The 221,162-nt window shown below is 50.3% G+C and overlaps 18 protein-coding genes, 1 long non-coding RNA gene, 1 other non-coding gene and 1 pseudogene across 29 annotated transcripts; 10 read left to right on the top strand and 11 right to left on the bottom strand.

The window, feature by feature from the left end:
- Positions 1–11,943: 11,943 nt before the first annotated feature.
- Positions 11,944–31,510, bottom strand: Atg2a (autophagy related 2A). Of its 3 annotated transcripts, none has more exons than XM_046445305.2 (41): positions 31,239–31,510; positions 28,780–28,942; positions 28,546–28,698; positions 28,325–28,427; positions 27,783–27,918; positions 27,594–27,692; positions 27,201–27,297; positions 26,961–27,125; positions 26,721–26,861; positions 25,949–26,186; positions 25,712–25,859; positions 25,538–25,630; positions 25,035–25,190; positions 24,686–24,929; positions 24,309–24,405; positions 24,026–24,185; positions 23,222–23,364; positions 23,003–23,142; positions 22,737–22,897; positions 22,230–22,380; positions 21,943–22,136; positions 21,758–21,838; positions 21,406–21,512; positions 21,205–21,297; positions 19,463–19,533; positions 19,167–19,243; positions 18,482–18,652; positions 18,226–18,352; positions 17,928–18,142; positions 17,283–17,491; positions 16,903–17,038; positions 15,578–15,781; positions 15,322–15,423; positions 15,149–15,233; positions 14,910–15,042; positions 14,752–14,824; positions 14,502–14,584; positions 14,131–14,252; positions 13,838–13,992; positions 12,724–12,876; positions 11,944–12,639 (listed from the first exon to the last, which is right to left on the bottom strand). In XM_046445305.2, exons 1-41 carry the CDS (start codon positions 31,407–31,409, stop codon positions 12,403–12,405), a joined length of 5,787 nt encoding a protein of 1,928 aa, XP_046301261.1. In that variant the 5' UTR covers positions 31,410–31,510; the 3' UTR covers positions 11,944–12,402. The 3 variants fall into 3 exon arrangements, with proteins under 3 accessions (XP_046301261.1, XP_046301263.1, XP_046301262.1); XM_046445307.2 differs by having other exon boundaries at positions 15,578–15,691; XM_046445306.2 differs by having other exon boundaries at positions 18,488–18,652.
- Positions 31,511–37,891: 6,381 nt separating this feature from the next.
- On the top strand, positions 37,892–46,142 carry Ppp2r5b (protein phosphatase 2 regulatory subunit B'beta). Of its 2 annotated transcripts, none has more exons than XM_046445303.2 (14): positions 37,892–38,230; positions 38,660–39,097; positions 39,777–39,973; positions 40,475–40,576; positions 40,731–40,823; positions 40,949–41,079; positions 42,187–42,246; positions 42,347–42,455; positions 42,951–43,004; positions 43,076–43,126; positions 43,240–43,359; positions 44,521–44,648; positions 44,888–44,989; positions 45,355–46,142. In XM_046445303.2, exons 2-14 carry the CDS (start codon positions 38,899–38,901, stop codon positions 45,491–45,493), a joined length of 1,485 nt encoding a protein of 494 aa, XP_046301259.1. In that variant the 5' UTR covers positions 37,892–38,230; positions 38,660–38,898; the 3' UTR covers positions 45,494–46,142. The 2 variants fall into 2 exon arrangements, with proteins under 2 accessions (XP_046301259.1, XP_046301258.1); XM_046445302.2 differs by having other exon boundaries at positions 38,655–39,097.
- On the bottom strand, positions 46,136–48,443 carry Gpha2 (glycoprotein hormone subunit alpha 2). The gene is made up of 5 exons (XM_046444506.1): positions 48,417–48,443; positions 47,323–47,373; positions 46,884–46,986; positions 46,528–46,712; positions 46,136–46,437 (listed from the first exon to the last, which is right to left on the bottom strand). The coding sequence occupies exons 1-5, from the start codon at positions 48,441–48,443 to the stop codon at positions 46,336–46,338; spliced, it is 468 nt and encodes a 155-aa protein (XP_046300462.1). The 3' UTR covers positions 46,136–46,335.
- Positions 48,444–49,397: 954 nt separating this feature from the next.
- Majin (membrane anchored junction protein) lies at positions 49,398–97,538 on the bottom strand. The gene is made up of 14 exons (XM_046445304.2): positions 97,434–97,538; positions 81,512–81,588; positions 72,115–72,204; positions 69,383–69,512; positions 66,914–67,031; positions 62,889–62,934; positions 59,173–59,248; positions 58,867–58,992; positions 58,032–58,063; positions 57,370–57,461; positions 55,791–55,854; positions 51,569–51,641; positions 50,371–50,479; positions 49,398–49,752 (listed from the first exon to the last, which is right to left on the bottom strand). The coding sequence occupies exons 5-14, from the start codon at positions 67,012–67,014 to the stop codon at positions 49,707–49,709; spliced, it is 765 nt and encodes a 254-aa protein (XP_046301260.1). The 5' UTR covers positions 67,015–67,031; positions 69,383–69,512; positions 72,115–72,204; positions 81,512–81,588; positions 97,434–97,538; the 3' UTR covers positions 49,398–49,706.
- LOC124093381 (small nucleolar RNA SNORA72) lies at positions 60,447–60,580 on the top strand. The gene has a single exon (XR_006851949.1). It is a non-coding gene; the product is annotated as a small nucleolar RNA SNORA72 (small nucleolar RNA).
- Positions 92,623–99,109, bottom strand: Batf2 (basic leucine zipper ATF-like transcription factor 2). 2 transcript variants are annotated; one of them, XM_046445299.2, is made up of 3 exons: positions 98,845–99,109; positions 97,434–97,538; positions 92,623–94,536 (listed from the first exon to the last, which is right to left on the bottom strand). In XM_046445299.2, exons 1-3 carry the CDS (start codon positions 98,881–98,883, stop codon positions 93,859–93,861), a joined length of 822 nt encoding a protein of 273 aa, XP_046301255.1. In that variant the 5' UTR covers positions 98,884–99,109; the 3' UTR covers positions 92,623–93,858. The 2 variants fall into 2 exon arrangements, with proteins under 2 accessions (XP_046301255.1, XP_046301254.1); XM_046445298.2 differs by having other exon boundaries at positions 92,623–94,539; positions 98,845–99,108.
- A 10,379-nt stretch (positions 99,110–109,488) lies between these two features.
- Positions 109,489–115,694, top strand: Arl2 (ADP ribosylation factor like GTPase 2). 2 transcript variants are annotated; one of them, XM_046445296.2, is made up of 5 exons: positions 109,489–109,630; positions 112,566–112,676; positions 112,755–112,917; positions 114,399–114,479; positions 115,266–115,694. In XM_046445296.2, the coding sequence occupies exons 1-5, from the start codon at positions 109,566–109,568 to the stop codon at positions 115,398–115,400; spliced, it is 555 nt and encodes a 184-aa protein (XP_046301252.1). In that variant the 5' UTR covers positions 109,489–109,565; the 3' UTR covers positions 115,401–115,694. The 2 variants fall into 2 exon arrangements, with proteins under 2 accessions (XP_046301252.1, XP_058435467.1); XM_058579484.1 differs by having other exon boundaries at positions 109,507–109,630; positions 115,311–115,694.
- On the bottom strand, positions 113,012–119,932 carry LOC124093113 (uncharacterized). Its single transcript, XR_009226859.1, has 3 exons — positions 119,815–119,932; positions 118,368–118,527; positions 113,012–114,505 (listed from the first exon to the last, which is right to left on the bottom strand). It is a non-coding gene; the product is annotated as an uncharacterized LOC124093113 (long non-coding RNA).
- Snx15 (sorting nexin 15) lies at positions 119,577–132,618 on the top strand. Its single transcript, XM_046445295.2, has 8 exons — positions 119,577–119,755; positions 125,323–125,358; positions 125,575–125,695; positions 128,096–128,211; positions 128,300–128,447; positions 128,748–128,891; positions 131,399–131,653; positions 131,956–132,618. The coding sequence occupies exons 1-8, from the start codon at positions 119,657–119,659 to the stop codon at positions 132,060–132,062; spliced, it is 1,026 nt and encodes a 341-aa protein (XP_046301251.1). The 5' UTR covers positions 119,577–119,656; the 3' UTR covers positions 132,063–132,618.
- A 699-nt stretch (positions 132,619–133,317) lies between these two features.
- Sac3d1 (SAC3 domain containing 1) lies at positions 133,318–136,123 on the top strand. 2 transcript variants are annotated; one of them, XM_046445289.2, is made up of 3 exons: positions 133,318–133,469; positions 133,670–134,250; positions 135,502–136,123. In XM_046445289.2, the coding sequence occupies exons 2-3, from the start codon at positions 133,677–133,679 to the stop codon at positions 135,993–135,995; spliced, it is 1,068 nt and encodes a 355-aa protein (XP_046301245.1). In that variant the 5' UTR covers positions 133,318–133,469; positions 133,670–133,676; the 3' UTR covers positions 135,996–136,123. The 2 variants fall into 2 exon arrangements, with proteins under 2 accessions (XP_046301245.1, XP_046301247.1); XM_046445291.1 differs by lacking the exon at positions 133,318–133,469 and having other exon boundaries at positions 133,562–134,250.
- Naaladl1 (N-acetylated alpha-linked acidic dipeptidase like 1) lies at positions 136,116–147,073 on the bottom strand. Its single transcript, XM_046444505.2, has 18 exons — positions 146,874–147,073; positions 146,617–146,789; positions 146,418–146,539; positions 145,973–146,095; positions 143,089–143,372; positions 142,886–142,990; positions 142,159–142,244; positions 141,874–141,993; positions 139,224–139,309; positions 139,075–139,138; positions 138,911–138,978; positions 138,626–138,717; positions 138,454–138,544; positions 137,652–137,733; positions 137,397–137,570; positions 137,235–137,322; positions 137,058–137,150; positions 136,116–136,762 (listed from the first exon to the last, which is right to left on the bottom strand). The coding sequence occupies exons 1-18, from the start codon at positions 147,071–147,073 to the stop codon at positions 136,576–136,578; spliced, it is 2,238 nt and encodes a 745-aa protein (XP_046300461.1). The 3' UTR covers positions 136,116–136,575.
- A 10,423-nt stretch (positions 147,074–157,496) lies between these two features.
- Positions 157,497–157,870, top strand: LOC124093108 (small ribosomal subunit protein uS8-like; annotated as a pseudogene).
- A 2,999-nt stretch (positions 157,871–160,869) lies between these two features.
- Positions 160,870–167,684, bottom strand: Cdca5 (cell division cycle associated 5). Its single transcript, XM_046445293.2, has 6 exons — positions 167,517–167,684; positions 167,217–167,311; positions 167,073–167,138; positions 166,955–166,990; positions 162,587–163,006; positions 160,870–162,397 (listed from the first exon to the last, which is right to left on the bottom strand). The coding sequence occupies exons 1-6, from the start codon at positions 167,560–167,562 to the stop codon at positions 162,317–162,319; spliced, it is 744 nt and encodes a 247-aa protein (XP_046301249.1). The 5' UTR covers positions 167,563–167,684; the 3' UTR covers positions 160,870–162,316.
- Positions 167,685–167,780: 96 nt separating this feature from the next.
- On the top strand, positions 167,781–171,789 carry Zfpl1 (zinc finger protein like 1). The gene is made up of 8 exons (XM_046445292.2): positions 167,781–167,966; positions 168,257–168,366; positions 168,676–168,787; positions 169,904–170,097; positions 170,209–170,281; positions 170,356–170,502; positions 170,735–170,852; positions 171,330–171,789. Exons 2-8 carry the CDS (start codon positions 168,265–168,267, stop codon positions 171,514–171,516), a joined length of 933 nt encoding a protein of 310 aa, XP_046301248.1. The 5' UTR covers positions 167,781–167,966; positions 168,257–168,264; the 3' UTR covers positions 171,517–171,789.
- Positions 171,790–171,807: 18 nt separating this feature from the next.
- On the bottom strand, positions 171,808–172,388 carry Tmem262 (transmembrane protein 262). Its single transcript, XM_046445294.2, has 3 exons — positions 172,215–172,388; positions 172,026–172,125; positions 171,808–171,919 (listed from the first exon to the last, which is right to left on the bottom strand). Exons 1-3 carry the CDS (start codon positions 172,386–172,388, stop codon positions 171,843–171,845), a joined length of 351 nt encoding a protein of 116 aa, XP_046301250.1. The 3' UTR covers positions 171,808–171,842.
- A 5,250-nt stretch (positions 172,389–177,638) lies between these two features.
- On the top strand, positions 177,639–194,142 carry Vps51 (VPS51 subunit of GARP complex). Its single transcript, XM_046445285.2, has 10 exons — positions 177,639–177,957; positions 178,411–178,540; positions 190,002–190,148; positions 190,229–190,448; positions 190,609–191,326; positions 191,722–191,937; positions 192,120–192,338; positions 192,702–192,823; positions 192,913–193,000; positions 193,749–194,142. Exons 1-10 carry the CDS (start codon positions 177,733–177,735, stop codon positions 194,007–194,009), a joined length of 2,346 nt encoding a protein of 781 aa, XP_046301241.1. The 5' UTR covers positions 177,639–177,732; the 3' UTR covers positions 194,010–194,142.
- Positions 194,143–194,279: 137 nt separating this feature from the next.
- On the top strand, positions 194,280–198,608 carry Tm7sf2 (transmembrane 7 superfamily member 2). 2 transcript variants are annotated; one of them, XM_046445287.2, is made up of 10 exons: positions 194,280–194,494; positions 194,830–195,026; positions 195,117–195,171; positions 195,505–195,699; positions 195,778–195,881; positions 197,169–197,288; positions 197,374–197,542; positions 197,772–197,852; positions 197,935–198,057; positions 198,275–198,608. In XM_046445287.2, the coding sequence occupies exons 1-10, from the start codon at positions 194,443–194,445 to the stop codon at positions 198,433–198,435; spliced, it is 1,257 nt and encodes a 418-aa protein (XP_046301243.1). In that variant the 5' UTR covers positions 194,280–194,442; the 3' UTR covers positions 198,436–198,608. The 2 variants fall into 2 exon arrangements, with proteins under 2 accessions (XP_046301243.1, XP_046301242.1); XM_046445286.2 differs by having other exon boundaries at positions 195,117–195,204.
- Positions 198,609–198,757: 149 nt separating this feature from the next.
- On the bottom strand, positions 198,758–200,103 carry Znhit2 (zinc finger HIT-type containing 2). The gene has a single exon (XM_046445288.2). The coding sequence runs from the start codon at positions 199,958–199,960 to the stop codon at positions 198,803–198,805; it is 1,158 nt and encodes a 385-aa protein (XP_046301244.1). The 5' UTR covers positions 199,961–200,103; the 3' UTR covers positions 198,758–198,802.
- A 3,994-nt stretch (positions 200,104–204,097) lies between these two features.
- Fau (FAU ubiquitin like and ribosomal protein S30 fusion) lies at positions 204,098–205,596 on the bottom strand. Its single transcript, XM_046445284.2, has 5 exons — positions 205,457–205,596; positions 205,123–205,205; positions 204,882–205,026; positions 204,438–204,493; positions 204,098–204,271 (listed from the first exon to the last, which is right to left on the bottom strand). Exons 2-5 carry the CDS (start codon positions 205,195–205,197, stop codon positions 204,146–204,148), a joined length of 402 nt encoding a protein of 133 aa, XP_046301240.1. The 5' UTR covers positions 205,198–205,205; positions 205,457–205,596; the 3' UTR covers positions 204,098–204,145.
- Positions 205,597–205,655: 59 nt separating this feature from the next.
- Positions 205,656–208,992, top strand: Mrpl49 (mitochondrial ribosomal protein L49). Of its 2 annotated transcripts, none has more exons than XM_046445283.2 (4): positions 205,656–205,807; positions 206,465–206,615; positions 207,443–207,567; positions 207,682–208,992. In XM_046445283.2, the coding sequence occupies exons 1-4, from the start codon at positions 205,730–205,732 to the stop codon at positions 207,826–207,828; spliced, it is 501 nt and encodes a 166-aa protein (XP_046301239.1). In that variant the 5' UTR covers positions 205,656–205,729; the 3' UTR covers positions 207,829–208,992. The 2 variants fall into 2 exon arrangements, with proteins under 2 accessions (XP_046301239.1, XP_046301238.1); XM_046445282.2 differs by lacking the exon at positions 205,656–205,807 and adding an exon at positions 205,815–205,962.
- On the bottom strand, positions 208,900–216,079 carry Syvn1 (synoviolin 1). 2 transcript variants are annotated; one of them, XM_046445279.2, is made up of 16 exons: positions 215,922–216,079; positions 214,923–215,071; positions 214,615–214,707; positions 214,374–214,526; positions 214,220–214,268; positions 213,698–213,801; positions 212,977–213,103; positions 212,784–212,883; positions 212,643–212,708; positions 212,431–212,547; positions 212,186–212,349; positions 211,792–211,920; positions 211,549–211,701; positions 211,275–211,461; positions 210,206–210,357; positions 208,900–210,133 (listed from the first exon to the last, which is right to left on the bottom strand). In XM_046445279.2, exons 2-16 carry the CDS (start codon positions 215,052–215,054, stop codon positions 210,027–210,029), a joined length of 1,833 nt encoding a protein of 610 aa, XP_046301235.1. In that variant the 5' UTR covers positions 215,055–215,071; positions 215,922–216,079; the 3' UTR covers positions 208,900–210,026. The 2 variants fall into 2 exon arrangements, with proteins under 2 accessions (XP_046301235.1, XP_046301236.1); XM_046445280.2 differs by having other exon boundaries at positions 211,549–211,698.
- Positions 216,080–221,162: the final 5,083 nt, after the last annotated feature.

The following is a 221,162-nucleotide window of genomic DNA, read 5'->3' as shown; positions in this document are numbered from 1 at the left end:
ATTAAAAAAAAAAAGGGGGGGTGGGGGTGGGAATGTGGCTCAGTGGTTAAGCCCCTGTGTTCAATCCCCAGTACAAAAATAAAAGGGCTCGTAATGTAAACTCTGATAGAACACTTGCCTGCTTATGAGATCCTGGGTTCAACCTCTAGTACCACAAAAATATTAATAGTAATAAAATAAACTTTAAAATGAGCCAGGCTGGGCATGATGGTGCATGCTGTAATCCCAGTAACTAGGAGGCAGAGGCAGGAGGATTGTAAGTTCAAAGCCAGCTTCAGCAACTTAGCAGATCCTATCTTAAAAAAAAAAAAAGATGGGGATGTGGCTCTGTAATTAAGCATCCCTAGGTTTGATCCTCAGGACCAAAAAATAAAATAGAAAATAAAATGAGTTGGAGTGGAGGCTCAGTGGTAGTTGTGGAGTTGTGGCTCAGTGGTAAGAGTGCTCACCTAGCACAGGTGAGACACTGGGTTCAATACTCAGCACCACATAAAAATAAATACATAAAAATAAAGGCATTGTGACCACCTACAACTAAAAAATATTTTTAAAAATAAACGAGTCAGGCACAGTAGTACACACCTCTAATCCCAGTTACTCTTGAAGCAAGAGGATCATAGTGTGAGGCCAGTCTGGGCGATTTAGACCATGTGTCAAAAAACAAGGGGGAAATGGGGATAGAAGGGTTGGGGATGTAGTTCAGTGGCAACACCCCTGGGTTCAATCCCCAGTCTAAATAATGCATGCATAACCTGGGAACATGAAAGACTCCTGACTTCTGAGAGATGGGGAAATCTGGAGGACTGGGCTCCTGTATCAGGGAAGAAAGCCGACTGGCAAGCAGAAAGAACAGGCAGGAGGTCAAATCTGAGAACAGGCCGTGTATATATTGGGGGATCTCAATTAGGTGGGATCCAAAGAGGACAAGATGGGAAGTTTGGGCCTCTCTACTTTCTGAGGGAATATTTATTGTTTTCCCCTCTCATTCCTAACCCATCGGAGAGAATGTGTTATTCCAGTCCTGCCTGTTGTCCTGCCCGTTGTCCTGACTTACTGCCTTCATGGGGAATTCTATTAGCATTCTTTCCATCTATCACAGTAAGATAGAGAACCCAGAAGACTTTTTTTGCAGGATATGAAGGTGTTCTCAAGAGGATGTTGATGCTCCTGGGTTCAGGGGGATGTCATCAGAGACTGTGCCAGCTTGTGACCAGGATCCTCCAGCAGGCCCAGTCCAGACTTCCTGTGTCAGCCTTGGAAACCAAAGGATTTGCCTCCTACACAGCAGTGATGAGGGGTCCACCCCGGAGACGTAATTTCTGGGCTGATCCAGGGGAAGGCCTGAGGCAGAGGACCCTAAATGACATGGTTGTTCAGTGGCATGAATAGCTATGGGGAGCTCAGTCTCTAGCTCACTTACATTGACCTGCCATGGTTCTCCCATCTCCCCAGGGCCCTGTGAACTGGGAAAACCCAGCCCCAGAAAATTGAGAACAAAATGTTCCTGGGTTATTTATAAATGAAACCCAGACCCTGTTGTTCTATGTGTCCACTCAACTTTCTCCAAGGATTTCAAAGGACTGGAAGAAGGGATCTCCCTCCTTCTGTCATGAGGCTCAGTTACCCCAAGTTCCCTGAGTTGGTGCCCAGATCCTGGGCAGCTTCCTTATCTTGTGATGTCTCAGATTGTGAAAATATCCTGATATTACTTCTTTTGTCTTTTTTGAATAGGGCACTTTTGTTCAGTGGGAAAGTTTCAGGAAATTTGAATGAGCCATTTTACTTTTGGTTTCTCTCTTTCACTTTCTGCTTGTCTGCCTGGGACCAGGGCAGACTGGGGAGGGTTCAAATATTTCCTTTGGGGCTGGGGTAGTGGCTCAGTGGTAGAGCACTTGCCTAGCACGTGTGGCACTGGGTTCATTCCCCAGCACCACATTAAAAAACTAAACAAAGTTATTATGTCCATCTACAATTAAAAATATTTCTTAAAAATTTTCCTTTTATTTCAGAAACCATGCCCACCCACCCACCCCCGCTCAGTAATTTCCTCTTTGGTTCACAAACACACACCTGCAACCTGGAACTATTGGGTCTGTTCAGAGGCTGCCCTACACCAGCAGAAAAAGGTCTCCTACTGCCTTGCCCTCCCTCAAAGCAGTCTGCTCTGTCCCCTAGCAGCTTGGTCTAGGGAAATGTCTACATGTCCCTAAAGACAGCTTTAAAAAAGGGCGGGGGGCGGGGTTGTTTTTTTTCTCTCCAAATATGGCAGAAGAATTAGGCTGGGAAAAGCCCAAAACTAAGGTTTCTCCCTCAAATGAGAAGTGGTTCATTATTTCCACTGAGAAAGTTTGCATATAAGTGTAGATTATTTGCTCTTGCAATCATGAAGAGATTTGGCCTGCAGACCAGTTTTGCCAAACCAAGGTAAAACAGGTTAGGTTTGCCAAACCCGCAGTGGTCTGTCCTTTTGCATGGCAGGATCTTTAGCGCTGGCCACAAGGGCATCCTTTGCACACCATGAGGCCCCTTTCTTGCAGCAGCTGTGTGACCTTGGCCTGTGCTCTGGGGAGAGCTGCTGGGCTCCAGAGGCCTCTGCAGACATCTGGCAGTCCGGACATGGCTGGGCTCAGAGATGACAGTAGCAGGATCTCATCTACTTTCAAATCCCAGTGAGAAAAAGCCTGAGGCCCTGTGGTATTCAGTGACTTGCTTGTAGTGTCCCAGGCTGAGCGAGATGCTGGGCTTTTGGAATCTGAACACGTCTCTTTTCACACTCTGACCATTCGAAGCTGCCAGATCCGGCAGGTGGAAAAGCAGCCAGAGCATCAGAACCTCTCTCCCAGGCACAGGCTGAAGCGAACTCTGCCCGAGGCTCACCAGCCCCCTCTGGCCCCTTTGCTCCTCTGGAGCCCTGGTGACAGGTGGGCATGCATGTGTGACTACAGGGAGGGTTTTGCAGAGCTGAGACCTAGACACCTCTGTGCATTTTTGGTAAAAACAAAAGTTCAACTGCTGGGCTAGAGGCCATCTGCTGCTAGGCTTCTAAACATGCATCTCAATCTCTGGGATCTCTGGCCCTACTTTGCAGCTACTGCTGAGGCAGGAGCTGAGCAGAGAGCAGGGCACAGCATTTACCCTAGACTGGCTGGAGAGACCCAGGGCTGTCCTGGCCCCATTTTGGCTCCAGCCTTCACTGTGGCCAACTGGACTATGAGGTCTCCTCAGGAAGTGGTGATTATTTGGTAACAGGAGTATTCTGCTGGTACTCCTTTACCCTACAGTGGAGGGTGTAACCCTGATGGCCCCCAGCCTCAGTGGCCTAAGAGCACAAATGAGGTAGACAGATGTTGCTGCCTGAGTGACAGGCTGTTGCCCTCTTCATGTCCGCTCCAGGCACTTTGGGGGTCTCCCCTGTCCTGCTCTCCTAGCTATATCTCTCTCACCATGGTCTCTCCTTCCTGGAGCCTCCATGGCTGGGGCTGCTCTGACCCTCATCATGGGCCTCACCCACTGGGAGCTAGAGAGTCCCTAACCATGTGTCACACCCAGCATCAGAGCTTCGCCCATCTTCAATGAGCCCAACTCCCCAGGTTTCTAGTTCAGCCACTCACTGTCACGCCGCAGTAGGGGCCAGACATCATAACCCGGCCTGCCTCCAGGGCCCTCCTCTAAACCAACACCTCTCTTCTTCATCCCTCCAAATCAAAGACTCTGGGCAGGTCTCTTGGGTGGCCCATGAGTGGTCCATGCAGGTCCCCTTCTCTGCCAATGGCCAGTCTCCCACTGTCCTGTTCAGCTAGGACTTTCCTCTGACCTGTATCTTCTTCATCCTGTCCTCAAATACAGGTAATGGTGATGAGTCATCTTAAAGGGGACCAGAAGCCAGAGTCCTTCGCCGAGGCCCATGGTGACCCAAGGTCCATGCTTGTTTGCAGAAGGACATGTTGGGGCCTCCCTGCAGGCAGGACTACAGTGAGACCCTTCTCAGAGTTGGAGTCAGGCCTCCATCTCCTGCTTATCCAGTTTGGCCCCCTGCCCCTCATTACCACAACTGCTCCCAGAAACACCTCTCCTTGTCCTTTAATCATGGTCACAGGCAGAACTGCAATATGTCCCTGGGGTATATACCCAGTGGAGCCCCAGAACTGTGAATGTCATGGATTTCCTACTGTGATCTGTTGCGTTAGGCAGAACAGCTGCCTTCACATAGGAAGGTTGTCCTAGGGACCCTCACCTGAGCTCCTTAAAAAGCAGAATTTTCTCTGGCTGGACAATCGCAAAAAAGGAAGTCAGAGATTCAAAGCAAAGGAGAGAGCAAGCTCATGTTGACTTGAAGAGGGAGGTCGGCTGGCAAGGGATATGGAGCCTCTAAGAGCTAAGTGAGGTCCCCAACAACCAGCCAGCAAGGAGAGGGGCACCTCAGCCCCACAACTCAAGAAAGCAGGTTCTGCCAAAAATGGGAGTGAGCTGGGAAACAGACTGTGCCCAGGCTTGCAGGCTGAGAACCCAACCTGGCTGGCATCTCCATTTCGGTGTCTGAGACTGAGCAGAGAACCATGTGCTTGGACTTCTGACCTACAGAAGTGGCAAGTGCTGGGGATGAAATCCAGGGCCTTGCAAACCCTAGGCAAGTGCTCCACCACTGAGCTACACCTCCAGCCCACAATGGGGCTTTTAAATCATGCGGTTTGCAGCAATCTGCTGTGTGACAACAGACAATGACTATAGTGTGCTGGGCGAGGTGGAGCATGACTGTAATCCCAACCATTCGAGACGGAAGTGGGAGGATACCAAGTTCAAGACCAGTATGGACAACTTTTATTTTGAGACCCTGTCTCAAAATAAAAAGGTCTGGGATGTAGCTCAGCGATAGAGCACTGAGTTCCCTGTGTTCCATCCAAGTACAAAAAAAAAAAAAAAAAGACTACAGCCCTGTCCTCTTGTCAACCCACAAGTTCACAAGTTACTGGATAGACAACTCCTGGAACCCATTAATTATATATGGGACTGGAGAAGAATATGGAAGAAACCTAAAGTGACCATGGCATAACCAGGAAAAGATTTCAAAAGTGACCATGGTGTGACCTGGCTTGACATGCCTAGGTATGCACGAGCACACGCACATGCAGGCACACAAACATACAGACTGGTTCTCAATGGGGAGTTGAGAAATCCACTGATTTTGCAGCCCTGGGGACATTTGGCAATATCTGAAGACATTCTTGGTAGTCACAAGTTGGTGGATGGCTACTGACATCCAATGGATAGAGACCCGAGATGTTGCTAACCTTGCAATGCACACACAGCCCCCCATAAGTGATTCACCCCAAAGTCAATAGGGCAGAAGGTGAGCCATCTTTAAACACACACACACACACACACACACACACACACTCCCTCTTTGCAGGCACTTCTGAGAAACAGCATAAAGGCCAAATGCAGGACCCTGGAACAGACTGTCAAGGTTCAAGTTGAGCTGAGTGTGATGCTTAGCAAGTTGTTCAAAGTCTCTGATACCAACTATAAGTGGGAGATAACAAGTCACCTTCCTCATGGGTGTGGTGAGTTGGTGTGCAACAAAGGCTGTGCACAGCCAGCCTTCTGAGTGATCACGGATACCTCTGTGGCTCTTCTTGCATTGAAAGGGCTCTGGCAATTTTTATTTATTTTTCTATATTATCCAAATGTTATATAATGGGCATATTTTACACTTTTAATGGGGGCAGTGGTGGAAAATAAAATGAGGAACATTCTACAAAACAACTGACTTGTACTCTCCAAAAATACCAAGGTGGCTGGGGACAGTGGCACACACCTGTAATCCCAGCAACTCAGGAGGCTGAAGTGGGAGGATCACAAGTTCAAAGCCAGCCTCATCAACTTTAAGAGACCCCTGTTTCAAAATTAAAAGCAAAAAGGGCTGGGATGTAGCTCAGTGGTAAACAGCTCCTGGGTTCAATCCCCAGTACCTACCCCCCAAAATAAGAGTCCTGACAACACCATGTGTGGTGCCAGTTGATGGGGACAGTCAGTGACATTTGAAAGTAGACTGCATATTGGAGAACAGCATTGCACCACAGTCTCAGGCCTAAATTTGGTAACTTTTTTGTGGTTGAGTAAGGGATGTCATTTTTCTTCAGAGATACATGTTGAAATATTTAAGAGTGAGGGGTCATTCCTATGTAACTTACTCTCCAATGCTTCAGAAAAAAAAATAAAGTATGTGTATGAAAGACAGAAAGAGAAAGCAAATATTCTGGCAAAATGTTAACTATGGATGAATCTGATAGAGTATGAGGATGTTGATTGCCTTTGTCTTGCAACTTTGCGCAAGTTCCACAATTTTGGAAACGAAAAACAAAAAGGCCTGTGCACAGGTATCTTTTCCTTCCACATGCCTTGGTCAGTGTTACATCCGCTGGTGCCCCAGCAGTGCCCCTGGAGAAGCATTGAACGCTGGGTGGTGCGTTACAAAGCTCAGGGCAGCACTGCTCCTAATAACCCTGGGCGGGGTGCAAAGTCCATCTCTAGTAAAAAGGAAGAATAAATTGTATCATTCATACAACAGAATACTACAGAAAAGCCGGTGTCCTCAACCACACAGCACTCAGCCAGACCCAGCCACGGATGCAAACACCAAACCAGGGGACATGGACACATTATTTTGGGTTGCTAGGTAGGCAGGTAATAAACTACAGAGAAAGGCAGAGCAAGTGGTTATGTACCATGAAGGTCATGATCGCGCTGACCTGGGGGGACTGCAAGGACACATTTTGGGAGGACTTTTGGGCCATGATGTCTCTTTCTTGACTAGAGTGGATGTTACACAGGGACTCATCATACATTACCTTACATTCATATAAATTGAGTCTGTAAGGGTACCATCAGGATCCCCACTTCGGGAGAGGCCTGCTACCAATCTCTCCATCTCACGCACACCAGTCCCTAGGCGCGACCTTTAGACCTTTAGTCGGGCCGGGCTCAGCTCCTAGGCCCTTGTTGTGACACCGGGCTTCTGGGGCAGGCTTGGGAAGCAGTGGAGTTGGAAGAGGAAGCCCCACTGCCCTGGAGCGCAAGCAGCCCCGCCCATCCCCATTGTGGTGCCCAGGGCGCCCCCTGGCGGCGGCCTCAGGGAGCGAGTCTTGTAGAAGAGCAAGCTGTCCCCACCACCAGTGCCTGCGTTTCACTTTCTGCATCTTTATGCTGGTGACCTGTCCCTGGGCTTCACTGCAACAAGGGCTAAATTCCTATTCGCTTCTGTCAGGAGTCTTTCTTTGATTAAGACCACCCAACTCTGACCACTCCTTCCCCATTGACTCCTTCAGCTGCAATTGGAACTTTATTCATTTGCATGTATCTCGGAGCGTGGAGGTGGCAGTGACAATGGTGATAGTGATGGCGATAGCGATGATGGTTAAAAAAAAAGACTGGCACCTACTGAGGGCCTCCTGCCTACCAACATTGAGCTGACCACTCCACATGTGTGTGATGCCCTTCCCCAAGCATCTCCATTCATGCTTGTGGTTGGTTCTTCAGCGTGCATTTATTAAGCTCCTCCTCCAGTCAGTGACCACCACACCTGGGGCTGGTGGGGGGAATAGCCAGGTGCTGGTGATGGGTATGAAAGGGATGCTAGCAGAAGCTGCAGAGCATCATGGGAGACCCTGGGTTGGGTAAGAGGGGAGGCCAGTTCCTGCACAGGCAGGCATCCTGGAGGGAGTGACCCTTGAGTAGATCTCAGCAGGTTTGAGAGACAGAGCGGGCAGGTGCAGGGAGGCCCAAGCTAGGGAGAATGTGCACAGACCTGGGCCTACCAGGAAAAGGCCACAGCTGAGTGGAGCAAGGCACCAGAGGGCCTGTTTTGCTCCTGAGTTGAGGCATGGTCTCCTTTTGAACCAGAGAGCTCTGTAGAGGCAGACAGAGGAGGGGCCCAGGGACTGCCTGCCACTACCTTCCAACCTGGGCCAGCACTTGAGGTCTGGGGCCTGACAATCCCAAGAAGGCCAGAATCCGGCGCTCTGTCATTCCACCAGTGTGTCTTGAACACCAACTAGGCTGGTGGCTGGGGAACAGGCCTGAGAGGATGAGTAAATTGTGGACTTTGCTCTCCGGGAGGCTGAGGCCAGCACAAGGATAAGATAACTACACAGAGCTCGTGAGCTCTGCCTGGAAGGAGATAAGGGAGGAGGGAGAGGCTCACCAAGCTGGGTGTGGGTGGCAGGGCAGGCCTGCAGGATCGTGGGAAGGTCTTTGAGGAAGGGTGTCTGAGCTGAGGCTCATCAGGGGCAGATGGGGTCCCAGGAATTCTGAGCAGCAAGGACAGTGGGATCAAACCCACTTATGGGGCAAGGGATGGTATTGGGACCAGAGGAGAGGCTGCCTGGGGTCCTCAGAAACAGAAGATCCAGCTCGCTCCAGGACTTTGGCTGGCACGTGTCCCCAGAAGACTGTGTCTGTACCTCCCCAATAGGCTTACAGGTTACCTCACAAGGGCGCCAGTAGGATTCTAGGTGCTCACAGGTGACGGGAGGATGGAAACAAACACAGACCTGCCAAAGGCCTAGGTGGGCACAGCACTCAAGGGCAGGGCAGGGCTCAGGGTGTCCAGGTGGGCACCCAGGGTTGAGAAGTCTTCCTGGCTGGGGCTGCAGTTCGATCCCCAGCATCAAGAGAAAAAAAGGCTGGGGCAGGGATTGAAATGGTCAGTAAGATGAGCCTCGCGAAAAAGCTAGAAATGGTGTCCCAGGTGGAGGGCGTAGCTGGGCCGGAGCAGAGACCGCCCAGGGCAGGCAGTGTGGGCTCAGCTCAGAAAAGCGGGAAGACAAATGGAGAGAAGAGGGCCTCAGGGAGGAACTGGGGCAGCAGGTCTGCCGCGGCTGGAGACCCCACCCCGCCCCGCCCCTGCAGGTCCTGGCGGCTGGCATTGAGGCGAACATACCTGTGACCTATGGAATTGGCAGCCAGAGGGGAGACGAGAGCACTGGCTGTCAATTCATAGGTCAGAGCCCTGTGCACTCGGTCTTGGTGGCCGGCCGACAGCCTGCCACCCTTGCCATCCTGGGCTGGGGGCGTCGCCATGGAAGCCCCCTGCAGTCTGCTGGCCGGTGGTTCCCTCTCCTCCTCCTCCGAGAGTACCAGCCCCCACCCCGGATAACAGCAGCCCCAGCGGAACCTGTGGACACTTCCACATGGAGTTGCTGTTACAGGGGGGAGGGGCCAATTGGAGGCGGGCCCTGCTTGCCTGGCATGTCCCCTCAGGCAGGACCTACAACCCATGGCCGCCCACCCAGCCCTCTGGGTACCCGGGGCCCCAAGTTCACAGCCTTTTTATTGAGGCTCCTTATCACGGGGGCCCAGGCTGGTGCCAACACTTCCTGGGCGAAGTCCAGAATCAACCCCAGACCTGCCTCATAAAGCCGGGAGTGGCCCTGGTTTACGACTCCTGGGCAGCCTTTGCCCACTCCGACACCACACGCCCTCTGTCCCCGAGTTCTTTTGTTTCCTCGTTTCTTTTCCAACTAGAGCTGGGCCACTTTCGGGTTTGGCCACTGTGGCCTCCACCCTCTGCCCTTTGCCCACCCTCCCTGCTGCAGCCATGAGGCAGAGGGACAGCCCGACGTCTGTCCATCCCCAGGAACCTCTAAGGGCCCACCTCTGTGAGGGTGGCCCTGTACACGACTGGAGACGAGAGAAGAGGGGAAGGAGAGGCAGGAGGAGAGAAATGGAAGGAGGGCAGAGAACTGGAAAGAAACTCGGAGAGGGGAGAGAGGAGGCGAGGAGGGGGTGACGAGGGCAGACAGGAGACTTGCAAAGGTGCCGGGGCTGGGTGCAGCTCAGTGGGAGTAGCTTGCTTAGCCTGCGTGAGGCCCTGGGTTCCTTGCCCAGCACTGCAAATGAAAAAAAGGAAAAGATAACAAAAAGATGCCGACACCCAAATCTGCCTGCCAATTCTAAGAACAGGGCTGTGAGCCGCTGCCCACCTACAACACTCAGGACCTCAGTAGCCTGAGAGCCAGCTGTGGCCTGGGCCTTGAGCAACTAGCTTGACCTCTCTGATTCCTCCTGTACAAACCAGGGCTTGTGAGGCTATCCTGCACTGTGCTCTGGACTGGTGGAAAGCCACCCATCCTTTGACTCTGAGTCAGTCCCTACTTCAGGGAGGGGAAGGAGCTGCTGCTGGGGGCCCTAAGCTGGCCTGGAGCACAAAGAGCAGGACTTCTGGGAAGTACTCTTTCATCCCCACCTCAGGCTCTGGCCTGAGAGGCTTCAGTGATGGGTACCGGTGCCTGTCCTGCTGGGACCCAGTGGGCATCTGGGAGAAAAAAGAAAGCTTCTAGAATGGATTGAGCCAGGCTCACATTTGTCAGTGGTAAAAAATAAATAAATAAATAAAAAATAGAGGATCAGAGAGGCAGAGGAGGCTGCCCAGTGTTAACAGAGCAGGGCTCTGAGGTGGGCGCTGCCCTGGCAAACCCCCTCCATGTGGCATCATCTCGAGATGCAGTCAAGACAGGAATGGGGACCCGTGGGTAGGATCCTGGGAGTTGGGGCCTGTGAATGAAGACGCCAGAGCAGGTGACCAACAATCCCCCCAAACCCAGCAGACCCTCCCAGAGGCCTGGCCACAAAACGCCAGGCCACTCAGCTGACATTGCAGCCCCTCCCCCCAGGGTGGAATCAGGTACAGAGCAGGAGGCTAGCCCAGGGTCAGCCAGGTCCCCTTCTCTCTTGCTCAGAGGCTTTGTAGAAAGGCACCTGGGCTCGGAAGCACGCAGGCACAGTGCTGCAGGGAGACTGTCGGGAGGTCTCTTACCTGGGTGCCTGGCTGGCCCTCGAGGCACAGAAGGAAGTGGGGACACCCTGGGCTCAGCGCCTTTTGAGTTGTTGGCCCAGCCCTGGTGGCGGTTAATGTTTAGCCCACTGCCGTCAATACCGATCACAAGTGCGGTTCGAAGGGCAGGAAAGCCTGGACTGTGCCCGGGCAGGTGGGTGGGTCCAGGAAGCATCGGCTAGGCCCCATCTGCCCATCCTGGTGGCCTCAGACCCCAGCCATACAGTCATCTCCCTCTGGGCTTCAACCTCTTTGCCTTCTTGTTTTGCCTAATTCCTACTGCCCCAAGTGACCATGGGCAGCTAGAACCTGGTCAAAGCTGCTGCCCAACCTTCCCTCAGAGGCCAAAGAAGGAGCTGGTGGCCCTCTGCTAACTTCAAAGGGGTCTGCAGGCGCGGGCTCTCCAGCCCTGACTCCTGACCCAGGCCCATCCTTCCACGGGCCCACCTGCTTCTGTGGGTTGCTCTGGAAGAGAGTGGGGCGTGGGGAATGGCTCCCTCTTTCTTGTTCACAGAAACAGGGTGGAATGGTGGGCAATGGGCATCTTCCAGTCTCATGGGACGTTCCGTGACCCTTCCAGCCACAGCACTGCACCCCAGCACCCTTCCTCTTCTGATGCTTCATCACCCCCAAAGTCTTCTGCTACAGATGGTGGGAGCAGCCTCCAGGAAGGAGGCCCAGGGCTCAGCCTTTGAAGAATGGCCCCAAGTGACAGTCTAGACCCTGGCTGGTCGGCTGGGACCACCTGGAGGAACCCACATCAGGGCCTGCGCCGTCCTGACTGGCTCACATCCTTGCCCTTTGCTCTGGTCTGAACCTCGGGGATCCAAGGGCCATTCCTACTTCCCTGGCAGCCCCAGGTGGCTCCTCCCAGCTTCATTCAGCCTCTGCCAGTAAGAAGTGGAGCCAGGGTGACGGCTCCCTGGCGGGGTGGCCAGGTAGAGCCCAAGCAGAGGCAAGTCAGGTGAGGGAAGATGGCTGGAAGGTGTGGCACCCCCTGGTGGTGACAGGGAGAAACTGGGTGCAGGGATGGGATGGGGCAGAAACCAAGGGGCAGGCGGAGGGGAGGGCCAACAGGGGCCCTTCAGGCACTCAGGACCTGGGAGAGGGACTGGCGGTGGGCACAGTTTATTCCACTTCATGCAGACACTGACCCACGCGCTCAAGGAGCTTAAAAATAATACAGAGCCATACGGAGTCTGTCCCCCACCTCCCCACGAGACACGGAAAGACACTTGGCTGAGTGGGGCTGGAGTCCGAGGGTCCAGAAGCCTCTATCTTGGGACAAGGCAGCAGGTGGCCCAGGTGGAGGGGAGGGGCAGGGCCCTTTCTCCCCAGAGAAAAAGTGCACAGACGGGGTCGAGGCCCCAAGGCAGGGAACCCCACTCTCACAGCGGATTGGCAACAGGCAGGCGGGGCAGCTGTCCTTCACAGAGGCCATCCCCTGAAAGGCCCAGGACTGGCCCAGCTATGGGTCGCCACTCTCAGGAGGTCTGGGAGCTGGTGGCACCATTGGGGCAGGTGGACAGGGTGGGCGGGCAGTGTCCCACCAGGTCCTGAAAGCCCTGGTCTCAGTCCTGGGCCTCCTCGGAGCGCCACTTGAGAGCATGGTCCTTGTGGGCATCGGGCAGGATCTGGTTGCGCATGCCCCCGAGCAGGTTGGATGTGGCCTCTGTGGCTAGGATGAATGGCTTCACCACCGTTGGGGGCAGCTGGCGGATCACCCCTCCCACGGCGCCTGTCAACCCCTTCTGCTCATGGCCCCGCGACGCCACATCACAGATGGTCTGAGCTGTGTCCAGGATGCCCTGTGGAGGTCAGAGGTCAGTGCAAGGGTCTGAGTGAGGAGGTGGGTGCGGGGTGACTGGGAGCAGGGCTGGGGCGTTACTCACCTCTCGAACAGTGTCATAGGCCTTGGCCACGCCTTCCCGGAGGTCAGCAGGCTGCTGGCCCTTGCGCAGCCTCCGAGCAGAGCGCTTGTCCTGCAGGGAGCGGGAGATGGGCGCCGCCGGGGACAGGATGTCGTACACTGTCTCAGCTGTGGCCTGAAGGACACAGGAGAGTTGGCCAGGCAGCACACTGGCACCTAGGCCCCCAGGCCAGCTCGGGACCCTGCCATCCCTCAGCCTCTCCACACTCAGCCCTCCGCAATGCACCCGGGGCGCCTGTTCGCAGCCATTTTCCTGCTCCTCCTTTTCCATGGCTCCTGCCGCCCCGGTCAGGGAATTTCAAACAGCACATGACCCCTGGGGGCTCCTCATGTCTCCCCAAACCGGAACCCTTTCCCCACTAACTGCCACACCCAGGGAGGCTTCTCATGGCTGCCACCAACGAGCTCACCTGAGGTGGACTGTGCTGCCCCCGACCCCGTTCCTCACCCGGCCCCGGAGACCCACTGACCATCACTGAGCCCCAGCCTCCTCTGCCCTTGGGCTCCTCTGTTCTCTACCCCCACACGGGCCCCCGGTATCACTCTTTCCCACCTAACTTAACACACTTGGGGATCCCTGTGCTTGTCTCCCCAGGTTCCCATTTTGAGACCTCGTCCTCAGCCCTCCTGGATGATCCAGGATGCACCGTGCCTCCACACACCTGCAGGCTCACCGCACCACAATGGTCACCCCCACCCCAGGGATGACACACTGTGTGCTGCTGCCGCAGGACTGTCCTCCTCACAGGCCAGCTCCCTGATGCCCTTGAGGACCCCTTGGGCCTGGCGAAGTATATGGCCTGACCAAACCAGGGCCAAACTTTACAAATAGTTCTTCTCCTGCCCTCCTTCTCAGACACCCCTGAGCATGAAGACACCGTGGGTGGAAGCCCCCGTGTGCCTCAGGGCTATGCAGCTGCGGGCCATCATCGGGCCTCTCCTCTCCAGGACTGTTTCTCTAAAACAAGGCCGCAGTACCGACTGGACCCTCTCAGCAGCTTTGCGGGCAGACTGAAGGCGCGGAGGGGCAGGGGCTTCTGGTGCTTCCTTCCCCAGCGGGCAGAACCTGCGCTCACCTGGATGGCCTGCACCAACCGGTTGCTCAGTTCCAGGGCAGCCGAGGCCGTGGACGAGCCGAAGGAGGCGGCCCCCCGCTGCAGCCCTCGCATGAGGCGCCCGTCCTTCCTGTACTGCTCAATGGGCAGCCACAGCAGGTCCCGGAACCCTTGGACTGCGGGAGATGGGGCTGTCAGATGCCTGAGGCTGTCCTGCCTCCATTTCCACTGCCTGGCGGCCTCTTCCTCCCTCCCCCATGCAGGTGTCTCGCCGTCCAAGCGTAACGCGGTCAAGGGTCCTGAAAGCCACTTACAGAGTTGAACGACTGAGTGCATGGGACCCACGCCGCCCAGCAGGCCGGGCAGCTGGTTCTTGCGGATGTCCTGTAGCCACTCGTTGAGGGCATAGCCCAGGACCTTGTCCACACCCAGGAGCCTGGGAGGAGAGATGAGAAGGGGGAGGTGGAGGAGAGTTAAGGGGCCCGGAAGGACCAAGGATCGCTCTGGCAAGTACCATGGGCACCTCCCATGGTCCCACGGGCGTGTGCGGAGCAATGACTACACCCTTACACAGAGGAGAGACAGGCCGCGGGAGGGTTTTGGACAAGGCTACACAACCAGCGAGAAGCACAGCAAAGGGAAGGTGGGGAACTGGCGGGCAGGGCGCTGGGGGCTGGGGGCTCACCCGTGCCGGCAGCAGAGTCGCTTTAGCTTCAGCTCGGAGCAATTGAGCTGGGCCAGGCCGATGAGGAGGCCAGCGAAAGTGCCCTAGGGAAGGGGGTCCAGTTCTGCGATGGGCACAGGAAACTGGCCAGCCCATGAGCCACTAGAGACTGATGCAAGCCCTGTCCCCAGGGAGACTTGGCTATAGCTGAGCAGAACTAGGACCCCCAGAGAGCCCAGCCCACCCTGCCCTGCCTGATGGCCCTGCTTACCACTTGATCCATGGTGACGTGCTTGCCATGATAATCCAGCCAGATGGGCACCTCAGATGTGAAGCGGAACTCCCTGGGTGAGGAAACAGGGAGAGAGTCCTTTGGGCACTGACCGGTCCCCAGCAGCCTGGCCCAGGATACCTGGGCTACATCCCTACCTGAAGTAGATTGGCTGCTGCTCAACAGAGGAACCGTGTCCACTGCCAGAGGCCTCTTGTGAGCTGCTGGTGTCTGTGCTCTTGGGCTGCCCTTCCTGAGGGCTACTGGGCCGGCCTCGGGTCTCAGGGTGAGCTAAGGCGAGAGAGGCCTCAGACCAGGGACAGACCAGGGATGGCCGGGTGCCTGGCTGCCCAGAGGCAGATACCTGGGCTCTCCCCTCCCTGGCCCAGCCTCTCACCCTCCACAGAGGTCTCTCCTGGGACCAAGGGGTTGATGCCAGCTGCCAGACTAGTGAAGAAGTCCTTGAGGAAGAAGAGGGCATCCTGCACAGAAGTGTTTGGAGAGATCAGACTCAGAGTTAAGGAGATAGTAGGGGACATGCTGGGCTCTGCCTTCACATGGTCTGCTCACCTGGTCCACATTGAGCCGCAGGGGCATCAGCGAGACACGGAGACAGCACTCAGGTCCACCCACATTGGTGGTGGGAGCCACGTGCAGCGCTTTGATGGTGAGCTGAGGGCAGAGAATGAGATCCGTGCTTGCTGGGCCTCTGGGGTTCCTGAACCCTTCCCACTCCATCAGGCCCCTTTTGCCTGCACTGGTCCCCCTGCCAGGCCCGCCAGAGCACTGCCCTCCCCGGGCCCCCACAGCACGCGCCTGCACGCACCATGTTGGAGTGGGTACGCCGTGGCAGCCGCTCGCTCGTGTGGAGGTGCAGGAACTTGTTAATCTGGGAGGTGGCCAGCCGGTCGCGGATCTCCAGCTCTTGCACAATGAGCACCTGGCGGGACAGTGGCCGCTCTTCCAGCTCCTGGCTAGGGACTGGGCCTACAGCCGGCTCCTCTGGGTACACCTCGTGCTGGAAGCTCACCTGTGGAGTGGACCCCGGAGGGAGGGAAGGCCTGGCGCAGGCCCCTTCTCTCAGTGACTCTGTGCCCGTTCCCACCTCAGGCCTGCGTCTAGCTGCCAACTGGAGGCCTCCACGTGACAGTTCCACCAGCGGCAAATGACCTGGCTGCGCTGAACTCCAACACTTTCCCCACATCCACCTGCCCTGTCTCCACAGCCTCCGTCCCCCCGTGGCTCCAGCCCACCTGCCCTGGACCACCCCTGTCCACTCTCCACATGCCCAAGAGGCCATGAAGTGCTGTATGTCCCCTGAGTGCTGTGCCCCAGTCTAGACAAGCATGGCCTGGGCCTTGTTCTTCCCTCTAGACCTGCTGTCCCCATGTTCCCTGTGCCCCTCCAGCCTGTGTCATCCTCAGGCCTTGCCTCTGTGCCCCACTGCAGAGAACCTTCCTGCTAATCCTAGAGGGCTGCTGGCTCCCGCTAGGTCTCAGGCCTCTGGTCCCTGAGCCCTCGGTGAACCCACTGCTCCCAACAGCCTGGGTGCTGTCTGCCTCCGCTCAGAAGGTGGGACCTCCCCTGCACAATTTCTCAGGACAGAAACCCTCTGGAACATTCTGTGCCTCATATACAACGTAGACCAAACCAGTGTTTCTTCCTGCCATCTGGTCCCTCCAGAGTCTGCCCATCTTCACCGTCCCACTGTCTTGCACTGAGGCAGCCTCTCCAGGCCCCAAGGGGACCTCACTCCGTAAGACCAAAACCATTTGTGCTCTATGAGGTCCCTGCCATCTCTGGCCTCACCTCCTCTCACTCTCCTCCCTCACTTGGCTTTGGCCCTGCTGGGGCCTGGTGGCTCCTGGAAGACCCAGCAACGCTCCCAGCTGGCAGCGCTCACATCACTCCGCCGCGGCTCCTGTCTGCCTTTGTTCGAAGGTCTCTGTTTCCTGAAAACAGGGCTCTTCCACCTGCTCCTCCTGCCTTTGGTTTTTCCTGACTGAGTCCCACCATTGGCCACACTAGGGCCATCTTGCTTGGCTGCTCCACTGAGAAGGCAGGCATTTTGTCTGCTTTGTTACAGGAAGCATCTAGAACCTCAGCCCAGATGTGCTCTGACAATGCTGTGCACCCCTCGGCCACACTCACCTTGCTCAGCTGGATCTCCATGAGGACCTGGTGCTGCCGCCCACTGCCTCCCTGCGTTCGCCAGGAGTTCTGGGGCCGGTTGGGACCAGAGCAGCGGGAAGGGGAGCCCCTGGGGCCTGTGAGTCCAACTCTTGCTCTGGGGAGCAGGATGAGGGACAAGGTGACAAAGGAGTTCCTGCCCTGCCCCCTGCCCCGTGAGGCCTTCCCTCCTGGGGCAAGAGACCTTCTCCCTTCTGAGTCCTAAGAGGCGGCAGGGACAAGGAAGGGGACTCAGGCCAGTGAGGGCTGCATGAGGCTCAAGGTCACTGGCTGCCAAGTCAGAGCTGGGCTGGGCCTGGGCCCTGAACTCCACTGGTTGCCACCTATACCCTCCTCCTCACCTGTGGCCAGGATGGGGGCCAAAGTCTCGGCCCCCATAGAGGTGCCAGACCAGGGAGACCTCGCGTAGCACCACACGACTGCTGGGCACTGGGAAGTGGGCAGGTGCCCGCAGCAGGTCTGTGCTCCCCAGCGGCCGGGAGAAATGTCCATCCTGCACGACAATGGGACCTGGATGCAGCTGCGTCACCACGGGCTCCCCGTCTCGGGGCTGCCAGGAAGTCAAGCAAAGATGCATGAGCACAGAGGCAGTCCCCGGCGCGGTGCCCCTCAGTCTCTCCCCAGTCCTTACATCTCCCTCTCCTCTTCTACCTGTTTTTGACAAAAGATGGCCCTCTTGGGCTACCATCCCCAGAGTTTGTGTCTCAGTAATCTGACCAGGAAGGGTCAAGAGTCCACATCTCCCTGGCTCTTCCTACTGGCCTGGCAGCCACATGGTCCCCTGCTCTGCTAACTGCCCCTCCTCTTCCTCCATCCCCCATTGTCCCAGTCCCTCTGCTCAGGATGCCAGGCCTCCTTTCCTCTGGAAACCCACGTGTCCCTTCCAAGCCCAGCGCCAAGGCTGTCCCTGCCTGCTCTCTCACTGAGGGGGCTCCAGAAGGGCTGAGCCTGAAGGGTGGCAACAAGGCAGCCCCCACCGCACACACCGGGATGCCCAGGCCAGGAGCGTCAAGGATGCAGAACTCGTCACTGTCCAGGGTGTCTCCATCCCCCTCCTCTTCCTTCTCCTCTTCCTTCGCCTCAGAGCGGGACCCTAAGCTGCCAGCGGAGCCTCCAGGAGGGGCGGAAGGGGGCTGGGCCCCACTCCGTTCACCTGGGAACAGGTAGACTGAGACGGGCGAGGCCTGAGGGAGGGGCCCACCTATGGGAGACAGAATCCAGTTTAGAGAGATGCCACTGTGGGTACCTAATTGTGTTTGCTGTCCCAAAGTGTCCCCAGCCCACCTGAAGGCTGGGCCAGCTCCCGCAGGCTGCGCTCTGTGTCCAGAAGGGCATCAGCCAGGTCCCGCTGGTTGATGAGCGCTGTCTCCACTGGTGGGCACGAGGGCAGGGAGGCAGGGCTCTCGGAGAGCTGGCTCGGGCAGGGAGGAGTGATGAGTGACAGGAGGGAGTCCCCAGGGATCCCCAACCCCCCCACCCTGAGGGCCATGCAGGGGAGGGGCCTGGCCAAGCCCTGGTAGCCTGTGTGGCCAGGCCTCACCTGTACCTTCTGGCCGGCGATCTCCGTGGGGCTGGGGGGCCGGGGTGGGGGGTGCAGGTCGCCTGAGCTCATTACGTACTGCAGCAGATTGGCCAGCATGGCGCAGGAGTCGGCGCAGCTGTGCACGTGAACCACATTGTTGGAGCAGCGCAGCTCAAACAGTGGCTGGTTCTGTGGGCAGATGGGCGGTGGCATCAGTGTAGGCCCCACTGCCCACCTGGGGCCCATCCTGGGAGGGCCCACAGGTCTGCCGGTGCCACAGGGAGCGCTGGCCAGCCTTCCCTCAGGTGGCAGCCTGTGCAACACCCATTGAGCACATGTGCAAACTCAGAGTGACGGGGCCCTGGCTGAGGCCGCCCTGGCTGAGGCCACCCTGGGAGCAGGAGCGCAACCACCCATCACCTCACGCCCTCTGCCCCGACCTCAGTCCAGCAAAGGGGCCTGTTTCTCACTGAACAGAGGAGGAAACTGGGGCCCTGTAGGGCTGTCGGTGTCCCAGGACCCCATTTGGGCCCTCCTCACAGATACCCTTGGGTGATGGGCTGAAACCTTGTCCATTCAGCAAACAGTGTGGGGCAACCAGGGGCCTGAACCTTCCTAAGCAGGTGCTAATACAGCCATCAGGGCAGGGCAGGCCATGTGACCCCCTCAGACCTCCTCAGGCCCCAGTGAAGGCTACACTCACCAGTTTGCCCTCAGTGCTCCCCTTCCACGTTTTGATCACCAGTTCCAGGAGGTCCACGTCCAGGACACAGACATAATCTGAGGCAGGAGGTGGAAGACAGGTTCCTATGGTCTCCCTCCAGCCAGTCCCTGCCCACCACCAGGGGGAGGATCAGGTACACCTGGTTGTGGCCCCTGTGTGTGCGCATGTGCACTGAAAACCCGGGCAGCCGAGGGGTGAGGACACCTCACTGCTCTGGGTATAGCGGGGGCTGTGGTCTCTCAGAGGGAAGGGAGCCAAGTCCAGGCCCTGCCCACCTCGCCGCAGATCCAGGGTCTCCACCTCACACTTATCGGACAGGTACAAGGCGGAGTCGTCAAGGATGAACCTGGTGGGGAACAGGGCTGAGAAGGGCCAGGAGCCACTGCAGCGGCAGCTTCATGGCAGACGGGCAAGCGTGGGGCTCCTGGCAACAGGCAGAGGGACCCAAGCCCACAAGAAGCTGCTGTGTGAGGAGCCCTCCAGCTTTGGTGCTCCTGTCTGTACAATGGGCAGAGCCTGGGCTGCAGACCCTGTCGGCTGGCAGGCGCTGTGGAGGGCCACACTCGGAGTTCTCAAGGTGCTTCCCGCTCCACCACCTCACGTGGGCCTCACACAAACCTGGGCAGGGAGGCAGGGAGGGGTCCTTTTCCCTCTACAGCATGACTGCTCTTTTAAAACAAGTCCTTAGTCAGGTGTGGTGGCACATGCCTGGAATCCCAGCAGTTCAGGAGGCTGAGGCAGGAGGATCATGAGTTCAAAGCCAGCCTCAGCAACTTAGCAAGGCCCTAAGCAACTAAGTGAGACCCCATCTTTCAATAAAATATAAAACGGGGGCTGGGATTGTGGCTCAGTGGTTGAGCGCTCGACTAGCACAGGTGGGACCCGGGTTTGATACTCAGCACCACATAAAAAAAAATAAATAAAGGCATTGTGTTGTGTCCATCTGTAAAAAAGATTCTCTCTCTCTCTAAAAAAATAAAAGTTGGGGCTGGGATTGTGGCTCAGTGGTAGAGCGCTCGCTTAGCATGGGCGGGACCTGGGTTCGATTCTCAGCACCACATAAAAAAAATAAAAAAGACATTGTATTGTGTCCATCTATATCTAAAAAATAAACATTAAAAAAATTAAAAAATAATAATAAATGAAAGTATGGTGTTCATCTACACTAAAAAAATATTTTTTAAAAAAGGGCTGGGGATGTGGCTCAGTGGTTAAGTGGTCTTGGGTTCAATCCCTGGCAAATAAATATATAGAGAAAAATAAAATAAAACAGGCCAGGTGCTTAAGTTCTTGAGGCTAGCTTTGAACTCATGATCCTCCCACCTCAGCCTCCAGAGCCACTAGGATTACAGGTGTGCACCACTGCGCCTGGCTATGTATGCTTCTTTCTAGTCTTTTCTATGCAGTCATATGTGTGTTTGTGTGTGTGTGTGTGTGTATTCACCCACCTGCAGGGCCAGGAACAAACCTTACACATGCTAGGCAAGCACCTTGCCACTGAGCTAAACCCCCAACTCTCATTTTTTAAATATTTTTTAACATTATTCCTCAACTTTATATCAATGGTTACACAGTATCTCAGGGGTGAAGCATATTTATTTATTCAGTGGTGATTTGGGGACACTTAGATTGTTTAAGTTTGAACTTTTATTTTTTAAATTTTGCCTTGCTAAGGATGGAACCCAGGGCCTCACACGTCAGGCAAGTGCTCTGAGCTGTGTCCCCAGCCCTAGTTTGGACCATTCTGTTACACTACAGAGACTTGAACTCTACCTCTCTTATCCTCTTATCCTCAGGCAAGCCCTAGAAGAGAGATCACCAGGTCAGAGAGTATCCCTTGTAAGGATCTGATTTGGGGCAACCAGCTCCACTCTAAGAAGATGGAAACAACTCATATTCCTGCAAAAGGTACCATCACCTGAACAGACAGGCCCAGACGGGCCTGAGGACACAGAGCAGGTTGGCAGCCACAGCCCCACTGGGGTGGGACTGATGGCATGTGGGGCAGCCTGCGTACCTGAGCAAGAAGGTGGATGTGTCCATGACGATGTTGCTGGAGAGGGTGAAGGTCTCAGCAGTAAGGAGGACACGAACAGGGAGGTAGAGGGGCCTAGGGGACATACTTGGGCTGGGGCAGGCTCCTTACACCTGAAGCCTGCCCCTGGCTCCTTCCCCAGCCCGGCTCTGGCCCTGACCCACGCCCACCCAGCCTGGGTACCTGTAGTCCACGGCGCAGGAGAATAGATGTGTGTGCAGGACAGTGATGACTGTTGGGGGCAGATAGCCCAGCACGGGGTCATCCAGCACATCTAAGAACTCCAGCAGCTTTGGAAGCCAGACCAGGGAGGGATAATGAGCACGAGACAGCCCCCTCTCCCAATACCTCCCTGTCCTGGCCCCTCCCCAGCACCCACCTGCTGCCCCTGAGCTGTGCACCACACCCCTTGCTAGGAGGTCCAGCCAAGGTCAGCTCCAGCCCAGCTGGTATCCCTCACCAGTTTCAACCCCTTTGACCTGCCCACCCAATCCAAAGTCCAGAGTCCTGGGCCAAGCGAACCCCTTCTGTTCACCTGGGAGTGCCAGCTCTGTTCAGGTAGGGCCATGTAGTGGCGCAGGGTGGCTTTGTGCAACCTTAGTGTCACCAGGAACTCCTGAGGGGGGGGAGCAGTCAGAGCAGTGGGGAGCCTAACCCCAGCAGGCCCTGAGGAGGTGGCTGCCCAGCCAGGCGGGAAGGTGGAGTCAGGAAAAGCTGTACCTTGACATTCTTGTGGGGGTCCAGGTGGATGCGCACAGCGGCAGACAGCATGGGAGGGCCCTGGCCCTTGCGGCCTGGGGCTCCCCGCTCAGTCACCCCTTCCTCTGAGGGGTAGATGGTTGGGGCCAGCTGGGTTGGGGGAGTAAAGCTAGGCAGTTCCAGGTGACTGGACAGCAGGTCGTTGTCCACAGCCGCTGCAGAGGGATCTCACTGAGCCCATGCCAAGGCCACTGGCCACCCACTCTGCTCAGGGGCCCCATTCCCTAAGAGCCCCCCACCTTTCACACCTCGGTGGTAGAGTGAGGCCTTTTCAGCCTCGAGGCAGAAGTAGCCGAGCCCCGGCTGGCCGCGGTACTGAGAGACATTGAAGATGGTGCCCCGTTCCACATCCAGCACCAGCTCCCCATGTGCGACCTCCAGCCGCCTCCCACCTTCATCCTGCAGAGACAGAGCACCCACCTGTGCCACCTGCTTCGTTCGGTGGCTTCAGGCCTTGGGAGAAGTGTCACCTAGAGGCCTACCTGCCAACACTTGCCTCTTCTGACACATGAGAATGATCCCTGCCTCCTGCTCCGTCTAAGGGACCAAATTCCCACCTACCCCCCCAGCATGGTTTCACCCAGAGGGGGTGTCAGGAAGTTGCTGACAGGCACAATGGAACTGGGTGGCGGGTGGGTGCTGGTGGCCACCTGGCCTTTTGTTCTCCACATCCCTGCCCTGGAGCTGCCATGCTTGTGCTGCCCCCTGTCACCGGGGTCTGGAGCAAGGGCTTGTCTTGCCAGGGCTGCCCTCACCTTGGCCTCACAGAGGGCTGTGATCCGACCCTTCAGCACCGTCACCAGCGTAGAGAAGGTACTCTGGGAGTGACGGCGTCGGGGCTCAGGGGCAGGGGCCTGGTGGACACCTGAGGCCCCCACCGAGAAGAAGTGGGTGTCCTCATCATCCGAGTCAGAGTCTGGCAAGATTAAGGTGGCTGGTGGGATGGAGACCTGGCAGGGCTGGCCCAGCCCTGCCCACACGTGGGGTCCTCCCGTTGGCCCGGCTAGAGCACCCCTCATACCCAGCTTGAAGGCTGACTTGCACATCTTGAAGTTGTCGTGCCAGAAGCCGGAGGAGCCCAGGAAGCCCGGGGGTTGAGGGGTGGGGTCAGGGGTGGGAAGAAGGTCCGCGGGCTCCCACATGAGCAGGTCATTGTTGATCCTGAGAAGGGAGGGGGGAGGACAGGTGAGGGTGGGCAGGGTCCGGCCCCCGGCCCAGCCCGCCTGCCCCGTGCTGCTACCTGTTGTAGATGCTCTCGTAGACCTCCTTGCTGGGCAGGAAGATGTGGGCGCTGGGCAGAAGCACCTCCAGGCCACAGCGGGACAGCGCCAGAGTCCGGCTCTGGAACGTCCTCATCTCCTCAGGGTCTCCAGGGATCACCATCTGGACAGGGCAAAGAGACCCCCAGCAGGACAGTCATCTCGGCCTGGCTGGGCCTATCCCTACTCCAGATCACTCATTCACTCACTTATCCACTCACAGGAGCCCTTCTCTGTGTGAATGGGTGATGCCCATCTGGGACCAGCGCTAATGGCATGCCAGCCTTGCTCTGAGGGCACAGACTCTTTTACCCTCACAAGGGCCCTTGAGACAGAACTCCTTGTGCCTACTTCCCAAAAGAGAAAATTCATCTGCAGGCAACACTCCAAGCCATCAGAGCCACGGAGAGGCCCGGCCTGCCACAAATACAGGCAGTGTGGCCCACAGAACAGTCCCTCTGCTGCCCCTCGCTCAGCAACTTCAAAGAGCACCCGGAGGCCCGAGTATAAACTGCCAACAACAGCTGAGCCGGGCTGCAGGCCTGATCTTCCCGACCAACGGGCCTGCACTTGCCAGGGAGCTTCCCTCCCTACCCTGAGCAGAGGGGTGTTTCAGAGTCCCTTATTGGCCTGAAATCATGAAAGAAACAAAATCCTCACACTTGTGTTGGGTCACCTCATGTCCACCCCAGGGTGTCCTGTCACTGAATCACAGTCACATAGGTGGCTCCCAAGGCAGCGCTGCAGGTGGGGGGGGCAGGGAAGAGGGGGCGGGGCAGGCTCACCTCCTCCGTCTCATACATGGTCCTCTTAGAGGAGAAGGGCGAGGGCTCAGGCTCCCGCAGCTCACACGGACTCTCGGTGGACAGCGCCAGCTCTTCTCCCTTCTCTGGGGCCATCTCCCACTGTGTGCTACCGGACTGGGGGTCCAGGGTCAACACTATCCTGCCAGGGCCAAGGCCTGTCACTGGCCTGTAGGGCCCCTGGGACCCGGGCCTCGGCTGGCCTCCTGCCACTCCAGTGGCAGGACCCTCCCCTCCGGCTGCTCCTTCCAGAGACTCCACTTACTGGGGGAGGAAGTACTTGTGTCCAGTACTCTTGGGGTCTAGGGCTTTGGAGACACGGAGGCAGGGGACAGGTGGCTTTTCTCCATCTTCATAGATTCCTGGAGGAGATGGAGAGGGGTGAGGATCATCACTGAGACCTCTCTCCATTTTTTCCCCATTGCTGGGTCCGGTCAGACACTCATAAGACTGCAGTAGCCCACGGATAAAGGGTCCCCTCTGCCTGTTGCCCAGGAGGCCAGGGATAGTCACGCTAGTGTTCCCCAAAACTGGTAAGAGCCTGTGCCAGGGTCTGCTCTAACTGTGACCCACTTGCCCCAAGTCCACCTCTCCCCAAGGCCCAGGCCCCCTGCCCCGGGTGTTGTTCCCAAGGGCTCTTACCATGCAGGTCAGAGCAGGTGAGTTCCAGGCGGGTGGGGGCTGGGGGGCCAGGCCCACTGCTAAGCTCTGACCGGAACTGAGGATCACTCAGCTCCAGCCGCAGTTGCTCAGCCCGCACAGCCCGGCCTGCCCAAGGGTCCCGCTCGGGCCTCAGGTCAGCGATGGGGAATCGTAGCCTCAGTGTGGCCCGGGGTGCTGAAAGCCGGAATACTGTCTGCTGCTCAGTGGCTGGTGGAGGCTCTGCCTGCAGAAGGGTCAGGCGTCAGAGATGCCAGGGCCCTTGATACTATGGTCAAAGGCCAGAGGATCAGAGCTCTGTTCCCCATCCCAGTTCATTGGGATATCTCACCAGAAGGCCAGCAGGGGGCTCAGGGGGTGTGGTGGCCATGTGCAACAGGGCAGCCAGGCGATCCAGGGCTCCCAGCTCCACATCTGCTTGAAAATCAGCTAGGTCCAGGGCCAGTTCTGAGTGGCAATGGCGGGCAATGGAGCGCCGGGGCCGGCTCTGTGTAGGGGCAAGAGTTTTGGACTGGTGAGGGCAGCAGGGCAGGTGAGAGCAGGACAGGAAGGGGCTTCCTCAAACAAAAACAAAACCTGAGCCCTTCCCCATGGTGGAAGAGCTTGGTAGGGGCCCAAGGAGACTGGGACTTTCAATACCCTGCCCTGTTGGATGACTCGCTGGTTTATTGAATAAAAGCCACCCAATATTTGCTCCTCCCACCTCAGAGGCTCAGCAGAGAGCAGCCATGTTGAGACTCTTAGCAACCAGGCTAAGGGACAGCATGGACGGGGCACGGGGTCCATGACCCTGGGAAGAACAGAGCCTCTCAGCCCGGGATGGGAGGTGGTTACCTTGGGCACCCGTCGCAGAGTCTGTGTGTGGCGCAGGTGGGCACAGGGCCGAGCTGAGGCCTGGGAGCCCATGTTACTGGGGAAACTCAGGATCTGGGATGGGACATGGCGGGTGAAGAGGGTCAGGTAGGCCTGGGAGCCCACCTATCCCCCAGGCCCTGCCTCCACCCTCACCTCTGTGTACTCGGGCTCCGAAGTGCCCCTGGGCCACAAGCACTCCAGCACCTCCAGCTGCCCAAAGTGCACTTCCGTGCTGCTCGTCCGCCGGCCCCTACTGCCGGTCCGCAGCTCCCAGGACAGCTGCACAGCTGTGCCTGTGAGCCTGCAGGGAAGAAGACAGGCATCAGAGGGTGGGCTTGGGGATTCCAGGAGTCTCTTTACAGGCCCCTTCCTCAGGCTTGTGGCTTATACCGGACATGGCTACAGGGGCAGGCTCTCTGGAAGCGCGGCCGGAGGTGGTGGAATTCTCGGGAGCCGAACGGCCCATCCTTGGCAGCATCAAACTCAGCAAAAAAATGGGTGGCGAGGTCAGGTGGTCCAGAAGATGGGGCAGAAGTCTGAAGCAAAGTCAGGGTCACACCCCCCAGGGTCATCTTCAGCAGCGAATCAGGGCGCATGGTGTCAGGAATGGGTGTGGGGGCTGCCTTGCCTGAGGGGACAGAGGTTTCATCAGGGGCTCCTGGGAACTTGCAGGCACCCCAGCTGGTGTGAGAGTCAGCCACAGAGCTGGCCAAGCTGGACTATGGGGGGAGGCCAAATCTGCCTCACCATATAGCTCTGGCAAGGGGCTCAGTCAGGCAAAGGTGACAATAAATACCTTCTGTACACCAGGCCCTCCGCCCAGGCTGTTTACCTCCTCAAGGTGCTAGAAGGATTCACTGGTATGATAAGCACCCAGCCCAGTGCCTGACCCACAATAAGCTCTCACACCAACCAAACAACATCCAGATCTTATATATCAGTCTCAGAGCTTAAATGCTTGACCAAGAGTGCTGACTTAGATCCTAAGGCCCCATCCATTACATCACCAGCTTCCCAAATTAGGTCTCTGGGGAGCCACATCACAGGTGGCAGGTGTCTCCAGGCATCACTGGGGTCTACGACATGCATCTGAGAGCCTAGGCATCCAGGCTTCTTCCAGCCCTCCTCACCTCTGGAGGGCTGTCCAGGGTACTCAACTCACCAGCTGCGGGGGTAGGGGCAGAGAGTCGGCGGGAAGCCATGTTGCTATGCACAGAGGAGCCCAGGTCCACATCAGAGAGGGAGAGCTCAGAGACTGCTGAGGTCACACTGCTCGTAAGGCCAGTCATGGAAAAGAAGAGGTCTAGGGACAAGGTGAAAGGTGTGAGGGACAGAAGCTGGGCCCCCGGACTCTTGCACCCACATACACTGCCCCTCCACCCTGCATCTGCCCTGCACCCACCAGTGCCGTCCAAGTTGACAAGAGGGTTGGGGAGGGGCTCTGGGCTGAGAGGCTCGGCCACAGCACCCGCCTGCAGCTGCTGGTTCAGGTCCTGCTCGATCAGCCACAGGTCTTCAGCACCGAGCGGGCGGCTCTTGTTCAGCTTGTCAGCCAGGCCTTCAGGGTCTAGGGGAGGGCATTTCAGTCCAACCTGGCTGGCACTCCCTGCCATCCACCCCCTGGACCGCCCAGAGGCCTCACCTGCAAGGCTAACAGCACTGAGCAGATCCTGAAGCTGCTGGAGCTGCCGTGGGGTCAGAAGCAGGTGCAGAGAGCCCAGCTGTCCTGCCACCTCCAACTGGGTGCCAAAGGGACAGCCATGAAGTCTAAACTCACCACCCGCCCCCTTGACATGTGCCGCCCCCCTGTCCTCACCCTGGGGAATCAGGATGCCACACTGATGAGGATAACATCTGTTAACAACTAGCTGATGAACCTGGCCACAACTGAGTCTGGGACTCAGTTTCTCTAGTTGCAAAGAAAGTAATAACTTCGCCCGCTTGACATCGTCCCTCTGGCCTGGGCACGAGCAGCATTGCTAAGGATGAGTCTGGGATGGGACATACTGCTCCAACCCCGGGGCCTGGGACCCACCTTGGGGCCTGGGAAGGCCTCGTTCTGCTTCAGCTTCACCATCAGCTCCATGTACCCTGAGCAGCTGCCGATTTGCAAGGGAGGCTCTGGCGGTTCTACCTGGAGGCAGAGAGTTGAGAAAAGTGGGTGATGGTCTGAGGGATGGGAGCAGGGTGAGGGGGCTCAAGGGTGTGGGAATCATCAGCCCACCTGCGGGGGGAACTCCTCGAAGTGCAGACGCACCCCTGCCAGCTGCAGCAGCTTGTGCAGGAAGGCTGGTGGCTGGTGCACGTCTACCGGTGGCGCCTGGCTTGGGTCCCGCACTGCCTCGTCACAGTACTCCAGTCTGGGGAGTGAAGGGTCAGCCCTTGTCCTGGCCACCCCAGGCCTGGAGCCCTTTCTCCACACAGTGTTCTGTTCTAGGGGCATGGGTTGGGGAGCCCAGCCTGCAGAGCTGCCCATCATGCCCACGGTGGCCATCCTGGACCACCATGTCCACCTTGGGGGCTCAGGCCAGGCCTTGGTCTTCTGACCCTCAGCAGCTAACCTGTCTTTGGGGCTCAGTCTCTCCAGGTCTGGACGACAGTTCCAGGCTCCAAACACAGCCCACCCCTACAACTTCACCACCGCCCAGCCTTACCATGCCCTGCCCTGCCACTTCCCAAGAGCCTGGACCAGGGACGGGGGCCAGGGCAAGACCATCCAGCAGCCTCCCCCCACCCCCGAGCCCACCCCATGTGGCTGGCCCCTACCTCTGTACATGGACCTCCACAGCCACGCCGTGCTCCCCATCACCTGGTGAGTGCTCCACCCTCACAACAGTGTTCAGGAAGGTCACCTTGATTCTCCGCAGCACTGGGGGGTGGGGGGTGGTCTTGGATCAGGTGGGGCGACAAGATGGTCGTCTCCCAGCTGGGCAGCAGGGTTACTGCCTGAGCCCCCTGTCCTATGGGCTCCGGAGGGGTCTGCTCACCAGTCTCAATGGTCTGGGCAAACATCTCCAGTCCCTCCAGAGGCTGTGGTGGCTCAGAGGGCTCAGGGAGCCCCTCCCGCAGACACTCCTGAGCCAGCTGCAGGCTTGTGGTCATGCAGGAGGCCCAGCTCTGCGAGTCAGCAGCCCCTGGCCCTGTGGGAAAGAAAAGGTTCTCAGGGCAGATGCGCTCGGTCAGCTCCAGACTGCCCGGCCCTGGCCTTGCCTTGCCCTCACCTTGTCCCTGGCGGGGCTGCAGGGTGAGCTGGAGGCCTGACACGCGCACGGTGCAGTGATCAGTGAGCAGCGCAGCCCAGGGCACAGCCACCTCGATGGAGCCCACAAAGCCTTCCACCAGCTCCAGTGGCGACTCCATTGACTCCAGAACCTCATTCACAGACTGGAAACAAGCAGGGGACAAAGTGGCTGAGTGAAACCCCACATCCAGCTGACAGCCACAGCCTTTCCAGTTACTGTCACACAGAGCACTCAGCTTTCCCTGTCCCTCCATGTGCTATCTACAAGGCCCTACCTTGGCTCATGCTGTTCCCTGCTCCTGGCCTGCTCCATCATCTAAAGCCACTCAACCCTTTGAGCCAGCTCAAATGTCTCCCTCTATGTGAAGTTAAAATTGTTTACTGAGGCCAGGCACAGTGGCACACGCCTGTAATCCCAGTGGCTCAGGAGGCTGAGACAGGAGGATTGTAAGTTCAAAGCCAGCCTCAGCAAAAGCGAGACACTAAGCAACTCAGTGAGACCCTGTCTCTAAATAAAATGCAAAATAGGGCTGGGGATGGCTCAGTGGCTGAGTGCCCCTGAGTTCAATCTCCACTACCAAAAAAAAGTTTATTGAGCAACTTCTATGTGCAGATGCCAAGGCTCCATGGGTATATGTTCTAGACATGGGGATAACACACACACAGGCCTGGCAGAGAGAACAGCAGCACCCCACATTCACCTTGGGCAAACAGAGTTCAAGGGAAGAATGTCCAGGAGAGGGCTGACCTGAGGTGGGAAGGAGCCTCTGAACCCCAGATACATGGTGTAGCTCTGAGGCACGAGGCTAAGCCCCTAGTGAAGACACCTGTGCTGGCTTTGGACCCTCACCAGCCTGGGAGCTCCTCAAGGGCAGCAGCACACTTGCCTTCTCCCTGCGACCCCAGGTGCTCTGGATGCTAATACCAGAGAGGGCTTCAGTAAGCATCTGCCCGACACGTGAATGAACAGGTACCAACAGAGCCACAGAGTCCAAATTTCCTACCTAGAGGCCAATGGATGAGGAAACTGAGGTCTGGAAAGAAGAGACTACTTGTCACCCCTTGTACTGTGAGGACTGAGGGTGGGACCTGGGCCTCTCTCCCTATCCCTCTTGAGTTCCCAGACAGGCAGCCTCTTGGGGGCCTTTAAGGTGAGCTGCAGGCTGAGCACCTGGTTAGCAATATAGTGCCTGAATTTTCCCCAGGTCAGGAGGAAAGCAGGCTAGCTAGGAGTCCCATTGGTCCCCAACAAGAGGGCAGGGCACAAAGGAATAGGGGTGTTTTCTGTTGTTGAAAAGAGAAGGGGAAGTTCAGAGGTCTGGGCCATCTTACAGGCCAACCTAAGAGGCCAAGTTCAGAGATCCGAGGAGACCTACAGTGGAATTCACAGACCACAGGCTGCTGGGAAGTGCCTCCAACTCAGGGCTCAGCTCCCCACTCCCCTATTTGCTCCCAAGTTCTGGCCACCTCTAAGCCTTAGCTCTTCCTTCCCAGAACTACAGATCCCTGGGGCCAGCCAAAAAATGAGAAGGCCCTGCCCCCACGCCTGACCTGCTGCTCTGGACCTTAAGGGCTGACCCAGTACCAGCCTTAAACTGGTGCCTCTAATTGGTGGCTCCAGGGCTACTCCCCAGGTCAGCTGAGCTGTGAGTCAGGGGCCCCTCACCCACCATCCCCCAGCCTCAAGCCTTGGACAAGACCCAGGCTCACTCTGGCTTCCCCAGCATCTCTTTCAACTTCCTCCTTGCCCAAGGCCAGACCTTCACATCCTTCCTAGAGGGCTGCCCTCCAGGTAGAGATGATGGGTCCCAAGTCCCTCCCTAAACCCAGGCTTGGTCCCTCCTACTCTCCCTAAAGCAGGAAGTAGACAGCGGCAGAGTCACACGAGGTGTTGATCAACACGGGTGCTGACGCCGTTGTTGACATCCACATCCGGAGGCGAACCCCACCCACCGGCCCAGGATCCTGGGGTCAGGAGGTCGGGGCGCACTTTCCACGAGTGCCCCCACAGGGCTCTGGACCACGACAGCCTTGCCTACCAGCTGCTTCAGCCCAAATCTGTCGCTGCCCTGGCCCCACTGCACGGGAGTCCCCGTTCCTGGGCTTCCTTTTCACCCACTCCAGCCCCTAGGTATCACCCTCAACTCAGCCCCCAAACTCAAAGTGACCATGCTGTCATTCTCCAGACAAGCGACATCCCCTCCCTTAGCCTGTTTCTCCTCCGGTGAAGTGGAGACCCGGACTCCTTCCCTTCCAGCTTGTTGCTCTGGCAAGGAACTGAAGCCACCAGCGGGGTGCCTCCGACTCCTGGAGAGGGCCCTGCTCCCGTGGCCTCTCACGCCGGTGCCTGCTCTTTCGGCCGGAATTGATCCTTTGGCAGCCTCAGGTCGCTGCGCTCCCACCCTCCGCTCCTTCCCGAGCTCGGGCCTGGCTTCTCACCCAGGTCTCCAGGTGGATATCCCGCAGAGCAACGCTGCCCTTGTACAGATCCAGGCTGAGCTGGTCCAGGCTGAGGTGTTCCTGAAAGAAGTGCCCCAAGTAATGGTGCAGCAAGTAGCGGCAGACCCGCTCTTTCACACAGTTCGACCATGGCCACAGCCATCGTGACATCTCGGAGACCGCCTGGCCCCAGCCGCCTCCTCTTGCCGCCAGCCAGTGAACCCTGTCCGGCTGCGCTGTTCACTAGAGCCCCCGGCTTGCCCCACCGCTTCTCTCAGCGCCAGGCCGCGCCCCCAGCTGTCCAGCCACGCCCCCATGCTCACTGCCATTGGCCATTGGAAAGGGCGAGGCCCGCTGATTGGCCGCAGGGGGAGGAGCTTTCGGGAGCGAAAAAGGGACTGGGCTCTCGGCATGATATAGTGCCCTCAACCATGATTTACGCTTGCGTATAAATACTGTGTGGGTGGACCTTTAACCTCCCTTCTACAGACTCTGGAAGGCTGTTGTTGTAGGTTGCGGGGGGGGGGGGGGGAGGGGGCGGTCCCGCAGAGGAATGCGCATGTGCCGACTCGTCCGACTACTTTAGGTGGTTGGGAAGAATTTAAAGGGACAGTATCACATCAAACTTCGCAGAAGGCTTTCAGAGGAATCAAGTCAGCGTGGTATCTGTAGCATGCTTCTGTGGAAACAAGTGAATAAACATTTGCGTTTTATGAAACCCTTTACCATTCTGTATGTCATTTAAACTTCTTAACTCTCTAAAGTAGTGATTATTGTCATCAATTTACAGGTTTAGGGAGGTTGCTGGGTCCACCAGGAAGGTCTTTTATTCCACTCCTCACCAAGGAATGTGCCACAGAAGATTAGCTGACCCACCCTTCTCTCCGCAGCTGGTCAGGCCTTGGGGCCCTCTCTAGAATAATAATAGCTTTTCATATCTCTAATCCTAAAATCAATAAAGATTGGATTCTACCTCGCTCCAGAGAGGCATTCATTGTTTTTGAACAGCCTGTGAGTGGAGAACGGTTTTTACATTTTTAAATGGATGGGGTGGGGTGGGAAATCAAAAGAATTGACATTTCATGACATGAAAAATCATATTTCAGTGTCCATGAATACAATCTTATTGGAATATGGCCATACTCTCTTCGAATGCTGTTCTGTGCTCTTTTCTAGCTGCATTGGCAGAGTCATACACTTGAAGCAGAGGCCTGCGAAGCCTAAAATATTTGTTTTCTGGCCCTTTACAGAAAAACTTTGCTGACTCTTCCATCATGGGAGACCTCAGGGGTCCTCTGATAAATGATTATTCTATTTTAGCTTTACTAAGGAGTTGGAATCTATTTAAGTCTAATGCCAAAAGTCAGCTGGAAGCATGGGTGACCAACCACCCTGGCCCAGGGGGTCATGGATCTGGATCCCAATCCCAGGCCTTGGTGTCCTGAGGCAAGTCACCACTCTTCTGTAAGCCTGGATTTTATCCCTGTACCCTTTGGTGAGGATAGTAGGCTCATTACATGGAGAAGGCTGAGGATCAGCCTCCAAGAGATTCCAGGAGACATTGGGAAGGCCCCGTTGGGGGAAGTGGGCTGACATGGCCATTCAAAAGGTATTTGTGGAATGATTCAAGAGAATTCTGTCTTCCATGACAGGTTAGGGGCAGGGCTGTGCTCATCAGTTGTTTATTAAACGAATGCTAATAAAAACAATAGACCCTATGAATTGAGATCATGTGATGTTCTCTGTCCTCCTGACCTTACACACATTATTTCTTCTGCTCTTCTCCATAAGCTCATTACGAATACCCCCATTTTGTGGGAGAGGAAACTGAGGCTGCATGCCCAAGTGCCTGTGGAGCAACTGAATGAATGAGTTCCACTGTACCACAGGCGCTGGGCACAGAAGGGTATATTCTCCAAGAGTCCAGGAAAGTGTCCAGTCTAGCAGGGGCAATCACTACTCCCCTGCTGTGAGATTGGGAGCACTACCTGCAGTGGGACACAGGATCACTCCCTAGTCCCAGTGTTCCCTGAGGTGGCAGGGCCAGGCTGTGCTCACATCTGCTCTCAGTGTAACTTGATTGGCTACCACATGTGCCTCTTAGGAGTAAGTGCCTGGGAGTCCACCCCTGAGCCCAATTCCCAGTACAGTGTGGGAGCCACAGCACGGCACTAGGACGGAGAGGGGACACAAAGTTCCTTCTGCCACCTTCCCCAGATAATTCACCACAAGCTCCAAAGAAAACTAACTCCAAAGAGTGGTGCCCAACCGAGCCTAGGCCCCGGAGCAGCCGGAAGCAAATCAGTGAACACAAAATACTGGCAGAATAAAAGAGCCAGTAGCCTCTTGGGAGGGAAGGTGGTGTTGAGGTCCCCGCTGGGGTGTTTCTGGGATGGAGTCCCAGGCCCCACTTCAGGTCCCAGCTGTCCCAAATACGTAGGCCCCGGAACCACATCGGAGGACTTCTACTGGATGACAATACTGGATCCCAGGATCCAGTTTCCCAGGAAACTCAAGGGGTCTGGGGAAGGATGCAGCCAGGATTCCTCCCCAGAGGGAAAACAGGGAGGGACAGGCTTTTGCCCAAGGGGTCCTAGGAGGGGCACCTTAGATAAGGTGGAAACACAACAAAGGTGCTCTAGGCTTCAGGGGACTTCAGAATCTCCCTAGGGAGGCCTACCTTTCGGGATCCCACCTGTAGGGTCAGGATGGGTGTGGAAAGAGTTGTGGCTTTTGATTTGGCCCTTGATGGAGGCCTGGATTTTGTCAGAGGGAAGAGTTTTCTAGAAGGAAGATAAGCTAGAACACAAGGCTGGGTGGGGTTGGAGGGAGGATTCCAGGAAATGGCAAAGAACAGGGGTCCAGGCCAAAGGAGCTCATTGAGGGTAGCTCAGAGGCAATCAGATACAGTGAGATCTTGATGCACCTGAAAAGAAGTTCTTATCTGAGTATACTAAACACCACTGAGTTGACTGGCAGGGTGGCACACGCCTATAATCCCAACTAGTTCAGGAAGCTGAACTAGAAGGATCCCAAGTCAAGGCCAGCCTGGGGCAACTTAATAAGACCATGTTTCCCTCCCCCCCCAAAAAAAAGTTCTGGGGATGTACCCAGGATGGTGGGGTGCCCTGGGTTCAACCCCCAGACTGAACGAAACAAAGCAGGAACCACTGAATCCTACAACTAAAATGGATGAAGTTTTTTTCATATTTTCTTTTGTTTTGAATATATTTCCGTCACTGCATATATCACAATGTGATACATTTTGTTTGAATTGTAGTAAAACACGCCATATAAACTTTACCATCTTACCAGGGACAGTGGCATGTGCCTGTAATCCCAGTTGCTGGGGAGGCTGGGGTAGAAGCATCATAAGTTTGAGGCCAGCCTGGGCAACTTAGGGAGACCTTGTCTCAAAATAAAAAATTTAAAAGGGGTCTGGGGTTGTGGCTTGGCAGTAGAGCACTTGCCTAGCATGTGTGAGGCACTGGGTTTGATCCTCAGCACCACATAAAAATGGATAAATAAAATAAAGGTATTGTGTTATCTACAACTATATATATATATATATATATATATATATATATATTTTTTTTTTTTTAATTTAAAGGGATAGGGCTGAGGATGTGGCTCAAGCGGTAGCGCGCTCGCCTGGCATCCGTGCGGCCCGGGGTTCAATTCTCAGCACCACATACAAACAAAGATGTTGTGTCCGCCGAAAACTAAAAAAAATAAATATTAAAATTCTCTCTCTCTCTCTCTCTTTAAAAAAAAAAAATTTAAAGGGATAGAGATGTAGCTCAGTGATAGAGTTATTGCCTAGTATGTGAAAGGCCCTGGGTTCAATCTCTGGTATAGAAAAAGAAAAAAAATAAATAAATAAAAAAACTTTTCCCAGCCTTTTTGTTTTGATACCAAGGATTGAATCCAGGGGCACTTAACCACTGAGCCACATCCCAGCCCTTTTTATATTTTTTATTTAGAGACAGGGTCTTGATAAATTGCTGAGGCTGGGGCTGGGGTTGTGGCTCAGAGGTAGAGTGCTCGCCTGGTATGTACGAGGCCCTGGGTTCGCTCCTCAGCACCACATAAAAATAAACAAATAAAATAAAGGTATTGTGTGAAAAAAAAATGCTGAGGCTAACTTTGATTCACTATCCTCCTGCCTCAGCCTCCCAAGCTGCTGGGATTACAGATGTGTGCCACCATGCTAAGCTTTCTTCCCATCTTATGCTGTTTTTGTTTTGTTTTGTTTGTAGCAGGGATTGAACCTGGGGGTGGGGTGCCAACAACGGAGCCATATCACTAGCCCTTTTTGTTTTTAATTTTGAGACAGGGTCTTCTAAGTTGTTTAGACCCTCAATAAATTGCTGAGGCTGGCCCCATACTCATGGTCCTCCTGCCTCAGCTTCCTACATCACTAGGATTATAGGTCGGCACCACCATGACTGGCCCACCTTAATTAATGCTGTTCTTAAGTGTACAGTTTGGTACTTTAGGTATATTCACACTGTTGTGTACGCCATCCTCAGACCTTTTTCATCTGGCAACACTGACATAATATACCCATTAAACAACTAAAAAATTGGTAAACTTTACGGTATGTCTATGACATCTCAAGAGAGATATTAAAAATAGAAGAAAAAAAATTTTAACACTGCACCCCCCAGTTGACATTGTGTTTATTTTGAGACCAAGTTCAAATGTCACTTCTGGAGCTGGCGGGTAGCTCAGCATCAGAGTGCTTCTAGCATGGGAGAGGGCCCAGGCTGACCCCCAGCACCAGACACACACACATATATACTTTCTCTCTCTCTCTCTCTCTCTCTCTCTCTCTCTCTCTCTCTCTCACACACACACACACACACACACACACACACACACACAATACCCCCCCAAACAAATATCACTTCTAGAATCTTATGACTCTCTTCTGCCCTTTTCGTACCCAGTCCTCAAACAGAGCACCTACTTTGGACAAAGCCCCCACCCTCCATGGTTACCCTGGCCTCCAGACCATAGTACAGGGGTCTACAGTGGGAGGCTGAAGTTAGCTGGGAGGTGGAGGCCTGGTCCCTGGTGGCTGTATTCTAGAGGAGAGGCATACTGGGGATGGACCAGGGACACTTTACCACTGATCTACATCCCAGCCCTTTTAATTTAATGTTATTATTATTATGATTACTGAGACAGGGTTCTCACTAAGATGCCAAGGCTGGCCTCAAGCTTGTGATCCTCCTATCTCAGACTCCCCAGTTGCTAGAATTACAGGAGTGCACCTCTGCCCTCAGTCCTGGTCACTGCTTTTGATGATAGGCTGTGTGACCTTGGGCAAGACAATCTTGCCTGAACCTCCAGCTCCCCGCCTGGCAGTAGGAGGCTCTGTGGTTCTGTTCCTCTCATTTGTTGTGCATATGGGAAAGTCTTTGCCTTCTGAGCCTGGAGGTGAGTAAGCAGAGAGATTTGGGACTCCCCTTTGCAGATGAAGACACCAAGGGCAAGGCTGATGAAGATTTCTGAGCAAGGGGGGGCGCTGTCCAGGTCTCCAGGGATAAGGTCCTGGATCCCACCCAGGAAACTGTGGCCCTTAGTAAAGGCCTCTGCCTTCTGTTGCTCTAGAAGGTGGGTATCTCTTGAGTACCCAGGTTTCCTCTGTAGCATGGAATGGTCACAAGGGCTCAAAGCAAGGTGGCACAGACTCTAAAAAGGCCCCAGAACCTCCCTGACCTCATTGTCCAGCTTCATTACCCTCTCCTGCTGCTCAGCATAGACCAGTTGTTCATCCAGACAAAACTTCAGGGTGGAGATTTCACAGCAGTTCAGGGAAATAAAGAGAAGGTGGGGACCCCAGGTTTCAGTAAGGGAGCCCAGGACTGCAGACTGGGAACTTCTGTCCAGAATATCAAACTTCTGGAATTCTAGCTGTGCCTTGGATACCAAGCCATACGGTTTTGTACCTTCTCCCCAGCACATCTTGAGGACAGGATGGCTGGAGACATCCACCTGGGAAGTCAGGCTGCCTGGGGTGGGTGGCAGCTCCGGAGGAGCACCTGCTCTGATGCTTTGCCACTCCAGGACTGGCCCTTTAAACCACAGACCATGATGTCACCGCAGACAGCAAGAGATGGGAGGGGGAACTGCAGGCCTTAGGATGGACTGCATTTCCCAGCAGCCTCTGGCAAACCACACCCCTCCCAGCAGGCATTGGGGCACATTGGACTATTAACTGGTCCAGTGCCGATTACAGAGGGTTTCGGAAGTGCCAGGCCATTCGGGGGTGAGGGCGGGGGTCTTATGAGGATGGCCTGGGAGCACAGATGGCCCAGGTCAAATTCTCCGGCCTGCTATAGCGCGCTGGGCCTCCTTCCTGCCAGCGTACTGGCATCATTCTCAGTTTCCTGGTGCAAACTCCTGCGTCCTCCTCTTTCCCTACGCAGAATCCAGGCATCCAGCCCCGGCTGGAGCCCGTCCCATTCCGTTCTCCGGGTTCCAGAGCCTCAGCCCCTGCCGCGGAGCCCGCGCTCAGGTGTTACCCCTTAGCTCTGGTCGCTCCCTTTAAGCGGGGCGGGGACTACATTTCCCAGCGGCCCCGGGTCCTTCCTGACGCAGTCCCCCCAGTCGCGGGGAGGTGCGGGCCGGGAGGGGGGAGGTGACTTGATGTCATCCTGAGCAGCTGGGCGGCGGGTGCCGGTGCGCCCAGAGCCGGGGCTCCCCCTGCGCTGCGCCGCGCGGCACCCGAGTCCCGGGACGTCAGCAGAGGTCCGCGCGCTGCCCGGGCCAGCCCCGAGCCCGCCGTGCGCCCGGCCCCGACGCGGGGCTGAGCCGGGGGCATGCTCCAGCCCCCCCGGAGCCCCGGAGAGAACCCAGGAGCGCCGCCGCCCAGCCCCAGCGCCCCGAGCGGCGGAACTGCTGCGAAGGAGTCGTGAATCGCCGCCCCGCTCCCCCGCGGGCAGCCCCGGGAGGTCCGCCACCAAAGTCTGGGCTTCTGAGAAGTGAGTGTCCCTGCTCTATGAGGTTTTTGCAGGGCCAGGAAGGAGGAGCTGAGTTTTGGGGAGGGTGTTGGGGTCTAGAAAGGGTTGGCATGGGGACGGGGTCCCCATTCTTGGGTGAGCCCACGGTGGCCCGCACTAGTGGAGCAGGATCTCCCATTTCTCTAAGGGATTAGGGAGGAGGAATGCCCCCCCCCCCAATCTGAGTAAGGGGCTGGCTTGGGGAATAGGCCCTGTTTTGGAAGGGTTATTTTAGAGCCCTGGAGCCTTTCAGTCAGGGAGAAGGGAGGGACCTGTCCATGGTGGGAAGGGGATGCACCCCTATTTGGGGGTATGCCAGGGGTTGGAGGGAAAAGAAGACTGGGCACCCAGCTGCCGCAGCCCAGGCCATCTCTTGCTGACCTTCTTGCCTTGTCCTTCTCACAAGAGCAGAGTGGGAACCCTGACTGGACTCTTCTGGACTCCCAGGAAGGACCTGAGGCCTGAGCCATCTCCTTTCCACCCTGCCTGCCCCCCAGGACTGGGCAGTTGCCTAAGGCCCTGGGGGGGGGCCCAAGACTGTGGTTGTGCCCCCCCCCCCCAACAGAATGGGCCCAAGTTAGTCCACTCAGCCTCACCCAGCATCCTCTGGGCCCAGGGGCTCTGAAAGCTTGAGCTGCTGCCTGCCTGCCATGGAGACGAAGCTGCCCCCTGCGAGCACCCCTACCAGCCCCTCATCTCCTGGGCTGTCGCCTGTGCCGCCACCTGACAAGGTGGATGGCTTCTCCCGCCGTTCCCTGCGTAGGGCCCGGCCCCGTCGCTCCCACAGCTCCTCTCAGTTCCGCTATCAGAGCAACCAGCAAGAGCTCACTCCACTGCCTCTGCTCAAAGGTGAGCCAGCTGCTGACTGTCAGGGTACCTGAGCCCATGAGGGGACCAGCAAGGATGGGGGCAGTGGGAGGAGAAGCAGCCGTCAGAGGGAGTTTGGATGGTCCTGCTGGGTTTGGGATTCCACCATTGGAACCGACCCCCAGCCCTTCAGCCCTCTGCTGACGCATGGCCTGACTGGCCTGTCATCCCTGGAGGTGTGGCATCCGGAGGTGGTGCCACTCTGGGGGGCAGGCCAGGGCCAAGGGTGGGGCACACAGCCTGGGTTCCAGGAGGCCACTATCAGCCCAGCCAGCTGTCTGTGTCCTGGGGCAGGTGCTTGGAGTGGTTCCTGGTGATCATCATGTAGTCCCCACGTTCACCCTTTTGCCCCTCTCCACTTCTGGCTCATTGAACAGGGTGCCACCTAGGAGAGGGAGGCAGAGGCTATTTTTGGAAAGCCCATATAACCAGGCTTTGTGGTCTTGCTTAACATTACGGAGTCTCTGAACCTGGATTAAGAGAAAATGAGGAAGACCCCTGACCCCCAGGAGTGGAGGATGGGACAGGAGATGCTTATTCTCTGCAGGGAGTAGGAGATAGCATTAGAGCATGGGGTCTGGGGGCAGCAGAAGCTGGCCCTAGGGATTAGGAGCCCTGGCAGCTGGGTCCAAGCTCAGCCCCCCTGTCTGTCCCTCCTTAGATGTGCCAGCCTCTGAACTGCATGAGCTGCTGAGCCGGAAGCTGGCCCAGTGTGGGGTGATGTTTGACTTCTTGGACTGTGTGGCTGACCTAAAGGGGAAGGAGGTGAAGCGGGCAGCACTCAATGAGCTGGTGGAATGTGTGGGGAGCACCCGGGGCGTCCTCATCGAGCCTGTCTACCCAGACATCATCCGCATGGTGAGCACCGGGCCCAGTCTCTGAGGGACTGCTGGGGGGATACATGAACCCCTACTGACCCACCTGTAAGACCCTGTGCTAAGAGTAAACCCTACACCCTACAGCTTGGCCTCAGAGCCCATGTCCTCTGTCTCCCCTGAACCCCACTGCTGCCCAGAACCCACTCGGGGCCTCCTTGCACATCCTACCTCCATACCTTTGCTTATGCAAGCGAGGCCTGGAGCGACTGTCCCCCGTGTCACTTAACTTCTGTGGCCCAGCTCTGGTGGTGTCCCTCCTATGAAGTCTCTTTCAATGACCAAGCCGGAAATCTCCTTTTTCTTGCCCAGAATGCCCGTGGGCTTACTGCTGGCAACCATGTCTCCCTCACTGTTGCCTCTGCCCGAGGAGTGAATTGGGCACCTTGCTGGGGCAGGTGCCAATTCTGACCCATTAGGACGTTGGATGAGGGACCTCCCCAGCTTCTGCCTTCAGGGAATCATCCCTGACTCTGCTCCCCAGATCTCAGTGAATATCTTCCGGACCTTGCCACCCAGTGAGAATCCTGAATTTGACCCTGAAGAGGATGAGCCCAACCTTGAGCCTTCCTGGCCACATCTGCAGGTGTGAAGGGTGGGGCAGGCAGGGGTCCACACCTCAGAAGAGCTTAGTCAGGGAGGGTCTGCTTAGCCCCTAAACTGTTGGATGAAGGTCACAGGGTGGGCTGAGTGGGTGAGGCTGTGGCTGGATTGATCTTTCTGTTTGTCCCTTCCCTTAGCTGGTATATGAGTTTTTCCTGCGTTTCTTGGAGAGTCCAGACTTTCAGCCCTCCGTGGCCAAGAGATATGTGGATCAAAAGTTTGTCCTGATGGTAATGTGGGGAGCCCTGGCTGGGTGGTACCATGGGGCAGGGGCAGGCTCTCTGAGGGCCATGCAACAGGATGGAAGCCGCCTGGTGTTGACCTCTCACCTGATCCCACACCCTGTGTTCCTCAGCTCCTGGAGCTCTTTGATAGTGAGGACCCCCGGGAGCGTGAGTACCTCAAGACCATCTTGCACCGAGTCTACGGCAAGTTCCTGGGTCTCCGGGCCTACATCCGCAAACAGTGCAACCATATCTTTCTCCGGTGAGTAGCTGCTGCCTGCCTGAGAAAAGCCCTGGGAAGGAGGGAGACGGACCAGTTGGGGAGAAGACTGAGGCCCTCCTAGGCTATGGGGTCTGTGTGGGATTCTGGTTTATCAGGTTCTTTCCCCATGACCCAATAGTGATTATAAAAGGCTGAGACATCAGCAGAGGATGAATGTTTATTTGCATTTCATAGATGGGAAAAAAGAGGCCAAGAGAGCAGTTTTCTGAGACCAGGGGAGCCTAAGAGCTAGATCTTTTGATCCTTACCATATTGATCCTTAGGACCTGGAGAGATTCTTTCTGCAAATATGTATTGAACACCAACATCCAGTGGGTGTTAGAGACCCACATGACTGTGTAGTTGAGCTCATGGCTCTAGTGTTAGATGGTCTGCGTTTGAATTTGGTTCCAGTATTTGGGGGAACTTGGGCAAATCACTTAAGCTCTCCTAATTTCCTTAACTTTGAAATGGGGACACTGCTTAAACTAACTTGGGGCCCAAGGAGAGATGAAGGGATGTCTTCAAACATTCAGAATAGTTCCTGACCCAAGGCAGGGACTCTGAAGCATTAGCTCTTATTGTTATTAGCAACAAAGGAGGTAAGACATGATCCAGGTCCTGCAGGAGCTTGGAGTCCATTAGACTTCCCACTTATTAACTCTGGGGCAAGTGTCATTTAGTCGCTGAATCTCAATGTCTTTATCTGTGTAATGGCTCTCATACGCCCTACCTCTCAGGAGAATTTTGTGAATTACTAGGTCCAGAGTAGATGCTCTAAGTGTTTGTCATTTCTTTGGTTGACCCGTATGAAGAGTGAAGGTCGTAGGCTGGGTGCCTGCTGGATGTGTGGGGATCAGGTAAAGAGTGCCAGGGCCAGGGGGGAGGCAAACAGGAGCACCTTGTAGCAGAGAGATGTGAGGTTGGCAGAGGTGGCTGGGCTGAGGTACGTGTGGATCTCAGGGGACCGGGTCTGGGGCCCTGGGAAGGGAGAATGGCCTTTGAGTCCTAGAGTTGGACAGGTGTGAGTGTGGGTGGGTGGGTAGGTAGGATGGGTGATGGGCTCACCCATGCTCCGAGCCCTTCCACATTCTTCTCCTCCCACAGATTCATCTATGAACTGGAGCACTTCAATGGTGTGGCTGAGCTGCTAGAGATCTTAGGAAGGTGATTGTCCTGGGACCTCAGCTAGAGCTCAGGGTTCTGGGAGGAGGGACTGGGGACCTGGTCACTTGAACCCTGCTCCTCTTTTCCGGCCCCTCCTTAGCATCATCAATGGCTTTGCGCTGCCCCTGAAGACTGAGCACAAGCAGTTCCTTGTTCGCGTCCTGATCCCCCTGCACTCCGTCAAGTCACTGTCTGTCTTTCACGCCCAGGTGAGGCCCAGGCTTGGCCCTGCCTCAACAGAACTTCTGACAGAGTCAGGGCTGCCCACAGGACCAGGAAGTGGCCTGGCACCGGTGGGATCCTATCTCACCTTGGTTGTCTTCACTAATTCTTTCCACTTCAGGGAGTTGCCACTGGCCCTTTAAGGCCGACCTCAGACATCCGCTCTGAAGCCCCCCCCAGGCCTTCCCTCTACCTGCTCTAAGCTCAGCGAAACTCTCCTCCCTCCATAAGCCCAAAGATTGCGATGCACAGCTCTATTATGGAATCTTTTGCAAAATTTATAAGGGTTGGTTTGCCGAGCGTTTCCCCTGTGAGGTCATCGTGCATTCCCAGCTCCCTGGCGGGTACCGCCCGGGCAGGCTGGCAGTGCTGGGCCAGCAGAGTGAGAGGCAGTGGGTGGGTGAGTATCTGATGGGCGCCCGGTGGTGGTACCTGGCCCCAGACGACCTCTGGCTTCCTCCCTCTCCCCCCACGCCCGGCAGCTGGCATACTGTGTGGTGCAGTTCCTGGAGAAGGACGCCACCTTGACAGAGCATGTGAGTTCCTCTGGGGGAAGGTGGGCCCCTCACTCTGCAGGTCTGACTTTCTTCTGCCTCAACCCCTACAGGTGATCCGGGGGCTGCTCAAATACTGGCCCAAAACCTGCACCCAGAAGGAGGTATGAAGAGGGCTTTGATGCCCACCAAAGGGAGGTTGGGGGCCATCTCGCAGAGGCAGGTAGGTGTGTGCGTGTCTGGGGAGATGTGAGCTATTGCCACTCTGTCCCCTCAGGTGATGTTTCTGGGGGAGATGGAAGAGATTCTTGATGTCATCGAGCCCTCCCAGTTCGTGAAGATCCAGGAGCCCCTCTTCAAGCAGGTGGCTCGCTGTGTATCCAGCCCCCATTTCCAGGTATGGGGCAGGGACAGGTGGGGTGGAGGCAGTGCTGTAGTCTGGGAAGGTTGGGCCATTTACCTGACATAGTTCCCTCTCCCCTCAGTTTCTCCTCCAGTCTTGGGTCTGATAATAGGGAGATGCTGGGTTTAGGGTCAGAAGATGTAGGGTCAAACCTCAGATCTCCTTCTCCTGGCTGCAGAGCCTTGGGCATATCACCTCCCACTGTGAATATGATTTAGGTTTCCTCATCTGTGAAATGGGCCAACAACAGTTTCTTCACTGGGAAGCAATGAGGATCAGAGAGATCATGACTGTAACATGATAAACTGAGCCAGAACAGGATGGAGTATTATCACTTATCTTAGTGGCCTTAGTATTTTTGTTGGTTGTGTTTGTTTCTGATTCGAGATTGAAACCAAGAGTACTGTATCACTGAGCTACATCCTCCTCCTTTTTGAATTTTTGTTTTGAGACAGGATCTTACTAAGTTGCTAAGGCTAGTCTTGAACTTGCAGTCCTCCTATATCAGCCTCCCAAGTCACTGGGATTACAGGCTTCATCCCCTTATATTTCATTAGTCCCACTTAAGAACCCAGCCAGGTTTCCCTCATTATCCCAGCTATTGTAACTCTTGCTCTTCTGCATGTATATAGAATCTCTTCCAGTCTTTTTAATTTTTCCCCATGGTGCTAGGATGAAACCCAGGGCCTAGCACAAGCTAGGCAGGTGCTCTGGCCACTGACTTACGTCTCCAGTCTTCTCTCATTTTTATGAACCCTAACCCTATGGACGTCACTTCTTCCTACAGTGACTCCAGTAGCTTACCTTCATTAAACAGTCTGGTATTTCATTTCGTTCTTACAATAGTCCAGTGGAGGTAGGTATCATGAGCTCCATTTTATAGATCAGACAACCGAGGTGGAGACTGGATTCCTCCCAGGGTCCTGTGGGTGGCCTGGAGTCTGTCAGTGAGGATTTGCCTGGGTGTTGATCCCAAACGTGGTGCTGTGTGTTTTTCTCTCTTCACCACATTGTTTCCCCCAGTGGATCAAATGAGCCCTTGGGGTTGGGGATTGTGGAGGTCAAGGGGCCTGGGCTTTAGGGAGGGATGGATGCCCGTCCTTGCCATGCAGAAGCCACTACCAGGCATTCTCTGTACCACTTTGCCTGCGTCAGGTTGCAGAGCGGGCTCTGTATTTCTGGAACAATGAGTATATCCTGAGCCTCATTGAGGACAACTGCCACACTGTGCTGCCTGCTGTGTTTGGGACCCTCTACCAAGTCTCCAAGGAGCACTGGAATCAGTGAGTGCCCAGGCTTTGACTTCACCCTTAAACACTGGGAACACAGCCAACCCGGCCTCTGGGGCTGCTCCTAGCTGGAGAAGATCAGAGACAGTGGCGGAGGATGGCCGAGGGTGGGGGGGTGCATGGGCAGAGAAGCAGGGTGCTGGGTGGGGAACAGGATAGGCAGAACGCCAGGCAGGGAAGTGGGTCAAATTGGTGTTGTAATCATCTCAACCCCCGTCCTTGACCACACCAAGAACCATCGTGTCTCTGATCTACAATGTGCTCAAGACCTTCATGGAGATGAACGGGAAGCTATTTGATGAGCTCACGGCCTCCTACAAGCTGGAGAAGCAGCAGTGAGTGCTGGGCGCTGGGCATGGGGGAGGGGGAGAAAAGCAGGAAGGAATCTGACCCTCGGGTTGGACCCTGAGGTTGGCAGAAGACCCCCAACCCAGTGTGGTCAGAAGTTCCAAGTCCCTCCCTCGTGTCCCTGCACCGCTGCCCACTGCGCCGTCCACTGTTCTTCCTGCTCTGACGCCCTGCAGCTCCTAGACCACAGGCTGGGCGTGTTCTCTCCTCAGCTCTTTCCTAAGCAGAGGGTTTCTCTAGAGTTAAAGGACAGAATATGATTCTGTGCCCCCCCACCCCGTTTTGCAGGGCAGGGTGGAGGATGGAGTGTGGGGGCCTTAGTAGGGGGAGCTGCCTTATCCTCTCTCCCCAGGGAGCAGCAGAAGGCCCGGGAGCGGCAGGAGCTATGGCAAGGCTTGGAGGAGCTGCGGCTACGCCGGCTACAGGGGGCCAGGGAGGCCCCTCTCCAACGGCTTACACCCCAGGTGGCTGCCAGTGGGGGTCAGAGCTAGAGAGCCCCCAGAAGGGGAGAAGCTAAACCCAGACCAGAGCTGTCAGTCCCTCCATCCCTTTTCCTGCCCAGGGGCCCAGAGAGGCACACACCTACCCCTGGCCTTGCCAGAGTGGGCTCTGAGGACTCCCTGCCCAGCCCTGTGTGGGCAGCTTTCACTGGGGGACAAGAGGACAAGATGGTGGTCTTGGCAGCAGAACTCTCAGGCCCTCTTGGCAAGACTTGACCAGGGCAAGCTTGGCTAGGAAGCTGCCATCAGGGACATTCCCCTGCTCAGCAATGCAGGGCTTCAGGCTGCAGGGGATACAGCTCTGCCCCCAGCCTAGGACAAGGGCACTGGGCGCCTCGCCTGCCCTTGCCCTGGGCCGGCATGAGGTCCTTCCTCGTCTCCACTATGGGGTCCATGATCTATTTATTCTGCTCTGCGCACCCTCAACACAGGCACTGTCCTGGCCCTGGGGCATCCTCCTTCCCTCCTGTCCTTTGCCCTGTACTTCCTTGTCCCCTTTTTATTTATTGGGCAGGGGGAGGGGCGAGGGCACAGGCAAAAAGAGATTCACAGTGTCCTGGGGTAAGGGGGTCACAGTAACCATGGTCTATCCTCCTTCCCCTGGCTGGGGGTAGACGTAATAAAGAGAGAAACTGAACAACTGCTTGCTTTATTTAGGGGTGGGGCATGACGAGGACTGGTTAAGGGGGACAGGCAGGGACGAGGCAGAGGCAAAAACACCCCTCTTCTCGGGAGGTGACATCACAAACTCAGGAGAGTCAGAGCTGGAGCAGCTCCTCATTTTAAAAAATTCGATAGCAAGTCACTAGCAGGATGGGAACTCCTTCCAATGACTAGAAGCGAGAGAGGCGACACATGTCACACTGGCAGGCCCTGGCCGTGAAGATCTCGAGCTCCCGCCTCCGGTCCCCCACACACTGCAGCTGTACCTTTACCTGTGGTGGAGGGGAGCCAGCCACGTTCTGGACCCTCCAGGCCACCTTCAACCCCACCTCCTCTGTCTCCACCTCCCCAGCACCCCTCACCTTCTTCAGGCTGCTGATGGTGCAGCACTGGGAGACGGAGGTGATGTTGTGTCGATAGCCACTGGCTGCCAGCACAGAGTACCGGGAAGGGAAGGCACTGGATTCACAGTGGCCCACACAGGCCTGTGCCACATGGGAGCCCTGGCAGGTGCCTTGGCGGTCACTGCGCACTGTCACGTTGAAGGCTGAGAGGAAACGGAGCAGTGGACTGTGCCTCTGGGAAGGCGAGCCCCAGCACTCTATCTATGCCTCCCCGGGCGTCCCTCTATAGGGTGCTGCCTGCCCACGTCCAGTCTGTCAGCTCTGCTCCCACCCAGAACTTCCACTCCTAGCTCTCTGGTCCCAGAGTTACTCACGGTGCAAGTGGCAACCTGGGATGGCTGCCTCCTGATCCCAGCCTTCAGTGACTGCCAGGACCAGCAGGCAGATGAGCAGGGCTTGGGGGGACGCCATGGGCACCTGAAGCACAGTGGGTGGAAGTCTCTAAGGGGGTGTGCAGGTGGGAGAGAGAGTTCTTTAAATAGCTTCTGCCTGCAGGTAAGTGAGCTGGCTGGTCTTTCTGACAGGTGAGACATGCCTGAGGGGGCTGTCTTTTCTCTCTGCCTCCCTGCGTGGGTCACTCTGGATGGGACTTGTGTGTCCATCCTCCAGCCTTCTGCAGTGATTCTGCGCTGGAATCATCCTCACCATCTGGACTGCAAACATCTTCCTCCCTCCACCTGCCCCATCTTGGCCTGCAGGGCCCTTGCCTGCATCTCCCGCCTTCTGGAGCTCCTCCTGCCTCGGCAAGCTCACCAGTGCAGGGCAGGAACTGCTGCTTGTAGGCTCTGGGCGCCTCCTGCTGCTCTAGAGTCTGGTGCCAATTCTCTAGGCTTTTATTTGCCTGTTTCAGAGCCACGCCCTCTTGGAGATCAGCTTTCAGGCGCCTCCTGGGCTGAGCCCTTGGAGCAGTCCACCTGGGAGATCCTTGCTCTGAGGTCCAGGACTGGGGGAAGTAAGGTGTGGAGAAGAGCCCAGGAGCTGGGGGAGGGTGCAGCATGTGCACCTGGGGAGAGGGCTCAAGACTCAGTTGAGCTGTGGTCACTTGTGTCCTCTCTGCTGTGTGAACTTGGTCAGGACACTACCCCAGCCTAAAAAACTCCTAAAACAAGCCTTGCCCATTTCTTTTATGACTACAAAGGAAAGAGATTGCAGGAGATTCTTATGGACAAGTGAAACGCCAGTGGGGGGCTCTGGAGCTGGGCTTGGTGGCAGGCAGAGCCATGGGGGCTGGGTCTACTGAGTCCCCTTCAAAGCCTCCCTTCCAGTGTCAGTGATGTCTTCCACCCTGTGGCCAGCTACAGAGCAGAGCTTGGGGTAGAGGGCTCTCTAGACCCTAGAATAACAGCAATGGGACTCCCCAAAGAGCCTAAGGCAGTTAATCCCAGGAAATCTGATTATTTGAGTCCAGCTCTGGTTTTACAGACAAGGTTTCTAAGGCTCAGAAAAGGGAAGTTACTTACTAAAAGTCACACAGCTAATGTTACTGTCCAGGCTGATTTAGAACCCAAGTTTTCTGCTGTACTATCCAATAGTGCTAAAATAAACTTAGGGCAAGAATGTGGCAAGTTGGGGGGAAAATACCCTAGTTAGCAGGAGCCAGAGATTGGGGCAGGAAAGAGACCAAAAGGAAGGCTGTGGTGGTTCTGGGAAGCCCCAGTCAGGGCCATTGCCTCAGTGACCTACTCAGAAAGAGCAGGCAAGTCACACAGACTGCCAAAGCTAGATGGCCCCTAAGAACTCATCAAATCTCCCCCTCTCATTTTCCAAGTGAGAATGTCCCCAAGGCCACACTGTCTGCTAGTCCAGGTCATGATGGGCATTCAGATCTCCAGATTTTGGAGCTGTACCCTTTGTAGCTCTGTCAAGGAGGCCATGTTTGGGACAGTAAGGCAAGGGCTGCAAATACAATCTGAAAGGAGCTGGTGTTATCAGTGTTGCTGACCCTCAAGTCCCCACTCTATCCAGTGCCACCTCTGCTCGAGTTCTGGGCCCTCCCTCCCACAGCAACCTACCTCTTCTTTTCTCCCCACCAATGTTAGGGGTAGCCAAGCAAGGGGACATGGAGGGACCTCAACAGTCCTGCTCCTATGCTCCTACTCTCCCACACAGTGTAGCAACCCTCAGGCATGTGACAGATAATTAGCTGTTTAATGACTCCAGGTGAAAGGGCTCATTACCTCACAAGGTAGCCCATTCTCACACTGGACCCCTGCCCCGCCCCGCCTTTTCTTTCTTTTTTTTGTGGTACTGGGGATTGAACTCAGGGGCACTCAACCATTGAGCCACATCCCCAGCCCTGTCATACTGGACATCTCTAAGAGTTAAAAAGTGACTCTTTTGTTCTGAGCTAAAATGAGTTTCCTTAGATTTCCATCAGTTGTTTTGGTTCTCTGAGGTCACCCAAGTCTAAACTGTCCCAGACTGGCCGGTTGGTTGGAGACAGTATATGTGTAGCCTTGCCTTTACCAGGGGCCCTACCTGGACTGGCTTCCAATTAATCTGATAAACTAATTTGTGCTAACAACAAGGCACCACAGGGATAGACAGGTGGGAAGCATTTTATCTGTGGAGAGGCTATTCCTTGGGGCCCAACTTAGTTGGGAAAGAGATCCTTTCTTTTGGGGCAGCAGGGTTCCAGACAGTGAGTTTTGCACAACCTCATTCCCTAACCCCTGGCAGTGGAGCTTAAGGTTTGGAATCAGGTAAGACTCCTCCATCCAACGTCATCCTGTAGCCAGCAGCAGGGGTCCAGGGCAAGTTTCATGCATTGCTTCTCTGCATCTTGAGAGAAGTTTGTTCTCTTAAACTGCTTCACCAAATGCAATCAATAGCTCTTCATGAATAATTTATTGGCATTAGGATCTTAAGTGCTGGAGGCAAAGGACCTACACTGGAACCTCAGGGCACTGAACTTCTTATATCATAGTATTTTAGAAAGCCCCATTTTTTTCCTTGATGTCTTAACTAAAGAAAAAAAAATTATAAGGGATGAAGGACAAGAAAAACCCACAAGAGGGCTCAGATAGGGGCCATCATCCCCTCAACTGAGGTGTTGCTAAGATGCAGTCGGAGGAGGAACAGCTCTGGAGGGGTTGCTGTTAGAGAGGAGCTTCTCCCTGCTGCTGAGTCTGGAAGGCTCACTGGCTGTTCTTTCTGAAGAAATATCGAAATGGGAAGACAGTGCTGCAGGAACAAGAGCAGAGTAGGCTGAGACTAGAGATCTCCTTCCCTTCTCCCCAGTTCCCATTAATGACTCATTAGCCAGGGCATTTTGCTCTGGGGAATCACTGAATGGAAATTCAGGTCCAGAACAGCATTTGAGAAGGTAGCTAAATTAATTACACGAAGAAGGGAGAAATAAAGGAAAAAGAATTGCAAAGGGATGGCTGAACCCTAGACAGGGAGGGATTTGCTAACTGTTCTCCACAAAAAAAGACTCTGAAGACAACCTAGGTTCAGAGGGAAGGATAGAAATGTTTTGGAAACTGTATTATCTGAATGGCCCCATAAAACATGAATAGTCTCTATTCAAGCAAGGTCTGTGAAGCCAGGCCTTATTCTTAGTACATTAGAATGGGGGTGAGGTGCACAAAAATGAATGAGATGGTATTAAATTCCCAGTTAGGGCCCACGTCCTCAATCTCATTTCCACAATCTATCCTGGAGATCACTGAGACACTTCTGCAAGTCATCTGTTTTTACTCTCATTTCCCCGGAAAGACTCAATGAGGCAGCTCTGGAGCTAGACCACTGCTTGGATGCTGGATCTCAGTCTGATGGCAGGAAAGAAGTCCTCCTTACCTTAGAAACCCAAAGAAGCCACTGTTTCCTAGCTCTTTAGGTGGAGGTGGGTTGTTTTGCTGTAATGGTGGGACAACTGGCCCTGGCAGACCCTGTTCCTTTTTAGAACCTGTAAAGAAAACACTCAGGCAGGAAAAACATATTGGTCCATGGGCTACTTTCACGCGATTAGGAAACAGAACAGCCTCGTGCCAGGATTTCTTTAAAACCAGGTGAATTATTTGCTCTGACCTTTCCAATTTCATCTCAGCTCAATAAGATGCTAGTCTGACCTTGAAGTATTTTCAAAGCCAGGCTCCACAGATATTTACCCAGCTCAACTCCCCAGCTATCCACCACGGCTGGTATGTTTTCACAGAGAATGACAACTTGCCAAGTAACTCACTCGCATTATATCCTGCTTCTAGGATAACTACAGTCCACACTGAATCATCATGCTGGGTGAAGGATCAGCAAGTCGGAAGGGCAATACCTCCATATGCATTCCCAGGTCTTGCAGAGCCCCTGTCTGTGCCCTCAGTGTTAATACTAATACCTGAGGGGGAAGGGAGAGAGAGCTCCCCAAGATGGTTCTCCAGTTGCACAGAAAAAGGAGATAAATCTCTTCCAACTTTTCCATAACACTTCCCACCTTATTCTGAAACATTTGGAGGGGCTGGGGTTGTGGCTCAGTGGCAGAGCATTTGCCTAGCATGTGAGAGGCCCTGGGTTCGATCCTTAGCACCACAATAAACAAATATAATAAAGGCATGTTGTCCATCTACAACTACAAAAAAAAATTTTAAAAAGAAACACTTTGGAACTGCAACTTCACTATCAGAAGCAGAAGAAGGGGGCTGGGGATGGGGCTCAGTGGTAAATCACTTGCCTGGCATGTGTGAGGCACTGGGTTCAATCCTCAGCACCACATAAAACAAACAAACAAACAAATAAAATTAAGGTATTGTGTCCATCCATAACTTAAAAAAAAAAGAAAGAGGGAAAGAAAGAGGCAGAGGAAGAGCACGCATTATTGCCTCCCTCACACCTTTGGGAGCTGGGAGGAGGATCCTGTTACTCCAAGTCAGTCCCACTGGAGGACAATCACTGGTGCCTCTAAGGGTGAGAGGAACACCACACGGAATGTGCACAAACTCAGAGCACTAGAAGGGGTAGGACATTATTAAAGGAAGGTAAGTATGAACTTCCCAGAACCTACCCTGTTCCTGGGCATCAGCGGTATCAGAATCTAGGTTCGCCTGCCATTCCTGCTGGGGTTTTCTTTCCTTGTTCTGGTAAAAAGAAGACCAAGAAAAGTCCTAAGTTTTACTCCTATATGGCTGGTGATCTGACTTGCTATTTTCTGATGAACTGATTTCACATCAGCACCGGGGCCTGGCTTCTGGCTGCCCAGGCAGGTCTGGGATTCCCTGCTATAGGACTGTCCTTTTTCATTTCAGCTCCCTAACCATTGTCTGTCTAAAACCACAAAATTTAAGAGCTGATAACAAGCCAAGCTGGGCTTACCTTACTGTTCCCTACTGTGGAGAGTTCCCACTATTACTGACACAATATCGAGGCTTCAGAAACCAGGACAACCTTACCATTACCTTGGAGAACTGTATAACTGTCAGATAAAACTGACCCATAAACCATTTGCCACAAGACAGTATGCTGAAGCTACCCCATGAGTCTCTAGACTGGCCTGGTTGCTGGGGAGGACATGAGCAGAGTGGGTGGCGGTTATCAAGGCTTCATAGGGAGAGTGACGTCTGGATGGGGCCTGCATGGATGAGCGGGATTCTCATCTTGGGGGCGAGGATCTGGACAGTGAGAGCACAGAACTCTGGACAGGGACATGATGTAAAGGGCACAGTACCAATAAAGAGTAAACGCAATCAGCATGACTAGTGCCAGGCCCGGCAGAAACAGGTGATGGCCTTAGCAGCCAGCACAATACAGTGCAATCTTTCTCCATGTGCCACAGCCTGATAGGAATTCCTCTGCACTCTGAAGAAGACATTCTACAACCGGTTTCCAGGACCACAGCATTTCTAAGTAAACACCCTGAGAGTCAGAAACATGGTGCATATATTTTCTTTGGGAATGTGCCTGAGAGAGTCCAGCAGAGCCCATGTTCTTGAGCTGTGACACTGTGAATTCTAGAGCAGAATGGGCTCAGGGAGGCAGGCTCAGGGAAGACCTCAGGACATGCAGGACTGGCCCCCCACCCCAACCATAAACTTCAGGTTAGAACAATAGATCTTTATGAGGTGAGATTCTTAACAAACCCCTCAAATATAGTCCATAGTGGCAGCCCCCTAAGTCATATTCCCCAAAAAGTGACAGGGAACTCTAGAAAGAAAGGACATAGACCATTCTTACTTTTTCTAGACATAGTGGTGACAGGATTTAGAGGGCCTGGCTCTGGTTTCTGGCTTGAGGAAATAATTCTTACAAATTTGATGAAACGATGCTCTGGAGCTTAAATTTTGCTATATGGAGTAGCCCCAGTAGAGTGGCATCTATTAGGGCTGATACAGGGTCCAGAGGGCAAAGGCCTGGGGACAGAGGTAGAGTCTGCTCCAAGCCAGGGAGACAAGACTTGTGAGGACAAGACAGAGGCCTTTGTGCGTTCCTTTGTGATCTTGAGGGAGGTTTTCCCAGGCAAAGTTGTAAGAGAGAAAAAACAGCCTGAAGGAGACTGAGGGTTTCATCAGGGACCTCCAGCAGAACAGCATGCTGAACCTCTATATGTCCAGGGTTGGATCTGTTGAGAAGTGGCTTCAGTGGAGGGGGAAACAAGCTATGAGCACCAGAACGTTTCACTTCTAGGCCATTTCTATGTTTATCCACACCCCCACTTCCACCTTTTTTTTGTCCTTCCAACGTCTGGGTCTCTAGGTGTAGGGTCTGAAGGAGCAAAGGGAAGGGATCTACCTTTCCTGCTTATTCTTCCCAAAATCCAAAGCACCGTTCATGAGATAATTGTTGTATTCAGCTAAGCTCTCCCTGTGCAGGTTCCCAATGTGTTTAGGCATGCACAGGCTGCACTGGCTGAGATCCTGTACCCTAACTTCCCCCAGAAGCGAGAGAAAATATCAAGCATTGGACATAGGCACAAATTCAATTTTTCCAGCTCAACTGCCTTACACTGAGAGTCACTGTGATCATTTTAATTTAGGAGAAATCCTCTCCCTGGGAACAGGGTCTGTGATGGAGGCTGTCTTTGGGCTTTGAGTCAAAATCAATAAACATGCTTCTTTTACTCAGTTTTTTTCTAAACCCAGAATCAGGTTGAAAAGGTAATTATGTTGAGTAAGAAGCTGTGGGTACAGTTCTTGAGGGAGATGATGTGTCAAACTAAGAATAGGAAGGTACGAAGGGTAGGGAGTGAGGGAAACGTTCCTTTAATAATAATTATCTTGGTTGTATAAAGTGTCTTTGTTCCCCAGAGCTTCATGTACTCTTCTTGTACTTTCTCATTTCTTTCTTTTCTTTTTTTCTTTCCTTTTTCCTTTTACCTCTAGAAAGGATGGGAAGTAAAGAAGGGGGCGACTTTCTTCCCAAAGTCACTCAGTGGGCCACTTGGCTATGGCACAACTGGGGCTTGTCCTGGACCCCCAGAGGCAGAGGGCTAGAACCCTCCCCGATACACATTATAAACTCCTGGAGAGAAGAAGCCAGGTTTTACATGTGTTTGTATGTGCTCTAGCACATAACATAATATAATACCTTGCAAACAGGAGACAGAATAATGGTTTAGAAATGTAAATTGCAGGATGAGGGTTTATATCTCAGTGTGAGACCCAGGTTCAATTCCCAGTACTGCAGAAAGGAAGAAAATTTCTTTTAAAAATGTTTTAGGGAGGGCTGGGGCTGTAGCTCAGTGGTTGAGTACTTGCCTTGCATGTGTGAGCCACTGTATTTGATCCTCAGCACCACATAAAAATAAATAAACAAAATAAAGATATTGTGTCCATCTACAACTAAAATATTAAAAAAATTTTTTAGGGAGTTGCACATCTATAATCCCAGCTACTCAAGAGGCTGAGGCAGGAGAATCACAAGTTTCAGGCCAGCCTGGGTAATGTAGCAAGAAACAGTCTCATAATAAAAAGTAAAAAGGACTGGGGCTGTAGCTTAGTGATAGAGCACCCCTGGGCGCAATCTCCAGTACTTAAAAAAAAAGAAAAAGGTTTTAAGAAATTCTTGTGATCTTGAAGGTGACCTCAAAGCCTTCCATGATCCTGCTAGCCTGTCCAGTAACATTTCTGGTCCTGTGTTCTAAGCTCGAGGTGGGCTGGCTGCAGTCACCAAACACCTGCACTCTTCTCTCTCAGCCAGAGCTCTTTCAGTTCCTCTGAGCTCCTCTGGAAACCCTTCCTTCATGGTAACTTTGTGTTCTCTTTGTACCCTGTGCTTCCTTTTCCCCTGCACATGGCCTATCTATAAGTAACTATCCGCCTGGCCTGACACTGCTGGTGTTTTTAGGGGAGCACACGATATTCCTGGCACTTGGCACACAGCAGACACAATGAAAATTCGTTGAATTCATGCACATGTGCTCAATAGCTGATCATGTTATAGGTCCTGGGAAGGTGAAGGAAATGAGTTGGTAGTGTTTGAAAACTTAGGGTCAGAGCTACTTTGGACACATGAAGTGAAAACAAAAGAGGAAAGATCTATAAGGCAGGTATAACAGCTAATAGCTATTTAAAGAGGGAAAGAAATGTAAAAAGGCACTGCTTTAGGGCTGGGGTTGTGGCTCAGTGGTAAAGTACTTGCCTCACATGTGTGAGGCACTGGGTTTGATTCTCAGCACTGCATATAAAAAATGAATAAAATAAAGTCCATCAACAACTAAAAATAATATTTTAAAAAATGGGCACTACTTTAGAGACTATTATGAGAAAAAAGCCTTGAAATGGAGGAGAAGCAGATATATGAATATTCAAATGGGGAACAGACTCCATAAGTAGAATCAAACCAAATGGTCAGGGGCCAGCACATCACTGCTTCAGAGATTTTCTCTTACCAATTTCCAATGCTGATAAATGTCTAGCTCATCTGTTAAAATTAGACATGCCCAGACTCAGACTCCAGTGTAGATGAAAGCAAAAAGTTTTCTAAAGAGAAAGTTCTACCCTGGATTCCACCTCTATTTAATACAGACCTATTTTCTTACTTCAACAGGAAAGTACAAGCAGCTGCTTTCTAAGCTGAGAAGAGAGATGTTTTAACAAAAGGATTCATCCACATGTATATTATGCAGCCACTTTGGGGATGGGTTGTGGCAAGGGGGAAATCGCTGAAAGTTGTTCTGCAGACAGTGAAACCTGAGAATGCGCTCAGTCAGTTCCATCTGCAGTAACAGGAACCTTGCCCTGCAGAAGAGCGGGAGCAGCCAGGAACCTCAAAGCCTCCATTTTGGTGCTCACCTTCCTGGTTTCCATATGGGGCTTCTTTTTGCTGCTTTCTTGACTAGAAGTCCCTATCTTGGCCCTGAGTGGGGGAAAAAGCCCAGAAAATGTTACTGGCAGTGACAACATTACCACATTCTAGCAAATGTGGCCCAAATGAATATTTCAGCAGGTTGGCTATTTTTATACCACTCCTGGCTGGCAGGAAAAATTGTGTGGCCAAATTTTCTTTGGGTGCTGTTTTAATTCACAGTAGAATCCCATTTGAGACACTTAAGGATATGAGGTTTGAAAAAGGGAAAATGTGACTGACAGTAGGTTTTTAGATTCTGAGATACTTGATTGAGCATCAAAACCCAGAGAAAGGGAAAATCTGAGGCCTCATCTCTGTGGAAAATTCATTCAAATGGAACACAGCAAAGCTTCATTCCCTCGAGTACCCTCACATCGCCCTAGGTTGGAAAGGAACTCTTAGCTCTGCTCTTCCAACGTGTACACCTGGAAGGCACAGGGCAGCTCCTTTGTGGTCTATTCTAGGAACCCACATGGTCCCAGGAAAAGAGCAACTGCTTTCTTTGAACCCGGGTGAAAGCACTGTGGGCTGGGCAGCAAACCACACCTTGGACTATTCCAGCAGGCCTCTCTGGGATGCTAATAAGGAAGACCAAACTATCTTACAGACTCCTTTTATCCCTGAGAATTAAATGATCATAAGTAGCCTTCACAATAGCAACTTCAACATTCCACCTCATAACTGATGTACTCAACATTCCACCAACAAGTGATATGTAATAATTGATACTTCACCTAATAATTGATACTCACCCTAATAATTGATATAAACCCTTTTGCAAGCATTTATATTTCTCTCTGGACTACCTTTAAGGTTCTAAGAGCTTGCTGCTCACTAAGTAAAACAGAATAACTATATTTTATTTTATTCTCTCTTTTTGTTTTTGGATAATGTTCTGACTTCATAATTTCATGCCCTTCGACTGGGCCTTCTATAATGCTGCCATAGTAAGCATTCACTTGTAACAGGGGTTTGCTTGAAACTTACATGTTTTTTTTTTCTTTTTCCCCAATTTTCTTCTCCCTGATCTTCTCCTTCCTGATCTCTCCTCCCTAATCTCATTTTTTCTGAGTCACCTCTTTAAAAGTCCCCTGTTCCTGAGGATGGGCAGAATCACAGCCTTTGAAAGAGGAAATCCCCTGTGTTTCTCTTTTGTTAACAAAGCAATAAACCTTCTTTTTCCTTTTTCTCAAGACCTTGTTTTCATTATTGGATTGGTGTCAAGGACGAGGACCAAGCTTTTGGTTATATACTGACTGCACTGAAGTCAGTTCTACAGATCCAATTGTATTTCCTCTCAGCCTTCATCTTGGACAGAACAATCCTACTTTACTGAGAAAGGGAATGCGTTCAAATTACATCATAAATATCAACTCGCTTCCTTTCCTTAGCCCACTCACTGGAATAGGCAGGTACTATTGAAACCTCCCAAAAGAAAGTGATTTGCCCAAGAACAGAACCCACTACAGCCCAGGTGGCAAAGCCTGCCTAGGAGGAGTCAGCCTCCCAGACCCTGCCACTGACCTGTGCAGCCCTGTCCTGCTGGGGGAGCTTGGCTCTTCCACAAGTCCTCGTTTCCTCATGGAGGCTCCTGCTGCTCTCTTCTCAGTTAGAAGCTTCAGGGAAGAACCAGATTTCTGTGAGCCTCCTTTTCCAGAGTGTCTCACATTCAAGAGGGTATCATGGAAGGGCGCTCCCCATCTTTTTTTTTTTTAATATTTTTTATTTGGACACAATGCACCTTTATTTTATTTATTTTTATGTGGGTGCTGAGGATCAAACCCAGCACCCTGCATGTGCTAGACAAACACTCTACTGCTGAGCCACAACTCCAGGCCCAGGAGGTCCCCATCTTTAACCTGCCAAAGGCAACTTTATTTTTTTGACAATGCTGGGGATGGAACCCAGGGCTGCATGTTAGGCAAGTGCTCTACCACTGAGCTATAGTTTCAGCCTTCAAAGGCAACTTTTATCAACAGCTTTGTAGCAAAGATAGATAGATGTTCTGTTAGAGACATGGTCTCTGAAATCTAGCCAAGGGGACATATAGGGTCTCCTGCCTACAATTCTGATGGGACCCAGGCAGTGACCAATCAGCAAAGTCTGAGGAAGTCAAAAGCAGCACTTTGGGGAAAATGGGAGGTGATTACAGTGATTTTAATTTTGTACAAAAAGGGCAAACTTACCAATCCAAGAGGAGTGTCATTTATTGGTTTCCCTACAATAGGAAATTTAAATGTCATAATGGATCAAAACTTGTTTTGCCTAAATTTCTGGCTACTATTTATTTCTCAGAATTGGCCCCAGACAAAACCTCCCCATGTACCCTTCTCCCTTCCACCTGGTACCACTTTCCCTAGAAACAGTATCTTCAAATTCTCATCCTCCACTACTCCAGAAGGATTGTCATCTACAAGTTGAAATGGGTTTGATTCACATTATATTTTAAAGATATATCACTTAAAAGGGGATAATCCTCATTATAAAAGAAAAACTGTGACTTTAGGCATCAATGACAAATGAATTAGAGAGATACTTGAAGCAAGGCCTTTGCACCCTTTTTAAAACACACTAGCACGTGTTTTCTTGTCCCTCAATAAATAAAATTAGCCATGGCCCTCAGAGATTAAAAACTGGGAGATACCTTTAAGACATCACTAAGGTGAGTCACTGGATACTCAAAAGTTAAGAAAGTGTTTATAGAAGACTTACCTTCTATTGAGTCTGACTTTGTATATTCCACCTATCAGTATTTATATCCTCAATCTTTTTAACAACTCGTGAAGTGGTACTAGTATTTTTCTTCACCATTTCACAAAGGAGGCACAGAAAGACTAATTGATCAAAGGTCATACAGCTATTAAGTATCAAAAGCCATGGATCTGAACCAGGCTTTGGAGAACGTGATCCTGGCTTCTTCAAGGCAGTTGGGGCCCAGTCTGGCAGACCCTTTCACCATATTCAGCTTGTACTGCTAATGGCTTTCTTCTCTGCCACCCTCAGTCCTCTCATGCTACTTACCAGGTGACAGGTTTTCTTGAAACCATTTCATCTCCACATATAGAGTGAAAACAAAAGGGTAGGGGATCAAGATGATTTCTCCATGTTTGAATTTCAGGTGGGAAACTCTCTCCCACTTGCTTTTATCTGGGAAATGGTGCTGAGGAGTGAGGACAGATGACAGCTGCATTCCCTGAGGACTACTTTAGGGACTAGATTCCCCACCCCTTTCCATGACCCACCCTCCAAACTGCATATGATTCTATTGTTTCCACTGGAATCTACAATGGGAGCTATAGCTCATGATAGCCAGAAAAGAAAGGATACAGGGAAACACAATGAAGTGTTCTGTAACAAAGGGCTGCAGATTGTCCAAGTTTCCCAAGACTGCACGGATGGAATCCTGAAAAAGATATGTGAAATGACTTCAATACTGTCAAATCTCATCCAATCTTTCCATTTATATTTTTCACTGCTTCTCACATACCCTGTCTTCTAACAAAACTGAACTATTTTCTATTCCCTAAATGTGCCTTCTGTCTCTCCACTTCTGTCCTTTTCCTGTTCCCTCTGCCTGAAATGGGCTCTCTACCCATCAGTACACCTGTCCATATCCTACCTTTCTTGTAAGGTACAGTTCAAAAGTTATCTCCTCCAGAAAGCTTTCTCAAGTTGTAATTAACTGTTGTCCCAAACTTCACAGTAATTAGCCTGGGGCCTCTATTACATTTCACATACATCATACACACATTTTATTTTCCTTAAGGGAGATCTAATTGAAGTTGAATACACAACTGATTTATCTTAGCATCCCTTCTCCGGTGTCTACCATAGGAGGTGATGCAGAACAAGTTTTTAACAAATGGATATGCAAATGAATAATACCAATATTTATCAATATATAGTTATTTTGCTTCTGCTTAAATCAAACCTTTTCTTCTACTCTCTTTAAATCTTAATTGATTAGTTTCTAGTTAACGGTGATTATTAGTTTATGCTAATTAAACACTTGGATATTATAAAAAGACTGCTGGATTTCTACAGGAAAAAAGTGACTTTTAGTTCCAGCTCTGTCATTTCACCTCTCCAAACCTCATTTTCCTCCTGTTTGGGCTCTCAGAAGTAAGAAACTGTGTCATTGGCTGGGCTCAGTAATGCACACATATAATCCCAGTGACTTGGGAGGCTGAGGCAGAAGGCTCACAAGTTCAAAGCCAGCCTCAGCAACTTAGCAAGGCTCTAAGCAACTTAGTGAGACCCTGCCTCAAAAAAAAAAAAATATATATATATATATATAAAAGACTCGGGATGTGGCTCAGTGGTTAAGTGACCCTGGATTCAATCTCTGGTACCCCCTCATCCCCCAAAAGAAAGAAACTGTTGTTGTTTATCTTTGTATTCTCTGTAGGAGCATGGTGTCTTGCTTATAACAGCTAATTTTATTCAATAATTACTATGGCAAGTGATTGTTTATATATATGTATCAACTTAACACTCATAAACTCTCTATGAGATAGGCAGCTCTATTATTCCCATTTTGCAGATAAAGAAACAGAGATAAAGAGAGGTGAAAAACACTTATTCAAGATTTACCAGTTGGTCTGCGAATATTCTCGCTGTTCTGATTTTTGTAATAATCAGGGCAGGCTAAACATTCGCTATATTAAGGCCATGCATGGTGTCCCCAGACCTAGTTCTTTCCCTGGGTCTGGTTTTATAAGTGCTGGTGATAAACCCAATCTGATTTACAATATGATCATTTTGTATGACCATACTATGACTATGATTCTACATTATCTTGATCCACCTTTTGAAAAATGATAGTACAGCTAGTGGGGTAACTTGCAAATAATCAATACTAAGTTGCAGACTTGTCTAAAAGAACATGTAAACAAAATACAGAAATTTTCTTACTACCAGTTGCCATTAAATGTATTGTAAAATTACTGTTTTTATTTTCTAGGTGATTCTGATATCATTAGAAGCATACCAGAACAGACTGGTGAAAAGTAAAATGTGTAAAATTTTTCTTTAATAAAACTTGGCAGAGTGTGTTTTAAAAACAAACAAACAAAAAAAAGATTTAGCCAGTTGGAAATGAAGGAGCCAGGATCTAAGCCCAAGCAGCAGGGCTTCAGAGCTCACACTCTTAACCATTAGACTAGATCACCTCTCAATAAATATTCGTTGACAATAAATAAATGAATGCAAGACAGTGATAACACTGCCCCCAAACTAATGAAAGTAAGACAAAGAGAAGATGTAAAAAGCACCTTGAAAAAACAGTGTTTTGGGCTGGGGATGTGGCTCAAGCGGTAGCGCGCTCGCCTGGCATGCGTGCGGCCCGGGTTCGATCCTCAGCACCACATACAAACAAAGATGTTGTGTCCGCCAAATACTAAAAAATAAATATTAAAAAATTCAAAAAAAAAAAAAAAAAGAAAAAACAGTGTTTTGTTTTACGTTTTTTAGTAGATCTTTTATTTGACAATAGATCTTTTATTTATTTATATGTGGTGCTAAAGGATCAAACCCAGGGCCTCACCATGCCAGGCAAGTGCTGTACCACTAAGCCACAACTCCAGCCCCCTGAAATTCTTTTTTTTTTTTTTAAAGAGAGAGAGAGAGAATTTGTAATATTTATTTTTTAGTTTTCGGCGGACACAACATCTTTATTTGTATGTGGTGCTGAGGATCAAACCCAGGCCGCACGTATGCCAGGCGAGCGCACTACCACTTGAGCCACATCTCCAGCCCCCCCTGAAATTCTTAATACAATATAGAAATATATGTAAATACTCTCTGGCTACTACTTATAGGGCTACTGGTAGGCACTGCATACATCTATTCCTAATCCTTACCACAATCTTGAAAATAGGCATCACTTATTAACCTTATTTGATAGGTAAGGGAACAGACTTAGAAAGAGTAAGTAACTTGCCTCAAGTCACATACCTATGTTTGAATAGAACAACTAGATTTCAAATTCAGGTTCTCAAGTCTGTGCTCCCTCCACCCACTATGCTGTCTTGAGCTTTTCTCTGTCCAAATTAATTGAAGCAAAGTAACATAAAGTTTGCTCTGCTCAGAATTTTAAAAAGCAGAAAAATTTCACGGTTCTATATGGAAATAACTGTTATTTATAATGATGTCCTTGAGGCCTTGTAAAATCCTAATGTATCTTTTAACATGTAGCTTGAGAGCCACAGGAACTTTTAAGGCTATGACTTAAAGATATGCTTTCTTGGAGTTCTGTGGTAAAGTGCATTTAATAAATTATAATTCTTTGCAATGTGGAAGTACATCTTAGTAAGTCACTTGTCCTAAATCCCTGAGTTGTGAAGTTAGAAGAGGATAAATGAGTTCTGACCTCTTGTTTTACAGATGAGGCAATTGGAATCCAGATTGGCAAATGATCTGCCAAGGGTCACACACTAATAAAGTGTGACTAAACCAGGACTAGACTCTAAAGCCCCCAGAATTCCAACTCATCCAATGCTTTCACCAATTTACAAAACTGCCCACCTGCTCAGTTGTCTTTTGGCTGGAAAGCCTAAAACTAGAGGAGCTGGGTAGAAAAGGAATGAAAATGAAATGGGAATAAAGCAACTGCAAATGTTTCTAATTAAAATAAAGACAGCAACCTTATCTATGTATTTACAGTTGAATTTCCTGGACGTCAAGTACCAGGCAGTGGTTGGGATGAGGTTTCCCAGAGTCCTGGAAGGTGGAAGGGCTCCTGACGTCTTCTATGTGCCAGCCCCCACAAAAGGGTGTGTGTGTGTCTGGGAACTCTGGTGGAAACAAAGTAACTCTCAGCCTCAAAGGTGCTGACAATTCAACTAGAATTGAGAAAGGATATGGGCTTTAAATTTTCCTAGAAAAACAGTAAAGTTTCTTTGCAGAGGAAACGTAGGAGGAGAAGCCAAGTTACCAAGTGGAGTTTGTGACTCAGTTTGTAGGAAATAATTAGAAGTCTGGATGTGGATGTATCCTTGGCGGAAAGAATAACTTTCCCAGAAGTTGTCTGCTTCTTTCCTCACCTCCAGCTCCTGGATGATGACGTCCTTATTTTCTATCTCTTCTCCTCTAGAAGGTAAACAGATAAATGATGACTAACAAGGAAAGCTCTGGCAAGAACAGATTTTGGTCTACTCTTTAAATAGCTGAAGAGACATGAATACATAACAGTTGTGTGTGCTGAGGCTGTTGCTCAGGGGGAAGAAATGATCACCTAGGTGGTGTGGTCTGAGCATGGTAAAAAGTACCAAAATGTCTTCTCGGTTGACCTGCCGAGATCTGAAATCCCTGCTGTGACAGCTAATAATTCATTAGTCCAGTTGCCCTCCAAGTGTGGTTTGGGGGGACCCTAGGGGTCCTCAAAAACTTTTTGAGGCGTGTCTAAGAGCAAATCTACTTTTATACTACTACTAAAATGTTATTTGCCTTTACAATTTTTCATTCGTACATTAATGCAAAAGCAACAGTGACAAAACTGCTGGTGCCTTGGCACAAATCTAGCTAACTGCACTAAGCTGTACCAGCAATCACAGTAATTATTACTGCCACATGGGAGAAAAAAATCCAGTTTCATATAATACCCTTGAGAAAGCAATAAAAAATAATTATAGAAAACCTCAACCCTTGACTACATCTCTTTTTTTATCTTCAAACTTATATAAATTTATTTTAGCTGATATATAAAAACAAAAATTGTACTTATTTATGGGGTTCCATGTGACATTTTGATACATGTATGAGTTGTACAGTGTTTAAATCAGAGTAAACATATCCATCTCTTCATTTATCATTTATTTATAGAGAAAACATTCAAAATAACTTCTTTTAGCTTTTTGACATACACAGTACATGACAGTATCTTTTAAAACATGTTATGTGATAACACAGGAAGTATGCATAAAGTTTTTCTTTTGCTTACCAGAATATACCAGGTTCAATATATAATGGCTGACTTGAGGAAAAGCACTCATGTGATTCTTTTTTTTTTTTTTGGTAGACATCTTTACTAGATGGGTTGAAGCCTTTCCAACTAGCAACAAGAGGGCTTCCACTGTAGCAACCTTACTTTCCAGGGAAAAAAATTCCATGCTTTGGATCCAGAGTTTACTTCCTCCATTACCCAAGAATTGGCTAAAATTTTAAATATAAAATGGAACTTCCACATTCCCTATCATCCACAGTCCTCAGGAAAAGTTGAAAGGACAAATAGACTCATGTGATTCTTTAAGTTGTCAAACTGAATGAGCTGCTTTTTCCATGAAATTATATTTTACTTGAATGGTCAGCTAACAAACAAACTATGGTTGTTATTCAGACTTGGGAGTTTGATAGACATTTTCTCAAAAATGAATAAAGTGAGTATGTCAACTCAAGGGAAACAACTGACAGTATTTGTTGTCAATGGTATATCTGGGGCTCTCAAGAGAAATTTTGAATTTTGGAAAACTTCTATTCACCATTGTAAGTTTGACAGTGTCAATCTGATAAGATTGGTAGTGACATTAATTTTTTTTATATTATATAATGAAACGTGTCAACTTTTAGAAGATCTGAGGAGGTCGGTGAATCAAAACTTTCTAGGGGCTGGGGTTGTGGTTCAGTGGTAGAGCACTTGCCTTGCTTGCTCGAGGCACTGGGTTTGATCCCCAGCACAACAGAAAAATAAACAAATAAAATAAAGCTATTATGTCCATCTAAAACTAAAAAAATATTTTAAAAAATACCAAATGACCAATGGAATTCATCATATTACAATATCATGCTAAATACAACATTCATTAAAAAAACAAAAACAAGATAGGCCAATGGATTTTAACATAAGAGTTCAAAAAGTTCACTGTTATAATTTCAGATTTCACATTGCAACTAACATTAGGGGGAAAAATACCCTACCATTTGAAAAAACCACAAACTACCACTTGTCCATGTTTTTGTTTTTGTTTTGTGATGCTGGGGATGGAACCCAGAGCCCTGTGCATGCTATATACCCCAACTCAATCAAGTTTAGATGTAGGATCAAAGAAGAATATCTATGATGATTTGAAAGGGCTATTATTATGTTTCTACCTACCTTTCCCAACTACAAATTTATGAGTTGGTCTTTTTTTAAAAAAAATGTCAACAAAAACAAAAACAATGCAACAGACTGAATGTGGAAGTAGATATGGTAATGCAGCTAACAGTCTCAGACACTAATATATTTGCAGAAATGTAAAATGATGCCAATCTTCTCAACATTTTTTTTTCACTTTAGAAAATATTTTAAAATAAAAACACATGAAAACTTCATGGATATATCATTTTAAAATTAATACATTTAACAAATTTACCATTTGTTCATTTTGAAGCATATAACTCACTGGTATCACTTCTACAATGTGGTATTGTAACAGTGGTCCATTTTATGCTTTGAATATAGTCCCTGCTGCCCTGCCCCTGCAATTTATTTTAAAAATAGACATTTCTTTCTCTTCCTCTCTCCCCTCTCCTCCCTAATCTCTCCCCCTCCCTAATCTCAAGGGAGATAAGATTACCTTTTTCCCCATCCCAAGTAGAGTTATCTGTCCCAGAGTACACACCCACCACAGGAATGAAGTAATCCAGATTTGGGGGATGGCACCAGAAGATATCAGAAATGACTATCTCCCAAATTAACAAGTGAATTACAACTCCCACAGAGAAAGTGTGGAATATAACCTTTGAGTCACCTCTTTAAAAGCCCCCTGTTCCTGCTGATGGGCAGAATCACAACCTTTGGGACAGGAGTCCCTGTGTTTCTCCTTTAACTAGCAAAGCAATAAATCTTCTTCTTCCTTTTTCTCAAAACTGTATCCTTGGGACTGGGATTGTGGCTCAGTGGTAGAGCGCTTGCTTAGCATGCGTGAGGCACTGGGTTCGATCTTCAGCAACACATAAAAATAAAGGTATTGTGTCCACCTACATCTGGAGAATAAATGTTTAAAAAAAATGTATCCTTGTTATTGGATTGGCACTGGGGACAAAGATTGAGCTTTCGGAAACAGTATGACCATCACTACTATTTCCAAAATTTTCTATCATCCCAAGCAGAAACACTGCTCAAGCATTAAGTCTCCATTCTTCCCTCCTCTCAGCCCCCATGTCCTCTAATCTACTTTCTGTCTCTGAATTTCCATTTCATACAAATGGAATCATACAATATTTGTCCTTTTGTGATTGACTTTTTTTTCACTTAACATATGCTTCAAAAAATTATCCTCCTTATACGTATATCACAACTTCATTCTTTTTTGCAATTTCTTTTTATGGACTACAGATAATCCATTGTGCATATATACCATTTTTTAAATTTTTTTATTCATTTATTCACTGATGGACACTTGGGTTGTTTCCACCTTCTGGCTACTGTGACCAATGCTGCTATGAGCATCACTGTACAAGTTATACGAGTCTCTGTTTTCAATTCTAGGAATATAATTGCTGGTCATATGGTAATTATGTTTTAAATTTTTGATAAACTGCCAATCTGTTTTCTATAGCAGCTGCACCATTTTACATTCCCACCAGCAATTTACAAGGGTTCCAAATTTCTTCACATTTTTGCCAACAGTGTTACCTTCTGCTTTTTTTTTTTTTTCAGCCATGCTGGCAGGTATATTGTGGTTTTGATATGTATTTCCCTACTGATTAATGATATTGGGTATCTTTTCATAAGCTGCTGGCCATTTGTATATCTTCTTTGGAGAAATGCCTATTCAAGCCCATTGTCTGTTTTCTAGTTGGATTGTTTATTTTTCTGTTGTTTAGTTGTAAGTGTTCTCTATATATTTTGAATATTAAACCCTGATCAGATATATGATTTGCAAATATTTTTTTCCATGCTGTGGGTTGCCTTTTACTCAGTTAGGTACTTTTTATTAGATCCAAACCATAACAGAGAATCCTATAATATGCTAATCCAACAACTGGACAGCAGTCTCCTGAACAGAATGAAGACAAAGAGAGGATGAGCCTGGAAGAATATACTAATTTGGGCTTACACAGGCTAACCTCCTATCTTGAAAATTACCTGATGCTGTTGCCATATCTGATTTTGAATTTGTACACGTTGGGTCCTGCGTGAAGAAACCTCGTCTCTGGAAATGGGTAGGTAAAAGGTTTTAAACTCATTGCTTCCAAATGGTAGCCTAAATGAAGTAGAAATATTAGAGAATTATTAAAAGGGAAAATATTGTTCCTTGCATATGGGAAAGGGAGCTTATTCAATCTGTAGTATCTCTTCTCAAGTAAAATGCCCAACACTTAGTACCATTGCCCTTGTACCAGGCTCAGGTCTGCTATTAGTTATTGGGACCATTCTCCTACCCGCATGGGGAAGATTCATGGTGTGTTGGGATATCTCTGCTTGAAGGCAAAAGACCAGAATGCAAGTTTTGTTGTTTATCTTGTGGCCTTGTGCAAACTACTTCTCTTACATAGACTAATGATGCTAACATCTGCCTTGATTATTCACAAAGTTATGGTTACAATGAAACATTTCTCCCAAATATTTCTCAAATCTATTATCCTTCCCTATTCCCACTTCTCCTGGAACCTAGGTGAGTATGAAGAGGCTCAAGTTAAATAATGAGACAATTCAGAGGATACATCAATAATAGGCATAATGAGGAGGACCTCTGCCATTAATTTGAGATGAAATTAAGGAATCAGCACAGCTCCCTTACACAGCCAATGCAATAGATAAGGATGTACACCCTAAGGTTTCCCTGTCTTGTAAGAAATCCCTGCCTCTCAATTATTCTTCCTTTCTATCATTTGTGAGGCTTCCCTAAGCCCCAAGAGTGCCTACTATACCCCTAGCACTACTACTTTTATTTTTCTAATTCCAGAATCTCTGACCACCTAAGTTAAATTCCACAGGGAACTCAGTAAAGGGGTAAGATGATATGGGGAGGATGGCATGCTGCTTCTCCAAGAAGGCATCTGCATGAGCTCAAAGGTACACTATGATTTTTGTCACTAGGGCTTTGTTGTGACACTTTATAGAGATAATAAACCTTGCATTCCTTTTGTCTCTTCATATGGAAATTTAAATAATGAGTAGAGAAAGAGGTCTGGAATTCTAAAGGATCAAAGCTACCTGTATACAACATAAGGTATTGATTTCAGAGAGAGCTGAGATAGAGTAAACAGAATAGGTACAATGTAAGATGAATCTGAGTTTGAATCTCAGATCCAGTGACCCCTTTAATTTCTCTGAGCCTTGGTTTTCTTACACAACAACAAACAACAATGACTTTTTTTCTTTTTTTTAAAAGTCAGGGGTTCACTATATTGTCCAGGCTGCCCTGAACTCCCTGGGCTCAAGCAATCCTCACACCTCAGCCTCCCAAGGAGCTGAGATTATAGGAATGTACCACTGTACCCAACTAACAACTTTTGCCATGCCCTATTCTAATTGCTGTATATATTATCTTATTTCATCTTCACAAAAAAATTATGAGCTAAGTAGTCTAAGTTTGATAAATGAGGAAACTGAGGCACTGAGAGTTGAAATGACCAGCACATAGCTATGAATATTGGAATCTGGATTCAGACTTAAGTATAGATCCATTAACTACTCTGCCAGTGGAATATCTGGGGAATATTAGGAGGAAAAACAAGTTAATAAACAAAATAATTTTGCAAGTAGTAAAATATCATTCACACATAAAGGACTATTTCCATTATTCTTCCTTTCATATTACCCTAATGTCATTTCTACTTTGCAGGGAAAACTCTTGTATGTTGAAGTCAGCAGATCTTTGGGCCCAAAGAATGGAATTTCCCATAGTTTCCAAAGTTTAAGTCTGGGTTGCCAGTAAGGAGAGACTCCAGGGTCTGATCTCGGCTCTGTGGGATTAGAATGAAAGGAGAGTGGAGCCAGAATTCATGAGACTATTTAGACTAAAATTGCAGTCAAAACTAAAAAGTAGTTGATGCCAAGTCCAAAGTCGCTGGAGTGGAAATATTGTTTATAGCCTAAGAAAAAAACTTGCTGATGCCCTTTGTCCAGGGTATAGCAGGAGCTCAAATCTAGATTTGATATAGTTTTGGTGCCAAATGAGTTTTCTATGTAGTAGGCAGGGAGCCACCTGGTGAGACTTAGTTGCTGCCACAGAATTTTAGCCCTGTTATTCAGAGTTCTTCTAAGATGTAGTCACCTGGGGCCTGGGGGCATCAGAGCAAAAGAAATGAAGAACATTTGCTGGATGTGACAATCTAGAGAGGAAATGTTACGTGCTACACACCATAGCTGGCTGTTTGAAAGAAGAAAAAACAACCTACTTCTAGCTGGGGCCTGTTCCTGTTAATTGCTGGCTGCCCACTTCAGAAACAAACAGCACACGCTAATTACCTCATGTGAAAATAAAGATTAGACAGCATAATCCAAAACAACAACATAGTAGTAATGGTTCAAAGATTTCACAGGATTATTTTCCAACATTTTTTACTGTAGCCATAGTGACATTATGTCCCAGTAATGAGTTGATATTACCTTGCAGAAAAAGGTCAGATTCTAGGGCTGGGGATGTGGCTCAAGTGGTAGCACGCTCGCCTGGCATGCGTGCGGCCCAGGTTCGATCCTCAGCACCACATACAAACAAAGATGTTGTGTCCGCCGATAACTACAAAATAAAAATATTAAAAATTCTCTCTCTCTCTCACTCTTTCTTTAAAAAAAAAAAAAGAAAAAGGTCAGATTCTAGACCCATTTTTAGGTGACCACAAATCATGATGGCTTTTAAGTAAATGAAGAGAAATTATAGAAGAATGGGATGGTGCAAAAGACGTAAGATTTAAAATTGGAAGACCAAGGCTTAAGTTCTACTTTTGCCCCTCATTAGTCATTAGCAAATCAATTAGTCTTTTCATTTCTTAGTTTCTACATCTACAATGGGAATTGCACCTACCCCTGGACTGTTGAAGGAATTAAATAAGATAATGTGGTAAGCAGCTACTCCACAAATTCCGGAGTATAATATAAAATACCAGCTATTATGATAGATTTGAAGAGTTTCTTTCTGAATGCTTTACAAGAAAAGTGAATCCAAGAAAGCAAAGTTGATTAGCTTTAACCTCAGTGCAAAAATCTGACAGATCCCAGCCTAGAACCTTTCCTTGAAAATACACAAGTATTGGGCTGGGGATGTGGCTCAAGCAGTAGCGCGCTCGCCTGGCATGTGTGCCGCCCAGGTTCGATCCTCAGCACCCCATACAAACAAAGATGTTGTGTCCGCCGAAAACTAAAAAATAAATGTTTAAAAATTATCTCTCTCTCACTTTTTTTTTTTTAAAAAAAGATGAAGATTCATCAACTCTAAAAAATCTTAAAAAAAAAAAAAGAAAGAAAATACTCAAGTATTAGATTTAAAAGACACACAGAGCCAGGCATGGTGATGCACACCTATAATCCATTACTTGAGAGGCTGAGGCAGAAGGATTGCAAGTTTGAGGCCAGCCTTGGCAATTCAGTAAGACCTGGTCTCAAAATAAAAATTAAAAAAGGGCTGGGGATGTAGCTCAGTGGTAAAGTGACCCTGAGTTCAATTCCTGGTATCAAGGGAAAAAAAAATGAAAGTAACAACTTCCACAAAGTCACATAATCCAGTATGGACCCAGGAATAGTCCCTCAAGATTGTCAACCCTTCTGGTCTCTGCATTTTCCCATTACAACCTATCATGTTGTCATTTTAATCTACAACCTGTTCACACTCATGACTAAGGATGATCCCAGGCAAATTCATTCTGGACAGAGATATTGAAACAAAATATGAACTTTTCTGATGAATGGTTCATAGAATTATAATTTGGAATGTAAACTCTTATATTCACATTTTTTGTCTTCAAGCTCCATTTTCAAAAGAACTATTCTGTTTCTTCACAATGTAGGGTGATAAGGATAACTAATAAAATAATGCATGTATAATTGCTCACTGAAGTACTTAGCACATAGGTTACCCAATAAGGAAGTCATATGTGTGTATGTGTATATATGTGTATATGTAATATATAACACATATAATATATACACACACACATATATGTGTATATATTTTGCATGGGGGGGGGGGCGGTGGGTACAGGAGTTGAACCCAGGGACTTATTCTTGCTAGTTAAGTGCTTTACCACTGAACCACACCCCAAGCCCAAGAAATTTTTTTTTAAACAAAAGCATTAAGATACAAGATAGAAAGAGATTGATGAGGCTACTTCCAAGCTTACTGACATCATTCTGTTTTCTCAAAGGTTTTCTCCCCCTTTCTGGTAAGATGTAACCTTTAAAATGCCACTGGCATTCGTGCAGGAATAGATTTGCCCTTGGACCTGTTTCAGGTTTTGTTTGGGGGAGGAGGGAGAGTAATTAAACTTAATAGGAAGAGAACCCTCACATGAAATCAAAAGGTCTTAGTGGACATCTCAATAAACCAGAAATGAATCTAAATTAACCTCTTAAATTACTCTTCACACCTAAGTGCATCTTCTACTTCCATCTTAACCCTAAAAGTTAATGAAAAATGTGCTTTGGTCAATAGATCCAGGATTGTGCTCTTTATCCAAAAAAGCAGTGGTTCCTCATCTCAAGACCCACCTAGCAGTTGTGACTTGTCACATGAAAATCATCAACCACTGCATTAGCATTCACACCACCCTGAACTCACTAAGAATCCTACCAACCCCAGAAACCCAAAAGGCATTTGGATGTAAAATTGCAGGCAGTGAGGGACATTTTATTTTATAGTTATACCACTGGGTGACCTGCCCTGAAAGATTACATGTAGGGAGAAGATTAAAAATGAACAGGAAGGGGGGCTGGAGTTGTGGCTCAGTGGTAGAGCACTTGCCTCATACGCGTGAGTCCCTGAGTTAGATCTTCAGCACCACATAAAAATAAATAAATTGGGCTGGGGTTGTGGCTGAGCTGTAGAGTGCTCACCTAGCACGTGTGAGGCTCTGGGTTCGATCCTCAGCACCACATAAAAATAAATAAGTAAAATAATGGTATTGTGTCCAACTACAATTGAAAAATAAATATTTAAAACAAACAAATAAATAAATAAATAAAAATAAAGATATTGTGTCCATCTACAAGTTTTCTAAATGAAAAGGAAAAAAAAGCAGTATCAATAGTTTCAAAAGGGCAAGTGGTGGAAAGAATATCCTCAGTTGAAGAGAAAGGAAGCATCTTTTACAACGTCAAGCTATAAACTGAGCCTCTAATATACATACCTCAATAGTCTTAGTGGCAGAAGATACAGGGAAGTGTAAAAAGAAGCCTCCAACATATACTTTATTCTTGGCATGAAACAATGGTAGATTCTGAGGAAATTAATAAGAAAACAAAGTGCTGGGTGAAGTGAGGCAGGCGTGTAATCCTAGGGACTTCGAAGGCTGAGGCAGAAATAACACAAATTCTAAGCCACCCAGGTAATTTAGTGAGACCCTGTATATTACCTTACAAACTGACCTAGACTCAGCATTAGCTGTAATTCTTCATATTTTACCACTTCAGCATAATGAATTAGGCTAATAATTGAAAAGAAACAGAAAGTTTTGCACTTTGAAAGGCCATCAGACCACAGGGATCTGACAGCGAATAGGGCTTACCCAGGAAAAAAACAAAATACAACCCTCTTTCTTTCTTCTTTCTTTTGCAGTGCTAGAGATTGAACCCAGGGCCTCATACACACCAGGCAAATGGTCTACCACTAGTTATACCCTCAGCCCCCCGCAATATCTTATTTATAAAGCACTTTTAATTTATACATAATGCTTTCAAATGATCCAAAATTTTCTACTGAAGTAGGCGGGACAGATTCAGATAGCACTTATGCTCCATGCTCAGTGTTTTTTTTTTTTTTAACTTTTACCCAAATTTGACTATTTCAATCTTGTGTTCATTTAACATTTATTCCTTTGGTTCACAAATACCTGCATCCCCACTCTGTGCCAGAAACTAAGAACTGGAGGTAAAGACAATAAGGTCTTGATCCTTGCCTGCAAAGAGCTTACAAATGGTTTTAACAGCTACATACAAAGAGGGTGATGTGGAAAAACCAGAGAATCCTAACATACACTGGAGTCAGGGAAGCCCAGTGGTTTTTTTTTTTTTCTTTTTTTTGGACTGGGGATTGAACTCCAGGGGCACTCAACCACTGAGCCACATCCCAGCTCTATTTTGTATTTTATTTAGAGCAGGGTATCACTGAGTTGCTAAGTGCCTTGCCATTGCTGAGACTGGCTTTGAACTTGCAATCCTCCTGTCTCAGCCTCCCGAGCTGCTGGGATTACAGGCGTGTGCTACCACACCCAGCTGGGAAGCCCACTCTTAAGGGATTCATTTCTGAGCATCAAGTAGAGAGGCACAAATGGTGAGTAGGTATGGGGTCTGGGTTCCAACAAGAAACAGCATGTACAAGAGTCCTCAGTTAGGAGAAAGCATGGGACACTCAGAAGTACAGTAACCTAGAACATAGTGTGCACGTGCTGAGTCAGATTAGCTGTGAGCTAGTTGTCATACATCTTGAGAACCTACTGTGCACTGGGCTCTGTTCTGGGAACTGATATAGTAGGTAACAAGAGAGATGTGATTTTTCATCTCTAATGGCTTACATTAAAGGTGGTGTGGAGAACAACAATAAGCACACAAAAATTTAAATTATTTGAGTAGTATGAAAAAAACATATTTTGTGGATATGTGTGTTGGTACCTGGATTGAACACAGGGGCACTCCATTAAAATGGCCACATACCCAGCCATTTTAATTTTATCTTGAGATGGGGGTCTTGCTAAGTTGCTGAGGTTGGCCTCAAACTTGCAATCCTCCTGCCTCCACCTTCTGACATGCTGGGACTATGGGGATGTGCCACCTCACCTGGTTTAAAATAGGCTTTTAAAGTAGAGTCATTAGAAGACTGCTTTAATGTGGCCAGTGAGGGATTTTCAGAGATCACAAGAGACGAGGCCATAATGGAAAAGAAACAACCATGCAAAGATCAGGAGAAAAAGCATCCCAAGTAGAAAACACAGCAAGCACAGATGCTCTGTGATGGGCACTTTAAGGGACAGAAAGGTCAGTGTGACAAGAAATTAGAGAATGAAGACAGAGTAGAAGGAGACAAAGTCAGTGTGTTAGGCAGAAGCCAGACCATGCAAAGCTTATGAGTCATTGTAAAAAGCCCAGAGTTTATGCTAAGGGCTTTATAAAGGGGAGAGAAATGGTTTGTTTTAGAAATTACATAAATATCTGGTTGCTAAAAGGAAGAAAACTGTAAGGCAACAAGATCAGAAACAGGGAGATCAGTTAGGAAGCTGCTGTAGTATTCTAGGAGAAAGATGCTATTGACGTGGACTTGGGGTTTTATAAGTCATGGTTGAATTTCAGGTGCATTTTACATTAACTCATAGATTTTTTATGGGACTCTAGGATGACTCTTAGCAATTAGCTGGATAGTGGTACATACCCTTTACTGAGACAGGGAAGATTCTAGGAAAAAAAAGACTGGGGTGCAGAATCAATAGCTCTGTTTTGGTTAAGTCTGAGAAGCTCTATTAGACATCCAAATGGTTATGATAAGGAGGAAGACTCTTTTTGTGCAAGGGATGGAAACCAGGATGGAAATATAAATTTGAGTCATCAGTGTTTAGAAGGCATTTGAAGCTACTGAAATGGATGAGATCATCTAGGAAGAAAGCAGAGAGAAAGGATGACAGCCTTCCTCATAAGCTGAAATTGTGCAGCAGATCCTAAGAGAAATCAGAAGGCACTGAAGGGTATATATATTAAAAAAAAAAAAAAAAAGACACATCCAGAAGGCTGTTAATGTGGGAAACAACCCAGAACAAGAGACGAGAGGGGACCAGCTAGGAGACTCTAGCAGCTTCAGGGAGAAGCTTACTGTGGTTTGGACTATGGTGATATAAGTGGAGATGAAGAAAGGTGGATCTGATTGGGAAGATGCCCAATTTGGTGACTTCTTGGGGAGGTAACAGTCCACGGTGACTCCCAGTGAGCTAAGTGACCCCTCCTAAAAAAAAAAAAAAAGCCTGGGAAAGTTTGTTGTTGTTGTTTTCAGTTCTTGGCAGTGCTTGAACCCACGGCCTCAGGCATGCTAAGCACTTGCCCTACCTTTGGGCTACACCGCCCCCCCCCCCCAGGTCCAAAAGCCAAATGTGGAGGAGAGGATGCTGAGTTCACATTTGGACATGCCCAGCTTCCAGGTGCCCACGAGATACCATACCGTACACTGTTGGGCACTGTGGTTTCCCTGCAGGCCCGCAAGTGAACTAGAGATGAGAAAAGTCGAGGGTGGTCAGCACAGTGCACCGGCCTGCATCTTTCTGTCTACCTTTTCAGCTCTCAGGAAGCCCTGGGAGCTGAACCAAGATCTCAGGGAGAACCATGAGTCAAATATTTACTTCCCAGGCGCAATCAGGCATTTGAAAGCCAGAGATTCATTCGGATCATCAAGACATGATGTGACAGGAAACGTGTTCATGGCAACTGCTAAGCCTGACTTAGAGGGTGGAGATGGATCAAAGGAGCCCTTCTCCAGGCGGGAGTTTCTGGGTGCGGGGAGCGGGGAGCCTCGGAGGGCTGGGTGGGCAGCAGCACGCGGGTCCCTCGCCAGCCGTGCCCGCGCTGCCCACGGCGCCCTGCAGCATCCCCGGGGCGACAGGGTGACCTCTCAGGAGGCTGCCGAGGGTGAGGCCGAGCCGCGGGAAAAGGAAAGAGTCACAAAGCCGACCTCGCGGGGGCATCGGGCCGCGGGCCATTACCTCAGCCCCCGGCAGCTACGAGCTCAACTAGGCTCTCGCGCACTGACTAGGCGTCCGTCGCGCCTCAGGAAAGTGGCCACGGACGGAGGAGTATCGGCTAAGAAACGTTCTCTGAGAAGGGCGGACGCCGACCTGGACCCAAGCCACATTCGACGCTCAGTCGCTCAGGCGTCCGCCCGGCCCTATGCGCATGCGCAGCTGGACATCTCACCCCGCCCACGCCGGGCGCGCCCTGATCGCGGTCTGCGCTTGCGCCAGCAGAGCCCCTGCAGGAAGCCCTGCTGGAGTTGCACGTGTCCCGCCTGTCAGATCAGGTCCAGACGTGGTTCAGTTGCTCCTAACCTTATCCACCGACTTTTTTGTGTGTGGTGTCCGCAGTACTGGGGGTTGACTCAGGGGTGCTGTGCTACTGAGGCCACATCTCCAGCCCTTTTTAATTTTGAAACCGGTCACACTAAATTGCCAAGGCTGGCGTTGAACTTGCAAACTGGCATGCGCCGTCACCCCAGCCACCTTGCCTGCTAGGTCCCTGGCGAGTCCTGTTGGGTAGAAGTGGCTGCAGGGGGTGGGGGTGGGGGTGGGGGGAGCTCCTGTGTGCAATGCATTGTGCAAGTCACTGCCTGTGCCTGTTGTCTTTTAATCCTCACCATCGTGCTCTAAGGCATAACTTCACTCCCCAATTTGAAGGACACCCAAAAATGGGAGAACAAGGACTTGAACACAGTTTGTGTGATTACAAAGACGAAGGAACTTTCCCTTCCACTTCCTATTGATAAGTTCTGACTGTGTTGTGAATTACCAAGTAATTTGGCTCCCACATCTGCCGAGTGTGCTGGCTTGGTGATGACGGACCTGTGCACTTGGGTGATCTCTGCAGCCACATATATAAGCCCGTGCGGTTTCCTCTTCGTGGACTGCCTCCCCCTACCACTTTATAAAGTCCTACTCCCATTCCCAGGTAGTAAATCTTGTACATCTTTTTGTTGTTGTTGTTGTTTTGACCACAAACGGTCCTTTTTCCATCTTGGAATTTTGGAACCAATAATAAGACTGAGTGCTGACTGAGCAGTGAAGGCAGGCTTCTTCTTGGCCAAGATAGAGAAATGGAAGATACATTCTCAATTCAACTTCTTGACCTTGGAGTCAAGAGGTTATAGATAGAGGGAAAAAGAAACAGGGGGAGGGATAAGGTAATAAAGGGGGAATGGACTGAGACTTTCTGGGAATTCAGGTGCCACCTATTTTCTGTCCTTCTATGTTTTTTACAGTTGTAGCCATGGCAGTTGTCAGCTGTCAAGGTGCTGGGGGCAGGGTGTGGTCTAGCAAACCCATGGGATTATAATGTGGGGTCACTTGGGTCCCATCTTGGATCCAGCTGGTTTCAGCCAGCCCACCCAAAGAGGGAACTTCTGGCCTGCAGACTTGTGATCAAAAATAAACAAGATTAGGACCCCATAGAAATTCAGCTGGGTCATCCTAGGCAGTAGAAGACCAGGTCAGGGTAATATTTTTACAATCAAGACATTTAATTATGGGTGGTAGAAATGCCTGGGAAAGCAAGGCAGGAAAAGGAAAGAAGTAGGGGTGGAGTGGGGGGTTAGTGAGAGGAAACTGGATCTTGGGAGGGCACCCGGGGCTGGAGATGTAGCTCAGTTGGTAGAGCACTTGCTTAGCTTTGCAAGGCCTTGGGTTTGTTCCCAAGCACTACAAAAATTAATTAAAAATAAAGAGGGCATCTGCCATCCAGTCTCCCACTGAAGGAAAGCCTGGGGGGAAGTGTCCCTTTTTCATGCCAGATCTGACTTTTTAAGAGCAGCTGGAGGTGTATTTTCATAGGAAATCTTCTAATTTAAAAATGTTGGCAGCCAGGCATGGTGGTGCACACCTGTAATCCCAGCGGCATGGGAGGCTGAGATGGGAGGATAGCAAATTCAAAGCCAGCCTCAGCAAAAACGAGGTACTAAGCAAATCAGTGAGACTCTGTCTCTAAATAAAATACAAAATAGGGCTGGGGATGTGGCTCAGTGGTCAAGTGCCCCTGAATTCAATCTCCAGTACCAAAAAAAAAAAATGTTGGCAACTGTGAGGATGGCCTTAGGCCTGAGCCTAAGCAACTCCATTTTAAAAACTCCAGTTTGAAACCTGCAGTCTCACCAGGCACATCTAACAGATCCCTCCAATATGGCCTCAAACAAATCACTTCCCCTCACCCTGATAAACAGAGTGAAGCCCCTGGCACGCTGTACTGGCCTAATAAGAGGGAAACGTGAGAAGATAAGGGTGGAGACCACCAGACTAGATGTTTCAAACCCCAAGGTAAATGATATCATGGAGAAATCCCTGGTAGCTGATAAGTATTACAAGAGAGTGTGAAAAGCCCCAAAATTTAATATAAATAATAGAGCTAATGAATAGGGATTCAGCCAGCCGAAACAAGGATGCACTCTAGCTGGAGAGCCTGATGAGGACCTGGACTGACATCCCATCACTTGTCATTGTTTCCTGACCCTCTGTGTGATCCTCACTGCTCTCAAACCCTACTGCCTCCTCTGGACCTTGGTGAGAGCCTCACCTTCTCCCTACGACCTTCTCCTTTACCAGTTGGTCGTCCACTCCATGCAGGAAAAGCCTGCCTTGGTTCTGGACCTGGTCACCGTGGTCTGAGTGAGTGTGCATCTGCTGGACACAAAGCCTAAGGCTTAAGACTTTTGAACTTAGCCTGCAGAGGAAATGTCTGTCATGAGCCTGTCATGATTAAGTGTGTTTGCAGTGCCTAGGATTAATCTAGAATTGTTTGCTGTGAATTGATTATGTCTTTTGCAGTGCCTAGCATTAAGGATTGTCTTTTCTTGATTAAGAACCTATAGAGTGAAATTGTATTGAGTAATTTGAGTGAATAAAGCATTGAAAGGGGCAAAAGTGTAGAATTCTTTATTTCTCCCTTCGACTGCATACGTCGCAATTTTGCCCCCTCGCCATAGCAACTCCCTGAAAAGTGAGTACACTGTGTGCACTGAGACTAATGCAGTTGTGGCCAGGGGCAACTCCTGGGTGTGACCTTGCCTGGCACAGAGTAAAAGTTGCCCAAGTCAATAGGACTTGGGTCTCAGTACAGGACAATCTCCCAGCCGCTGTTGGGTGTGCGTCACTTGTAGTCATCATCCTGGGAACTAGAAGAAGGACCCTTCTTGGGTGGGTGAAGGTCCCAGGCTTCTGAATACAGTATTTAGCTTTAAATGTAAAATTATTTGGGATGTAAGAAAAGCAGCAGAAAGGGGCTGGGGTTGTGGCTCAGTGGTAGAGTGCTTACCTGGCAAGTGCGAAGCCCTGGGTTTGATCCTCTGCACTAGGTATAAATAAAATAAAGGTATTATGTGCAACTACAACTAAAAATAATATTTTTTAAAGAAGAGAAATGAAAGCAGCAGGGAGACCAGAGTGGAAAGTTACAAGTAGTTGACACCAGAGTATGGAAAAGTCACCACCCCTTGACAAACAGGAGGTGAGGGGCAAGGGACTGGCCTGACGAGCAGAAACAGAGTGAGTATGTGCCAAGATGCACTCACTCCTAGAAGGCTTTCCCAACCACAGGAGAACAAAGGGAGGTGGGGACAACTATTGGCATCAGATCAATATTGGCCTCAGATTCGCCATTTTAGGTCGGGAGCCATTGTATCTAGAGGCTCCAAAGTTTGGATTCTGAGGCAAAGCTGCTTAACTTCCCATAAGACCATGTGCCCGCTAAATGATCAGCCCCACCCCAGCTTATGATGCAGCTCCTAAGCAGCTTATGAAATTCCTCTTGCAGGCTATAAAGCTGCCCCGTGAGTGCCACACGCTGCTGCTCTCCTCGGAGGGACAGCCTTGTCGGTTTGCCTTGTGCTACTGACAATAAGTCTCTTGTGTGAGTTTCTGGTGTGTGGCGTGGTCTTTGGACTTTGTGTGGACTATACAAGTGTCCTTTCAACACCTGAAGGTACATTTCTTTAAATAACCCAATAGGAGACAGTAAAGACCCCCATAGTACTTAGCAATTGAGGAACCAGGGGAGGGACCTTGCACACTAGGGAATAAAATGCTGATTGTCACTGCTCTGGATGTGCGTACTCACCCAGGCACGGATCTTGCAAGACCATCATTAAAAGCCTCGTTTTCTCTGTACCTTCATCTCTAAGTTCATTCTTCAGATGTGGACAGGAGAGCCTGTGTCTCACAATCTGCCTACCTGGATGCTACTTGTGCCTCAGATTATGAGGGGAAAGATGGAGAGCCTTAAATGGCCACCTGTGTGATGTGTGCAACTCTGAGGAGAAGTGGCCCCTGGCAGGAAGTGACCTGCACTTAGATCTGCACTTATTTCCCACCAGCCTGCAGAGAAATAAACAGGCTGGGGATTCTGACCAGAGGGCATTATTACAACCCCAAATAACCAATCCTACTTTCTGTCATCTACAACTATGAGGTCTCAAGTGATGTAAAAGAAACACATCAACACTTAGAATAAGATTGAACCAAAGTACCTCCTGGCAGACACAAACCGTTACTCGCTGCAGTCCAGGCATGAGGGCTGCCCCTGTGAGCCCAGGTGGCTTTTCAGTCCATGTGGCCCATGGCCATTTGTCATGAAGCCATGGCTGCTTCATGGGGCTCTGGCTGAGGGGCAGTAACAGGATGCCACTAGAGGGAGAAATTCTCACTGAAACAACAGGAGATCCTTGGGCCAGAGGAGAGGCCCGGGCAATACCTGAGCAGGAATTTCAGGTGGGAGTACCAGGTAGGGAGTAAGAGCAAGGGAGATTATTAGAGAAGGGAAGGGCTGGAGTGAATATTTAAGAGACTAGATTCTGCAGTTTGAAGCCAGAGAGTTAAAGGAATAACCAATATTTATTCAATCAACAAATATTTATTGAATAACTATTACTTACCAAGCACTGTTCTAGGCCCTGGGGATACCATGGTGAACAAGACAGAGTCACCTGCCGTCATGAAGATGACATTGAGGTCAGACTCCATGGGGAGATTGGTGGTGTGATCTGTCCTCTGATACTGCCTGGGGCATCAGCCAGACATAGAAGTTGATTTGTGGGCAACTCAGAAAGGGTATTGGGTCTGGCTGACCCTGCTTAAGAGGTAGAGGTGGGACAGACACTGGCGACCACAGACAAGACATGGGGAGGGGCCCCCACTTCTGGGGTCCTTGTCCCTAGGGAAGCACTTGATATTTTCCATTAATTTTTTTTTTCGCAGTTCTCGTAGCTGTGTAATGTTATCCAGGGGTAGATTTGCCTTGTCCCTAGGGATTCTTTTTTCTATAAACTACTAATAAAGTTTTTGAAGTTTACATACAGAAACAGGGTGAGGATGTCCCAGAACACAGGTTTAGCATGCATGAGGCCTTGAGTTGAATCCCCAGCAGCGCACGGACACAGTGACATTCAGAAAAAGACACTCCTTTCAATATATAATTCTATGATTTTTAACGCATGCCAAACATTTTTAGCACATCCTATTCAAGGATAGGTAAAAATAGAGAATAGTTCCTCCCGTGAATTCCCTCAAGCTGTCCATCTGCAATCAGGAGATTTGCAGGAGGCCCAGGAAGGATAGTCCAGTCCTGCTGCATCTGTGTGTCTATAAGAAGTGCAGTTACTGTACCCCTATCCCCTGGCAACCTAGATATAACAATAATCCAGTCCTTTTTGTTGCAAGTGGTATCTGTTATATGGCTATTCACCATTTGGTTGTCTATTTGCATATTTATGGACATTTAGGTTGTTTTTCTAGTTTTGGCAATTTTGAATAGAGCTTCTCTCCATGTGCACTTACAGATAGGCATGGGGGCGCATACCTGTAATCCTGGAGGCTCAGGAGGCTGGGGCAGGAGGATCGCAAATGTGAGGCCAACCTCAGCAACTTAGTGAGACCCTGTATTCAAAATAAATAAATAAATACATAAAAGGGCTGAGGATGTAGCTCAGTGGTAAAGCCCCCCTCGTTTATCCCAGTGACACACACACAAAAGGCACATGCAGGTTGTTGTGTGGACTTCTGTCTTCATATTTCTAGAGTAAGAGCCTAGAAATGGGACACTGGATTAGATGGCAAGTGTATTTTTAACTTTATAAGAAACCATCAAGCTGTTTTCCTGAGCAGCTGTACCATTTTGCGTTGCCATCAGCAGAGTGTGAGAGTTTCCATTGCTCTGTGTCCTGGGAAGCACTTGATATTTTTCCATTAATTTTTCTTTTTTTTTTTTTTTTTGCAGTTCTGGTAACTGTGTAATGGTATGCAGGAGTAGATTTCATTTGCACTTCCCTAAAGACTCACGAGGTTGAGCACCTATTCCCATGCTCTTGGGATTCCTAAAAATTAATAAACGGGTACCCCGACTTGGAAACAACTTACACTACTGAAGAGACTTGAAAGGATTCTGACTTAGCCTGACCTACTGGAGTATTTTAACGGCAACTCAGCAGATGACAACTCAATCAAAGGCACACATGGCAGATCTGGAGAGCCAGCAATCAGGGGCAAGAGGCTGCTGATGGGGCATGGCCTCCTCTGTTTCAGGTTTCATTTGGAGGAAAGCATTTGGTTCTCTGCCTACACAAGGTGCCACCTTCCAGAAGCGTCTCCATTTTTGCTGCCCACTCCCTCCTCCTTTTTAACATCCTCCCTTCCAATTTATTTATTTATTTATTTATTTATTTATTTAGAGTGTGTTGTTTTTAATATTTATTTTTTATTTTTCGGTGGACACAACATCTTTGTTTTACGTGGTGCTGAGGATCGAACCCAGTGCCTCGCGCATGCCAGGCGAGAGTGCCATCGCTTGAGCCACATCCCCAGCCCTTATTTTATTTTTGAGGCAGGGTCGCACTGAGTTGCTGAGGCTGGCTTTGAACTTGTGATCCTTCTACCTCAGTCTCCCAAGTAACTGAGATGCATGTGCCCCAGATCCCAGCTATTTTTTATCTTCTTTTACTGAGACAGGGTCTCAAGCTGGTCTTGAATTCCTGGACTCTATCCTGAGTGCCTGGCTCAATTTTTTGTTCGCTTGTTTTTGCAGTAGTGGGGATCAGAACAGGACCTGGCACATCTAGACAAGGGCTCTCCCACTGAGCTCCGCCCTAGCCCTTAAGCAGATTTGAAAATTCAGTGCATAAGGGCACAGAGACACCTGTGCTCCAGGCCTTAGGGGACCTCAAGGATGATACCAGCCAGCCAGGAGTCACCAGGGCTCCCTGGAGGAGAAGATGCCTGCACTGGGTCCTGAGATGGGCAGGAGGCACAGGGAGAGTAGTCCAGACAAAGGGATGGCATGAGTCGGCTGCATCTGTGTGTCTACAAGAAGTGCAGTTGCTCCACTGTAAGGAGGAAGGGCTGAGGGCTGAGGGTGTGGCTCGGTGGGAGAGGCCCTGAGTTCCATCCCAGCACCACAAAACAAAAAGATTGAAGCTGTGGAGTTGCAGGAAATGAGGCTCATGAGGGAGGCTGGGGCTACATCCTGAAGAAGCTTGTGCTCCATGTTCCCAGGGCTTTCTCTGCCTTGCCTTGAACTCACTGATCAGTCTGCCTACAGGGAGCGCTATATTTTTGTCCTTCTCTGGGCTTCTTGTGTTGCTTGCCAGGGTGTCTGGCACATAGAAGGTGCTGATAAATGTTTGATGAATATAAATGAATATGCAATATATGACATTTATAGGGTAACCCAGCTCTGGAGCCCTGTCGGATCATCCCAGTAGTTCTCAAACTTGAGGGTGCCCCTAAAGGTTGCTGGGAGCTATAATGTTGCCTGTGATGCCTGTAATTCCATCAGCTCAGGAGGCTTAGGCAGGAGGATTGCAAGTTCAAGGCCAGCCTGGATGATTTAGTGAGGCCCTGTCTCAAAATAACAAATAGGACCAGGGGTGTGGCTCAGTGGCAAAGCACCCCTGAGTTTAATCCCCAGCACCAAAACAAACAAATCATCTAAAGGGCTGTGGCTTGCTGGATTCAGCCCCCAAGTTTCTGACCCAGGAGATGACGGGTAGTAGGGCCGTTGAAAATTTCCTGTTGAACAGGTAAGTTCCCAGGTGCTGCTGCTGCTGGGGGCACGAGGATCACCTTTGGGTGACCGTGTGTGTGTGTGTGTGTGTGTGTTTGTGTGTGTGTGTGTTTGTGTGTGGTGCTGGGGATTGAACCCAGGGTTATGCAAGCAAGGGAAGCACTCTACCAACTGAGCTATATCCCCAGCCCCTGGGTGACTATTTTTGATGTAAGACTGTGATTACAGGTTAGGCGCTTCTCAGAGCCAAGTCCTGGACTGGGGACTGTCGATGGGCCCTCATTGCTGTGGTTTGTCACAACCATCTGATCCTCTGACCGTTTGGGGGATTTCTTTTGTATTAACTGGTCCCTTTGACTGTAGCTTTGGAGTTACTTTCTCGGGGTCCCCTTCTTTCAGGGAATCCCAGGAGGGTTCCCCATAACTGGCTTCCCTCCTGCTGAACAGTTCAGCTTGGGAGCCGCACACAAGACAAATCTGTGCTGTGAAGCGCGGCTGCAGGGCTGCAGTGCTGCATCAAGGGTCCCTGTCAGTCGCCAGCGCTTGGGCCCACATCTGCAGATCCGTGATCTCACCGGGGGACAGTCAGACAGGTCATGTGTGACTCCTTTAAGAGCCGGGGCTCCCTGTCTCCAGGGCTGAAGGAAGGAGCCACTTAATCAACAGCTCCACTTCCTGCAGCACCTGGGGCTCCCCTCTCTCCATCCCCCACTGCCTCCCCTTGGGCTTCCCAGGCCAATTACTGCCAGGCAACAGCCCTCAGCTCGGGAAGCTGGTAGGCCAGAGGCTGGTCTGGCAGGGCCTGGGGAATCGAGGTGACCCAGCTTGGAGACAGCCCTGGGGGAAGAGGGGTCTCCCAGGGGTGGAGACTGTCACTCAGTTGGCCCGTTCATTCTCTCTGTATGTGTTGGGTGTCCGGGTCATAGTAAGGCTGGGAAACCTGGTGACCGCTGGGGTGTGAGGCGTAGCTTAGGAAGGAGAAAGACGGGGGGAGTGTTGCTCAAGGGCTCCAAACCCCTCCAGGTTCAGCCCAGACCTCGGAGGCTTTTCTACCTCGTTTAGCCACGGGAGCTGACTGCTGCAGATGGTGGCCAGAAGCAGGAACCCCAGGAAGGAAAACCGCCTTCCCACCTGGGAGACCCATTCAGAAGAGCGCTCCTTAGAGAACTCACTCGGACCAAGGCTCAGGCGGACCCAGAAATCCTCCGTGGAACCTTGGTCCAGGCCCACCCCCAGTTCAATTCAGAGGTCTGGGCATGACCAAGAGAAGATCTCGGCTTTGCTCCCCATCATCAGATAAACAAGACAGACAGGGGCAAGAGCCTGCTAGGACCTGGGCGAGCTGCTAGATGCACTTATCCAGGGCAAGGGTCTCTAGGGAGATGCAGCATTCGCTGACTTAGAAAAGCAAGGGACTGTGGACCCTTTAAAATGGAGTGAAATTCCACATGAATGCACGCAGAGACACTCACATTCCCAAAGGAACAGTCTCCAAGGCACTGAACCACTAATCCAAGAGGAAAGGTTTCAGATTCCTTCCTGCCTCCGTCCCCTGTATGAGACCTGAAACCTCTTCCTCTCCCTCCAGCCATCTCTGAGCACAGGCTCTGATCTGTCTACAACTCTGATTGTTAATAGATTCCACTTGGAAGAGATTCCCCTAGTTTTCTTCTTCTTTTTTTTTTTAACTTTTTTTTTCCTTTTAGTTGTAGGTGGATACAATTCCTTTATTTTATTTATTTTTATGTGGTGCTGAGGATCAAACCCAGGGCCTCACACATGCTAGGCGAGTGCTCTACGGCTGAGTCACAACCCCACCCTTTCTCCCCTCTCTCCGTCCGTTCATTCTTAAGAGCTAACATTTATTGAACACTTACTACATGCCAGGGACGTGTCATACTCCTGGCATGCAGCCCCTTTACTGACACAGCAGAAAGACACAGCAGACACAGCAGAAGAGACCGTAGATCATCAATGCTCAAGGAATTTTCAAACAGTGAACACATTCATGTAACCACCACAAACACCAAGAAAAATAACATTTTTTTGGAAAGAATTTTAATATTTATTTACTTAGTTTTCGGCGGACACAACATCTTTGTTTGTATGTGGTGCTGGGGATCGAACCCGGGCCGCACACATGCCAGGCAAGTGCGCTACCGCTTGAGCCACATCCCCAGCCCCAGAAAAATAACATTATCAGCACCCTAGAGGGGCACCCTGTATCTTACCAGAGACTGTCAGCTGTGGCTGGTCTTGGCAACACAGATTAGTGTTTGTTTGTTTGTTTTCTATTTCGAATTCTATATAAGTGGATCATGCAAGTCATTGTCTCTTTTGTGTCTAACCTCTACAGTCCAACATTATGTTTGTGAGGTTGGTTCATATTATTCTAAATAGTTGCAATTTTTTGTTTGTTTGTTTGCTTTTGGTACTAGGGAATCAACCAGGGCTGCTTTACCACTGAGCTATATATATGCCCAGCCCTTTAAATTTTTCATTTTGACACAGGGTCTTGCTAAGTTGCTGAGGCTGGCCTCAAACTTACAAGCCTCCTGCCTTAGCCTCCCAAGTAGCTGGGATTATGACACCAAATTATTTTTTTAATCTAGTTAGATGTCAAGTAAGCATCTCAAATTTAACAGGAACAAAACAGGGCTCCTGATCTCCCCTCTACACAAACCCCAGACTGTTCCTCTCCCAGTCTTTCCTGGTCCTGGGCAGCTCCAACCAGTTGTTTACACCCCAAATCTCAGGGTCATCTTTTCTCCCTCCCTTTCCCCACATGCATTCCACAAGCACATCCCATCAACTCTGCCTATAACACACGCCTGACCTCTTCTTATCACCTCCGCCTCTACTCTCACCCCTGAAAATTTTGATCTTTTTAAAATGTCAGGGGGGCTGGGGATGTGGCTCAAGCGGTAGCGCGCTCGTCTGGCATGCGTGCGGCCCGGTTCGATCCTCAGCACCACATACCAACAAAGATGTTGTGTCTGCCGATAACTAAAAAATAAATATTAAAAAATTCTCTCGGGGCTGGGGATGTGGCTCAAGCGGTAGCACACTTGCCTGGCATGCATGCGGCCCGGGTTCGATCCTCAGAACCACATACAAAGATGTTGTGTCCGCTGAAAACTAAAAAATAAATATTAAAAATTCTCTCTCTCTCTCTCCCTCTCACTCTCTCTTTAAAAAAAAAATTCTCTCTCTTTCTTTAAAAAAAAATAGAATTGGGGCCCTATTTCAGTTGTTCAGTTCAAGCTCCTATCAGGACTGGAAGACCGATTAAGTGGTCCCCATTAAAAAAAATAAAATAAAATGTCAGGCTCTGGGCTGGGGATGTGGCTCAAGTGGTAGCGCGCTTGCCTGGCATGCGCGAGGCACTGGGTTCGATTCTCAGCACCACATACAAATAAAATAAAGATATTGTGTCCACCTAAAACTAAAAAATAAATATAATAAATACATACATACATACAATAAAATATCAGGCTCCCTGCTTTGTGGAGGAAAAAAAAGCAAAACCTTTGTGGTGGCCTGTGGTCTGGTCCTCCTTCTCCCTGCCTCCCTGGCTCCATCTCCCACCGCCCTCCCCTGGCTGCCCCGCCTGCTGGCTCCACAGGCTCCCCCCTCCCCCCTGCACTGGCTGTCCCTCTGCCTGGTGACTCTCCCTTGTCTTCCATGGTCCATGCACTTGCCTCCTTAAAGTCCTTGCCCAGATGTCAACTTCCTGCCGAACCTGCTGGGCACCTGCTTAAACTGCAACATCCTCACCCTGAAACACTCGATTCCTCTTTTCCCGTCTTACCCTGTCACTTCTCCACTAAAACGTAAGGTCCAGAGCGCAGGCAGTTTCAGGGGTCAGATTTCTTCCCTAACCCCAAGTGCCTAGGACGGTACTTGGCAGAGGAAGTATAAAGAAATATTTTTCAAATGAGTTGAAAATTTTAGTGTAACTGTTACCTCCAGTGGCTTTCCATTTGTGTAGGAGTGATTTCGGGTTCATCCCACGGCTTCCGTGATTTTCATGGCCTGTGCCCAACTTCATGTTTCTCCTTCTCCTCGTTGACCGAGTTCTGGCCACATCGGCCTCTTTTCTATTCCTCAAACACACCTAGCTTTTTCCAAACCCACAGGCTTTGCACATGCCGGGTCCTCTGCCTGGGACGTTCTTACCCTAGATCTGGGCATGGCTGGCACCCTCTGATCATTCAGGTCTTAGCCTGTATGATGCCTCCCCTTCCCTGGATTCTCCAGAAAAGCAGCTCCTTCAACAAGTCAATCCTGTCAGCTTTCCTGCCTTTATGTTCTAACAGCAAGCGCTTAGCAGAGCCACTGAGCCACATCCCAGTCCTCTCCAAACTTTTCACTTGTAGTTTATTATCTATCTTTACTGATTTGAGTTTTAGAACCTGAGGAGCAGGCATACTGACATATTATTCCCAGTAACTGAAGTGTTAACTATCCACTAAGTGTTCAGTAGGTATTCAGTAGGGGGTCAGAAGTCTGAAATCAAGGGGTTGGCAGGGCTAGGCCACCCCTAAAGCCCCTGAGGAAGAAGCCTTCCTTCCCTCTCCCAGACTTTGGTGGCTCCAGGTGCTCCTCGCTTGTGACTAGATCCCTGACCTCTTCGTCCCTCTCTGCATGGTCCTCTCCTCCTCTTATGGCTGACCCCCTCTTAATGGACGTCGGATTTAAGGTCCACCAGATATCCAGGATGACTTCTTGACACTCTTAATTATATCTGCAAAGATCATTTTTCCAAATAAGGTCACACCCACAGGTACTAGATGGACATATCTATTGGGAAGCCACCATTAAACCCATTACTAAGGTAAATGGCAGAAAAAGAAAGAGCTTAGAGTTCCAGTGGGTTTAAACTTTAGTCCTCCAACGAGTGACTGCTTTCCGAGACATAAAGATCCACTTCTGGGAATATGGCCATGTGTCACTTAAAGATGGGGACACCTTCTGAGGAACACATTGTTAGGCAATTTTGTCACTGTGTGGTCCTCAGAGTTTTCACAAACTAAGACAGTCATGTTGCCAGGTGGTGTGATCTTAAGGGGCAACCAGTGAGTACACTGCTGTTGTTGACTGAACGGTCAAACTCGAAAAAGCAGAGATTGCAATAGCAGTTGGCAGGGGCTTCAGGAAGGGGGAATGGGGAGAAGTTCAATGGGTGTAAAGTCCCAGTTATGCAAGATGAATAAGATCTAGAGATCTGCTGTACAACACAGCACCTATCATTAACAATAGGTGTGGATCTCTTATAAAGTGTCCTTACCACACACACACAAAAAAGGACACGGGAAGCATTGGGAGATGTTGGATATGTCTGTTACCCTGATTGTGGTTGTGGTGTCATAGTTTCCATATGTCCAAATTCTTCAGATTGAGCACATTAAAAATGTGTATTTCTTTCTATGTCAACTATTCCTCAGTAGAGACTCTCGGAGCCTGGAGCAGTAATGCACGCCTGTAATCTCAGTGACTCAGGCAGCTGAGGCAGGAGGATTGAAAGCTCAAGGCCAGCCTGGGCAACTTAGTGAGGCCCTGTCTCAAAATAAAATAGAAAGGGCTCAGTGACAGAGTGACCCTGGGTCTGATCCCTAGAAATGATACCCTTGGCCTGCAAATGCCGGACATTTCAGTGCTGACTGTCCACGCATCACTTTAAAGGGCGTTCTGGGGAGGGAACACCTGCACTGTCCTTGCTGCCAGGCTAACGTGAGAGTCCATCTCCAGCGAGGTGCCTTGCTGCAGCCTAAAACCCCACAGCTGCTCACTGCTGGGAGCCTTGGCACTGTTTAAAGGGATCCAAACTGTCACCTTCTGAAAAAAAACCTCTCCAAAGAAAGTCCTCTGCTAGTGCTGGTGATGGAAGGAAAAGGTAGGGATCCAAGAGGGGGCTGCTTCTTCCCCAGCATGACAGGCAGCTTCCAGGACCTTCGGCCACTGAGCCTGACTCCAGGTTTTTATACAATCCCTGGTGGAATCCCCTTCCCTTGAGTGTTACCTGAACCTGAGACTTACCTCTAATGAATAGAATATGGCAAAAATGATAGGATGACTTTTTTTTTTTCTTTTTTTGGTACCAGGGTGAACCCAGGGGCCCTTAACCACTGAGCCACATCCCCAGCCCTTTTTTACACTTAATTTTGAGTTCCTTAGGGCCTTGCTAAGTTGCTGAGGCTGGCTTTGAACTTAGGATCCTGCCTCAGCCTCCAGAGCTGCTGGGATTACAGGCATGGGCCATCAGGCCCAGCTCAGGATGACCTTGGGCTGGAAATGTGACTAAGGATAAGGCCTCTGCATGCACCCAGCCCTGGGCTCCATCCTTAGCAATGAAAAACAAAAAGAAGTAAAATAAAAGTAAATAAATTTTAAAAAGACTGTGCCTTCCATATTCCTCCTATTGCCTATCTTTCCTCACTCTTTCTTGGAGGGAAAGCAGCTGTCAGGTTGAGCTCTTCTACAAAGACGCCAAGCTGGTGAGGTACCGATTTCTCTAGCCAACAACCTGTAATCGTCAATAAAAGACATACTTGGAAGTGGGCTGTTTTGTCAGCTTTTTTTGCTGCTGTGACTAAACGGCCCAACCAAAACAACTGTAGAGAAGGAGAGGTTTATTTGGGGGCTCACAGTTTCAGAGGTATTGGTCCATAAGAGGCAGGCTCCATTCTTTTGGACTTAAGGTGAGGCAGGATGTCATCATCATGGAAGAGTGTGGCAGAGAAGCAGCTCACATGATGATCAGAAAGCAGAAAGACTCCACTGGCCAAATACAAACATATACCCAAGGCCACGCCCCATGCCCCACCTGCTCTAGCCACACCCCACCTGCCTCCAGTCCCCACTCAATTAATCCCATCAGATGATTGGTTCACTGATTGGGTTAAGGTTCTCACAACCCAGTCATTTCTCCTCTAAACCTTCTCGCATTGTCTCACACGTGAGCTCCTGGGGGGACATCTCATATCCAAACCACAACATAGGCCTTCTAGGATCTGCAGAACCACATGGGCAGCTCAGAAGCAGACCTTTCCCACATGGAGCCTTGGGGTGACTGTACCTGGCCAATCTTGGTTGCAGCCCCTTGTGAGACCCTGAGCCAGTACAGTAGCACAGCCTGTGTCATGCCCAGACTCCCAACCCACAGAAACTGTGCGATAATGAATGTTGCTTATGCCACTAGGTTTGGGAGTAATTTGTTCCGCAGCAACAGACACCAACAGACACCAACAGGCCCAGATATAGAGTGGTAGGATATATTCAGCCTCGCGGCTTCTGCGCTCCTGCTCACTGTTTACAAATTTGGGAATTCACAGATACATCACTTATCGCTCTCAAAAATCTACAACATCTCCTCCCACTCCTTTTATTCTGTTTATGTTTGGGAGGGAGCATAATATCAAATGATAGTGACAGTTCTATTCCTATGTTCTATTTTTCCTGCTTAATATGTTGCATTTTCTCATCTCATTAAATAATCTTCCGAGCGTTCTTTATTCTGAGCAGCTCTTCACTGCTGCCCTGATGAGCGGACCCACATTAACTAAAGCATTCCCCTCCTTTGTGTTTTGGGCTTACAGTAGAGTTTTGCCCCCTTGGGCGATATCCATGAGCATGTGCCGACCCCTCTGTTGAGGCTCTGCAATAAAAGTACACAGAAGTCCCGGCGTGGTGGTGGTGCACACCTGTAATCCCAGAGACTCAAGAGGCTGAGGCAGGAGGATCGAAATTTCAAAGCCAGCTTCAGCAACATAGGAAGGTCCTAAGCAACTCAGCAAGACCCCGTCTCTAAATAAAAAATACAAAGGGCTGGGGATGAGGCTCAGTATTTAAGCACCCCTGGGTTCAATCCCCAGTACAAAAAAAAATCATGGGAGGTCTGTGGCTAAATGCTTCTGATCATTGAACCAAATCTATACCTTTTCCTACTGTGTGTTCCTGGGCTTGTTATTTAACTCTCAGTTTCCTTTTCTGAACTGCAGGGATGATAGTCCCATTTTCTTCACAGAGTTATTATAGGCACCATTTAAAACACAGCACAGTGCCTGTCATTTCAGGGTATTTAGACACCAGCCAGGCTGCGGTACCCTCACCCCATCAAGTTCTGGTCCACAGTGCATAATGCCAACTCTTGTCCCAGATGTAAGCCCACCTCCAATCAACAGCATCTTGGCTTCCCTCCTGCTCTCTAATTCTCCCTGAACCCACTCTGCTAACTCCAGCTCAGCTGCCCTCCGTCACCCTGACACCTGCCTTTGCTACGTGATCCTGGTATGATAGTTAATTTTACATCATCTTGGCTGAGTCATGGTACCCAGACAGGTGCTTGAACATTACTCTATGTATTTCTGCTGAGTATATTTTTGGATGAGAATGACATTATTATGAGTAAAGCAGACGGCCCTCCATGGAGGTAGGTGGGCCTCAATCAATCAGTCGAAGGCCTAAATAGAACAAAAAAGGCTGATCTTCCCAAACGAGTGAATTCTGCAGCAGAGGCCCTTGAACCTGAACTGCAACACCAGTTCTTTCTTGTGTCTCCAGCCTACCAGCCCACCCTGCAGATTTTGAATATCTTAAACTACTCCCCCCACCATGGATATGTGTGTTTATATGTACATAAATACATACACACACACATACACAGACACACATGTATATGTACACCCTGTTGGTCCTGTCTGCTCAGAAACACCAATGCACTTGAGCAAGTCCAGCTCATCTCTGGGCCTGTTTCCTCACCTGTAGTATGAGAGGAAGATCAGATTAGGGGGTTCATGAGGGATTTCCCACCTCTAAGATTCTAGACCATTCCTTCTTCTTCCAAAGGACCTTTTAATTTCTGCAGCATAGACCACACCCAGAGCTTTAAACAACTAGCCTAAGCAAAAAAGGAGTGGGGAAACACTTTTGAATTTATTTGCCATCAAATGTGCCAAGACTTGTGCCCAGCACCTGGGGGTGTGTTAAATCCTGACATAGTGTCTCAGCTACATGTGTGAGAGTCTGGGTGAAGAGTCATCTCCGAGTGCTTGTCCTGGAGCGCGAGGGACACCCCCTCTCACCTAATCTGATTGCCCTCTCCGAGAGCAGACACCCCAGCTGAGCTCCCACCTGGTCTCAGGCTCCTGCTCTGTGCTGCCATCAGTCCCTTCCCAAGAGCCAGGAGGAAGCTGCTTCAGGGGGTCTGAGGGTAACCAGGCCTGGGGGTGCGCAGGGTCCTGGTGCTGCCAGAGAAGACACCAGCCCCACCGCTGCTAGGTTCGAGTGCAGCGCCAGCCCCGATACTTCCCTCGGTCTCTCTTCCTGCTCTTGGGGCGTAAGATGAATGGATCACTGAGGTCCACCGGTCAGGCCTTGGGGAAGGGGAGGCGGGGAACTACCTGGGATTAGCCAGGAGAGTGGCCCTGCAGAGTCTCCCCCAGGCCTCAGAATGGCTGTGGGTACAGCCTCTGGAAGTCCCAGAGGGGCCGCTCCAGGCCTCCATCGGCTCCAATTCTCAGTGGTTTCTCGGCACTGGAAACACTACTGGGATAACGCAAGCGTCTTCTCCTGGGCTTCTGGGCTTCTCCTCGCCCACTGTGAACTTTGGATTGTCCACAGCCAGGGCAGCGTTTCTGGGACAGCCGGGTTTTTGCCATGGGAACTGGACAGCAGAGGGGAGAGCCCTCTCTGCTCCCAGCAGTAAACCTCCTTATACCAGTCCTCAGTTTTCAGGACTTCAGACCCGTGGGCCCTGGTCCGGGATCTTACCAGGACAGCAGATGATAGTGTTTCGAGTCTCAAGAAAGGCTGCGTGAGAAACTAATAAAAATAAAAATAACAAATGAAGACAGGCTGTGTAATGTTCAACATGTCGCTTGACTTCTCTGAGTCTCTGTTTCCTTATTTGAAACAGTGGAATGGTCGTCTCTGTTTCATAGGTGACTGGGAGGTTGGAATGACATATTGGTGGTGGCAGGGGCTGCGGCAGCGGTAGGCTGTCAGCGATGGCTTCCTTTTCCCCAGGGGAATCCTGGCCCAGCTGGTCAACCAACAAGGAAACCTTCCAGCAGCAGCAAAGGAGGCACCTGGTTGCCGAGGCTGCTTCCTGGGCCTAAGCAAGAGGCAGCTCCGTTCCTGGGAGCAGGTTAGAAGTGGACTTGGGCAGAGGAGAGGAGGGGGAAGGCCAGGAGGGGCTGAGGGCCGGGCTCCACTGCAGGCCCTTGCCAGTCTGGGGCTGAGAGAACAGGCTCCCTCCCCTGCAGACACGCAGGCCCTGGAGCAGCTGAAGGGTTGTGGGGAGAGGACCCCAGTCCTCCCCTGATGGGGTGCTCCGGCCCCAGGGGCTGTGGAGGGGCAGGCTGGGCTGGAGGGCTGGGCACGAGGGCACCGAGCTTGGAGGAAGTCTCCAACGGGCCAGAGCCAGTGGGTGAGGCAGACAGGTCAGGCCTGAGGGACAGTTGGGCAGGAGGTACAGTCCCCATGGCCGGGCCAAGGGACAGCAAAGGCAGAAGGGGTGGGAGAAGGCCAGGGGAATCCTGAGAGTGTGGACCTGGAGAAAGTTGCTGAGCTGGGGAAGAGGAGACTGGAGTCTGCATCAGGCCCTTCTGCTTCAGGCAGCCATGTTGCCCACGGGCAGGGGTTTGTCCCAGGGGCTGCTGGGGCCAAGCCCAGCAGCCAGCAGGCTCCGGCGCTGGGCGGGAGGCGCAGTCCAGGCGGCACACACACTCATGCAGCTGCAGAGTGCGAGTCCACCACCCTAACTCAGCCTGCAGGGCCTGGATCTCCTTCCGCAGGGTGTGGTTGTGTTTCTCCAGGGTCTCGTACTGCTGGGGGAGAAGCAGTGGGCCAGGAGGGGATGTCAGCCTGCAGCGGGGCCCGCGTGAGCCCCATCCCCCTCCAGGCTCCTCATGCCAGAGGAAGCTGCCACCTTCTGCATATCCAGGCTAGAGCCAGCCCTCTACCACGCCCCCATCCTGTACCCTGGCAGGGCACAGAGCTACCCCGCTCTCTGCCCACTGCGAGTCCCCTGAGCTGCACCCGCTTACCTGGATCTCCAATGGCTTCCTCATTGGTGTGCCCCCAACCACCCAATTCTCTTGGCCCCAAGAAGGCACTGTCATTAATTGGAGGCCGAAACCCTCCAAAGGCCCAAGACTCCAGGTTCCAAACTCCCCGTGTTGGCCCTGGACGCCAGCCTGGCAGCCCCTGCCCAAACCTCCAGCGCCATCTGTCCTGCCTCCTCTCCTGCTCCTTCTCCTCCTGTCCCTCAGATGGAATTTATTTCCTCAACATGTTTCCTGTCTCCTCTGCCTGGACACTCCTCGGCGCCACACCCTGTGTGAGTCCCAACGTGGCTTTCACGTGGCACCTTCCAAGTCATTCTGTCCTAGACAACTCAGGTGACTTAATGTCACCGCCAGGCCTCCCCGGGGCCCAGAGCTTGGCAACTGAGGCACCGAGGGATTTGGGGTTCAGTTTTCCAGGTTGACAGCACAGGTGTGCTCTGCTGGACATCTCTGAATCAGCCTTCAAAAGGTTCTGTTCTTCCAGACACCGGCTTCTGAGAATCTGCTGGGACAATCGTCCACTTCCACTTCCACTTCTAAATGGCCATCTGTGATGACAGCGATGTCAGAAACGCGGAAAGAATTTTATTTTCACGTTAAAGGCTGAGTAACGCCAACAGTTTCCTTCAGTCCCCTTTTGGGGACACTTGAAAAGGAGAAGTTGTAAGGATGTTTTGCATTAAAAACGTGCCTTAGGCCATGGACTCGAGAGTTCCTAAGGACCTCAACACCACCAGTGGTGGTTTCCATGGGTGGAATGGACACTTCTAGAACACATCACCAGGTCACCTAAACTCTCCAAAGCCTTCACCTGACCTCCAGGAATTGAGTCACTCATTCATTTATTTGTTTGCCACCTTCAGCCTGTTCAAATGTCACTACTCAGGGGATCTCCCTAGTTAATCTCCATCACCCACCGCCTCTCCCTTCCCTTTTCCGATTTATTTTCCCGCTTCAGACTTATCACCACCTAACATCTCCGACGCTTTATGGATCAGCTACTTGTACTCTGGCCTCTGTGAGAACAGAAGCTCCTGGAGGTGGGAGAGGGCCTTTGTCTGGGGCTCATATCTCCCTCCAGGGCCTGGGGTGCAGGGAAGACACACAACAGCAGTCTCCACAAGGAGCAAATAGAGGACGCACAGTTTCCCGTGGTGCTCCCTGGTGCGCAGTCTGCAGGGGGCGCCCCCCACCCCAGCCAGTGCTCCACCTGCCCCTGGTGCATGTTCTGACCTTCACCCACTTGGAAAGCTCCTATGGAGCCCTCAAGTCTAGATCACCCTTCATTGCCTCTTTATGCCCCCAAGGCCACTCACAATAGTGTCCCTCTGAAATTAGGATGAGGTCACAATACCCATGCGACTGTGTTTAGAGATAGGACTTTAGAGCCAGGCATGGTACTGCATGCCTGTAATCCCAGCAGCTTGGGAGGCTGAAACAGGAGGATCACCAGTTCAAAGCCAGCCTTAGTAACCCAGCGAGGCCCTAAGCAACTCAGTGAGACCCTGACTCTCAATAAAATTCAAAAAAAGGGTTGAGGATGTGGCTCAGTGGTTAAGTGCTCCTGGGTTCAATCCCCAGTACCAAAAGAAAAAAAGAAAGAAATAGGCCTTTTAGGAGGTAATTTAGAGTAAATGAGGTCATAAGGGATCTTACAGGATTGGTAGCCTTATAAGAAGAGGAAGGAGGACTGGGGATGTGGCCCTGTGGTAGAGTTCCCCTGGCATGCGTGAGGCCCTGGGTTTGAGCCCCAGCACCACCAAAAGAGGAAGGGAGAGAGAGAAGGGAGAGAGATGACTCTCCTCTCACATCCGTGGAAAAAGACCACAGCACCCCCAAGCACCCTGGCAGGAAGAGAGCCCTCAGCACAGAGAAAATTAACATGTACCTTGATCTTGGACTTTAGAAAATAAATCTCTGCGGGTTAAGCCTGCAGTGTATGCAGCCCCAGCAGATGGATGCGCTGCCCTACCCATGTGTCCCCACACTGCCTTATCATTTGCTGGATGGTGACTTGATCCCAGGGTCTCTCACCTGCTCTGCAGGCTGCGCTATACCCTGTTCTAGGTGATGGGCGAGTAGCAGGGAAAGGAATGGTTCCCTGCCCTTAGGGTGCCGAGGAGGGAGACAAGTCATGTATTTGGGATGTGGAACCGAGGGCCACTGCTGAGGATGGGTTAATTAATTAGTGGGTTATTTGGTTATGGTGAGAGTGGATTTGCTATAAAAGTGAGCTGTCTCTGCTCCATCTTGCTCTGTGATGTCCCCCGCCATGCCACTTGTGACCAGCAGGAAGGCTCTCCACACAAACTGGCATCATGCTCTTCCATGTCCCTAAACCAACCTCTTTTTTTTTTTTTTTTTTTGATTGTACTACTGGAGATTGAACCCAGAGACACTCTCCCACTGAGCTATATCAACAGTCCTTCTTGCTTCCTTCCTTTCTTCTTTCTTTTTTAACCTTGTGACAGGTTTCACTAAGTAGCTATGGTGGCCTTAAACTTGGCAATCCTCCTGCTACAGCCTCCCAAATTGCTGGGATCACCAGTGTGCACCACCGTGCCCAGCACAAACATCTTTTCTTTATGAATTATCTGGTCTGTGGTATTCACTTATAGTAACAGAAAGTTGTCTAAGATGGAGGGTGTCCCCACCTGGTGCAGGGCATCTGCCTTGTCTGTGTGCTTCTGCCTGCTGCGCTGGGAGGCCACCCGGTTTTTCTGTTTCTTCTTCAGCTGCTTCTGACAATCTGGTGGGTCCTGCTGGGCATGGGACACAGGGCTCAGGGATTCCAGCAGGGCTCTTGCCCTCTGCTCTGGCCAGCCATTTGCAAAGCCAAGTTGTTCCCTTGGGGACTTGACCTGTCCTCCTTGAAGCCCCTCTTGCTCCTTCAGCACCCATACTCCTCTGCAGGCCTCGCACACCTCATAAGCTCTGCTCATAGAATATGTGGGGGCGAGGACAAGTAGGGAAGCTGAGGAGCCTGAGATTGAAACCTGGACAGAACTGGCTTCGAATGGCACATTCTCATGAGCCATGTCTCTCTGGGCTGGTCGCTCACTTCTCTGAGCCCGGTTACCTCCTCTGTGCAAGAGTGGCATTATGGTACCTTCTTCCGAGGCCACTATGAGGCGTGGAGAGAAACCCACAGGGCAGGCAGCTCAGAGCCAGAGCTGGGAGAGGTCAGCTCTGCTCCCAGAGTGCTCCCTGCACTCTGCGGGGGCCCTCTGTCTATGTCCTGCTCACATCCAAAGCTGATATCCACTCACTCCACAAAAATCTATTACTTATCTACTGTGTGTCGGCCGGACACGTAGCCAGGGGGACAAAACAGGAACCACCCCTGCCCCCATGTTCTAGCTGAGCAATCATCCGGGACGAATGAATGGAGAGTTCCTTTTGCCAGAACAATGGATTCCAAGGTTGTCAGCTGCGACCATCCCCAACCTGGGCACCTTGGAACTTAGGTGAACATTCACTCCAATGGCCCAGAGTTCTGGAAAGACGAGGCAAGGGGGGCAGTGGAAGACCTCACAGCCCAACAGGCCCCCATCATTCTTCGGGGTGTTTTGTGGGTCAGGACCTCAGGCAAGACCCTGGCCTCCTTGGCCAAGGATTCTGGATCCTCAGTAGTTCCTGGCTCTAGCTCTACCCAGGCCACAGCCTCCGGTGCCTTCACGGCCACAGCACCCTCATTTCAGACTAGAGCCCAGGGAAGGACCCAGTCAGAGAAGAGGGGAGACCTGTGAGGGAACCCGTGGCTGCAGGGGTCATGGGAAGACAGAGACTGGAGGGACCACGGGAGAAGAGGTGGGTCTGGAGAGAGCCCGTGGGAAGTCCAAGTTCTAACCCCGAGGCTGCATCTGCAACTTGGGAACTGTCCCCCGATGGTTCAGGGGAGGAAATTCAGACTCAGAGAGGGCTTGAGTGGAGCCTGCCAGAGGTCACACAGCCCAGGAGCACAGAGCTGGCACTAGAACATCCCACCTCTTGCCCCACGGCCTGGGCCCTGAGACCCTCAAGTCCCCTCCCCGTCACCCCCCACCCCTGCAACCCTGTACTCACGGGCCCCATCAGCAGCACTTCTCTTCCACAGAGGTGCATGGCTGAGGCAGGGGAGCGAGGCTCACACAGATCCTGGATGTCCCTCAGCAGCTGTGACCTCCCGGTGCCCTCTGGGGACCCAAGGAAGTGGCAGCTCTTTAAATCCCTAGTGACCACTCCGCCCCCAGAAAGCCCAGTTTCAGTTTCTCCTAAAGCCACCGGCTGCTCAGAATCCCTGGCTCAGGACTGCTCACGTGGCTGGAAGTTCCTGACATGATCTGGCTTCCGGTTGGGCCCCTTTTCTGGGAGAAGGACTATGGAGGGTGGAGACTGGGAGAATGAAGGCCAGGTGTGGGGAGGGTGTTCTGAGGAGGGAGGGCGGGCTGCCAGGAACAGAGCCAGGGAAGAAGCCAGTGGGGCCCCAGGTTCACATGGGGCTGGGGAGAGTCCCTGTGCTCCCTGGGGCACAGGTTCACAGCCCACAGCAGAGCAGTGCAATTGTGAGAAACTGAGTCACCCTCTCTGAGCCTCAGTTTCTTCATCTGTAAAGGGTGTGAGTTGGGATGGTACAAATTCCCAGGCTCAATGTAGGAACTATGGGGGAGAATATGACTCCCCCGATCCTCTGAGGTGGAGTCCAGGTGGGTCCGTAAAATCAAGCAATGGACCTTAAATAAATGGATGTTACTGTTTCCATAGATCAGACCTAGGGACTAGGAGCCCAGCTTCCAAGCTATGTTTGCAAATCTGTAAAGTGAGGATAACGATTTTGTTGTGAATAGATGAGTTAAGGCAGGTGAGTTGCCTGAACCCAGGCCTGGTGCAGAGAGTGAGACCTCGACCTTTGCATTTATGAAACCCTGGGAGATTCGAAACTGTGTTTATCACCAGGCCTAACAGTCCAAAGCATCCAGTTGTGTGAAAATAGCAAACTACCACAAGATCAGAACAAGACGATGACATTTCCATAAGGTTTAATAATATGGATTGTAAAGAGGTCATGAAAGTATAAAATAAGCACCAGAATGAGGAACAAAATTCAGAGAGTGGTGGCCGGAGACAGGTGGGGGGACAGAAGAGGATAAAGGGACTTCAGTAATTGCTTGTGTAGTGGGAGCACAGTTGTAAGTGGTATTATCTACATTTTGGACAATGTTTGAAATGTTTCCTAATAAAAACCTCTTTAGAAGACCTAGCAAGCCCCAAGCAAACCTGCATGGTGGTGTCTCTCTGAGAAAGCCATGCTTGGATAGGACATCTGATAGCGGGGACACAGGAGCCAAGCCACCCCTGTGCTGAACTAGCACACAGCATGTAGGGTTCTATGGTCTGGCAACAAGTGCATCTTGGGGTTGTGTCTGCGTCATGAGCGCTCAAGGCTGATGATGGGGGATCTTGAGGGTGAGCTCATTAGGAAAGGGTAATGCAATTGACCAGCCCCGAGCTGTGCCTGCCATGCCGAGACTGACTGGAGATGTGTCACGAGCGGAGCAGAGGCGTGGAGCATAGCCATCCTCTGCCCTCCCTGCAGCTAGGCCTGAAGCTGCCTGGGCCTTACAGCTGGAAGCTCTGAGCCCCTGCGCCCTCTCACCAGCTCTATTGCCTGCGGCCTCGGTCTTCTCACACACAAGCTTGGGGGGGACAAAGAAGTCACACCCCCTGCACAGAGCTGTTGTAAAGTGCCATCCAGTCAGGACGGACTCCCTCTCCTGAGGTTTGTGGTGACTCATTCTGGATGGTGGCTTGTAATTAGGACGGCCCGGTGGGAGGGCTTGTGCATCACAGCTGGGCCCTTGCCTCCTGGCTTCTGAGGGGCCTGGAGGCGGAGGTGGAAGTGGGACACCCCCACGCAATGAGGCTGCCCCGGTTTCTCTGAATTATTTTTGTTTCCCAGTCACTGGGAGAGCTGGGGCTTCCTGCCTAAGGCGGGCACCTGGGGCTCAGTGAGCCAGAGCTCCTCAGGGAGCACTCTGCAGGGCGTTGTGCAGGATGTACCCCCAAACAGCTGTGGGGGAGGCTCGGGCCAAGCGCCCCTCTCCCAAACCTGGATCCCCCAGGCCCAGGCTTCAGGTAAGAGGTAGAAGGCAGGTGTGGCTCCTCCCAGGAGGCCACAGCCCTGAGGAGGAGCAAAGGAGGCAGGTTTGATGGCTTCAGCTCCCTGAGGTGGCAGGGAGAGGGAGTGGCAGGGAGGGAGGGGTGGTTACTGTTTAACCTCCAGTGGCCATACCAGGCTTCCGCCAGCGGCCCTCCCCGGCTGGCAGGGCCATCTGGTCCCAGCCCTCACTCGGTGGTGTCCTGGTGTGCTCTGGCTGCCCCAACACTACCCCAGCCTGGGTGGCTTAAACAACAGACACTGATCTCACAGTTTGGGAGGCTGGGAAGTGCAAGATTGAAGTGTGGCAATGGCCTCTGGCTAGCAGATGGCTGCCTTCTCGCTGTGTCCTCACTTGGTAGAAAAAGTTCTCGTCACTCTTTGTCATCTTACAAGGACACTAATTCCACCCTCATGACCTCATCCAAACCTAATTACCTCCTAAAGGCTCTGTCTCCAAACACCATCATATTGAAGATTGAGGTTGTGCTTGAACATAGTTTGGGCAAACAAAGACATTCAGTCCACAAGAGAACGAGAGGAAGCTGGTACCCAGAGAGTCAAGGTCACACCACAGGGCATCAGAGCTGGAGGGAGAACACAACCTCTGAATCTAAGCCCTCAGCTCTTCTGCACACCCAGCTTGGAGAGGCCTCTCCATGAGTCCACCATCTCAGCTTGAGCTAGAGGCCAGACGGCTCGGAGGCCTCCTGAATACCAGAGCTACAAAGCTTTGCCTGTTTTGCTCTCTCAAGTATTCCCCTTCACATAGTAGATGCCCAGATAGTGAGTAAATGAATTAAAGTCCAGGCAGCTTTTCATCCAGGAACCCCAAAACCTTTCTGAATAAATAAACTTCTGCTTTTCTCATTCCCATAGGATCTGCCTTGGGTGCTGGGGGATTCTCCCGAGCCAAGCTCCTCATTTTACCAATGAGGAAACTGAGGCAGAAGGAAGGGACCAATTGGCAGAAGCTAGGAGACATGTAAGGCCTTTTGCCAAGTATGTTCCACACCTCATGGGGTTGGGTAGAAGCTTAGCCGGTCTCCAGGTGCCCAGGGATGAGGACCTCTGTCTGGGTCTTCCCACCTCATGCATCCCTAGTTTTAGGGCACCTGAGGGAGCTGTAGAGGATGAGTACAAGATGAAGGCTTAGGCGCCTGCTGTGGGTTGAGGCTGGTACTGATGTCCCACCCAGGACTGTGAAGGAGCCTGCTGGAGCTAAGTCTCAGCCTGGGGTGGAACACACCTGAAGGGGAGGTCACCTCCTTTGGGGGAGGTCATTTTCTGTCAGGGGAGCTCAGAGATTTTCCAGAGCAGGGGCTCTTTGGGAGGGACATGGAAGGATAGGAAGGCTCTATCCCAGGGCCTGGAGCTTGTTCTGGGGCAAGTCACTTAACTAACTTCTTTAAGCTTCCTCTGTATAATGAGGATAGTAATCCAAGGATTTGATGAAGTGATAAATGTAAAAGAGTCAGAACAATAAGTCACATAAACTTGGGTTGAATTTTTAACAAGGTTAGTTAGTAATACCTGATGAATTTTTCTGTACACATAGCAACAGACCTGGATTATGTTTCATTATAAAGAAAAAAATTGTGGGGTGCAAGAACATTGATGAGATGATGTTTCAGTGAAATGTCTCTTTAATGACAGAAAACTTAAAAGTGCCTGGGAGCGGGCTACAGCCTCGGGCGGGGCTGGCTCACAGTGGGATGACCCCTAAAGGGCCAGCTTAGCTTAACAGGGAGGGGGGTGCCCCCACCTCCCACCACTTTCCTAGTAGTTCCAACAGAGGTCCCGGGCTGGCTGTCCTTGGTGTGGCTTGGGTCCTGACAGTAGTCCCTGTGGCGAGGGGAAGAGAAGAGATTGGCAGAGCTGGGGTCCCAGGCTCATGCTGGAGTGGGGATGGGGTCAGCCCCATCTAATCCAGGGGGTGAGGAAGGGGCACCTCCTAAGGGCAGCGGAGTGCAGGGGCTGATGCCCTCACCTGGGCTCAAATTCAGATATGGGGGCGCTGCCACTCGGCAGGGCATTCCTTGTTGAGATGGATTCATCCCCATGTGACACCAAGCCAGGCACTCTTTCATTAGCTCCCAGCTTCCCAAGTTGGGGAAGAAGGTCCCGAGAATAAGTCACTTAACTAACTCCTTTAGGCAGGAATGCATTGGCTTGCTGAAGGGATGATCCAGAGGTCCTGAATGCTGGGCTGAGACTGAAGGCGGTGACATCATGGTGACCTCTCCAGGAATGGGGGCCAGAACTGGCTTTCACTTTTAGCACAGCACATTGTGAGCGCTCTTTAGAGCCCGAGTCTGCAAAGTGATGGGCCTCCCAGGAAAGGGTGACTCCACACGGGGTTGTCTGATGTCACCACCGTCTTCCCTGGTGGTGGGTGGTGCCAGCCAGGAGGAAGTGGGATCTGGCACACATCCCAGTGCTCAGCTCCTACCCCTCCCCAATCCTGCTGCGTCCTTTGCTGCCTTCAAAGCGTGGTGTGGCTGGTCTCTGCAGCTCTTTAACACACGCATCTTTCCTGGAAGCTGACTCAGACTTTGGAGAGCAGGGAGCACCCCTGGGTCTCGTGGGATGTGGCAGCAGCGACCACGGCTCCTATGTTTTCCCAAGGAGTCCAGACCCGGAGAGAACTGGGTTCACACCCTTGAGCTGCCTCTGCGAACTGTTGTGACCTTGGGCAAGGCCTGTTTCTCTAGGCATCAGTTTCCCTGCCTATCAGATGATAATACCCTCACTTTTTCAAGGCTGTCATGAACTGAAAGCCACACATGGAAAGTGGTCTCTCTCTCTCTCTCTCCTCTCTCTCTCTCTCATCCCACTGAACTTTAGAGATGGGAGGGCCTCGTGTGGAGCCTGGTGTGAGGGAGTGGCCAGCCAGCGTCATGGAGCAAGGACCTGGCAGCTGGGCTAAGCTGGAGCAAGGTGAAGAAAGCCCTGCGCATCGTGGCCAGGGACTCACAAGCCCGTGGACATGACAGCGCTGCTCCTGGAAGACAGACCAAGATGGTGCCAGGGTCCAAGGGAGCTCTGGCCAGGCAGGTGGGTAGTTGGTCATGGCCAGAGGACAGAGGTTGTCCAGTCGCCTGGGTTCACAATGGGGGAACTGAAGCTCAGCAGGAGGGGACTTGGCCATGTGCAGGGAGGTGGCAGAGCAAGGCAGACCAGCACTGGTGGCTGCCTGTGTCACAGGCGAGTGGTCCAAAAACAGGACTTGCTCCATAGACGTGTCTCAGCCAAGAGTAGGTTTTCTCTTTTCTCATTTAACTTTGACTTGTGTTTGTGGTACTGGGGATGGAACCCGAGGCCTTGCAATTACTAAATAAGCATTCTACTACTGAACTGTGTCTCCCACTCTGGAACATTTAAAACAACCTAATATGTGCATTATAGTATAAAGGAATCAGTGCCGGGCAGCGTGGTGCATGTCTGGAATCCCGCTGGGTCAGGAGGCTGAGGCAGGAGGTTCCCAAGACCTCAGCAACTTAACAAGGCCCTGTTCCTGTCTCAAAATAACATAAAAAGATAAAAGGTCAGAAGGAGCGGTCAGTGGTTAAGCACCCTGGATTCAATCCTGGTACCAAAAAAAAAAAAAAAATCAAACAACAAATTTGACCTTAAACATCAATATTCAGATAAATAAGTTACTTACATATACTTCTTGGTAATACTTCAATGATTAGCAATTGTAATTTAAGCAGGGTCTTCTCTCCTGCATATTTTTTCTCTTGGTTTCCAGAATAAAAATTCTTATTATCTTTCCATATGATTATAAAGGTAATAGATGGAGTAGAATAGCAGACTAAGATGATAAATACCTTTTAAATTATTTATTTATATTTTTGAGACAGGGTCTCACTATGTTGCCTAGGTTGACCTCCAACTCCTGGACTCAAGTGATCCTCTTGCTTCAGCCTCCTGAGTAGGTGGGACTACAGGTAGAGGGCACTGCACCCAGCAAAATTAAAACTATAACGCCGCATTGTTTACATGGGGTAAATATGCCTCTTGACAAGGCATCTAGAACACTATCAAGTTTCAATCCATTAGGTCCTAAGAAGTCCTCCCTTCAAAGCAGGGCTCCAGGGAGGCTGAGGTGGGAGGATCACAAATTCAAGGCCAGCCTGGGCAACTTTGGAAGACGCTGCCTCAAAATAAAAACTAGAAAGAAGTGGGGATGTAATCCAGTGGTAGAGTACTTGCCCAGCAGGTGCCAGGCCATGGGTTCAATCTCCAGTACAGGAGAGGTTGCCCTAGGCCCTGGGTTCCATCCCCAGTTGCTGGAATTGTAAGGGGTTGGGGGGATGACACACGCCTGTAATCCCAGAGATTCAGGAAGCTGAGGCAGGATGTCTCAAGCCCAAGGCCAGCTTCAGCAATTTAGTAAGACCTTGTAAAAACAACAACAACAAAAAGTGTTGGTGATGTAGCTCAGTGTCAAGTGCCATTGGGTTCAGTCCCCAGCATGGGGTTAGTGGGGGTTGGGGGAAGCAGGTCCATAGCTGTCAGGATTTGGGCAGTTTAATTTCATGGTCATTCTTGTGGTGAAGATAATTATATTTTTTCTGCCCCCACCCTCCAATTAAGCCTAAGGACAGTCTAGCACTGAGCTACATTCTCACCCTTTGTATTTTTGAGATAGTCTCATTAGTTGTCCAGGCTGGCCTCAAACTTGAGGTCATCCTGCTTCAACCTCTAGCAAAGCTGGGATCACAGGTATTTTTGAATGGTTACATATAACTACAGCTCTATATCTTCTTCTTAGTTCTCTTCTAAACATATTTCCCAGGGGCTTTGAAAGCTCTCTTTCCTTTTTTCCACAAGGCAAATAAAAACAGCCTAATAGGCTCCTACCCTTGTTTGAAAGCCCCTTGGCTCCCTAATATTCTGGCTACAGGCAATTATTCAAAACTTAAACACAGTTTCTCCCTGGTCACCTCCTCCTCAAAGTTGGGAGGTAGTCTGGTTGACTTTAGTTGAAATCCTACTATTTGGCCCCTGGGAAGCTGGGACAGCTTAGACAGGCAGGACTTGTGGGAGGCCAACCTTACGGGTGACTGAATTACACTCCCCAGCTGGGTGCTGAGGCGCTCAGTCACAGAAATGGGTGTGTCTTGCTACAGCCCCATGGGTGAAGCTATGCTCACCTGTTCCTTTGTAATATAACCCCTTGCCCTGTTTAGGATAGAATCTTCCATGGAAGTGCCTTGTGTGTGTCCCCTCCTCTTACTGTGCCTTGGGTGTGGCCTACCCAGGTGTCAGTCAACCTGCTGACAGTGGACATCATGAAGATAGACTCAGCCCCCTGAAACCTGACCCCTTGCCTCATTTGAATAGCTTCTCCTCAATAAAAGGGGTCAGCGCTGTGCTCTCGCTCCTAGGAGCCATCACAGCAACCCCAAAGAAAAAGGTATTTGTGTCTCTTGTGTGGTTATTTCGTGCAGCCCAGTTAGCCCAGTTTAACTAGAGTGAACCCTGAGCCTTTTAGTCGCGAGAACAGAAACCTGGCAAGGACTTTTAAGCATAACATTTAAATAAGTATTTCAATGCTAGAACAGTAGGAAAGTAAAGCAGTTCAGAAGTACTGAAGGTAACAATTTTAAATACCCCAGAACTTACTTCCGAGTTGAGTTGAATGATAGGGGTTTTCAGTGACCAGTACACACATCCAAATGGCTCTCTGACACAAATGTTCAACCCAACATTACCCTGATAAAGGTAGTAATGTTTTCTGTTCTGCTTGTTCTATTTAATTTGTGTTAATGCTGCTAGTGTGAACCTCATGAAACAGCTCTCTTGGTAGTCAAAACGGTCAAGCACGGGCAATTCATATGATTCAACCTATTCATGACACTAATTTCACAATCCACTTTATGGACTGCATCCCATACTTTAAAAATCATTGTTTAATTGAGAATATCCAACAACAGTAATAATATAGAGCAAAGTGGGCACTGACCCCTACCCTTACCTCCTTGCTCTTGTTAGGTGTATAAACCAGAAAAGCATTTTGGATAGTAATTCGGCAGTATCTGTCAAAATTTTTAATGTGTATTCATTTGACACAGTACTTTCACTTCAAGGACTCTATCCTTCAGATATATATTTTTATATTTATTTTTATGCGGTGCTGAGGATCAAACCCAGTGCCTCACACATGCTAGGCAAGTGTCCTACCACTGAACCACAACCTCAGCCCCCTTCAGATATATTTGTATGTTTGCAAAGATCTAAGATATTATGAATGTAAAACTCATATTACAAAACATATATCAGTAGAAAAAGTGTTATATCCATATTATGAAATATGAAGTCCTTAAAAGAGTAAGATTTATATATATTTATACAGGAAAATGTCCAAGATACATTGTTAGAGTATTTATAGTGCACTGAAGAACACTAAAAAAAAAATTGTTTAGCAGGTATGCTTCCAGTTAGTGTGATTTATAAAATTAACATAGATTGAAATTTACCTTTTCACTTAATGCAGCATGGTACCTGTCCATGCTGGTACTACAGTTCCACCTCACCCTACTTAAGGGCTTGTGAATCCATCACAGTTTACATGCACCCTTGTCTAGTGAATCTGCCCGTACTGAGAACACCTAGGCTTATTTCCAGTTTTTCTTTTCTTTTTCTTTTTTTTTTCCTTTTTGAGGGGGTACTGCTAGGGACTGAACCCAGGGCCTCAGCATGCTAGGCAAACACTCTACCGACTGAGGTACACCACCCCCAGCCCTCCCTTTCTTGTTGTTCCAATCCATGATATAATGGATTTCATTATATCACAAATATTCATGAACAGGGCTTGAATTTCTGTAGCCTCAATTCCTGGAGACAATACAGCACACTCCTATGGTCTGAGCATTTCTCACTTTGATCTTAGTTGTGTGTCAAAGCCTTTGAGTAGGAGTTATGCTCATTTTCTTCTCTGTGTGTGCTTGACAGAGGGTAACTAGTGTCCACCCAAAGGGCTCATTCAGGCACCCTGTCTGTCCAGCCTTCATTTGCCCACAGTCTCCTTCTGCAAGATGGGAAACAGTCCCTCTTCAGGCAAACGCCAGGGAAGCACCTGGAAAAAACTGTTGGCCACACCTGAGTTCAAATCTTACCCTGGTTTCTTAAACTCTCTGGACTCCATTATCACGTCTACAAAAAACAAAGAAACTTCTCAGGGTCACAGGGAGATGAAGGGTAACAACCAGAGTGGATTGTAAATGGTTCCCCAGGAGTTTGCCATTATCTTCAGTGGCTGCTGATATTCTTTCACAAGCATTAGACAGGGGCTATTCCAGATTAATTACTCACATTTACCTTGTGAGCTGGGGAAAAGATTAAAAATAACACAAGGCTCTCTCACTTCTGAGTTTACAATGGACTTGTCCCTGGTCTCACCTTCCTTACATTCTCTGGACCTCTTGGGCACTAAGGTAAAGAAGGAAACACTAGGTTTGGCAATGTGGTGCAAACCTGTAATCCCAGAAGTTTGGGAGGCTGAGGCAGGAGGATTACAAGTTCAAAGCCAGCCTCTACAACTTAGTGAGACCCTGTCTCTCCTGTCTCAATATAAAATATAAAAGCAGGGGGAGTGGGGGGGGGAATGGGGTTGTACCTCAGTGGTAGAGCACTTGCCTAGCATGTGTGAGGCCCTAGGTTCAATCCCCAGCACCATGTAAAACTAAACAAAATAAAGGTATTGTGTCCATCTACAACCTATATATATATATATATATATATATATATATATATATATATATATATATTTTTTTTTTTTTAAAGGGGGAGAGGTAGGGAAGGAATTCTAGGACAAAGCCATTCTTTCAACAACAAATATTTATTGAGCACCTACTACATGCTGGTCACTGTACTAAGTAGCACCCGGACCTCAGTTTTCAATCCAAAAGGGCTGGAATTCTTTCTTAACACAAAGCATCTTAGGTGAGACAATTCTTTGTGTGGGCCTATTCCCTGCATTGCGGAGCACTTAATCCTCTAAAGGACGGGACTCTATGGTCATTGGAACAACACCAAAATGCTCTCGCACGCTTCGAAATGGCCCCCTAGGGGGCAGTATCGCCCTGGATTTAGAAACCCCGTCCCGCTTCCTCCAGGAGACTGGGAAAGGGGGAGGCCCCTTCTCCACTGTCACCGGCAAATTCAGGATGAGGTCGAGCGAGGCCCAAGGTGAGCAGGATGTGGCCCCTGTATCCGGGGAACTGGGCAACCCACTACTTCCCGGATGAGCTCGTCATCAGCCTTCGGGTACTTGGTTCAGGACCTCTTCGCAAGTACTCCCCACCGTACCAAGATACAACTCCATAACTTCAGCTTCCCGTTCCCGGCCGAGTCCTGGGATCTTGGGGAGAAAGGAATGGGGGTTTTACCTTGGTCCTCAAGAATCAGTCTTCGGGAGGCGCAGGGTTAATGCAGGGAGGCGCGTAGACACCTGAGCGCCACTAGAGGGACCACTGACACAGCTCAGCCGGGCAACTTTACGGTCACGTGGTGGTGAGGGCGGGTCCAAACAAGGGGCCAGGCCAATAGGCTGTGCTGTCGGTGGGTGTGATGGCCAATAGGAACAGGGAGCGGGGTCCCGGACTGTAAGAAACGACGACTGGGAGGGGGCTACGGGACCATGGGGCTTCTGACCATACTGAAGAAGATGAAGCAGAAAGAGCGGGAGCTGCGACTGCTTATGCTGTATCCTCCAGGACGCCGGAGCGCCGAGGGTAGTAGGGGCCCCCGCCGCGTGGGCGGTGCCAGGCGCCCCCTGCCGGGCGCGGGTGAGCGGCCGGCCGGCGCGAACAACTGCCCATTGTGCGTCACGCACGTGGGCCCTACCAATCGCTGGCGGCGGGGGCCGGGAGAAGGCCGTACCACCGGCTCGGGCCGGGCAGGGGGGACTCCGTTCCCAACGCCGAAGGTGTGGGCCTAACGGCGCAGCGCGCGACCGTGTGTCCCTATTGCAAGGAGGAGGTGGGGCTCGGAGGTGACTCGAACGTCACCGTCCGTCTCCGTCTGGCCTGAGCGTGGGCCCCTGTCCTCTCTGAGGCCCTGACCTCCTCCCCGATGTCCAAGGGTGCCGGGTCCTGGCCCCGCCCCCGAGGTCGGAATCCCGGGGGCGTGTGGGGCCAGCTCTGGGCTCTGCGCCCCGCGGGTGTGGACTCGGTCCACCGTGACTCTAACCGTCACCTCTGCTGCCCCGCCGCGCGTCGGTGTCCCCGCGGCCTGCGGCTTGTAGATCCGAGGGCCCAGCCGGCCTCCCGAGCCCGGTTAGCAGGCGCCTGCACTCCTGGCCCTGCCCCGTACGGCCGTGGGGAACCGGCGATCGCAGAGCTAGGCCGGCTTCACCCCCGGCCCGGAGAGAACATTGACGTGCGCACGTAACTTAATAAGATCCGCATCGCATTTCATTTAAAGAGCTCTGAGAAGGGCGCGGAGAAGTCACGCATTCAATAAGTATTTATTGAGCGCCTACTACGTGCTAGGCACTGGCCTAGGGGCTGGGGTGAAACAACCGAACCAAATCCTGCCCTCATGAAAATTCTGTAACGGGGGAAGAGAAAGAGGAGATCGCAAAGAAGTGAAATATGTAGTATGAATGGAGAAGAAAGTAGTTTAGGGAGGCCAAAGAAGGCCACCGTCTGGCCTGAGCGTACCTGACCTCCTGACCCAGTGACCGCTGGATAAAGACATGAAGGAGATGAGGAATATGGGGGCAGGGGGAGCCGTTTAAAGCAGAGGAAAGGCCAGTGGAAAGCCCTGAAGGAGGCACAATTGGTGTGTTCGGCAGATGCCAGGGAGGGTGGTGTGGCTGGGGAGGGTGAGGACAGGGAGCATCGCTAGGATGTTCTTAGCTCTCGCTTTAAGTGAGTACCAGGTGCCAGGCCATGAGCCGAGCCCAGTTAGGCAGCTGTCCTCATGCAGTTGATATAGAATGGTGGCTTGGACTAGGATGGAAGTAGTGAGGTCACGGAAATAGGGGGACGCCGTGATAGCAGGGCCAGCGGGAATTGCTGCTAGGTGGGACGTGAGAGAGGAAGTGAAGTGAAGCCTGCCCCCTGGGTTTCTGGACTGAGCCATGAGAAGACAGGAGCCACTTACCGAAATGGGGAGGAGCAGGTTCCCCGGGAAGTGATAGCTCTGAGCTCTGTGGGCCACATGTGTCTCTGAGATGCCTTGGAGTACCAGGTAGGCTGCAGGATACAGGGCTTACTAGAGGGGCCTGGGTGGGCGGCATCAGCACAGGGATGGTGTTTGAAGCTATGATCCTGGAGGGACTCACCTAGGGAGCACTGTGTGCACAGAGAAGTGAGTTGTGGAAATACAGATAAGTCAGGCAGGGCGCAGAGGAAGGAGGGTGAGCCACTGTTGTCAGGTGCTGCAGGTGAGGGCCACCGTCCACTCGGGAGCAGTGGGGAGATCTGGCGGACCCACTTGGCAAGAACAGGTTTGGGAAGCAGTGGGAGCCACAGCCTGCTGGGCCATGTGTTTAACAAAGAGCAGGGAAACAGAGGCTCTGGTGAGCGTGAACAACTGGCGAGGAGGTGTGCTGTGAAAGGGAAGGTAGGAGTCCCTGGGGCAGAGGACGGAGAGGGTTTTGTTTGCAGCACCTGAGGGGGAGAAACAATAGCATATTTGCCAGCTGCCAGGGATGATGTGGGGGAGAAGGAAAGATGGAGGACAGCATTAGGGAGATGGGGAGAATCTGGAGCCAGTTTTCAGGGGCTAAGGTCTCCGTGAGGTACTCTCCTCGCCTCCATTTTACAGGTTGAAGTCATTGGTCCCAGGTCCAGTGAGCAGCAAGAGGCACTAAGCCCAGGACCTCCCCCAGCCCCATCCCGGCTGCAAGGGCCTTAAGTGTTGGAAGGAGAGCAAGGTGTCTCTCCCGCTGGTGAGCTTATCCATTCTTCTGCTTTCTGCACCGGAGGTTGTGGAACATTCCAGAAACAGAGATGGAGGTTTCTGCCTCTGTGTATTTGCTCTTCCTTCAGCCCTTCAAAAAAACTAACTCCCTGTATTTCAGGCCTCCGTTCAATGTGCCTCTGGGAGCCTTCCCCGCACGGAGCTGAAAGCCCTCCCTACAGGGGCCCCGCGAGGTGTCTCCCTGGGGCTTGCCACACTCACCAGGATCTTATTTTCTCAGTTGCACTTTATCACAGTCTCCTCACTAAGAATGCAAGCTTCATAAGGGCAGGGACTTTGTCCCTCAGCACCTAGAGAGGGCCTGGCACATAGTAGGTGTTCAATCAATATTTTTTATATGAATTAAAGAGCTTTTGATTAGCAGAGATGATACAATTATATCTTTTTGTTGTTGTTGTTGGTACTGAGAAATGAACCCAGGGTGCTTAACCACCGAGCCACATCCCCAGACCTTTAATTTTTTTATTTTAAGACGGCCTCACTAAGTTGCCTAGGGCCTTGCTAAGTTGTAGGGGCTGACCGTGAAACTGTGATCCTCCGGCCTGGGCCTTTGGAGTCACTATATCTTGATAGTCCTATGCTTTCTCCAGGCCAGTTACGGGCCAGCACGGGCTCAATTCTCTTTGACATGATGGGAAATTGTCAGTCCCTAAGAATGACATCACCACTGGCATAGCACAGGGACTTCTCCTTAACCTGTGTGCCCCAGCGGCCTGGACAATGCCGGCAAGACAACTATCCTCAAGAAGTTCAACGGGGAAGATGTGGACACCATCTCCCCGACTCTGGGCTTCAACATCAAAACACTGGAGCACCGGGGGTGAGCGGGGCCTGGGGCCTGCCCCTAGGGGGGTGCGGGTGGGGAGGACCAGCTGACCACCAGCCGCTCTCTGCCCAGATTCAAGCTGAACGTCTGGGATGTCGGTGGCCAGAAGTCCCTACGCTCCTACTGGCGCAACTACTTTGAGAGCACTGACGGCCTCATCTGGGTGGTGGACAGCGCGGACCGCCAGCGCATGCAGGACTGTCAGCGCGAGCTCCAGAGCCTGCTGGTGGAGGAGGTGGGCCAGGCCGGGCGGGGGCAGCATGATCCCTGGGGGACACCTGGGGACCCGTAGTGCCAAGGGCAGAAAAAGCATGCTGTGGACAGAGACCTGGGTTTACATGAATTTGGTTTTACTGTGTCACCACCCTGAGCCTCAGGTTCCGTACTTGAAATGGGAACGACAAAACTCATACCAGAGGGCTTTAGGGAGCATCCTCAAGGTCAGCGTGCGAAGCTCTGGGAGGCAAGGAAGCCTGGCTCAGGAGTCTGCCACTGCGTGTGACCTCAGGAAGGCACTCAACCTCTCTGAGCTTCCACTTCCACATTCCTAAAATGGGGATCACAGTTAGGCTGATCTCATAATTTATTGTGTGGCCCCAACACCTTTTTTTAAGTAAGATTTTAGATTTACAGAAGAGTTGCAAAGATAGTACAAAGATACTCCCCCCTCCCTCACCCCACTTCCCTAATGTCAGCCCTGGTATACCTCTTAAACCAGGAAGCTAGTATTGGTGAGTTACTGTTATATAACTACAGGTCTTATTTGGAATTCACTATCTGTGTGTGTGTGTGTGTGTGTGTGTGTGTTTCACTGTTGTTTCCATTCGTGGGCTTTGTCTGTTCTGGGGTTTGATGCAGGTCACCTTGCTGCATTTAGTAGAAACCAGGCCTCTTGAGAGCGGTAGTGAAGTTGTGAATAACTCCAGGAACCACAGTGACATGTGGTCCCCTCCTGGGGGTGTCAGCGGATCCAATGAAGTCCTGGCTGTCAAATGCTGAGCCCAGGCCTGGCAGGTTGAGGCCAAGCAGGTCATGTCCACCCGCCCACATGGAAGGACTCCCAGTTGTAAATGCATAGAAATGACAGAATCAGAGGCAGACAGCGAAGCCTTTTGGGAATGGAACAATCAAAAGGGCTACAGCCAGGTGCAGTGGTGCACGCCTGTAATCCCAGAGGCTCTGGAGGCTGAGGCAGGAGGATCACGAGTTCAAAGCCAGCGTCAGCAATGGCGAGGGGCTGAGCAGCTCAGTGAGAACCTGTCTCTGAATAAAATAAAAAATAGGGCTGGGGGTGTGGCTCAGTAGTCGAGTGCCCCTGAGTTCAATCCCTGGTACCAAAAAAACGGGGCTATGAACACTTGGAAGAGGGAAGGTGGCCACTTGCAGCAGCAGACCCCCAGGAGGCTGGGATGCCTGTGTGGCGTGGGCTCGCCAGGCCACAGTCCTGAGCGGCAGGACTACAAGGGCTCAGGAGTCATCTTGAGTATGCCCTCCCTGCTTATAAAAGAGGAACCTGAGGCATAAAGGAGAGGCGCCCACTGGGGGTGGTTGGCTGGAACCAGGACCCAGGCGCAGCCCTGGGCTCTGCTCCACGTGGCTGCAGCCTCAGTGGCCCTGCCACTCTGCCCCCCTCACCTGGGCCTCTCCCGGAACCCACAGGCCTTGTCTAATCTTCAGGGTTGGTCTCTGACCCCAGTACCCTCCTCCTCCCTGCAGCGCCTGGCCGGAGCGACCCTTCTCATCTTTGCCAACAAGCAGGACCTGCCTGGAGCGCTGTCCTCGAACGCCATTCGCGAGGTGAGTCCAGTCCCTGGGGCAGCCTCCTGAAGAAAAGGGGCATGTTTCTATATTAATTTGTTTAAAAAGCACTTTTGACCCCTGCTGTGTGGCGGGACGTCTGTGGGCACCAGAGTCTCGGTGTCAGCAGGTTCGATGGCACAGTAGCCAGCGCACTGCAAGTGCGCCCCTTGTGATGCTCTTTGCGTGGATTCACTAGGTAGGAACTACTGTCGCCATTTTAAAAGATGGTTAAGCAGACTTAGACAGGTTAGATAATTTACCCAATGACACACAGCTAGAAAGTGGACAAGCCAGGATTTAAAAGCAGGCCTATCTAACCCTGGTAACTAAATCTTAACCATTAAACTAGTGCTCAAGCACCATAATGAGAAAGAGCTAGGTTAGAATGTTGGTTCTGCCATTTACTAGCTGTGTGACCTTAGGCAGGTTCCATAACCTCTCTGAGCTTTGGTTTCCTCCTTGGTAAAATGACCAACATAATCCCAGACTCATGAGGCCTTGGGAGGAGCAGATGAGATGTCATATGTAGGGTTTCTGACACAGGACCTGGTCCTAGGAGATGCACAGGGGCCCATGTTGCTCTTTTCACCATTGAGTGTCAGCAGTGTGGCCCTACAGAAAGCCTAGGTGCCCAAGGGGGTGGCAAACCCTCGTAGGAGGCTGCACAGACGGGGTGACCCCTGGACAAGGCCTTGAGGGAGACGCAGAGTTCCCTCGGGGCCAGGAGAGGGCAGGCCGGGGACCGGGGACTGGCCCCCGCCCACCAGCAGCTCCTGCCCGCAGGCCCTGGAGCTGGACGCCATCCGCAGCCACCACTGGTCCATCCAGGGCTGCAGTGCCGTCACTGGGGAGAACCTGCTGCCCGGCATCGACTGGCTCCTGGATGACATCTCCAGTCGCATCTTCACAGCCGACTGAACCACCTGGATGTCCCCACTCGCGGTCCAGGCCCCAGCCCCCCAGCTGCCACCGTGCGGAGCGGAGTCAGCCCGCCGGACTAACACGCCGCCCTCCCGGAACCTGCTGCTGCTACTGCCCGCTGCTGCTCTCCCACGGCAGGAGGCTGCACCCTCCAGGCTCCCTGGCTCCCCACCCAGCCTCCAGCTGCCACACCAAGAAGAGGGGCCTGGGCCGGCAGGGGCAGCCTCTGCTGCTCTGGAGGCCCTGGGCCTCATCTTGGGCTCAGCTGTGAGAATAAAGCACTCCTGTCCAGCTGCTGGCTGAGCCCCTGTGATTCACCCGCCTTGAAGACCACCTGGGGTCCTAGGGTCCGGCAGGGCGCATACAGGAGCAGAGGGTCATCTGTGCCAGAGGGACGCACAGAGTTGCCAAAGCTCAGGTCGGGGCTGCACCTGATGCCATCTGGAAGAGTCCAGGCAGGCTTCTCAAAGGAGGCAGCCTTAGAGTTGGGAATGGAGGAGGAGGAAGGGTCTGGGTAGAGAATGGGTGGCAGTTTACCAGGGCAACTACACCGCTCCTAGGTGGGAATCAGAAAAAGGCGCAGCCGCAGGCCTGGGCTCATGGCGCACAGGTTGTTGAATGGAACATGGGCTAAAAATGGCCTCCCTACTTGCTGTTGTGACCAGAACCCCTTGTGCAGTGCACACCCTGCACAGCTGTACATGGCAGTGCTGCTCAGGCAGAATCGCAAAGCAGAGGCAGGAAAGAGCAAGGGCTCTTGAGAATTGGGAGGGCATGGACTTGGGCACAAGTAGGCATGCAGGGAGAAAGAGGGAGGGGTCTGCATCGGGCAGGGATGGTTAAGGCCTTCCCTGAGGCATGTGAAGCCAGGCCCCCTGGACCTCAATCCAGGGAGCAAGGCTGACAGGTGTCTTCATGGCTGCTGTTCTAAGCACTACTCAGGGATCAAGGCAGCTAAAGACAGGCCTAGGGCATAGACCATCAGTGTCCCCTGACACTAGAAGCTGAGCCCCCAGGAGATTAATAAGTGGCCACCTCAAGCCCCCCCCAGCAAGTGGCACACTGACCCTGCACCCTGGCCACCATGCCCTGCTGCCTACTACACAGCGTGGGCCTAACCATCTTCAGCTTCTCTTTTTTCAAAATTCAAATACCAAGGGCGGTAACTGAGCTCTTGCTCATCTCTTAATGAGGACCTGCTGCCCACCAAGCCCACGGGACTGTGTCCAAGGGAGGAAGGACATCTTTATGACAGTTGGATGCTATTCGTAAAGATGAGGAAGAGACCCTGGGATTTCCATCTGAACTAGCACTAGGGTCCCTTCCCCAAGGGGTAGAGGTTCCTTTAGGGTGGGCAGAGGGAAGCAGATGTTGGGTGGCCAATCTTACGACATGCTCAAAATTAGGAACCCCTGCCCTGTCCTCCTTGAGGGACAGATGCTGAGGTCAGCAGCCTCCAAACCCTGTGGCCAGCAAACACTTGAGTCCCCGCAGCCAAATCCCAGCCCTGCCATGTGCTCGTGAGGCTGAGCAAGTTGCTTAATATCTGTGCCTCAGTTTCCCCATTTGGGGAAATACAATGGCACCTACCTCCCAGGGTTGGGATGAGGACCGAACTGGTTGGCGCCTTGTATGTCATAAGCACCAAGTGTCAGCTACCATTAGAATGAACAGTGTGGTCCAAGCCGTGTGCACTGTTACCCCATGCTTGTGGACATGCTGGTGGTCCCCTTAGCAAGCCACACCCCGATGGAGAAGGTGAATTACGCACAGCTGGGGGCCAGCAAGAGCGCAGCATGGTTGCTCATCACAGAGGTCTGGGTGGAGAGCCTGCCCTGCTGAGGCAGGAAGGATCCCAGCAGGGTCCAGCAGACCCCCGGACACAGGCAGCTTGGTGGCTTCCCCTCTCCCCGCTGTCTTCTGCTTAGGGAAAGGGCAGAGGGAGGGAGGGAGAGGGCTGAGGAGGCCAGGAGCCACAAGCTGCCCAGCAAGCTTCAGAGAGCAGCAGCCAGGTGTGCAGTGCCAGGGGACAGTGCCACACCCTCAACTGCTTAATGCTGCGTGGGTGACCTACCCGCGTTCAGGGCCCCAGAGTGCAATTCTATTGTCTATTTCCACCTGGAGCCTGCAGTACAAGGTTCGTACCTCCGAGTTCCAGGAAGAAAAGTCCCTGTCCTGCCAGTGCTTCACCACACTGTGGACTCAAAACTTTATGGTGCAGTTCAAGATTTTGTCTTCAGTGTAACACTGACTGGAGCAAAGGTGACCACGGTGCCAGGTTTGAAAACCCCGTTCTCCACTTGGCCCCAGGACAACAGTACCAATGTGTATCACCAGCCTGGAGAGTTCCAGAAAGGCTGACCCTAGAGCATATCAGAGCCTGGGGACTGCGGCTCCTCTGCCACCTTTACCGTGACTTCTTCCCTTGAACCAAGCCATGGTAGCCCCTGCTTCCTATGTTGTCACCTTTCCAGCTGGACGCTCACACGAATGCAACACTGTTGGGTTATAGGGAATTTTCCTAATGTAGGCACTGCCTTCTATAAGAGTCCCTCCTGTCTCCTCTATAGGGTGGCTCAGCGGAAAAAACACAGCTAGCTGTTTCATACCTAATGCATGAGAGACCAACTTAAATTCCCACTACCTGCAGCAATAGCTTGAGATGTGCTTGCAATGGGGTTTTTAAATATATACGTATATTTAGGAGGAATGCTGGGATTGAACCCGAGGCCTCCTGAGTGCTAACCATAAGCTCTATCACTGAGCTACACCCAGTGTGCCACCCCCGCCCATGAAGTTTTTGATAAAGTCTCTGCATCCTGAAGCTTCCATGATAGTCATGAAAAATTTGTTGGTCTCAAATTTTCACAGGGATATATCAATGATGATACTCGGCTCACATTCAGGTTTCGGTTTATCCAGGATCCAGGTACACTCGAAGGAGGCTTTTTCCATCTCACTCACCTCCTTCTCGAAGTTTTCCATGATTCTTTATCCCCCAAATTTGTAGATGGGATTGCTGGTAGTGGTGGAGCTGCCCAAATGTACACGTTCACTGAGGACAATTGTCTTTCCTCCTTTGATGTCTTGATGGCTTCCACCATACCTGTTTCTGGCTGCAAACCTGTAACGAAAACAAAAACAAAAATCCTTCCCTGCAGCCATTGCAGAAGATTCTCTTCTAACCCCTTTTCCCCCTTCTAGAGATGAGAAACTGGGTCTCAAGCAGTTAAAGGAAATTCAAACCATAAGAGTAGTGACTTAGAGTCCCCAAACAGCACCCTGCCTCTCTGGCATTGTTTTCACTGCCCCCACACTTACAGGAAACATGCATCCGCCAGTCCTGCAGAGGGAGAGAGGAATTTGGCGGTCTGGCACATTCTGAACACAATGAAAATTGGGTGGATGAGCTGGGCGCAGCAGTGCTCTAGTCCCACCTCCTCTGAGGCTGAGGTGGGAGTTCAAGACCAGCTTGGGCAACAGAGGGAGATCCCCAGCTCAAAACATTAAAGTAAAATACAAATAGGGGCTGGGGTTGTGGCTCAGTGGTAGAGCGCTTGCCTAGCATGTGTGAGGCACTGGGTTTGATTCACAGCACCGCATATAAATAAATAAAAATAAAGGTCCATTGGCAACTAAAAACATTTTTAAAATATTTTTTTTATATAAATACAAATAGCTGGGCGCGTTGGTGCACGCCTGTAATCCCAGCGGCTCAGGAGACTGAGGCAGGAGGATCTCGAGTTCAAAGTCAGCCTCAGCAATGATGAGACACTAAGCAACTCAGTGAGGCCCTGTCCCTAAATAAAAATGCTAAATAGGGCTGAGGATGTGGCTCAGTGGTCGAGTGCCCCTGGAGTTCAATCCTCGGTACCTAATAAAAATAATAATAATAAATAAAAGTTGGGTGGCTGGATGAAAGAAGGGAACAGGGGAGACGTAGTTTGGAGGTCGGAAAGGTGCCCCGATAGGATGCATTCAGTTCCCCGCAAAAATAAAACCAGCAGCTGGAACCTGTCCAACCAATCCTTTCTCTCAAAATTTACAACATTTGCGCTTCAACAACAACAGGGATCTTTTCAGACGCTCCCTTGGCCGCGTGCTACGTCCGAGAACAGCGTCGTCACTTGCGACCAGCTCCCTGGGCCGGAAGGAGCAGGGCGCAGGCCCGGGATAGGCGGCAGAGCGCAAGGGGCGGGGGTGGCGTGGAGGGGGTGCCTGCCGGCGGTCAACCCCGCTGTAGCGGGGTTGTCATGTCTCGCCAGACGAAGGATGACTTTCTACGGCATTATACGGTCTCCGACCCCAGGACCCATGCCAAGGGCTACACCGAGTACAAAGTAACCGCGCAGGTGAGGTGGGGCCCAGCGGGGACCTTACCCTTTTAAGTAGCCAGGGGGTTGTGCTTTACCTTAAGGGAAGGCGCTGTAGGAAGCTCCTTTTTTAGACGACAGAAATGGGTTTCCCCTTTAAGGAAAGCCTGTGGTGGGCGCTGACGTTGACTTCTTTCACCATCGGGGGCGGGGCCGTGGAAGGGCGTGGTCCTCTTTAAAAGGGCGTGGACACAGTTCCCGGACTTGTGAGGTGCGTGTGCCCACGCCCGACGCTTGCAGCCTGTGCCTCCGTCTGTGAGATTCTCAGACGTGAAAACTCTGGCTTAACCCAAACGTTAGTTAGTTTCCCAATTTGGGGGTAAGTTTCATTTATTGGTTTGTTGGATACCTAAAAACCCTTTAAAGAGTTTATTTCTTAAAAAAATTAATACAGGTCTATGGTTTAAAAAATTCACAATTCAAAAGGACTTGAATCTTCACGGTCATCGCAGGAAGAGGATAGGTAAAGGCCATAGTGGATGTTGGAAGCAATATTATAAGCACATTTTATAGAGACATGGAGAAAACCATGAAAAGAATTTAAGATAAAACGGCATAAGAGACTGCCTGTAGAATGATTTGTAAGAACCGGTAATAATGGAGACCCCATGAAAAGAATTTAAGATAAAACGGCATAAGAGACTGCCTGTAGAATGATTTGTAAGAACCGGTAATAATGGAGACCTCCAGGGAAAGTCTCTGGGGAAGGGGGTTGAGGAAGGACTTTTTTAGTGGGTTTTTTGTTTGTTTGCTAGGGATTGAACCCAGGGGCAACACTCTAACACTGAGCTACATCTCCAGCCCTTTTTATTTTGAGAAAGGGCCTCACTAAATTGCTGAGGCTGGCCTTGAACTTGTGATCCACCTGCCTCAGCCTCCTGAGTCACAGACGTGTGTCACAGCATCCAGTTTAGCGTTCGTATTTTATACTCTTAGAATTTTGGCAACAGGCAACTACTAAATGCAGAATCCTAGATGTTTTTAAAATATGCTTTCCCCAAATCTTTTATGTCATTCCCATGCCAAAAAACTACAAATAAAGAGATTGCCCCTGGTAGATGGGCAGGAGGGGTAGGGGGGTAGAAAGGATGTGGCCTTCTTCTGCAACCTTTGCCTACATGCCTCCTACTGACTTTTTAAACCAAGTAACATTTATTATTTGAGATAGTTGGGATGGGTCTATAGTTTTTTGTGGATTGGGGTGTTTTTGTTTTGTGCTTTCCAGTAATGCAGATTGACCCCAGGACATTGTGTGTGCTAGACAAGCCCTCTGTCATCAAGCTACATCTCCAACCCTACTTTGATATATTTTTATAAATATATCAAAAAAATCTTTTATAAAGATAAATTTTGCCTACTTGCTATCCCCATGTCTCTGTTGCTACCAGTTTGTTGATCCTTGAAAATAACTACATTTACAAGCAAATTAACGTGTCTACTTTAGTAGTATTATTTACACACAATGGAGTTGCGCTTCTGACTCTTTTTGCTTACTGGTGTTTCTAAGTGAGTTTTTGTGTTTTATTTTACTTTAAAATTTTTTAAGATTGCAAATAAAAGCATTCTGACTCATTTTTATTATCAAAAAAAATATTAAATTGAGACACAGTTTACATAAATGAGCTCAGTCTTCAATGTACAGCCTAATCAAATTTCACTAAAAGTATAATGTGTGCAAACACCACTCAGATGGAGAGAGACATTTTCATGACTCCAGAAAATTTCTTTTCATCTCTCCAATCACTGGTCACCCTCTCGAAGAGATCACTATACTCATCTGATTTCTGTCACCATTGATGAATTTGGTTTGTTCTTGAATCTCATATGAATGAAGCAATGAAACAAATATTCTTTTGTGTTTGACTTTTTTAACTCAACATAATATTTTTGGAATTCGTCCAGGGCTTTGCACATGCTGATCAAGTGTTCTACCAAGTTAAATCCCTGCCTTTTTTATTTTTTTGGTACCAGGGGATGAACCCGGGGCGCTTGAGCACTGAACCACATCCTCAGTCCTTTTTATTGTTTATTTTGAGACATAGCTGGCCTTGAGCTTATGATTCTTCTCCCTCAGCCTCCTCAGTCACGGGAATTATAAGCATGCACCACGACACACGGCCCCAGCCCTTTTTATATTTTGAGACAGTGTCTCCCTAAATTGCTGAGGCTAGCCTCAAACTTTCAATCCTCCTGCCTCAGCCTCTTGAGTCAAAAGGATTACAGGTGTGCATCACTACACCTGGCTCACCATTTCTTTATTACTTATGTTGAATATTTTGTTTTTTTCTTAAACGTTTTTTTAGTTGTTAAAGTGTATGAACTCTCATGTACAAAATTTTTTTCTGGACATATCTGCTCATTTCTCTTTGGGATACACATAGGAATGGTACTGCTGGCGTGTAAGATAGGTATACGTCTAGCTTTACTAGAAATTGCCAGAAAGTTTTCCAAAGTAGTTGCCCATGTCATGCTTCCCTTATCACCTGCACTGGAAATCAACAGGATCTTTAATTTTAGTTATTCTTGGTATGTATTTGGAGTATTAATTTGCATTTCTCTAATGAGTTGATATTGAGCACATTCTCATAATAATCTTACAGGTCTTTTTTGTGGGAGGTGCCTGTTCAAGTATTTTGCTCACTTTTTTCAAGCTAATTTTGCCATATTTATTCATACCAAATCACACTGTGTTGACAGGTAATGATTGAATACAGATACAGGCTGTCAGGAAAAGGGGAGGAGAAAGGGAGCCCTTAAAATAGGGGGTGGGGTTGCGGCTCAGTGGTGGGGCGCTTGGCTGTGTGTGCAAGCTGTGAGCATTTTGAGCGCTTGAGCTGACTGGACTGTGTGTACGTGTGTGTCCTTTTCACTAGCTCTGCCTTTTGATCCCACTCAGCACCTGAGATGGGCGTGGACTTCCAAGATGTAAGTTAATCTGCTGACCATAAGACATCTGGAAGCTAGACTCCACCCCCTGAAACCTAACCCCCCACACCATTGGGGTGGAAAAAGGGGCTTTAGAAGTCCTCCTTCTCTTTCTCTCTCTCTCTTTTTTTTTTTGTGTGTGTGTGTGTGTGGTGCTGGGGATTGAACCCATGGCCTTGTACATGCGAGGCAAGTACTCTACCAACTGAGCTATATCCCCAGCCCCCTCTCTTTCTTTATTTCTGCCTCCCTAGTGGGAGCTGGAGCTGGGGAGCCATCGCTGAAGAATCACGAGAAAGAGGTATTTTCCCTCTAGGTGTGGTTACTTCGTGCCAGCCCACATTCACCTGGAGTGAACCTGAACGACTGACTTAGTTGTGTGTTGTGGCAACTGGGTTTCATTCTCAGCCCTGCATATAAATAAATAAAATAAAGGTTCATCAACAGCTAAAAAAAAATTTTTTTAATAGGATAAAATGGCTGGGTATGGTGGCACATGTCTGTAATTTCAGCAGCTCCGGAGGCTGAGGCAGGAGGATCACAAATTCTAAGCCAGCCTCAGCAACTTGGCCAGGGACTGAGCAACTTATCAAAACCCTCTCTCTAAATAAAATGTATAAAATAAAAAGGATGGGATATGACTCAGTGGTTAAGTGTTCAATCCCTGATACCCCCCCCCACAAAAAAAAAGGATTAGGGCTCAGTGGTAGAACACTTGCCTAGCACATGTGAGGCACTGGGTTCGATTCTCAGCACCACATATAAGCAAATAAGTGAAATAAAGGTCCATCAACAACTAAAAAAAATTAAAAAACAACAACAACAACAAAAAAAGATTAAACACCAGGCCTTCTGAAAAGCAATAAGGAGCCTCTTTCCAGAGGCTGCTCTCAGGTGACACTCATGGAACTGCTGCATCTTTAAATTAAAGTCCTACATTAAATACGAATTATGTCAAAGTCACATTTCTGAGTACCATCCTTTGAGAATGACTCCCACCAGGGAGGCAGAAATAAAGAGAGGGAGGACATTCTAAAGTCCCTTTTTCCTCCCCAAGTTTGTGGTCTTAAAGCAGCTTTCACATGTTGTTAGTTATCTTCTGAACTGTGAGACAGGTACTCTTTTCTCAACTATTGATGTGGAAACTGAGGCTTACAGATATTAAGTGACTTGGCCATATTTTGCTCATTTTTTAAAAATTGAGTTGTCTTAACATTGATTTTGTAGAGGGCCTTTATATTTTCTGGATTTGAGTCCTTTATCAGGTATATATTCCTATTTTTTTGGGGGGGGTACTAAGGATTGAACCCAGGGGGTATCCCTCAAGGGTTTTTAAATATGGGCTTTGGGTTTGGTTTGGTTTTGCCATGTTTTAGGCAGGTCAGTTGTCAGAAGCCAAGGCCAGGTTTTCGTCTCAGCGCTCCCTTGCAGGCCATCCCCCTCTCTGAGCCTCCATGAGTTCATCTTTTAAATAGCATGTCAATGTGCCCCACTGCGATCTAGGAGAAGGAATAAGAAGCGTTTTAAAAACCGTCAGGTGCTGGGCTGGGGCTGGGCTCAGAGGAGGAGCACTCACCTAGCATGCATGAGGCACTCGGTTCGATCCTCAGCACCCCATAAAAATAAAAGGTATCAAGGGAAAAAAAACCTGTCAAGTGCTGCAAACTGTGGGACATTATTTTTATTTTTATTTTTTTTTATTTTTTTTAATATTTATTTTTTAATTTTCGGCGGACACAACATCTTTGTTTGTATGTGGTGCTGAGGATCGAACCTGGGCCGCAAGCATGCCAGGCGAGCGCGCTACCTCTTGAGCCACATCCCCAGCCCCCGGGACATTATTTTTAAATGATTATGAACATAACTTAAAACTGAATCTTCTTGTCAGCTCAGACCCAACTCTGCACTTCGAGGGTCACCAGCCTCAGAGGTGGCTTCTTCTGTGACTGGGGGTGTTGGAACGCAGAGGATGGGACTGGCTCCTGGCACACACATCTCCCTCCCTCCCTCCCTCCCTCCCTCCCTCCCTTCCTTCCTCCCTCCCTTCCTTCCTTCCTTCCTTCCTTCCTTTCGGTCTCCTTTTTCAATGCTGGGGATTGAACCTAGGGCCAGGTGCTAGCTAGGCGGGCGCTATTACCACTGATCTACATCCCCAGCCCTTTTAAGATTTTTTTTCTTTTAGAGACAGGGTCTCCCTAAGTTGCCCAGGCTGGCTTTGAACTTGGGATCCTCCTGCTTCAGCTGCCCCAGTGGCTGGGATTATAGGACGTGCCACCACATTCAGCACAGCCTCATTTCTTCAGAGGTTTGGGGTTCTTTGGTTTCGGGAGATACAGAGACTTGGCCTCTGAAGGCACAGGTTGAGAGCTGAACAGAGGATGGTGCAGTCTGGAGAGGCTTTAGGGATCCTCCCATTTGAAGGATGAAGGAACTAAGGCATGCAGAAGAAAAATTGCTCAAAATTACACTAAAGCCTTAACTTCAGGATGCCTTAGTGGCTGAAGGACATCTCCCTTTGAGGAGGACTGAGAGGTCCCTGGTGCCTCCTCAGCTGCTACAGTTTGGTGGGGTGTCAGATGTCTGTCTCTCATCTCATGTGGTTCTTGCCTTTACTTTCTCAGTTCATCTCAAAAAAGGACCCAGAGGATGTCAAAGAGGTGAGAATCGGGGGTGGCAGGGGGACCGTTCCCCAATTCCCCAGTTCCAGATCTGGAAGCAGTAGGGTTATAGGTAACTGTGAGGAGCTGGGCCCTTCCTCCCTGGCCCCTAGTGGTTGGGATGCTGTCTTCTCCTCACAGGCCCTGGGGCAGACTGGGTGGGGGGAAGGCTACTGCCCACCTTGCTGGCCAGGTTAAGTCTCATGCCCCTCCTAGGTGGTGGTCTGGAAGCGGTACAGTGACTTCCGCAAGCTGCATGGGGACCTGGCCTACACCCACCGCAACCTCTTCCGCCGCCTGGAGGAGTTCCCATCCTTCCCCCGTGCCCAGGTGTTTGGTGAGTGTCAGATCTGAGCTCTCGGCCCAGGACAGGAGAGTTGGGCAAAGGGGGCCATTGGCCCTTGGCTGGGCGATGGCTAGAGAGATGGGGCCCAGAACTATAGGCAAAGACATTTGGAGAGCTGGGTGGATCCTCTGAAGGGAAATGGAGGCTCAGAGAAGCCTAGCCCTTGTTGTGAGTTGGGCCCTTTAACATTCCTACCCCTCTCTCTCTCTCTCTCTCTCTCTCTCTCTCTCTCTTTTTTTTGTACTGGGGATTAAACCCCAGAGAGCCTTACCACTGAGCTACATCCCCAGCCCTTTGTATTTTTTATTTTGAGACAGAATCTTTCTTAGTTGCCAAGGCTATCGTCAAATTTGCAGCTCTCCTGCCTCAGCCTCCCATATCACTAGGATTGCAAGTGTGTGCCACCATGCCAGAACATTCCCATCTTTATTACCCCTACTTTCATGATGAGGAATCTGAGGTTCAGTGAGGTAAAGGGTCTTGGTCTGTGTCTTAGTTTGTTTCCTGTTGCTAATAGACACAATACAACAGACTAGGCAAATAATTAACAGAAGAGGTTTATATGTCAGGTGTGGTGGGCAGTGCCTGTAATTCCAGTGACTAATAGGCTGAGGCAGGAGGATCACAAGTTCAAGGCCAGTCTGGGCAACTTAGGGAGACCTTAAGCAACTTAGCAAGAGCCTGTCCCAAAATAAAAATATTTTATTTTATTTAATTTATTTTTTTTAAAGAGAGAGAGAATTTTTTTTTTTAATATTTATTTTTCAGTTTTTGGCGGACACAACATCTTTGTTTGTATGTGGTGCTGAGGATCGAACCCGGGCCGCACGCATGCCAGGCGAGCGCGCTACCGCTTGAGCCACATCTCCAGCCAAAATAAAAATATTTTAAAAGGGCTGGGATGCAGCTTGGTAGTAAAGCACCCCCAGGTTCAATTGCCAGTACCAGAAAGGGAGGAAAAAAAGTTTACTTTGGCTCATAGTTATGGCAGAAGATTTAGAGGCCACATCTGGTGATGGCCTTCTTGCTGGCAGAGTCCCCAGGAAGCATGGGGCCTCACATGGCAAGAGACAGGGACCTTGGCAGACACCTAGCCAAACTTTTTTTTTTTTTTTTAAGCGCTGGGGATTAAACCCAGGGCTTTGTGTATGCAAGGCAGGCAATCTGCCAATCAAGCTATATCCCCATCCCACAAACTCACTCTTGAGATAACCCATTTACCCATTAACCCACGGATCACATGAGTCCCCAGACTCACATGAGATATTCTTTGTATGTGTGTGTGTGTGTGGTGCTGGGGATGGAACCCAGGGCCTTGTGCATGCAAGGCAAGCACTCTACTAACAGAGCTATGTCCCCAGCCCACAAGGTGAAGGATGCTGTTACTTGCTACCACAGGAATACATCAGGCTACTCCCTCTAGCAACATAATAACTTTAGATAAATTTTAATAATATCTATACCAGCAGTGAGACTGCTGCTTGCTGTGTGACCTTGGGCATAGCACATCTCTGAGCCTTACTTTCCTCTTTATTATATCACATCCATCTGAAATGACTTTGTTTCTTGTTGATTACCTTCCTTCCCCATTACAGTGTCACATCCTTGAGAGCGGAGACTTTGTTTCTCTCATCCGTCTTGAACCCAGCATAGAGCAGGTGTTTAGTTAAACATCTGGGGTGCAGTGGTGCACACCTGTGATGCCAGCTACTTGGGAGCCTGAGGCAGGAGGGATTGCAAGTTTGAAGACTTTTGTTGTTGTTGATGATACTGGGATTGAACTCAGGGACTTGTGCATGGTAGGCAAGCACTCTACCACTGAACCACATCCCCAGCCCAGAATCAAAAGTTTGTGGGCAACTCAGCAAGACCATCTCTCAAAGTAAAATTTTTTTACAAAGGGCTGGGATGTAGCTCAGTGGTAGAGCACCTGCCCAGAATGCACAAGTCCCTGGGATAGATCACCAGCATTGACAGGAAAAAAAAAAAGAATGAATAGGGCCAGGTGTGGTGGTGCACACCTATAATCCCAGCATCTTGGGAGGCTGAGGCAGGAGGATCCAGTGTTCAAAGCCAGCCTCAGTAATTTAGCAAGGCCCTAAACAACTCAGTGAGATCCTGTCTCTAATGAAATATAAAAAGAGCAGGTATGTGGCTTGGTGGTTAAGCACCCCTGGGTCCAGTCCCCTGTACCAAAAAAAAAAAAATAAGAAGAAATAAAGAATGAGTAGGGAGATTGAGCCCTGCAGGAGGCATCTGGAGAGATTGCTGGGAGGTTGGGAGGAGGCCAGTAGGCTGCTCAGAGCCTCAGGCAGAGCCAGGAACAGTGGGCCTTGGTGTTAGAAGCCTCTGAGGTCACTGCTCTCCCGCTCCCTTGTCCTGGGACCTCAGGCCGGTTTGAAGCCTCTGTGATCGAGGAGCGGAGAAAGGGGGCCGAAGAGCTGCTTCGCTTCACCGTGCACATCCCTGCACTCAACAACAGCCCCCAGCTCAAGGAGTTCTTCCGGGTATGTGCACCTGCCCTTCCTACCACCCCAGCACCTGGAAAGCTTACCTGCCCACCAAGCTACACTCCCTCTGTTGGTCTTTCTGCAGGGTGGGGAGGTGACACGGCCCTGCGAAGTGTCCAGAGACCTGCACATTCTACCACCCCCTCTGATCCCCACACCACCCCCTGATGAGCCTCGGTTGCCCCAGCCACTTCCTGCAGAAAGGAGGGGCCTAGAGGAGTTGGAGGTGTCAGGTACATGAGAATGGGGGGAGGAAGCCAGAATTGGGGGACAGGAAGGCAGGGCTCCACACTCCTATCCCTACCTGTGATCATAGTGACAACCCTGTCGTGTCCCGTGCACCTGCTGAGGTCTTTGGATAGGTCATTTCCTGTCTTTAGTTTCAGTTTCTTAATCTGTAAAATGGGCACAGACCCTGATGATGGGCTTGTCTAGGCCTATTGCTGCAAGGACTTACTGAGAGGATCATCCCATTTTGAACTCTGGCGAGTGGTTTATGTGCAGGTGTTAATATCCCAATGGTCTGTCCTCAGCGGACCCCCCGCCGTCCAGCCCTGCCCAGGAGGCTCTGGATCTTCTCTTCAACTGTGGCAGCACAGAGGAGGCATCCGGCTCCCCTGCCCAGGGCCCTCTCTCTGAGGCTGAGCTTGCTCTCTTTGACCCCTTCTCCAAGGAAGGTAAGGAGCAGGGGCAGGCAGGGCAGGGGTTGCAGTAGCAGGTCCTTGGGGGCAAAAGAGGAGGCAGGACCACCAGCCAGCTGTTTGCAACTGTGTAAATCTGAGCAAGTTGTCCCTGTACAGTGAGCAACCATTGGGGAAGGAGATGAGCCATTTCTCCCTATGAAAGCTTGGAAGAGCAGGGTCACATTGCTCTGGAAGGTTTTAGCCTGTCCTGCAAGTCCAAGGTGGGGCTTCCTGGCTGGCTCAGGGTCCCCTGCAGATCCTGGAGGTAGGAGAAGCCTGTCAGTGGGCTCAAAGAGCAGCAGCCAAGGGAAGCCACTCTGCCTTGGAGGCCACCAGAAGCAGATGAGCTCCCCACACGGGACAGGGTCCTGAGCACTTTCCTGCTCTGAGACCAGGAACATGATAGTTCCCAACAGTGAGACACTGGGTTTTTCATTCAGAAATTCTCCAAGCTTCTGCTGTAACTGCAACCCAGGTGTTAAAGTGGTCAATCTCACTTTGGGATGATCGTGAAACAGTTTCTCTTTTTATTCCTTAGGAGTGTTTTTAAGCTGGTTTTGTTGGCCCTCCTTGTTTGCCCTTTGGTGGCCTTGAGGGCTGACCCCCCACCTTCTGATGAGTTTCAGGCATCTGAGGCCCAGCCTAGGAGAGGAAACAGCCTAGGCCAGCCTGTGTCAGCTCCCATCTAGCTGTCAGCCTCACCTTCCCCCTGGCTCAGGCCAGTGGCCAGTGGCCAGTGGCCAGGCCAGCAAGTGACAAGGGTGTGAGGAGCTTGCTTTTACTTGTTCTTCTTCCACACCTCCAAGGTTGGGGAAGGGGGAGAATGGATTGGGGGACAGAAGTGGTGGTATCACCGGGGATGTTGTACCATCCTCTGAGTGGCAGGCACCCAGATTCCCTGGCCCAGCTGAGCTCTCTAGGGTTCCTGGTGGAGGATAGGACAGCCACTGGCAGTTGCTGTTTTTTTTTTTTTTTTTTTTTTCTTTTGGTACCAGGGATTGAACCCAGGCGCTTTAATACTGAGCCACATCCCCAGCCCTTTTTATATTTTATTTAGAGACAGGGTCTCACCAAGTTGTTTAAGGCCTAAGTTGTTGAGGCTGGCCTTAAACTTGTGATCCTCCTGCCTCAGCCTCCTGAGATGCTAGGATTACAGGTGTGCGCCACCACACCCGGCTTGGCAGTTGCTTTGAAAGGCCCTTTACAGGTTGCACCCCTGAAACATTTACTGTGTCCATAGGAAAATTCCCCAATCCTTGTGTCCCTGTTGCTGAAGTGCAGTGTGCTCAGGCACTTCCTTCCCTCCTGCTCCCCAACAGTCGTGTATGCCAGGAGCCAGCACCCCATCTCTCTCTTTTTTTGGTTTATTTATTTATTTATATTTTAGATGTTGATGAACCTTTATTTTATTTATTTTTATGTGGTGCTCAGGATCGAGCCCAGTGCCTCACACTTGCTAGTCTGGCACTCTACCATTGAGCCACAACCCCAGCCCCACCCCTGCCTGTCTTCTTCAGACACTAAGCTCCTGACCTCAAGTATTTAGGGGCTCCACAAACTCTTGCACTCCCTGCTTCCTGAGCAACACAGGGAGGGCTCTAGGCCCAGCTGGGAGGGGCGACATCCTCCTGCCTTCCTGCCACTCATCTCTTCATGGATCTCCTGGGACTCCCCATTTGGATGGGGCTGGAGAAATGCCCACTCGTGCGTTCCCTCTCCAGGACAGGAATGCCATGGTGCTCCCTGCTCCTGTACCTTCCTGTCAAAGGCCTCTTCTCAAAAGACTCACTGACTCTGTAGCCACCTCATATGAAAGCCACAGGGAGGATCTCTGACCACCTCCAGGACGTCATGAGCCCTTCAGCCTGGAACATGAAGATGCCAGTTGCCCACTGCCCCTCGCCCTGGGGTTCTCAGCTGAGATTTCAAGATCTTGAAAAAGTCCTGGCGAGGGCTGGGGTTGTGGCTCAGGGGTAGAGCACTCGCTTAGCATGTGTGAAGCACTGGGTTAAGTTCTCAGCCCCACATAAAAATTAATAAATTTTTACAACTACAACTAAAAAAAGAAAAGAAAAGAAAAATCCCCGGAGGGTGTAGCTTGCCTAGCATGTGCAAGACCCTGGGTTCGATCCCCAGCACTGTCAAAAAAAAGAAGGACGGAAGGAAAGCAGCATTTTCACCCTTAGCCTGATAGCTGGTCTACCATCCTGTAACTGAACTTGTGGAGAAACTTTTGCATTCCTAGGCCAACCGGAGTCAGGAAAGAAATAGGACCAGTGAGTGACCCAGAGCTCAATAAGAAAAAATTAGTGTATACCTAAAGAATTAGGAGGGTAGGACTCTTTTTGCTATACTCAAGTGGCTTCTAGACTGTCCAGGCCCTGCACCCCTCCGCTGAGGACACACTGGTACCTAGATGGGTCACAGAGGTTTCGGAGGGGTCAACAGTCCCTGGGAAATGAAGGGCCAGTAAGGCTTGAATGCTCTTTTTCTGATTGCAGAAGGCGCAGGCCCCAGTCCCACCCACATAGGTGAGCTGGCAGCCATGGAAGTAGAGTCCACGAGGCTGAACCAGGAGCCCTGGGAGCCAGGAGGGCAGGAGGAAGAAGAGGACGGAGGAGGGCCTCGCCCTGCCTATCTTAGCCAGGCCACAGAGCTCATCACCCAGGCCCTGCGGGACGAGAAGGCAGGCGCCTACCCTGCTGCTCTCCAGGGCTACCGAGATGGTGTGCACATTCTGCTCCAGGGGGTGCCCAGTGAGTAGGGGCTGGAGGGTAGAGGGTCAGGCCTGGGGTCCTAGATGGAGCAGTAAGGAGGGGAAAGTGAAAAGCAAGCAAGGACCAGGAGCCTTTCTCCTCACTGCCTGATGACCGTGTCCCTTTGAGAAGATTATTTTCCTTCCTCTTGGTGGCTTCAGTTTTCTTTTTAGTAGAATGGGGAGGAGAGACATGGTAAGTCCCAGGGAAGGGAGAAGGACACATGATGCTGCTCTGTGAACCGTAAGGGCTAGACCAGGGGTTCTGGGCTCAAGTACTCAGCTGAGCCAATCTCTCCACAGGTGACCCGTCCCCTGCCCGCCGGGAAGGTGTGAAGAAGAAGGCAGCTGAGTACCTAAAGCGGGCTGAAGAGATTCTACACCTGCACCTGTCTCAACTGCCGCCCTGAGGAGTGGGCCTTCCATAGGACTCTAGCTCCAGCACTGCCAGCCTCCCCCTCTCCTTCCCCAGCAACCCCAGGGGCCATTTCTGTACGTAACTGGACCAAGGAACACAATGGCTCCCTGCCTGCCTGCCTTCTTGGAGTCAGGACTCTATATGTGCCAGTATCTATCATGATGTGGCAGCAGCAGGTCTCGTCATTAAAACTTGTCAGTTTAGCCATCTGGAACTGGGGTCTGCAGACTGCAGCCTACAGCCAGATCTGGCTCATCACCTACCTTTTTTTTAAGGCCCACAGGCTAGAATGGTTGCTACATCTTTTTAATGGTGTGTGTGATGGGGAATCAAATGAGTAAGAGTCTGTGACTAGTGAAAATTAAATGAGGGCTGAGGTTGTAGCTCAGTGGTGGAGAGCTTACCTGGCACTTGTGAGGCACTGGGTTCGATCCTCAGCACCACATAAAAATAAAGGTATTGTGTCCATCAACAACTAAAAGAATTTAAAAAATAATAATAATAAAATGAAAGTTAAGTGTCTATGAATAAAAATTGTTGGAACATAACCAGGCTCAACCACATCTATGGCTGCAACCAGCAGATTTGAGTAAGGCGACCAGCAAATCCCAAAACAGTTTTTCTTTTTTTTTCTCCATCATTCTGAGGATTGAAACCCGGGTCTCAGGCTTTCTAAGCACACCCACTCGATCTATCTGTCTGTCTGTCTGTCTTTCTCTCTCTCTTTCTCTAATGTTTTAGTTGTCAATGGACCTTTATTTAATTTTTATGCGGTGCTGAGTATCAAACCCAGTGCCTCACACATGGTAGGCAAGCGCTTTACCCCTGAGCCACAACCCCAAAACCCCTCTCCGCCTCTTTTCTGTTATTTTGCGAGTGGGTCTAAGTTGCCCAGGTTGGCCTGGAACTTGTCCTCATGCCTCAGCCTCCCTCCTCAGGACTGCATCCTCGGACCGCTGCACCTATCCCAAGACATTTTCTACTTGACTCTTTGCAAAAAAAAAAAATAATAATAATAATAATAGAATAGAGTATCTCCAGGGAAACAGTAGAGAAAGAGGTCGATAGAGCCAGTTTATTGAGTGAAAAGGAAGAGGGACGGAACCAAGACCGGGACGCTAATTTTGGTAGCGCCCTAACAGACGGTTTAGTGGAATAAATCCCAGCAAGACCTAGGAGGCGTGGCCCCGCGGTGCCACGCCCCTCCCCGCCGGCTATTGGTTAGGGAAGGACTACAAACCGGTGCATCATGGGAGTGCCCGGCCTGCAATTTTTAAGGTAGAGGAGGCCGAGCGCGGCACGTTGTGGGGGACGTTAGTGGAGCCGGAGTTCGCGAAATAGTGCTGGTATCGCCGGACTACAACGCAGTGCATCTAGGGAGCACGACTCTAGGGATCCGGTGAGAGGGCGGCGGTGGCCGGCCGGGAGGGCGGGGACGTTGAAGACCGGGCGGGGAGGCGGGGCGGGCCCAGCGAGGCTCGGCCCCGCCCCGCCTTGGCGGAGCCTCACCCGGCCTCCGCGGGCAGTGGCGTGCCCTCCCACACGATGGGGAGACCGGCCGCTGTCCCCGGGATTCTGAGCGCCCCCCCATCCCCGCAGCCCACCCATGCCCGGCAGCAAGCTGCCTGTGGGTATTTGCCCAGACATGTGCCCGGCCGCCGAACGTGCCCAGCGCGAAAGGGAGCGCCGCCTTCATCGCTTCGAGGTGGAGAGGGGGTGGACAGGGGACCCGCCCCGCGCCGACCCGCAGCGCACGGTAAAGGAGTACAATCGACCCGCTGCCGGCAAGCCCCGCCCCCCGCCGAGCCAGCTGCGTCCGCCCTCGGTGCTGCTGGCCACCGTGCGCTACCTGGCCAGCGAGGTGGCCGAGAGCCCCGACGCGCCCCTCGCGGAAGTGGCCAGCTTCGTGGCTGACCGCTTGCGCGCGGTGCGGCTAGATCTGGTTCTACAGAGCGCGGGCGACGCCGAGACGGCGGTGGTACTAGAGGCTGCACTGGCCACGCTGTTGGCCGTAGTGGCTCGACTCCAGCCGGCTGAGACGCGTGGGCCGGTGGACCCCGTGCTGCTGCAGACCCAGGTACAGGAGAGCTTCGGCTCTCTGCGGCGCTGCTACGCGCAGAGCGCAGGGCCGCACCCACGCCAGGCCGCCTTCCAAGGACTCTTTCTGCTCTATAACTTGGGTGAGTCGGCGTCCCAGCCTTACTGGCATAGAGCCAGGCACCCCTCCATGAGAACAGTGGAGGCAAAGAAAAGAAGTTTTAAAATCTCACCGTTAGAGGCTTGGGTCGCATGCTTAGCCCTAGATTCCATTCCCAACAGTAGCAAAGAAAGAAAACATCAGTTTCCTTCCAAAAACGTCAGTGCACAACCCCCAACATCAGACCCCAGACCCGACTTTTCCTATTTCAGAGTTCAGTTGTAATCCCAGCGACTGTAATCCCAGCGACTCAGAAGGCTGAGGCAGGAGGGTCGAAAGTTAGAGACTAGCCTCAGCAATTTAGCAAGGCCCTTAGCGACTTATTGAGACCCTGTCTCAAAAAGAACTGAGAATGTGGCTCAGTGGTTAAACGCCTGTGGGTTCAATGCCCCCACTAATAAATAAATAAATGATAAACTAAAATGAAAGGCACAGGGTCGGGAGAGTTGGCCTTGATAGTGATTTTCAAACATTTTAAAATCTGCCTTCCCTAACAGTGTTGCAGAGATCACACGTGCCCAGGAACACATCTGACAGAAGTTTCAAGACTAGATCGATCCTTTATATGGGTGGTGCATTTTAACAAATTCAATTGAAATGAAATGCTCTTGACTTCACAGCTCACTAATGAGTCAGAAGCCTCAGTTTACAAAAGGTGCCCAAGTTCCCAGTGTCCTGTGATTTTCTGAAAGAAAAGAAGCAAGATAGGGGCTCCTTGAAGAAATGGCCTTCCCAGGCAGATGAGGATGGTTTAGTAGATCAGGCTCCCAAAATTGTGGGTACAGGGCAGCCACGGCAGTGGGAAAATCAAGTGACAAAATTTCAATTTGGGTTAGGCCCTACCACATACTATCTCTGAGGCTCTCAGGCAAGCTGTTAATTTATTTGTTTCTTCATTCCCCATCATTCCCCAACACTGCCCACTTCTTCTCTATTGTAAGCACCTAGGCTGACACTGATATTTGGATCAGGTAAAGGCCTGACTGCAGGATCTTATTGGGGAAGTGGGGCAAGGTGGGCTGTGCAGGCAAAGGGGTATGGTCAAGTTGGGGTGAGCAGGACCAAGAACTGGAGTTGAGCCTCATGGAGGGCCAGCCCTGTCTGGCCAGAAGAGTGAGCATAGCTGAGTCTTGGAGCTGGTGGGAGTGGAGATGGGTAGGGCCTAAGGGGATGGGACGGGAAGTGGGCCTGATCCTAGAAGACCAGGCCTCATCCCAGCCTCCCAATTTCTCAGGCTCTGTGGAGGCGCTGTATGAAGTTCTGCAGCTGCCTGCTGCCCTTCGTGCCTGTCCGCCCCTGCGCACTGCCCTGGCCATCGACGCCGCCTTCCGGGAGGGCAATGCAGCCCGTCTTTTCCGCCTACTTCGGACCCTGTCCTACCTGCAGAGCTGTGCAGTGCAGGGCCACGTGGGCCATGCCCGTCGTGCTGCCCTGGCCCGCCTCGCTCGCGCCCTTAGTACCCCCAAGGGACAGACTTTGCCTTTGGATTTCATGGTTCATCTGCTGGCCTTGGATGGACCTCACGAAGCACAGGACCTGTGTCAGGCCCATGGGCTACCCCTGGATGGAGAGGAGAGAGTTGTGTTCCTGAGGGGTTGCTATACTGAGAAAGGACTGCCACCTGCTGGTACCTGCAACGTGTTAGTGGGGAGTAAGCTCCGAGGGCGCACCCTGGAGGAGGTGGTCATGGCAGAGGAGGAGGATGAAGGTGTGTTCAGACCTTCCTAGGTCTGACATTAGGGGGACCTGGCATTAGGGGGATATATGCCAGCTTCCAGAGCTTCAGGACTGGGTCAGATCACTTAGGTTTCTTTTTTCATGATTCTTAGACCATAAAAGGAACTTTCTTTTTGGGACCAATGGCTGTACTTCATTTATTGGAGGGTACATAGAGAGGAGACTGTATGGGTGTGGCAGGAGAGGAAAACAGACTGGGCAAGGCCCTGTCTACCTGGATCTGAGTGTGCCTACGAGTCCATGAGGGGTGGCCTTGCTGATCTCTGAATTGGCCTCTAAGGTTGACATTATGCATCCTGCACTCACCAACCCACCAATGCCATCACTTGTTGGTTTTTCATCCCCTAGCAGCCCTGCCAGCCATTCCGCCAGCCAGATCCAGGAGGAAGGAGATTGGGACTTGCCACTCCCCTCGGTGTCCACACTGATGGAACTCCTAGCTGTTGCCTCAAGCTGGAGAGGGGACCGTGATTATACATACTCTGGGCCTTGGGGGAGACTGGGACACGCTCCGGGAAAATATGTGGGAGAGGGTTAGGATAAAGGGAGATCGGAGGAGTACAGGCTGGGGTCAGAGTTCAGCCACAGGTCTCAGGGTGGCTGTTGCACCCTCCAAAGCTGCCACCACAATGCTGAGCTGTCTCTGCACCTCAGCCCAAGCTTCAGATCCGGCGTCTGTGTCCTTGGCCCTGTAGTAGGCATTGGCCAGGCCAGGGAATGTGGCAACAGAGCTGGAGTGAGGTGCCCAGAGCACATGGCTGATGAGAAATGGGCAGGCTCAGGGTTAGTGAAAGGCCCAGCCTGGAACTCAGCTGCTCTACACAGCCAGGCACAAAAGCCCCCACCCAACCCATCTGAAAGCTGCCATGTACAGTTTCATGGTGGGAAGACTGTAGATTAGAGTCCCCGATGTGACTGATTTGCCTCCCTCCCTGAGACTCACCTTCCCCTCTGCCTTAGACTAGATTGTGCTCCAAAGCAGCAAAGCTGCTATCTTCTTCCTGGCAGGTGGCCTTTGCCTGGCGCCTGCGAGGAGCTTTGGGACAAGCTCACCTGTAGTAGCGTTCCTCCGGGAAGGCTCTGGAGTTCAGGAAGGCCCGCTCTAAGAGCATCAACTGGTCATTGAACATCCGGACCTGCAGGGGGCTGGCAGAGGCAGGACCTGTGGCTCACCCTGCAGCCCGCAGCCTGGGTGCACCTTCCCAAACACCTGCCCTCTCCCTTGCTCACTCAGGGCTGCCTTTCCTCTGTGCTGACACATGTTGATCCAAGGCCGAAGCTGCTACTGCAAACTTCTCCACTGCCGTCACCAGAGGCCCTGTGGAGAATACCCAGGGCTTAGCTTTGCAGGTGCAGAGCTCCCCATGCCTCAATGTCAGGGGGTGTCCATACCCAGGCTGATGTTGTGCTGCTGCAACAGGTTCCCAAGTTCCTGCTGGGCAGCCCGCAGGAAGCTGTGGAGGACCTCACTGTAGTCACTGACATTGAGGGGCAGGAATAAGCTGTCACTGAGCCGAAGAAGCACATTCCCAGCTGTCTGGGCCACAGCTTGGTGGCTGCTAAAGCCTACAGGGAGAACAAGACCAGGCTATCTTCAGTTCATTCTCCTGTGGGTGGTCTCAGGATGCTCCTTGCCCCACTCCTCACCAGGGTCCAGAAACTTTTCCATATAATCAAAGGTGTCGAAAGCTGTGTGGTAGGTGGGGTAGATCCGGGCTGAGGTCTTGCTCTGGGGGGATAAGGCAGAGGTGATGGGCTTAGGATAGGAGGTGGAAGGTACACATACAGCAAGCCACAATGTGTGGGAATTGTCAGAGTTGAACCCTTGGCACCTCCATGAGATGGATTCTACAATTCCCACTTTACAGAGGAGCAAACTGAGGCTCAGAGCGATGAACCTGCCAGACATCGCATGACTAATAGGAGGCAGAGCTGGCTTGGGTGCCAAATTCCAGTTTCACGTGAAGGAGCCTGGACCCCTGGAGTCAGGGGGACTTAAATCCCAGCTCCGTGCTCAGTACCAGTGTGGCCGTGAGATGGAGAAAAGCCTTTATGGGACATCAAACAGGGAGACAGGCTGGCCACTCAGCATCCTGCTTCTCACTGCAACCTCACTCGATGCTATGAGTCCTCCCTATTTCATAACATTTAATCAATATTGAGATAAACTCCCCCCCACACACATTTTAAGATCTCAAGGCTTTCTATAATTAATGTCATTGTACAACCGATTGGGTTTTTTTTCTTCCCTCCTGAATAATGCATAACACAAGTTGCTTCTTAAAATCAGTAGTATCTTATATTTGACAAAGTAACAGATGAGTGTAAACAGACTCAGAGGTTAAGAAATTCAACATTAGGTAGCACAGCTACTAAGCGAAGGAGCCAGATATAGTGTCTGCACTAGAGATTTAGAATTAGAGCAAGGGGCGTGGGTGCGCCTGCTCACCCGGTCATAGGTGTAGGTCATGTCCACGGAGGAGATGCCCAGGAAGTGAATGAAGGGGGCGTAGTCGCTGCCAGCACCCAGTGAGCCCAGACTGCGGGAAAGAAGTGGGCTGGCTGGAGGGCAACGGGCCGACCCGCTGCGCTTGGTCCCCATCTACTGTCCCCGGTCTCACCTGGGAACCGTGCCGTACACCGGGCTGCTGCGGTTGAAGTGCCGCTTCCAGTTGTCGTAGATACTGAGGCCGCTGGGGCCTGGAGAATCGATCTGGCCCAGAAGGGAATCTAGTCTTGGGGCGGGCACCCTCCCCAGCCCCAACAACCAGGCGGGCCGTCAAAGGGTTACCCTAGTCCCCACAGTCTCCCGACCACCTGCTGTCCATCAGGTCTGACTCTGCCCACCTATATGGCCCCGCCCTACTCAGTCTACGCTCCACCCCGCCATGCCAAGTCCCCAGCACCTCCTTGGTTGCAGAGAAGACCACACTCTGGACAGGGGGTGTCCCCAGCACTCTAAGGGTAGCACTGGCTATGGGAGGAACAGAGAAAGACTACTCAGACTCCAGTCCCTTCCTTTACCTACCCACCCCCGTCAGGCCGGCGCCCTGCAGCGCCCACCCCGTACCCATCACTGCGACGTCCACGTTGATGTAGGCCACCGTGCGCTCCTGCAGCTTGCTGAAGAACTCCTGCCAAGGCGGGGGTCGACTTCGGTCCAGTGCTACCCAGTCCCAGAAGCCTCTCTCCATCCCCTACTCTGTGGGGCTTACTCACCTCTGTGAATTCCGTGGAGCCAATGAGCCCAAACTCCTCTGCCCCCCAGCTGGCAAACACGATTGATCTGCGGGGACGCCAGGTGCCTGAGGATGGGGGCATAAAGGGTTGGAAGGCAACCAACCAGGATCCAAGGTGGCTTAGGGGAAAGGCTGGGGATGTGTGGGGGAGGGGAGAGCTAGAAGGGGGAAATTGGGGAGGGGGGAGTAGGTGACCGAATGGCCTGACACCCTTCAGCCAGACCTTCCAGGAGGCTCCATCCTTCTTCCAGTCTCCTCTCTGTGACAACCCACCCCAACACCAGACTCCCCTGTCAGGGGCTACTTTCTGCCAGGATGCCCCACCTCCCTTCCTCTCTGCAGGCATGTTAGGGAGGGGAATGGGGGAGAACTGGCTGGCTTGCCCCCTCGGGCCTCGCCTCCAGGCATCCCACGAAACATTTGCTGATAATCTCTGAAGGTACCCTCAAGGGCCTTGCACTGAAACAGGTCTTCTTACAACAGTATCTTGCGGGAGGTACTAGTTCTATCTCACTAGAAACTGAGCCACAAGGAAGTTAAACCACTTGCCTCGGGTCACACAGCTGGTAGGCACACAGCCAGGTTCAAATCCAGGAGTGTGACTCCAGAGTCCTGGGGCTTATCCACTGCTCCAGTTGTCTCCCAGAGCATCCCACAGCCGGACTTCCATCTGCAGCCTGTGCCCACCCTGCTCTTGCCAGTTTCCATCCATCTTTGCCAAGACCCTGGTGGGTTCCACTTGCCCTTCCACCAGCTCCAGAACCCCCTGCTTGCCTGCTGCCAGTGCTCCCAGTTTTGCTCCTACCCCTGGCTGCAACTCACTTCCTTTCATCACTCACTTTCTTGTTTTAAATGAAAACTTTTTTTTTTTTAACCAGGAATTGAAGGGGGAGGGGGCTTAACTTCTGAGCCATACCCTCAGCCCTTTTATATATATTTTTTGAAACAGCGTCTCCCTAAGTTGCTCAGAGCCTTTCTAAGTTGCTGAGACTGGGTTTGAACTCACGATCCTCCTACCTCAGCCTCCTTAACCTGGGAAACAAGTGTGCACCCACCACACATGGCTTAAATTAAAACTTTTAAAGTATAACATACATGCTTACAATCATAAGTTCCCACATTCCTGCCCCAAATGCATAACCTGAATAGACTCAGACAACCCCAAATTGAGGGCCATATAACAAGACAATGCCCAGATCCAGAAAGGTGAAGCATGGCTAAGGGACTAGTACAGATGAAAGGAGCCTGGAAGACACACAATGTTTGATTCCCCAATTGGATCTTGGACCAGAAAATTCTTTTGCTATAAAGGTCATTATTGGGACAAGTGACAAAACTGCTAATTTCCTGATTCCAATCTTTGTACTGTGGTTGTAAGAGAGAATATCCTGGGCTAGAGATATAGCTCACTAATAGACCCTGTCTCAAAATAAAAAATATAAAGGGCTGGGGGTGTAGCTCAATGGTAAAGCACCCCTGGTTTCAATCCCCAGTATTTAAAAAAAAAGTAAAAAGAAATTTTAGAAAATCAGTATGTGAGGAACAGGATTCACGCCTTCCCCTCAGATCTGCCTCGCCCTGCTTAGTGCTTCATCAGTGGTGCCTCCGTTGCTCAGGGTGAGCCTCCCCTTGTCCTCCCCTGTGCCCCCACCCTTGTCCAGCCTGAGGACAACAAGCTTCTGTCCCTCCCCCACAGTAGCCCAGGATAGACATAACATGTGCACTCCAAATGCTGCTCTCCTGATTAAAATCACTCCCCAGCTTACCACGACCCTTGGACCAAACCAAGCTCCCCATCTGTGACCTGGCGCTGCCCACTGAGCCACCTTGTCCAGTCCCAATAGTCTCCTGTTGGGAGCTGCCACATAGGAGCTGAGCGCCCCCTACCTTTGAGCAATGGAAAGGTGGAGACTGGTTTCTGCTGCACAGAAGCAGGTGGATCCCCATCTCTGCTCAGCAGAGGAGAGAAGCCTTGGGAGTGGGCGTTACCAGTGGGACTGGACTGACCCTTGTAACATTACCCCTCTGCCTTATTTGGATGGAATGTTCTTTTGAACAACCTCCCCCAATAAAACCAGGGTTCGAAGTGTGCCCTCTCTTTCAAAGGGACTTCTAAGGTTGAGAGCCATCCAGGGCTTTGAAAGGTATTTCTGTGTGCTTGCGTGCTTTCTTTGCCGTTTTCTTAAGTTATTGGTGCAGCCAGCTTTTGGGAACCCAGCATAGGTCGCCACCCCATTTAGTTGGTGAGATCCTCCCCAGCTGCTGTGCCCTTGCCCTCCTCCTGGATCTGCCTCTCCTGCTCTGAAGGGCTTGAATGCTACAGTGTCCCCTACAGAGAGACCTTTCCCACTCTTCATTGGCGGAACGAGGTCCAGCTCCAGCCAGGCAATGAGAAGGCTCTCGGAGTGAGAGCACACCAGTGTGTGAGTCAGTGAACTGCACCGGGATCCTGGAGGCCAAGGCTGGTGCCCATGTGTCTCTGCCCCCAGGGCCCTAGTCCTGGCACAAATGGGCACTGGAAACTGAGAGAGAGGAGGTGGCACAGGATGGTACTAGCTCAGGAAGGAGTGGGCTGGAGGTGACCCCTCGGGCAGAGAGTCCTTGGATTGGAGGAAGGAGGGCGACCTCACCTTTCTTCAGCAGGGTCCCCAGCACTCGAGAGATCTCCAAGAGAACAGCGGTGCCACTGCTGGGGTCCACAGCTCCATGTATCCAGCTGTCCCGGTGGTTTCCATACAGCACATAGCGGTCTAGCGAGAGGAACAGTGTCAGAGAAGCAGAGAAGAGGAAGGGGTGGGCGGGGTGTCCAGGCTGCGCTGAGGCCAGGTCAGGGCCCAATGAGGCTGGAGTGGAGTGGCAGGGGCACCGGGGCAGGGCAGGGTCCTGGCGCACAGGGAGCACGCTGAGGGGCTCACCAGGCTCCACGGCCCCACGGATGATCCCCAGGACGTTGGAGGAGTTCCTCAGTTCCAGGCGATTGTAGACACTCATTTTCACCTGGCTGGGGAGGGGACAGATGTGACAGGGGTCTCCACCCAGTCCACTGTGTGCCCTGACCCAGTGCAGGAGAAACAGGTCCCGAGAGGGAAAGGAACATGGCAACATGGGACATGTCCCAAAGGACCAAAAGAGGCAGCAAGGCTGGAGCCAATCCTTCTTGCTGAACCCTCGAGGCCTGGCATTCATTATTCACTCAGTCAGTACTTAATGAGCACTTGGTGTCTGCGCAGCACCTTACTAGGCTCTGCACAATGATCCGGACAGATGGGGCCCTGGTTTTCACCTGGCCTCCCTCTCCTGAGCAAGACAGAACTCAGGAAGTGAACAACTAACTGTAGGTGGTGAGGGGCCTGGGAGAGGGAGTCCAGGTGCTGCAGGTGGCAGGGGCCCTGACTTGGGGGATCCATCCTTGGCATGTTCAAGAGAGAGTGGCTGCTGAGTGTGGGGGGGAGGGGCAGAGGACCCCGCAGGACCTCCCAGGTCATGCAGCTGTTCACAGCCTTCCCCTAAGGCAAGACAGACATTTAGGGGACAGGGAAGAGCTGAGAGAGAGAAGGAGGAGAAGGCCAGGTAAGAGAAGAATAGCCAGGAAGAAGAGAGGTAGGAGAGAGAGGAGGACAGAGGAGAAGGGCCTGACCTTACCTGCCATCAGGGAGGCTTCCAGAAGATCGGAAGCCGGGGCCCAGTCTGTACTCACAGCCCAGAGCTCCCTGCCAGGCAGATGGCGCCAAGGTTCCATTGAGGTTGCTGGGAAGAGCGAGAGAGGCCCTCCGGAATGAATGTGGGTGTGGAATTGAAGGCTGCGTGCCACTGGGGGCGGGCAGGGGACTGGGGCACAGGCTCACCAGAGCAGGTCTTTGGCATCCTGGAAACCAATGGGCTGTGCAGGAATCGGGGGGAATCCAGAGGCATTGCTGTGGTCCACGCGGAAGGAAGAGTGATGGGCTGGAAGGTAGGGAGTCACAGGGTCCCCAAAATACTTATAATAGGATCCTCTTTCCACACCTGAGGGAGGCAGGCCCCAGGAGTTTGGGAAGGTCTGGCTTGGCAAACTCTGCCCGTCATTGACGTCCATGGGGTCTGTATACACCAGCACCCCGGCCACCCCATACTTGGCAGCATTCACAGCCTGCAGGAGGCAGAGGAAGCTGTGTGTCAGGGAGGGATGAAAGCAGGCACATCTTGCTCCTCTTTCTCCTCTGCCATGGAAGACAGGATGGATCTATCTTCCCACAGGCAAGATGATGTTTGTGCAAGACCTTTAAGGTGGTGCTACTTGCAGCAGCAAATGACTGTTCATTGGGCATAGCCAAGCTAATGCCTATCAGTGGAATTAGTTAAATAAATGGGGACATCCTGTGATGGAATACTATGCAGCTGTATAAAAGAACAAGATGTACTTCTACAACCATGTTCATAGCAGCATTATCCTCAAAAGGTGGAAGCAACCCCTATCCATCAAGGGATGAATGGATAGATTAAATGTGGTTTATAATGTGCAATGGATAGAATATTATTCCTACTTAAAAAGGAGGCAGACACAGTAGTGCACACCTATAATCCCAGCTACTTGGGAGGCAGGAGGATTTTAAGTTCAAAGCCAACCTGAGCAATTTAGTAAGATGCTGTCATAGAGTAAAAATTTTAAAAAGCTGGGATGTAGTTCAGTGGTAGAGCATTTGCCTAGCATGTGTGAGGCCCTGCCTTCAATTCCCAGTACTGCAAAATAAATAAATAAATACATTAATTAATTAATTAAAAAGGAATAAAGTGCTGAGACCACATCAGTGAACCTTGAAGAGGTTCTGTTAAGTGAAATAAGCCAGACCAAAGGATAAATATTACTTGAGTCCTCTTACATGAGATGCCTAGAAGAGGCAGGATTGCAGAGGCTGAAAGTAAAATCCAAGTTACCAGGGGTGGAGTGTTGGGTGGGGAGGGGGTATTGTTAAGTTGAATTTCTATGTGAAATAATGGTAAGGTTCTGGAAATGGACAGTAGTGATCTTTAACATTGTAATGTTCTTTGTGTGTGTGGTCGGGGGAGGTCCTGGAGATGGAGCCCAGGCCCTTGAACACACTAGGAAAGCGCTCTCTCACTGAGCTGCATCTCCAGACTTTTCATTGGTTTGTTTGTTTGTTTATTTATTTATTTATTAGCTGTAGATGGACCTAATACCTTTTTTAAGCTTTTTATTATCATTTTTTAATGTGGTGCTAATGCTTGAACCCAGTACCTCACATGTGCTAGGTGAGTGCTCTACCACTGAGCCACAACCCCAGTTCCTATGTATTTATTTTTATTTGAAACAGGGTCTTGCTAAGTTGCTGAGGCTGGCCTCCAACTCATGATCCTCCTGTCTCAGCCTCCCGAGTTGCTGGGAAGACAAGCTTGTGCCACCTTACCTGGTTCTTTTTCTTTACCTTGCTGTTCCCTTTTTCTTCCCTCCCACTTTTCCTCTCCCCTTTTTTCTTATCATAGGCACTATTCAAAAATTATGATAAAATACACATATAATGAAATGTATTATCTTAACTGTTTCATTGTATGTTGGTATTAAATGTGTTTGTTGTGCAACTACCTTCACCATGGATCTCCAGAAGTCTTATCATCCATCGTCCTGCCAATCTGTCAGTCTATGCCCTTTAAATCCTAACTCCCATTATCCCCTCTCATTGTATGCCTTTTTATATTAAAAAAAATTAAACCATAGGTACACAATATCTAATTTAAAATTTTTTGAAGGGAGGGAAAACAGAGGATCATGAACTGAATCCGATTTCCATTCATATATGAGTTTGTTGGGATGAACCCAACTACTATGTATAAGGTTCTCATTATTTATTTATTTTTTGTTTTTGGTAGTGCTGGGGATCAAACCCAAGGCCTTGCGCATATCAGGCAAACATTCTGCCACTGAGCCTCATCCTCAGCCCCTGAGTCAAAAATTTCAATTGAAAAGAATGACAGGGTCCGGCGCAGTGACCCACACCTGTAATCACAGCGGTTTGGGGGCTGAGGCAGGAGGATTATGAGTTCAAAGCCAGCCTCACCAAAAGCCAGGCACTAAATGACTCATTGAGACCCGTCTCTAAATAAAATACAAAATAAGGCTGGGGATGTGGCTTTAAAGCCAGCCTAAGCAATTCACTGAGACCCTGTCTCTAAATAAAATATTTTTTAAAAAGGCTGGGAATGTGGCTCAGTGGTTAAGGGCTCCTGGGTTCAATTCCGGGAACCAAGGGAAAAAACGAAAGAAAGAAATGACAGGGACTGGGGTGCAGCTCAGGGAGAGCGCACGTGCTTCACGTGCATGAGGCCAGGGTCGCATCCCACCCCCAAAAAGAAGAAAGAAAAAGGAAATGGCAGGGAGGGGAGCAATAAGGGGAACTCAAGTTCAACATTCAGAACTATCACAGGAAGATCTGAACTCCAAGAATATCAAACCTGAAGGTTTTACCCCATCTCTTCACCACTTAAGGCTCCAAGAAGCTGGAGAAGGCACCCGAGGCCACGGCCTGGCAGCGGCCGCCCCAATACAACGCCCCTTCTCGCCTCCAACCAGGCTCCGCCCACGCTCCCCGCTGCTGCCACGCCTCCCCGCTGCTGCCACGCCTCCCCGCTGCTGCCACGCCTCCCCGCTGCTGCCACGCGGCCCCTCTTTCCCCCTCTGTCCTCCGTCCACTCCGGCCCCTCCTCCCTCTGAGCCCTGCACAAGGCTGCTCTCACCTTGTCCCCACGCCCTGCACCCCCATAGCGGGTCAGGGCAATGGTGCCCTCGAGATTGATCCCCTGCTCCTGCAGCTCCCTGAAGTCCTCTTCCTTGCCCTGGTATGCGTAGACGAGGAGGCCCTGGTGCCCAGAGGAGGTGACCCTTAGAGCCAGCTGAGCCCAGGGCAGGTGGGGAAAAGGGCAGGAAGGTAGGATAGCAGGGCGAAGGATTTAGACTGTCTCCCCACCTCACCCAGAAACATGAGCACCCCAAGGTCGGTCACCCTGAATACCCTGAGTGGGTATGGCCTTGAGCAGGGGCCATGATGTTTGTTGAATGTCTAAGTGACAACGGAGGGGGTTGCTGAGCCCCTGGATCAGAGCAAGGAGAAGCCTGGGTGGGAACCAGGTGGGTTGGGAACCAGGGGGAGCTGGGCGATGTCGGCCGGTATTCCAGTCCCACCTGCGGGGTTCCGGGGGGCGCGTAGGCTGCATAGGGTTGCACCACATCAGGCCCCCCCTGCTCCCCAGTCACATTCTCCTCGTTCGGATGGTAGGTGTGGAGGATGTCCCCAGTGGGGCCCACTGTGGAGGGAGACAGAGTCAGGGCCAGGCGGCTCCTCTCACCCACCCGGGCATCCCACGCCTGGGCAGGATCTCACCGACTTCCACGAGGTTGGGCTGCTCCTGGCTGGGGAACGATAGCAGCACCTCATACTCCGTCCTCTCTGCTGAGTCCAGGCCGGACTCTGAGTCCCTCCAGCGACTCAGCAGCAGTTGCACCAGGGCTTCATCTCGAGGGCTGGAAGCCAGGTGCGGCTGCCTGGAGAGTTCCCTGCAGGGTGGCAGAGGAAGGGACGGGCACAGTCAGGGAGGGGACCTGCAGATCGAAGGAGGAGCGGGCAGATCTGCCTCTCACCAAAGGCTCTCACGGATCTTTCTGGCATCCAGCTGCCCCATGACAGCCTTCAGGAGCTCCAGGTCCAGGTCCTGGAGGACTGAGGTGCTGGGGGCCGGTGCATCCGCCCCTTTGGGGATGGCAAAGTGGCCCAGGATGATCCCCAGCCCCAAGAGGGCAGCAGCCCCCAACCCCAGCCCTAGCACCTTCACCCACTGCATCCTGTGGGACCTCAGCCAGCTGGGGTGGCCCTGGCGAGGGCCTCCTTATAGATGGGGTGTCAGGCCTAGTTAACCATTACCCTAGGGGTGGTGTTGCCCTTTTGACCCTGGATGGCCAGGGAATAAGGGAACATCTCCCGGTGAGAATCAGGAGCTGTCACATAGACCACATTCTGCATTGTTCATCTGGAAGGGACCTCTGAGGGCACCAAGGCAACATGGGGACACCAAAGGGCAGAGATGTAAAACAGACATTGGGCCAGGTCTGGGACTCAGAGCCCCTATGTCCAGAGCAGGTTCCTGCTGTGCCACAGTCACTGCCTGTCTTCCTTGGTGTCCCTTGGTCTCTGGCACAGCCTGCCCTGCATCCTTGAGCATACCTGAATTTAAATTCCATCCTTGCTTGACATAAACTATGTGAGCTTGGGTAAGTTACTTAGCTTCTCTGAGCCCATTTTCTTAGCTGTAAAATGGGGGATAATAGACCTACTTCACAAGACTGTGGTGCTATCTTCATTAAGCAAGATTAAATCTATAAATATCTAGTCCAGCAGGGTGTGGTGGTACACCCCTGTAATCCCAGCAACTTGGGAGGCTGAGTCAGGAGGACTGCAAATTCAAGGCTAGCCTCAGCAATTTAGCAAGGTCCTACGCCTTAGAAAGATCTAGCCCAGTGTCCATCATGTAGTGGGAGCTCAGTAGATTTTAGTCACTTCTCCCTAGAGCTCAAGGAAGAAGGGGACCTGAATGAATATTCTGTATTTATCCAAGTGGGCCCCGCTGTGGAAGGAAGTAGGGCTCTTGGAAAGGGGGGCTGTTCTGGAGGCAACAGCGGAAGCCATGCAAGGTGTCTTCCTCCTCAACCTCTTGACCCATTCTTCTGCTCCCTCCATTCACGGTTTATTTCCTCCTTCACTGACAGGTACAGACATTGCTCATTCATTTGGTTCTAAGTGAGGCCTATATTGGGCCCTGGGGAAGCAAAGTCCAGACGGACAGGCTTGATGATTATCAGTGCCCAGAATATAGCCTTGAATTTTATCAGCAGCCATCAGCGTGGGGAGCACACACCTTCCTCACAAGGACACAGGAGGGCAGACACCAGCAGGCAGCCAGCCTGTTGCCAAGGTTGTCTGAGGACCAGAGATGGTGGCCCCACGGGTCCTGGAAGGATTTAGTCCTTTGATCATGTGAAGTCATAGACAGCACACCCACCGGGCGAGAGCTAGTGGCATCTGAGTGGGTGACAGCACTGTGAATGTGGTTTACACCTGAGAGTGTAGAACTCTCAGGAAATCAGCTCTGGCTGTTGGAGTCTGACATGAACTGGTTGATTTTCTTCCCAGCACCTTGGACTAGACTGGGGGACGCCATTTAAGGTCCTTGGGCCTGTGAGCACACTTTGATCCCCTCCACACCGTCCTTCCGCACCTCCAGGGAGGTCACCCCATTGCCATGTTCCTTTCCTCCCTCGCCGCCCTCCTTGTCCAGTCTGAGGCCCTTCAGACCCTCTCAACCCCAGTGATCCTTTCAGCATTGGTCACATTTACTGAAACCACACCCTGCTGGCAACGCTGCCCCTGTACCCTTGCCCTTGAATGTGCCTGCAGTGTTATCCGACGTGTGGGCCCCTAACTCTCACAGGCACTTAGATGGGGATTTTTGAAGTCTCTCCTCTCTTTCAAGCGCCAACACCTCTCCACCCATCTCAGCTGATGACTGTGCTTCCTCTGTCACTAGGAAAACTAGAGGGAGCTGGAGGGCAGCTCCCCACTTGCACTCCCAGCCCCGCCCCCCTCCTGGGCCTTCCCTCGTGCTCCTGCTCTGAGAGGCCCACACCCCACCTAAGGCCAGTCTCTACCCTGGGCCCTGGAGCCCAACCCTGGCTCCATTGAAGGACTGTGGCTCTGTCCTGCTCCTCCACTCTCCCTTAGAAGGCCGTTTCCAGCCACCTAGGACACCCACTTATGGTGTTTAACACCTCTTTTGAAAAAACCTCTTAGCCACTTGCCCTCCAGTACCTGTCTTCTCTTTCTGTCTTCTTTTATGATGACAAATAGGTCTAGGCTTGTCTTCAGTGCCTCCTTCCCCATTCTGTCGTTTTTTTTTTTTAAATTATGATTATTTTTTTCATTTTTTAGTTGTAGTTGTCAATACCTTTAATTTTTTTATGTGGTGCTGAGGATCGAACCCAGGGCCTCACACATGCTAGGCGAGCACTCTACCTCTGAGCCTCAACCCCAGCACCCCCCACATTCTGTCTTGAAGCCACTCCAATCAGGCTTCACCCACCACTCCACTAAAAAGGCTCTGCAAAAAGTCAGTTGTCCTTCAAGTTGCTAAATCACTTCTGCACCCCTCCCTCCCTCCCTCCCTCCCTCCTTCTCCTCCTCCTCTTCCTTTGTCCTGAGAATTGAACCAGGGTGATCTGCCACTGAACTACACCCCCAGCCCTTTCTGTTTTTTATTTTGAGACAGGATCTCACTAGACAGGATCTCACCCAAGCTGGCCTGGAACTTGCAATTCTCAGCCTCCTGAGTTCTGGGATTGTGGCATGCACCGCTGTGCTGGGCCTGTCTTCTCCTAGTGTGACCGGGAAGCCAAACTTTCTGACTGAGATGCTCAATTAGCTGGGTGTGGTGATGCATGCCTGAAATCCCAGTGACTCCAGAGGCTAAGGCAGGAGGATTGCAAGTTCAAAGCCAACCTCAGTAACTTAGTGAGGCCCGAAGCCACTCAGTGAGACCCCGTCTCTAAATAAAATATAAAAAAGGGCTGGGGATGTGGTTCAGTGGTTAAGGGCCTCTGGGCTCAATCCCTGGTATTCCTCCCAAAAAAACAAAAACAATGTCTTAGACGCCTAAATCTCTTGGCTTCCAGGATCTCACGCGGCCTACTGTCTCCCTCCTTTGTGGCTGCTGTTTTGGTCCTTTTGTTGGGAACTCTTCATGTCCTGGCCTCTCACTGTCACAGAGGCCCAGAGCTCAGGCTCTCTTCTCTATTTATACCATTTCCTAGACAACCTCGCTCAGCATCATGGCTTTAAATACTGTGGTGGCCAGCCTCCGAGCTGGCCTTGAAGGACAAGAGGAAACTGCACTGTATCCAAGGTTAGGTTCCAAAAGATATGGTGGCTTCTGCCAGATGAGGTGGCACACTCCTGAAATTCCAGTGACTCAGAAGGTTGAGGCAGGAGGATTGCAAGTTCAAAGCCAGCCTCAGTAAACTAGTGAGGCCCTAAGCAACTTAGTAGGACCCTGTCTCAAAATAAAAAAATTAAAAGGCTGAGGATATAACTTAGTGATAAAGCACCCTTGGGTTCAATCCCCAATACCAAAAACCAACAAAAAACCCATCATGGTTTCTGCCTGGCTGTCCCTTGGATCCTTTGCCAGCTGTTATGAGCACATTCAAGCAGCCCTGTGGACAGGCCACATGGTGAGGGGCCATCTGGGAAGTGTGTCCTCCTGGGCCAGCCAAGCCTTCAGAAGACTGCAGCCTTGTTGACATCTCAATTGCAACCTTGCAAGAGACCCTGAGCTTGGACCACCCAATGAAGCCACTTCAACATTGCTTACTCATGGAAACTGTGAGAGATGGTAAATGCTCATCAGTTTAAGCTGCTAGGTTTTGGAATGGTTGATTCACAGAGATGACCAATACGAATTACCTCATGTAGGTTGAAAGCCCCCAAATTTATCCCCAGTATGAATCTATCCTCTGAATTCCTGTATTGTTTCCAGCTGCTGCTTGCACGCACACTTGGGTGTTCAAGAGGCACTCCTACAGAACACACCCAAAACTTGGCTCCTCATCTTTCTCTGCAGGCCTCCTCCTCCCACTCTGAGGCTCCACTTTAATTAACAGCAACTCCATCTTCTAGTCACTTGTGCACAAAATCAGGGAGTTATCTTTTTATTCCTGTTCCTCTCATATTCTACTTCCAGCCTATCAGTACAAATCCCGAATCCATCCTGGTCCAAGACTCTGTCATCTTTCCCTGGATTGTGGCAATAGCCTCTCACCTGCTTCCCTCTGATTTCTTTATTGTCCCTGGTCCCAGTCCATTTTCTGTCACTATAATAAAACACAGTGGACTCAGTGATTTACAAAGGAGTTTATTTGGCTCCCAGTTCTGGAGGCTGGGGTGCAACCCCAGGCCACGGCACCTGGTGAGGGTCCTCCTGGTGGCAAAGCCCTTCTGGATGAGCAGGCATGGGCAAGGGGACAAAGCACAGGGGCACACTTAATGTTTTAACAACACACTCTCAAGATTATAAGTCCACTCATGACAGTGGAGTCCTGGGGACCTACACACCTCCTGTAGGACCCGCCTCCCAACACTGCCATGCTGGGAATTAAGGTCCCAACACATGAAACTCTGGGGGGACATGTCTAGACCACAGCACCCATTCAGTCCATTCTCCACACAGCAGACAGTGACCTTCAAAACAGTCACTGCTGGCTCACAGCCCTCCAAGGCCATGTGACTCTGTGACTAGGTCACTCCAGTGGCCCTAGAGCCCTTCATGTCTACAACCTCATCCCTTTTTCCTCCCCACATTCATTCTGTGCTTCCACTATCCCTGATCCTGCCAGGCACCTCCTCACTCAGCACTCTCAATCTGGCCACCTATTCAAGGAAATTGCAGCACCATTTGGTGGGGCAGGAAGCCTGTGGGGAGCACAGGAACGAGAACTTGCCTCCACTGCAAAGTAACAGACACTCGCTGAGCGCTAGCACCATGCCACACCACGCTCAAAACTCCACCAGGCAAGTGGGTCACCAGCCGTTTTGCTTGGGAATAATTCCTAGGAGCTTAAGTCGAGCCAAGTCAGAGGTCAGAGGAGCCAAAAGCTGAACTTGTATCCTCTTGGCTGGTATCTCCTTGCAGTGTGCCCTAAGCAGAGATTATCTATGCCCTCTCCAGGTCACGCCAGAGACTAACTGAAAGGATTCTACTCGACTGGGCTTTTATCATTGGTTAGGGCTGAGGCTCTGTAAAGTTAGAGGTTGAGATACCCAGGGGCTGGGGAGACGACTCAGTGGCAGAGCACATGCAGGAGGCCCTGGTTCCCAGCATTGAAAACAACAAACAAACAGCATATAAATTCCCTATAGGACTGGGGCTGTAGCTCCGTGGTACAGCCATCTCGCCTAGTGTACTGAGGCCCTGGGTTCAATCCCCAGAACAGAAGAAGAAAAAAGACCTATAGAATATTCTTCAATTTTTTTAAATAAATATTTTTTAGTTGTAGATGGATGCAATACCTTTATTTTGTGTGTTTTTAAAATTTTTTTTGTAGTTGTAGATGAACAGAATGCCTTTATTTTATTTGTTTATTTTTATGTGATGCTGAAGATCGAACCCAGGGCCTCACACATGCCAGGCAGGCGCTCTACTGCTGAGCCACAGCCCCAGCCCCAGTATTCTTCACTTTTATATCAAGTTAGCAATCTTATTTCAGGATTCCTTCTTTTCATTGTTCTTGACTATATGTCAATTTTCTGTATCCTTTTTTAAACTGGCTTTGCCATCTCCCTGTTTCTGTTGTTAAATAGTTAAAAGGAAAAAAATTAAAAGCACACACCAAAAACCTGAAGTCGCTTCATTGCCTAGTTGTATAAGGATTACTCTTTCTTTCCTTCTTTTTTAAAAAATTTTTTCAGTTGTTGATGGACCTTTATTTTATTCATTTATTTATATGTGGTGCTGAGTCTTGAACCCAGTGCCTCACGCATGTGAAGCAAGCACTCTACCACTGAGCCACAACCCCAGCCTTTTCCTTCATTTCTTTCTGCCCCTATACAGGGATTTAGCCCAGGGATAATTTACCACTTGACCATATCTCCAGTTCTTTTAATTTTTTATTTAGACTCGAGATCTCACAAAGAGCTCCAGGCTGGCCAGGTGCGGTGGAGCACACCTTAATCCCAGTGGCTCTGGAGGCTAAGGGCAGCAGGATCATGAGTTCAAAGCCAGCCTCAGAAATTTAGCAAAACCCTAAGCAACTCAGTGAGACCCTGTCTCTAAATAAAAATCCCAAAAGGGTTGGGGATGTGTCTCAATGGTTAAGCACCCCTGGGTTTAATCCCTGGTACCAAAAAAAAAAAAAAAAAGAGCTCCAGGCTGGCCTCAAACTTGTGATCCTCCTGCCTTGGCCACTCAAATCGTGGGGATTATAGGCGTGTGCTACCACACCTAGCTAAGAGTTGTTTCTAAATTTCTTGAAAATTAAGCCTTACCTATACCTATCCACATATATATTCATATTCTCCTCTTACCTAAGAATCATGCGACACTAGAGAGGATTTCCTAGAGCTGAACACCTGCAGAGGGCAGCAGTGCGAATGGGCACAAGTTCTTAAGCTCTGAGAGCCAAAATCCAGATGCGTCTCCAGTCCTGAAAGGTGCTGGGCCCTTGGGGAGTTCCCTCTGCCTCTCTTCTTCCTATTCCATGTCTACCAAGGGGAGATGGCTGATCCAAGGTCACAAGATGTGTATTGGCTCTTTCTACCACTTCCTCAAATCTTTCTGCACTTTGGAGTTAAAGCAGGTGCCTGGATCTCCCTGGGGAGGAAATGCAGTCCCTCTTCCTGTCCCACCCCAATGCTCACCACAGGAACATCACCTCTGAGTCTAAGGGCAGGGCCATGTATGTAGGGGGCAGATCAGGGAACAAGAGGTTGAGGAAGTCAGGGGGTGGTCCAGACACTGGCTCACTTCAGAGCTGGGGGCTGCTTGCCCCCCACCCAAGTCCCAGGCCCTTGGACACATGGTGGCGTTATTTCAGCTGGGAAGTTTATTGCTGAGATCTAAAGAGTTGCTGGATGATTAAGTGGCTTCTGATAAAGTGCCCAGCCTTTGGCATCAGGCCTTGCTAGCTCTGATTCTGGTTCCTCTGTGGGGAGGTTGGATGGCGGGACCAGCAGCACTGCCTTCAGGGAGAGGGGAGGCTGTAGAAAAAGGGGTGTGGTGGGGAGGGCTCAGCCATCCACCAGTGCGTGCAGGGCAGGGCTTCCTCCTGGATTACCTCTGCTTCCTCCTCCCAGGCCCGTTTCCTTCTGCAGGGTCTGGTACAACACAGTAGGCTGGAACACAGGGGTGCAGGGCCTCAGGTGGGTACTGAGCAGCGGGAGCTGGGCTGGGAGGCAAGGAGGAGGCAAGACAAAGGGGTCTGGGCTGGGGGTCTCACCAGGTTTTGCAGCTTCTCCCCCAAGATCAGGTTGTCCGCTTGGGTAGTGATGAGTGCCTCCCGAAGCCTAGGGTTGAAAGAGGGAGCCCTCTCAGCCCCAGGCTGTTGTCCCAGGAGCACCCCGCCCCAGCCTCCTATATCAGCTCTGTGACCAGTATCTCCTAAGCCCTGTCTTTTCAGCACAACTGTTGGGAAAAGACAGGTTCTTCCCAGGCAAATCTGCAGGGCCCCAGAGGGACAGATTTTGCTTTTCCCCTACTTTAGCAAGAGAAGGACAAGCTGCTTCATCACATGGGCTGGGCTGCAAATTCTCTGAAATCCCGTTGGAAGGGGATGAGGGGCAGAAGGCGGCCCCCTCTGTGGGCTGTGACAGGATCCGGTGTGATTCCAGGCCAGTGAGAGGGTCGATCTGGAATCAGCCCTGCCCAAGCACCTCAGGTCAGCTGTGAATGGCAGCTTCATCACACAGATCCCGTGGGTGGCCGTGGGGGAGAGCTATAACACCCCACTGCTGCCCTAGGCCCTCTGCCACCAGGTAGGGCCATGACCCTGGCATTACCACAAAGGGGCATATAGCCACGGGATCAGGATCACGCAGAACAAGCTCCAGAGCCCAATATTCAGAGAACAGTCCCCTCCCTGACAGACAGCCCACCTCAGTTCTTGGACAATTAAAGGTGGAGACTGGTTGCTGATGGGTGCGGACAGCTATTCATGAAACACATGCGGGCATAACCCATCAGGCACTGAGCAGCCCACCTTTAACCTTTTTTGGAGAAGAACCTTCTATAGAATCTCTTTGATGTTCCCGATACACTTTATAAAGCAGGCGTGGCCCCATTTTGTCTAGAAGCTCGATCCATCTGATCAGCTTCTGAAATTGCTTTCTGTGTTTTTTTCGCCATTTTATTTCTATGAGTTTTTATTTCTCAGCCAGCCCATTCCACCGAGGGGAACCCCATGTCCACTGCCTGCAAGGACGTGGGCAGGAAATGGGAAGCTGCCAGACTGCCCTCCAGCCATGTTGCATGGACACAGTAGACTGAAAGGGAAGAGCTGTGGCCAAATGTGGCCCCCACTCGTGAAGCAGGTCCTGCTCTCGTAGGACACTGTGGCAAGGAGGTGAGGGCCTGCTGGCAAGGTGATGCGGTAGGAGCCAGAGTGGGAGGAGGGGAGAAGAAATGGAGGGGAGCAGGAGGGAAAGGAAGCAGGGCAAGTGACGACCCCAGCCTCTGCCAGCAGCCATGGCCCTGGCCTGAGGACCAGGCCTGGCCTTGTGGGGCTGCGCGGCCGGCTCACCTCCTGCAATCATTCTGCAGATTCCTCATCTCCTTTGAGGTCTGCTGGGGGCCCCAGTCTTCCTGATCGAGGAACAGATTCTCCTGGATCTCCGAGTCCCTGGGGCAGGTGGGCAGTGAGAGTAGGACCAGAGGATCTGGAGGCTGGGCAGGGCGCAGAGTAGGAGTGCCCAGCCGCAGCCCAGGCTCCTTGAATCCTATCTGTGCAGCCCAGGGCTGAGTCCTACCCAGGTCTGGATGTTCCTGTGGGGAGGAAGCACCCTTTGCCTCCCACTTGATTCTGTCTGTGTGTGTGTGTCTGTCTGTCTCTCTCTCTCTCTCTCTCTCACACACACACACACACACACACACACACACACTGGCCTTACGATTCAGAGTCTTCCGATGCATTCAAGAGTGTAAACAGGAACGTGAAGGCAGGTTCTGGCTTCAGGTCTAGCTTTGGCTCTGAAACAGGTGGCTTTGCAGAGAAAGTATTGTGGTGACTCTAGTGTCTTGAGCTGCTCGCGCAATCTGGGTCCTCCCGCACTCTGCTGCCTCTGCCATCGCCCTGCTTTGCAGGGGCTCGTGCTGGGCATCCCCAGCCCAAGGAGGCAGAGTGGTGAGGGAGGTATGGATGAGAGCTGTCCGGGAGGTTCTCCCGTCGCTAGGCCCAGACTCCCCAGCTGAGGCCACAGGAAGAGGTCAGGTCTTCACCCAGGCCCAGAAAGAACCTCTCCAGCCCTCCTGCCTCCCCTCTGCCTTGGGAGGCCCAGTGTTTGCTGTCACCTCCATGTTTGGCTCCCCGGAGACCTGAGGTATAGACTTTTGCTCCTCACCAGCCTGCACCACTGGATTCAAGACCTCCTTGGAGGGAGTTCCTCGCCTGCCCCTGAGAGACTGAGGGAGATACAGCCTGGTTGGTGACCCATAACCACCATGCCACCTGCCTGCCTTCTCAGCCTGGAAGCCTCCATTGTCCAGCAATCTAGAGCCATCGGAGTTATCAGATTTAGATCTGGCTGGGCGCGGTGGCACAAGTCTGAATCCCAGTGGCTTGGGAGGCTGAGGCAGGAGGATCTTGAGTTCAAAGCCAGCCTCAACAAATGAGAAGCACTAAGCAACTCAGCAAGACCCTGTCTCTAAATAAAATACAAAAAAGGGCTCGGGATGTGGCTCAGTGTGATTAAGTGTTCCTGAGTTCAATCCCTGGTACCAAAAAGAAAAAAGAAAAAAAGATTTAGATCTGTCAGACTCAGCAAATACAACAATACAACATAGCATGCCTAATTAGAGTTTTATATTTAAAAAATGCGTGCTTTGTGTATGTGTGTATGTGTGGCACTAGGGATTTAACCCAGGACTTTGCACATGGGTAGGCAAGTACTCTCCCACTGAGTTTGACTCCCAACCCAAGGCCCTTGTTTTCTACCTAATTTTCTACTTCAAAAAAGCTTCTATTCAGGGGCTGGGGCTGAGCGGTGAAGTACTCGTCTAGCAAGGCCCTGGGTTCAATCCTCAGCACCACATATAAATAAAATAAAGGTATTGTGTCAACTACAACTAAAAAATATTTTTTAAAAAAAGCTTCTATTCAGACCAACCATGGACCTTACTTCCTGACACCATCCCAAACTTATCCCTGAGACCATGTTCTTGGCCATGGTCACTCCCACCCCACTGTCCTCTCTACTCTGCCAATGTGAGTGCTGCCCAGTTTCTCCGCTGAGCAAATGCCCCTCCCCAGCACCCAAGGAGGGGTCCATGGTGATTGATGCCATGGCTGAGGCTGAGGACATTTCCATCTCCAGAGGCCGTGTGAGACCTTCTAACAAGAGAACTAGAAAAGCAGTTCTGTCTCAGGTCACAAGTCTGAAGCTGCCTATAATTTAATGCTTGTCTCTCCTGTTCTCCTTCCACCTTCCTTCCATGCCACCATAATGATGCCATGAATGTCCTGGCTGATGCTCTCCAGAGCATCAACAGAAACAGAGGCAGATACCAGGCTCTCATCAGATTGTGCTCCAAAGCCATTGTTTCTTAGCTGTGATGATAAAGCACGGGACATTGGCAAGTTTGAGATCATTGATGATCACAGAGCTGGGAAATTGTGACCCTCACAGGCAGGTTAAACAAGCATGAAGGGATTAGTCCCAGAGTTGATGTACAACTCAAGGATCTAGGAAGATGGTAGGATCATCTACCCCCATTCCATCCCAAGAGTTTGGTTTCATGAGACTGATGATCTCAGCTGGATTCACAGACCACAAGGAAGCAAGATAAAAACACATGAGAGAGAAAATCCTAGGACCCTTTTTCTAAGAACCTAATGCATCTATCACACATGCAAGTAATATAAAACAATACTATATAAGAATATTACTAAGTATATATATTATTTCTATATAATGTGTCTAAATAAAATGCCTTGATGGAAAAAATAGTCGTAAGTCAATAGAAAAGATTGCCACCATTTTTCACCCTCAATTTTTCAGAACCCTGTATACCTGTTGGCTATGTGACTAAGGACAAGTTGATTTGAGGATAGTGGTGACCTCAGATGTAGGCCATCTTTACCCTGAACTCTGCCTGGGCCTGAGGGACTTGTGGGCTTCTATACAGTGTGCTGTATGTTGTGTGAAGCCTTCCTTTCTTCCTTCCTGTGCTGGGGATTGAACCCAGGGCTTTGTGCACGTGAGGCGAGCACTTTACCAACTGAGCCATGTCCCCAGGCCCCGTATATGTGTGGAGCCTTCCTAGGCAGTCACATTCCTGTGCACACAGTGTACACAGATCCCTGCAGAGGGCCTTGTCACCCATCACTCCAGGGACTTGCCAAGCTTCAGGGTGGCCACTCAAAAGCATGCCATCTCTGTCATCAGGTTTGATCTGTCTCAAGGGACCCTGGCTGAGTATAACAAGATCCACTGGCAATTTCTCGCCTCTGATAGTTTTGCTTTAGAAACTAGGCTTAACAAAACAACTTCAAAGAAAACAAAAACAGTCCCTGGGGAGGTCGTGGTAGCTGATTTATACAATGCAGAAAAACTGAAGTAGCCTGAAGGGCCAAAATATAAGAAAAAGTAAGTGACAACCTGTTAACATGATAGGATTCGGCTCACTCATGTGTTCATCATCCAGGGGAAAAACTGGTTGGCCGGCCACTGTCTGTGGCATGGGCCTCGGGCCAGGTCCTGAACACACAGAACAACTGCGTTGTCTGAAGTTCCGGGGAACAGACACCCCAGGTACGCAGATGCCTACAGTGCAGACAGAAGGGAGATGTGCCACACAGGTCTGTGCAGAAAGCCCTGGCTGCAGAGGATCCATGATCCACTTCAGAGCTCCAGAAAGACTGCACGGAAGGGGCTGCCTGCTCCCAAAGGGCTGGAAGATGCAGAAGGCGGAGAGTGTAGGCAAAGGCAGGAAGGCTCGGAGGGCGCGGTGTGGACAGGTGCGGACACTCCCACTGGTGTGAGCAGGTGCAGGGCTATGGCAGGGCCTGGGCTGTGGTCCCTGGTGAAGAGAATGCAGGGAGATCTTCGTGTTTGTCTGGGTTGTTTGGGTCATAGTTTGGAGAGTGGGTGAAAGGAGTAGACTTCAGGACAGGAAGCCGAGAGCCTCGGGGGTAAAGGCGAGGGGAGCTGCACTTGCTGTGACAACAGTTATGTGTCTCAACTGTGAGTACTGTGGAAGATGTGTGTGGGACCACAGAAGCCGCCCCTTGACAACAGGCACCTGTCGGGTACTAGTGACCCCATGTAGAGTGGTCAGTGAAATATAGGATATCCATTAAAATTTAAATCTGGGATAAAGGACATTAATTTTTATTTTGTATGCATGTCCCAAATATTTCATAAAACATACTTGTATTATAAAATAATGTATATACTTTTGGATAACAAATTATCTTTTTTTTTTTTTTTAAATATTTATTTATTTATTTTTCGGTGGACACAACATCTTTGTTTGTATGTGGTGCTGAGGATCGAACCCGGGCTGCACGCATGCCAGGCGAGCGCGCTACCACTTGAGCCACATCCCCAGCCCCCAAATTATCTTAAAACAAGAAAAAACACAAGATTCAAAGAAGCTAAGTAAGCCAGGTGCAGCGGTACACACCTATAATCCCAGCACCTCCAGAGGCTAAGGCAGGAGGATCACAAGTCTGAGGCCAGCCTCAGAAACTTAGTGAGACCCTATCTTGAAATAAAAACTAAAAAGGGCTAAGGATATGGCTCAGTGGTAAAGCACCCCTGGGTTCAGTATCTGGCACCAGAAAGAAAAGAAATAGTCTAAAGAGGTTAAGTGACTTGCCTACAACCTCAGAAGTCAAAGGTGGGGTCAGATTGATCAGCAGTGATGGCTGTTAAGAGAGAGACTGCCATCTTGTCACACAGTGGGAGCACAGGGGAGGAAGTCGACCTGGTATAGACCAGATGCTGGGAGGACCAGTAAAGTGGGAGGAAGCAGATCCCTCAAGGGGCTCAGCCTCAGGAAGGGGCAATGGCAGCAGCTGAGATGCTGGTCAAGATTGCTGGATGGCAGGCTGGGGTTGTGGCTCAGTGGTAGAGCATTTGCTTAGCATGTGCGAGACCCTGGGTTTGACTCTCAGCACCACATAAAAATAAATAAAGATACAGTGCCCAACTACAACTAAAAAAAAAAAAAAATGTATATTTAAAGAAATAAAAAAGGTGGCATCTTTTACAATAAAACTAGAATAAACTGGTTAGAACTTGGAGGAAAGGGAACTGAGGTCTCAGAAAGCTGGCCTTCACCTGTCTCCCATGGGTGGGGGGAGTGGCTCTGGGGAGAATTTTACCACCTTGACTTCTTCAGGACCAGAAGACAAGAACATGGGGATGAGAGGGAAATGAGGCTGGGAGGTGCCACCTGTGTCACCACTCCTATGCCTTACCACAGTGCAACTGGGAGGATTCCTAGGAATTAGCATCTTTGACCCGTTCTCCAGGCGCTCCTGCATCACCCACTGCCGAGCAGAGTCCAGGCCAGGCCACCGTGTGAAGGGCACAGGCTCCTTCAAAGGAAAGGGAACGAGGCTGGACTCAGGAGGATTTGTTCCCAGGCACCTCGCCCAGACCTCATTTCTTTCCTCCTGAGACAGGGATGGGTAACTGGACAGAAGAAACGCACCAGGACGTGGGGGCAGGGATCTACCACAGGGCCATTGAAGAGAGGCCGGGCTGGCAGCCTGTTACAGAGGGACAACACTTGTGACATGGCCCGGACTTGGCATCCTGGGTCTTATATCCTGGGCTCTGCGTCTGACCCAATAAAAGCAGTCTGAACAGGCAAACTCTTTAATTACGTCTTTATTTCAAAACAGACTCCCAGTTTTTCTTTACACTGCATACAGCTCCCCAGGGACAGAGAAAGGCTTGCTGGGACAAGATCAACTCAACATCATGAGGCTCCTCCTGATTCTTCCCAAAGGCTCTGCCCTGCTGGCCAGCTGAGGAGAGTTCTACAGGCGTGGTCCAGTCAGATACCTGGGTTGGCCCCAGCAAGAGGGCCTGTTTGCAGCCTCCACAGAGCACAAGGTGCTGGACAGACAGCCTAGGTCTCCCAGGGCCTTCCTTCATGCCCACCAGGCCCACCCTGTTCCGTCCAGTCCCCTGCCAAGTGCTCCTCTTCCTGGTGGTCCACCAGCCTCTCCACAGCCTGTCAGCTTCTACTTCCATGAGCTTGTCAACAACAAAAGTGCAACAGGCAAAGGGCTCAGTGCGCCTCTCAGTGGGCAGGGCGGTCTCTGAAACCACACTTTCCGCCAGCATGGAAAAGGGAATGGCGGGGAAAGTTCCCAAGTCAGTGAGTTGCATCCACCCTGGCAGTGTTCTCAGGTGAGGGCTTAAGGAGACTAAAAGTGAAACTTGCCACCAACCCCAGCAGTGTTCTGGCACACAAGAAAAGCTTCCTAAAACTTTATAAATCCCACTGCAAAATGCTAGTGGGACTGGGACCTTGTGGGTGAGAAAAGGGGTCGCCTGACCCCTGTTGCAGGCTACCTGTTCAGAGATGATAAGCCCCAGGTACCAGGGCATTAGAGTCCAAGGCCCTGGCAGCCACATCCTGAAATGCACTCTGCCATAAGCAGCAGCACCCCCTCAGCCTGCCATTCATCAAACACCTCGATGGCACGACAGCTCACCCGGCTCTGGCACCTTAAACATTTATGGTCTGAGACTCAACTAAGGCTCCCCACTCCTCCAAAACTTGTCACCATAGGTTGAATGTCCAGCTTCTTCCTCAAGGGTAGAAGTGTCCTCCAACCCATGAATTCTCCCCTGAACTATCTATGGAATCAAACAAGAAACCCACGGAATTCAAAGCCTCTTTACATACATGCGCCTATGGCTGTGAACCAAGCCATCAACAGAGGACAACTCCAGAGGGACAGCTTAAGGCTGGCCACCCTCTGCAGGTCCTGATTAGAGCAACCACAGTTCCCAGCAAGAGTAGATATAGGCTCTAACCCCCAGTACTTGGGAAGATAGGAAGGAGAGAGTGACTAGTTGGGACGAATGAGTGGCCAGGCCAGGCCCATTTCCTGAACCCGAAGCTGCCTAGTGGGGCTGCCCAGTGGGGCTGCCCAAGCCTTCAGGAGTAGCCAGGCCTCATGTGCAGCAATAGCACCTGCATGGGTAACAAAGCCAGCAGAGGGGACCCCCAGTGTCTTTGCCATCAAGAGGGGCTATGTACAGGGAGAGGAGGGGAGAGACTAGCCAGGAGCACCCCCACTTCATATCATTCAATCAGGAGGTCAAACTGCTCAGCAGCTTCAAACTCAGCATTCATGGCCGCGGCCCACTCATCCAGTTCCGATTTCTAGGGAAGAGAAATGGGGGCAGGTAAGTGGCAAGGTGGCTATGTTAGCTGCAGCACATCACCCACACCTTGCAGGTGCTACCTTCCCCCAAGAGTCAGTTGCACCCTGGCCCTGCATGTCTCCTGTGTGTAGAGCCTCCAGTGTGCATGGCCAGCCAGAGGACAGAAAAGGCCCCACCTCTCACTCACCAGGATCTCAGGCACCTTTTTCTTCTTCCGTTTCTCTTTCAGGATTGGGGGAGAGATTCCAGGGAGCGTTGTATCTGGGGCACAGAGCTTTGCAGGGACCTCAGTTAAATTTGAACACACCACAGGTGAGACTTTGGATAAGTCTTCAGGGCCCCCAAAGCCAAAGTAGGACCGTTGGCCTGGGGTGGAGGTGGAGGCAGAGCCGAGGATCTCCAGCCGGCTGTAGGATCGCCTGACTTTCTTAGACATGTCCAAGTCTCTGGCATCCAGTTCTCCTTCCTTGAAGTTGGACTCACCATTCAGGATACATGACATAGGAGTGGTGGTGGGTGTGACAGGGATACTAGGAGTCTTGAATAGTTCCTCTTTAGTGGGCTGCCTGTTAGGAGGGTTGTTTTCTTTCTCCAAGAAAAAAGCAATCTGTACCAGAACAGGAGAGAACACATTTCTGGACCACTTACTTCCAGGCCCAAGGAGACTCTGGCTGGAAAGGACAGATAATTCTTCTTCTTCTTCTTTTTTTTAGATGAACACAATATCTTTATTTTACTTATTTATTTTTATGTGGTGCTGAGGATCGAACCCAGTGCCTCACATGTGCTAGGCAAGTGCTCTATCACTGAGCCACAACCCCAGCCCAGAACTGATACTTTTAAAAAGAAACTAGTCAGTGCTTCTGAGGAGCCTGCTTTTCTGCCTCAGGAATACTTGCCGCATCTGCTATTGCTGTTGCTGTTTCAAAGTGTGCCTGGCATCCAGCCACCTCTCACTAAATCACCCAAGCTTCCATCTAGACGAGCTCAATGAACTCCTAATCCTTGCCTGTCTCCAGCCTTGACTTTTATGATCCATTTGCCACACAGCTGCTTAAGTTTTTCCTAAAATGTCCATTTGTTCACCTATCCTGAGCCAGGCACTGTTCTAGGCACTGGGAATACATCAGGGAATGAATTAAAACTCTACTGCTACAGTGCTTCTATTCTAAAACATAACAGGAACCCATGTGTTAAGTGAGGGTGTTAACACTACAGAAAATCAAAGCCCACAAAAACCAACTGGATAGAGTTCTGGGAGTAGGCTGGAATCATAGGCCTCACTGAGGAGACATGTGAAACATAACTCGATAATGGTAAGGGAGTGGGTCATATGGACATCTAAAGGAAGTGTTCTCAGCAGCAGGAATAGAGATGTAAACATCCTGAGGCAAGAGTGTGCCAGTCAGAATGAAAAAACAAGGAGGCCAGTGTGGCTGCAGTGACCTGAGGGGAGAGGAGCTGAAGATGAGGTTTGAGAGGTAACAGGGGTGGGGGTGTTTCACTGGGTCCTCCCTAAGCCACTGGAGAGCTTCTGCAGAGACCAACAGAGCCACGGCAAAGGCAGCAGACATGTATTTTAGAGGTTCATACATTGGCTCCTCATTATTCCATTCAGCTCCAATGCTTCCTCAGGGAGGCTGTCCCTCACCATCAAATCTGCATCAGCCCATCTCGCTTCTGCTAGCTATTCTGCCACAATGACCTCTTTTATTTCCTGTGTAGCAACACTGCTACCTGATGTTGGCTTGGTTCATGGTTGACTCAATCACCCAATCAGAATGGAAGTTACCTGAGAGCAGGGGTCTTTAGTCTTACTGGCTGACTTGCCTATGCCTGGCACTTCCAGCAGAGCCCTGCATTTTGTAGGTGCTCATAAGGATGAATTCATGCCCATGAACTTCACACTAAATTTCCTGAAGGCCAAGACAAGGGTGGACGCAGAACAAATTTAATGACTCTTGTGATCGAAAGCCAAGGAAGTAGATCAGGAAACTTTTCCTCACTTCAAGCTTTGGGGAACCTGTATGATAGGTCTTAGTAAAAGGGATGATGAACAGAATTGGGATTACTCTTGACTACTTCTTCCTCATTTCCTATGGCCAGTTGACCAGATTCCAGCAACTTTATCCTGCTCAGTGTTTCATGAATCTATCAGTCAACAAATAAAAACAAGTGGCTAGGACTGGGGTTGTGGCTCAGAGGTAAAGTGTTCTCCTAGCATGCATGAGGCACCACATAAATGTAATGTAAAGATATTGTGTCCACCTAAAATTTAAGAATATTAAAAAAAAAAAAGAAGAAGAAGTGGCTACCACTGAGGTCCCTGCTCTCAGATGTCTATGTTCATAGAGGGAGAGAAAGACATCAAACATGCAAGTAAGTACACTCATGCTGTTAAGGCCTGAGGAGAATTACACATAAAAAGTGACAGTGACCGGGTAAGGATGTCAAGGAAGGTCTATGGGAGGAGATCTCCTTTGAGTCCAGTGCTGCGTGCCGGGTCAGTCATGCGTAAAATGGGGAAAGGAAGGTGCCACTCTGCCAATACCTTAGGCCCTTACCATCTTATATAAGGATTCCTGAGCTTCATGTCCTCACACCTGGTGTGGAGGCCCCAGCACAGTCATTCTCCTCATGACCCCAGAGAGATCTTTATGTAATACTCAAGCTTGACTCAGTCACTACCTACCTTAAAACTTTTCAAAGGTCAGCTGGAGGTAGCTCAGTGGTAGAGTACCTACTTGGCACGCACAAGGCTCTGGGTTTGATCTCCAGCACCATCCACAACAACAATAACAACAAAACACTTCCAAAGGCTGCCCACAGACCAAGGATGAAGCCCAAGCCCTGGAATTTGCTCTTCATGTCTCATTAGGATCTGCCCTGGCTTAGCAAGCTCTCTCCCCTACCCTGACTAAGTCTGTTGCAGACACAAATTATCATTCCTCACACCTCATAAGTTTTCTTTGGACTCTAGATCTCTGCAAACATGGCTTATTTTGCCCAGAATACCCCTACTTTTAATTTGGTTTAAGCCATAAAGAAGAATAAAATTATGGCATTTGCTGGTAAATGGGTGGAACTGGAGAACATCATGCTAAGTAAAATAAGCCAGACCCAGAAAATCAAGGGCAGAATGTTTTCTCTCATATGTGGAAGCCAGACCAAACTAAGGGAAAAAAAGAACAAAAAAATTAGAAGGGGAGGAGAATCCCATGAAAACAGAAGAGAGATCAGTAGAATAGAGGAAGGGGATTGAGGGAAAGACAGAAAAAGGGAAGAACAGTGGGAATATTTTGATCAAACATTCCTATGTACATGAATATACCACAGTGAATTTCATCTTTATGTATATCCATGATGCACTAATTAAGAAAAAATATAGGGGCTGCAGTTGTGGCTTAGTGGTAGAGAACTTGCCTAGCATGTGTGAAGCACTGGGTTCGATTCTCAGCACCACAGATAAAGAAATGAATAAAATAAAGGTCCACCAACATCTAAAAAATATTTTTTAAAAAAAGAAAAAAATATATAAAACCAGAAGATCAATGGAGTAGAGGAAAAGGAAAAGAAAGGGGAAGAAAGGAGGGAAAGTGCTGAGGACTGAATTGGAGTAAATTATGTTTCACACTGTAAAATTATGTCAAAGTTGACCCCAATATTATATCTATTAATAAGCTAATAAAAAAAAAAAAATCCTAGCCAAGTGTGGATGGCACATGCTTGTAATTCCAGCGGTTCAGGAGGCTAAGGCAGGAGGATGGGAAGTTCAAAGCCAGCCTCAGCAAAAGCAAGGTGCTAAGCAACTCAGTGAGACCCTGTCCCTAAATAAAATAGAAAATAGGGCTGAGGATGTAGCTCAATAGTCGAGTGCCCCTGAGTTCAATCCTTGGTACCCCCCCCACAAAATTTTCTAAATATTTGTAAAAACACCCCTGAGCCACTGGGTTGGGTACCATCATAGCACCTGGTTTTCTTTTTGCAGCTCTGGACAAATAATATTGTAATCACTTGGTCATTTGTCTTTCTCCCCATCTGTAAATCCCACAAACTCTTCAAAGAATAAAATTAACATTTCTAACTGACTATATCTTCAGATTTCCTCTTTGTGTGTGTGTGTATGTGCTAGGGATTGAACCCAGGGCCTTGTGCTTTAGTGTCAAGCACTCTACCAACTGACCTATACCCCCAGTCAGATTTCCTCTTAATGAAATATTCTCTGTAACAAGTTCTGTTAAAACTGTAAAAGCACCCTAATATAACTCATAACAACCACATATAAAAACTGAGAATAAAACGGATAGACAGTGGATAGGACACAGCTCAGCATTTTAAGGAAAATGGTAGAAAATACACAGGTCATAAAGAGCTAAAAATGAAAAAAGTCTGCAGGGAGTAATCAAGATTTGCAATGCACGATGTTGTCCAAAAGTAAATTGTTCCAGAATACTGCAAAAAAGCTCCCTAAGTAGATGTGAGAAGACAGTATGCTGCTCCCCAGCTCTATAGTGACCTGGATCCCACTCAACTAAGCCGTTGGAAATGAACTCACCCTAGAGCTCCTGCGAGGCGACTGGACAGCTGGGATCTGTGGGGAACAACACCAACTGATCAAATAGCCAGCTCCCAGTTTTGGCCCCCCACTCACCACCCCGTCTCTTAACCCTCACCTCCACAGCATGAGCCACGATCTTCTTCAAAACGATGGGCTTTCTGACTGGAGCCACATGGGGTTCCTGGAAAAGAGGAGTGATCATGAGCTCTACATTAGTGCTAGGGCCTCTTGGGCAGTAACTGAGAAACCCAGGGCTCACCTTCCCACTGAGTTCAGGAAGGAAGTTCGGAAGATCCGAGCCTGATTTCCGCTGGGACCGCCGCAGAGACGTAGCAGAAGATGGGGTCCTGGGCCCTATAGAGAAAAATGAAGAGAGGCTGAGCAGGACTCCAGGCCCTAGAGTCCAGAGACCGAGACTAGTGTGGGTCGGAGAAGGTTCCCAAACAAACCCTCTGGAGGCGCCTTCCTGAGAGAAAAAAGCGTTCTTTGGCTCGGTGGGGAAGGGCCTGCGATCCCAAACGGCTCAGCCCCACCTCTCCCGCGTTCCCTCTGTGCTCACCCGAGCGCCGAGCGGCCCCTCCGGACCGCGTTCGCCTCTCAGTCATATCTAGTCTGGGCCTCGACCTCCTCTGCCGCCGCAGCCCGAGGCTCGTGCCAACAGGGAAGGCCGTCTGCAGCTGCAAGTGGCAGTGTTCGAATTACCCGCCCGGTCAGAGAGGAAGCGGAAATGACGTAAGGCGTGAGGGCCGCTACGCTTGGATTTTGCCCTCTTCGCCCGCCTTCCTGTCAAGCCTCTGCAGGGGTGTGGCCGGTGGCGCGGTGTCGTCATTAGTGCGCGCCGCACCCGGAAGAGACGTGGCAGCGGAGGGATAATCGGAGCTGCCGGAGCTGAAGCGGGCAGAGCGGGAGCTACGAAGAGCGTAATCCCTGTCCTTCCGCGCCTCGAATCACCGCTCGCGCACGTCGGGACCGGTGCCGCGGCGGATCAGTAACTTCGAGAGTGGGGGGGGTCTGTAAAGAAAGGGGCGGGGCTAGCAAGGGGTGGGGCCCAGACCGGGCTTTGGGGGCGGGGCCAGGGGTATCAGTGGGTAGCTGACTGAGAGGCCTGACTGGGGTCGGGATACCGAAAGAATGAGGGGTCGCGGTACGGGGGATTTATGCAGGGGGCGTGACCCGACACCAGCAAGACCGGGATTTTGGGTTTGCGTGGATGTGAGAGGTGTCGGCGAAGTTAAGTGGAAACGGACGGGGCTGGTGAGACCCAAGTGGCAGCTTGGTAGGACCTGGCTTCTTCCCCAGGGTCGGTCATGGGACTTTGCAAGTGCCCCAAGAGGAAGGTGACCAACCTGTTCTGCTTTGAACACCGAGTCAACGTCTGCGAGCACTGCCTGGTAGCCAATCACTCCAAGGTGGGGCATTCAGAGGATCGCCTGAGCAGGGGACTGGGTGGTTGGCGATATTGCCTTCCTCCAAACCCTTGAGGGGCACCACTCTAGACTGTAAGCTCCATAAGGGCAAGGACTGGGTTTATTTTGCTCACTGCCATAGCCCCAGCCCCAAGAGAGTCAGGCACATAGTATGTGCTTAATAAATGTTTACTGGTGGAACAAACAAAAGGATATGTGTCTGTGGTGAGAGAAAAGAGGGAGTTGGACTTTGGAGTGGTTGGTCTTGGAGCCTAGGCTCCAACTGTGACTTCTCTTTCCCACTCCATCCAGTGCATCGTCCAGTCCTACCTGCAGTGGCTCCAAGATAGTGACTACAACCCCAATTGCCGCCTGTGCAGCACACCTCTGGCCAGCCGAGAGACAACCCGCCTTGTTTGCTATGGTGAGGCCTGGTCATCCTGGAGGGATCAGGGTAGCCCCAAAGCCATCTTGGTGATTGGTTTCCAAGCCCTCCTCCAGAAGCAGCATAATACATTCCCCAGGCCTGGGAGGCCAGAGCCCTAGATTCCTGCCCTGTTAGGTTAATTCCCTGCTATGTAAGCTCAAGCAGGTCATTTTCCCTTTCTAGGCCCCTATGTCTTTTCCTAAAAATTAAAGCTCCTACTTCCTGCCCTGCCAGTCTTGGAGAGTTGAGCAAGAGCCTGTCAAACTTATGATGACGGCAGTTGCCAGCCACACCAGCATGGGACTTTCAGATATTTAGGATCTATTATTCATCCCAGTACCAAACAGGAAGAGTTTCCTACAGTAAAGTTAGCTAGAGGGAACCATCAGTCATATGTGTTATGACTTTGGTCTGGTGTAAGAACGTCAGCTTCAATTTTTGAAGGAGCTGATGCAAAAGAGACAGCTCTATGTGTTTTTCAATGTGAGAGTGTGTGTAACTTGCATGACTTCATGTGTCTCTACATGGGATGTTCATTAGTACATTAGTGGATGGTCACAGGTGTGTTGTGGACATACAAGGAGAAAACATTGATCAGGATCCTTGAGTGTTAGCAGCCATGTGAGCATATACAATGAGTTCATGGGAGCTAGTGTGGATATAAGGAATGGCACTTGTTTTGGGGTTACATATTCATAAGCACAGGAATATTTGTGTCCATAGATGTGTACATGCATCCTTGTGCCTATGTGTATATCTAGGAATCCGTTTGGAAACTATTCTTGATTCACTGTTAGCTCAAGGAGAATGATGAGTACAGGCCCAGAAAGGACTCCCTAAAAGATATTGGTGGCATTTTCTTCCCGCCCACCCTACCTCTTTGTGTGCTAGGCAGTTTTGTAGCATCTGCCTCGACTTTAGTGGGTGGTATCCAAGAAGGCCGAAGTCTTAGGCAACACTGATGAAATGGACCTGGAGTGAGGAGGGAAGAGCGAGGCCCTGGGCCTACATGTGTATGTCCCTTAATCCTGGCAGTGGGACGGGGGCTATTGCTGGGCTAAGAACCCACAGAGTCTTCTTCCTGTGTCTCTCCCTTATTTCATGGGCCCTCAGATCTCTTCCACTGGGCCTGCCTCAATGAACGTGCAGCCCAGCTACCCCGAAATACAGCACCTGCTGGCTATCAGTGCCCCAGCTGCAATGGTCCCATCTTCCCTCCAAGCAACCTGGCTGGCCCTGTGGCCTCTGCACTGAGAGAGAAGCTAGCCACAGTCAACTGGGCCCGGTCAGGACTGGGCCTCCCTCTGGTGAGAGTCCCTTTGTCTGACCATCTGTTTGCCCCAAGCCTTACCTTCCTCGCCAGATGGGTGGGTGGGGACAACACTGGTCAGGCTAGTGACCCAAATTCCTTCCTCCAGATTGATGAGGTGATAAGCCCAGAGCCTGAGCCCCTCAATTCCTCCGACTTCTCTGATTGGTCCAGCTTTAATGGTAAGTGGTGGCCTTTACCTGCTTTCTGGGACCTTGCCTTTCTGCATTGCTCATGGCTCTCTCCATACCCACAGCCACCAGTACCCCCGGACAGGAGGACATAGACAGTGCTTCTGCTGCCCCAGCCTTCTACAGCCAGGCTCCCCGACCCCCTGCCTCTCCCAGCCGACCCGAGCAGCACACGGTCATCCACATGGGCAATACTGAGCCCTTGACTCATGGTGAGCCATGGGATTGTCCCAGCCAGAGAAGGACAGAAAGGGCATGGGTGGTGTGGGTGGAGGCAGCTTGGGGATCCAGAGCCTCCCCCAAAGTGGCACTTCCACACCCTAAGCACAGACATGGCCTCCCCTCAGTTCCAAGATACTCTATCAGGCTGGGGAGGTTAGGATACCCCCCTGCACAGGGCCAGTTTCTCTGAGCCTGTTGATGCTGGTGGCTTCATCCCTGCAGCCCCAAGGAAGGTGTATGACACGCGGGATGATGACCGACTACCTGGCCTCCATGGGGATTGTGATGATGACAAGTACCGCCGCCGGCCAGCCCTGGGCTGGCTGGCCCAGTTGCTCAGGTATATGGGGTCAGTCAGGGCAGGATGGCAGGAAGGGGAGGAGAGGAAATAAGCCAAGAGAGGATGAGATCTGATGACAGCAGGGCTGGTTCTGGGTGTGGTGGCATCCAGTGCAGGGTCTGTGCAGAGGCCTCGGCTGGGCAGTAGCTACCTTGGAGTGCTCTCTCTGTGGCTGTTCTTACCTCCTGTAGGAGGTCTGGACTTGGGCTCTCTGTGGCCCCTTCCTGCTCCAACAGCACCCAATCTTTGTAACTCTCCCCCATGCCTGACATATCCCAGTTTCCAAAACACAGTCTCAGCTAGAACATGTGCCTCAGCTGCTGTGAGCTGCACAATGACTCCACCTGGTGGCAGTTACAGGGGTGATCATTCCTGTGGCGCAGATGAGGAAACTGAGGCTCAAGGATGGTGACTAAGGCTCTTCTCTGTGCCCCAGGGACCAAGGGCCTAACCTGACTCTGCCCTCATTCCCCCCAGGAGCCGGGCTGGGTCTCGAAAGCGGCCGCTGACCCTGCTCCAGCGGGCGGGGCTGCTGCTACTGTTGGGCCTTCTGGGTTTCCTGGCCCTCCTCGCCCTCATGTCTCGCCTGGGCCGGGCTGCTGCTGACAGCGATCCCAATCTCGACCCACTCATGAACCCTCATATCCGTGTGGGTCCCTCCTGAGCCCTTGCTTGTGGCTGGGCCAGCCTAGGACCAGGGATCCTAAGGAGGGAAGGCAGGGAGGCTAGGAGTCTCTTTTCCACTCCTCTCCTTCAAGCCTGAGACACTAAGATTCCTGACCCAAGGCCAAGGCCACCAGAGTGGCTACAGGCTGGGTCAGGAGTCATGTAGGTCAAGCATTTATCTTAACCTACTTCCCCCTGGGTCTCCAGCCTCCCACCCTCCTCCCTTGAAGGAGCTGACAGGTGCAAATAAATAACAGACTTTATTAAAACACCCAAAGCAGCCTTTTCCTTCTCCCTTCTCATCCCCGTCCCTAGTCCCAGGCCTCAGTGGTTCTCTTCCCGGTATTGGATGGCCAGAAACTCCAGGGACAGGCGGTTGAAGAACATGGCTTCATTGAGCACTGGGCAGAAGAGAGAGACCCCATCAGCCCAACACCCCTGCCCTCTCCTGTTACATCCTAGGGTTCCAAAGCTCCCCCTCCTCTCATCACACCTCCTCCCACTCACTCAGGATGGTCAGGGCAAAGCACCGCAGGAACTTGTCACCTGTCATCTCCGCGTAGAGTGACCCCATGGCAGCCCAGCAGATGCTGATCACCTGGGAGAACTGTAGGCCCATCCAGTGGGAGAGCGGTCCCCTTACACAACAGCGGGTTTCCATCAGCCCCTCAGCCCTGAGCCCCTGCCCAGGCCTACCATCAGGACAGTCGTGTAGTGGAAGCTCATGTGGTCATAGTGGTGGGTGATGCAGAAGTTATGCACATCATTGGCAAAAACGGCCAGGTGTATGAAGAAGAGCAGCAGCGCGGTCATGGTAAGCATCATGCCTGGTGGAAAGAAGAACACAGATATGCGGTCACGCCACCGCATCCTGTCCGCAGTGTAGACTCAAGTCAGATGTGAGAGCTTGAGCAGACCAGCACTGCCCAGAAGAGCAGCAGAACCCTGAGGACCTAGTGCTCTCTATCTGGAATAGCAGTGGGATTCCAGAACTAGGAGGACACTGGGGGGGACAAAATTCTGGAACGCAGGCTGATTCCAGCAAATACAAGAGTGTTTCATGGATGGCTGGGGTTGCTCTGAGGTGGGGAGGCATGGGCAAGAGATGCAGAGCAGTGGGGCCCTTGTGCTGGTAAAGGGACAGCACCTGCCACGGTTCCACCCCAACTCCACTGTGTGCATCTCCACAGATGCAGGTAGCGCGTGTGCGTTCTGCAGACGAATGACCAGGCACAGCAGAGTTAAAGGGCATGCCCCAGGTCTGTGGCAAGTTTTAGGCAAATGAGATTAGGACCCAGATGTGTAGCTGGAAGCATCCTTGGTGAGGGGACCTAGGCTGGATTGCAGGTTCTAGGTATTTGCCCCACTTCCTGTTGGGGTGGAAGAGAAGGGACAAAACATCCTCCATTGCTGTCCAGGATAGCTCAGAGCAGCTGGCTCTTCCACTTTTTCTCATGTTCCTGCAGGACCAACGCTGACCAGCTTTCCCCTCCATATTTGGATGCTCAGCATCTCCCTCATTTCCAGAGTCCCACAGAGCGCTGGGGCTGGCGGCATCAGGCCTTTTTTTATTCTCAAGTCTGAGTCAGGGATTGTTTTCCTCAAACTTGCATAGCCATTGAGCCACACTGAGTCTGTTCTGGAACTCAGATCCCATCCTCCTTGAGACAGAGCAGGGAGGGGCAGACGCAAGCCCAGAAAAAACAATTTCCTTCACGCAGGTGAGAGGTGAGAATTCCACTGCTGTCAACAAAACAAACCAGAAAAGCTGTGAAAAATGGTATGGAGGGATATAAAAGCTCCCAGGGTTTGAAGTAGGAGAGGGAGTAACTCATGTCCACCATGCCAGCCTGCTGTCTCCTGCCCAGCTGCCTGCCCAGAAAGTTAAGTTCTAGATCAGACCAAGACCTGAAGTCTCCCACCTCCACGCAGTAGGATTGGAACCTACAGCCGTCATCCATGCTTGCTCCCTCCTCCCCATCTGCCGTCAATCACAGCAGTTCCTCAGACCCCTGACCTAACCATGTGGCTATGTCATTTTTTTTTTTTTTTTTTGCAATGCTGGGGACCAAATCCAGGACCTTGAGCATGTTAAGCCAAGTGCTGAACTGAGCCACACCCCAGTCTGCTAGAGTTTGAATATATGGTTTGACCCCTGAATTCATGCCAGAGTTTAATCCCCTAAATCTCATATTAATGGTATTAAGAGGGCAGCAGCTTTAGCAGGCTTTGGTGTTCAGAGGAGAGGCTTTGGGGGAAGCAACTAGATTATGTCATTAGGGTAGAACCCCTTTGATTGAATCCTGGTGGTTTTATATCAAGAAAAGAGACCACACAGATAAACACGTGATGTGGTTCAGTCTGCAGGAAGGAGGCTTGCCAGAAGCACTGTCATGTTCGGACTTCCAGCATCCAAAATAAATCTCTTTTTACAAAGTAGCCTGCTTCAGGCATTTCATTCTAGTAACAAATTTAAAGCACATCAAAAGGGTGATGTCCCGGTGCACATCCGTGGTCCCATTGTTCAGATAGGTATTTGCACCCAAATTCTCATTTGAGTATAAGTGAACTTCAATACATTTAAATTCCTAACTCAATGCTATTTTAGATGGAGCCCAAGCAATATATTAATATATATTCTAAAATATTTTAGTTGTAGAGAGAAACAATATATTTTATGTGTTTTTATGTGGTGGTGAGGATTGAACCCATTGCCTCACCTGTGCTAGGCAAACACTCTTCCACTGAGCTACAACCCCAGCCCATGACTATGTTCTTATAGAAGATTAGCATATCTACAGGCATAAAGTGGATGTTAGCAGTTTCCCTCCTGTACCCTGATCCTATAGAAGTGACCTCTTTGCCAGTTTGAAAAGTCAGCATCTTTTGGAACTTCATATATCTAAATATACACATATATACATTATTATTTTCTGGTATCAGGTATTGAACCTGGCTCGGGGCCACTTAACCACTGAGCCACATCCCCAGCCCTTTTTAGTTTTTATTTTGAGACAGAGTCTTGCTAAATTGCTTAGTGCCTCACTGAGTTGCTGAGGCTGGCTTTGAACTTGCCATCCTCCTGACTCAGCCTTCCAGGTCACTGGGTTACAGGTGTGTGCCACCATGCCCAGCTATACATGCGTAATTTAAAAAAAAAAATCAACATTCTTCCAACTACTTAAAAGGCTGAGGCAGGAGGATCACTTCAACATGAGTTCAAGAAAAGCCTGGGCATCATGGTGAGACCCTTTCATAAGACAAATAAACTATTCATGAGAAAATCATACCATATGTACTATCAAAACAAAATCTTCAAAGAGATAAAAACATGACATCTAAACATAAAATTAATATGTAAAAAAGATTTATTAACTCATCAACGAAGGGAGTCCCCTTAGTAAGATGGTAAATCACCTTGATGATCTGGATATAGACAGGCAGTTAAGGAAGAATATTAAAATATGATTACTGGAGGCAGGTCCAATGGTGCACACCTGTAATCCCTGAAATTTGGGAGGCTGAGGCAGGCAGATCATAAGTTCCAAGGCCAGAGTCAGCAACTTAGACTATCTCAAAAAGAAATGGGATGGGGCCAGGCACAGTGGCACATGCCTGTAATCCCAGTGGCTCAGGCGGCTGAAGCAGGAGGATCATGAGTTCAAAGCCAGCCTCAGCAAAAGCGAGGTGCTAAGCAACTCAGTGAGACCCTGTCTCTAAATAAAATACAAATAGGGCTGAGGATGTGGCTCAGTGGCCGAGTCTCCTGAGTTCAATCCCTGGTACCAAAAATAAAATAAAATATGATACTGAGTTAGATACAAAACTGGTTCATGTCCTAAAGGACAATAAAAATTATTACCTTTTAGACTTATTTTTCTACTAGATATAAATGTTTTCCCTCTCTCCTGGGCAATGCCTATTTGTCCCTTGAGAGTCTGAACTCCATAGTAAATACCAAAATCAAACAACTATATATTCCTACAAGTAATTGCATAATCCTCAGATGGGCTTGTGAAATAGTGCCCCACTATAACATCGAAATTAAATGCTGTACCCTTGGTCTGCCAATTTGACAACATTCTGCCACTTTTTTAAAAAGTTTATAGACTTCTTGGAGTGGACCTAAATTTGTGGTGGAGGGTTGCTGGGACAAAGCTAAATCTTTATACTCTTTATTTTTTTATTTTTATTTTTTAAAGAGAGATATAGAACTTTTTAATATTTAATTTTTAGTTTTCGGCAGGCACAACATCTTTATGTGGTGCTGAGGATCGAACTCAGCGCCCCGCGCTACCGCTTGAGCCACATCCCCAGCCCTTTATACTCTTTATTGATAAGATTATAGATTATAGCTTCAAAGGCTGAAATCTAATGTTTTTATTTATTTTTTCATTAAAAAAATTAGGTACCAGGAATTGAACTCAGGGGTGTTTTACCACTGAGCCACATCCCCATCGCTTTTTTATTTTGAGACAGGGTCTTGCTAAGTTGCTTAGGGTCTTGCTAAATTGCTTCAGCTGGCCTCAAACTTGCAATCCTCTTGCCTCAGCCTCTGAGTCACGGGGATTACAAGTATGTGCCACCACTCCCAGCTCCAATACACCTGGCTTAATATGTTTTTTAAAACAGTCTCTGAGCATCCCCTTGGTTCAGAGGTTGACAAATGTCTTTTTCTGTCAAAGACCAGATAGTAGATGCTTTTGGTTTTGTAGACTATAAGGTTTCTGGGGCAAGTGTTTGAGTCTGCTATTGTAACTCAAAAGAAGTCATAGACAATATATAAACAAATGAATATGGCTGTATTCCAGTAAAACTGTACTTTGGACACTGAAGTATGAATTTTGTGTAATTTTCAAAAGTCATGAAATGTTATTTTTCAACCATTTAAAAATGTACGGTTGGGGTTGTGGCTCAGTGGCAGAGCGCTTGCTTAGCATGTGTGAGGCACTGGGTTTGATTCTCAGCACCACATATAAATAAATTAATAAAATAAAGGTTCATCAACATCTAAAAAATATATATTTTAAAAAAATGTAAAAATAAAACAGGCAGGCTTGTGGCATATGCTTGTAATGGAAGCAACAGGCTGAGGCAGGAGGATCACAGGTTCATATCCAGTCTCAGCAATTAGCAAGGGCCCAAGCAACTTGGCAAGACCTTGTCTTAAACTGTCTTAAAAATTAATTAATTAAAAGGGCTGGGAATGTGGCTCAGTGGTTTAGAGCCCCTGGATTCAATCCCCCAGTACCAAAAAAAAAAAAAAAAAAGTAAAAACATTGTAGTTCATAGGGTCTATGAAAATAAGTCGTGCTCTGTTTTGGTCTGCAGGACCCTTGGCAAAGAAAAATTAAATAAATAGTTTTTTTCCATCCATTCCATCCAGCCCCCACTAGACCATCGTAATGTTTCAAGGGCTACGCGCATGAACAAAGTCTTTCTTTTCTTCCATTCCCACTCTGTGCGTTCCAATTGAATTTCAAGTCATTCCCCTCTCGTGTGCCTCAGCTGTCGTTAGCTGCACCTTTTTCCAAGGCAGAAACCTGGAATCATCCTCCCTTCCTTCCCAACCCTCCAGTGGCACATCCCTTCAGTCATTTAACGTCTGCGGGGGCTGTTTTAAGCATGAGAGAATAGGGGTTCTCAAATGTGTGTAATGTGCGTGCCAGCACTTCTTGGGGACTTTAAAAAGAGGGTAGGTCTAGAAGAGCTTTTTTTTTTTTTTTTTTAAATCGCACCACGGGTACTTCTAAAGACAGTTCTGATGCATCACAGGACCGGGCCTGGAAAATCACTGTGCTCTATGCCCCTGTGGGTTAGGGTACAGGCTTTAGTCCTCGCAGCCCGCTAGTGGGGTATGTCCCCAATTTTAGGTGAACAAATTCCAGTGCTCGTCCAGTCCATCGGGGCACATATTCCCTGTGTCCCTGTGTCTCTTGCCTGCAGGGATGAAGGACTGGGGAGTCATGACCCGGCCCTCTTTCCCAGAGAGCAGCAAGCCAAGGCAGTTCCCAACTAGGGGAACTCAGGGCTCTCCCGGAACCATCATCACTCGTGGAGGACCGGTGTGGGGGAACACTAGTCTCGAAGGACCTAGAGCTGCAGGGGGACATTTCACCTGAAGGACTGCCTCGTTTCAACAACAACTTTATGGCTGCCGGAAGTACTTCTCGTTCCCTTTCCAGCTTCACGCCCGTGGGCTGCAGTGGGAGCGATGGCGGCGGCAGCCACCGGGCCTGGCCCGGGGTCTGGACCTGGAGACTCCCCGGAAGGGCCCGAGGCGGAGGCTCCGGAGCGGCGGCGGAAGGCGCACGGGATGCTGAAGCTTTACTACGGACTCTCGGAGGGGGAGGCGGCGGGGCGCCCCGCCGGGCCGGACCCCCTGGACCCGACTGATCTCAATGGGGCACACTTCGACCCGGAAGTTTATCTGGACAAGGTGTGTGTGTAGTGGTGGGTCCAGGCTCCCCATGTATCAGACCCCAAGAACATGCCTCCGACTTCGTTGCAGGGGTGACAGGAGCAAGGGTCATAAGAGGAGAACGACCCCGCCAGGCAGTAGAGGTTCTGCTGGAGCGTGAGAGCGTGGGCAGGTTGGGACTGGCCTCAGGTGATGCTGGGGTCTGAGGTCTCCAGGCTGCTGTTCCCATAGGGCCCGGGTAGGGGGCGTGGCCCAGGCTCTGACAGGCACAGGGCTGTACCTAGGCTGAGTCTGACAAACCCCAAACCGGGTCTAACCCAGTAATCTCTGAGGCAGGCCACTGTAGGCTCCATATATGGGATTCGTGACAGGGTGGGATCAGAGTTTTCTTGCACAGAAAGCCTACCAGTTGGGCAAGTTGGGGGACATGAATGCCCCCTGACCTGAACACTAACCACCCTACTTCTCTAGTTGCGTAGAGAGTGCCCCCTGGCCCAGCTGATGGACAGTGAGACCGACATGGTGCGGCAGATCCGGGCTCTAGACAGCGACATGCAGACCCTGGTTTATGAAAACTACAACAAGTTCATCTCAGCCACAGGTGATCCCCACTGGGACACATGAGTCTAACATCTCTCATTCCTCCTGTGTTGGGAGAAAAGTAGGGATTTAGAGGGAGGAGACCCAGATTTCAGTCCTGCTTGACATTAATATACTATCACCTCCCTCCCTCTGGTCCTTTGTGGTCAGACTACGGTGGAGGTAATAGCTGCTCCAGAAGGGTTGTTTTAATACCAAAGAGGAGAAATGATGAAATGACATTTTTAAATGAATTTATATAAATCATTTAAAAAGACTTCCTAACACCAAGGAAGTCTCAGTAAAGTTGCTTTTTGTTTGTTTGTTTTTAATTAGTGGTAACTTTTGTCTCTGGTCCAGACCTACTTCAAGGTAGATGGCCTTGTTCTTCCCTTCCTTTCTTCTTATTCCCCTTCCTCCTACCCTCCTTCTCTAATTAAACAAGGAGAGAAAAATTATGACATTAGAGACACAAAGATCATATAAGGTTTTTTAATTTATTTTGCCAAGAGCTATTTTGCACATTGGGGCTCTAACAGTGAATCCACCTGACAAAGCTTCTGCCTTTTGTAGCCCACATTCTACTTGGAAAGACAGACAATAAGTAAACACACACATAAAGGTGGTAGTAAGTGCTTAAAAAAATTGAGTAAGAAGAAAAGAATATATGTAGGGTCCTCCTTTAGTGAGGGTGAGTATGGGAAAGCCACTTTGAGGTGTGTCGTTTGAGCAGGGCCTTGAGAGACAGAGCCAGCGATGGGGTGGTAGGACTGGGGCAGGAGCACAGAGGTCAAGAAAAGAGAGCACATCTGGAGCATCCAGATGCAGCAGGGGAGAGTGGTGAGCTTAGGTAGGCTAGAGGGTTAGTAGGGATTAGGTTAGGGAAGGACCTGGGTGGTTGTGAGGAGTCTGCTTTTTACAGTGAGATGGAAGAACAGAAGAACGGTTGGTTTGGCTTATGTCTTAAAAGGGCCCTTCTGTCCACTTTGTTAAAAATGGACTAGAGAGGGGATAGGGTTGCAGCTCAGTGGTAGAGCGTTTGCCTAATATGTGTGAGGCACTGGGTTTGATCCTCAGCACCACATACAAAAATAAGTAAAGTAAAACTTTATTTATAAAAAAAAAAAAAAAAGGACTAGAGGGCTGGGGTTGTGGCTCAGTACTTGCCTAGCATGTGGGAGGTACTAGGTTTGATCCTCAGTACCACATAAAAATAAATAAAATAAAGGTATTATATCCATTTACAACTAAAAGAAAATATATATATATATATATATATATATATATATATATATATATATTAAATGGACTAGAGCCAGACACAGTGACATGCCTGTAATCCCAGCAGCTTGGAATATTGAGGCAGGATGATCAATGTGCCAGTCTCAGCAATTTAGACCCTGTTTCAAAATAAAAATTAAAAAGGGCTGGAGATGTGGCTCAGTGGTGAAGTGCTCAGTGGTGGGTTCAATTCCCAGTACCAAAAAGAAAGTGGACTATAGAGTTGGGTATGGTGGCACACTCCTATAATCCCAGCAACTTGGGAGGCTGAGGCAGGAGGATTGCAAGTTTGAGGCCAGCTTCAGTAACTTAGCAAGACCCTGTCTCTAAAAATAAAGGGGGCTGGGGATGTAGTTCAGTGGTAAAATGCCCCTGGGTTCAAACCCCAGTACCCCCCCCCCCAAAAAAAAAATGAAAGGAATTGAGGGTGGCAGAGACCATAGGTGGCTATTGAAGCAGTCAAGCTGATGACATGGACCAGGGTGGCAATATGGTAAAGTAGAATGATTCAAGATATTTTTGAAGGTCAACCTTAAGGCATTTATTGATTGAATCATGTGATACATGAGAGAAAGAGAATTAAAGGTGCTGGAGGTGTGGGCCCTGAGTCCCTGGGAAGAATGGTAATGCTTCTTATTTTGAAGGAGTAAGTTGCAGTGAGAGCAAAATTCAAGAGTTCAGTTTTGGCCCTGTCAAGTTATGATGCCTATTAGAGGAAGAGTCCGGCATTCAAGGTGTATGGAACAAGATGAGGGATCGCCTTGGAGGGAATGTAGAGAGAGGAGAGATCTGAGAATTGAGCCCAAGGGTATCTGACAGTCAAAGTCAGGAGGACAAGGAAGATCCCACAGAGGGAGTGAGCAGTTGGAGAGGTTTGAGGCCAGCCAGAAGCATGGTTGTCTTTGAACTAAATGAAGAAAACATTCCAAAAAATGGAACTAACAAACTTAGTCGAGCACCCAGAGAGCAAGGCAACATGGAGTACTTGTTGACTAGGCAGGGACTTGCAGGAGGAGAGCTGAGAGGCTCTGGAGCAGTGCACAGGTGCAGGGGCTGCCCTCGGCTAAGGACAGGTGCTCATCTACTAGGCTGGGCTGTAGCTCAGGAGTGGAGCACTTGCCTGGCAGGCAGTTCCCCAGCACTGCCCGGGAGCGGGGGGCTGGGGGGGGCGGTGGTGTGGTGGCACCAAGCACTTACCTACAGTAGCAGAAGGGGAAGAAGAATGTGGGCAGAGCCAGGCAGGTGCTAGATGTGGTAGAGCTTAACTAGAGACCTTCCAGAACATATCAGGGATTTTCCTTTATCCAAAGAGTGCTGAGGCAATGTGTTTAGACAGATGAATCATGTGGTGAGATTTGTGTTTTGAAAAGGTCCCTCCAGCTGCACTGGGAGGAACAGATGGAGAGGGGGCAGGAGTGAAGCCTTTTCTGTAGTTCAGGCTAGAAATTCTGGTAACTTGCACCAGCATGATGGTGATGGGCAGGATGAGAGGCATTTGGGGGCAATATTGACAGCCCAAGGAGCTTCAACTGTAAGGATTACCTCCAGGTTTCAGCTTAAGCACTAGGTGGTGGATAGAGCAGCAAGGTGATTTATTTATTTATGTTTTTGTTGCTGTAGATGGACACAATATCTTTATTTGTTTTTATGTGGTGCTGAGGATCGAACCCAGTGCCTCACACAGGTGAGGCATTCCAGAGAGAGACAGATGGTAAATGAAGAAGTTAAGATCATTTCACCTTGACAAGCTCTCTGGAGAAAATAAAACAGGATAACTTCTTAGAGGGTAGATGGTAGTGACTGATTTATAAAAGGTGGTAGAGAAAGGCTTTTCTGAGATGGGGACAGTTAAAGCGAGTGATGGAATTCCTCCAGGAGGATGTGGGGGCAGAATGACTCCAACTGACAGAACAGCCTAGGCAAAGGCCCTGGAAACTCTCCCAGTGCAGCCGGGACAGCAGTGGAGAGAGCTGGACCTGACTGTGGACCACGGGATGGCAAACTTTTTATGAAAAGGACCATAGCACATGGCTTTCTGGGCCATCTGTTGTGTTGCATCTGTTCAACTCTGCAACTGACACCTGAAATAGCCATACAGGTGATATGTGAATGAACGAGGGTGGCTGTGTTCCATCGCAACCTCATTTGCGTAAGCAGGTAGTGAGATTCTGGAGTGATGTGAGCAAAAATGCTGGAGCAAATGCATTGATCTCTCTTTCCTCCATTAGAAAGCAATGAAAAGGACTGGGGTCGTGGCTCAGTGATAGAGTGAGCGCTTGCTTCACACATGTGAGGCACTGGGTTTAATCCTCAGCACCACATAAAAATAAGTAAATAAAATAAAGATATTGTGTCCATCTATAACTGCAAAATATTTTTTAAAAAGCAATGAAAATATCCACAGTAGTCTGAAACAACTTCTTTAGAACTGTAGAAATTAACCAAGGTTTTCAGTAATATAGGAAAAAAGAAAAATGGCTGAATTTTGGTAAGAATAGTGAACACTGTGACTTTTTTTTTTTTTTTAGTACTGGGGATTGAACCCAGGGTGCTTAACCACTGAGCCACATCCCCACCCTTTTCTTATATTTTATTTAGAGACAGGGTCTCTCTTAGTTGCTTAGAGCCTCATTAAGTTGCTGAGGCTGACTTTGAATTCACTATCCTCTGCCCTCAGCCTCCAGAGCCACTGGGATTACAGGTGTGTGCCACGGTGCCCAGCCCTAGGACATTTTAACTTGCTTTAGCCCCACTGCTTGCTCTCCAACTCAGCTACGGCCTTGAAAAATAATAGCTCATATTTCTGGTCCTGGATGGAAGACAACAGAGATGGAGCCCTTTCAAGACCTCATACTCAACAAATTGTCATTACTTGATCTGTCTGGTGGTTTCTTTTTTTTTTTTTTTTTCCTTTCTTCTTTTTGAGATGGGTCTCACTATATTACCCATACTGGTCTTCAGCTCATGAGCTCAAGTGCTGCTCCTACCTCAGCATCCCAAGTGCTGGGACCATAATTATGCCCTGGCCTGGCTGTCTGGGGGTTTCTTGAAGGACTTCACTCTGTAGCTTTATCAGTATTTGACTTAGAGGTTGCCTAGTGCTGGAGGCCTCTCAAGGAGGAGCTTTTCAGAACAATTATAGATAAGTAATGTGATTGCTCAAGTTGATGGATAATAGTCAGGCTAGCTAATAATCTAACCAAAAAGTCTAAAAGGAAAAGCTCAGGAATTGGATGTCCATATCTCAGGAAGGCCACACACTTTTGCTGGGTTGTACCCATACTCAGGAAAGGCCTTAGAATGCCCTGAGCTCTCCCCTCTGGCTTATCTGGAATCTCTGTACTAACAGGAAGTGGAGGCTAAGGCCAAGTTGTAACCAACTGACTGGCTGCATGTTTAAGATCCCCAACATGCACACACACGGCCAGGGAGATTTATGGGTTCCAGGCATTTAAGGAGTTTTTAGTTTAATTATTAGCTGACCACTAAGCTAACCGAGTGAAGATATCAGTAACCATACACATCTAAGAAACAGACTTTGTGGAATTTATTCAGAAACTAATTAGATCAGGTTTAGTAACTCAGAAAAATCACTAAACAAAAACAGCAACTATAGCAAGCAGCAACAATAAATCTTGAGTAGGGAGGAGAATCTGATTCACTGAGTTGTCATATTATTATTATTTTTTTTTAATATTTATTTTTTTTAGTTTTCAGCAGACACAACATCTTTGTTTGTATGTGGTGCTGAGGATCGAACCCGGGACGCACGCATGCCAGGCGAGCGCGCTACTGCTTGAGCCACATCCCCAGCCCTGAGTTGTCATATTATTTTAATGTCTCTTTTCAACAAAAATTTATGAGACACTCAGAGACAAGAAAATATGGCCTGTTGCAGTAAAATCAATAATAAAAACTGTCTCTGATGAAACCTAAACATTTATTTACTACTAGACTTAAATCTGGTGTTTTTAGTATATTCAAAGAGCAAAGGAAAGTGATGTCTAAAGACATAAAGAAAAAGATGTGCTGATGCATGCCTCTAATCCCAGCAACTTGGGAGGCCAAGGCAGGAGGATCAAAAGTTCAAGGCCAGCCTCAGCAACTTGGTGAGACCCTCTCTCAAAATAAAAAATAAAAAGTGCTGGGGAGGTGGCTCCGTGTATAGCTCCCCTTGGTTCAATCCCTGATGCCAATAAATAAATAAATAGATAAATAAATTTTAAAAAAGAACTAAAGGAAGATGTGAAAATGATATTGTTTTTAAAAAGAACCAGGTAGAAATGATGTAGTATAATGAATATAATGAAAATTTAATTTATAAAAATGGCTAAACTAATTAGGACAAATTTTTAAAAAGGAAAAAAGTGGGGCTGGAGTTGTGGCTCAATGGTGAAGTGCTTGTCTCCCATTCATGGGGCACTGGGTCAATCCTCAGCACCACATAAAAAAATAAAGGTGTCCGGCTGGGGTCGTGGCTCAGAGGTAGAGTGCTCACCTACCATGTGTGAGGCACTGGGTTCGATCCTCAGCACCACATAGAGTAAAATAAAGACATTGTTCACCTATAACTAAAAAGTAAATATTAAAAAAAAGATGTTGTGCCCATCTACAACTAAAAACAAAACAAAACAAAAGTCTTTAAAAAAGCAAAGAAATTGCTCAACAGCAGATTTGAACAAGGAGAAGAATCAGCAAAACTTGAATATATGTCAACTGAGATTATCCAATCTGAAGGATAAAAAGTAAAAATGATAAAATTGAATAGAATCTCAGAGATCTGAGGGACATTATCTGGTGTGCCAACATGTGTACACTAGAAGTGTCAGATGGAGAGGAGAGAAGAGAAGAATATATGAATAAACAATAGCAGAGATTTTGAATGAAAAACATTTATCTGTGTGTCCAAGAAACAAAACAAACTACAAGTAGAATACATGTTAAAATATTGATGCCTGGACACATTGTAGTCCAAAGACAGAGAAATTAGCTCCCGGCACAGTGATGCATGCCTGTAATCCCTGCGGCTCAGGAGGCTGAGGCAGGAGGATCCTGAGTTCAAAGCCAGCCTCAGCAAAGGTGAGGCGCTAAGCAGCTCAATGAGATCCTATTTCTAAATAAAATACAGAATAGGGCTTGGATTGTGTCTCAGTGGTCAAGTGCCCCTGAATTCAACCAGTAACACCACCAAACCCCCCCAAAAGAGAAATTAGAAAGTGTGTCAAGAGAGAAGCATTCTCTCATGCAGGAGGGATCATCAGTAAGGTCAACACCTGGGGCTGGGGATTTAATTCAGTGCTAGTGCTTGCCTAGCCTGAGGCCCAGAATTCAATCCCCGGGTCTGCAAAAAAACAACCAGAGATCAACAGCTGATTTCTTAGAAGCCAGGAAGTTGGAAGGCATGACATTATAAAGTGCTGGAAGGAAGACAAATGCCAGCCAAGAATTCTATACTCAGTAATAAAATTATCCTGAAAAAAAAGAAGGAAAACTGAGTGGGATGATATGCTCCCATAGTCCCAGCTACACAGGATGTTGAAGGACCCAGGAGTTTGAATCCATCCTGGAAAGAGAGAAATTGACAAGAGGATTATAAAAATTAATAAGGAAATGTGAGAGACTCAAAATAGCCCAAATGGTCTTGCAAAAGAACAAACTCACACCAGTTTCAAAACTTACTTCAATCTAATTAACTAAGAAGATATAATACTGGCATAGTTTTGCCATCTAGATCAATTGAATAGAACTGAGTCCAGAAACAAACACATCTTTGATCAATGGACTTTTAACAAAGATGCCAAGATCATTCAATTTGAAGAACAGGTTTTATCAACACGTGGTGCTAAGACAGCAAATGTCCACATACGGAAGAATGAAGTTGCATCCCTATTTCACATCACATAAAATTAATTAACTCAACATGGATAATACACTTTAATGTAAGAGCTAACAATATAAAACTCTTAGAAGAAAAAGAAAGATGCAAATCTTCATGACCTTGGATTGTGCAAGGGTTTCTTAGATATGACACCAAAAGCACAAATAAGTAAAGGAAAAAATAGATAAATTGAACTTCTCAGAATTATCTTGCATTTCAGGTGACACTATTGAAGAAATAAAAGGACTCCTTACAGAATGGAAGAAAATATTTGGAAATTACATGTCTAATAAGAGTATAGTACCCAGAATTATAACTCAGGGATAAAAAGACAAGTAGTCCTATTTGAAAATGGGCAAAAGATCTAAATGGATGTTTTTACAAAGAAAACATACAAATGACCAATAAGCACATGTAAAGATGCTCAGCTTCATTAGTAATTAGGGAAGTTCAAACAAGATACCACTACACACCACGATTGTGGTAATCCCAAAGTGGAAAATAACAAGTGTTGGTGAGGATGTGGAGGATGGAACCATCATAATTACGAGTAAAAACAGTTTAACCATTCCTGAAAAGATAAACCCAGAGTTACCATGTGACCCAGCAGTTCTACTCCTAGAAATATGCTGAATATGCTGAAGAGAATTGAAAACAAATGTTCACATCAAAATATGGGTGCAGCCCAGTGTGATGGCACATATATGAAATCCTAGCTTTCCAGGAGGCTGAGGCAGGAGGATTGTAAGCTCTAGGTCAGCCTGGTCAGCTTTGCAAGACCCCATCTTAAAAGGGCTGGGGATGTAGCTCAGCGGTACAGTGCGCCTGGGTTCAATCCCCAGTACTGAGAAAAATGAAAAAGTTCTTTCAGCAGGGTGTGGTGGTATACCCCTATCATCCCAGCTACTCTAGAGGCTGAGGCAGAAAGATCACAAAATTGAGGCCAGCTTGTGCAATTTAGTGAGACACTTTTCTCAAGAAGAGCTCAAGATGTAGCTCAGTAGTAGAGTGCTTGCCTAGCATGTGCCAGCTCCTGGATTCCATGCACAGTATTCTGGTGAGGAGGTGATGCTGACTGGCAGTGGCAATTATGGTCATTCTTACTGTTTGTTTTGTTTTTGTGGTGCTAGCTGTCAATCTCAGGACCTTGCCCATGTTGAACAGGTGCACCATCACTGATCCATACCTCAGTCCTGTCTGTAATATTTTGGGAGATGCTCCTAGAACTGCCTCATTGAACATGATGCTGAATTTGGAGGTTAGGAAAATATTCAGCCATTAATAACTTACTGAGTTTTTTTTTTTTAATGGACACAATATTTTTTTTTTTTTAGGAGAGAGAGAAGAGAGAGAGAATTTTTTAATATTTATTTTTTAGTTATTGGCGGACACAGCATCTTTGCTTGTATGTGGTGCTGAGGATCGAACCCGGGCCGCACGCATGCCAGACGAGCGCGCTACCGCTTGAGCCACATCCCCAGCCCGACACAATATCTTTATTTATTTATTTTTATGTGGTGCTGAGGATCAAACCCAGTGCCTCACAAATGCTCTACCACTGAGTTACAGCCCCAGCCCCTCTTACTGAATTTTAAAAACTCAGTAATAGATGTTGAATTGTCTCATTTATTTGTTTGTTTGTTTGTTTATTGATACAGGGGATTTAACTCAAAGGCACTTGGCCACATCCCCAGCCCTATTTTGTATTTTATTTAGACAGAGTCTCACTGAGTTGCTTAGTACCTTGCTTTTGCTGAGACTAGCTTTGAACTTGCAATCCTCCTGTCTCAGCCTCCCAAGCTGCTGGGATTACAGGCGTATGCTGTCGTGCCCAGCTGTCTTATTTATGGATATGGTGAATTTAAAAAGGTTTTTTAAAGGGGAGAGAAAATACAGTGAATTACTATTAAAAGATCCTCTGATATTGAACCATGTTTACATTCATGAAATAAAAAGTATTTGAACATATTTTATCAGTTATTCTTTTAATAAACTGCTGAATTCCATTTTCTAATTTACCCACGCATCTCTGTTTAATTCATCTTTGCATCTCCATTCATAAGAGAGATGAATGTGTTGTTTCTTTTTTGTCTACACTCTGTGGGGTTTTCATATCAGAGTTTGTGCTACCAAGTTCAAGTGGAAGCTTCTCTCCCTGCTGGGATGAGCGGCATTCGCGCACATCGTCTGGGGCTGGGTCCTATCTCCAGAGGATAGGGATGTCTTTCCTTAGCAACATTCTGATTTTGTTTTGTTTTGTTTTCTGGAACCCATTTTGGTAAATTCTATTTTTGTAGCAAGTTATCCTTTTTTTAATATTTATTTTTTAGATATAGGTGGACACAATGTCTTTATTTTACTTTATGTGGGGCTGAGGATGGAACCCAGTGCCTCATGCATGCTAGGAGAGTGCTGTACCTCTGAGCCACAACCCCAGCCCAGCAAGTTATCCATTTTATCCTTAGAATATAACCCTTATGAATTAATTCAGTGTTTCATTTTGTTATCTTCTACATACATTGTAATTTCAGTTGACTTGCTGATGGAGTGAATGTGAGGTGAAGGAAAAATAGGACTCAAAGATGACATGTTGGAAATAGCCAGGAGCCAAGATGGAAGAGACAGAGGCAGCTTTAGGGAACATGAGGAATTTTGTTTTGGACATATCCATATTGAGGTGTTACAGGGTCCTTCTGCAGGGCTGTGGTCAGAACCAGGGGCAGAACTGTTTTCACGCAGCTGCAGCAAGAGACTGCATAAGGTGCTCAGGGAGCGGGAGAGCAGAAAGCATGGACTGTGTGTAGGTGTCCGTTCATTCTGCAGATTTGAAGGGAGTTGACATTTGCTTTTATTTTCTTCATGAAGTATGAAGCAGGGTCTCCAGTAGAGAGTTTCAGAGCATGAGCTGGGCACAGTGGCACACACCTGTAATTCAAGTGACACAGAATGCTGAGACAGGAGGATGGCAAATTCAAAGCCAGCTGCAGCAACTTAGTAAGGCCCTAAGCAACTCAGTGAGACCCTGTCTCAAAATAAAAAATGAAAAGGGCTGGGGATGTGGCTTAGTGGTAAAAGCACCCCTGGGTTCAATCCCCATTAGGGAGAGGGAGAGAGGGAATTGGAGGCTGAGGACTGAAGAGAAAATGCTACTTTGGAAAATGGAAAAACAGACCCACTAGATCACTTGGGAAGATGGCTAGGTAGCGTGGAGTGCTACTTTGGGACATCAGGCGATAACATTTCAAGGGAGAACAGCTGGAGTGATTTTGTGACCCATCTTTGGCTGTTTGGGTATGAGATGTAAGTGGCTAGCTGGGCTTAACCTGCACTAGTCATAGAAGGAGGGGACAGGAGAGGTCAGGGGCTGGCAAACACAGTGATGCTGATGGAGGATTCAAATGATCAGAGAGGCATTAGGAATAGTGATCAAGAGCCAGGGATGTTTGGTGGGTGGACAGGTTGGTGATGGAATTACAGCTGAGATTTTTGGAGAGGCATTTCCTGAAGATGGCTAGGAGGTGTGGACCAGATGAGGCACAGGCAGGAAGAGGTGACTGAGGAGACTGGTGAACAGTCAGTGTTCAGAGGCTTGTCCATGTCGCTGATATCCACAAAGAAGTAGCAGGAGGGAATCAAGAGGGAAGAGTGATCGGGAACTGAGAGGAGTGGCAGGGGATGGCAACAAGGGTGGGTATTATACATGATCTTCAAAACAGTGGGGTTTTGAGGAGAGGTCGGGTAGAAATGATCTAGAAGCATTAAGGGCCAGACCCTGAGGTACCTTGGTTGTAAAAAGGAACAGCTTCCTTAGGCAGGTTTCTTTGAGGACAAAAGGGAAGGACCCTTCAAATAAGATAGACCATGTTCCAGAAGGTGAGTGAAAGGGTTGTGGGACAGGCAGTTTAGGAAGGAGAACAGGGTGAACAAATATTTATTATTTCCCCTGCATGGGCATAGAGGATGCCCCTGTGAACTAGCAGACAGGTCCCTGCCTTTGCAGAACTTGTTGTGTTTTAATGCTGCTTCAACCAGTACTAAGTGTCTTGAGTTCTCCTTGAGATCTAGACACCTTCTGAAGGCAGAGATCCCTCTGCTTCTCCCCTGGACAAAGAGCCAAGGGTACAGAGCAGCTATGTGTGTGCAAATGCCTGCTGCTCTAACATAATCACCCCCTCTCCATGCTGTGACCAAGCCCTTGGCAACCCTTTCACGCTGAGTCATGGGTGTGTGTGAGAGCCCTTGTTCCAGGTCTCAAGCTGAGAGCTGCACCTGCCCTCCCCCCCAGTCATCTCCTTTTCCCTCATCTGGGCCCTTGCTCTACCAGACACCATCCGGAAGATGAAGAACGATTTCCGTAAGATGGAGGACGAGATGGACCGTCTGGCCACCAACATGGCGGTGATCACCGACTTCAGTGCACGCATCAGCGCCACGCTGCAGGACCGCCACGAGCGCATCACTAAGCTGGCAGGTGGGTCCCATCCCTAGCAGGCCCTGCAGAAGGCAGCCCTCTGCTGTGGGGCTGACATGTTCTCCCGGTTGGCCCCCCAGGTGTGCATGCGCTCCTGCGAAAGCTGCAGTTCCTCTTCGAGCTGCCCTCGCGCCTCACCAAGTGTGTGGAGCTGGGCGCCTACGGGCAGGCGGTGCGCTACCAGGGCCGCGCGCGGGCCGTGCTGCAGCAATACCAGCACCTGCCCTCCTTCCGTGCCATCCAGGACGACTGTCAGGTCATCACGGCCCGCCTAGCTCAGCAGCTGCGGCAGCGCTTCAGGTGTGGTCCCTGGCCCTAGCCTTGCCCACCAGCCAGGGCGGAGTACACACCTCCCAGGCCCTTGTGGGCTGTGCCCTGCCTACTGCCTTGCCTCCCTGACTCCTGCCCACCCTGCTAGCCGCCCTAGGTCTGCCTCTCACTGCCATCTCCCTCCCCACAGGGAGGGTGGCTCAGGCGCCCCTGAGCAGGCCGAGTGTGTGGAGTTGTTGCTGGCCCTGGGCGAGCCTGCCGAGGAGCTGTGCGAAGAGTTCCTGGCGCATGCTCGTGGGAGGCTTGAAGAGGAGCTGAGCAGCCTGGAGAGCGAGCTGGGGCCCTCTCCTCCTGCCCCTGATGTGTTAGAGTTCACTGACCGAGGCGGCAGTGGCTTCGTGGGCGGCCTCTGCCAGGTGGCAGCAGCCTATCAGGAGCTGTTTGCAGCCCAAGGCCCCGCGGGTGCCGAGAAGCTGGCAGCCTTCGCACGGGAGCTGGGCGGCAGATACTTTGCTCTGGTGGAGCGGCGACTGGCACAGGAGCAGGGTGGTGGTGACAATTCGCTGCTGGTGCGAGCGCTGGATCGCTTCCATCGGCGCCTCCGGGCTCCTGGGGCCCTACTGGCTGCTGCAGGGCTCGCTGAGGCTGCCACTGAGATTGTGGAGCGAGTGGCCCGAGAGCGCCTGGGCCATCATCTACAGGGCCTGCGGGCAGCCTTCCTGGGCTGCTTGACGGATGTGCGCCAAGCCCTTGCTGCTCCTCGCCTGGCTGGGAAGGAAGGCCCCAGCCTAGCCGACTTGCTGGCCAATGTGGCCAGCTCCATCTTGAGCCACATCAAGGCCTCTCTGGCAGCTGTGCACCTCTTCACTGCCAAGGAGGTGTCCTTCTCCAACAAGCCCTATTTCCGGGTACGGTCTGCCCAGGGGCTTTTAGTTATTTGTTCTGCTAATTGGCTCTCCAATGTCCTTTTACTAGTACATACTTATCAGTGATTGGGGAACTGAGGACTAGTTACCACGGCTCACACAGTCTTTGCCCCTAGAGGGCACTCTAGATGCGCTGTCAGGTTCTCCAGGATGGGGGGGACTCTGAGAGCACCTGCAGCCAAGCTATAGCAGAGGAAAGTGCCAGCCAGTGTCCCTAGTGCTGCCAGTGCCACACACACACAGACCAAGCAGAGAAGCTGCTCCTGGGTACTTGAGATGCAAGATGAAGCTGTCCCTTGGAGAGGGGCCAGGGCAGAGGGTGGGACAGCCCCTGTCTAGAAGAAAGGACTGTCTATCTGGGCCCTTCTTCCTCCCAGGGTGAGTTCTGCAGCCAGGGTGTCCGAGAAGGCCTCATCGTGGGCTTCATCCGCTCCATGTGCCAGACAGCTCAGAGCTTCTGTGACAGCCCAGGAGAGAAGGGAGGTGCCACCCCCCCTGCCTTGCTTCTGCTACTTTCCCGCCTCTGCCTGGACTATGAGACAGCCACTATCTCCTACATTCTCACTCTCACTGATGAGCAGTTTCTGGTGCAGGTGAAATTTGGGCTCATGGCAGGGGGCAGAGGGTGGTGGTTCTGGGAACATAGGAGGCTGGGCAGTCCCTGGTGGCCAGACCCAACCTCTACCCTACTTTGGCTGTGTCTGACTCTTAATTGGAAGTGGCCCCTGAATGGTCACCAAGTACCCACTGCCTCTGTCCTCTGCCTCTGGCTCAGGACCAGTCTCCAGTGACACCTGTCAGCACACTGTGTGCAGAGGCCAGGGAGACAGCGCGGAGACTGCTGACCCACTATGTGAAGGTGCAGGGCCTGGTCATATCACAGATGCTACGCAAGAGTGTGGAGACCCGGGACTGGCTTACTACACTGGAGCCTCGGAATGTGCGCGCTGTCATGAAGCGGGTTGTGGAGGACACAACAGCTATTGACGTGCAGGTGCTGCCCTCGGCTGACTGCTGTAGCCCTGACACAGACTGGGGGTATTGGGAACAGCACTCTAAGGATCAAGACAAAAGGGCCAGGCAATGCCTGTATTCATGTTCTTATTCCTCAGCCTTGGGAGTGTAGTAGCATCACCACCCCCATTTTACCTACAGGGCAGCAGAGGCCTAGGGTCACCCAGGAAATTGGGGCAGGGCTATGCTGAATATTGGGTCTCAGACTGACTTTTATGTCCTGCTTTGGCCCACTCCACTGATTCTATAAATGGTGACTCGGTACCCTGCGATTCTTGTAACAAATGAGTAAGTATCAGGCATCCTCTGCTGAGGCTCCTTGTGGTACCTCTTTCACCACCAGGTGGGGCTCCTATATGAAGAGGGTGTTCGCAAGGCCCAGAGTAGCGACTCCAGCAAGAGGACCTTCTCAGTGTACAGCAGCTCTCGGCAGCAGGGCCGCTATGCACCTAGCTACACACCCAGGTCTGGCTGGTAGGGGTGCCTCAGGGAAATGCATGAAAGAGGACCGTGCGCTGGGCGGGTTGTGATTCCTTGTCTCATTCCTCATGCAGTGCTCCAATGGACACCAACCTCTTGAGCAATATCCAGAAGCTGTTCTCTGAGCGTATTGATGTGTTCAGCCCTGTGGAGTTCAACAAGGTCTGAAGTCCCATGTGACCCAGACTCCAGGGGAACTGGGGAAGCTTGGCTGGAGCAGCTGTGCACCAGCCCAGGAAGCCCTAGGACCTGGTCTATGCCCAACAGTCTCTATTTCTAGGGCTGTTTCCAGGTAGTTCAGAGCACCACCACCATCACTTCATAGCTCAAGCCTGGATGCTGATCTAGAAGCCTCTGCCTTTGTCTCCACAGTAGTTCTGGGTCCTCAGGGTTTCCTAGTCACACTTTGGCTTTTGCCCAACTCCAGTCCAAGTTCAGGGATATTTTTTCCCTCACTTAGTAATGTCTTTCCTTACCCCATGTTAATACTGGCCCCTATCTCTGCCTCTGATTGCTGGGTCCTGCCTTCCCTTTCCCTTTAGATACCCTGTGATTCTTGTAACAAATGAGTAGGTATAGGGTATGCTCTGCTGAGGCTCCTTGTGGTACCTACGTACCTGCCAGGGCTGGAGGTGTGTGGAGCCCTCGAGCGCTGCTGCTGTTACCTCTATAGCAGAGGTACCAGGTACCATGTCCCTGGAACTCTCTGCCCGGGACCTCCTGTTTTATGCCATTTGCTGGCACCTCGTGTTGTTGATAGACCTTTATTTATATGAGGTGCTGAGAATCGGATCCAGTACCTCACAGGTGCCAGGCAAGTGCGCTACCACTGAGCCACAGCCACAGCCCCCTGGCCCCTCTTCTTAACACCTACAGTCACTCAGCTGCCTCCCTATGTCCCTGCCTGCAGGTGTCGGTGTTGACAGGCATCATTAAGATCAGTCTGAAGACGCTGCTGGAATGTGTGAGGCTGCGCACCTTTGGGCGCTTCGGGCTGCAGCAGGTGCAGGTGGACTGCCACTTCCTGCAGCTCTATTTATGGCGCTTTGTGGCGGATGAGGAGCTTGTGCACCTGCTCCTGGATGAAGTGGTGGCCTCAGCTGCCCTGCGCTGTCCGGACCCAGTGCCTATGGAGCCCAGTGTTGTGGAGGTCATCTGCGAGCGCGGCTAGGCTCATCTGATGAGCACACAGGGCCGTCGTGGTGCCCATCTGGTCAATGCCATGGTCTGACCTTCTGGTGCGGCAGACCTTCCCTGGGTCAGGACGGGTGTCAGGACCAGCTTAATAAACCTGTTTCCTCCTAGGTCTCTTAGTGCGTGCGGGAACCTGCAAGGGGTGGGGTTTGGGGGTTGAGGCTTCTGAGGCGCCAGCGCAGGATCCGCCCCCGAGCGCCAATTGGCTGGTGTTCTGGGCCCAGGATGAGCAGGGGGCGTGTCCACTTAAAGACCTCGGGACAAGAGCTGCCGCAGCCCCAGCTTTGTGTGGAGGCAGGTGCAGCGTGTCGCAACCTCCTGGTGGCCAAGCCTTTCTCCTCGGGGACAGAGCGGGCTGCGTTTCCTTGACCGACTTTTGTGAGCCCCCACCCCTGGGTGGAGCGGAAACCATGGCTTCTCTTCAGGGCCCCCGAGCCCCACTGGAATTCGGGGGGCCCCTGGGTAATGAGGCTGAGCGGGGCTGGGATGGAGGGATGAACTAGGAACAGGACGAGGCAGGATCTGAGGGTGGCAGTTTTGGGGGTACCCAGAGAAAAAAGGGAAGGAGTTGGCAGGGAAAATGTCTCCAGAGGGAGAGCCAGGAGGGGCACTTCTGGGGACAGGGCGCTGGGGATTTGTGGAGAACTGAGATTTGGGGGAGGAGGGTCTTCTAGGGAAAGGGATCCAGAGGCAGCGGGAGCTCGGGGACTGACAATCGGATTCGGAGACGACGGTGGTAGCCTGTGGGTTCGGGAGAAATGGGGAGCGGACATCCGAAGTTGTGGCCCCCTCCCTAGGCGCTGCGGCGCTGCTGCTGCTGCTACCCGCCACAATGTTCCACCTGCTACTGGTGGCCCGCTCAGGCCCGGCGCGCCTACTAGGCCCACCTCCGTACCTGCCAGGGCTGGAGGTGCTGTGGAGCCCGCGAGCGCTGCTGCTGTTACTCACCTGGCTCGGCCTGCAGGCGGCGTTCTACCTGCTGCCGGCGCGCAAGGTGTGAGCTCTGTTCCAATGCTTCGGGGAGGCGGGAGGAAGGAGGGCAAGAAGGCCCCACAACCCTTATCAGATTGCCCTGTACCCGCAGGTGGCCGAGGGGCAAGAATTGAAGGACAAGAGTCGTCTGTGCTACCCCATTAATGGTGCCTGGAGGACTGGCCCTTGCACTGGACTTGGTGGGAGTGGGGTTCAATATCTAGCCAGACGGTCCATGGAGATTAGCTCCCATATGTACCTCTCTTATGCCAAGGAGACTCCAAGGGAGTCTCCCCACGCCCCTTATCCCCGCTCCTTTACTTCATTTGCAGCTACTCTATGCACCAGGGCAGTAGCTGAGGTGGCTCTCTGAAGGCTAAGGTGGTAGCCTAATGGCTTAAGCAGGGTCTGTGACCTCCCTGACCTTGCTTTGGTGCATGTGTATGTTGGGAGGGGCGGTGGCGATGCCCAGCCCCAGGACTTACTCTGTTGTGATTCAGGCTTCCAGGCCCTGGTGCTGACAGCCCTATTGGTGGGGCTGGGGGTGTCCGTTGGGCTGCCCCTGGGTGCGCTCCCGGAAATGCTTCTGCCCTTGGCATTTGCAGCCACCATCACCACCTTCATCTTCAGCTTCCTTCTCTATATGAAGGCTCAGGTGGCCCCTGCCTCAGCCCTGGCACCTGGGGGAAACTCAGGTGAGAGGGGTCCCAGTGGGGTGGAAATGCGGCAGATGGGGACACTTGTTTGTACTTTCATTCTCTGTTATTCTCTAGGCAATCTCATCTACGACTTTTTCCTGGGACGGGAGCTCAACCCTCGCATTTGTTCCTTTGACTTCAAGTATTTCTGTGAACTGCGACCCGGTCTCATCGGCTGGGTATGCTGGGCTTTATGGGGCTGGCCTCAGGCCAGGGGAAGGCAGGGCCCCAACAGTGCAGGACAAAAATCATTGTCATTCCCTCCTCCCTGTTGATCTATTGTGTCCTCAACATTGCTGTACTGCTGGAAGACAAGAGAGAGAGAAAGTCACAGGAGAGGAAAGAAAAGAAAACATAAAGCCTTCATCCTAGTGGGAAAGAGAGACCCAAACCAGTAAAATATATATAGTGAACTGGTGTAGTGCAATAGTGGGCATTCCATCCCCAGCATCACAACATACAAACACACCACACACACACACACACACACACACACACACAATGAAAGAAAACCAAGCAGGAAGAGTTAAGAGAGCTCATGCAGTTTTAAATACAGCAATCAAGTGCAAAATCTATTTTGAGGACAGTGATGATCACATGTTTTTGATGATCAAGGCAGTACAGAATCTAGAACTGATCACTGGGTTTAGCAGCCTACCTGTCCGTCACTGTTGGCCTTGACAACATTCCATCTCTGTCCTGGAGTTATGATCACCCATGCTGGACGTTGGCCAAGAGTACCAAAGGAACTCTTGGGAAAGGTCCCTCATGTAAACTTAGAAGTGACCTCACCCTGAGGGCAGGAGTGTGATGTGTTCACCATGGATCTGTTTTATTTTCCCCCAATCTTTTATTTTTTGAGATGGGAGGTCTGATTGTGTAGCCCAGGGTGGTGTCAAACCAAAGATCCTCCTGCATCTGCCTTCTAAGTAGTAAGACTACAGGCATGCACCACTGACCTGGCCCCCTGTGGATCCGGAGCAGGTCCTGCTCACAGACACTTCAGCCTCTAAGGCTATTTGCTTACTTGTGAAATTGGATCAAATTAAAACTTTCTCCCAAGATTATTGTGAGAATGAGAAAGGTAAGCTCAGCTCTGCCCAAATGAGGGTGCTCAGCATGGACTGGATCCTAGCTAACTGCTAGTACTGCACACATTATGCCAAGTCCTCACACTGTACCCGAGTCAAGTCCCTATCTCTATTCCCCACATGGTGGTGGGAAAGTGGGTTTTGGGAAAGGTAACAACCTGCCCAAGTGGCAAAGCTCAGATTCAAAAGCAGGAGTTTGAACTCTGGAGCCATAGTCACAGTCTGTCTACCTGAGCACAGGGCCTGGATCCACTTAACAAGGGGCTAAAGAGTGACTTGATAGTGACAGGTGAAAAAAGGGGAGAGGCTGGCACTTCCCCACCCAGGTGCTGCCACTTGGGTGGAGGCAATGGCCTTGTCCCCCACTATCCCCAGGTCTTCATCAACCTGGCCCTGCTGGTGCAGGAGGCAGAGCAGCGGGGGAGTCCTTCACTTGCCATGTGGCTGGTCAATGCTTTCCAGCTACTGTATGTGGGTGATGCCCTCTGGCATGAGGTGAGGCTGCACTGGGCAGGGGAGGCTGGGGAGAGTCCCTGTGGACATAGGACTAAGACAGTGTACCTGGATCCTGTCCCTATAGGAGGCTATCCTCACCACCATGGACATCACACATGATGGATTTGGCTTCATGCTGGCTTTTGGGGACCTGGCCTGGGTACCCTTCACCTACAGCCTGCAGGCCCAGTTCCTGTTGTACCACCCACAGCCCCTGGGGTTGCCCATGGCTGCAGTCATCTGTCTCATCAATGGTCAGTCAGGAAGGGCAGCAAGCTGGGCCCATCATTTCCCTTCCCTCTTTCTTTCCTTCACACTTTGTTCAGTATTCAGTAGGTAGGTGCGAAGCTCGGGTGATTATCTAAAGCTGGGGCTGGGTTCTGGATATCCAGGCAGTCAGCTATAGACATGCCAGTAGATACTAAAAATCAGGCAGAAGACCACGGCCCTCAACCTTGACTATCTGCTCATACTCTCCCCCAGCTATTGGTTACTACATATTCCGTGGGGCCAATTCCCAGAAAAACACTTTCCGAAAGAATCCTTCAGATCCCAGTGTGTCTGGTAAGTTGGGTCTCTTGGGGGCCATAGATGAGGTGGAGCACGACTTTCTGGGATTCTCTACCTCACTCTCTGTGTTTCCCAGGCCTTGAGACCATTCCTACTGCCACGGGGCGGCAGCTTCTGGTATCTGGATGGTGGGGTGTGGTCCGTCATCCCAACTATCTCGGAGACCTCATCATGGCTCTGGCCTGGTCCTTGCCTTGTGGTGAGTGCCCTGGGTGGATATGAGCAGTAGCATGGTGATCACAGGATGCCTATGATCAGCTACTAGGGATGGACCCAGTGTGTGGTGTGTGGCTGGGGCAAACCCCATTGCCAGGTTGGGTTGCCTTTCTCTGCTGAGCCTTGATGCTCTGTGAGCCACTAGGCATGGAAATCTCTGTGAACTGCTGTCTGAGTGGTCACAGAGCACTTCTGTACAGGGGTGTCCCACCTGCTACCCTACTTCTACGTCCTCTACTTCACTGCACTGTTGGTGCACCGGGAGGCCCGGGATGAGCGGCAGTGCCTGCAGAAGTACGGCCGGGCTTGGCACGAGTACTGTCGGCGGGTACCTTACCGCATCTTGCCCTACATCTACTGAAGCAGCTTCACTGGCCACCAGACCACCATGATAGGAATCTGGACACAACTGGGCTCTGAGCTCACCCAGGAAGGGATGACCAGCCTCTGAGAAAAGGTCATTTGGAACAAGATGAAGCCAGTGCCCCCAAATGGAGACATTTTTCTCCCGTTGTATAAATGTCTGGAACCCTTGGTGTGTTTTGCTCCCATTCTGGGACCAGTGTGTTTATACCCAGAGTTGGGTGAGCTCTGACTAGGAGGAAGCTGAGAGGCAGTTTGTGAACACAAGTCTGGGCTAGATAGGATAACAGCTGTCACTCAGAAATGGGCACTGTACACAGTTGGGCAGACCAGGCACAGCTTTATTAATAACAAGGGTCCCCAGATCAGCCAGGGAGCTCCTCAATGAGAGTCCTCGGTGCAGGTGGCACAGGGCCTCCCCAAAGGCGCTCTAGCTCCCCAGTGAGGGCTGCCACCTCCTCTGCTGCCACCGTGTGGGCTTGGTGGGCCCTGGTGCAGTCTAAAGCCAATGGTGTTAGGACAGCCTCATTTTCGTTGGTCCAGGCCAGCAGAAATTGGCACTTCTTCCGGGCCCGGTAGAGGTGATCTCGCTCTTCTCTAGCCACGGCCTGTTTCCTGGCCCTGCCCAGAGTCTGCACTAGATGCCCCAATGCAGCCAGCGTGTAGCCTTTCTGGTTGGCGGGACCCTCACCCAGCAGGATGCGGGCGGCCTCTTGCATAGCACCCCGTGTACCCAGGGGCCCTGGTGGGTGCTCGCTGGTTTCTAGCACGCTGGCTGCAGCCAGCAGGGCTTCCTCCACAGAAGCAAAGACTTGCTGGGCGCCCAGGGCTCCAGAAACTCCCAGCAGCGTGGCACAGAAGTCGGAGAGCAGCTCTTCGTCCCCGCCATGATAAAGGGCTAGAGTGTGTGCATAGGCGAACAGCACGTTGGGGAGCTGGAAGCGCACGAGCGGCGAGGCTGGGCAGCGACTCAGGCTGGCCAGCGCAGGGATGTGGGTGGGCACTGAGGGCCTGCAGGCCCTGGGGGCGTCTCCAGGAACTGGCTCCGTGGGGGCGGGTTCTAGCTCCGCAGGTTCACTGCTGGGGACACCATCTAACTCCTCCAGAAGCCGCGGCCCGGCCCCACGGTCCCACCACCACGGCCGCCACGGAGGCAGCAGCTTCCCGGCCTCGCCGCGGCTCAGCAACCGCTCGAAGGCCGCCTTCTCCGCGGGTGCCAACTCTTCCCAGAGTCTGGAAAGGCCGCCGGGTGCCGGGCCAGTGCTCAGGCCTGCCTCTTCGGGGTCGTCCTCTGTCTCGCGTTGCTGGCGCAGCCGGCGTAGAGCACATGCTAGGCGGCTAGGTGAGGCGCTGCGGCCGCGGAGCTCTCTCAGCACCTGGTCACGGTAGAAGTCTTCGGCGCAGGCACCATGCGCCCGATAGCAGCGCAGCGAACAGTAGGGCACATTACAGCGTGGACAGGTGTAGCGCGCTGGCTGGGCCTCCCCGCCTGGGCAGAAACCGCACAGCCCGCCCGGCTCCATGGCAACTAGAGCAGCTAGCTAACAGCGAACATGAGCACCCAAGCGCAGCCACTTCCGGCGCATCTTCAGTTACTTCCGCCTCTTTGCCAGGCCGAGGGAGCTTTCGGTTCGGCAAAGCTCGGAGGCTTCTCGTCAATTTCCGCCCACAATCATAAGCCAAGCCTCTCCCTTCTCTCAAGTAGCACTTTGGGCAGGCGCAGAAACCTAACGCAACGTACGAGCCCCGCCCACTACGGCGATGACGCACAAGATCGGAAAAATGCGCAGGCGAGCACTACGCTGGTCCTCGCTCGCCCCCTAGTGGTTGACCAAACCCTGCCCCATCTCCGCCCCACAAGTTTCCTAAAAGTGAAAAACAACTTTTCTGTAAGAGCTGTGGGCATGGGCTGGAGTTGTGGCTCAGTGGTAGAGCGCTTGCCTAGCCTGTGTGAGGCACTGGGTACGATTCTCAGCGCCACAATAAAATAAATAAAGGTCCATTGACAACTAAAAAATAAAAAATACAAAGCTGGGGGCAGAAATCATCTATGCTAAGCACCTACTTTGGGCCACTAATCGTGCCAGTTCTATGGGAGATAAGATTTCTCTCTATACTGGAGGAACAGACATTTTGCTAGGGGACATAGACAATTTAAGGGGCAGTTAGAGTGGAAGAAAGGCCTAGACCTGGGTGTTGGGGGCATTGCTTTAAAAGAAGGCAATGTTTAACAAATATCTGAGCTTCTGTTCAATTCCTAACCTAAACCTGCCTCTTCCTTCATTAAATACTTTCTGATTAAATATCCAATAGTAGTCAGGCACTGTGAGGCCTGTAATCCCAACTACTTGAGAGGCTGAGGCAGGATGATAGCAAGTTAGGGACCAGCCTGGACAATTTAGCAGGACCCAAAATAAACAATAAGGGCTGGGGATGTAGTTCACTATGTATATTATGTTTATATACACAAACACATACAATATTTATATACACATAAAATCTTCATTCACCTAATTCTGTTAAATGCAGACTCCATATTGAGGACCAAGAACACAATGAGGATCAAAGAGATGACATTCCTGTCCTAAAGTTATCTTCTGGTGTAACAGAGATGATGAACCACGAACAACAACAATGAGGTGTTTTTGTTTGTTTTTGTTTTACATACTGAGGAATGAACTCAGGGGCACTTAACCACTGAATTGCATCCCCAGCACCCCCCTCCTGCACCACACACATTTTTTAATTTTGAGAACAGAGTCTCAAGTTGCTGAGGCTGGCCTCAAACTTGTCATTCTCCTGCCTTAACCTTTTCAGTTGCTGGGATTACAGATATTTACCACCACATCTGGCTGAAAGATGAGGTCTTGATCTATGGTACCTATGAAATGTATCCTGGTTCTTTGATCACTCTCACATTCATTCCCACATCCTGTCACTTCTGCCTCTGAAATATCTTACATCTATCTTGATATGTATCATTTATCTCCCTACAAAGACTTGAAGACTTGGATGGACCACCACTGATGGTCTAAGCTACCTGCCTCCTCATCGGATGACAGTGCCTTAACTGTTTTCCTAACTTCCTCCAGAAAAAAAGCCTGAGAAATAGATTATAGGGCTGGGGATATAGCTCAGTGGTAAAGCATTTGCCTTGACTAGTCAAGGCCTGGTTTGATTTTCAGCACTGAAAAGTGAAAAACCCACAAGAATTTAGATCACAAATCAGATTACATCAGTCCCTTGCTTAAATCCTCTTCATGACCCTCTGTTGCTTTTAGACTCAACCCCAGCTATGGTGTGAATCAAAACTCATGTTGAGACGGGCACTGTGGGCCACAACCATAATCCCAGCGGTTTGGGAGACTGAGGCTGGAGGACGGTGAGTTCAAAGTTAGCTTCATCAATTTAGCAAGTCCCTAAGCAATTTAGCAAGACCCTGTCTCTAAATAAAATATAAAAAACAGCTGGGGATGTGACTCTGCGGTTAACTGCACCTGGATTTACTCCCTTGTACAAAAACAAACAAAACCAAAACCAAAAAAATCCACAAAAACCAAAAACAAACTTATGTTTAAATGTAATCCCTTTTGTGAGGCATTAAGAGGCAAAATCTTTTAGAAGTGGATAAGTCCAAGGTTCTACTTTAATGGATTGATCTATTCATGGATTAATGCAGTGTGGATATAATAAAGGAGTTCTTTCCCATGGCTAACAAGGTCCTGCAGAATCTGCTGCACTCACTCTAGACATCACTTCTGCTTCTGCCCTTGGAAGCCTCTTGGCTGGAACTCTCCCCAGCTCAACACTTGATGGGTTATTTCAGGACTCACATCTTCTCCTCAGTGGTCTCCCTTAGGGATGCTCCTAAGTACGTCTGTCCACAACTTCCCCCACACCACACCCACATTGCAGCAGTCTTTCTATGAGGCTATTAATACTTGGAATGAATTTCCTCATATTTCCCCACACAAAAAATTTCAACTGGGCTGGGGATGTAGCTCAAGCAGCAGCGCGCTCGCCTGGCATGCATGTGGCCCGGGTTCGATCCTCAGCACCACATACAAACAAAGATGTTGTGTCCACAGAAAACTAAAAAATAAATATTAAAATTAAAAAAAAAAAAATTCAACTGTAGGCTAGGGACGTATGTCATTCAAGGGCAAGGACTTGAGAACTTGGATTCAATCCTCTACCAACCATAAAAAAAAAACTGATAAATAGAAAGTCAGGGGCTGGGATTGTGGCTCAGTGGTAGAGCGCTCTCCTAGCATGGGCAGGTTCGATCCTCAGCACCACATAAAAATAAAGGCATTATGTTGTGTCCATCCACACCTAAAAATATAATAAATATATAAAAAAAAAAAAAGTTAGGGACTATGTTTTTTTTTTTTTCCCCCCCAGTGCTGGGGATCAAACCCAGGGCCTTGAGCATATTATCCCAAACTCCCTACCACTGACCTACATTCCCAGTTCTTTTTTCTTTAAATCACCATACACAATATGTATATTTTTTTAATCGAGAGAGAGAATTTTAATATTTTTTAGTTTTCGGCGGACATAACATCTTTGTTTGTATGTGGTGCTAAGGATGGAACCCGGGCCACACGCATGTCAGGCGAGCGCGCTACCACTTGAACCACATCCCCAGCCCCTTGGCTGTTCTTTATACAGCCTATATACCTACAATAAGCCAGGGGCTATGTAAGCATTTTATATCCTTTCACCTTCACAGCAACTCTCAGATGATGCAGAGACTAGATAAGTAGTTCAAGGGCTGGGGCTGTAGTTCAGTGGTAGAGCAGTTGCCTAGCATGTGTGAGGTACTGGGTTCGATCCTCAGGACCACATAAAAAGTAAACATAAAAGAATGCTGTCTAACTACAACTCTAAAAAAAAAAAAAAAAAAAAGTAGTTCAAGATCTGCCAAACAGTAAGTAGAAGAGGGAAAAAGAAAAAAAACCCCAAAACTCCAAGTTCAGCAGTCTAAACACAAGGGCTTTCCCCCATGGTATATTATATTAAGAACCAGCAGGTTCAAAAACAGATGAATGATGAGTGGGTTTCAGATATGCTGGAAGCCTTAGTTGCTAGGAGGGATCCTTAAATCAACTCTAAAGAACTGTTTAGGAACATTTTATCCAATCATAGCATGATTAAATCAGCAAGGCCAATCAAACAGAAGTAAACAAGGTCACCCATCACCATGGTGCCAATGTAATCAAGCAATACTTTGCTGATTTCTAGTACTGAGGCACAGTAGGTTTCTTGTGTCCTGGACTTTAGTAAGGCCACAGCTAGTTCTAAGTTCAAGGAAGGACTAGATTGACATTTCCTGACTTTATCTTCTACCCAAACCCCTTCCATACTGCCCTTTGCTGCCTCCATAAAAAACACCTCATCATGATTCCTGCTACCTTCTCTAGCTAGAAGATGAAAAAGGAATTGTGGGGGGAAATAATCAAACTATTCAGAATGGGTAATTTCCCAACTCTTTGTCTTAAGGGCGGTTATCTGTGTCTCTCCTGTAGTTTACCATTTCTTCCTTCCAGATTATGGGCCTCTACCCTTACTGCCTCCAACCTCTGGAGGACAAATGACCACCCCTGAAAACCATACCTTTTCCTAACATCCTGCAAATTAAAAATGAAACAATGAGCTGTCTGGACGAAGTGGCTTTATTAGAGAAAACAAAGATTACATAGGACTTAGGAGTTGGCATTGGGGCCTTTCTTCTTGCCAAAGGTGGGCACAACATTGACAAAGCGGCGGTTGTACTGCATCCGCCGCTTGGCACGCCCTGTCTTCTTCTTCTTCTTCTCCTGTTTGGCCACCTGGGAAAAAGAAGGGCTGATCAGAACCTAGCTGACCTCTTACAAGCCTGGCACTCTTCCCTCAGGCTCCTCTCCAGAAAGGGACAAGACAAACAGGAACATCAAGGATCGTGGATTAGCTGTGAAAGTAAGACAAAGTCCAAACACCACAGATTTTCTCACTCACCTTGGGAGTTTGACCTCTTACTTTCCCAGCACGGGCCAGAGAACCATGGACTTTACCTGTGGTGAGAAGGGAGAACAGGAGCAGGTTGAGACAAGTTTGGCCCAAACTGGAGTGAAACAAAGTCAGAGTTTTGACCTGTAATAACATTTTCTGGCTCTAGACTTTCAATAAGACTTGAAGAGCATCTTGGGTATCTGATCTGACACCTTGATTTTAGAGGGGAAACTGAAGCCAGACAAAGGTCTGCCAGAAGAACTGCTGTCTGGCTCCTTCTCTCACACCTCTTGGAGTTCATTTAGAGGTGAACGGAAAAAATTTAGCTGGACTGAAGATCGTGGAAAACACTTCAGTGTCTTGCCAGAAAAATGATACCGAGCTGCCAGGACTATATACCCCACACCCACTCATTTAAGGCAGTTCAAAAAGTCCTCCTCCCCCACTTACCTCCAAGCATGCGGCCGGCTACTTCCAAAGTGGTCAAGGCCTCCACTCCACACTGGCCCAGAGTAGCCTCATCCTCCAGCGGCGCGCCTGCCAGGAGCACGACTTGGTCTTCCGGGGCGATGCCCTCCAGTGAGGCTACATGAGCCTGCAGGAGAAGCAAGATTCGTGTGCATTCCCGCGGGTACGAGGGCCAAGAGAACCAGAGGACGGGTAGAGTGCAAGCAGCTCCACGCAGACTTACCTTGATCTGGGCGACCGTCTCCTGGCCGGTTACTTCGAGGGTGTGTAGCTCTTGGGCGCGGACAAAGAGCTGCATGTCGGCTACTGAAATGAAAGGCTCGTGTGAGAAGAGGAAAAGCGTCCCAGGAACAAGGGAGTCAGGGAATGGGAAACGGAGCAGGACGATCGCGTCGGGACTGAGGCGCGGCGTGTCAACGTGGGGGAGACCGGGCCTGCGAAGAAGCTCAGGCAGGGACTCGAGCCCGGGCCGCCATAGAGAAGCCCCTGCCCCTTGATTTCCCGGTGCCTTAAGACCCCGCGGCCGGCCTGCTACCAAGCCCTCGCCTAAGTCTTACCTGAGCCGCGGCCCGAGGTGCCGCTACCGTGAAGATGGAGTCGAGAAAGAGGAAGAAGCGAGGGCGCGCACGTCCTCACCGCCTGCTTCGTGCCACGTCACTACTGAGCGACCGCGCGGTCCTCTAATATTTGTACCGCTTATCACCATTCTAGCTCCGCCCCTTACGCTACGCGCAGGCGTCCTTTCTTCGTGTGCTGTGCGCGCAGGCGGGTGGAGGAGGCGGGACCAGGCCGGTTGCGCGCGCAGAGGGCCAGTAAAGGGGCTGGTCAAGATGGCGGCGGCCGCGTTCCGGGCGTCGCTGCGGGGCTGGACCACTGGGGTCCTGCGGGGCTTCGGGCTGCGGCACCAGGTGAGAGCGCCGAGCTTGGAACTGAGGGAAGAGGGCTGAGTGCGCGGCTCACCAACAGCCCAGTTACAATGAACAACATTCATTGTAACTCTGCAATCCGCATCCCTACGTGGGTCCTTAGTTTTCCTGCCCAATCGGTGGCACTTGTCTCGAAGGTAAATACAAGATTGAGGGGGAAAGTGGTAGATCCCGGAGTGCGCGTGAGGAATATGGGGTTTGGGATGTGGATAAAAGAGAGCGCGGGTTAGTCGCGACTGGGGGTTACTGCCCACGACACTCGCTGCCTGGGTCCTGAGTGTGAGCAGGGAATTGCCATTAGTTAAAGTACCTAATCTAGAACTAGACTGTTTTAACAGAATGTGCAGAGACAACTTTTAAATACTGAAAAATGCCATAGTGGTCAATCTTACTGCTAATTAGCTTTTCAGAAGTACACAGTGTCATTTGAGTCCTGAGAGAGGCATGCTGTTCAGAGTGCCTGAGTTTCTTTGTCCAGTCCCACCTACACCCTGCACACCGGGAAACTGAAGCTTGGTGCTTTCCGCCTCACACCTTTTATTTATGCTCTTCTCTCTGCTTGAAATGTTTCCGTTTCTGTACTTAATAAAGTTCTCTGTTGTTGGGTAAGCCATGGAGAGATTGTTTGTTTTGCCTCAGAGCCAGACCCAGGGGCCACCTGATTACCCCAGCTTCGTGGAATCTGTGGATGAGTATCACTTCGTGGAGCGCCTGTTACCTCCAGCCAGCATCCCAAAGCCCCCAAAGCATGAACATTACCCCACCCCTAGTGGCTGGCAGCCTCCCAGAGGTGAGGTGGTTTGAAGGCTGATGGGGAGCATCTCCCTCCCCAGTGGATTCAGGACTCATGTAGAAATCCTTTAGGATTAGCATTGGTTAGTGCCCAAGTAAGGGCTCAGGAGTGGAGCTGTCCATTCATGGGTACCCATCTATCCACACTGCTGGGATGGAGTCTTTCTACCTGGGGGAAAAAAAAATGAAGCATAGAGAGAAAAACAAGTGCTTGAACTGATATTCTCCCCCAGCAGACTATGTACCATAATTGAGAACACAGATTGGGAGTCAAGCAGTTTAGGGTTTGAATTTGATACTGCTGTTCGTTGCTGGTATGATCTTGAGTTAATCATTTCTCCCAACCTCAATTTCAGCAAAATAGAGATAATTTTCTCAGCACATAAAACACTTAGTGGAAAGCCCAGCATATGGTAGGTGTTTGTAAGTCCTTTGTTCCAGAGATTGATTTTGGCCACCCTGACCCAGTGGAAAAGGGCACGGATTACCTGAGAGGGGACCCAAAGATCCAGGGAGGCATGACCCTGACTTCATTTATTTCTTGCCATTAGTTAAAGTACCTAATCTAGAACTAGACTGTTTTAACAGAATGGTGGGAATCCCAGCCCTGGTCCCTGCTCCATTCCAAACCACTTACATGATACCAGGATAAACAATTTGGTCCTGACTATAAACTGAAGGAAAGAGATGCCCTGATATGAAGTCTGTAGTTGGCTTGGTCCAATTGGTTGCAATAACCCTCTGCTGATTTTGTGAGGGGAAGGGCCTTGACTGTTGTTGGGTGAGGCCTAGAATGAATGGCTTATCAATATCCATCACTGACAGATCCCCCACCCAACCTACCCTACTTCGTGCGGCGCTCTCGAATGCACAACATCCCTGTCTACAAGGACATCACACATGGCAACCGCCAAATGACTGTGATCCGGAAAGTGGAGGGGGATATCTGGGTAAGTGTGTAGGGAAGGGGTGGTAGCAGGGTGTGGTTCTGTACTTTTGGGGGCTAAAGGGACAGTAGTCTGAGATGGACTATTGATCAGACCCGATTTATCATCTTTTCCCAGGCCCTACAGAAGGATGTGGAAGATTTTCTGAGCCCACTGCTGGGGAAGACACCTATCACCCAGGTTAATGAGGTGACTGGTACCCTTCGAGTCAAGGGCTACTTTGATGAGCAGCTTAAAGCCTGGCTCCTTGAGAAGGGCTTCTGAAGCCTCCTGAGCAACCTGCATGGCATAGTCCCCCACAGACTGGAGTTCAGGGGACCTTGGGAGTTGAAGTGTATTGGAATCCCTGGGACAGGATACAAAAATCAGGGTTAAGGGCTTGGACAGGGCAGAGTATAAGGGCTAAAAGGCTGTGGGGCCAGGCCTTTCTTACATAAAGAGGGAAACAGGTCCCTATGCACAGGTGTCCATTAGGGGAAAGCTCTCAAGCATGAGAGACCCACCTTGAACCACCAAACTAGGAGAGGACATTATCTGCTGTCCTTCCCCTCACTGTGGCCTGTTATTTGGGGCTGGAAATGACAGTGCAACCCCCTTTGGGGGAGGGTTCACAGGGCAGAGCCTTTGGGCACATCCTTCCTCAGCCCTCTGGGAGCTCACTGCCAGGAGCATTCCTGAACCTTTGCTGTAGATCAGACCTGGCTTGGTCCTGGAGGGTTTGTAAAACACTGTTGACTTCAGCACAGGGTCCTGAGAAAAGCCTTAAGTTCAAGTGCATTGCTGGGCACCAGAGCATAGATAGCCATGTAGCCCAGGGAGAGGTGGGAATCCCAGCCCTGGTCCCTGCTCCATTCCAAACCACTTAGACTTAACTGGGTTTCCAGCTCTAAGAAGTCAAGTGATTAGCTTTGGCTGGCCTGGCCAGGCCATAAGATGGTACTCAGCAGCTCCTTGCAGTCTGGCCCAAGCCCATCCTCCCAGCCTGTTGACCTGCAGGCAGGAAGTTGCAGGCCTTTCACTCCTGTGAGTGGTCCACCCATAGTCAACTAGCCTTCACACTTTCCCCACCCTGGAGTCACCCAGGTCAAAGACCTGAGGTTCCTCCCCGTCCCTCAAAATGGCTAAGACTGTGTTTGGATCCTGGCTCTTGGTCTCTGACCTAAGGTAGGGTACTGATTTCTCTCTGGGGCTCAGTTTCTCCATATGCAAATGGGTATGTCTTTGTAGTTGTTCAATAGTCAAGTGTCTACTCCTGGAAATTATAGACCATTATCAAGTCCATAGTCTTGGTAAGAAAAAGGAGCCCAACCCTGATCCTGACATAAGCCCCACCAGTCATTAATGCAAGTTTTTATTTGGCCGTATATACAATTTAAGCTATTAAAATTTTTACAATATTTACAAATTAAATAATCATCTGAAACTGTCTCCAGCAACTCTTGTAACACAAAACCAAGGGGAAGAAAGGGACAGGCAGGCCTTGGCTCCTGTGGTCCCTGCCTGGCCCAGAGCCTGTTCTAAAGTGGGAGAGGAGGAGCTGTACTTCTGGCTTCTCTTTCCTGGGGATGGGCATTCAAATTCAAAAGATAAAATTTAAGCCAAAAGCCACCAGGTAATAAGGTAGTAGTTCCAATCCTTCTGAACTTAAGAATCTTAAGTTCTGCAAGGTGAGAAGTGGCCTTCCTTGGATTCTGGGTTGCAGTGGTTAAGGAGCAGCACACTAGCCCTCAGCCCGGCTGTGGCTGGGCAGTGGCTACAGGGTGAGACTGAGGCAGCCTCACCTAAGAGAAGCTGCAGGGGAAAGGGCCTGGGGGAGGGGCAGGGCAGGGTCCCTCAGTGCTGCCCACCTGCCCCCCACCCCCAGGCACTCCTTTCCCTGAGTTGTGTGGTTGCCAGTAAGATGTGGAAATGCCACAGGGCACAGGGGGCATAGCCACCACCACAAAGGGGCTTCTGGGGGAGATCAGGATAAGAAAAGGAAATTTGTACCAGTCTTGGCAGGAGGGCCAGGGCAAGTTCCTGGCCTGCCTCCAGCCCCTCTGGGGTCCACACTTGGGTATGGGAACTAATACTGTTCGGCACTGCAGTGTGACCCCGCATACAAGTAGGGCTTGGAGGGTCTGCCCCTTCTCCCAGAAATGGATGGGAAAGAAGGGGGTTCTCAGAGGCTGAACCTTTTGCCTTCACAGCTCCAGCTATGCCCCAGCAGAACACAGGGCTGAAGAGGTGGCAAGGAATGCTGAAGTTGACCCAGCATCCCCATGCCTGCCTGGGCCTCAGGGCTGGAGTCTTGGACTGGGAACTCAGCCTCTTTCCACTTGGCCTCAGGGATGCCTCCTCCTCTTTATCAGAGCTGGGGTTACTACTCCCTGGTGCAGAGAGGGAGCTGGCACTTGGTGGCAGGACTTGTTCCAGCGAGGGCTGCTCAAGAGAGCGGGGACAGGGTGAGGACAGGGGCAGTGTCAGTGGGCAACAGGGGACTCCAACTTTTGTAGGCGGCGACGGCGGAGCTCTGCAGCATCAGGCTCTCCATCTTCAGGCAGCTCCTCGGCACCCACTGACTCAGGAGCTGAGGATACAGAAGTCAGAAGTGGAACCCGGAGAAGCCCCAGCCATATCCCTAAAGGCTGATCAAACGTACCTGGAGGCTTTTCGGTTTCAGGGGCTGGTGGGGAGGCTCCTGGAGATGGGGTGGTAGCCTCAGAGCTGGGGATGCTGGTAGAGGAGGCAGCAGCGACCACTGGAGAGGCAGTCTCTTCAGCAGGGTTGACAGAAGTGGCAGGCCGGGGGGGCCTAGAGACAGGGGACAGAAAGTAGGCCCAGCCTTGGTAACCTAGCTTGGGCAGATTGTTCTGTTCTTGTCAAGCCTTACAGGACAGTCTAGGACAATGTGCCCCTGTGACTATCAGGCACAAAGGAACACACTTGGAATGGATGCTCCTGTGGAGTGACTCAAAGGCCACAAAGTGTTCTCAAAACACTTGGAGATGGACTGCTGACCCATCTCTCCTTTTCCCCTACAGTCTATGCTCAGGGGCATCAGGACTTCGCAGGGCATTTGCTGAATAATCACAAAGTGCTAAAGTCTTAACTCTGGCTTCCCTCCAAGCCTGTGTTGTCACTGTTAGGTGCAAGGCACTTGGTACATGTCACCTCTGTAAACAGGAACTCCACTATTCTCATGAGGTGAAGGAGATCACAAAGCAAGTGAACAATGGGACTAGCACTTGAATTCAGATCAGGCTGGCTCCAAGTGACTTAATTTTTCCTTTTTTTGTGGTGCTGGGGATGGAACCCAGGACTTTAATCAGCCATGTACCCAGCAATCCCCGCCAAGTAACTTTGCATTAACTGTTTCTTCAATTCAGGGGCAATTCTTAGTGTCAGTAAGGTATTAGGTGATGAGCTAAAGCTAGGAATAACTTGAGTTTAGAAAAATATAAAGGAGTAAGATTCAAGGTCAGTTCACTAATAAACATCACTCTTTCTTAGCTCCAGATGTGCCTCTGGAGTGGGAGAATAAAGGCACTGGGAGTAACGCCCAGAGACCCTGAGAATGTCTGGAGATAGGTGACCTGAGTAAGTAGGTATTAGGGGGTATAAAGGGAGACGTGCCAAGAACAACGGTGAGGGACCTTTTCTTGGCAACTACATAGCTCCCCACTTTCTTGCAAACACTCTGTGGCTCCCATATCCCCATGAAGACATACCCCAAAGAGGCCAGCACAGTGAGATACTGGTTGATTTGCAGCATGGCAGCATCGAGCAGAGTGTGGATGTTGCGCAGGCTCTGCAGCCGGGCCTCCAGGTGCTGCCGCTCATGGCCCTCCAGAGCCCGCAGTTCCTCTGGGGTCAGCCCAGCAAAGCCCGCAGGGGGCACAGGCATGGGGGGGAAGGCTGGAAGAGGTGGAGGCTCAGTTTGGCTACCTTGGCCTGATACCCCCCTACACCTTCTAGAACATCCCAGAGGGTGGTCCAACTTACCAAAGGGTGGCGGCAGGGGCATACCCATCCAGGGAGGAGGGAAGGGAAAGCCTGGGGCAGGGCTAGCCTCTGGGGCAGAGCCAGGTGCTGGGGCAGGGGCACCCGTGCCAGCAGCTGTAGTTGTAGCTGCTCCACTGGGCCGAGAAAGGGCTGCTGAAGTGCAGAATGAGAAATCAGTGCTGTGGGGTCTCTGTATCCATTCCTGCCCTGCAGCTGCAGCTGCTGCAGTACCCAAAGGCTCACCTGCACTGGTGGGTGGAGGGGCTGCAGCCTCTCCGGAGCTTGGGGGAGGTGGGACAGGTGGGAAGGGACCCATGGGGGGCCACAGCGGGAACATGCCTGGAGGAAAAGGAGGCAGGAGGCCCTGGGGGACTGCAGAGAGAAGACAGGATGGTAAGAAGACCATTGAACTGATATTGACCCCACTTCCAAACAGGGAGCTTGGCTACTGGGAGCTGTGTCCTCTGCTCCCAGAGGCCTGAGCTCAGCACTGGTTACAGTGATTGTAATCATTTATTTCTCATCTTTTCACCCTCTCTGGCCCAGACTTGGAGGGCAGAGACTTGGATTCCCCAGCACCTCCCATTCCCAACTCTGGGAAAGTACCCAACATATGGCCAAATGAAGGGATACTTACAGTTAGGGGGCTGAGGCAGGAGTGGTGGGGGATGAGGGGCAGGGGGTGGCCCCTGATCCGCAGGCTCAGGAGGTGGTGGTGACTGGGCTGGCAGAGATGCTCTTAGGACATCCATTCGGCAGGTAGGGCAGGTCTGCTGTCGCTGGAACCAGGAGCGCAGGCAGCTAGGGATCAAGACCAGGTAGTGGTCAGCAGGTCTCCAGGGGCCTGTGATCTGATGTACAGGTTCCCAGGGCCCCTCCCACCTGGTGTGGAAGATGTGGTTGCAGGGCAGCCTCTTGGCACCAGTCACCATCTCTTCTCGGCAGATGATACAGACATTGTCCATTGCCTGAAGTTCCTCAGGAGTGGCATCTGGATACCTGATTAGGATGGCAGAGCATGTGTCAGAACCAGAGCTGAAAGCAAGGTGACCTGGGACAGTGTTTGGGAGAGAACTTGGGACAAGTCCACTTACAGTGTGTTCATGTTGCGGATGGCTCGGCGGGACATGATGGCGTCTGTCACAGCTTTCTTGAACTGCCTGAAACAACAGTCAGTAAATGCAGGGAGGGGGAGGGATCAGGTTAGGAGACTAAAGGGACAGGGCTGGGCTCACCTCATGGCCAGGTACATGGGTCGGATGGCAAAGAGCGGGAAGGTGTGCACCTTGATCATGATGGTCATGAAGGCCATGTACAGCAGAACCTTGATAAAGCCTGGGGGTAAGGATGCAGAGACCTGGTCACAGGGTCTGGCAGGTAGAATAGGAGATGCTGGTCTGGGTCAGGAGAGGTCCAGGTTGCCCTCACCTGTGAACAGCTCTGTGTAGAGCATGTACACAGCTTTATTGTCCCAGGGGTTCTCGCTCTGGAGGTCCACGGAGTGTAGCACATACTTGATGAAGATGGTGAGCACCATTGTCATCAGGATGGCATACTGGAGGGAGAGGGGCATGAGGGGGATGTAAACACCAGTTCCCCTTGATCCAGCCATGCTCTGCAGTGCCGGGGCCCCAGCACAGCAGGGTGCTGTGTTACCAGCACAGGATCTGAACACAGCTGGTCTTCCCAGCTCCCCAACTCACTATGACTTCAGGCAGTTCACTCAACCTCAACTTGCTCATCTGTAAAATGCAGAATTAACTATTTATTTATAGCAGCGTTGTCTTGCTGATTAAGAAATGCAGGTCAGGGGCTCAGCACAAGACTGGTATACAGTGGACACTCGGCAAATGCTGACACGCCTCCCGGGTAACCCATCCAGCTAATTCTCTCCTGTCCATCCACCTATGCAGAGCCAACTCTAGCATCAGCCTTCAGGAAGACTTCCCTGAGCCCAGGTCACGCCTTGTCTGCAACCTATTTTGTCCCCTCCTGCCATCAACTAGGAGTGTATGAGGGGTACCATGACTGACTGATCACTGTTCCCTGGTGGCCACACAACAGGTGCTCAGTAAGGGTCTGTTGGGTTACTCAGTAACATGAAGTGCCACCTTGGACTTGTCTCTCCAAACTCCCAAGCCAGTTTTACCTCAAAGCCAAACACCAGCTGCACAGAGGCCCCACGGGTCAGGATGCTGTGATAAGCGTGGCTGACGAAGAGGAAGTCCAGGATACCCAGGAGGAACATAAGGGCTGTGGGGACCCCCAAATGGGGTAGGGTAGGATTAGCCCAGGGCCTGATAGCAACTTCTGCTCTAGGACAACCCCACCTTCAAGCCCACCATGGCCCAGCCATCTAGTCAGGTGGGCACACTCCACTGATCTCAGCCCTCTGGGAACTCAAGTTTTGCCATGGCAGTGGGTTGTTGGGGCAGCCTACAGGTGAGGAGGCAGAAAGATAAGGCCCAGCAGTTAAGAAGCCCTGGAGTGGAACAGGGCACAGATGATGCAAATTAACTTCCTAAATTATCTTTCCTGTACAGCTGCAGGCTGAGGGGTGGCTTGTGCTCTGGGGTACAGTTCCATGGCTAGTGACTTTTCACCTTCCATTCCTCTATGGTTCCTGTCTTCCCTCCAGCTCCCTCCCTTCCCTTCCACAGATCTCACTCACAGACAATTCGGCAGTGAAAGAGCCAGGAGATATTGGGGCTGCGTTCCATCTAAAGCAGAGCACAGTGGACCCATCAGGAAGGCTGGAGTCCTCCATATGCCCAATCCAGCCCTCACTGCTCCATAAGCCTGCCCACTGGCCACTCCCAACTCACAAAGTCCACACGGTCCTCGGCCAGCCAGTGGAAACATTTGAGAAAGAGGAGGAGGGTGAAGAGCGCAACAAAGCGAGGGCTGAAGTCGTCCCGAAAAACGGTGAATGCCAGACAAGTCTCAGTAACAGCATACCAGGAACGCTCCAGAAGGTGCTAGGGGTTGGGCAGGGGATGATGTGGAATCCAGACATTCTGCTTGCCCAACACCCTGCCCCTCATCTTTGAACCACCAACATCTTACCTCCATCTCTGCTGCCCTCAGCTGCCCAAAGAACACCTTGCCCATCACCTTGCCCAAAAGGAAGACAAGGACGAAGGCCTGGATGTACAGGACCTAGGAGTGGGGAAAGGCTATGGTTTGGGGTCACTTTCTGCTTTTCTCTGCCTGGAGCTCATCATTCAGGAACCTCCCCAAGTCTTCACCAGTTTATTTAAACTTAGGCAGCTAGTGGCTACTTCTCCCCTACTGACCTGTAGCCCCGCCTCTGCCCTAGGCAGACTCCTCCTTCCCTCCCAGGGAGTTCTGCCCTCCCTGAGCCCTGAACTCACTGCCATGCTGGGGCTGGACTTGGTCAAGTACACCACAGTGGGGTAGAACTGGTGTTTGAGGTAGTAGGCATGAGCCACCACGGCCCCGGTCAGCGCCAGGCTGGCCGCCATCATCACTGCGGTGCGGAACATTGCCCTGGCCCGCAGACCTGCGTGGGGAAAGGAAAGACAATAACGTGTATTGCCCATCCTATGCAAATCTAGCATAGTGCCTGGCACAACGTCAACGGGAGAAAGAGGGTAAAATCTCACTTCACTATCACAACCATCAGATCAAGAAAAGCATGTTTCCCTTTCCCCATTTCACAAATAATAAACTGAGCCTCAAAAGGGTTAAGCGATCACACTGATATGAAACCTGGGTCAGTCTAGTTTCAGATCTTGGGCTCTTTCCACGCTGCCTGCCAAGCCGCCGCCTCCTCTGGGGAGGCAATGAGGAAAAGAAGCATTGTTGGAGGGCCAGTGGGGGGTGGGGGGGACTGCCACCGCTGACCCTAGGGTGAAGGTGCTGGGGTTTGTGGCAAAAGCAAAAATCTGCTCCAGGGGCGGGAACGCTCGGCCTGAACTGGGCGAAGCAAAGCCGCAGAGGGGCACAGCCCGGGGAGGCAGCCATGCGGGTGACAGCTGTGCCAGGGTGGTCAGTGCGGACGCGCGCCCCGCGGGAGCGGGCGGGGTACGTCAGCCTGGAACCCTGGCGCCCCCCAACCCCCGGAGCTGTATCAACTCGGGGCACTAAGAAACGGCCGACCAGCAGGGTGCAGTGCGGGACAGAGGGACTCGGGTCAGCTTCGCAGCCGCGCACCTGTGAGCGCCAGGAGTTGTGAGCGTCGCAGGCGGGGCCCAGCTTCCGTGGCCGCGCCGGCGACTGAGGTCTACGGCCAGCTGACAGGCCGAAAGCAGGCGGCGGGACTGAGGGGGCGAGCCGATCCCGGTGACCTTAACAGGAAGGTCTTAGTCCCGACCCCAACCACATCCCGGGGCCCACTTCACTTCACTCACCAGGAGCCCAGCGCCGCGAGCCCGCTCAATCTCCGCGACTGCGGCAGCCGCTCGGGTTAACAACACTCCCCACCCCCTGCGAACCGGAACTTCGGGGGTAAGACACCTCACTTCCGGCGGCGCGGGGCGCGGCGTGGACCGTACCAAGTGTGCCCTTTGTTTGTTCCCACTGCGCGCCTTGCGTGGTGCTGGGAGCAGAGGTTTTGCCGCCGTTCCGGGGATTTGTGCCTACCGAATAGGGCTAAGCAAGGGGTGAGAGAGGTGGCCGGAGCGGAAGAGGGTAACGGAAGTGGTTGTTCCCCTACCTACTAGTCACAGATGGTACGGTCTCTACCGCTGGGTGGACTCAACCCAGTCCCGAGTCGGGCTCTCAGAGCCACTGGGAGGTGGAGCATTTTGCAGGCCGTGCCACTTGGAGGGGGTAGTGAACAAGGGACAGGCTATACAGTAGGCCTAAGAGAAATAAAATGTCTTAGCGTCTCGTTCCAAGAATATCACAACAGTCTGACAAATAAGGTGCTTTCTGGGAAAACTGGCTGCAGAAAACAGAAATTCGTCCCCTCCACGATCACCCCTCGAGTTGTGTGGGAGTGAGTTGGGTCCCGTGGCTGCCACTGATTGGTTGCGAGAAAGTTACGCGGACCAATAAGAAAAAGAAAGGAAAATTGTTTGGCCTATAGAAAGAGAAAAGCGGGTGAGTGGTTGCTAGGGGCGGTGGGCCCCGTTGCCTAGGACTAGGTCCTACCCCGACTGCGGCGAGTAGGCGAAGCCGTGTTCGTGCGCAGGTGATCCCTGTCCCGCCTCGGGAAACGTTTGCCTCTCCACGAAAGGGAGGGGCAGTCAGGTGTGCGGGGTCTGGGGAGAAGGCTGAGCTAATTAGATCCTCCTAATCTTGGGACCGAGTATTCTCCGTCTGCGCCAAGGGATTGACTTTTCAGCGCCGCATGCCGGTGTCCTTTTCTGTGCCTACGGTTTTGCTGTCCTTATCTGGGGACACTGGTCCTGGGCTATTTCAATCGGTGTCTGGGTCGCTGCCAACTCAATGCTGTCATTAACAAAATGAAACTAAGGCACTCACTTTGCGCCCTGTATTTTCCTTCGTCGTCTCTTTTAACCATCAGTCGTCAAAGTTGATCAGCTAGGTGGTGCTATCGCCATATTAAACGTGGGACAGTTGTGGTTCAGAGGCTTAGCAAGACCTGTCCTAGGATTCCTTAGGTCTGTCAGCCTATAAATGCCCAAGCTATTATTCTCAGCCATCCTCCCCGCCCCCCACCTGTTGACCTTACAGGTTGAGCTTCTAATCAGTCACTGAGTTGGCTCCCCCATAAAGCCTTTTATGACTTTTTACTGACTACATCCAATCATCCACTTTCAGTCTTTATTGACTCAATCTCTCTCACCTACTTGAAAGTCTAATAAACTTGTGCCACCCACACACCCCTACTTTTTTCTTTCTAGCTACGCAACTGCCCCCTCCCTCTCCCACCATTTTGTAAAATTTTGTGTTCATCTTAGTCCCATTGCTACTTTTCTTGTATGATTTCTTCTGTGGATTCAACCCCACCACCATCACCCAGATGTTGATGACTCCCATGTCTGGCTTCCAGCTGAGGTCTCCTTTGCTTTCAAAACAATTCTGTGTCCCTGGACTCAGAAACCTGGGCAGCATGCCGTGTTCCTCTGTCTGCCCCGACATTCAGCCTGGTAATTAAGCCATTTGTACCTGTCTGTCTACAAGTATGTCTCCTCTTCTAGAGACAGTGAACAAAAGAAAGACCTCTGCCTTTATGGCAATTTCCCTAGTAAATGTGATAGACAATAAACACTACATATAATATGAATGAATTATGTAATATGTTGGAAATTCGTAGGGCTAGAGGGGAAAAGAAGAGCAGAATAAAGGGAATCAGTACTGTGGGGGGGGCACTTGAAGCAGGATGCAGTATCATCAAGGATAGTCGGGTAAGCATCACTGAGAAGGTGACCTTTGAGCAAAGACTTGAAGGAGGTGAGAGCATGAGCCAAGTGGATTTCTGAATAAAGAAATGCCACTACAGGTGATCTGGTCCTGGTTTGTTGGAGGAGGTAAGTGTGGCTAGAGAAGACCTAGCAAAGGATGAATAATAGGAGAAGGGTCAAGGGCCACATTATATTGGCCATCCCAGGCTTTTATTCTGAGTGACATGAGGATCTGTTGGAAGATGTTGAGCAAAAGTGCGAACTGCTCTGACATAGGACTCAAAGATCAATGCGTTTTCTGTTTTGGAATACACTGAATGGGGGCAGGAGGGAGTGAGAGGCAAGAGTAGAAGCAGCCAGTTAGAAGGCTCATGCAATTTGTTAGGCAAGGAAGGAAGTCCTATTAATTCCACCTCCTGTCTTTCCTTGCCGTCTTCACTGCCACTGGCCTACTGCAGACCACCACCATCTCATGCCTACACAAAAGGAACAGCCTCCTTTCCTTACTCTTCTTCTATGTATTATTCATTCAGTGGCCAGAAAGATCTGACATCTTAGCCGGGCACAGTGGCACACACCAGTAGCTTGGGAGGCTGAGACAGAGGTTGAGGCAGGAAGATCAGAAGTTCAAAACCAGCCTCAGCAATATAGCAAGGCCCTAAGTAACTTAGCAAGCAAGACCCTGTCTTTAAATTAAATTAAAAAAAAAAAAAAACAGGCTGGGAATGTGGCTAAATGGTAAAGCGCCCCTAGATTTAATCCCTGGTACAAAAAAAAAAAAAAAAAAACCAGATCTGACATCTTAGTCAAAGTTTGTCTCCTGTCCCCTCTCTGCCCTTTGGCCATAAGGCCTTCTTAATTCATTTTCTTTTCTTTTCTTTTTTTTTTTTTTAATGGTGCTGGGGATTGAACCCAGGGCCTTGTGCATGCTAGGCAAGCACTCTACCAACTGAGCTATATCTCCAGCCCTGCTTAGTTTATTTTCTATTGCTATAACAAAATACCAAGAATTGGGAAATTTATAAAGACCAGAAGTTTATTTGATTTATGGTTTTTGAGGCTGGGAAATCCAAGATCATAATGCTGGCATCTGTGTGGCATCTGGTGAGGGCCTTCTTTACTGTATCATAATATGGTGGAGGGTATCACATGACAAGACGGAGAAAGTATGTGTCCGCTTAGGTTTCTGTTCCTCTTCCTGTAAAGCTACCAGTCCCATCATGGGTCCCACTCTGACAATCTCATCTGATCCAGTTAAAGGCCTTACCTCCAAATACCATCAACCTTCAAATACTTAATTTGGGAATTAACTTTCCAGCACATGAAATTTGAGGGCCATGTTAAAATCCTAGCATCTGTCATGCCCCAGTCCAGTATATCATCTTTTGCATGGGACTTTCCTCTTCCTTGGAATATCTAGCTCCTCAAGAATCATCAGATTTGGGCAGGGTTCCCCTTCTCTGTGTTTTCTTGGTGCAGTTCACTGTATTGGAATTGGCAGTGAACTTCAATCAGCTTGCAGAGACCCTGAGTTTAAGGTTGGGGCCTGAATACTTTTTTATCTCAACTGAGCAGATGAGTAAATTTTTGAGCAAAGAATATTATCAGGATTAAAGAAGGTCATTTTATAATGATAAAGAGGTCAGTTAATTAAGAAGAGATAACAATCCTAAACATTTATGCACTCAAGAACAGGGCTTCACATTACAAGAAGCAAAAACGGATTGACTGCTAGGAAAAACAGACCTTCACAGTAGCAAATTCAAATTCTCAATGACTGAAGAACAAGTAGATGAAATCAGCAAAGAGAGAGTAGACCTGAGGAATACTATCAACCATTTTGACCCAATAGACATTTGTAGAACACTTTACCTGATAGCAGCAAAATTGGTGTTTTTCTTAGGCACATATAGAACATTTACCAAGATGCAACATTCTGTAATATAACAACTCAATAAATTTAAAACAATTTATGTCACAAAAAGTATGTTCTGTGACCACAAAATTTAGAAATAATAAGAGAAAGATACCTGGAAAATTCCAAAATATTTGGAAACAAAATAACACACTTTTTTTTTGGCGGGGAGGGAATGGTACTAGGGATAGAACCTAGAAGTGCTTTACTACTGAGTCATATCCCCATTCCTTTTTTTTTTTTTTAATATCGTTGTTTTATTTATTTATTTTTATGTGGTGCCTAGGATTGAACCCAGTGCCTGACACATGCTAGGCAAGAGCTCTACTGCTAAGCCACAAACCCAATCCCCGCCCCCCACATTCCTTTTCTATTTCTTATTATTAGACAGATTGCTAAGTTCCCCAGACTGGCCTTGAATTTGTGATCCTACTGCCTTAATCTCCCGAATTGGAGCATTACAGGGGTGTGCCACTGATAATCAGCAAAATAGTCCACTTCTGTATAACTCATGGGTCAAAGAAAATCAAAAGAAAAATTAGAAACTTTTATATTTATTATTTTTTCTAGAAACTGAGCTGAGTGAAACTGATACACAATATGTAAGAATTCTGGGGATGCCAGTAAAGAAGTATTTAAGGGGATATTTAGTGCACTAAATGCTAATGTTAAAAATGAAGAAAGTGGGCCAGGGGTGTGGCTCAGTGGGGGATTGCTTGCCTAGCTTGTCTGAGGCACTGGATTCCATCCTCAACACCACATAAAAATGAAGATATTGTGTCCACCTAAAATTAAAAAATAAATATTTAAAAAAATAAAATAAAAATGAGGAAAGTTCTAGAATCTAGTATACCTCAGGTTCCACCTTAAGGAATTAGAAAGAGGACAAAAAATCAAAACCAAAGTAAGCAAACAAACAAAAAGGAAGTAGTAAAATCCAAAGAAAAAATGAAATAGAAAATAGAAAAGCAGTAGAGAAAATCAACAAGACCAAAACATAGTTCTTTGAGATGGATAAAACTGATAAACCCTGAACTAGATTGGTTGGGGGGAAAAAAGAAAAAAGACACAAATTACTAATATCAGAAATGACATCACCATGGATTCTGTAGGTTTTTGGTTGGTTGGTTGGTTTTGGTACTGGGGATTGAACCCAGTGGCACTTAGCCACTGAGCCATATCCCAAACCTTTTCATTTTTTTGAGACAGGGTCTTGCTAAGTTGTTTAGGGCCTCACTAAGTTGCTGAGGCTGGCTTTGAACTTGTAATCCTCCTGCCTTGGCCTCCTGAGAATCTGGGGTTATGGGTGTGTACCACCATGTCCAGTGGATTCTGTAGATATTAAAAGAATAATAAGGGACAAT

Source organism: Marmota monax, unplaced genomic scaffold (genome assembly GCF_021218885.2).
Source record: "Marmota monax isolate L192 unplaced genomic scaffold, Marmota_monax_Labrador192_F-V1.1 WCK01_AAM20220418_F8-fsc00038, whole genome shotgun sequence".
Taxonomy (NCBI): domain Eukaryota; kingdom Metazoa; phylum Chordata; class Mammalia; order Rodentia; family Sciuridae; genus Marmota; species Marmota monax.
The sequence above is the reverse complement of the archived record's forward strand: the minus strand, read 5'-3'. Positions and strand labels throughout refer to the sequence as shown.

Bases quoted from the DNA above. Each gene is read 5' to 3' on its own strand.
- Atg2a (XM_046445305.2), bottom strand. From the start codon at position 31,409: ATGTCACGATGGCTGTGGCCATGGTCGAACTGTGTGAAAGAGCGGGTC. The intron at 23,143-23,221 runs GTAGCAGCACGG...CTCCCTTCTCAG, and splicing joins TACGAGAGCATCTACAACAG to GATCAACAATGACCTGCTCA. The intron at 15,782-16,902 runs GTGAGTGTGGCC...TCCACTCCACAG, and splicing joins TGGAGATCCAGCTGAGCAAG to GTGAGCTTCCAGCACGAGGT.
- Ppp2r5b (XM_046445303.2), top strand. From the start codon at position 38,899: ATGGAGACGAAGCTGCCCCCTGCGAGCACCCCTACCAGCCCCTCATCT. The intron at 44,649-44,887 runs GTGAGTGCCCAG...GACCACACCAAG, and splicing joins TCCAAGGAGCACTGGAATCA to AACCATCGTGTCTCTGATCT. The intron at 44,990-45,354 runs GTGAGTGCTGGG...CTCTCTCCCCAG, and splicing joins TACAAGCTGGAGAAGCAGCA to GGAGCAGCAGAAGGCCCGGG.
- Gpha2 (XM_046444506.1), bottom strand. From the start codon at position 48,443: ATGGCCTCCTTGACAGAGCTACAAAGG. The intron at 46,987-47,322 runs GTGAGCTTGCCG...ACTGTGCTTCAG, and splicing joins GCAGTTCCTGCCCTGCACTG to GTGCCCATGGCGTCCCCCCA. The intron at 46,713-46,883 runs GTGAGTAACTCT...GTTTCCTCTCAG, and splicing joins CCCAGGTTGCCACTTGCACC to CCTTCAACGTGACAGTGCGC.
- Majin (XM_046445304.2), bottom strand. From the start codon at position 67,014: ATGAGTTTAAAACCTTTTACCTACCCATTTCCAGAGACGAGGTTTCTT. The intron at 58,064-58,866 runs GTAAGTAGCATG...TTCCTATTGTAG, and splicing joins TCAAGAAAACCTGTCACCTG to GGAAACCAATAAATGACACT. The intron at 50,480-51,568 runs GTAGGTTCTGGG...TTTTCTTTACAG, and splicing joins CGCTGATGCCCAGGAACAGG to GTTCTAAAAAGGAACAGGGT.
- Batf2 (XM_046445298.2), bottom strand. From the start codon at position 98,883: ATGCACCTCTGTGGAAGAGAAGTGCTGCTGATGGGGCCC. The intron at 97,539-98,844 runs GTGAGTACAGGG...CATGCCCAGCAG, and splicing joins AAGTGCTGCTGATGGGGCCC to GACCCACCAGATTGTCAGAA. The intron at 94,540-97,433 runs GTGGGGACACCC...CTTCTCCCCCAG, and splicing joins AGGCAGATGCCCTGCACCAG to CAGTACGAGACCCTGGAGAA.
- Arl2 (XM_046445296.2), top strand. From the start codon at position 109,566: ATGGGGCTTCTGACCATACTGAAGAAGATGAAGCAGAAAGAGCGGGAG. The intron at 112,918-114,398 runs GTGGGCCAGGCC...TCCTCCCTGCAG, and splicing joins AGAGCCTGCTGGTGGAGGAG to CGCCTGGCCGGAGCGACCCT. The intron at 114,480-115,265 runs GTGAGTCCAGTC...TCCTGCCCGCAG, and splicing joins CCTCGAACGCCATTCGCGAG to GCCCTGGAGCTGGACGCCAT.
- Snx15 (XM_046445295.2), top strand. From the start codon at position 119,657: ATGTCTCGCCAGACGAAGGATGACTTTCTACGGCATTATACGGTCTCC. The intron at 125,359-125,574 runs GTGAGAATCGGG...TGCCCCTCCTAG, and splicing joins ACCCAGAGGATGTCAAAGAG to GTGGTGGTCTGGAAGCGGTA. The intron at 128,212-128,299 runs GTATGTGCACCT...GTCTTTCTGCAG, and splicing joins AGCTCAAGGAGTTCTTCCGG to GGTGGGGAGGTGACACGGCC.
- Sac3d1 (XM_046445289.2), top strand. From the start codon at position 133,677: ATGCCCGGCAGCAAGCTGCCTGTGGGTATTTGCCCAGACATGTGCCCG. The intron at 134,251-135,501 runs GTGAGTCGGCGT...CCAATTTCTCAG, and splicing joins CTTTCTGCTCTATAACTTGG to GCTCTGTGGAGGCGCTGTAT.
- Naaladl1 (XM_046444505.2), bottom strand. From the start codon at position 147,073: ATGCAGTGGGTGAAGGTGCTAGGGCTGGGGTTGGGGGCTGCTGCCCTC. The intron at 143,373-145,972 runs GTGAGAGCAGCC...TGCCTCCTGCAG, and splicing joins GTGCAGGGCGTGGGGACAAG to GCTGTGAATGCTGCCAAGTA. The intron at 137,571-137,651 runs GTGAGGAGTGGG...TTCTCCCTGTAG, and splicing joins GGAAAAGTTTCTGGACCCTG to GCTTTAGCAGCCACCAAGCT.
- Cdca5 (XM_046445293.2), bottom strand. From the start codon at position 167,562: ATGACTGAGAGGCGAACGCGGTCCGGAGGGGCCGCTCGGCGCTCGG. The intron at 166,991-167,072 runs GTGAGGGTTAAG...TGTTCCCCACAG, and splicing joins TCGTGGCTCATGCTGTGGAG to ATCCCAGCTGTCCAGTCGCC. The intron at 163,007-166,954 runs GTGAGTTCATTT...GTTCTGGTACAG, and splicing joins CGCCTCGCAGGAGCTCTAGG to ATTGCTTTTTTCTTGGAGAA.
- Zfpl1 (XM_046445292.2), top strand. From the start codon at position 168,265: ATGGGACTTTGCAAGTGCCCCAAGAGGAAGGTGACCAACCTGTTCTGC. The intron at 168,367-168,675 runs GTGGGGCATTCA...CACTCCATCCAG, and splicing joins TGGTAGCCAATCACTCCAAG to TGCATCGTCCAGTCCTACCT. The intron at 170,503-170,734 runs GTGAGCCATGGG...TCATCCCTGCAG, and splicing joins TACTGAGCCCTTGACTCATG to CCCCAAGGAAGGTGTATGAC.
- Tmem262 (XM_046445294.2), bottom strand. From the start codon at position 172,388: ATGCGGTGGCGTGACCGCATATCTGTGTTCTTCTTTCCACCAGGCATG. The intron at 172,126-172,214 runs GTAGGCCTGGGC...ATGGGCCTACAG, and splicing joins ACTACACGACTGTCCTGATG to TTCTCCCAGGTGATCAGCAT. The intron at 171,920-172,025 runs GTGAGTGGGAGG...TCTTCTGCCCAG, and splicing joins CTTTGCCCTGACCATCCTGA to TGCTCAATGAAGCCATGTTC.
- Vps51 (XM_046445285.2), top strand. From the start codon at position 177,733: ATGGCGGCGGCAGCCACCGGGCCTGGCCCGGGGTCTGGACCTGGAGAC. The intron at 190,149-190,228 runs GTGGGTCCCATC...TTGGCCCCCCAG, and splicing joins GCGCATCACTAAGCTGGCAG to GTGTGCATGCGCTCCTGCGA. The intron at 192,824-192,912 runs GTCTGGCTGGTA...TTCCTCATGCAG, and splicing joins GCACCTAGCTACACACCCAG to TGCTCCAATGGACACCAACC.
- Tm7sf2 (XM_046445286.2), top strand. From the start codon at position 194,443: ATGGCTTCTCTTCAGGGCCCCCGAGCCCCACTGGAATTCGGGGGGCCC. The intron at 195,882-197,168 runs GTATGCTGGGCT...CACTATCCCCAG, and splicing joins GACCCGGTCTCATCGGCTGG to GTCTTCATCAACCTGGCCCT. The intron at 197,853-197,934 runs GTAAGTTGGGTC...TGTGTTTCCCAG, and splicing joins TTCAGATCCCAGTGTGTCTG to GCCTTGAGACCATTCCTACT.
- Znhit2 (XM_046445288.2), bottom strand. From the start codon at position 199,960: ATGGAGCCGGGCGGGCTGTGCGGTTTCTGCCCAGGCGGGGAGGCCCAG.
- Fau (XM_046445284.2), bottom strand. From the start codon at position 205,197: ATGCAGCTCTTTGTCCGCGCCCAAGAGCTACACACCCTCGAAGTAACC. The intron at 204,494-204,881 runs GTAAGTGGGGGA...TTCTCACCACAG, and splicing joins AGCCGGCCGCATGCTTGGAG to GTAAAGTCCATGGTTCTCTG. The intron at 204,272-204,437 runs GTGAGTGAGAAA...TCTTTTTCCCAG, and splicing joins TAAGAGGTCAAACTCCCAAG to GTGGCCAAACAGGAGAAGAA.
- Mrpl49 (XM_046445282.2), top strand. From the start codon at position 205,876: ATGAACAACATTCATTGTAACTCTGCAATCCGCATCCCTACGTGGGTC. The intron at 205,963-206,464 runs GTAAATACAAGA...GTTTTGCCTCAG, and splicing joins CGGTGGCACTTGTCTCGAAG to AGCCAGACCCAGGGGCCACC. The intron at 206,616-207,442 runs GTGAGGTGGTTT...CATCACTGACAG, and splicing joins TGGCTGGCAGCCTCCCAGAG to ATCCCCCACCCAACCTACCC.
- Syvn1 (XM_046445279.2), bottom strand. From the start codon at position 215,054: ATGTTCCGCACCGCAGTGATGATGGCGGCCAGCCTGGCGCTGACCGGG. The intron at 213,104-213,697 runs GTAAAACTGGCT...CTCTCCCTCCAG, and splicing joins AGCTGGTGTTTGGCTTTGAG to TATGCCATCCTGATGACAAT. The intron at 212,884-212,976 runs GTGAGGGCAACC...CCTTACCCCCAG, and splicing joins CTACACAGAGCTGTTCACAG to GCTTTATCAAGGTTCTGCTG.